The 243,793-nt window shown below is 45.1% G+C and overlaps 1 protein-coding gene across 4 annotated transcripts; it reads right to left on the bottom strand.

Moving 5' to 3' along the window:
• Positions 1-827: 827 nt before the first annotated feature.
• Positions 828-186,511, bottom strand: EP300 (EP300 lysine acetyltransferase). 4 transcript variants are annotated; one of them, XM_077276079.1, is made up of 31 exons: positions 186,028-186,511; positions 148,666-149,285; positions 146,964-147,134; positions 143,161-143,446; positions 142,270-142,383; positions 141,938-142,186; positions 138,939-139,026; positions 138,458-138,592; positions 128,217-128,334; positions 119,976-120,150; positions 119,244-119,321; positions 116,652-116,755; positions 115,740-115,922; positions 114,231-114,674; positions 101,446-101,628; positions 80,603-80,753; positions 70,368-70,486; positions 66,059-66,319; positions 65,753-65,841; positions 54,471-54,581; positions 52,804-52,860; positions 43,971-44,048; positions 36,589-36,656; positions 36,345-36,495; positions 29,698-29,844; positions 25,410-25,523; positions 25,168-25,333; positions 17,630-17,794; positions 6,819-6,980; positions 4,566-4,847; positions 828-3,187 (listed from the first exon to the last, which is right to left on the bottom strand). In XM_077276079.1, exons 1-31 carry the CDS (start codon positions 186,113-186,115, stop codon positions 962-964), a joined length of 7,383 nt encoding a protein of 2,460 aa, XP_077132194.1. In that variant the 5' UTR covers positions 186,116-186,511; the 3' UTR covers positions 828-961. The 4 variants fall into 4 exon arrangements, with proteins under 4 accessions (XP_077132194.1, XP_077132196.1, XP_077132195.1 ...); XM_077276081.1 differs by having other exon boundaries at positions 54,471-54,551; XM_077276080.1 differs by having other exon boundaries at positions 66,059-66,298.
• Between the last annotated feature and the right edge of the window lie 57,282 nt (positions 186,512-243,793).

Raw genomic sequence — 243,793 nt, 5'->3', positions numbered from 1 at the left:
ATGTACATTATTCTTATGCCTTGTACCCAATCAGCTCCCAGCACAGAAAAGGGTGGGGCTACTTTAGTTATTTATATATAGATTTATTTATATATATGTATATATATATATATATCTCTTCTGTTTTAAAGCAACATTAAACCATCCTCTGAAAACCTCTGTTTGGAGCACAGCAGTCCCTTCTCACTAATTTTAAACCATTCGTGCCCTGTAATAGGGCAAATGACCATAAAAAACCTTTCAACTGTGATTCATGATTCCTATAAATTGGAGTCAAATATAATATAATATTTTTTTACATAAAATATTATAATATATGTAATAAAATCACAGCACCTAGAAAGATTATGAGCCCTGTGTTGAGTGCAATTTGTGGCCAGTGAAAGAATTGTATCAATGTGGATTAAAGACAACTGAGACAAGGATGGCAACACAGGAAAAAGAATGGCTTTACAAAAACCGTCCAACACCAAATAAAAACAGTCAACATTTTTCATTTTCATTAATTTAAGAAAATATAAGACAAACCAAAATTCACAACATAAAAACAGATAGTCATGTTAGGTGTGTAGAAGATCAGGAGCTAGGGAATACTCTGCATCATCATCAACAGGAAGATATCGAGAGGCTGGCACAGCCACTGAAAATATATTCTTTGTAATAATAACAATAATATTAATATATGCCCCTCCCCACTCTCTGCAGGTCTTTTGTTTTACCCTTAGCACAGCGTCTCTGGAGAATTAAAAAAAAAATTATGAAAAACAAATCAAAATCTGAAAATACCCACAAGCCCTTTTTCCCTCCCTCCCAAAATCCAGAAAAAAGAAACACAGCTGTTCTTCAGTATAAAAAGTCAGTCTGAGAAGAAAATAAGTTTGTTTTTCTTTTCTGGAATTCTTACACAGTCTTAGCTGACAAAAAGAAGGATGGAAGTGTGACTTCCTTTAGTCCCCAATTCTTAGTGGATGTCTAGTGTACTCTGTGAAAGGCTGGGATTAAGGTCCGAGTTGTCAGCACTCAAACCCAGGTCAGAGATTCCCCCTCCATGAAGGCCAGCCATCTGAGATAACATAGCTGAGGGATCTGGGCTCCCATAGTGTCCTTGATCCATAGGGTTCCCTTGTCCAACACCTACCATGGCCGGATGTGGAGAACTGTTCTGTGGAGAAACATGATGAGGGGAAGGCTGGGGCTGCATGCGTGGAGATGGGCTAGAATGAGGGGGCTGGGACTGGGGACGTGGAGATGGTACAGGCTGTGGAGAACGCACCTGGTTACTTAATGAAGGTGGAAGTTGCTGGCCTTGGAGGTGGGGTGACTGGGCAGGGCCTGGCAACATATGTTGCTGTGGACTCATAGGATTCTGCTGTGCTGGAGAGCCAATCTGCTGGTGCAAAAGGCGCTGCTGAAAGGTCTGCAAACTATTGCCAGCATCTCCAGGGATTCCCTGGCTCATCTGTCCAATACTACCCTGTTGCATCTGCATATGGTGCTGAAGTCGTTGTTGCTGCTGCTGTGTATAACTGGCCATAACTTGGTGCTGCTGAAACTGATTGTGGTTCATCATTCCAGGACCAGCTCCTTGCTGCTGCTGCTGCAGCTGTTGTTGCTGCTGCTGCTGCAGCTGTTGTTGCTGCTGCTGTTGCTGCTGTTGTTGCTGCTGCTGCATCATTTGCTGACGTCTAAGAATCATCTCTCGGAACTGTGGGGAAATTCCAGCGTGGTTCATGTTCACCTGTTGGCTCTGTGGATTCATCCCTGCTAGACCAGTTTGTGAAGGTGGGGGTTGCTGGGGTGGCTGCTGCTGAGGCGCTTGAGGTGGTTGGGACATGGTAGGCCGTGGTCCTACAGCCTGCATTGGATTTATGCCCTGTAGGCCAGCATTGGCATGAACTTGAGATGGCATTCCTGTCATGTTACCGACACCTTGTGGGGGTTGGCTGCAGGCATATTTGGCTGCCCTCTGTTTGATAAAAGCTGCTAACAGCTGTGGATTAGAATGTAGGATATTCAGTACTTGCTGCTGTTGCATTGGTGAACTTGGGGACCGGAGAGTACGCAGAAGGTTTTGAAGAGCGGCAGCTTGTGGCAAGGAACCTTGTTTAACTTGGCTTGGTCCAGGAACCTGTCCCATACCTGCCTGGGGAGGCATATTCATTGATTGCCCCTGCTGTACAGGCATAACAGGTGTTCTTTGAATGTTTGGCTGCATCGTTTGGGGTTGACCAAGGCCAGTTTGTACCCATGGAGGCTGTGGCTGCTGTGGAGGCTGTTGCATGCTAGCTGGACTCATTCCAGAATCAATAAGACTTGGTCCTCGTGGACCTTGCTGTGAGTTTATTCCCATTGGCTGCATGGGTTGCATCTGGTGAGGGTTTATCATGGGCCGAGGGAAAATTTGAGTCTTTGCCATCTGCCTTTGTGTCTCGGCTGCACGCTGTATTTGCATGGCCATTTCCACAGCAGCTGGTGGAGGACCAGGCTGCTGTGCGGACCCTCCTTGGGGTGGTGTGGGGGGAGTCATTTGTCCAGCTGCCTTCCCTTGTGATATACTACTGGACGACTGGGTACGTGTTATACCATATGGAGGGATACTGTTAGGTGGCGGTGGCTGTGATGACTGTTGGGACTGGGGTTGAGGGGTCTGTGGTGTTGGAGGTTGCTGTCCAGTGGGTGTTGTTGGGCCAGCAGAATTTGGTGACGGGAGTCCTTGTTGGGGGCCAACCACACCTGTTCTTTGCATGCTTGCCATACGCCTCCTTAGCATTTGGGCTTGCTGAAGTCTGTGCTGTAATTGCTGCTGCCGTAATTTCTGCTTGATATTGAGGCAGAAAGGCACAGGGCACTTGTTCTCTTGGCAGTGTTTAGCATGATAGCAACAGAGAGCAATGAGTTGCTTGCAAATCGGACACCCACCATTTGTCTTCCGTTTACAGCCCTTTGTGTGCTGAACGACTCTCTTCATCTTCTGGCATGATGGCAGAGAACAGTTTGCATTACGGCACTGACAAGCGTGAACCAAAGACTGGATGCAACGCTGTATGCTTAGTCGACGAGAATCTCCAGGACTTTGTGTTGCAGCTGCTTGCTGGTTGTTACTTTCATCATCCAAACCAAGCCCAAGTTTCTCCATTTTGTGCTCATGGGTTTTTGTATTGAAGCAAGTAATGCACAAATCATAATCCTAAAGAAAAAAAAAACTAGGTCAGTAAAAGTAAACTGGAAACATTGCAAAGAAATATGAAACTAAATGAGAGAAATGCAATAAAGCACATTAATTTAAGAACCCTAATTTTCAACTTACCACATTTTTTTTTTAATGTCACATTAAATCATTTTGACAAACTTTGTATAGCAATATGAATACAATTTATAAAGTTCTCTCTCAGCTGTATATTAAAGGGGTTTTTTCAACTTACTATATTGATAGACTTCAATCCATCAGCTGATTTCAGCTGAGCGTGATGTTAACAGTGAAGGACGCCAAACACCCCTCAATGTGTAGCGGCCATTCACAGATATTGAAGCCCAGTTCCTACTGAAGAGCAGGGTTATAGTACCAGGGGGCGGCAGCTACACAGAAAATGGAGCTATGGCATTCTGCTCTGTTCCTGGTTTTCATCAAAACCGCTGATCCATGGGGTGGTCTGTGTTGGACCAGGTCATCAGCTGATTGGAGGTCCAAGACCCCCAATGTGACAAGCATTAAGTAGAAAAAAAAAAAAAAAAAATATATATATATATATATATATATATATATATATATATATATATATATATATATATATATATATATTTATTTATTTATTTGAGTCACCCCCTTCTCTTCTATTAAAAATGAAGACAAAAATAGTTACACAAAACGTGGGGCATCGGTGCACCTGTACATGTTAGATCTCAAGTCATAACTTAAAAGATCGGCGAGTGGCAAAGAGTAAAAAAAAAAAAAAAAAAAACACCAGAAGTGCAGTTTTTTACTGGATGCAACACCGCATGAAATACAAGATGCAGCAATAAAAATGTTGCAACTATCCGAAAATGTCAGCAACTATCCGATATTGTCAGTACCAATGAAAAGCATCAGCTCGCTAGAAGAAAAAACAAAACCAAAAAAAAGACCTCTCACAGCTTGAATGACAAAAATGAAAATGTAAGAGGTATCTCAAAATCTCAACAAAAAGTTCCTGTAAAATGCTCAATTTTTTCCCCCATCACTTAGGAAACAAAAGAAAAAACTACCGTATACAAATTTGGTATTGCCATGAAATCAAACTCCAAAAGACAGCTGGGGATTTACACCCACTCGCAAGATCAAAGCACTTGGCTTTTTTTTTTTTTTCTTTCTACCTCATACAGTCGTGCTAGTTGAAAAATAAAGTTATCACTCTTAAAAGGAGGAAAAGAAAAAGAACAAAAACAGATAAATGTTGAGATTAGGAGGTTAAAACAAAACATTATGGCTTAAAAGCAAAAACTTTCTAAATTATGCCACTTTCAGTGCACTTTGGCACATGCTGTTAAATTGACCTGACTACATTGACTACATTATGGCAGACACTTGCCTCACAAACTGTGCAGTGCCATCTTGTTTCCACATGATGCTTGCATTCATTGCAGGTATACACAAACCGGTCCTGGCTTTGGGTGTGAAGTTCCACTAACATGCACATGGTTGACCATTTGGATCTCCGCAAAGATGAGAACTCTAAGTGTTTGTCTCTGGCCAGAGTTAGAAAGGCATCCCGTCCATCCATTAAGTCACAAGGGATCAAGGGATCTGGTTCCACAATTGGAGGAAGAGAGTTGGCAGCAGGACCAGCAATCAGACGGATAACAAAAAAGACCTGTATGACAAAAACAACAGTTAACGTAAAAAAAAAAAACCCAATGAGAAAGTGTTAACTTAATGGTTCAGATTTTTATATTTGGTAATGCATCTATACAACTTAATTACTCCAAATCGCACCTCACCACCTGTGCGCTCGACCCCATCCCATCTCCTCCCCAACCTCACCACCACACTTATCCCATCCCTAACCCACCTGTTCAACCTATCACTAACTTCTGGCACCTTCCCTTCTGCGTTCAAACATGCCACAATTACGCCTATCCTTAAAAAGCCAACCCTCGATCCAACTGCTATGTCTAGCTATCGCCCAATATCGCTGCTCCCATTCGCTTCCAAACTCCTGGAGCAGCACGTCCACGCTGAACTTTCCTCCCACCTCTCATCTAACTTGTTGTTCGACAATCTACAATCTGGTTTCCACCCCCATCACTCAACTGAGACTGCCCTGACCAAAATCACTAACGACCTACTTACCGCCAAAGCTACTGGACAATACTCTACTCCTCCTTCTAGACCTGTCCTCTGCTTTCGACACCGTTGACCACTGCCTCCTACTACAGATCCTCTCCTCCTTTGGCATCAAAGACCTCGCCCTATCCTGGATCGCCTCGTACCTTTCCAACCGCACATTCAGCGTCTCCCACTCCCACACTACCTCCTCATCCCACCCTCTCTCTGTTGGAGTCCCCCAAGGCTCTGTTCTAGGACCCCTACTCTTCTCAATCTATACACTTGACTTGGGACAACTCAAAGTCCCATGGATTCCAGTACCACCTCTATGCTGATGACACTCAGATCTACCTCTCTGGCCCAGACGTCACCGCTCTGCTGTCCAGAATCCCAGAGTGCCTATCAGCCATATCCTCCTCCTTCTCCTCTCGCTTCCTCAAACTCAATGTGGACAAATCTGAATTCATCATATTTCCTCCATCCCACAGATCTTCCTTACCTGACCTATCTATCGCAATCAATGACATAATGCTTTCCCCCGTACCAGAAGTCCGCTCCCTCGGAGAAACCTTCCACTCTGCCCTGTCCTTCAAACCGGACATCCAAGCTCTTTCCACCTCCTGTCGCCTCCAGCTCAAAAATATCTCCAGAATCTGTCCTTTCCTCAACCTTCAATCTACTAAAATGCTTGTGCATGCCCTCATCATCTCCCGCCTTGACTACTGCAACATCCTTTTCTGTGGCCTCCCTGCTAACACCCTTGCACCTCTCCAGTCCATCCTTAACTCTGCTGCCCGACTAATCCATCTCTCTCTTTGCTACTCCTCCGCTTCCCCCCTCTGCAAATCTCTTCACTGGCTCCCATTCCCTCAGCGTATCCAGTTCAAATTACTAATACTGACCTACAAAGCCATCCATAACCTGTCTCCTCCATATATCTCTGAACTAATCTCCCGATATCTTCCCTCACTTAATCTCCGGTCCTCCCAAGACCTCCTTCTCTCCTCCACACTTATTCGCTCCTCATCCAATCGCCTCCAAGACTTCTCCCGAATATCCCCCATCCTCTGGAACTCTCTGCCCCAACACGTCCGACTATCAACCACATTCGGATCCTTCAGACGGAACCTGAAAACTCATCTCTTCAGGAAAGCCTACAGCCTGCACTGACCCCGCTGCCTCCTCATCACTACCGCCGAAGCTACCGCCTCATCAACACCGGAGCTCCTGCAACCCCCACCTACTGTCTCCTTCCCCATAATCCTGCAGAATGTAAGCCCACAAGGGCAGGGTCCTCGCCCCTCTGTATCAGTCTGTCATTGTTAGTTTGTTTACTGTGATATCTGTAACTCTAACTTGTATGTAACCCCTTCTCATGTACAGCACCATGGAATCAATGGTGCTATATAAATAAATAATAATAATAATAATAATAATAATAATAATAATAAAAATTATAGTGTCAAGTAATATACTACATTGTATTGTAGAAGTGTGAAATTTGAGAACCACCAACCTCCTTATGTTTCTCCATAGTAGCATACAGTTTTTGAGACAAATCGTTAGAAACATTAGGCATTCCAGGCTTCTTTTTGCTTCCTCGACTTAAACTGCTCTTGTTTTTGCTTGTCTTTTTATTGTTCTTTTTCTTGGCATTTTTGCTATCGCCTTTTCCAACCTTTTGAGAAAAAAAAATACATGCAAAATTAAACATCTCTAATAGCTAGCCTTTCAACCTTTATATGTACACAGTGTAGTACACTTTATATAGTATAATGTACTACACTAAAATTATATACACACACACCCGTTCAAAAGTTTAGGGTCACCCAGACAATTTTGTGTTTTCCATGTAAACTCATACTTTTATTAATGCAATGAGTTTCCAAATGAATTGAAAATCTAGTCCAGACATTGACAAGGTTCGAAAAAAATATTTTTATTCAAAATAATAATTTTCTCCTTCAAACTTTGCTTTTGTCAAAGAATGCTCCCTTTGCAGCAATTACAGCATTGCAGACCTTTGGCATTCTAGCAGTTAATTTTCTGAGGTAATCTGGAGAAATTTCACCCCATGCTTCCAGAAGCCCCAGCCCAAGTTGGTTTGGCTTGATGGGCACTTTTTGAGTACCGTACGGTCAAGCTGCTCCACAACAGCTCAATAGGGCTGAGATCTGGTGACTGCGCTGGCCACTCCATTACAGATAGAATACCAGCTGCCTGCTTCTTCCCTAAATAGTTCTTGCATAATTTGGAGGTGTGCTTTGGGTCATTGTCCTGTCGTAGGATGAAATTGGCTCCAATCAAGTGCTGTCCACAGGGTATGGCATAGCGTTGCAAAATGGAGTGATAGCCTTCCTTATTCAAAATCCCTTTTACCTTGTACAAATCTCCCACTTTACCAATACCAAAGCAACCCCACATTACCTCCACCATGCTGGACAGATGGCGTCAGGCACTCTTCCAGCATCTTTTCAGTTGTTCTGCATCTCACAACTGTGAGTGATCCAAACACCTCAAACTTGGATTCGTCTGTCCAATGTCTGTGTTCCTTTGCCCATACTAATCTTTTCCTTTTGTTAGCCTGTCTCAGATATGGCTTTTTCTTTGCCGCTCTGCCCTGAAGGCCAGCATCCCGGAGTTGCCTTTCACCCTAGATGTTGACACTGGCGTTTTGCGTGTACTATTTAATGAAGCTGCCAGTTTAGGACCTGAGGCGTTGATTTCTCAAATTACAGACTGTAATGTACTTGTCTTGTTGCTCAGTTGTGCAGCGGGGCCTCTCACTTCTCTTTCTACTCTGGTTAGAGCCTGTTTGTGCTCTCCTCTGAAGGGAGTAGTACACACCGTTGTAGGAAATCTTCAGTTTCTCGGCAATTTCTCGCATGGAATAGCCTTCATTTCTAAGAACAAGAATACACTGTCGAGTTTCACATGAAAGTTCTTTTTTTGTGGCCATTTTGAGAGTTTAATGGAACCAACAAATGAAATGCACCAGATTCTCAACTAGCTCGAAGGAAGGTCAGGTTTATAGGTTGTCTAATCAGTCAAACTGTTTTCAGCTGTGCTAACAAACTTGCACAAGAGCTTTCAAGGATATTCTAACCATCTATTACCCTTCTTTCACAGTTAGCAAACACAAAGTACCATAAGAAGACTGGAGTGATGGTTGTTGGAAATGGACCTCTATACACCTATAAAGATATTACATTACAAATCAGATGTTTGCAGCTAGAATAGTCATTTACCACATTAACAATGTATAGAATGTATTTCTGAATCATTGGAAAAAAACTATGCTTTTTCAAAAATAGGGAAATTTCTAAGTGACTAAACTTTTGAACAGTAGTGTGTATATATACACTTTTGAGAGCGAGAGAAAGTTTTAACCCCTTCAAGTCCTTGCCCTTTTCCATCTTTGCGTTTTCGTTTTTCGCTCCCCTCCTTCCCAGAGCCATAACTTTTTTATTTTTCTGTCAATATGGCCATGTGAGGGCTTGTTTTTTTGCGGGACAAGTAGTACTTTTGAACGACATCATTGGTTTTATCATGTCGTGTACTAGAAAACGGAAAAAAAAATTCCAAGTGAGGTGAAATTGCAAAAAAGTGCAATCCCACACTGGATTTATGCTTGGCTTTCTTGCTAGGTTCACTAAATGCTAAAACGAACCTGCCATTTTGATTCTCCACATCATTACGAGTTCATAGACACCAAACATGTCTAGGTTATGTTTTATCTAAGTGGTAATAAAAAAAAATCCACACTTTGCTTAAAAAAAAAAATTAATAAATAAATTACGCAGTTTTCTGATACCCATAGAATCTCCATTTTTCGTGATCTGGGGACGGGTGAGGGCTCATTTTTTGCGAGCTGAACTGACGTTTTTAATTATACCATTTTGGTGCAGATACGTTCTTTTGATCGCCCGTTATTGCATTTTAATGCAATGTCGTGGCCACCAAAAAAACGTAATTCTGACATTTCAAATTATTTCTCGCTACGCCGTTTATCGATCAGGTTAATCCTTTTTTTATTGATAGATCGAGCGATTCTGAATGCGGCGATACCAAATATGTGTAGGTTTGGATTTTTTTATTGTTTTATTTTGAATGGGGTGAAAGGGGGGTGATTTAAACATTTTTTAAAACTTTTTTTAATTTTTTTTTTTTTTTACTTTTGCCATGCTTCAATAGCCTCCTATGTAATAGATTTACTGCATTGCTATGAGCGTCGACCACAGGGTGGCGCTCATAGCAATCCGGCAACAACCATCGAGGTCTCAAGGAGACCTCTGGTTGTTATGCCGACACATCGCTGACCCCCGATAACGTGACGGGGGTCAGCGATGCGCTCATTTCCGGCCCGATGGCCGGAAGCGCTAGTTAATAGCAGCAGGTGGATAGCGATTCCACCCGCCGCTATTGCAGACGCATGTCAGCTGTTCAAAACAGCTTACATGTCCGGGCTTTGATGCGACCTTAACAATGTTAAGGCTTTTTTATTACTTATAGCAAAGTCAAAAGTTTACATACATTTCATTAGTATTTGGTACCATTGCCGTTAAACTGAATAACTTGGGTCAAACGTTTTGGATAGCCTTCCACAAGCGTCTTACAATAGTTGGTCGGTATTTGGGCCCATTACTCATTATTGCACTGTTGTGAAAGCCACTGTCTTACATATGGTGGAAAATGCAAGCAATGTGAACTAAGGCATACCTCAAAAAAAGATGCATGTCTGATCAAGCCTGCCATGCTACAGCTCACGCCAGCCGACGAGAAATAATAAAGCAGTTGGTCCTCTCCCAAACACAGCAGCAGAAGTTACAGGCGTTTCGGCAGCAGTAGCTACAGTAGAAGACTAACAGCCTGATTCTACAACAGATTGTGACCCTGCGCAAGATGCCCCCAACACTGACCCCAGTCTGTCCTGAGGCCCAGGACAAAGTCAGGTCAGCACTGAGAACGACTAGTCCGGAGGACGACATAGAAGCTTTCCTCACTATGTTTGAACCTACAAGGGAGCGGGATAACTTGCAGATTTCCCTGTGGGCTGAAGTGGTGGCCCCGTTCCTGATGGGAGACGTCCAGAAGGCTTACTTTGACCTCAGTCGGGAGGACACACAGGAATATGGAAAACTCAAAAGGTGAGGATGTTGCCCAGCTGGGGGTTAATACATGTGTATGAGCACAGTGAGTGTACCAGTAAACACATTGAGCCCAGCACAGATGGTAAAGTAGTCCACCAGTTGGTGCAAATTCTGTCAGTAGCCATACAGTGCTGGGTAAGGCAAGGGGACCTGGGCAACCTAGATCAGGTGATTAACCTGATAAAGCCTTATATGGCCACCAAGAACTTCGTACAGGACTCTACCCCACGGCAGGAATCACGCCGGCCCTGCAAGCTCATGAGTCTGGAAAAGGAACATGACCCTCTGCTGGGGTTAGCCAGAACTGAGCCCATACTGAGGGGGTACCCTGGAGTGAGGGTGGAAGGAAACCAGTTTCCCTTTAACCTTTCTCGTGGACTAACGGTGCCGCTGCTATCCGGTTATCCATGGACTGTCGGCTTACTTGACGGGTATCGATGTATGCTCAGACCGTCTACACCGTGGACACCATCGCCCTAACTGGTGAACCCCACCTGAGCCAGGTGCATGGCACTGGACACAGGGCGGAGGCTCTCTTGGACTCAAGAAGCCTAGACACACTCATACATGGGTCAATGATCTCCACGTTAAAATCCACTGTGGGTAGGTCGGGGTCATTTGTATACAGCTAACTCTGCCAGTATCTGACGGCGGAGGTTACCTTTTCCACTCCATGAGGGGGTGGGTTAAACATGTGGCGGGAGTGGCAAAACACCCTTCCTTACGGGATTGTTTTGGGAAGAGACTCGCCCCTGTTCTGGTTCCTGTGGGAGAGTAAAATTAACCCTCCAGGGTAAAAGTCTGTCCGGGGCGTGGAACCTGAAGATCCTGAGTCAGGGAAACCTGCCATAGGGGGTTACCCTTATAGGGAAAGAGTGTAAACCAGACAGGTTTTCCCTAGAGGTGTTGATAGGAAAGGTCTAGGAGACAACGTCAATCTCTGAGCTTTAAGTATCCTGGCGGACTTTTGGGACCATTCAGCTCCAGAATCCCACACTGACCTGGGCACGGGAAAGGGCAATAGAGGTAAATGGGGGTGGCTCAACAACCAGTGGCAGAAGCGTTTTTTCTGCGTATGGTGGTCTACCAGGAGTTGCTATTTTGGGTTGACAAATTCCAGGACGAAGTAGTGGAACATCTGGTAGTGCCTCAATAGTACTGTCGGTTGGTGCTCAAGATGGCCTAAAAACACATGCTGGGTAGCCACCTAGGGTTGAGTAAGACGCAAGAGCATATTCAACTGTTCTTTTCGCCAGGGATTTATTCAGAGGTTTTGTGAGTCTTGCCCAGCATCAGTTGACCACATCCACTGTAAATTTCCATAGTCCATTGGTTGTCATCCTATTATAAGGGTACCTTTTGAGTGGATTGCTATTGATCTGGTTGTGCCCATAGTAAAGTCAGACCGTGGCCACCAACACAATAGCGGTAATAGACCATGCTACTCGTTGCCAGGAGGCAACTCAGCTTCATCACATCTCTGCTAAACTTATTGCCCAGGAGCTGTTTTCTATGTTCCGTCACCTTGGGCTACCTAAAAATACTTACAGATCAGGGGAATCCTTTTATGTCCGAAGTTATAAAAGAATGTTGTAAAGAGCTCCAGATAAAGCAAGTGTGCACGCCGATGTACCACCCAAAGATTGGCTAGTGGAAAGATTTAACAAAACCCTTAAAACTATGCAAAAAAAAAAATACACAAAAGGAGGAAAAAACCTCCACTATTTTGAGGAAAAAAAAGAGGAAAAAACAGGCAACGGTGCTAACCTGTCTAGGCCTTGAGTCAAATGCACCATCATGGTGCAGCAGGCCAAAGTAAAGATGGCAACTACATAGGTGCGGTAATACCAATAAGACAGCCAGCCTACAATCAGGGATTGGCCGTTTGGCACACCAGTGCAAACAAATAATCAGCAGCAGTGTTCACACAGGGAATGCAAAGCATCTGGATCATAGCCTATTAGTAACGCCCTGTGCTAACTGTAATGCGTCCTGTGTGAACAGAGGCCACAGTCAACAAAGCAATCTGGGCCCAAGTGCACCCCGAAAAATACAAATAACTAAAGTGCACAAAAACATATCAAAATATGTAAGGCATTAGTTAATATTATGGTCAATACTAAGCTGGCAACCCACGTCAAGAATCCTCACACTTGCCAGTCCTACTCCAACAGCAAAAACCACAAAAGGAGGGAAGAGGAAAAAACCTCCACTATTTTGGAAATAACACCAGAAAAAAAAATAGTTGTTTCTAAAGATGGGAAACATTGGGATATGTTATTGCCCTATTTAATGCTTGCTGTCCGGGAGGTAATGCAGTCCTCAATGGGGTTCTTTCCATTCGAACTATTATACGCTAGACATCCCAGGGGTCTGCTGGACATAGCCAAAGAGATGTGGGAACAGAAGCCTACTGCCCATAAAAACTTAATAAAGCACGTTGCGAGTTTGCAGGACCGGATCGCAGCTGTGATGCAGATTGTAAAGGAACATTTAGTGGATGACCAGGCAACGCAGAGCTGAGCATACAATAGAAAGGGCACAGTCAGGTCCTTTAAAAAAAAGAGGATTGGGTATTAGTTTTGGTGCCCAACGCAGAAAGAAAGCTCATGGCCAAGTGTCAAGGGCAACATGAAGTCCAGGAACACGTTGGGAAGGTGAATTTCAGGGTATATCAGACAAGGAAGAAGAAACCTGAGCTGCCATATGTTAATATGGTAGTAAAAGCCATGGAAAGACAAATGTTTGGTTACAGACGCGACTGCGGTCGTATCAATTGTGAACCCTCCAACAACAGCCTGGGAGGAGGCTGAGAACGAGGTAAAGATAAGCGACGCGTTCTCTAAACACCAGCAACAGGAGGCTCGGAAATTAGTGCAACAGAATACAGACGTATTTTTAGAACTGCCTGGCTGTAAATCTGTAATCCAACAAGACATTGTCACTGAGCCTCAGGTAAGGGTGCGATTGAAATCGCACTGTATGCCAGTGGAAAGCCATCGCGGCTGAGGTGGAGCAACTGTTCCAGATAGGAGTCAGAGTCCGGAGTGAGTGGACTATCCCAATTGTATTGATTTCAAAGCTGGACATATTTTTGCGATTTTGTAACGATTTCCAAAAATTGAATGTAGTGTCAAAATTTGACCTTTACCCAATGCCCTGGGTAGAGCAGCCGATGGAGAGACTGGGGCAGGCCCAGTATTTTATGATGCTCGATCTGACCAAGGGTTACTGGCATGTGCCTCTGACAGTCTGTGAAGAAAAGACCACCTTCATTACAGGGTCTCTATCACTAGGTTGTCTTGCCTTTTGGGTTACATGGGGCCCTGGCCACATCCCAGAGGGTGATGGACAGTTTTAGAACCCCATCATAAGTATGCATCGGCGTATTTGGATGATATCTTTAGTACAGACTGGCATATTCACAAGTGTGCAATAGGTCTTGAGGAAGCCCAGTACTTGGGGTATGTGAATATATAATTAGGGTTTGATAACCTCACGGTCAAAATTGAGGCCATTCAAAACTGGCCCTGACCTCTTACAGTGAAACAGGTAAGAGAATTCCTCGACATCATTGAGTATTAAACACAACTTATACCCAATATTGCCAGGAGATTGGCACCTTTGACTGATCTCTTTTAATGGAAGGAAATCAGTCATGGTTCGGTGGAAGACTGAGGGACAGGAAGCATTCCAGTCCATGAAGTTTGCGCTGTGCAGACAGCCCGTTCTGACCAGACCCAACTTTAAGCAAAGCTTTATCGTGCAAACAGATGCCTATGAGCTAGGCCTAGGAGCTGTTATGTCTAAGGAAGTGAACAGAGAAGAACATCAGGTCACCTACTTGAGTAGGAAACTTGCCCTGGCAGAGAAAAATTATAGCGTAGTGAAGGAGTGCTTGGCCATTAAGTGGGTCTTGAAGTCCCTATGTTGTTATTTACTCGGGTGACAGTTTTGCTTGCTAACAGACCATTCACCCTTGCCAGGATGAGAAATGACAAGGAGAGGAATGTAGGAGTCACCAGATGGTTTTTTGTCATTGCAAAACTTTAGTTTTTTGGTGGAACATCGAGCTGGGAAGTTGCCTCGATATGCGGATGCCCCGTCATGGGCACCCTGTATGGTGACAGGTGTTTAACCCACCAAGTATGAACAGAGGGCTTATTTTTGGGGAACACTGTATACACTTACACACATTCAGAGTGTGTGACCTTAAACCTACATATTTTCTGAAAATAGATACTCGACACATGATGAAATTGCCACCCAGCACTGTACAATCACAGTACAAGTCTGCATCAAAGTGCAGTCAATGACTAGAAATTTTATTTATGGATACATGCTCAGTTTTAGGCTAAAAGTCTGACAAAAGCAAAGTTAGATGCATAATACAAATTCAGGATGTACACACAAGTCACTTATGTGATCATATACACATACAGTACAGAAATGAGTATATCCAACAGATGACCTAATTAGGTGTGCAACTGTTCATCTTCAATAGAAACAAAAAAAAATAAAAAAAACACCCTTTGAAGATGATTTGTCACCAGGTTGAAATTGGCCAGATTTTGACGATTTTTATATTCATTGCTCCAGAGTATTCCATTTTTATTTTTTAATCAAATCCGCCATGTAGTGTTTTTTTTTTTGTTGTTTTTTAGAGCCAACTGTTATGGTCTTTAACAAGGAGGGGGATGGAGTGGTTTGCCAGATAATGCAGAGCAGCCAAAGACAGACCCCAGAGAATCCTGTTAGCTGTGTCCCCTTGTAAAGACCATAACATCTAGAACTGAATTAGACAGGCCCATATTCGTGGAATCGGATTGTAGATTTATACAAAATAAATAAAATGGCATACTCCCGAGTGAGCCAAGGGAATAAAATAAAAGCAAAAATAGACCACTTCTAACCTGGTGATGAATCATTTTTAAATCTGACAGCACATATCATTGACTAGTTAAAGGGCAATAGCATGAATTTTCTTCATGCTACCATGTGTCCTTATTGTTCCCCCTCAGTGACTGAAGACTGTACAGGGCAGAGCTCACAGTATGAAAGCTGCGATTTTTCCACGTCACTTAGAGATCAGAATTTGCCTAGTTTTGTAAAGCTGGATTTGTATACTAGATGTGCCTGGCCATTTGTTCTGCAGGATGTCTGAGCGGGACATACAGTACAGACCAAAAGTTTGGACACACCTTCTCATTTAAAGATTTTTCTGTATTTTCATGACTATGAAAATTGTACTTTCACACTGAAGGCAACAAAACTATGAATTAACACATGTGGAATTATATACTTAAAAAAGTGTGAAACAACTGAAATTATGTCTTATATTCTAGGTTCTTCAAAGTAGCCACCTTTTGCTTTGATGACTGCTTTGCACACTCTTGGCATTCTCTTGATGAGCTTCAAGAGGTAGTCACTGGGAAGGGTCTTCCAACAATCTTGAAGGAGTTCCCAGAGATGCTTAGCACTTGATGGCCCTTTTGCCTTCACTCTGTGGTCCAGCTCACCCCAAACCATCTCGATTGGGTTCAGGTCTGGTGACTGTGGAGGCCAGGTCATCTGGCGTAGCACCCCATCACTCTCCTTCTTGGTCAAATAGCCCTTACACAGCCTGGAGGTGTGTTTGGGGTCATTGTCCTGTTGAAAAATAAATGATGGTCCAACCAAACACCTACCGGATGGAATAGTATGCCGCTGCAAGATGCTGTGGTAGCCATGCTGGTTCAGTATGCCTTCAATTTTGAATAAATCCCTAACAGTGTCACCAGCAAAGTTCCCCCACACCATCTCCTCCATGCTTCACAGTGGGAACCAGGCATGTAGAGTCCATCCGTTCACCTTTTCTGCGTCGCACAAAGACACGGTGGTTGGAACCAAAGATCTCAAATTTGGACTCATCAGATCAAAGCACAGATTTCCACTGGTCTAATGTCCATTCTTTGTGTTCTTTAGCCCAAATAAGTCTCTTCTGCTTGTTCCCTTTTCTTAGCAGTGATTTCCTAGCAGCTATTTTACCATGAAGGCCTGCTGCACAAAGTCTCCTATTAACAGTTGTTGTAGAGATGTGTCTGCTGCTAGAACTCTGTGTGGCATTGACCTGGTCTCTAATCTGAGCTGCTGTTAACCTGCGATTTCGGAGGCTGGTGACTCGGATAAACTTATCTTCAGAAGCAGAGGTGACTCTTGGTCTTCCTTTCCTGTGGCGGTCCTCATGTGAGCCAGTTTCTTTGTAGCGCTTGACGGTTTTTGCTACTGCACTTGGGGACACTTTCAAAGTTTTCCCAATTTTTCGGACTGACTGACCTTCATTTCTTAAAGTAATGATGGCCACTCGTTTTCTTTACTTAGAATTTGTATTATGGCAAAAAAAAGCAGCTAACAGTCTATTCAGTAGGACTATCAGCAGTGTATCCACCAGACTTCCGCACAACACAACTGATGGTCCCAACACCATTTATAAGGCAAGAAATCCCACTTATTAAACCTGACAGGGCACACCTGTGAAGTGAAAACCATTCCCGGTGACTACCTCTTGAAGCTCATCAAGAGAATGCCAAGAGTGTGCAAAGCAGTCATCAAAGCAAAAGGTGGCTACTTTCAGGAATCTAGAATATAAGACATATTTTCACTTGTTTCACACTTTTTTGTTAAGTATATAATTCCACATGTGTTAATTCATAGTTTTGATGCCATCAGTGTGAATGTAGAATTTTCATAGACATGAAAATACAGAAAAATCTGTAAATGAAAAGGTGTGTCCAAACTTTTGGTCTGAACTGTAGCTGGTGACAAAGTTGTACATTGCTGTGGTGTTAATAGCGGAACAGAAAATTTCCTGCATAAAACATTTTGTGAACTGGTGCAAAGATGCCCCATCGAAAAAATAATGCACTGGCTGTCAAAAACTGCAACAACGGGAAAGTATAGGATCAATGCCACCAACAAGTTTCTTCTGATACTTCTATACCATGACTGATAACAAAGAAACAAGACATAAAAGCGGAGTTAACTATATTTTGTCATTTTCATCCATAATTAAAAAATATAAATAATTTCCAGTGGGGCAAAGTGAAAATGATAGAAAATATTTTCTATAATATATCACGTTTCAAGAAGTTGCAGAACCCTGAAAAAAAAAAAAAAAACAGGGAAAACCTATATTCACCTCGATGCTCTCATTGCCAGTATTCTCTTCCCGCTTTCTTTCTTCTTCCTCCTGTTCTAACTCTTTGATACTTTCTTCTAGCACATTTGGCCAGAAGTCACCCTCAAAATATGGCAACTCTTTTGCACTTGTCAGTCGGTCTTCAGTTGCCTGCTTAAAAATATCCTGTTTGAGGGAAGAAGAAAAAAATTATACATAAGAAAATGTGAAGTTAGTAAACGCTTTCCTTTGAGGGCTGGATAGTTCTAAAATCTATCATAATGGAATAGAAACTTGGTTGGGAAAATGCAGGTAACTATAAAAAGCATATTGGGTATTTAAAAAGGAAACGGACATTTTACAACATTTCACGGTTTAAAGAGATTTCTTAAACAAACTTTTAATATTTGACCGAACTTTCAATTGAAAGTAGATCAACGGGGGGTCTGGGTACTGAGGGTCCCACAAACCCCCTCTTCACCCACTTAAGAGATGTGAAGCTGAGATGACATGATCAAATAGCTCCTGTCTGAGGGCGCACACAGAGTGGGGTACAGATTCAAAAGTATGACTGGGCTTCAAAGCCCCCCACCAATCTGCTTGCAACTAAAAAAAATTATTAAATAAGCTTATGTACTCTAATCTACTTTTTTCTGTTGCTCCTGAGAAGACCACTGGGATGTAGGGATATGTATCGTCTTGCTTTGCATACGATGCGAGATATCAGAGCTCACATGAACCTTTCCTTTGGGCACAGGAACTGAACAGTAACAGATTCTGCTGTCTGTTAAGAGTACAGGTGGTGTATGCCTATAGGCTACATGTCTTGTCTCAGCTTCTTAAAGAGAACCTGTCAGCAGGCTTGTGCACAATAACCTACAGTGTCAGGTCGGCACAGTTATACTGATTATGTAAAATAGTATGTAAATTAGGGGGCAGGTCAGTGAGGGATCAGTGACCTGTCAGAAGCCGTACAGATGAATAGCTAAGCAGAGCACTGCATGAAGACCCCCCCACAGACCACCCCGAAGCACAAGAATCTAATTAACTCAAAACTGAAAATAAAGATTAAACAACCACAAGACCGATTTCATCACTCAGATATCATTGTAATCTGTATAATGGCGCCGACCTGACACTGTCTGTAGGTTAATGTGCACAATCCTGCTGACAGGTTCCGTTTAAAGCACATATGTCAAGCTCTGGGCAGCAGGGCGAGTATATTTGGCCCAAGATGCCAGGCAGGTCCATTAGCCTGTGTGTGGAGCCCATTAGCCTGTGTGTGGAGCCCATTAGCCTGTGTGTGGAGCCCATTAGCCTGTGTGTGGAGCCCATTAGCCTGTGTGTGGAGCCCATTAGCCTGTGTGTGGAGCCCATTAGCCTGTGTGTGGAGCCCATTAGCCTGTGTGTGGAGCCCATTACCCTATGTGGAGCCCTGTGTGGGGCCCATTACCCTGTGTGTGGAGCCCATTAGCCTGTGTGTGGAGCCCATTACCCTATGTGGAGCCCTGTGTGGGGCCCATTACCCTGTGTGGAGCCCATTAGCCTGTGTGTGGAGCCCATTAGCCTGTGTGTGGAGCCCATTAGCCTGTGTGTGGAGCCCATTAGCCTGTGTGTGGAGCCCATTAGCCTGTGTGTGGAGCCCATTAGCCTGTGTGTGGAGCCCATTAGCCTGTGTGTGGAGCCCATTAGCCTGTGTGTGGAGCCCATTAGCCTGTGTGTGGAGCCCATTAGCCTGTGTGTGGAGCCCATTAGCCTGTGTGTGGAGCCCATTAGCCTGTGTGTGGAGCCCATTAGCCTGTGTGTGGAGCCCATTAGCCTGTGTGTGGAGCCCATTAGCCTGTGTGTGGAGCCCATTAGCCTGTGTGTGGAGCCCATTAGCCTGTGTGTGGAGCCCATTAGCCTGTGTGTGGAGCCCATTACCCTGTGTGTGGAGCCCATTACCCTGTGTGTGGAGCCCATTACCCTATGTGGAGCCCTGTGTGTGGAGCCCATTACCCTGTGTGTGGAGCCCATTACCCTGTGTGTGGAGCCCATTACCCTGTGTGTGGAGCCCATTACCCTGTGTGTGGAGCCCATTACCCTGTGTGTGGAGCCCATTACCCTGTGTGTGGAGCCCATTACCCTGTGTGTGGAGCCCATTACCCTGTGTGTGGAGCCCATTACCCTGTGTGTGGAGCCCATTACCCTGTGTGTGGAGCCCATTACCCTGTGTGTGGAGCCCATTACCCTGTGTGTGGAGCCCATTACCCTGTGTGTGGGGCCCATTACCCTGTGTGTGGGGCCCATTACCCTGTGTGTGGGGCCCATTACCCTGTGTGTGGAGCCCATTACCCTGTGTGTGGGGCCCATTACCCTGTGTGTGGGGCCCATTACCCTGTTTGTGGAGCCCATTACCCTGTGTGTGGAGCCCATTACCCTGTGTGTGGAGCCCATTACCCTGTGTGTGGAGCCCATTACCCTGTGTGTGGGGCCCATTACCCTGTGTGTGGGGCCCATTACCCTGTGTGTGGGGCCCATTACCCTGTGTGTGGGGCCCATTACCCTGTGTGGGGCCCATTACCCTGTGTGTGGAGCCCATTACCCTGTGTCTGGGGCCCATTACCCTGTGTCTGGGGCCCATTACCCTGTCTGGGGCCCATTATCCTGTCTGGGGCCCATTACCCTGTCTGGGGCCCATTACCCTGTCTGGGGCCCATTACCCTGTCTGGGGCCCATTACCCTGTGTGTGGAGCCCATTACCATGTGTGTGGAGCCCATTACCCTGTGTGGGGCACTCCCAAGTGCAGTAACCACAGCAGTGTAGAGGGATAGGTGATTACAGAATACTCACCTGGATCAGTTGTACAATGTACAACACTATTTTGCATGCATGGATTAAACTCCCCAAGGCTGCAGCTACTTCCTCGGACTCCCGAGGTTGTCGACAGGAAACAATATACCAAGGAGAAAATAAAAAAAAACCAAAAGCTTGGTGAAAGGAGTGCTGCCAAGGAAGGGAATATCCAGAGGTATAAGTAACAATCTTATTTATGCAACGCGTTTCAGGGTCGATAGTACTCCATCAGGCAAGTTATGCCTGATGAAGGAGTCCCATCAACTCAAACACATGGCATGAATAAAAGACTTACTTTTACCTCTGGATGTTCCCATCCTTGGCAGCGCTCCTGTCACCAAGCTTTTGTTTTTTTTTTCTCCTTGATTATACTGTATGGAGCACTATGTGAGGCCTATTATACTGTATGGAAGACAATGCAGAACTTAGTTCTGCTGTATTGATGACTATGATCAGAAAATAAAAGCAACAAAAAATGAAATACTTAATAAAATTAATAATTAAAAATTATTAAAATATTGGACAGAAAGAATGGTTCTACACCATTATAGCATAATTCATATAGAAATAGATGTAAAAATGAACCCACATGAAAAAGAAATATGTAATATATATAAATCTTTATTGATATATAGATAGAAGATAGATAACAAAAAATCATTTAAAACATTAATCCAAAGTTAGCCAGGAGGGGGCGCTAAAGCAAAATAGCCAGCAAAATTGCATTGACCTGAGGCAAAACCATAGAACTAAGAAGCAAAATATAAAGAAAAAATAAAGTGCATATGTGCAAAGCTGTAATCACATAGTGTAAGTGAACACATACAAAAGTTGAAAGTGTAAATAAAGCAAATTGTAAGTCGAGAAAGACTGTGCAAATAAAGCAGTGTGATCTGGCTTATACCTTTCAGTGTGCTGGCGCCTGGTGTCCCTACGTACGTTTCGGCGATAAATGCCTTCTTCCGGGGGATTACATATTTCTTTTTCATGTATTGATGACTATGTGGGACCCAGTATACTGTATGGAGCACTTATTGTGGCCATTATACTGTATGGAGAGCTGTGTGGGTATCACAGTTGGGGAATCATACTGTGATGGGGTCGCAATGCGTGTGTAGGAATCCCACTGTGGAGGTATCATACGGCATTTGGGGGCGCTTTTGTTTGCAACATACCTTATCTGTATTATTCAAGTTTTTTTTAATCCTTATTATTACATATCGTATTTTTCGGATTATAAGACGCACTCCCCCCAATCAAATTTGGGGGGAAAATGGGGATGCATCTTAGAATGCGGATACACCTTACTGGTACCGTTGCTGCAGGCCACAGGCTGGGATGAGGTGGTGTCTGGTGCTGCTACGAGGGTGTAAGGTGCCGCTGCACGTGTCTCCGATGCTGCAGGGGGCTCTCTGCTGACATTTTGTGAAAGGCCAGTGCCCTCCGCAGTTCCATGGTTTCCTGTGCAGTGGACTCTAGGAAAAAGGCCACCGGGGGCCGGCGCATACGCAGATGGAGTTCTTGACACCAAGATCTCAGGAGATGACACCCCCAGCAGCAACGCCGGGCCACACATCAGAACACCCCCTCATCCCAGCCTGCAGGATCACCCCACTCCTGCTTCCTCCAGCAGCGACCCTGGGACCCAGCTTCATCGCACCCCCCTGGTAAGCAATAAGACACATGGATTATAAGAAGCAACACTATTTTATATAAAAACAAAAATCCCTATTTTTCTCAAAATTTGGGGTGTGGCTTATAATCCGGAGCGTCTTAGGGTATGTGTCCACGTTCAGGATTGCATCAGGATTTGGTCAGGATTTTAAGTCAGTATTTGTAAGCCAAAACCAGGAGTGGAACAATTACAGGAAAAGTATAATAGAAACACATGCACGACTTCTGCATTTATCACCCACTCCTGGTTTTGGCTTACAAATACTGACGTAAAATCCTGACCAAATCCTGATGCAATCCTGAACGTGGACACATACCCTTATAATCCAAAAAATACGGTACCCGTATATACTCGAGTATAAGCCGAGATTTTCAGCCCAAATTTTTGGGCTGAAAGTGCCCCTCTCGGCTTATACTCGAGTCACGGTCGGCAGCAGGGTCGGCGGGTGAGGGGGAGAGGGCGCTGAGGCATACTTACCTGCTTCCGGGGCTCCTGGCGCTGTCCCTGCAGTCCCACGGTCTCTGGGTGCCGCAGCTCTTCCCCTGTTCAGCGGTCACGTGGGACCGCTCATTAGAGAAATGAATATGGACTCCACTCCCATAGGGGTGGAGCCGCATATTAATTTCTCTAATGAGCGGTAGCGGTGACCGCTGATAGAGGAAGAGGCTGCAGCACCCGGAGACCAGCTGTCCGGGAGAAGGAGCGGGACGCCGGGAGCAGGTGAGTATTAGATAGTCACCTGTCCGCGTTCCACACGCCGGGTGCCGCTCCATCTTCCCGGCGTCTCTCCGCACTGACTGTGCAGGTCAGAGGGCGCGATGACGCATATAGTGTGCGCGCCGCCCTCTGCCTGATCAGTCAGTGCAGAGAGACGACGGGACGCTGAGCAGCTGCAAGCAAGAGAGGTGAGTATGTCTTTTTTTTTATTGCAGCAGCAGCAATGGCACAGCTTTATATGGAGCATCTATGGGGCAATAATGAACGGTGCAGAGCACTATATGGCACAGCTATGGGGCAATAATGAATGGTGCGGGGCAATAATGAATGGTGCAGAGCACTATATGGCACAGCTATGGGGCAATAATGAACGGTGCAGAGCACTATATGGCACAGCTATGGGGCAATAATGAACGGTGCAGAGCACTATATGGCACAGCTATGGGGCAATAATGAATGGTGCAGAGCACTATATGGCACAGCTTTCTATGGCACAGCTATGGGGCAATAATGAATGGTGCAGAGCATTATATGGCACAGCTTTCTATGGTACAGCTATGGGGCAATAATGAACGGTGCAGAGCATTATATGGCACAGCTTTCTATGGTACAGCTATGGGGCAATAATGAACGGTGCATAGCATTATATGGCACAGCTTTCTATGGTACAGCTATGGGGCAATAATGAACGGTGCAGAGCACTATATGGCACAGCTTTCTATGGCACAGCTATGGGGCAATAATGAACGGTGCAGAGCACTATATGGCACAGCTTTCTATGGTACAGCTATGGGGCAATAATGAACGGTGCAGAGCACTATATGGCACAGCTATGGGGCAATAATGAACGGTGCAGAGCACTATATGGCACAGCTTTCTATGGTACAGCTATGGGGCAATAATGAACGGTGCAGAGCCCTATATGGCACAGCTTTCTATGGTACAGCTATGGGGCAATAATGAACGGTGCAGAGCACTATATGGCACAGCTATGGGGCCATAATGAACGGTATGGAGCATCTATTTTTATTTTTGAAATTCACCGGTAGCTGCTCCATTTTCCACTTTAGGCTTATACTCGAGTCAATAAGTTTTCCCAGTTTTTTGTGGCAAAATTAGGGGGGGGTCGGCTTATACTCGGGTCGGCTTATACTCGAGTATATACGGTATTTAAATTAGGCCATTGGGTCATATGCTTTAAAGGGACTGTCAACACGGAGTGACTTTTCAAACCAAGCAGATAAGCTGAAAACCGGATTCTACAGATCAGTATGATTACGGCAATACAGGACTTGTCAGAGGCCATCGGAGCTCCTACCTCACAGACTTGATTGATGATTAACTCAAGGGACTGGAGACGTGGCAGAAACACTCGTTAATGTGATGAAACAGGCATGGAAATGTGGTACCTCATAGGCACAGCAGCCGCAAGTTACTGCCACGTCATCTATATACTACACTAATTTCCACCCCTGCCCAGGAGATGTGGTATATCCCGACCACATTCCCGCAGAGTCAGACACAGCCATTACACAGTACATAGCAGGGGCACAGCTATAAGATCTCAGCGCAAGAATATATTTTTCTTTAACACATCCAATTGTGGAACTTATTTTATCCACATGGTATGTTGTTCTTGCAATACGTATATGCAGTGTATCTATGTTGTTGTAGTTACACATTTATTGATTGATACCAGCTATCTTACATCTCACGTACAATTTTATGTACCAATAGAACTTACACCTTTTAATATTATTTTCTCTCTGACTTTGGTTACTCGCCCTATTATGTAGTCATTTTTCTGTGAATATCCATTCATATCAAATAAGATTAATTTTCTTGTATTTGGGTGTTTTTCTTTGTGATGGGATATGGTTAAAGAAGATCACTAAGGTTATGTGCACACGTAAGAATTTCTTGCAGAAAATTCCTGAAGAAAACCGGACATTTTCTGCAAGAAAACCGCATGTGTTTTTTCCGGAGCTTTCCCAATGCATTATATAGCGGGAAAAACACGAAAAAAACCCCGCAAAATTAATGAACATGCTGCGTTTTTTACCGCAATGCGTTTTTTACACGGAAAAAAACGCATTATGTGCACAAAAATTGCAGAATGCATTCTAAATGATAGGATGCATATGTATGCGTTTTTTATAGAGAAAAACACGAAAAAACCGCAACGTGTGCACACAGCCTTATACTGACATCTAGTTACACGAGGATTGTGGTCTAGGGGACAAGTAGTTATTGGCAAAGGGATTCTGGTTACATAGGAGTTTAGCATTATATAAGTCTACAACACACTTTTTCCCAACCAGCTATACAGACCTTATAGTCATGAATAATGCGCTCTGACACAGACTTGTCCAACATTTTCTTGTACCACTCTTGCAGGCGTTTGGGTTTTGGTATCTTTTGGTCCATGGGGTGACAATGAAAGATGTAGTCATCTCCTTCACTGGGAGGACAGGCCCATATATGCCCTGTTGTATAACTGGCAAAAAAACATTAAATCAGTCATGGAGAAAAACCTTACTACCTGGTATAATTATAAGTGCTGTCAAACTTACCCAAGTTTCTTAACATACTCCAAGTATCCAATTAAAATTTCATGGTAGACAGCGGTTCTCAGAGACTTTGGCCGAAAAAAGTGAACACTATCAAGATAGGAAATGTATACTCTCCTAAAAGACAAAATTAGAAATGAAGACGCTTTACGAAACGATACCAATTTGATATACTGTAGATAATAATGCATTCATATATATTTGGCATCTGATGGTGATGTCCCAGTTGATAAGGATAAAAAGTGGCTTTAGGGCTAGGTTCACATCACTTGTAAAGTACTCAACAAAGAGCACTACGTTAGGGATTCTGTCAGAATCCCTGAAAATCTTTAATTTGACAAGAACCCCGATGGAGGCATTCACCTAAAAGGTCTGCCAGTTCATGTCTGACAAAGATGAATATTGCCATTAAGTGTCCACTCTGATTGATGGCTTTGTTCCAGTGAATGGCTTCTTCAGATTTCCATTGGAATACAGGATTCCGACAAAAAGCCCAATGTAGTGCGGCGCAGCACACAGAGAATCTAGCCCAACCTTACAATAGATTTAATCTATCCTCTACAGACGCAGCGAAACACCTAAGGGTCTGTGCACATGTTGCGTTTTTGTCATGTTCTCACAAAACCTTAAGGATGGATTTCCTAGTACCAGTAATGTGAACGAGATTCGATGAGTCTCATGCACATTTTGCTTATTTTTTTGCTTGCAGAATAAATCTATAGTATGTCAATTCTTTCAGCATTTTGCTGCAGATTTCACTCATACCAATGAGTGGGAAAAATATGCAACAAAAAGCATCTGCTGCAAATACTTAAAGGAGGCCTGACTTAGCTGTAAAGCAGACATTGCCAAATAGTTGTTTTTATACCCTGGATAGATGTTTGATGGTTAAGGGTGCACCTCACGGGTCCCTGCTGATACCTCCAGGGCGGGTCATAGTTTTAATGGCACCATTGTAGTGTGCGTTCAAATTTTGCTTTACGTTAAATTATTCTGGTTGATATAATGTGGCAAAAAAGGGCAATTCTGGTATTTATTCATATTTTTTTTAGCTTTCATCATGTACAGTGTCAGACTGAAGCACCCAGGGCCCACCAGTGACACTGATTATGAGGGCCTTCTGTTCAGCTATATTGCAATATTACCCGATCCTTCTTCACTAATTTCTCTATGCTTCTACAGGTCCTTCTCAAAAAATTAGCATATAGTGTTAAATTTCATTATTTACCATAATGTAATGATTACAATTAAACTTTCATATATTATAGATTCATTATCCACCAACTGAAATTTGTCAGGTCTTTTATTGTTTTAATACTGATGATTTTGGCCTACAACTCCTGATAACCCAAAAAACCTGTCTCAATAAATTAGCATATCAAGAAAAGGTTCTCTAAACGACCTATTACCCTAATCTTCTGAATCAACTAATTAACTCTAAACACATGCAAAAGATACCTGAGGCTTTTAAAAACTCCCTGCCTGGTTCATTACTCAAAACCCCCATCATGGGTAAGACTAGCGACCTGACAGATGTCAAGAAGGCCATCATTGACACCCTCAAGCAAGAGGGTAAGACCCAGAAAGAAATTTCTCAACAAATAGGCTGTTCCCAGAGTGCTGTATCAAGGCACCTCAATGGTAAGTCTGTTGGAAGGAAACAATGTGGCAGAAAACGCTGTACAACGAGAAGAGGTGACCGGACCCTGAGGAAGATTGTGGAGAAGGACCGATTCCAGACCTTGGGGAACCTGAGGAAGCAGTGGACTGAGTCTGGTGTGGAAACATCCAGAGCCACCGTGCACAGGCGTGTGCAGGAAATGGGCTACAGGTGCCGCATTCCCCAGGTAAAGCCACTTTTGAACCATAAACAGCGGCAGAAGCGCCTGACCTGGGCTACAGAGAAGCAGCACTGGACTGTTGCTAAGTGGTCCCAAGTACTTTTTTCTGATGAAAGCAAATTTTGCATGTCATTCGGAAATCAAGGTGCCAGAGTCTGGAGGAAGACTGGGGAGAAGGAAATGCCAAAATGCCTGAAGTCCAGTGTCAAGTACCCACAGTCAGTGGTGTGGGGTGCCATGTCAGCTGCTGGTGTTGGTCCACTGTGTTTCATCAAGGGCAGGGTCAATGCAGCTAGCTATCAGGAGATTTTGGAGCACTTCATGCTTCCTGGCACCTGCTCACAGTGCCAAAACCACTGGTAAATGGTTTACTGACCATGGTATTACTGTGCTCAATTGGCCTGCCAACTCTCCTGACCTGAACCCCATAGAGAATCTGTGGGATATTGTGAAGAGAAAGTTGAGAGACCCAAGACCCAACACTCTGGATGAGCTTAAGGCCGCTATTGAAGCATCCTGGGCCTCCATAACATCTCAGCAGTGTCACAGGCTGATTGCCTCCATGCCACACCGCATTGAAGCAGTCATTTCTGCCAAAGGATTCCCGACCAAGTATTGAGTGCATAACTGAACATTATTATTTGATGGTTTTTTTGTTTGTTATTAAAAAACACTTTTATTTGATTGGACGGGTGAAATATGCTAATTTATTGAGACAGGTTTTTTGGGTTATCAGGAGTTGTATGCCAAAATCATCAGTATTAAAACAATAAAAGACCTGACAAATTTCAGTTGGTGGATAATGAATCTATAATATATGAAAGTTTAATTGTAATCATTACATTATGGTAAATAATGAAATTTAACACTATATGCTAATTTTTTGAGAAGGACCTGTATATACTCAGACTGAGTAGGTTGTTAAATAGCAAGATGCTGCTCGTGTGTGTACATGTTGCACCAAGTGTACTGTGCCAAACACTACTCATAGGTTGTGGGGCCCACTTTGAACCTCACCTATTACCCCGTAGGCAGGTCAAAGCCTGACTATGCAGGGTATATTCGTAGGTCCGACAGGGGGAAAAAAACAAATATAGGTCATGACACAATGAGCAGGAGGTGAAAGATAAAAACACCTTTATTAGAACAAATGGTGGCACAACTAAGAGGTGCCCGCACATAAAAAAAAAAAAAATGAATGGAAGATGAGCACAATAGAAGTACAGCAAAAAATACAGCACTAGTTGATATGTATTGCTTTGGTTCAGTTTGTTCTGATCTTTATATATTAGTAGGAGTATAACAGTTTTAGAAGCCTCCATACACCCACGTATATAAACATAAGGAAAATCAACCAAGTCTATAAATGCAGAGAGCTGGCAATTAACTTCAGAAGCCAACTCTAAATACAAAAGTGATGCCAGACATTTTTTTCTCCATCCTACTTTCCAAAGTCTTCTTTGTGCTGGTCATAACCAGGAGTAGAATGAGTACTTGCTCAATAGGATGCAAAAAGAATTAAAAGGTGTATTCACACCTCAGAAATGTATGGCATATCCAAACGCTATAAACCCATCCTGCAAGCAGAGACGGCAACCTCCAAGTGAAGACTGAATTGGGAGATGAAGATTGATCAGCTTCAGGAACATCAACCATCAGTGGCCACCTCAGCTTGCAGAATGGAAGACTCGTATCTACTAGGCATTCAAGATATTACCACATTAGCTGAGGAAAATTACATTTCTTGCTAAAATCATAAAGCAGATTATGATGTCCAGAAACATTACTAAAGTCAATTAAAATGTTACACCTGTCATGTGAAAAACACACTATTAACCTGCAGATATGGAGATTATAGCACTCAGATGCCACCCAGGAGGCCTGGCTGATGAGAGGAAATTAACCTTCATCCTCCTGTAGCCTCCAGCTCTGTCAGTCACCACTCATTACATAGTGAGCAGCGGCTGTGGTTGCACCCCGCCAATGACTGACAGTTGGCTCTATACTGATGCACTGCAGAGCCGGCTGTCAGTCAGTGCTGCGGACGTGGTCACAGCCGTTGCTCACTATGTACTGAGTGGTGGCAGAGCTGGAGGCTACCAGGAGGATTAAAGTTAATTCCCTCTCACCAGCCTTGCCTTCATTGCAGGGGTGGCAGAATGCCATTAACTTGCAGATTAACCCCATATATGTATGTTAATAGCGGGGTTTTTTTTGTTTGTTTTTTTTTCACATGACAGGTTCCCTTTAAGTTTTGTTTTACGTACACAGTTCTTAATCTGGAAAGGTTTCGGGATAATATACAGATGTATAATGGATTCTAGCCTTTATTTTCTTTAATTCTACTTGCATTACTCTTCAAACCTTCATGCATCCTTTAACAGGCGCAAATTCATGTTGATTGCCATTTTAAAACACCTTTTTGCTAAAAATCAGCTGTGTGTACCTACCTCTGGTTGGGTTGTGGACAGTCAGAGCCGTACTCTTGTACATGCATACCAAAGAAACACATCTCAACACCGTCTACTTCTTCAAAGGCAAATAAGGCTTTCGTTCTATAAGGAAAGGACTCCGCCATTTCTCCGTTATCTACAAACCTGAAACCAGTATGATATGTTGCATGTAAACCTTTTGTGTTACATTATTTTTAAGACACATTTAAATAGCAGATTAGTAATGTAAACACCGGTAAGACAGGGCACTAAAGAAGTAGTCCACTACTGGGACAACTCCTCATACCCTTCGCTTGGCCCCCATAAAATAATAAAGCTTATACTCACCTCCCCTGCTGACACGGTTCCCACAGTGTCAGTACTCGCTCTCGTGCAGTGCGGTGACACCGTCGTCCAATCACTGTCCCCGCCTCCTGTTTAACCCCTTCATGACCTTGGGATTTTCCGTTTTTCCGTAATCGTTTTTCGCTCCCCTAATTTCCAGAGCCATAACTTTTTTATTTTTCCGTCAATTTGGCCATGTGAGGGCTTATTTTTTTGCGGGACGAGTTGTACTTTTGAACGACATCATTGGTTTTACCATGTCGTGTACTATAAAACGGGAAAAAAATTCCAAGTGCGGTGAAATTGCAAAAAAAGCGCAGTCCCACACTTGTTTTTTGTTTGGCTTTTTTGCTAGGTTCACTAAATGCTAAAACTGACCTGCCATTATGATTCTCCAGGTCATTACGAGTTCATAGACACCTAACATGACTAGGTTATTTTTTATCTAAGTGGTGAAAAAAAATTCCAAACTTTGCTTAAAAAAAAAAAAAAAAAAAAAAAATTGGGCCATTTTCCAATACTCGTAGCGTCTCCATTTTTCATGATCTGGGGTCGGTTGAGGGCTTATTTTTTGCGTGCTGAGCTGGCGTTTTTAATGATAGCATTTCAGTGCAGATACGTTCTTTTGATCGCCCGTTATTGCATTTTAATGCAATGTCGCGGCGACAAAAAAAAAAACGTAATTCTGGCGTTTCAAATTTTTTTCCCGCTACGCCGTTTAGCGATCAGGTTAATGTTTAATTTTTTTATTGATAGATCGGGCGATTCTGAATGTGGCGATACCAAATATGTGTCGGTTTGAGGTTTTTTTTATTGATTTATTTTGATTGGGGCGAAAGGGGGGGGATTTAAACTTTTATATATTTTTTTCACATTTTTTTTACTTTTTTTTTTTTTTTTTTTTTTTTTTTTTTACTTTTGCCATGCTTCAATAGCCTCCATAGGAGGCTAGAAGCAGGCACCACTCGATCGGCCTGCTACATAGCAGCGATCTGATGTTCGCTGCTATGTAGCAGAATTGCAGGTGTGCTGTGAGCGCCGACCACAGGGTGGCGCTCACAGCTGCCGGGGATCAGTAACCATAGAGGTCTCAAGGACCTCTATGGTTACAATGCTGAAGCATCGCCGACCTACGATCATGTGACGGGGGTCGGCGATGCGATCATTTCCGTCCGCCCGGCCGGAAGCGGTAGTTAAATGCCGCTGTCTGCGTTTGACAGCGGCATTAAACTAGTTAATAGGTGCGGTCAGATCGCCATTCTGCCCGCGCCTATTACGGGCACATGTCAGCTGTTCAAAACAGCTGACATGTCCCGGCTTTGATGCGGGCTCACCGCCGGAGCCCGCATCAAAGCGGGGCTTCTGACCTCGGACGTACTATCCCGTCCGAGGTCAGAAAGGTGTTAATTGCGCATGAAGAGGAAGCCAGATCAGCTGCAGCCCGGACTTCCTCTTCATGTTCGATTTGTCTGAAGGCGGAGACAGTGACGCCAGCGCCGATTGGGTGCCAGTGTCATAACACCGCAAGGGAGCCCCGGAACTGCGAGTGCCAACACCACATGAACGGCGCTGGCATTGGAGGAGAGTCTAAGCTTTATTATTTTATGGGGGCCAAACATTCTGATCACGAAGGGATTGTCCTAGTTGTGGAATACCCATTTAAAACAACCCTCATTGTGTATGTCTCCATCGTGCTGCCAAAACAACTTAGACCTTTAGAGTAATAGATGTTACAGCATCTCTGAAGGCATCCAATGTTAACTTGCATCAAGACAATACGAGGAGATCGTTAAGACCTGCAAGTTGACAAGTAGACCCTGAATTTCCTTTTAATTCAGCACATCCCTCAGATGACCCACTGGATTTCAATCTGGGAAATTGAGAGGACAAGTCAACACAACTTGAGCGCTGTCTTATCTGCTCCAGAACAAATTTGTAGTGTGGCCGTGCACATGTAGCCACTGAAAGAGGAATACCATACTATTAAGGTGTACTTGTTTGCAATATTATTTATGTAGGTGGGATATGTCAAAGTAACATCCAAATGAATGCCAAGACACAAGGTTTCCTTGCCTCCATCAGGTTCTCTCCATATCCCATCCTAGTGCTATTTTTCCCAATGGCATGTGACCAGCACCCTGCCGTCCAGGCAATGTAAAAAGCATGTCCTAATGGTCACTTGCCCACTGTAGGCATCACTGAGTCTTGAACTCCTATTAACACTTCACGGTTTGTTCTTAAGATTACTTGGCAAGTAATGATCAGTAATTCCAGGAACACCCTACAAGACCTGAGTGTTTTCGAGATGCTTTGGTACTTACAATGACATGTTTTTACTATTTCTACTAAATGGACTCAATTGAAGTGACAAAAGGATGTTCGTAGTGGAATTTATTTTTAACTAAGTAACCAAGTTTCAGTCTGCAATCTTTATATATTTTTTTTTTTTGCAAGAAAAACCCTGCTTTTACCATGCCAAAGTAACAAAACATAAAAATCCTATGAATACATCAGATATCGCAGTAATCGTACTGATAAGAACAATTCAGTGTTACCACTTTTACTGACAAAACCCAAGATAGAAACATAGTGAGCAAATACCCTGCAGTAAATAAGTAAACAGCAACAGTGCATGACAATAATATAGGGTACTTGGTGAACAATTGTGATTAAAAAACATGAAAGCCATCCCGCCACGTCACAGTGACCCTATTCGGGACAGTCCAAACCTCTAGTATTACAACCTTGCCATTTGTCTAAGGACGTCCCCGAATTGCAGGGTACTGGCTCATTTTGTTTTTATCTTAGGTTTTGTCTGTTTAGTGGCCAGTGTGACGATGCATCTAAACACTGCATACATACCAACTTATATTCTGGTTTATTTCTTTTGCTTTTTATCACTTACTGTAAAAATTTACATCAAAACTTGTGAATATGAAATATATATATAGATATATATATATATATATATATATATATATATATATATATATATTTTTTTTTTTCATTCATCTTAGGGGCACTTCCGTCTGTCTGTCTGTCTGTCACGGAAATCCTGCGTCGCTGACTGGTCGCGGCCGGTAGGCTGCAACCAATCAGCGACGGGCACAGTCCGGCCGCGAATTCGCCCCTTCCTACTCTCTGTCAGTGCCCCCTTCCAGTGAGCGCTCACACAGGGTTAATGGCTGCGATACACAGTGGTGTAACGCAGTCCGTTAACACTGCTATTAACCCTGTGTGACCAACTTTTTACTATTGATGCTGCCTATGCAGCAGCAATAGTAATAAGATCTAATGTTAAAAATAATAAACAATAAAAAATCATTATATTCTCACCATCCATCACCTTTCCTGCTGCTCCTCGCGACGCTCCGGTCCATGCATTGCGGTCTCACAAGATGATGACGTAGCGGTCTCGCGAGACCGCTACGTCATCATCTCGCAAGACCGCAATGCATTCTTGGGACCGGAGCGTCACGAGGAGCATCGGTAAATGCCTGGGCTGGATCTGGGGGCCGACGGAAGGTGAGTATATAACTATTTTTTATTTTAATTCTTTTTTTTTTTTTTTTTTAACAGGGATATGGTGCCCACATTGCTATATACTACGTGGGCTGTGTTATATACTGCATGGGCTGTGTTCCATACACTGCGTGGCTGTGTGCCATACACTGCGTGGCTGTGTGCCATACACTGCGTGGCTGTGTGCCATACACTGCGTGGCTGTGTGCCATACACTGCGTGGCTGTGTGCCATACACTGCGTGGCTGTGTGCCATACACTGCGTGGCTGTGTGCCATACACTGCGTGGCTGTGTGCCATACACTGCGTGGCTGTGTGCCATACACTGCGTGGCTGTGTGCCATACACTACGTGGCTGTGTGCCATACACTACGTGGCTGTGTGCCATACACTACGTGGCTGTGTGCCATACACTACGTGGCTGTGTGCCATACACTACGTGGCTGTGCCATACACTACGTGGCTGTGCTATACACTACGTGGCTGTGCTATACACTACGTGGCTGTGCTATATACTACGTGGCTGTGCTATATACTACGGGGGCTGTGCTATATACTACGTGGGCTGTGCTATATACTACGTGGGCTGTGCTATATACTATGTGGGCTGTGTTATATACTACGTGGCTGTGTTATATACTACGTGGGCTGTATGATACTTGGCTGTGCTATATTTCTCTGCTGTATCTGTGCATCATGAATCGCGGTATGTGTTAAAGAGGGGGGCCCACTGAGACTCTTTCTCCCGGGGCCCTCAAAAACCTGAAGCAGGCCCTGCCTTCACTGATTGTTTGCAGCCGGGCGTGACCAATCAGTGACAGGCGCAGTCCGGCCGTGAATTGGCGCGGAATTTGAAAGACGCTTCGCTACTTGGTTGCGTCCAGCCGGCCGAATCCTGTATATAAATTGCATTATTCTGAAAACTTCATAAATAAACTACATACATATTCTAGAATACTCGATGCGTTAGAATCGGGCCACCATCTAGTTGCTGTATATTTGCTCAGAATAGAAAGATCCCAAAAGGTTATGAATAAAAACATCCTGCAAAAAAACAAGCCCTCATATAGCTGTGTTGATTGAGCACCAGAGACTGGCCATAACGAACAGTAGTTACATTCCAGGGGGAAGAGTTAACTCCTGCAATATCAGTTGGCTCGCTGCAGACTAAAGGCCCCGTCACACATAGCGATTTACCAACGATCACGACCAGCGATACGACCTGGCCGTGATCGTTGGTAAGTCGTTGTGTGGTCGCTGGGGAGCTGTCACACAGACAACTCTCTCCAGCGACCAACGATCAGGGGAACGACTTCGGCATCGTTGAAACTGTCTTCAACGATGCCGAAGTCCCCCTGCAGCACCCGGGTAACCAGGGTAAACATCGGGTTACTAAGAACAGGGCCGCGCTTAGTAACCCGATGTTTACCCTGGTTACCAAAAAAAACAAACAGTACATACTCACCATCTGATGTCCGTCAGGTCCCTTGCGGTCTGCTTCCTGCTCTGACTGAGATCCGGCCGTACAGTGAGAGCAGAGCGCAGCGGTGACGTCACCGCTGTGCTGTACTTTCACTTTCACTTTGCGGCGCTCAGTCAGTGTGGGAAGCAGACGGCAAGGGACCTGACGGACATCAGATGGTGAGTATGTACTGTTTGTTTTTTTTTACATTTACGCTGGTAACCAGGTTAAACATCGGGTTACTAAGCGCGGCCCTGCGCTTAGTAACCCGATATTTACCCTGGTTACCAGTGAAGACATCGCTGGATCGGTGTCACACACACCGATTCAGCGATGTCAGCGGGACCTCAACGATCAAAAAACGGCCCAGGCCATTCCGACACGACCAGCGATCTCGCAGCAGGGGCCTGATCGCTGGTACGTGTCACACATAGCGAGATCGCTACTGAGGTCGCTGTTGCGTCACAAAACTTGTGACTCAGCAGCGATCTCGCTAGCGATCTCGCTATGTGTGACGGGGCCTTAACCCACTTCCCCACCCCCTCCCAGCTCTTGATACAGAGATGCTGTTATCAAGCCTTCAAATCTAGATCCTCTGGCCTACACAATTTTAATTGTCCAGAGCAGCTCTAGCAGTTCTCTCACTTGAGCCATGGGATTCTCTCCATATTCAAGTATAGTGACAGATTTTAGAACAAGAACAACTGGACTAACATTGTGTCACAGTAGCCACTACAGAAGCTCAGCACCAGAACAATGCGACTAAAACAGACACCCAATGAAGGCCCACCCACCAGCAACAAGGACACAAAAGAAAATATGAGCAGCCGCTTCTCATGGCACAAATTGAGAATAATCCCTTAAAGGAAAAAGGATGAGAGTCATGCTGTCAGACACACAGCCTGAATCAGACACTGGTTTGTCATTTCAGAGAATATAATTTGAAAGGCTGAACCAGGGACAGTGCGTCTCAGATGACTAGCCCAACCCATTGTACACACAAATACGGAGACCCTTGTCAATCATGGGAAGTAGTGCAAGAAGACATCAGGAGCCTATGTCCAATTCATGTCCACCATGGCTCGGGCAGCATGAATCTCATGATCTCTGATTCTCTTTAACGAGAAAAGAAAAATCTAATTCAGTACTGGATATAACTTATAGTATCCTTAAAATGAGTACCAACAATTACATAGCTTCAAATATTAGAACCAAATAGATCCAATATTAGTAAGCAAAATTTAAAGCAGACTAGATCTGTGAATTCTTAATCCACAGCTTCCAGTCATGCCTTGAAAGCTTTAGTTCTATGCACATGCTATAATTTGGTACTTACTTTGCCTTCATCCCAGGCTTTACTTCAACTGTTTTATCTGATGCATGCACAACACGCACAGTCACCTCTCCAGCCTCAGGATTTGCTTGTCTACGCAGAAATTCATTAACTCGATTCTCCAAGAAGGTGCCCAACCTTGTAGTTGGCAGCCCTGTGGAAAAAAAGTTAGCAAGTCTTAAAATCTTAAACGCTTACAATGCCAGGTGTCAGAGAGCTCCATCAGAGCTTTTTCTCAAACACTTACTTTTAGCAGAAAACTTGTTCTCTTTCCTGGTGCGACCAGTTTTCTTTAGACAGCCATCACATACAAATCTATAGTTGGGAATAGAAATCACAGTTTTCGAAAACAAAAATTGTTAATCTCACAAGAGATTAAAGGGAATCTGTCACCTTATTTTGGCCCTATAAGCTGTGGCCACAGATGTAACCTGAAAGATAACAAGTTAGATTATACTCACCCAGGGGCGGTCCCGGTTCGAGTCCGATGGGTGTCGAAGGTCGAGGTCCTCTTCCTTGCTTCTGCCGAGGCTCCGGTGTACTGATTTGCCCTGTTGAGGGCAGAGTAAGGTACAGCAGTGTGCAGGCACCGGTCCTCTCTGACCTTTTCCGGCGCCTGCACACTGCAGTACTTTACTCTGCCCTCAACAGGGCGAATCAGTCAGCCGCAGCAGAAGGAAGAGGCAGTCATCGCATGAAGATGGGAGGCGCCGAACCCGGACCTGCAACGCCAATCGGACCTGGGCGAGTATAATTTAACTTGTTTTTTTTATATTTCAGGTTACATCGGGGTCTTATCTACAGCATTACAGAATGCTGTAGATAAGCCCCTAATGGCGGTGGCCACAGTTTATAGCGGCAAAATGAGGTGACAGATTCCCTTTAATAACACTGCCATGAGAAAGGGGGCATGCTATGAACTAATAGCAGTAGGGAATACTTAGGGGCTAGAGATTTTATATTTACAAAAGTACTAAGCTTATATAAGAAATGCAACATTAATGGACATTTGTGATTGTTCTTCCGTTTTTCACAAAGTTAATGATCAATTTGCAAGTTATGGGTTAATGATAAAAGGCTTGGTAGATTAAAAGCTATAATGAGTGGTTCGGATGTGGTACTCAAATATTGTATATATTTATTGTTTTTGCCGACAAAAACTGGTGCAATTTGATTCAATTCCAAACAGATATCTTTGTCAGTGTGTGCCATGGTGGAGAATGGAAAAGATCGTGAGAAGGTGCAGCAGTCAACTCGAGATGACCCTACCTCCATATGTGTTTACATGCAGACTGGCCTTACAGCTAGGACAAAGCCTACTGTATTACACTAGGGAGTGCTTTTCCTTTTAGTTAGGCTTGGAGGTGGCCTGAGAACTATGCCAAGGCAGTTATCAGTTACAGGGGTTGTCCACACTCCAAGGATTGCATCAAATCTTCTCAGAAACACCATGACAGAACATCTCCTTGCCATAAACCTGTAAAATCTAACTCATCTCAAATCTCTAACTCACATACCCAAAGAGTTAAATCTGGGGAAACAAAAGGGTCCTAGATAATTATATGTAAAGGCTGTAATTCTCTGTATTTTAATGCAATACACGAGCAGTCAGATGGTATTCACTTATATTTGTCTTCATGTCTGTAAATTGAAGTGAATAATATCTACGATGAATGCTATGTGAACCGGTTTTCATTTGGTTTGCAATGACTTCTGTTTGTGTGTTAGTTTTATTCGCTGTGATTGTTACTAAAAGCAAAACTAAAAATGTGAATGCATCTTTATATGTTTCATAATAAATTGATCAGATGGAAAACAAAAAAGGGGGTTGACAGGTCTTGTCTGCGGTCAATCTATGTCACTACATACGATACTTCTGAACCCTTACAGCGTTCACACTGCAGTAACGGTTCTCCAATTTTGCTATTGTGCGAATTGCATACTTCCAGCCGCATTCCAACTGGATGTGTGTGACCTTGCTCAATTATTCACTTCAGACCTAATCATTTAGCGATCAGAATTTTGCCCTCTGCAAAATAACAAACCCTTATGCTTAGCAGTTCTGCCATAATATAAAAACCGTTGTCAGATACTTTATAATTCAAAACTATAAGTCAAAACCTCTTCCAGACATCCATTTATCACATACATTTTCTATCCGTAGCTTTCATTGATAGAACATGTACCCATTATAGTCTACGACTATTCTCATGTCAGCGTTTTGGTAATTTTTTTTGCAGACTTTTTGTACGGTGCATATTTCATTACAATTTGTATTTTGACATTAATTAGCACTTCCATTTTACTAAGCCAGTTTTGCTATTATACAGTTTTGTTTATCTCCCCCCATTGTGAGCACTTTTAAGCAGGGCTGTGGAGTCGGTAAGCCACAGTTGCGACTCCGACTCCTGGATTTTATCGGACTCGGACTCCTTCATAAATGGCCAATTCGTAACAAATTTACTGTTGTAAAATATTAACATCGTGCTTATTCAGTTTCTCACCATCATATAAGTAATCAGACCACTTAGAGCAAAAACTATATTTATTAGAATACAATTAGAATATAGCAAATAACTTTTATAAACTTTTCTAAACTCTTGTAAGTAAATATGCAATAAACACTTATGCAGTTAATAAGCAGAAATCTATAAATTTGTCCTCAGAAAAAGTATTGCCTCTGTCAGATCCTCCTTCATGGATGCCCTCAAATCTGATCTAATTATTTTGAGAGCAGAGAACAACCTCTCTACACTAACTTGGGTTGGTGGCAAAGCAGTAACCACTCGGGCAAAATCTGACAATGTCAGGATACAGAGGAATCACTTGTTGCACTGTTATTTTTGATGAACGGTCAAATTTCTCAATTTCTTTTAGTGCACATGAAAAATTCTGCTGAAATGTACTGGCTGTGTTCTTTGATGGGGATGACTCTTCTATGCGGGAGCGCTTTGCATGGTCCTTATGATCCAAATATTTTTCAAAATTAAATTCTTCATCAGTTGATGAGGGTGAAGCTGTGGCAGGACGACCAAATTCTTCTTGTTCCTCCTGACTGTTCTGCAACCCTTTCATCCTTACTGCTATTTCAAACAGAGCTTCTTTTCCTTTAGTTAGCTGTTGATCATCTAGAAGAATCCGATGCATTGGGTCTACATAAACAGCTGCCAAAAGAATGTTATTTTGTAATAGTAGCTCCTCTCTTCGTTTCATTGATGTAGCAATGCCACTTGCAATTAACCCTCCTCTTTGGGACAGGCGAAACATCAGGTTCTTCCACGCCTTTAAGAAAATACCTGGAGTTAAGTCCTCTGCTTGTAATTTTTTAGTCACTGTAAATGGGTGCTCTAGCAATTTTTCCAGCTCAGTCACCTGATTCCACTGACTTTCATTTAGCGTCAGTTGAGGGTTAGCCATGTCTACAAGAAAGGTTTTCAGTTCAACCAAGCGCTGAATCATTAAGTAAGTACTGCCCCATCGTGTGGCTTGATCAATAATTGCCCCTTTTCCAGCACGTCTCTTCAAAATTGAGTCAACTTTAGGGGTTCTGGCAACAGTAGCCAATTTTCTCACCTTGCCAATCAGTGCAGCAGCATGTCCTTCTTGCAGACTGTCTCTTATAGCCAGCTGTAGCGTATGCACAACACAGCGCATGTGATGAATGAAAGAACGTATTGACACAGTTTCAACAAGATCATCTAAACTATCATGTTGCTGTTCATCTGAAGCAACTTCAGTTTGCTCCTCAGTTACAATACTGTGTTCCTCTATTTCAAACATTTCTGTGTCTGTGGACCCAGAATTTTCTTCTAGCTGCTGGTCACCATCATTACTCTCATTCATTAGCTTAATAGTACTGATCATATTTGAAGCATTGTCAGTTACGACAGAAAGAACTTGCTCTTTTTTAAGTTCATAGTCTTGCAGAACCTTTTCCACCAAGACCTGGAGAAACTCACTGGTGTGATGAGCTTTGGTGTCTTTTACTGCCAATGTCTTGGTAACTATTTCATTTTTGTCACAAACAAATCGGACATTGATGGCAAAATAGTTCACTCTGTGACGTGTGTTTAAAAGCTTCTTCGATTACTAATTTTCTAATACTCTCTCGCTCCAGAGAAACACCAAGCTTGCGGGCCATTTCCCCATTGAGACACATAAAAGCTGGTCGTGAAAATGAAATAGGCCCACTATCCTTTACAACAAGCTCTATGATCTGTTTTTTAAATGTATCTACTGTCATTGTCACAGTAACTTTGTCACTGACAAAATATCTTGCAACTGATGGCTGCAAAGTTCTCTGCTCCTTTGTTTGGCTGGAAGAGCTGGGCACTGGTTCATTGGTTTGGATGCAGTCTTTCAAATCCACTGCTTTCAGTACTTCTGGATGAAAGACCTGTAAATGTCTCTTTAGATTAGAATCTCTGGTAGGAGCATTTTTATCTTTGCCTGAATATGCACCTGATCTTGGCTTCACAGCATTTGTTTTCGTCTGGATCATTTGTCATACACTGACAGACAATGTTTTCTATCTTGAGTGATGGTGAAATGTTCAAATACAGCTGATTTAGGCTATGTGCACACTTTGCGGCGTCCTCTGCGGGTTCTCCCGCAGCGGATTTGATAAATCTGCAGGGCAAAACCGCTGCGGTTATCCCTGCAGATTTATCGCGGTTTGTTTTGCGGTTTCCGCTGCGGGTTTACTCCTATACTATTGATGCTGCATATGCAGCATCAATAGTAATGTTAAAAATAATAAAACATGGTTATATACTCACCCTCTGACGTCCCGATCTCCTCGGCGCTGCACGCGGCGGTCCGGTTCCAAAGATGCTGTGCGAGAAGGACCTTCGTGACGTCACGGTCATGTGACCGCGACGTCACCACAGGCCCTGCTCGCACACCAACCCTGATACCGGACGGCCGCGTGCAGCGCTGAGAGGTGAGTATATCATTATTTTTTATTTTAATTCTTTTTTTTTTTTTTTACACAAATATGGTTCCCAGGGCCTGGAGGAGAGTCTTCTCTCCTCCACCCCGGGTACCATCTGCACATTATCCGCTTACTTCCCGCATCGTGGGCACAGCCCCATGCGGGAAGTTAGCGGATCAATGCATTCCTATGGGTGCAGAATCGCAGCGATTCTGCACAAAGAAGTGACATGCTGCGGAAAGTAAACCGCTGCGTTTCTGCGCGTTTTTTCCCGCAGCATGTGCACAGCGGATTGCTGTTTCCATAGGGTTTACATGTAAACGCTATGGAAACTGCTGCGGACCCGCAGCATCAAAATCGCCGCGGATCCGCGGCAAAACACGCAAAGTGTGAACATGGCCTTAATATGACGCTTCTTTGACATTCTCAGGTTTTTAATTCTGCATTCAAAATCCAAATGACAATTGTTTTTCCTAAAAACAATTGTACAAAATTATTGCCAGGTCGTACAACTGATATAGTGGTCAGTAATACTGTTATTCCTCATGTACTCACAGTTAACTGATGCAAAGTTTGTTGAAAGGATAATACTTCTTACAGTCTTCCTCTTCTGAGGAGCAGCTGTGAGATGCTTGGAAGACACACACCTACCGTGTTTCCCCGAAAATAAGCCACCCCCGATAATAAGCCGTAGTGGGGGGTAGAGAAGGGGCGGCTAATATAAGCCATACCCCGAAAATAAGCCGTAGTGGGAAACACGTGGAAAATATAAGCCATGGTACCTTTTGACTGCCTCGGTCCCCTCTGTCCTCTCTCTAGTGGCCCCGAGTGCAGGGTTAACTTTCTGTGTGCCCCGGTCGGCGGGTGAGGGGGAGAGGGCGCCGAGGCATACTTACCTAGTCCCGGCGATCCTGACGCTCCCCCTCCCCGTCCCACTGTCTTCGGTGCAGCAGCCTCTTCCCCTGTTCAGCGGTCACGTGGGACCGCTCATTAGAGAAATGAATAGGCTGCTCCACCTCCCATAGGGGCGGAGCCGCATAATTCATTTCTCTAATCAGCGGTGCCGGTGACCGCTGACAGAGGAAGAGGCTGCGGCACCGAAGACCAGCTGTCCGGGGGAAGGAGCGGGACGCCGGGAGCAGGTAAGTATGACATATTCACCTGTCAGCGTTCCACACGCCGGGCGTCGCGCCATCTTCCCGGCGTCTCTCCTCACTGACTGTGCAGGTCAGAGGGCGCGATGACGCATATAGTGTGCGCGCCGCCCTCTGCCTGATCAGTCAGTGCGGAGAGACGCCGGGAAGTTGGCGCCGAGGAGCTGCAAGCAAGAGAGGTGAGTATGTGTTTTATTATTTTTATTGCAGCAGCAGCAGCACAGCTATGGGGCAATAATGGACGGTGCAGAGCACTATATGGCACAGCTATGTGGCAATAATGGTGCAGAGCACTATATGGCACAGCTATGGGGCAATAATGGTGCAGAGCACTATATGGCACAGCTATGGGGCAATAATGGTGCAGAGCACTATATGGCACAGCTATGGGGCAATAATGGTGCAGAGCACTATATGGCACAGCTATGGGGCAATAATGGTGCAGAGCACTATATGGCACAGCTATGGGGCAATAATGGACGGTGCAGAGCACTGTATGGCACAGCTATGGGGCAATAATGGACGGTGCAGAGCACTGTATGGCACAGCTATGGGGCAATAATGGACGGTGCAGAGCACTATATGGCACAGCTATGGGGCAATAATGGTTCAGAGCACTGTATGGCACAACTATGGGGCAATAATGGTGCAGAGCACTGTATGGCACAGCTATGGGGCAATAATGGTGCAGAGCACTGTATGGCACAGCTATGGGGCAATAATGGTGCAGAGCACTAACTTTTTGGTTAAAAAAAAAAAGTCGCTTTTTTTTGGCTAATATAAGCCATACCCCGAAAATAAGCCATAGTGGGACTTTTGGGGGTAAAAAGAATATAAGACACTGGCTTATATTCGGGGAAACACGGTAGTAAACATCTAGTCTAGAGGAGGAGCTTTACTACTAAGAATTTGCAACACATTTTCACTTTCATACATTGTAAGATTAAATAAGGGCAGTGGAGAACAGTGACACACAAGAAGTAAGAAATGTCTCTATCTCCAGCAGAACTGCTTACCACTGTTGTTCATAGTTTGATAGAACATATGTATTTGAGTAACATTTATAAAATTCATATGAAAGTTCAATTATGAAATATTAATACATTTTTTTTAAAGCTGGAGTCGGAACCGGTACATTTCTACCGACTCCGACCAAAACTAACTCCGACTCCACGACTCCGACTCCACAGCCCTGCTTTTAAGAATTGAAATCATGATGCGGACATTCCAAGATTTTTTTCTAGCACTGTATATATATCAGCGTCATGGATTAAAATCACCCATACAAGTCTATGGATCCATGAAAAACATGGACAGCACAAGAATTGCATCAGTGTACAATCCATGTGCTGTCCATGATTAACAATGCAATAGATAGGGGAAAAGTATTTTTTTTTTTTTTGCAATTCCAAAAATCACTGATGTAAACACCAATGGTAAAAACTGACATTGACCAAACACTGATAAAATTAGGATCCAAAACAATGGTTCAGATTTTTTTTTTTTAATTAAGAACGTGAAAAATCACTGATGCAAACTTACCCAGTTGGCCAAATGGTCTCATTATGCAGGACACATATCTGGTGCATTTTTCGACCACACTCCAAGCATTCCACAAATCTAGAAACAAAAAAAAATATATATTTTTTTTTATTCTGGCTTTTACTTTCTTTATGGGCTTTATTCAGATGATACATTTACCGTATTTTGCAGATTATAAGACGCACCACAAATTTTGAGGAGGAAAATAGGAAAAAAATGTTTTTAATAAAATGGTGGCGATTCTTATAATCCATGCATCTTATGGCTTACCGGGGTTGGTGGCTGCAGCGATGCGGGGTCCCAGGGTCGCTGCTGGAGGAGGCAAGAGTGGAGTGTTGCTGCAGGCTGGGATGAGGGGGTGTTCAAATGTGTGGCGCACGGCTGCGGATGTAAGTTGCTACAGGGGCTCTGCTGACATTTTGTGAAAGCCCACAGCCCCCGCAGTTATATGGTTTCCTGTGTGGCGGACTCTGGGAAAATGGCTGCCAGGGGTGGCGCCTGCACAGATTGACATCTCGGGAGATGAGATCTCATCTCCTGAGATCTTGGTGCAGAGATCTCCATCTGTGCATGCGCTGCCCGCAGCAGCCATTATCTCGGAGTCCACCATATAGGAAACCATGTAACTGGGGGGCTCTGGGCTTTCTCAAAATGTCAGCAGAGCCCCCGCAGCACCGAACACCCCCATATCCCAGGCTGCGGCCTGCAAAAACGCTCCACTCTTGCCTCCTCCAGCAGTGGCCCTGCTCCACTGCAGCCGGTAAGATATATACGCCATTATAAGACGCATCCTAATTTTCACCCCAATTTGGGGGGGGGGGGCGTCTCATAATCCGAAAAATACGGTAATTACTTTCTCACCTCTATCTTTGCAGGTACATGTAAAAGTTGAGAATCAGTTATAGCGGTTTATATACATATTTTGTTATTTAGTTCAGAATCTAGCAGAAAATACTTCGCATAAATTTACAGTATTTGAATGCAGATGGTAGTATGGTAAATATTTTATATTTAGTTTTGATTATTATTTTAGACAATTAAATCTACCTATATACGATATCTAATTTGTATTTTAATAATAGTTTTATAAGTGTTATTCATAAAAGCAATAACAGGACGTTCTCTATGTGTCTAAGTGTTAAGCTTTCATTTTCCATTTTTGAAAGTCTAGTTAATTGGACAAAGCGAACTTCAAGGACTTCTGCGGAATTCATAATAAATGTCTCCAGGAGTCATAATTTATGACTCGTTATTTTTCCATTTAAAATAGCTTCTCTCTTAGGTAATGTAATGTAAGAAGCCATTCCTATTGTTTTTTTTCTCTCTGTGGTTGTAATAAAAACTTGTCACTTGGCTTCTGAGATCAGACAAGCCAGTACACCAAGAAACCCTGCTTGTGTGCTCTAGTCTCGGATTGCCTTCCTGATTTGATCAAAACTGGTAAATGTGTGAAACATTTGGAGTTTCTCCTAAACCTTTCCATACAGGTTTCCACATCAGTATACAGCCATGTACATGAGCCTTTTTCCACCCAGTGATGCAGATTTTTGTTATCATTGGTATATGAACTGCAAATGAGGTCTGAAGGTCCCCAAACGCATTAACTGGTTATTGGCCAATGAAGAAATTGTATGTCGTAGCCAAGTAACAGTTCTAGCCCTGCGACAAACCTTTCCATCGGGCTGATCACACGGGTTCTGTAACTGCCACCATGATCTCTGTGGCAGGAGAGGAGCTGTGTTACTTCGCGATGAACGCTCCTGCTTGAGTTGCTGGGATCAGTGCTTGTGCGGATTCGGCCAGTTTAATCCTCTACATGCTGCAGTCAAAACCAACTGTGCCATCTAAATAATTAGACAGTGAGGCAGCCCCATGTGACAACTGCGGGTACCGATGGGTTGCTTTGGTAGCTGGGATCCTACTTTTATTAGTCTGTTCCTAAGGTAGGGTCTAAAAAGATGGTGATCAGCTTTTTAGGGAGACATACACTGCCACATTACAGCAGTGTATTGGGTGTGTGATCAAGCTCATTGAAGGTGGTGGGGTCGTGGGACTATAGACGTAAAAAAAAAAAGTTTAAAAAAAAAAAAAAAAATCCCATAAAAAAATTATAATGTAAAAAAAAAAAAAAAAAAAAAATCTGATCACCATTTGTATCCTTGTGCCCGTAATAACCAGACTTAACATATTTAACCACACAGGTAAAAAAAAAAACCCTTTTAAAAAAATTACAAAATTGGTATTTTTGCTAGTCCCACTTCAAAAACGCGCAAACGAAAAACCAGGCTGCAGGTTTCTCTTCCCGCTGACCGGGGGGTAGTCGGGCAGGTTTCTCTTCCCTCAGACAGGTGGGTAGTCGGGCAGGTTTCTCTTCCGTCAGACAGGTGGGTAGTCGGGCAGGTTTCTCTTCCGTCAGACAGGTGGGTAGTCGGGCAGGTTTCTCTTCCGTCAGACAGGGGGGTAGTCGGGCAGGTTTCTCTTCCCGCAGACAGGGGGGATTCGGGCAGCAGGTTTCTCTTCCCGCAGACAGGGGGGAGTCAGGCAGCAGGTTTCTCTTCCTGACCGGGGGGTAGTCGGGCAGCAGGTTTCTCTTCCTGCTGACCGGGAGGAGTCGGGCAGCAGGTTTCTCTTCCCGCATACAGGGGGAGTCGGGCAGCAGGTTTCTCTTCCTGCTGACCGGGAGGACTTGGGCAGCAGGTTTCTCTTCCTGCTGACCGGGAGGAGTTGGGCAGCAGGTTTCTCTTCCTGCTGACCGGGAGGAGTTGGGCAGCAGGTTTCTCTTCCCTCTGACCGGGAGGAGTTGGGCAGCAGGTTTCTCTTCCCTCTGACAGGGGGAGTCGGGCAGCAGGTTTCTTTTCCCGCTGACCGGGGGGTAGTCGGGCAGCAGGTTTCTCTTCCTGCTGACCGTGGGGTTGTCGGGCAGCAGGTTTCTCTTCCTGCTGACCGGGGGGTAGTCGGGCAGGTTTCTCTTCCCGCAGACAGGGGGGATTCGGGCAGCAGGTTTCTCAGCCCGCAGACAGGGGGGAGTCAGGCAGCAGGTTTCTCTTCCTGCTGACCGGGAGGAGTCGGGCAGCAGGTTTCTCTTCCCGCATACAGGGGGAGTCGGGCAGCAGGTTTCTCTTCCTGCTGACCGGGAGGACTTGGGCAGCAGGTTTCTCTTCCCTCTGACCGGGAGGAGTTGGGCAGCAGGTTTCTCTTCCCTCTGACAGGGGGAGTCGGGCAGCAGGTTTCTTTTCCCGCTGACCGGGGGGTAGTCGGGCAGCAGGTTTCTCTTCCTGCTGACCGTGGGGTTGTCGGGCAGCAGGTTTCTCTTCCTGCTGACCGGGGGGTAGTCGGGCAGGTTTCTCTTCCTGCTGACCGGGAGGAGTCGGGCAGCAGGTTTCTCTTCCTGCTGACTGGGAGGAGTTGGGCAGCAGGTTTCTTTTCCCGCTGACCGGGGGGTAGTCGGGCAGGTTTCTCTTCCCGCTGACAGAGGGGGAGTTGGGCAGCAAGTTTCTCTTCCCGCTGACAGGGGGGAGTCAGGCAGCAGGTTTCTCTTCCTGCTGACCGGGCGGCAGTCGGGCAGCAGGTTTCTCTTCCTGCTGACCGGGGGGTAGTCGGGCAGGTTTCTCTTGCCGCAGAAGGGGGAGTCGGGCAGCAGGTTTCTCTTCCCGCTGACAGGGGGGTAGTCGGGCAGCAGGTTTCTCTTCCCGCTGTGAGGATTCCCTAGCAACCAGGCAACCCCCACATGTACTCAGGCTGGCTAGCAGCCGTAAATCATGCAGATGCCTCAACAAAAACGAAATCTCCGAGCAGTTACAAATACTCGGGAGACCACTGGAGTGTGCTCAGGAAAACCCAAGCAACGAGTACACTCGCTCATCACTAGTCATCTCCTGATGATGGTTTCCCTTTAAGGCCAGCGTCACACTAAACGTATGGAAAACCGGTCTGAGTCTTTTTTGCCGAGAGTCGCGCAAGTGTTCTCCGTATGGTCATACGTGTGTAATGCGTTTGCAATGCGATTTTCTCGCGCGCATGACAGGCGTATGGTTTTACTTTTCTCTGATTTTTCCCACTGAATTATATTGCTCAATGGGCTGAAATGAGGAAATGTGTGTATTTGTCTTAAGCTAGACGGATGGTCCGTGTGGTGTCCGAGTTTCTCACACCCATAGACTTGCATGGGTGAGTCTCTGACGATATACGAGTAAAATCGCAGCATTCTACAATTTTACACGCACGTCAAATACGCCTGAGGAACAAAAGGATGATGGGAGCTGCCCCATAGATTAACACTGGGCGGAGCGCTATGCGATGTTTTCTCTCATACAACACGCCCATATTCTACGGTAGTGTAACTCCGGGTAAAGAGCTATACAAATAGCCTATACACACCTAATGAAAGGAGTTGTCTGGTCTTAAACTAAGACGCCATTTTAATCATTTTGTATGCTTGAAAAAGACCTTTGATGGTTGAAACGTTGCACTTGGCACAATAAAAGAAGCTTTTTCACCTGGATTGGATGCTGTCCTTCATCATTTTTTTGGGTCTTAAACTAAGTCTGCAGTCTATGCGACTGCAGACCTGGGAACACTCACAAGCACATTGTGAAGCAGGAGAATTTTTCCGATGCTGGCATCAGGAACGGTGGTTATGTGGCAGCAGGCATGAGAAATGCATACTCCCGGCCACATTCCAACTAGATGGGCACAGCCTCGCTCAATGTAAGTGTATTGAGAGAGGCCGGAAACAGTAGTCAGAATGTGGCCGGGTGCATGCATGTCAAATACCTGCAGCTGTATGACCGCCCCCCAAGAGAATCCTCAAAGCACAATATTAGGATTCACAAGTCTGCAGTCACATAGAGTGATTGCAAGCTTGTAGTTTAAGACCAGACAAACCATCTAAAAAGGCACACTAAAGCTGTGTTTAGTGTCAAAAAGACGACAAAATGCTATCATGAGAAGACAGAAAGCCTTTCTTATTGTCCTGTCCCTAACCTACATTGTCCTACATTGTCCTTATTGTCCTGTCCCCTAACCTGACGGGCACAAGGGGGCATTCTTTGCGTCTGGAGGAGAGAAGGTTTTTCCACCAACATAGAAGAGGATTCTTTACTGTTAGGGCAGTGAGAATCTGGAATTGCTTGCCTGAGGAGGTGGTGATGGCGAACTCAGTCGAGGGGTTCAAGAGAGGCCTGGATGTCTTCCTGGAGCAGAACAATATTGTATCATACAATTATTAGGTTCTGTAGAAGGATGTAGATCTGGGGATTTATTATGATGGAATATAGGAATATAGGCTGAACTGGATGGACAAATGTCTTTTTTCGGCCTTACTAACTATGTTACTATGTTACTATGTTACATACACATTAGATTTACACTAAACAAATGTACGGTTTTCAGTGGGACTCCTCGACCTCCTAATGTGAAACACTTAGAAAAAACGGTGTGGCAACAATCCACACTTAATAAATAAGCAATATTGATAGTCAAAATCACAGTAACAGATTAGACAACATGAACAAAGTACATATAGGTGGAGGAGACACGAAGGTAGGCAGGGGATGGGTGTAAGGGTCAAGGAATAATGGGACCTGAGAAAGCTGGGCGGGTAGAAATCATGAGTGCACATGGATAGCACAGAATGGAAATCAATATAAATACAAGTATAAGGTATCCATGTGTCAATGTTACAGCAACCCATACCACCCATACAATAGCTTACCCATAGTGAGTCCAGACCGCTGCAGCCCCCTTGACACGAGTTTCGTGTGCTTACTTTCTCAAAGGGGAATAGATGACCACCTAATGTGCATGGCAGCTTCTGACTCTCCCGTGTACGCATAATTTTAGGAGAGTTCAGGATTAACCAAATTCAAAACCTTGAATCTATTTTACCAGGAGACAAGTTGTTGCCCCATTGAAAACACATATACACTTGTTCGCGAGTTCATACAGTACAGACCAAAATTCTGGACACACCTTCTCATTTAAAGATTTTTCTGTATTTTCATGACTATGCAAATTGTAAATTCACACTGAAGGCATCAAAACTATGAATTAACACATGTGGAATTATATACTTAAAAAAGTGTGAAACAACTGAAAATATGTCTTATATTCTATGTTCTTCAAAGAAGCCACCTTTTGCGTTGATGACTGCTTTGCACACTAAGCATTCTCTTGATGAGCTTCAAGAGGTTGTCATCGGAAATGGTTTTCACTTCACAGGTGTGCCCTGTCAGGTTTAATAAGTGGGATTTCTTGCCTTATAAATGGGGTTGGGACCATCAGTTGTGTTGTGCAGAAGTCTGGTGGATACACAGCTGATAGTCCTACTGAATAGACTGTTAGAATTTGTATTATGGCAAGAAAAAAGCAAAGCTAAGGCTAAGTTAAGTAAAGAAAAATGAGTGGCCATCATTACTTTAAGAAATGAAGGTCAGTCAGTCCAAAAAATTGGGAAAGCTTTGAAAATGTCACCAAGTGCAGTAGCAAAAACCATCAAGCGCTACAAAGAAACTGGCTCACATGAGGAAAGGAAGACCAAGAGTCACCTCTGCTTCTGAGGATAAGTTTATCTGAGTCACTAGTCTCAGAAATCGCAGGTTAACAGCAGCTCAGATTAGAGACCAGGTCAATGCCACACAGAGTTCTAGCAGCAGACACATCTCTTCAACAACTGTTAAGAGGAGACTTTGTGCAGCTGGCCTTCATGTAAAATAGCTGCTAGGAAACTACTGCTAAGGACAGGCAACAAGCAGAAGAGACTGGTTTGGGCTAAAGAACACAAGGAATGGACATTAGACCAGTGGAAATCTGTGCTTTGGTCTGATGAGTCCAAATTTGGGATCTTTGGTTCCAACCACCGAGCCTTTGTGCGACGCAGAAAAGGTGAATGGATGGACTCTACATGCCTGGTTCCCACCGTGAACCATGGAGGAGGTGGTGTGGGGGTGCTTTGCTGGTGACACTGTTGGGGATTTATTCAAAATTGAAGGCATACTGAACCAGCATGGCTACCACAGCATCTTGCAGCGGCATGCTATTCCATCCGGTAGGTGTTTGGTTGGACCATCATTTATTTTTCAACAGGACAATGACCCCAAACACACCTCCAGGCTGTGTAAGGGCCATTTGACCAAGAAGGAGAGTGATGGGGTGCTACGCCAGATGACCTGGCCTCCACAGTCACCAGACCTGAACCCAATCGACATGGTTTGGGGTGAGCTGGACCGCAGAGTGAAGGCAAAAGGGCCAACAAGTGCTAAGCATCTCTGGGAACTCCTTCAAGATTGTTGGAAGACCATTTCCGGTGACTACTTCTTGAAGCTCATCAAGACAATGCCAAGAGTGTGCAAAGCAGTCATCAAAGCAAAATGTTGCTACTTTGAAGAACCTAGAATATAAGACATATTTTCAGTTGTTTCACACTTTTTTGTTAAGTATATAATTCCACATGTGTTAATTCATAGTTTTGATGCCTTCAGTGTGAATTTACAATTTTCATAGTCACGAAAATACCGAAAAATCTTTAAATGAGAAGGTGTGTCAAAACTTTTGGCCTGTACTGCATGTATAGAGAAGTTGGTAGTTGATTAAACAACAGCAATCCAACGAGGCAGTTGACCGAGTAACAGCCATCCAAGGTGTATGAGTGCCCTTAAGAGTTTAATAATTTTTTTTCTTTTGGGGGGGGGGGAGGGTTTGCAGAAAGTTTCCGAATTTGTTTTACAGACCTACTTTAACGCCTATGCCCTCAAAACATTTGTATGGTCAAATTCACTGTAAATTATTTTAATAATTTAGTGTAGCAAGGTGAGAAAAAAAAACCCTTAAAATTAAGCCTTTAAACTACATCCTAGCCCATTAGTTAAGGCAGACCTGTGTGTCCTTATGGCTACAGGTTAAATTCCTATTGCCTACCATCTGTCCTCTACACCTTGTTTTGCTTGTGGTCTGTAATCATGGGACATTGGGAATGATTACTGCCTGCAATGATACTTCATTTTATTGTCCCAAGATAACTACATTTTAATATAGACCATGAAATAGTAGACTTGTACAAACTCTTTTAAAGGGTTATTTTCATCTATAACTTTCATGGCAAAGACAGTAATAACCAAGCCCTGGACACCACAAGCAGGTTTACAAAAACCGCCGAGTACAGGTGGGCTACAGGTGTAACTCCCATAGAAATGAATGGGAGTCACAGAAACAGCACAGCACAGTGAGCAGCTCACTTTACTACACTGTCTCAGTAGTTCTCATTTCTGTCTATGGGAGTTACACAAACCGCGAAGCATAGATGTATTTGTAACCTCGCCTCTGGCGGCTGGGATCTAGAAGCAGAAAACTATATAAATCAGCCAAAACATGGAAATGTGCTATATTGAAGAAAAAAAGATGCGGCACTCACCAGTTCGAATGTGTGTGAAAAAGTCCTTTATTTCATACCTTGGGACTAGGACTAAAACATGACGTGCAGGTTACAGAGGCAGCAAGAATTGACAGTCTCTCCCCGCTGCCTCTGTAACCTGCACATCATGTTTTAGTCTTAGTCCCAAGGTATGAAATAAAGGACTCTCTCACACTCAATCGAACTGGTGAGTGCCGCATCTTTTTTCTTCAATATTGCACATTTAAGCACTTTATGCAGAGCACCAAACACCGTTCCATCAGCCGCTGCTGTTGTCTGGTGCCGGTACTTTTCTCTTTGAACTTTGCAAAACATGGAAACAAAGCTGTCAGTATCTGACCAATGCATAATCGAACAACATTATCTTTCCCAACAGCATTGAAAACCGTTAATTTACTGAAAAAGTAAATTGCAGCGAATACATACAGTTCTGGATCCAGAGTGTCATTTTTCCGTTTGGAGAACTGGTCTTTGCTGATTGTTCTAAAATGAACAAAACCAAATCAGTGAAGGAAACAAGCTAAGAATATATAGACTTTCACACAGCTTACTACCATACAGTTTTTATGTACATGTATAGCACATATAGAGCCACCAGCTCCCATTGTGAGTCTTCTGATGTTGCCTTATTGAAGCCCTGGTGTGTTTGCTCTCCACATATGGTACTCAGTTCTTGGTCTGGGCTGGAGGGTTGGGATATGTGTGATTGAGCTTGTAAGTGTGTGTAAGAGTGGGTGTATGTATGGGAGTTTTGTGTTATCTGCCCCATTCTCTGGCTCTTGTGGTTTTGGCCACAACTCCGTTGGATGGTCGTTCATGTTATCGTGCCTCATGTGCTTATATCAGAATACTTGGCACTAATGCTTACCACGTGCCCCATCATGCTATGCCTTTTTTGGTAATCTAGATTCACTGTTGTATATTCATGTGTGTAATATTTACCAATTGTTACTTGGACATTGTTTGTGATTCAATAGTGTTTGATATATGGCCTGGTGATACTCCCTTAGTGCCCATCTAGCTACAGACAAGCTTCAGCAGCACAGTCTCCTACCACTGACAGTATGTGGTAATTCAGAGTAAACCTACAGCAGAAAGGATTTTAGGCCTGAACATAACTTAACATGACTGCCTGGACAACGGAACTCCTGCTAACGTTTTTTGAAGAGATTTCTTTCTGACATTGTCATTTAAATGTAAAAGATTTGTGTTTATGTACTTTATTTCAATAGATCAACTCAACAATCACAGTAGAAAAAAATAAATGACTGCTCTATTGGACAGTGGATTGTGTGAACTACAGTAATGTAAAGGTTTTTCTGTATAAATTTTATACAAGTAGGAGGAAGATTTATTACAAAAATCTGACAAGTTTAACAGACTTTTGGCCACCAAAAGGTATCTATATGTGGGATGTCATAACACACGTGGATACTTATTTGCTATCACACAAAACCCTAATTAGCTTGTATCAGAGGGAATCTGCATGGACATTAGAGCATGCCACGGATTTTAACATCTGCCCCAAGCTCATTTTTGTTTGGATTTTGAACAAACCTTCAGATAAATGGGCTGTAAAGCCAGCACCACCCAGGAAAACCGCAGGCCACCGCATTTACAAAACTTACTAGTGTAAAGAAAAAGGTGAAAATCATGGTGCACACCACAATCTGCAACTTGTAAAATGTTTCTAAATAGTGGGTGGGTTTTGCAAAAGAGCGGAGGGCCTCAGTGAGCATAAGAATCTGAGTAAATGTGACGGGTAAATTAATTATTTTGGCAACTGCATGGCAAGAAATGAGTCGGATTTATTAAGAGGTACAAGCCTACACCAAGAAAAAAACAAAAAAAAACCTTGATGAAAAATACGCCAGGTTTATTAAGACCAGCACAAAATGTGCAGTCCTAATAAATGCCCCCCCACTATCTGAACCTAACATGTGACAAGTCAGTAACCTGTGCAAGTACAAAGCCTTAACAGCAATGCTCCCTCACATAATACAATATATGCACTTAATATCATTTTACATCTCAAAACTACAAAGTCATATACACATACAAATGCTACATTTAAGAGAAATATCTTCACTTACGTTTGTGGTTGTGTGGGGTCGTCACCTAGAGACACACTCTCCCCTTGGATCTCGTTGAAGCATTTCTCACAGAAGTGGTACCTATCAGCAAGAAGGCCATATTTGGGTGAACTGTGCGTTCACGCAACGACCGCCGAACCACGCGAGACGGGAAGCCATCAGTCAGAGGATGTTGCAGGAGAGAGACAGGGTGTACGCAGGAGGTCACATCAGGCCAAGCCACGAGCCCAGGTAATTTTTTAATATAAAGGATTTTTGGGATTTCATTGCAATCAAAGCCACCACAGGTACAAGCAAGGGAAGGGCAAGAAATGAACATAAAACAGAGAAAAAAAAAAGCAGGGTTGGGGTGGGCATGACAAAAGCCAGACAAAAACAGACAAGACAAAGCAGAAAGCCAATGCAAAGCACAGATTAGCAAAGGATTCTCTTGAAATGGGATTACAAGCAGCAAAATCATCACAGCAAATCAAAAGGGAGGATTAAACAAAAACTAATAAAACAAGGTTCAGAGACAAGGGTAGAGTTTGTCATCTTGCTCCGCTTAGAGATATGGTTTAACTTAAGTCACCAATATCAGAGATATGGATGCTAAACACACACACAAAATATTTCACAATTTTTTTTTTAAGTAAATATATTTGTAAAGGAGTTATTGAAATTCTCACCAGATGTTGGTAACATATACAATCCACACAGACAAAGAAATCAAACCATAGATGTCCATAAATTAAGTTACCATATGTGTAATAATGAGAAATTACACAGGAAAAAAGTATTAAACACGCTTAATGAAATTTAATACTTTGTATAAAAGCCTTTGGTGGCGATGACAGCTTCAAGACGCCTCCTGTATGGAGAAACTAGTTGCATGCATTGCTCAGCTGCGACTTTGGCCTTTTCTACCACACACTCTTCAAATCCTGAAGGTCCCATGGGCTCCTATGAACTCTGAGCTTTAGTTCCTTCCATAAATGTTCTATTGGATTCAGGCCAGGTGATCGGCTAGGCCATTCTAACAGCTTTATTTTCTCTCTGAAACCAACTGAGAGCTTTCCTGGCTGTGTGTTTGTGATCATTGCCTTGCAGAAATGTCCACCCTTGTGTCAACATCATCCTGGTATATGTCAGCAGATTTTATCAAGACTGTCTTGGTAGGTCTGTCCATTGATCCTTTCTTCAACTTAGTTTGCCAGTGCCATATGCTGAAAAAAATCCCCACACCATGATGTTCCCACCTGCAAACTTCACTGTTGGTATGGTGCTTTGGGGTGATATGCAGTACCCATCTGCCTCCAAACATGATGTGTATTATGAGATCCAAACAGTTCAATTTTGGGCTCATCTAACTAGACTATAATCCCCCTGTATTTCACTGGCTTGTATAAATTTTTTTGAGCAAACCTTAAAAAGCACTTTAACATGATTTTTGTTCAGCAATGGAGTCTTGGCGTGGTGAGCGTGCCTACAGGCCATGGAATTTGAGTGCAGTACTTTCTTTGAAACAATTGTACCTGTTGATTACACATTTTTTTTAGCTCTCCACATGTGGTTCTTGGCTGTTGGAAAAGTTCTGATATTTGTCTTCACTCCTTTGTCTGGAATCTTGCGGGGAGCACCTGGTCGTGGCTGGTTTATGGTGAAATTATGTTCTTTCCAATCCCGCATTATATCCCCCTGTAACCAATGCCATCTGTATATTTTAAAACAATAAGGTTGCAAAGGTCTTGAGACAGCTGATTTTACCCATCATGAGATGTTTTTTGTGTGGCACCTTGGTAATGAGACACCTTTTTATAGGCCATCAGTTGAACCAGCTGATATTCGGGATTGCTTTCTAATTATTGAAAGACTTCAGCTGGTGTCATGACTTTCTATAGCTTTTTGCACCTCTTCATGTGTTCAACACTTTTTCCTTGTGTCATTCCTCATTACTACACAACTTAATTTAATTACATCTATGGTTTGACTTCTTTGCCTTTACAGATTGGATGGGTTGTTACTGGAATCGGGTGAGAATTTCATGTGAAGAACACCTTTACAAATATATTTACTTAGAAAATTGGTGACGTGTTCAATACTTATTTCACCCGCTGTATATATACCGTACTCACACATTAAAATATATATATCTGGACTTCTGCAACCAAATATGTACCATATATATGTTTGTTTTCTATCGGGCCAATGCATCTAAATTAAAACACATTTATAAACAGTTTTCAGTAAGAATTGAGAAATAGAATGATGTATTATTACTCCAAGGATCAGATACTCAGGGTATGTTGCTGGTAATGATGGAGAAACAAATCTCCATTGAAAACATAGGCACAGAGTGAACAGATTTTTAAAATAACTTTAGATCTTCAAGAATCACATACAGTTTAGTAGATTTTAATGTTCGCTCATCAACTACAATTTTAAAAACAATCTGAAAAAATATTTATCTTTCCCAGCAATCATAGATTAGAATCTTTATATACACCACTCTATTTGTACTCATCATTGTGCATCATCAAATGGATGACACTTCGCATTTAGGGCTTGGTAACACTGACTTTCTCCTGTGTACAAAAAAGTAACAGATTTCTGAAAAAAAGTCATGCTGCCATTTTCCTCCTTGCCGATTTTAACCAAAGAGTTTTTTCAAATTCCCAAGGTGTGAATTCCTGCAGTGTCTTTCACCCAAATGAAACCATTATTCCTGCCAATAGTCCTATATTTGCAGGACAATAATCTGCTGCAAATAATGAACTTGTGTACATTTCCATAGAGTAATAGAGCTGGCACTAACACTGTGATAGCAATTGGGGGTATTGTGTGGGCTTTATTCTACATTGCTTTGTTAGTTTTTCAATTACCGTATATACTCGAGTATAAACCGAGATTTTCAGCCCAAATTTTTGGGCTGAAAGTGCCCCTCGGCTTATACTCGAGTCACGGTCGGCGGGTGAGGGGGAGAGGGCGCTGAGGCATACTCACCTAGTCCCGGCGCTCCTGGCGCTCCCCCTGCCCGTCCCACGGTCTTCGGTGCCGCAGCTCTTCCCCTGTTCAGCGGTCACGTGGGACCGCTCATTAGAGAAATGAATAGGCTGCTCCACCTCCCACAGGGGCGGAGCCGCATAATTCATTTCTCTAATCAGCGGTGCCGGTGACCGCTGACAGAGGAAGAGGCTGCGGCACCGAAGACCAGCTGTCCGGGGGAAGGAGCGGGACGCCGGGAGCAGGTAAGTATTACATATTTACCTTCCCTCGTTCCACCCGCCGGGCGCCGCTCAGTCTTCGCGTCCTCTTGTTCTGACTGTTCAGGTCAGAGGGCGCGATGACGCATATAGTGTGCGCGCCGCCCTCTGCCTGATCAGTCAGTGCGGAGAGATGCCGGGACGGGACGCTGAGGAGCTGCAAGCAAGAGAGGTGAGTATGTGTTTTGTTTTTTTTATTGCAGCAGCAGCAATGGCACAGATTTATGTGGAGTATCTATGGGGCAACGGTGCAGAGCATTATATATAAGGCAAAGCTTTATGTGGAGCATCTATGGGGCAACGGTGCAGAGCACTATATATAAGGCACAGCTTTATGTGGAGCATCTATGGGGCAACGGTGCAGAGCACTATATATAAGGCACAGCTTTATGTGGAGCATCTATGGGGCAACGGTGCAGAGCACTATATATAAGGCACAGCTTTATGTGGAGCATCTATGGGGCAACGGTGCAGAGCACTATATATAAGGCACAGCTTTATGTGGAGCATCTATGGGGCCATAATCAAAGGTCAAAGGTGCAGAGCATTATATATGGCACAGCTATCTATGGGGCCATAATCAAAGGTGCAGAGCATTGTATATGGCACAGCTTTCTATGGGGCCATAATCAAAGGTGCAGAGCATTTTATATGGCACAGCTATCTATGGGGCCATAATCAAAGGTGCAGGGCATTATATATGGCACAGCTATCTATGGGGCCATAATCAAAGGTGCAGAGCATTGTATATGGCACAGCTATCCATGGGGCCATAATCAAAGGTGCAGAGCATTGTATATGGCACAGCTATCTATGGGGCCATAATCAAAGGTACAGGGCATTATATATGGCACAGCTATCTATGGGGCCATAATCAAAGGTGCAGAGCATTGTATATGGCACAGCTTTCTATGGGGCCATAATCAAAGGTGCAGAGCATTGTATATGGCACAGCTTTCTATGGAGCACCTATGGGGCCATAATGAACGGTGCAGAGCATTATATATGGCACAGCTTTATGTGGAGCATCTATGGGGCCATAATGAACGGTGCAGCACATTATATGTGGCACAGCTTTATGTCGAGCATCTATGGGGCCATAATGAACGGTGCAGAGCATTATATGTGGCACAGCTTTATGTCAAGCATCTATGGGGCCATAATGAACGGTATGGAGCATCTATTTTTAATTTTGAAATTCACCGGTAGCTGCTGCATTTCCCACCCTAGGCTTATACTCGAGTCAATAAGTTTTCCCAGTTTTTTGTGGCAAAATTAGGGGGGGACGGCTTATACTCGAGTATATACGGTATATTTATTAAATCAATGCAATTATTTTAACTGTTCCTTTCAAGGTCATGAAGGACCTTTGGCTAAATTCATTTTTTTACAATACCTTTAGATGTATCGGAGACTAAAAAGCAACCCTACTTCTAGAGTAATTAACTGTATAATAGTGACAAATATAATAGTGACAATAGTGGCACTCTGATTAGCAGCATCCTGGCAATCCTGTGACCACCAAGACCCACAGACCAAGAGCCTTGTTGGTGCCTCTTTTCCACATGCAGAAATAATGGTCTGCTGGATATGTGAAAACAGCATTTCATTCCAGTGCCTGGCACTCTCCTAGGTGTGCAGGCAGTCTACTTGTACCGGGCCCACAAATAGCCCAAAGCACAAATATGTCCCTCATCATAGAGACAGAGAGAGAGACTGTTTCGGGGAGGCCTGTGGACAGCTCTTTCCTTGTTTCTCTGGCTTAGAGCAGGAAGATAAGACCCTGCTTACAGTCCCGCCCGGGAGCATGGGCATCTCATTAACTGAAAACTTCTAACACTGATTACACAAGAACCACAAGACTGATTTCTTCACCCCAGGTATCATTTTAATCAGTTTAGCAACCTGACAATGTCTGTAGTGTACTTCGCAAAATCCAGCTGACCGGTTCGCTTTAAGAACCAGGACCTTTCACCCCAAACTTACAATCGGAGGTCTGTATTTGCATATTTTTTATTTTATTTTAGATGCATTGTAACAACAAAAAACAAATAGGGAAAGTGTCTTTAGCTTAGATTTAGCTAAGAAATGGCTGCAGACAAAGACTCATTTGGCCAAGTCATTTACCTAAGCAGAACATGCATTTGAAAAGAGGGAGAAATAAGCAATTACTTTAGAGAGGACTCAGTGTTTAGTAGGAGGTCGAAACACTCTGGTAAAACAAAAAAAAACCCTGCCTTTAGGATGACAATGGATAGTGTAGTAATGATTTTACAATGAAAAATCTGGCTTGCATTATTAAAATGAACCTATCAGGTGATTCATGCTGCCCAAACTGAAGGCAACATGAATCACAGCCTGGTTGCACGATTACAGCCCAGTATATTCACCAAAATGCTCCAGTGTTTCAGAGAAAATATTACGGTGATTGATCGGCCTCTACATGGGTACATATGAACAGACTGGTCAATCACCTATTGTGGCACCGAGATCAGACTAGTAGAGCTCCTCCCCGGCTAGATCTTCAAAAGCATATTTTTTCTGAAAAGTTGGAGTATTTCATAAAGTCATAAGTGGCTGTAATTGAACAGCTAGGCAGGAGTTCACGCTACCTGTGGTTTGGGCAGAAGAAATTGCCTGACATGTTATCTTTATTTTCAGCAGCACACATCTATCCTGCCTCCTCACTTCCTTGTTGCGGGCAGGGGTGGGGCACTCCTACTTGAGAGACCATTCAGGTTTAGCAGCATTGTCTTACTTCTAGATAACAGTGCTTATGAACAAGCACAGGGTAAGTCAGCAGTGACTAGGGGAGCGGTTCTAGAAAACAGTCAATGGCGGGTGGGGCATCTGAGGATTTTGATGGTGCTGGACTGATAATTCTTAGGGTACCGTCACACAGTGCAATTTTGATCGCTACAACGGCACGATTCGTGACGTTCCAGCGATGCATTTACGATATCGTTGTGTCTGACACGCTACTGCGATCCGGATCCCCGCTGAGAATCGTACGTTGTAGCAGATCGTTTGAAACTTTCTTTCGTCGTCTAGTGTCCCGCTGTGGCGGCATGATTGCATTGTGTGACACAGGTTGTATACGATGTGCGCACAGTAACCAACGGCTTCTACATCGCAAATACGTCATGAAATTATCGCTCCAGCGCCGTGTATTGCAACGTGTGACCGCAGTATACGACGCTGGAGCGATACTTATACGACGCTGCAACGTCACGAATCGTGCCGTCGTAGCGATGAAAATGGCACTGTGTGACGGTACCCTAAATCAGGAGCTGACAGGGTGGGTGTGTCGAGGAGGTGGGGTGGTTGAGGATGGATGTGAGCAGCTGTTTAAACACCCAAATGGTCATTTCATGATAAGCAGCATGTCTAGACTGCAAGATTATAATGAGAAGGAGAGAGCTTGCTGAGATCCAATGAGTTAACACCTCAGACTGGGATATAGCTACTGGCCAGGCTCTGGTGGTCACTCTCCTTGGCAACACGCAGTAAAAGTTTGACAAACTTTTGTAGCAGAGCAGCAGCAGAGAGAAAAGGCAAGTCAATTACAAACTTGCTTGTTTTCTACAATGATTGGGGCAGATAAAGATTTCATGGGGCTGACAAACTAACCATGCTGTGAGCAATCTGAAACAATAAGGGACTGAGGACAAGCAACGAAAAATGTACATAAACGCTCAACAGTTCCTTGAATGACAGCGGAGCAAAATGACAAATTCAGAACAAATCCATAACATGACAAATGGAACAAGTCAGTATATGATGCTAGCAATGTTGTGCTGCCAAAGCAATACTTTCAATGTATATCATTAATGTGAAGAGCCACAAATTCAATCTAACTTTACTCTTATCTAGCAACATCATGAGATAGAAACACATTTAACACAAGCATCTCCCATTGCCACTGAGCATCTTCAACAACGCAGCCCACCATACTGAAGTTATGGGGTCATATTAGCTGCTTCCACGTTCTCTACAGGTTGGGGGCTCTTCCTAATCAGCGGTGCTGAGTAATTCGGGGCATCCCGATTTTTTTTAAATGTCAATTGGGCTCTTAATTATTGTTTCCTAAAAGCCATGAAGATTTTCTGCTCAATGACTAGAAATACGCAGTTTGCTTATGGCTAATAGCCATGTGACTTTAGCAAAAGTGTGCAAGCAAACCAAGTTTTGCAAGCTTTAGCTCCAAACAATTTGACAGGAATAAGGTTTAAAATGTCCAGACAAAATGTTTCTCCTTAAAATTGCTAATGAATCTGCTATTTAAAGGGGTTCTCTGGGCATATGATTAGTGGGTGTCCAATACATAGCACCCCAACTGATCAGATGTTATTTGCTCCAGCAGCAGCTGGATGTTATCACTTTCAATGGATCTGCGCTGAGCAACAAGGTTTTAAGTGTTTACCAGAGCAAATAACATCTGATTAGTGGGGGTGCGGGATAGCAGACTCCTATCGATCTGCCACTGATCTATCCTTAGGATCACTGGTAGGTCATCAACATCAAATGCCCAAACAAACCCCACCAATATGCCATTGATGACTTCAGATGCCTATACAACCGTTTTAAGGACACTGAGTCTTTCATGGCTCAAAACGTAATAATGCAGGAACTAAAAGATCCTGTTTTTGCATTCTTCTAGTGACATTCTTCGACAGGTGCACAATTATGGCAATTCCAAATTATTATATATATTTTTTAATGGTCTGTTGCTTCCGCATGATAAAGCGCTTTGCCAGATCACTTTTCCCATCAACAAGGCTGCATGCGCTTGCTTTCTGCAGGACCAACTACACTTTTCATTGGTACACTGGGTTACATACTGTAATTCTTTGAAAACTTTTTATTATATTTCTAGGGATACAAGATAAACATTAAACTGTAATTTTAACATTGATTCTCCATATTTATGTTAAAGAGGTGGTCCACTAAAATGTGTAGTGGGTAGATCGGACCTTGGAAATAAGGCTTTCTTCCAATACCTTGTTTCCAAGTGTGACTGAGTAGCGCTATTGCTGGCCGCTCATTCCCATCACGTGACCCCTGGCTGCAGGAGAAACTCCGCCCACAGCCCAGTCACACAGGAGGATTGGGTCCCGCCTCGGGGATGCAGAGTTTGCTTCCAGAAGTTAACGTGACATCACCGGATATCAGAGGCTGCAAACGGGGGTCACGTGATACGGATGAGCTGAAACACAAGGTATTTGAAGAAAGCCTTATTGCCAAGGTTTAAATCGATCAGCCCACTCACACTGTAGTGGACCACCTCTTGATTTTTTTATTTGTATTTTTTCCTTAATCTACTGCGTGAAATAAAATTATGCTTTTTTTTTTTTGGTGGTGGTGGGGGGGGGGGGGGGGGGGGGCGGTGGGGTGTTGCATTACTTACAAGAAGGCTTAACTATGCAATCCCTCAATCTCTAGATGTAGACGTGGACAAAACAACCTTAACAGGATTGTAATTGTAGCTGATGTGAAAGTTTAAATAAAAACTGTATAAATGGGAAAAGAAAATAAGATTTTTTTGCATTTACAGGCTGTGAGTTACAAAATTTATGTGAGCTTTTAATGCATTTATTTCAGCTATTTGTTTAATGGATGTCAGATTTGAAGCACTGACGAGGCACTAGGAATAGCAGGGATCACCGCTGGCATTGAAGATGTGGCTCTTCACTAAACTCATCTGCATTTTAGCTGAGAAAAAAAGATCTAAATAAAATGCCTGCCCACACATAACAGTAAATGTTTTGTGAATTAAAAGATAGACAAAACTTATGTTAAGTACCTTTCATTAGTGTATGACTAGATAGAGCATAGAAGCCAAGACATCTATTGATTACAGGCAGGATACAAACAGAAGCAGAAATAGGGTGACGAGAAACGGCACTTCTCAAAAGATATACCCTATATATTCTAATATACAATGGTGAATGGCAAAGGCCAGAACAAATCACTTAAAGAGCAATTCCACTCAGATGAACACTGGGACCATCACTCGTCCAATAAATAAAATTGTGAGTACATGTTCAGTATACTTCTTACTGCCCAATTCCCAGATTCAGGCCAATCTTGAAGACAAAAACATTCAAAAGAAAAATAATTAAACTGCAGGATTTCGAAGCAAAATCTTTTCAAAATCACCATTAGGAGGATTTTGCCATTAACCTGCAGCAAGGACCACCTACAATCTGTGTTGGGTGCTGCAGTAAACTAGGCAGCATCCTGCAAGATGCAGTCTCCAGTGTGGGAGCGAGCGCTATAAGATGCTCGTTTCTGCTCTGAAGATGGCAGCTTGGCATCAGGAACAGAAGACTGCCTAGTTTAGTAAATCTGCAGCATAGACTTTGGCAGTCCTTGCTGAGAGTGAACAGCAAAAGCCTCTAACAGTCTATTAGAAAAGCAATGATACGGCATTATAGCTTTTCTTTTGCAAGTATTCCTGTACAGTTGCATGCCAGATTTGTAATTTAACCCCCTTCCGCAAAAGGAAGATGTAATAATGTGCTGGGAAGGGTCCTCCGGAACTGCACTCCCTCCACACGTGCCAGATGCCAGCTATCCTATATAGCCGTCATCTGTCTCCAACAGCTGAGACTGGGGCAGAGCTTGGGCCGTGGCTGCTAACCAATTAAATGCCACTGTCAATTCCTGGCTGTAGCGTTTAATTAAAAAGCATCGGCTCCTAAAGTCCCCCCACCACCCAGTGACTATGGGGGATCACAGAGTTACTATGACAGCCATGGGTCTGCTGACGGCCTCGTTGCTGTCATCTCAGTTCTCCAAGTAAAGTTCTCCCATAGGCTGACCGAAATTTTCACAATATGCTGCAATGCTGTGGTATTGTAGTATATAGTATAAGCAGTCAAAGGATCGCAGGTGCAAGTTATTTAAAAATAAAAAAAAAATAAAAAAGGGGGGGGGGGGGGGCAGAAAAGTAGTTTTGTTTGTTTTTTTAAACCCACAGTATACCGTATTTTAAGACACTTTTTCCAAAAAAAATTTGAAAGGGAAAAAGGGTGTGTGTCTCATAATCCGAAGGTATCTTACCTGAGGGGTGAGGGCAGAGTGTTGTCATAGGAGCCAGGGTCGCTGATTAAGGAGGTCAGCAGCAGGAGGAGTGGGGGGATGCTTCGGTTCTCAACCTCTCAGAAGATGTCGGCGCCAGTGATTGGAGGTTTCGTCTCCAGTACATATCCCTGCGGATGTCTTCGGAAAACTAGCCACCTACAGCGGCACATGCACAGATTAAGATCTTGGGAAGCCCACTGCAGGGATATGTACGGGAAAGAAAAGGTCCATTCACCGGCATCTTCTGAGAGGACGAGGACCGCAGCCCACTCCTCCTGCTGCTTATGTCCTGAAGCAGTGACCCTGGCTCCTCCCCACAGGTAAGCTACTGTTAAGCTGGATTATAAGGCACACCATTATTTAAAAATGTTTTTTTTTTTCCTATTTTCCACCCAAAAGTTGGTGTGAATTTTATAATTCGGTGTTTTATAATCTGCAAAATATGGTATATCTCGGAACAAAAGAAAAATATACATAAAAAAAGCCTATTTGGTATTGCCAAGTTAATGAAAGACTATTATAATATGGAACTCACTCAATCAGTAAATGCTGTAGAGATTAAAAAATTAAAAAATAAAAATAAAAATGCCACAATTGTGTTTCTTGTTTTGGCACATCACCTCTAAGAAACCGTAACGCTAAGCAATAGAAATATTGTATGTACGCGAAAAATCAGTAATAATAAAAAACGTCCTCATCGTGCAAAATACAAGCTCTCACTCAGCCCCATCAAACTTAAGAAAAAAAATAAGGGTTTCGGAAAATGAAGACTTAAAGCATATTTTATCCACATTTGAAAAAGTAATGACTGCAGCTCTCAGCACTAATCAGAATACTGCACCAGGGGAAAAATAAGGATCGGATGGGCCCAGAGAATGCTCTGATTTCAGTGGAATTGCTCTTTAAGCATTGGAATTTAATATTGTAAACGGATGCTTTTCTGGGAGCACTTACCTATTTTGATAACTGTAGTATGTGGCATCACGTGGAATTGTGCATAGCTGTTTGCCATAACAGCACAGGGTTTGTGGAGAGAATTCAAGCTGTAAGACAGTGTGAAGTGGAAATAGGTCTTTAAAAAGCACCAAGCCATAAATCTCATACTCGCACAGTGTACAAATATTCAAGACCAATACTTTTTGTGCCAGGTATCTTTTACAATGGTTTGATAGTAAATATAAAGATTGGAAGTAAGGCCCTTACCCTACACACATAGCCATTATAAAACAGTAATAAAAAAAAAGTATAAGTTGTACAAACCTTTCTGCCACAACAGTATCCCAGACTCTGCATGACTGGATCGATCTCCTGTTCAAACACTTCAGCTAACTTTGAGCAGTACTTGTAAACGCGAGAAGTTTTTCGGTTATATAGCCAAGCATTGTTAAACATCAGCCAGATGTCTTCCACATACTGCCATGGTTCCTGGTACTGCCCGGTGTCTAACTTGCGTTTAATGGTTGACAGGTCCATAGGAGTCTTCACAATCTCAAAGTAATCCTGCAGGACAGAGGTATTTTTCTGAATCATAAGAAGTTATAACGCATTACTGGTCTGAGAGGATGCAAAGCAAAAATAAAGCAAAGCACAATTCTAGCATTAAAATATGGGATTTACTTACCAATGTATATTTGTAAGTCAAAACTCAATGGAAAGAGCAGAGCGGCGAAAAAAATGTAAACACCCCCCCAATCACAAAACCCGCAAGCCATCACCATTTAAAAGGGTCCTGCCGTGTCCGGAAATACAATTTAGCCTTCAGGAACCAGGTTAATCAGCAAGTAAAGCAATAAATCCTGCTTGGTTGCTTTACTGGAGCAGGAGCTTCAGGGAGAAAATGAACGTCTATGCTTTCCCTGTAGCCGCTCTCTTTCTGCCATAGGGAGTGAAGGGGGCGCACGTGCTGTAAGGACGCCCCGGCACAATGAGTGACGACCTGCTCGGCACACACTGCTGAGCAGACTGTCTATCAATGTGCCGGCGAACGAGCACGGAGTGCGCACTGTGCATTATGGCAGGTATAGAGTGGAGAGAATGGAAGTTCATTTTCTTCTTGCAGCTGCTGCTCCAGTAAGCCAAAGGATTTAGACACCATTTACCTTCAGATCAGTTCCTTTTCTGCAGGTAAACTGAATTTCTGGACTTGACAGGATCCCTTCAAATATTTGAAAAATTTTGCAGAAAAAGAGAGCAGTACATGTATTTTATACTTTAGGGGAGTTGTATGTAGGGGGGGACTGGGGTTGGGACTATGTTCTTTAAATGTTTGTAATGTTACTTGAAAAACTGCAAAAAAAAAAAAAAAAATTTGATTAAAAAAAATAAATTGAAAATTAGAAGGCATCAGCCCCCTTTGCAACCATTTTTTTTAACCCTCCGTCAGGGGGCAACTGATCTGACAGGCGCAGCTCACTTAGTTTCATTTCTCTATTTTCAGTGGTTTGTCTGGGAAATGCCCTCCTCCCAGTACCTTCCTAAGGGTACCGTCTCACAAAACGATTTACCAACGATCACAACCAGCGATACGACCTGGCCGTGATCGTTGGTAAGTCGTTGTGTGGTCGCTGGGGAGCTGTCACAGACAGCTCTCCAGCGACCAACGATGCCGAGGTCCCTGGGTAACCAGGGTAAACATCGGGTTACTAAGAGCAGGGCCGCGCTTAGTAACCCGATGTTTACCCTGGTTACTGTCGTAAATGTAAAAAAAAAAAAAAAACAGTACATACTCACATTCCGGTGTCCGTCAGGTCCCTTGCCGTCTGCTTCCCGCACTGACTGACTGCCGGCCGCTGTGCTCTGCTTTCACTTTACGGCTGGCAGTCAGTCAGTGCGGGAAGCAGACGGCAAGGGACCTGACGGACACCGGAATGTGAGTATGTACTGTTTTTTTTTTTTTTACATTTACAATGGTAACCAGGGTAAACATCGGGTTACTAAGCGCGGCCCTGCGCTTAGTAACCCGATGTTTACACTGGTTACAAGCGAACGCATCGTTGGATCGGTGTCACACACACCGATCCAACGATGACAGCGGGAGATCCAGCGACGAAAGAAAGTTCCAAACGATCTGCTACGACGTACGATTCTCAGCAGGGTCCCTGATCGCTGCTGCGTGTCAGACACAGCGATATCGTATGGATATCGCTGGAACGTCACGGATCGTACCGTCGTAGCGACAAAAGTGCCACTGTGAGACAGTACCCTAACTTTAAAGGCTGTGTGAAACCTGAGAAGCCTCTTGTTATGCAGAGCTGCAGGAGATCAGATATCAGTGTTTTGGCTTCTCTGGCTCATTGCCCCTGAAGGCGTCACACCTTTGACTTTTAGTATTTGCTGTTTTTATTCATCCCAATTGTTTTTTTAGCTTGTTTTATGAATAGCTAGTGCTAAATTTGTGGATTTGTCATAGAAGGTTTTGTTATAAATAAGAGTGTGCTTCTCAGGCACATTGCGCCTTAACACATTATCTCTCTTGCTTCAGCTTTTCTTCTGAAATGGCGAGAAGAATATTTGACTTGTCAAATGCCCTTCATGTTGAGCAAGTGCAAAATATACTGCTTGATGATGAGACAGACCCCTTACAGCTAGAAGATTTAGGGGGAGAAAGTGACATTGATTCAGAAGATGATGTGGAAGAATGTCCAGATGTGTCTGATACAGATCAAGATGGAGAGAGTGAGGAGGATGCTCAAGACATAGAAACATATTACTTTTCTGGTTAATAAACTTTTTTTTTTCAACCTGATTATGTGTATTCTCATTTATTACATTCCTATTTATGTAACTGATCACTTTTAGAGCATTGAGATTTTTTAAAAACGAAAATATAGCCAATTTTCTAGCCTGTGCCGGACAGGCGCAATGCCCTAAACTCGTTAAGAAACATATTGCCCCTGACGGAGGGTTAAGTGAAACTAAAATGAAATACAATGTAATTTTACCAAAAGATTTCATTCATGTACATCATACATGTCAAACTCTGGCCTGCAGGGTGATTATACTTGGTTCACGATGCCAGCACCGCATCCTCAGATCGCACTTTCAACTGCATCAGCACTCCAGTTGATGCCGATACAGTTGAATGAGATGATGGAAGCCGTTTGCTCCCTCCTCCATCATTCTCCTTCTGTGCCTGAGGTCTCAGCACTGCAGATACAATTTCACTATTTCACACCCACTATGCCGAGTAGTGAATAGCTTCAGATCGCTTACTGCCGAGATCAGAGCAGCGGGGAAAAGAGGAGAGATGAGCACATTTTTCTTAATGTGGGGCCCATTATACTGTATGGATGAATATGTGGGCCAGTATTCTGTCTGGAGCATTATGTGGTGCCCATAATACTAAATGGAGGACTGTGTGTGGCCTAAAATACTAAATGGAGAACTACGTGGGGCCATTATTCCGTATGGTGAATTACACTGTATAGAGGACTATGTGAGGTCATAATTCTGTATGTAGGACTATGTGGGACACATTATACTGTGCGGGGATCACATTTAGAGCATCATACTGTACTTGGGACAGCATACCTTGCTGGAGGCGGATGGGACACAGTAGGGTCATGTGTATGGAGGAATTCCCTTTGGAGGTATCATACTGTGTATGGAGGACACCTGTTGACATTATACAAAGGGCAGCAAAGTTGTGAGATATGCTCATCTGTTTTTTGTTGTAGGGTGGGGAGAGACTTTCTACTGGGCTCCATAGTTTTTATGTCCGCTCCTGCCCACAAGGAAAAACCCAATGCTCCTGTCGTGACTTACAATCTATTAAAGACAACCCTTTTAAGTTTGTTTCTATATGAAAAGGTTTACCAGATGTGAAAAGGAAAAACTTCAATTGTAGACTTCTTTTTTTTAAAATAAATATCAGGGTTATCCCAGAACTTTGTCCAAGTTTATAAATTTGACCCTCTGTTGAGTTTGACACGCCTGATGTACATAGAGTGTAGCTTAGAAAGTCAGGATCAGAGATTGTGGTGTGCCTGGCTTGTGATTCCAGTACTGCGGTTTCCTTTCATTATGGCTCCTACACTGTAGCAGTTAATGGCTAATTGGTTAATTATCCCCATGGCATTTCCACACACATGATGATGTATCAGGCACCCATTCTCTTTATATAGATGGTAAAAAAAAAGAAAAATCGGCATCGGATTATTTGGCCCCAATTCATCATATGCAAATTTTTTTAATCACCATTTTTTTTTTTTTTTTAATATTGTGATATTCGCTGCCGTTTTCGGTTCCAAATTTATCAAAATGGCACACGTGATTAATGAATATGGCGCAAAGTCAAACATGGACCTTATTCTGGTTTTGAAATGACTGTGCGACTTTTGGCGCCAAAAATCACAATACAGCATTAAAATCCACAGGCAATCATAAATAAATAGGCTTTAAAAAAAGGGGGGTGCAAATAGAACAATGAATTGGGAGCAACTAAATAAAAAGGCATAAAACTAGACAAACAACTAGTACAAAAGCAATGATGAATCAGGGACCATCTAAGTATCCGAAAATAAAAACACCGTTTTCCAAATGAGCACAAAAAGAATTTGATGAAGCTTACCGGGATTCCTAATAACTGCGGATCTACAGGTTGCCGGAATGGAAGGGATTCTGGATCTTGGCGGTATAATGCCTCTAGTGTAGGCATGAGAGCTTGTCGTAGTTCCTCAGGTTTAAAAACTTTAAAGGGGGTGAAGAAATTGAAGAAATTATTTTAATAACAAAGATATTGTTACATAGCAATAAATAATAGTATAGAACAGAACAAGCAGAAAAGCACATGGCTATGACCTATGAAGAAAGGTTTTAAAAGGAAACTGTCAGTATGTGCACACGATCAGTAAACGTTGAGGGTTAGCTACTGCGTACTTGCGCAGCGGCCAGATGTTACACCATAGTGGGGGGATTTCAAGAAATCTTTTTGGTTGGCTTGTTTCTATGATAAAGAGTTTTCCTTTTACTGCTACATATGATTAATGCATAAAATGTAAAGATGCAGTATATTTTGTTATGCCAATTTTCTGCTAGAGGAAACTTCGCAACAATTCAAACAACTAAAACCTTTCTAAACACTATTGCCAATTATAAAGTTACAGAAATTGCACTGAAAAATTTATTCTCGTTCAGTGACGATTCTTTTTTGCTCGTCTCTTGTACTCCTGTGTCGGATCATCTCTTATTATTCAACAGTAATCTGCAATCATGGATTCCATGTTCATTGATATCTTTTCTCTCCACAGCCGCACTTGGTGAAATCTCTCACCGTGCTAGTCGTTCACTGCTCTGCAGATTGGTGGAAAGTCTGGATGCGAAGGTATGAATCTTTAACCCCTTCACGACATGCGCCATACTAGTACTGTGCATGTCGTGTCTCCCCCTTTGATGTGGGCTCTGGCGCTGAGCCCACATCAAAGTCGCGACATGTCAGCTGTTTTGTACAGCTGACATGTGCGCACAATAGCGACAGGTGGAATCGCGATCCTCCCGCCGCTATTAACTAGTTAAATGCCGCTGTCAAAAACTGACAGCAGCATTTAACTACCGCTTCCAGCCATCTGGCCGGGAATGCGCGCATCGCCGACCCATCATGTGATCGAGGGTCAGTGATGCATCGGCATGACAACCTGAGGTCTCCTTAAGACCTCTATGGTTGTTGATGCAGGCTTGCTGTGATTGCTACCCTGTGGTCGGCGCTCATAGCAAGCCTGTAATTCAGCAGCATAGGAGCAGCTCTTATGTAGCTGAGCCGATCCAGTTGTGCCAGCTTCTAGCCTCCCATGAAGGCTATTGAAGCATGGCAAAAGTAAAAATAAGATGTTTAAAAAAAATATGAAAAAAAAATATAAAAAGTTTAAATCACCCCCCTTTCGCCCCATTCAAAATAAAATAAAAAAAATGAAACACATATCTGGTATCACCGCGTTCAGAATCGCTAGGTCTATCAATTAAAAAAAGAGGATTAACCTTATCGCTAAACGGCGTAGCGAGAAAAAAAAAATTCATAACGCCAGAATTACGTTTTATTGGTAGCCGCGACATTGCATTAAAATGCAATAACGTGCGATCAAAAGAACGTATGTGCACAAAAGTGGTATTACTAAAAACGTCAGCTCAGCACGCAAAAAATAAGCCCTCACCTGACCAGAGATCCCGAAAAATGGAAACGCTACGGGTCTCGGAAAATGATGCATTTTTTTTTTTTAACAAAGTTTGGATTTTTTTTTTTTCACCACTTAGACACCAAACATGTCTAGGTTATTTTTTTTATCTATGAACTCGTAATGACATGGAGAATCACAATGGCAGGTCAGTTTTAGCATTTAGTGAACCTAGCAAAAAAGCCAAACAAAAAACCAGTGTGGGATTGCACTTTTTTTGCAACTTCACAGCACTTGGAATTTTTTTCCTGTTTTCTAGTACAAGACATGGTAAAACCAATGGTGTCATTCAAAAGTACAACTCATCCAGCAAAAAAATAAGCCCTCACATGGACATATTGACGGAAAAATAAAAAAAGTTATGGCTCTGGGAAGGAGGAGAGTGAAAAACGAAAAAGCAAAAAATGGCTGCGTCTTGAAGGGGTTAAAGACATGTTACAGCCAAGATCCTCATATGATTTGAGATTTCCCACCAACTCTTCATAGTTATCTGCTCGAGTTTAGCAAAAAATGAGTTACCACTAATGTGAATGCTACCCATGCAACAAACAGAAACTTCTCATCTTGTAGAAGCTTACGAATCTGAGGTCCAATAAAGACTCCTTTCTTTATATTTGCTTCACTCAAACTTGGAAATTTATCCTTGAGATACTTGAATGCTTTTACATTTTTATCCATTGACTTTATAAAGATCTTCATTAGGCCCAACTGGATATGCAATGGTGGTAACAAAATATTACGTGGGTCAACAAGTGCTGGATGCAGAACATTTTTACTCCCTGGCTTAAGTGAATGTCAGAGAGGTCAGTCTCTATTATTGTAGTGATATTCCCTTGCATGACTATCCCACTCACACAGAAACCAGCAGGACTTTGTGTATCCACCCAGGAGACCAAGCACCTTTAAGTCACCACAGAGAGGCCACAAATGTTGGTCATAGTTCAGGCACTTCAACAGCGGTTTCATGTTGTCATAGGTTTCTTTCATGTGGACTACATAACCAACTGGAATTGAACGTACAGCATTGCCATTATGCAGAAACACCAAGGTTACTTACCGGTAGCCGGTTTTTCCGGAGCCCATGACAGCACACCTGAGAGAGGGATCCGCCCAGTCAGGACAGGAAACCTACTGAAATAAAAGGGCGGTACCTCTCCCTCGCTTCAGTTGGTTTTCCAGAGCATGAGAGGCCCTTTTGGTTAGTACATGGTAATCCATCACCACATTATAAATATAACAAAATACACCCAGCTAAAAAGTGCGCACCAAAGGGTGAAAAAGAAGGGAGGGAATATACAGGTGCTGTCATGGGCTCCGGAAAAACCGGCTACCGGTAAGTAACCTTGGTGTTTTCCCGTCTCCCATGACAGCACACCTGAGAGATTTTTGGAGAAAGAACACCTTAGGGAGGGACCACCGCTTGCAGCACCCTTCTACCAAAGGTAAGGTCAGACGAGGAGGATAGATCTAGCCGGTAGTGTCTAAAGAAGGTAGACGGAGAGGACCAGGTAGCGGCTTTACAAATTTGATCTATCGATACCTCTGCTTTTTCAGCCCAGGAAGTAGACACGGCCCTGGTGGAGTGAGCCTTGATGCCATCAGGGATCGGGGCGCCACAGGAAGCATAGGATAAGGAAATAGCCTCCCTAATCCACCTGGCAATAGTACACTTGGATACCCCATATCCTTTCCTACTACCCTGGAAGGCTATGAAAAGGGATTGATCTTTTCTCCACTGATTTGTCAAGGATATGTACTGCACAATAGCCCTCCTCACATCCAGTGTATGAAATTTTGCCTCCCCTGGGTTCCTAGGATTATTACAAAAGGAGGGCAACACAATCTCTTGACTTCTATGAAATTTAAGTACGACCTTTGGAAGGTATGCCGGATCTGGTCTGAGTACTACCCTGTCATCAAAAATTTGCGTGTAAGGAGGGGAGACGGACAGGGCCTGTAAATCACTCACCCTACGGGCTGATGTTAACGCAACCAGGAGTACCGTTTTAAGAGTGAGTATCTTTAATGATGATTCCTGCAGGGGTTCAAATGGACTATTGGTTAGAGCATTTAATACCAGATTTAAATCCCACGGGGGAAGTCTCTGAATTTTTATCGGTCTAGACCTACTACAGGATTTAATAAAGCGGGACACCCATCTATTGGAGGCAAGATTGCAATTGTATAAGGCACCTAATGCCGACACCTGGACCTTGAGTGTATTGGTTGCCAACCCCAGTTGTAAACCCGCTTGTAAAAATTCTAAGATGGTACCCACAGGAGCCTTGTCCCCCAAAGGTTGCCCCGAAAAATCCAGAAACTTTTTCCACGTTCTACCGTAAATTCTAGATGTTACTGGTTTTCTACTTTTTAATAAGGTGGAAACTAACCCTGGCGAAAACCCCCGCCTACTCAGTAATGCCCTCTCAAATTCCAGGCTGCAAGATGGAAGCCCTTCACCTGAGAGTGGCATATTGGGCCCTGGGTTAGAAGGTCCGGAATCTCTGGTAGGATCCACGGATCGGTTATAGACATTTGTCTCAGGAGGGAGAACCAAGGTCTTTTCGGCCAAAATGGAGCAATCAATATTACTCTCGCTTGCTCCATCCTGATTTTCCTCACTACTGCTGGTATCATTGCTATTGGTGGAAACACATACGCGAGACTGAAATCCCATTGAATCTGCAGGGCATCTACTGCGAAGGGATTCTCCCTCGGGTCTAGTGAACAGAACCTGTCTACCTTCCTGTTGATTAGGGTGGCAAACAAATCTATCACAGGTAAGCCCCAGGCCTGCACTATCTCTTGAAAGACCCGGGGATTTAAAGACCACTCCCCCTGCCTCAGTGTCTTGCGACTTAGGTAGTCTGCTCTCGAATTCTCGATTCCCCTTATGTGAAGAGCAGAGAGGGATAGCAGGTGGTGCTCTGCTATTTGTAGGAGGACAGACGCTGACTTCATTAGGGAAGGGGATCTCGTCCCCCCTTGGTGGTTGATATATGCCACCACTGCGCGATTGTCCGACATGACCCTGGTATGGTGGCCCTGAATGATGGGAAGGAAGTGTTTCACAGCTCTTTCTACGGCCCCTAATTCCCTTAAATTTGACGCCTGTTGAGACTCTAGATGGGACCAAGATCCCTGAACTGAAAGAGTCCCTAAATGAGCTCCCCATCCTGTACCGCTTGCGTCTGTGGTGATGACCTGTTCTATCGGAGTTACCCACTGGACCCCAGATGTTAAATGATTTCTTATGGTCCACCATTTTAGGGAATCCGTTACCCCCAATGAAAGACACAGTTTGCCCTCTAAACGCCCTTTTAACAGTTTTTGCGCCGACAGGACCTCCCACTGTAATAATCTTAGATGGAATTGAGCCCATCTTACTGCGGGTATACAGGACGTCAGAGAGCCCAGCAAGGACATTGCTTTTCTCAAAGTCATTACAGGGTGTTGAATTGCTGATTCCACCAGATTTTGGATTTTGACCAACTTGTTTTCTGGTAGAAGACAAAGCTGACGCTCGGAGTCCAGAACCAGGCCTAAAAAGGACTGAACCGGCTCCGGCGTCAACCTTGATTTGGCAAGATTTATTTTCCACCCCAGCAATTCTAGTGTCGTCGTAACCTCTTCTATTTGTGACCGGCAGTGCGCCGCTGAGTTCCCTATTATCAGGAAGTCGTCCAGATATGGAACAATTACCACGTCCCGTGAGCGGAGGAAGGACATGACCTCTGACATCAGCTTGGTAAAAATTCTTGGCGCTATTGACAGGCCGAACGGGAGGGCAGCGTACTGATAGTGCCTGAGACAACCTTGGACATAAACCGCTACCCTTAGGAATTTTTGAAAATCTTGATGAATTGGGACGTGATAATAGGCGTCTTTTAAATCGATAGCTGCCATGAAGCACTGTGGGAACAGGAGTTTTATCGCTGTATTTATAGACTCCATTTTGAAGGAACAGTTTTTTACCGATTGATTGAGGTTTTTTAGATTGACGATAGTTCTTAAAGACCCGTCTGGTTTTTTTATCAAAAAAAGAGGGGAATAAAAACCTTTTCCCTGTTCCTCCCGCGGGACTTCTACCAGAACACGTTTTGAAACCAGCTCTAGTACCTCTGTTTCCAAGGCTAGCTGCTCTTCCGGGGTTTTTCTTTGGGGTGTTGAAATAAAAGTCCGTCGCGGTGGATAAACAAAATCTATTTTTAGGCCGTCTTTGACCACCATCAGAGCCCAATGAGAGGGGGAGATGTTTACCCATGCTGGGAAAAAAGATGAAAGCCTCCCCCCTACTGGCCTGGCGTCATTGGGAGGGCTTTTTAGTTGAAGTTGAGGGACCTTTAAACATATATCCAGATCCCCTTTTGTCTCTGGAGTCCCAGCCCCTTCTGTCTCCCGGGGGGCGGCCCCTACTAAATTTGCCCCTCCGAAAATAAGGCCTTCTAAAGTCCACTGGAAAGCGAGGAAAACCTTTTTTCCTGTCACCGGCTTTTTCCAGAATGTCCTCCAACTTTTTACCGAAGAGGAAATGGCCATCACATGGTATAGAACAGAGTCTATTTTTTGAGGGCAGGTCTCCCGGGCACCCCTTTAACCAGAGAGCACGCCTAGCTGCATTGGATAAACCTGCAGCTCTGGCCGCCAGCCTTACGGAATCTGCTGATGAATCTGCTATAAAGGCGGCTGCCCCTTTAGCCATAGTCACATTAGATAAAATTTCGTCTCTTGGGGCTTTAGATGTCAACTGCTCCTCTATTTGCTGTAACCAGACAATAAGGGAACGAGACACACAGGTTCCTGCAATTGCCGGTTTCAGTGCGCCTGCGGTTGCTTCCCAGGTGTGTCTTAAGAAACCGTCCGCCTTTTTATCTAAGGGGTCCCTCAATACCCCAGAGTCCTCTAAAGGAAGGGATAGTTTTTTAGAGGATTTTGCTACTGCGCCATCTATCTTAGGTACTTTATCCCAAGTCTCTGAATCTTTTTCCTCAAAGGGGTAACGTCTTTTAGAAGCCGAGGGCAGATTACCCGATTTTTCCGGCTTTTTCCATTCCTTTTCAATAAGGGCTTTTATTTTGGAGTTAACGGGAAACGTACGTTTTCTTTTTTCCTCCAACCCTCCGAACATAATGTCCTCCAGGGATTTGGTTGTTTTCTCGTCTTTTAGGCCCATAGAAGTTCTAACGGCTTTAACCAGTTTGTCCATGTTCTCGGTAAGAAAGCATGGACGCCCCCCAATATCACTGTCTGAGGAAGAGCCAGGGGACTTAGAGGCGGAGGAGCAGGGAGACAACGGATCCTCCTGATATTCCTCTTCAGAATGAGAAACCTCCGACGCGGAAACCGGTTCTGGGTCTCTACTACCCTTTTTCTTAAGGGCCGCTTTAACAGAGCCTTCTACTTCAGCTCTAATAATTGCCCTAAGACTAGAGGCAAAGTCAGGGGTTTCTTCCTGGATGGTTTTTTGAATACAATCTATGCAAAGACTTTTTTGCCACTGGACTGCCAACGGAGCTCTACAGAGGGCACATTCCTTATTCCTGGTCTTGGAGCTAGCCTTCCTCGGCGCCTGCCAAGTAAACAGAAAATGTAGCCTATTACCACCAGGGTGACATTCACGTAGATCACTCACCACCCGCTGACCACAAACGGTACCGGAATCTGAGGCGGACTAGGAGCACGTTGGACGATTCTCCTGGGGGTAGAATCCTGAGACGACCGACCAGGGCGTTTGCCACTCCTTGCACTCGAGCGGCTATCTTTTTTGGTACGCTGGTGAGCAGGCGTATCACTTGAAAGGGGCTCACGCTGCTGCTGCTGTAAAGGCTGCTGCTGCTGCTGGAGTTCCATACGATCCTCCATGTCTGGATAGCTGCATGGAAATGAGCGTTGTTCCAGCGTTATTTCTCCCTTAATAAAGGGTACTCGTGCTCCCACCTCTTCCGGTGACCGTTGCGCTCTTTTTCCTCCCCCTGGATACCGCCGGGTAGCCTGTGGCGTTACCGGCGTTCTTTGCATGGGCGCCGCCATCTTGGATCCGGCGCGCCGGTCTGACGTCACGCGGGCACGCCCACTCCCAGCGTACCTTGCGCGAAACGTCAGCCGCGCACCCGGAAGTGGCCCAGCTGAGGGGGAGAGAGCGGCGTGGCGGACAGAGACCGGCCCCAGGAGTCCGGACTGTGCCGGACCGACGCCCGCACGTGCGCAAGAGCCCTATGGGATCTGCGAACGGCGCTACCGCTTCCTGAAGGCCGACATACAGGCGCCCTGCCTGTGCTTCCAGTGCCGGGACAGGAGCGGGTAAGAAGATCTTCTATTAATAAAATCGAACCGCCGTTCTTCAGCACAAGGGGTTCCCATCAGGACAGGAAACCCAACTGAAGCGAGGGAGAGGTACCGCCCTTTTATTTCAGTAGGTTTCCTGTCCTGACTGGGCGGATCCCTCTCTCAGGTGTGCTGTCATGGGAGACGGGAAAAGACTACTTTTGTGCTTCATTGGGACGAATCGATGAAGAGCCTCCATTTCTCTGGATTATGACATATCTTCAGAGGGTCCATTAAACTGTTTTTCCAAGCCACAAAATCACCCTCCATGAAGAAGTATTGGACAAGATCTTAATCATGGTTGCAGAACAAAAAAATCCAAACATCGCTAGTAGATTCCACTGATGTAGCCTGGAACCTAAGAGCTCAGCTAATTTTTTGGCAGATCCAAATCTAATGAGATCATTCAGTTCACTTTGTGTTATAAGTAGAGATGATTGAATTTAATCGAGTCCCAGCTTATTCGGCAAGCTATAGCGCTTACCGAATAAGCTGCAGAAGGAACTCTGATACATGGAGCGCGTCGGTTGATCAGCGGTGTGTTGGTCTCTCCATGCATGTGTTGTGACTGACACAGCCGCGACATATGCAGCTGCGGAGCCGAACAGCTGGCGCGCTCTATGTATCTGGGGTCCCTCAGCAGCTTATTAGGTACACGCTATAGCTTGCCGAATAAGCATGGACTTGATCAAACGCTCTCATCTTTTGGAACCAGCATCTCTTCTGTATGTGGTACTGAGTGTATTGCAGATGGAATGTTTGGTTACTTTAAAGTCCACTTCTTCTTGAAACTTGTTTACTAATGGGGGGCACCATACAGAAGAAGCAATTGGTAGTGCGACCGGCTGGCTCTCTCCAGATCATTGAGACGGTAAAAGGCATAGATTGCCTCTTTCCATTTAAACCATTGGGTAAGATGTGATGCACATCTATTACAGCATGTAGCGCCCAACTCTTGTCCTATTCTGTATTCAAAGTACAGGTCGTAGATTTTCCTTATGATAGTCAAGTTTCGCTTTTGTGACGTAAAAGCGACTTCTCCGCATATGTGGCAAAAAACTATCCACTTTGTTAGTGCAAGAACGAGGCATATTTGAAAAAACATATAGAAAATGTCTGCTCAGAAACTAAGCTAAGAAACCCTAAAACTGTATACCTTACACAGAGCATTTATAGAAGTACGTGGTGGAACTGTATGTAGGATTAAATCATCAAGCAGAGTTGGCGTTTTTTTGATTGGTCACCCTATGATACAACACTGGAGGCTCAAATTAAATAGATGTAATAGACTAGCTACTAACAACGCAATAACGATGACAAAATAATAAAGACGCAATTTTTCTCTGCATGAAATGGTCTGAGTCATAAGTAATTACAACTTCCTCTGGATCTTGAAAATTAGAGCTAATCAGCAAATTTAAGCATCATATTTGTTTTTCAGCACCACAAAATGAGTTAAGTTCAACTGTTTTCATCTCTGAATCAATTTGGCGGTAGAACAGTGTTTCCCCAAGTTTGAGTTTCATGATTTGAGTACACACCATGACTTTCAGACCAGGGGTAAGGAGTGTTGCAGTTTATCCAGAAATTGTGGTCCGTACACAAGTTGTGAAACTCAGATAAGTGAAATGAGAGACAAAGAAAAAAAAATTATCAAAACCAGCTCACCTGCTAGGCATGTGTTGTGGGGAAGCCCGGATAACGTGCAGTCATCACATGGAGCAATAGGGCAAAACAGGAGAAAAATCCAACTTCCAAAGATAATCATATTTATTGAAGATAAAATGCAAAGTCCAAAAACATGGTTCACAGGAGAATGTGTAGCAGCAGGCTACGCGTTTCGAACAGTATGTTCTTTTTCAAAGCAAAAAAAGAACATACTGTTCGAAACGCGTAGCCTGCTGCTACACATTCTCCTGTGAACCATGTTTTTGGACTTTGCATTTTATCTTCAATAAATTTGATTATCTTTGGAAGCTGGATTTTTCTCCTGTTTTGCCCGAAATGAGAGACAGACTACCTGGATTGTGAACTGTCCATTTCTTGGAGGTCAAAGAATCTCACGGGTTCCCTTTAAGTTAAGACTTTTGTAACGCATGTAGCTGCTTTGCATATTTGTAACCAGTACGCACAAGTGCTTCTCTTGCCAGTGCCCTAGGTACTATCCCATCTAATGTACATGCAGCCATACTAAGAAACTGGCAAGAGTGCTTGGAGTTATCAATTGTAAATGTTCAATGTCATGAACAGAAGACCCTGTGCTACAGCAATGTCAGCTTTCTCTCATTATTAATGTCTTTTTCTGAAAACCCACTTTTCTTTTTGGACTGTCCTGTAGGAGAAGATTGTGCAGCAGGGGTGCCGGGCATTTCATCCTCCTCTTTTATTTCAGGCTTAACGTCTTTCTTTTCTTCTGTCTCCATTGGCTCCGGTTTGCAGTCTTCGGCAGAAATATCAGGTTTCTCCTTTTAATGATATAAATTCAGATCGCATTAAATCATGATTTCTATAACTGGTTCAACAAATAACATTCTGGCATATAAAAAAACCAAAAGCTTTGTACACTACTCGAACAGGCCCATGTCAACTACCATATTCTCCCATGTAAAAACAGTCAGTACTCACATCCAGTGTCGGAGCAGCTCCAGCAACGTCAGATCTCCAGATCAACGACTTAATGAGAAGCTTCCCTCTCGCTTGCTTTGGATGCCAGTTTCATCCAAAGGAAGAGGGAATCAATTGGCACCTTAACAACTGCCGATTGGCTGCAGGACTCATGTGACACAATGCCACATAAGTCCCAGCATCACTGGAGTGGCGCTGGCACCGGATGAGAGTACATGCAGTTACTATTTTACATGGATATGGTCATTGAGAAGGAGTAGTCTCAAGTAGACAACCCCTTTAAGAAAGAAGTTTTGTTTTAAGGTACCCTTTTCAAACTTTTAAAATTCCTGCCATTTTTTTTAATTCTTTTTAACTTCTGTTTCCATATTAGCCTTTTAAACGGGAACCTGTCAGCAGTTTTGGCCGATTCTTGCGATGCCGCCCTCCTGTTGCTTCATCGCTCCTGCACAGGCGTACTTATCTGCCGTGTTGAGGGCAGAGGAAAGTGATGCAGTGCGCAGGCGCTAGGAAAGGTCAGAGGCCAGCCGCCTGCGCACTGCAGTACTTTGCTCTGCCCTCAACAAGGCAGAGAAGTACGCCTGTGCAGGAGCGCAATGCCGGAGAGCATAGAAGCAACAGAAGGGCTGCATCACAAGAATATGGGTGGCGCCGGACCCGCGACACCCATCGGACTGGACCGCCCCCCGCAGGTGAGTATAATAAAACTTAATTTTCTTATCTTTCAGGTCGGATCGGGGCTTATCTACAGTATTATAGAATGCTGTAGATTAGCCCTGAAAGGCGGTGGCCGCATCTCATATTGGCCAAAACAGATATTAAGATAATGACTTTCGGGTTTTCATTGGCTGTAAGCCATACTCATCAACATTACAGAAATAAACACTTGAAATAGATCCATCAGTTTGTAATGACTCTATATATGAGTTTCACCTTTTGTATTGAAGAACTGAAATTAACTTTTTGATGCTATTCTAATTTAGTGAAAAGTGTGCGTATGTATGTGAATATGTATGTATGTATGTATGTATGTATGTATGTATGTATGTATGTATACACACACACACACTAGATGGTGGCCCGATTCTAACGCATCGGGTATTCTAGAATATGCATGTCCACGTAGTATATTGCCCAGCCACGTAGTATATTGCCCAGCCACGTAGTATACAGCACAGAGCCAAGTAGTATATTGGCCAGCCACGTAGTATATTGCCCAGCCACGTAGTATATTGCCCAGCCACGTAGTATATTGCCCAGCCACGTAGTACAGTCATGGACAAAAATTTTGAGAATGAGACAAATATTAATTTTTCCAAAGTCTACTGCTTCATTTTCTCTAATGGCAATTTGCATATACTCCTGAATGTCAGAGAGATCAGCTTAACAGCAATTACTGTACTTGCAAAGTCAATATTTGCCCAGAAAATGAACTTTAACCCCCAAAACACATTTCAACATCATTGCAGTCCTGCCTTAAAAGGAGCAGCTAACATCGTTTTAGTGATTGATCCATTAACACAGGTGTGGGTGTTGATGAGGACAGGGCTGGAAATCAATCAGTCATGATTAACCCCTTCACCCCCAAGGGTGGTTTGCACGTTAATGACCGGGCCAATTTTTACAATTCTGACCACTGTCCCTTTATGAGGCTATAACTCTGGAACGCTTTGACGGATCTTGGCGATTCTGACATTGTTTTCTCGTGACATATTGTACTTCATGTTAAAGGTAAAATTTATTCGATATAACTTGCGTTTATTTGTGAAAAAAATGGAAATTTGGCGAAAATTTTGAAAATTTTGCAATTTTCCAACTTTGAATTTTTGTGCCCTTAAATCACAGACATATGTCACGCAAAATACTTAATAAGTAACATTTCCCACATGTCTACTTTACATCAGTACAATTTTGGAACCAAAATTGTTTTTTGTGACGGAGTTATAAGGGTTAAAAGTTAACCAGCAATTTCTCATTTTTACAACACCATTTTTTTTTAGGGACCACATCTCATTTGAAGTCATTTTGAGGGGTCTATATGATAGAAAATAACCAAGTGTGACACCATTCTAAAAACTGCACCCCTCAAGGTGCTCAAAACCACATTCAAGAAGTTTATTAACCCTTCAGGTGTTTCACAGGAATTTTTGGAATGTTTAAATAAAAATGAACATTTAACTTTTTTTCACACAAAATTTATTTCAGCTCCAATTTGTTTTATTTTACCAAGGGTAACAGGAGAAAATGGACCCCCAAAGTTGTTGTACAATTTGTCCTGAGTACGATGATACCCCATATGTGGGTGTAAACCATTGTTTAGGCGCATGGCAGAGCTTGGAAGGGAAGGAGCGCCATTTGACTTTTCAATGCAAAATTGACTGGAATTGAGATGGGACGCCATGTTGCGTTTGGAGAGCCCCTGATGTGCCTAAACATTGAAACTCCCTACAAGTGACACCATTTTGGAAAGTAGACCCCCTAAGGAACTTATCTAGATGTGTGGTGAGCACTTTGACCCACCAAGTGCTTCACAGAAGTTTATAATGCAGAGCCGTAAAAATAAAAAATCATATTTTTTCACAAAAATGATCTTTTCGCCCCCAGTTTTTTATTTTCCCAAGGGTAAGAGAAGAAATTGGACCCCAAAAAATGTTGTGCAATTTGTCCTGAGTACGCTGATACCCCATATGTGGGTGTAAACCATTGTTTGGGCGCATGGCAGAGCTTGGAAGGGAAGGAGCGCCATTTGACTTTTCAATGCAAAATTGACTGGAATTGAGATGGGACGCCATGTTGCGTTTGGAGAGCCCCTGATGTGCCTAAACATTGAAACTCCCTACAAGTGACACCATTTTGGAAAGTAGACCCCCTAAGGAACTTATCTAGATGTGTTTTGAGAGCTTTGAACCCCCAAGTGTTTCACTACAGATTATAACGCAGAGCCGTGAAAATAAATTTTTTTTTTTCTCAAAAATGATTTTTTAGCCCCCAGCTTTGTATTTTTACAAGGGTAACAGAATAAATTGGACCCCAAAATTTGTTTTCCAATTTGTCCTGAGTACGCTGATACCCCATATGTGGGGGGGAACCACTGTTTGGGCGCATGACAGAGCTCGGAAGGGAAGGAGCGCCATTTGGAATGCAGACTTAAATGGATTGGTCAGCAGCCGTCACGTTGCATTTGCAGAGCCCCTGATGTACCCAAACAGTACAAACCCCCCACAAGTGACCCCATATTGGAAACTAGACCTCCCAAGGAACTTATCTAGATGTGTTTTGAGAACTTTGAACCCCCAAGTGTTTCACTAAAGTTTATAGCGCAAAGCCGTGAAAATAAAAATTCTTTTTTTTCACAAAAATGATTTTTTAGCCCCCAGTTTTGTATTTTCACAAGGGTAACAGGATAAATTAGACCCCAAAAGTTGTTGTCCAATTTGTCCTGAGTACGCTGATACCCCATATGTCGGGGGGAACCACTGTTTGGGCGCATGACAGAGCTCGGAAGGGAAGGAGCGCCATTTGGAATGCAGCCTTAAATGGATTGGTCTGCAGGCGTCACGTTGCATTTGCAGAGCCCCTGATGTACCCAAACAGTACAAACCCCCCACAAGTGACCCCATATTGGAAACTAGACCTCCCAAGGAACTTATCTAGATGTGTTGTGAGAACTTTGAACCCCCAAGTGTTTCACTACAGTTTATAATGCAGAGCCGTGAAAATAAAACATCTTTTTTTTCCCACAAAAATGATTTTTAGCCCCCCAAATTTTTATTTTCCTAAGGATAACAAGAGAACTTGGACCCCAGAAGTTGTTGTTCAATTTGTCCCGAGTACGCTGATAACACATATGTTGGGGTAAACCCTTTTTTGGGCGCACGGGAGAGCTCGGAAGGGAAGGAGCACTGTTTTACTTTTTCAACGCAGAATTGGCTGGAATTGAGATTGGACGCCATGTCGCGCTTGGAGAGCCCCTGATGTGCCTGGACAGTGGAAACCCCCCAATTCTACCTGAAACCCTAACCCAAACACACCCCTAACCCTAATCCCAACGGTAACCCTAACCACACCCCTAGCCCTGACACACCCATAATTCTAATCCCAACCCTAATCCAAACGTAAATGTAATCCAAACCCTAACCCTAACTTTAGCCCCAACCCTAACTTTAGCCCCAACCCTAACTTTAGCCCCAACCCTAACTTTACCTCCAACCCTAGCCCTAACCCTAACCCTAACCGTGACTGAAATACGTGGCACTGAAATACGTGGCACTGAAATACGTGGCACTGAAATACGTGGCACTGAAATACGTGGCACTGAAATACGTGGCACTGAAATACGTGGCACTGAAATACGTGGCACTGAAATACGTGATACGTGGCACTGAAATACGTGGCACTGAAATACGTGGCACTGAAATACGTGGCACTGAAATACGTGGCACTGAAATACGTGGCACTGAAATACGTGGCACTGAAATACGTGGCACTGAAATACGTGGCACTGAAATACGTGGCACTGAAATACGTGGCACGTGGCACTGAAATACGTGGCACTGAAATACGTGGCACTGAAATACGTGGCACTGAAATACGTGGCACTGAAATACGTGGCACTGAAATACGTGGCACTGAAATACGTGGCACTGAAATACGTGGCACTGAAATATGTGATATGTGGCACTTAAATACGTGGCACTGAAATACGTGGCACTGAAATACGTGGCACTGAAATACGTGGCACTGAAATACGTGGCACTGAAATACGTGGCACTGAAATACGTGGCACTGAAATACGTGGCACTGAAATACGTGGCACTGAAATACGTGGCACTGAAATACGTGGCACTGAAATACGTGGCACTGAAATACGTGGCACTGAAATACGTGGCACTGAAATACGTGGCACTGAAATACGTGATACGTGGCACTTAAATACGTGGCACTTAAATACGTGGCACTGAAATACGTGGCACTGAAATACGTGGCACTGAAATACGTGATACGTGGCACTTAAATACGTGGCACTTAAATACGTGGCACTGAAATACGTGGCACTGAAATACGTGGCACTGAAATACGTGGCACTGAAATACGTGGCACTGAAATACGTGGCACTGAAATACGTGGCACTGAAATACGTGGCACTGAAATACGTGGCACTGAAATACGTGATACGTGGCACTTAAATACGTGGCACTTAAATACGTGGCACTGAAATACGTGGCACTGAAATACGTGGCACTGAAATACGTGATACGTGGCACTGAAATACGTGGCACTTAAATACGTGGCACTGAAATACGTGGCACTGAAATACGTGGCACTGAAATACGTGGCACTGAAATACGTGGCACTGAAATACGTGGCACTGAAATACGTGGCACTGAAATACGTGGCACTGAAATATGTGATATGTGGCACTTAAATACGTGGCACTGAAATACGTGGCACTGAAATACGTGGCACTGAAATACGTGGCACTGAAATACGTGGCACTGAAATACGTGGCACTGAAATACGTGGCACTGAAATACGTGGCACTGAAATACGTGGCACTGAAATACGTGGCACTGAAATACGTGGCACTGAAATATGTGATACGTGGCACTTGCGTGGCACTGAAACACGTGGCACTGAAATACGTGATACGTGGCACTGAAATACGTGGCACTGAAATACGTGCAACTGAAATACGTGGTACTAAAATATGTGGCACTGAAATACGTGATACGTGGCACTGAAATACGTGGCACTGAAACACGTGGCACTGAAATACGTGATACGTGGCACTGAAATACATGGCACTGAAATACGTGGCACTGAAATACGTGGCACTGAAATACGTGGCACTGAAATACGTGGCACTGAAATACGTGGCACTATGACTGTCAGAAAATGTTCATTAAACGGTTAGGGGTGAGGTTAGGGGTAGAGTTAGGGTTAGGGTTTGGATCCCTTTATCACCTTGATGGTGGTGGGTGGCTTTTCAGTGTGTTTTCTGTTTTTTTTCGATAAAAATGCATGCGTTTTTAACGCAAACAAACGCATGTGCTTAAAAACGCAAGAAAATACTGCAGGTTGTATTTCTGAAAATGAACGCATGCAGAAAAAAACCGCATGCGTTTGAAAACGCGACCAAACGCGTACAAAAAAACCGCATGCGTTTTCAATGTTAAATATAGGGAAAAAACGCATGCGTTTTTTTGTGCAAAAAACGCTGCAGACAAAAACGCAAGTGTGAAACCAGCGACGCTTTTTATAGCAAAAAAGTTTTTGCGTCTCCACATTTTGAGACCTATAATTTTTCCACATTTGCTCCACAGAGTCATGTGAGGTCTTGTTTTTTGCGGGACGAGTTGACGTTTTTATTGGTAACATTTTCGGACACGTGACCGTTTTTGATCGCTTTTTATTCCGATTTTTGTGAGGCAGAATGACCAAAAACCTGCTATTCATGAATTTCTTTTGGGAGAGGCGTTTATACCGTTCCGCGTTTGGTAAAATTGATAAAGCATTTTTATTCTTCGGGTCAGTACGATTACAGCGATATCTCATTTATATCATTTTTTTTATGTTTTGGCGCTTTTATACGATAAAAACTATTTTATAGAAAAAATAATTATTTTGGTATCGCTTTATTCTCAGGACTATAACTTTTTTATTTTTTTGCTGATGATGCTGTATGGCGGCTTGTTTTTTGCGGGACAAGATGACGTTTTCAGCAGTACCATGGATATTTATATCAGTCTTTTTGATCGCGTGTTATTCCACTTTTTGTTCGGCGGTATGGTAATAAAGCGTTGTTTTTTGCCTCGTGTTTTTTTTTTTTTTTTCTTACGGTGTTTACTGAAGGGGTTAACTAGTGTGGCAGTTTTATAGGTTGGGTCGTTACGGACGTGGCGATACTAAATATGTGTACTTTTATTGTTTTTTTTTTTTTAATTTAGATAAAGAGATGTATTTATGGGAATAATATATATATTTTTTTTCATTATTTTGGAATATTTTTTTTTATTTTTTTTTTACACATTTGGAAATTTTTTTTTTTACTTTTTTACTTTGCCCCAGGGGGGGACAATACAGATCGGTGATCTGCCAGTTTGCATAGCACTCTGACAGATCACCGATCTGCGAGAAGTACAGGCTGCTTCACAGTGCCTGCTCTGAGCAGGCGTCTGTGAAGCCACCTCCCTCCCTGCAGGACCCGGATCCGCGGCCATCTTGGATCCGGGTCTGGAGCAGGCAGGGAGGGAGGTAAGACCCTCGCAGCAACGCGATCACATCGCGTTGCTGCGGGGAGCTCAGGGAAGCCCGCAGGGAGCCCCCTCCCTGCGCGATGCTTCCCTGCACCGCCGGCACATCGCGATCATGTTTGATCGCGGTGTGCCGGGGGTTAATGTGCCGGGGGCGGTCCGTGACCGCTCCTGGCACATAGTGCCGGATGTCAGCTGCGATATGCAGCCGACACCCGGCCGCGATCGGCCGCGCTCCCCCCGTGAGCGCGGCCGATCGGCTATGACGTACTATCCCGTCGGCGGTCATACGGACCCACCCCACCTCGACGGGATAGTACGTCAAATGTCGGGAAGGGGTTAAGTAAGAATGACATCACTGGACACTTTAAAAGGAGGCTGGTGCTTGGTATCATTGTTTCTCTTCAGTTAACCATGGTGATCTCTAAAGAAACACATGCAGCCATCATTGCACTGCACAAAAATGGCCTAACAGGGAAGAGTAAAGGTACCGTCACATTAAGCGACGCTGCAGTGATAGCGACAGCGATGTCGATCGCTGCAGCGTCGCTGTTTGGTCGCTGGAGAGCTATCACACAGACAGCTCTCTCCAGCGACCAGCGATCAGGGGAGCGACTTCGGCATCGCTGAAACTGTCTTCAGCGATGCCGAAGTCCCCCTGTAAAAAGAAAAAAAAACCACTACATACGCACCTTCTATCGTCCTTCATGTCCCTCGGCGCTTCCCGCACTGACTGTGTCTCAGCGCCGGCCGGCTGTAACAGCGGTGCCCAGCGGTGAACCGCTGTTACTGCAGGTTCACCGCAGTCTCTGCTTTACGGCCGGCTGGCGCTGAGACAGTCAGTGCGGGAAGCTCCAGGGGACGTGACGGACAACTGAAGGTGAGTATGTAGTGTTTTTTTTCACTTTTACCATGGTATCCATGGTAAATATCGGGTTACTAAGCGCGGCCCTGCGCTTAGTAACCCGATGTTTACCATGGATACCAGTGAAGACATCGCTGGATCGGCGTCACACACGGCGATCCAGCGATGTCAGCGGGAGAGTTGCGACGAAAGAAAGTTCGTGCACTCTCCCTGCAACCAGCGATATCCCAGCAGGATCCAGATCGCTGCTGCGTGCCAAACATAGCGATATCGCTATGCAGGACGCTGCAACGTCATGGATCGCTGGCGATATCGCTGCAACCTCGCCTAGTGTGACGATACCTTAACGCAGCTACAAAGATTGCACCTCAGTCAACAATCTATCGCATCATCAAGAAATTCAAGGAGAGAGCTTCCATTGTTAAAAAGGCTCCAGGGCGCCCAAGAAAGACCAGCAAGCGCCAGGACCGTATCTTAAAACTGTTTCAGCTGCGGGATCGGACTACCAGCAGTGCCGAGCGTGCTCAGGAATGGCAGCAGGCTGGTGTGAGTGCTTCTGCACGCACTGTGAGGCGGAGACACTTTGAGCAAGGCCTGGTTTCAAGGAGGGCAGCAAAGAAGCCACTTCTCTCCAGAAAAAACATCAGGGACCGACTGATATTCTGCAAAAGGTACAGGGAGTGGACTGCTGAGGGACTGGGGCAAAGTCATTTTCTCTGATGAATCCCCTTTTCGATTGTTTGGGACATCTGGAAAACAGCTTATTCGGAGAAGAAGAGGTGAGCGCTACCACCAGTCTTGTCTCATGCCAACTGTAAAGCATCCTGAAACCATTCATGTGTGGGGTTGCTTCTCAGCCAAGGGAATCGGCTCACTCACAGTCTTGCCTAAAAACACAGCCATGAATAAAGAATGGTACCAGAATGTCCTCCAAGAGCAACTTCTCCCAACCGTCCAAGAGCAGTTTGGCGCCCAACAATGCCTTTTCCAGCATGATGGAGCACCTTGCCATAAAGCAAAGGTGATAACTAAATGGCTCATGGAACAAAACAGAGATTTTGGGTCCATGGCCTGGAAACTCCCCAGATCTTAATCCCATTGAGAACTTGTGGTCAATCATCAAGAGACGGGTGGACAAACAAAAACCAACAAATTCTGGCAAAATGCAAGCATTGATTATGCAAGAATGGATTGCTATCAGTCAGGATTTGGTCCAGAAGTTGATTGAGAGCATGCCAGGGAGAATTGCAGAGGTCTTGAAGAAGAAGGGTCAACACTGCAAATATTGACTTGCTGCATTAACTCATTCTAACTGTCAATATAACCTATTGGTACTCACAATATGATTGCAATTATATTTCTGTATGTGATATAAACATCAGACAAACACTAATAAAAACCAGAGGGCAGCAGATCATGTGAAAATATAATTTTGGTCTCATTCTCAAAACTTTTGGCCATGACTGTATATTGCCCAGCGACGGAGTATACAGCACAGAGCCACGTAGTATACAGAGTTAAAATAAAAAATAAACATATACTCACCCTCCGAAGGCCCGTTGAAGTTCTGGTCCTGTGCAGGTGTCACCTTCCAGTCCCAGGGAGTGATGACATCGCGGTCACATGACCGTGACGTCATGGCAGGTCCTTCTCGCGCAGGCGCGCAGGACCCGTGATGACGTCGCGGTCACATGACCGTGACGACCGCAGGCGGCAGCTTCCGGTCCCAGGGTGTGATGACGTCACGGTCACATGACCGTGACATCATGGAAGGTCCTTCTCACAGGGCCTGTGATCACGTCGCGGTCACATGACCGTGACGTCATGGAATGTCCTTCTGGCGTACCATCATTGGGACCGGAACCTGCCGCTTGCATGGAGCGGTCACAGTAGCGTCGCGAGGAGCGCGAAAGGCGGTGGATGGTGAGTATAGAAGTTTCTCTTTTTTAAAATAATTTTTAACATGACATTTTTACTATTGATTCTGCATAGGCAGCGTCAATAGTAAATAGTTGGGGGGACACAGGGTTATTAACAGCGATAATGGAGTGCGTTACACCGCGGCCCGTTACCGCTGCCATTAACCCTGTGTAAGCGGTGACTGGAGGGGAAGGGGAGCATGGAGCGGGCGCCGGGCAGTGACTGCAGGGGAGTAGGGGAGGGACTAATCGGACTGTGCCCGTCGCTGATTGGTCGCGGCAGCCATGACAGGCAGCTGCCGAGACCAATCAGCGACTTGGATTCCATGACAGACAGAGGCCGCGACCAATGAATATCCGTGACAGACAGAAGGACAGACAGAAAGACGGAAGTGACCCTTAGACAATTATATAGTAGATGTGTGTAAGCATCTTGATAAGAATGATGTGATTAACCAGAGTCAGCATGGGTTTGTAACTAAGTCATGTCAGACTAACTTAATTTCCTTCTAACGCATCGGGTACTCTAGAATATGTATGTACACTCACCGGCCACTTTATTAGGTACACCTGTCCAACTTCTTGTTAACACTTAATTTCTAATCAGCCAATCACATGGCGGCAACTCAGTGCATTTAGGCATGTAGACATGGTCAAGACAATCTCCTGCAGTTCAAACCGAGCATCAGTATGGGGAAGAAAGGTGATTTGAGTGCCTTTGAACGTGGCATGGTTGTTGGTGCCAGAAGGGCTGGTCTGAGTATTTCAGAAACTGCTGATCTACTGGGATTTTCACGCACAACCATCTCTAGGGTTTACAGAGAATGGTCCGAAAAAGAAAAAAAATCCAGTGAGCGGCAGTTCTGTGGGCGGAAATGCCTTGTTGATGCCAGAGGTCAGAGGAGAATGGGCAGACTGGTTCGAGCTGATAGAAAGGCAACAGTGACTCAAATCGCCACCCGTTACAACCAAGGTAGGCCTAAGAGCATCTCTGAACGCACAGTGCGTCGAACTTTGAGGCAGATGGGCTACAGCAGCAGAAGACCACACCGGGTACCACTCCTTTCAGCTAAGAACAGGAAACTGAGGCTACAATTTGTACAAGCTCATCGAAATTGGACAGTAGAAGATTGGAAAAACGTTGCTTGGTTGATGAGTCTCGATTTCTGCTGCGACATTCGGATGGTAGGGTCAGAATTTGGCGTAAACAACATGAAAGCATGGATCCATCCTGCCTTGTATGGAGCATCTTTGGGATGTGCAGCCGACAAATCTGCGGCAACTGTGTGATGCCATCATGTCAATATGGACCAAAATCTCTGAGGAATGCTTCCAGCACCTTGTTGAATCTATGCCACGAAGAATTGAGGCAGTTCTGAAGGCAAAAGGGGGTCCAACCCTTTACTAGCATGGTGTACCTAATAAAGTGGCCGGTGAGTGTATGTATGTATGTATGTATGTATGTATGTTGCGCTGTGAGTGCGCCTGTCAGGGGATGGGGGCGCAGGATGTCGGGGATTCTGGTCGCAGGATGTTGGAGGTTTGCACAAGCTTGGCGTAGCCGCAGCTCTGCTCCCTCTTCCCGGCGCCTCTGCTCCCTCTCCCGGGGGACCCTGCTCCTTCTCCCCGGCGCCACTGCTCCCTCTCCCGGGGGACCCTGCTCCTTCTCCCTGGCGCCGACCCTGCTCCTTCTCCCCGGCTCTCCGCACATGCAGGACTCCGGGTGCCCGCACACAATAGGTAGTCACAGGCCGGCGTCCTCGCAGTGCCCTCTGCCCTCCACTCTTTGCCCTCTCCCGGTCCCCAGCTTCCTCACCGCCTGCCTCGCTCACCAGGCCGGTACACGCACTGTCCGGGGGGACCCTGCTCCTTCTCCCCGGCTCTCCGCACATGCAGGACTCCGGGTGCCCGCACACAATAGGTAGTCACAGGCCGGCATCCTCGCAGTGCCCTCTGGCCTCTCCCGGTCCCCAGCTTCCTCACCGACTCCCTCGCTCACCAGGGACGGTACACGCACTGTCCAGACGCCTCCACGTTCCCTCCTGGTCGGTACACTGTCCCGCTCCTCTCTCCTGTACTCCTCGGTGAGGAGAAGCAATCATCCTCACGCCGAGGGTGCGCCACCGGTGGCCGCTTTCCAAGCCGTCCGACACAGGGCCCGCCAAGGAGAACCAGCGTCACGAAAGTTGCGCAGCGGCGCTGGCCGGATACATAGCTGCAAACCTAAGTGCTGCATTCACGACGACGATCAGCGCAAATGGCGTAGCTACGACGGCTACGTGACGGATCAAAGGACTGGGCCGTCGCTGATTGGTCGCCGCAAAGCAGCCACGACCAATGAATATCCGAGAGACAGACGGAAGTACCCCCTAGACAATTATATAGTAGGATACGTATATATATATATATATATATATATATATATATATATATATATATATATATATATATATATATATATATATATACACACACATATATATATACACACACACATATATATATATATGTATATATGTATGTATATATATGTATATATGTATATATGTATATATATATATATATATATATATATATATATATATATATATATATATATATATATATATATATATATATATATATATATATGTGTGTGTATATGTATATATATGTGTATGTATACATACAGTACAGGCCAAAAGTTTAGACACCTCATTTAAAGATTTTCCTGTATTTTCGTGACTATGAAAATTGTACATTCACACTGAAGGCATCAAAACTATGAATTAACACATGTGGAATTACATACTTAACAAAAAAGCGTGAAACTACTGAAATTATGTCTTATATTCTAGGTTCTTCAAAGTAGCCACCTTTTGCTTTGATGACTGCTTTGCACACTCTTGGCATTCTCTTGATGAGCTTCAAGAGGTAGTCACCGGGAATGGTTTTCACTTCACAGGTGTTCCCTGTCAGGTTTAATAAGTGGGATTTCTTGCCTTATAAATGGTGTTGGGACCATCAGTTGTGTTGTGCAGAAGTCTGGTGGATACACAGCTGATAGTCCTACTGAATAGACTTAGAATTTGTATTATGGCAAGAAAAAAGCAGCTAAGTAAAGAAAAATGAGTAGCCATTATTACTTTAAGAAAAGAAGGTCAATCAGTCCGAAAAACTGGGAAAACTTTGAAAGTGTCCCCAAGTGCAGTGGCAGAAACCATCAAGCGCTACAAAGAAACTGGCTAACATGAGGACCACCCCAGGAAAGGAAGACCAAGAGTCACCTCTGCTTCTGAGGATAAATTTATCCGAGTCACCAGCCTCAGAAATCGCAGGTTAACAGCAGCTCAGATTAGAGACCAGGTCAACGCCACACAGAGTTCTAGCAGCAGACACATCTCTACAACAACTGTTAAGAGGAGACTTTGTGCAGCAGGCCTTCATGGTAAAATAGCTGCTAGGAAACCACTGCTAAGGACAGGCAACAAGCAGAAGAGACTGGTTTGGGCTAAAGAACACAAGGAATGGACATTAGACCAGTGGAAATCTGTGCTTTGGTCTGATGAGTCCAAATTTGAGATCTTTGCCTCCAACCACCGTGTCTTTGTGCGATGCAGAAAAGGTGAACAGATGGACTCTAGATGCCTGGTTCCCAACGTGAAGCATGGTGGAGGAGGTGTGATGGTGTGGGGGTGCTTTGCTGGTGACACTTTTGGGGATTTATTCAAAATTAAAGGCATACTGAACCAGCATGGCTACCACAGCATCTTGCAGCGGCATGCTATTCCATACGGTTTGTGTTTAGTTGGATCATCATTTATTTTTCAACAGGACAATGACCCCAAACACACCTCCAGGCTGTATAAGGGCTATTTGACGAAGAAGAAGAGTGATGGGGTGCTACGCCAGATGACCTGGCCTCCACAGTCACCAGACCTGAACCCAATCGAGATGGTTTGGGGTGAGCTGGACCGCAGAGTGAAGGCAAAAGTGCCATCAAGTGCTAAGCATCTCTGGGAACTCCTTCAAGATTGTTGGAAGACTATTCCCGGTGACTACCTCCCTCTTGAAGCTCATCAAGAGAATGCTAAGAGTGTACAAAACAGTCATCAAAGCAAAAGGTGGCTACTTTGAAGAACCTAGAATATTAGACATAATTTCAGTTGTTTCACACTTTTTTGTTAAGTATATAATTCCACATGTGTTAATTCATAGTTTTGTTGCCTTCAGTGTGAAAGTACAATTTTCATTGTCATGAAAATACAGAAAATTATTTAAATGAGGCGTGTCCAAACTTTTGGTCTGTACTGTATAATATACACTCACCGGCCACTTTATTAGGTATTTCAGAAACTGCTGATCTACTGGGATTTTCACGCACAACCATCTCTAGGGTTTACAGAGAATGGTCCGAAAAAGAAAAAAAAAATCCAGTGAGCGGCAGTTCTGTGGGCGGAAATGCCTTGTTGATGCCAGAGGTCAGAGCAGAATGGGCAGACTGGTTCGAGCTGATAGAAAGGCAACAGTGACTCAAATCGCCACCCGCTACAACCAAGGTAGGCCTAAGAGCATCTCTGAACGCACAGTGCGTCGAACTTTGAGGCAGATGGGCTACAGCAGCAGAAGACCACACCGGGTACCACTCCTTTCAGCTAAGAACAGGAAACTGAGGCTACAATTTGTACAAGCTCATCGAAATTGGACAGTAGAAGATTGGAAAAACGTTGCTTGGTCTGATGAGTCTCGATTTCTGCTGCGACATTCGGATGGTAGGGTCAGAATTTGGCGTAAACAACATGAAAGCATGGATCCATCCTGCCTTGTATGGAGCATCTTTGGGATGTGCAGCCGACAAATCTGCGGCAACTGTGTGATGCCATCATGTCAATATGGACCAAAATCTCTGAGGAATGCTTCCAGCACCTTGTTGAATCTATGCCACGAAGAATTGAGGCAGTTCTGAAGGCAAAAGGGGGTCCAACCCGTTACTAGCATGGTGTACCTAATAAAGTGGCCGGTGAGTGTATGTATGTGTATATATATATATATATATATATATATACACCGTATTTTTCGCTTTATGAGACGCACCTGATTATAAGACGCACCCCAAATTTGGTGAAGAGGAAGAGAAAGAAATAATTTATGTTAAATGGGGGTCTGTCTTATATGTGACTTGTAAGACGGACACTGGCATTATATGTCCCTCATCCTGGTATCTATATAACCCTCATCCTGGCACATGGGACCCCCCCTCTCTATATGCCCCCCCAGCTGGCACGCACATGGCCCTCAATCTCGCTATATGGCACTCACATGGCCCCCACAGTCACTACATGCTCCCCTGCAGGCACACACATGGCCCGCCCAGTCACTACATGCCCCCCTGCAGGCACACACATGGCCCCCCCAGTCACTACATGCCCCACTGCAGGCACACACATGGCCCCCCGAGTCACACACATAAGCCCCCCCCCCCCATTCACTACATGTCCCCCTGCAGGCACACACAGCCACCCCCCGTCACTACATGTCCCCCTGCAGGCATACACATGGCCCCCCCAGTCACTACATGCCCCCCTGCAGGCACACACATGCCCCCCCCCCCCCAGTCACTACATGTCCCCCTGCAGGCACACACATGCCCCCCCCCCCAGTCACTACATGCCCCCCTGCAGGCACACACATAGCCACCCCCCGTCACATGTCCCCCTGCAGGCACACACATGGCCCCCCCAGTCACTACATGCCCCACTGCAGGCACACACATGGCCCCCAGTCACACACAAGCCCCCTCCATTCACTACATGCCTCCCTGCAGGCACACACATGGCCCAGCTCAGTCACTACATGCCCCCCTGCAGGCACACACATGGCCCCCCTGCTGGCAGGCACATGATAAAATAAAACACTTAACTCGCCTTCTGATGGTGGCTCCCTGCCCCACGGTTGCACTTCCTGTTTCCCAGGCATCAGATCATGTGACCTGGGCACACAGTGATGACATCACTGTGCTGTGCCGATCACATGATCGGATGTTGGCACAGACACAGGAAGAGCCACGGGAGAACTGGGAGCAGGGAGCCATCATCAGAAGGTGAGTAAAGAGTTTGTTATTTTATTATGTGCCTGCAAGCAGGGGGGCATGTAGTGACTGGGATGGGGGGGCTATGTGTGCCTGCAGGGGGGCATATTCATGATGGGAGGAGGGGGAGTGCAGGCACATGTAATATGCACTGCTCCCCTGTCAACCAACTTGGTGCGGCTTCAGCACCGAGGTGATGGACAGCGGGTGCAGTGAATATTACATGAGGCTAATGAGTGGGAGCACAGGACCTCCTGCTGTCTCTGCAGCCAGCCCACTTCAGCCCCCTGACACCACTTCAGAGCCGCCCCCCCCTCCTCTACAGCACAGCACACAGATGGCTGGTCCAAATAACTAAAGCAATTGTTACCATCCACCTCTCGTGTCTCCCCTTTTCCTCATAGGATGTAAGCTTGCGAGCAGGGCCCTCATTCCTCCTGGTATCTGTTTTGAACTGTGATTTCTGTTATGCTGCAATGTCTATTGTCTGTACAAGTCCCCTCTATAAGTTGTAAAGCGCTGCGGAATATGTTGGCGCTATATAAATTATTATTATTATTATTATTTTAAGACGCACCCCCCACTTTTCCCCCAAAATTTGAAGGAACAAAAGTGCGTCTTATAATCCGAAAAATACGGTATTATACATAAAGCAAAATTAAAATTTTTAAAAAACTCAGTCCATCCATGCTTGCTTACTCTATGCCACCATATTTTTCTACAAAAAAAAACTGAAAAAAAATATATACCCACATCATGTTTACTGCATTTTTCACCATTAAAATGCACACAAACTAGACTTCAGGCTGTGGTCAGATGAGTGCGCGAGGGGTATTCTAAAGTAAAATCTGGCCACATTGTGTGTACATTGTTCCTAAAAACTAATTTTCAGCCTCTTTAGTTTTAGTAGAATGTATGTTTGTTGGCATTACAGCAAGTATGCATGTATGGATTGACTTTATTAAAAATTAAGATGTCTTACTTCTAAAATGTAGTGTGGATTTAAAGAGGACCAGTCACTTAATGCAATTTTTTTGGTAAGTACCTTGTTTAAAATAAAAAAAAAAAAAAAAAAAAAAAAAAATCACTGAGTGCCCCTGATTCTGCCCTTTTCCATTTTGAGCTGTGCCATTCCATTGGAGAGATATTTACATGTCTGGGCGTTTGTTCATAGTCTTCTCTGTGGGTGTTTGCCTTCACTCCTCCTTCCCAGATGCTGCCTCAGTTCAGCAGCGTCTCAAGACTTCTAGACTAGCTGCTGACATGGGATTAGCAGTTTACAGTAGGAGGGATGAGAAGACTCTAAAGAAGCCCCCAGATAGAGGGCAGGCAGACAGTATTTCCCGTGTGAGTAACGCATTGGAATACTTGGACTGACAGTCGGCTCTCCTGATTGCAGCGTGACAACTGTAATGTCCAGGCCAGGAGAGGTGCCGGGTCTGTCCATGTGCTGCAATGCCATCCAGCCATGAAAAATACGGCCATCTGTCAGTGGTGTATTTAGATGGAGAAGAAGACTTTTCACATGCTGAAAAAGCAACAAATGTAAATATCTCTGCAATGGAGTGATGCAGAGCAAAAAACAAACAAAAACAGGGGAGCACAGGGATTTTTACAATGTATTTAGTGCAATTTATGTTTTCAGCAAGTGAAAAGTCTATCTTGGTCCTTTCAGCTGGTGAGCCACAAGCAAACATGAGCAAAAAGATCTGTACTACCTTGGCGATAAATATTTATTAAAAAGGTGTACTGTCATGGTCTTGCTGCTACGAAATACCAAAGTGGATGTTTAACCAAGGTAGTGCAAACCTTCTTGCTATTTTCTAGGCACAAACATGAATTATTGATTTTTTTATGCAACAAAAGCAAAATATTACACTTGGATTCAAAATTGCACAAAAGCACATGTGAAGGCAAAGTGCTGGTTGACCACATATAATGCAACGTGCACAGAATATATAAGAATTGGAAATATAGTTTACAGTTGAGGTTATTGCTTTCATTACGACAGTGTAAAAATAGACCCCATACAAGAGGAGCAAAATGCCCAGAAAACAAGTGTTTCATCCAACTTCATCAGGTGGCAGGTCATGTTTCCACTCGCCACCTGATGAAAGTGGATGAAGCATGCATTGGGGCGTCGAGATACGCACCCAACAGGGCGCCATATTATTATTATGAACGTTTGCCTCCTACATTGTATCTGATGCATATGTTAACCATTAGAGAATGTACTGCAATAGATGTGCGCATATAAATGCTCAATTGAGCTACTGTTTTTTAACAAAATCCGTTTTTAGTTAAGTTGATATATTTGTGAGACATTTTGCAGCACCATTATTCTTTTATCTGGCGATACTTAGGTGCGTCTCTCTGATTCAGCCAGATACTTTTTAGTTATAGGAATATTGGTTGGTCCCAATATGAATACTGACTAGTGAACTGTTTATTGAATGCATTTGAGCACGCTGTCATACTGTAATGACAGTTGGCACTTATCCACTTATTTCTGAACATGTTGTCTTTTTATAATATATACTGGAACACTAAAATAGCACATCCTAGATATCACTGAATTAAGCATTCCAGTTGCAAATCTTTATTCATTACATAGTGAAATGCGTTAAGAACAATAAAACAAAAATGATTAATGTAAATCAAAATTAATATCCCATGAAGGTCTGGATTCGGAATGATATGCAAAAGCAAAGTGGATAATCAAATTACAGCAGAAATGCCTCAAGACAAGAAAATTATGCTCAGTAGTGTGAATGCTCTCACCCCTAGAGGTACAGTAGCACGAGGCAGTGTCCACAGCTCACTGAATGCTCAGGCAGTGCTCATCCAGGATGGCACATCAATGCGATCTGTGGCAAGAAGGGTAGCTGTGTCGGTCCGAACAGCATCCAGACCATGGAGCAGATACCAGGAGGCAGGCCAATACACCAGGAGACAACCGTAGGACGGCAACACCCCAGCAGCAGGACCGCTACCTCCTCCTTTGTGCAATGAGGAACAGGAGGAGCAGTGCCAGAGCCCTGCAAAGTGACCTCCAGCAGGCCACTAACATCCATGTGTCTGCTCAACGGGTCAGAAACAGACTTCATGAGGGTGGTATGAAGGTCCAACATGGAAAAGTGGGTGTTGTGCTTACAGCTAATAATAATAATTTTATTTCTATAGCACCGACATTTTCCGCAGCACTGTACATCTTAGAGGGAGCTTGTACATACAATAGACATTACAGCATAACAATAAACACATAGATCAAAACAGCTCAACATCACGCAGGAAGATAGGCATATGCCAGAGAAAACCAAAATTGGCAGATTCAACATTAGTACCCCGCGCTCTTCGCGGACTAAAGAAGGTTCGCTCTGAGCACGTGAGAGTCTGGAGCCGCAGTTGAGAACGTTCTGCTGTCTGCAACATCCTAAAGCATGACCGGTTTGGCAGTGGGTCAGTAATGGTGTGAGGACGCATTTCTTTGGAGGGCCCTCCATGTGCTAGCCAGAGGCACCCTATTTGCCATTAGGTACTGGGAGGAGATTCTCAGAACCACTGTGAGACCATATGCAGGTGCACTGGCCCTGGGTTCCTTCCGATGCATGACAATGCTAGGCATCATGTGGCTCAAGTGTGTGAAGTCTCCTGCATAATGAAGGCATTAATGCTATGGATAGGCCTGCCTGTGCCCCAGACCTGAATCCAATCCAGCACATCTGGGACATCATGTCTCGTTCCATCCACCAATGCCACGTTGCACTACAGTCTGCCCAGAAGTTGACTGATGCTTAAATCCAGGTCTGGGAGAAGATCCTTTAAGACAACATCCGCCACCTCATCAGGACCATGTTCAGGCATTGTAAGAAGGTCATACAGGCACGTGGAGGCCACACACTGCTAAGAATTTCCTTGTCTTTAGGCATTTCCATTCAAGTTGGATCAGTCTTTACTTTGAATTCCCACTTTGATTTTGAGTATCATTCCAAATTCAGACCTCCATGGGATAAATTTGATTTACATTGATCATTTTTATATTTCATTGTTCTCAACGCATTCCACTATGTAATGAATAAAGATCTGCAACTGGAATATTTAATTTAGTTAATGTGATATTTGAATGTTCCCTTTTATTTTGAGCAGAGGTCGCCAATAATGTTGACCAAGTTCAAACTTTCACTTTGCTGAAGTCTACATGAAATGCTATGGGAAGCACCAACAGATTTCACATTGAAGGCTAAATTGCACCCCCTGTCAGTCAGGTAATATATGGGCAACAGAGACTTGTTACCTACAGTATACAAGGGCATTTATGCATTCTGCCTGCTAGCATAGCTGCATAGAAAAGATATGAAAGGGCAAATTAGCAGCTCACTCCCTCAGTTCTCAATACTATACCCTAGAGAGAAAAAAAACGACTCTTACCTCCACTATTTCCTCTTTGTGCTCAGGAATAGGCTCAGCTTCTGCCATCGTTTCTTCCTGTTTTACTTCCATCTTAACTTCTTGGAGCAGCTGCTCACTGGCAGGCTGTTGGGAGCTCACGTCAGGGCTGTTTGTGGATGGTGGATTGGATGTTGGTCCTTCTACAGCAGTCTGCTGTGAAAGCTGCGAAAAAGAAAATTCTTACAGTAAGCGCCAAGTCTTTCGTAAGACTGGCTACTCTTATGACACGCACACAGCGAGTTTCCGGTCTTGCATTGCGCTACATCCTGGCACTCCTAGAACGCCACCCCAATGCCAAATACTTTTCTGCATGGCACATGATAGCAGTAGGTCAGGACACATTTCTGACATTCTAGCTATTCACACCTCATTAATCACATGCCAGATCCAAGACTTTATAAAGAAAACAAGATTCACTCGCTGTACTCCGCTGAACTGCAGCCCAAAAGGTAAAACCAATAACTGGCACTACTTAAAAGACCCCATGTAGCCCAGGCCTTAAACTTGAATGGGTAGTCCCATCCCCCAAATCATATCCCAATATGCAGGTGTAATAATATTAGCAAATACCTCCAATTAGAAAGGCAGTATAGTTTTTCTGATTCTCCATGTCTCTTTCTCCATGTGCAGGCATTGTAGGACCTTAGGTATCCATGGTTACGACCACTAACAACTGTCACTATATCAGTAGTCGTACCTATGGATACCTAAGGTCATGGAATGCCTGCACATGACGAAAGACATAGCGATTCAGAAAATCTATACTACATTTATAATTGGAGGTATTTGCTAATATTATTACTACTACATATTGGAATAGGATATTGGGTATGGGAATACCGCTTTAAGTGTGCAATAATGGAAAAATGGGGTTGTAGACACTGTTATTGAATTAAAGAAAAATGAATGTGTTTTGGGTCTGGGTCAGCCCCTTTGTCCAGATAGACAGGCAAATTGAGGCCAACTCTATTCTATGTTATATGGTCTCAGATCACAAATCCCAGTGAGAACATCGCTCTCCTAACTCAAACTAACAGCCTGGTATATATGGTAACTATGAAGACATTAGTGCTGGTCAGGAGGAAGAAGAGCAGTAGAACCAAAAAAAAAGCGACCTGAGAAAAGACAATACAACTTTGGTTGTTCACCCAACAGGAGGAAAATACAACCGCGGCTTTCATTCTATAGGAAAAACACGATGCAATCAAGGGATTACAACTTACTGGGAACATAATGCTGCTCCCCTTTAGTATTAGGAAGTATTTTAAAGTAATGGATGTGTACCTTGGCTATTTTACTGGCAATTATGTATGTGATAGGTGAAGGAAGTTCTTATTGTGACATGACTAAAGAGAACCTGTCAGTAGGATTTAACCCTATAAACAAAAGGCATGGCTATAACGGCGCTGTGATGCTAATTAATATGATACCTGATGAGGAGGGATCCGCTCAGTGGCTGCTGAATACTCACCTTATGAAGTTTTCAGAAAAACAGGATCTTTTGAATACTCGCCGAAAAATCTGTTTCTCGGACCCTTCATTGGGGGACACAGGAAAGCATGGGTGTATGCTGCTGCCACTAGGAGGCTGACACTATGCATAAAAAAAGTTAGCTCGGGGGCGTGGCCTAGCTGCAGATGGAGTAGGTCACACAGAGCGGGAGCTCCATGTCCAGGAACCTTAAAGCGGCTCATACCTTCTTCCCGGCGGACTCTCTGTCTCCTATAATACCGGTATCACTCCCTGGTGCGGCGGTGAGTGTATGGGGAAGTCCAGAGCCGGCGCACGCGACCCTTCCAGGCGGATTATAGATTGCTTTGCGGCCTCCCCTCGGCTGCTACGGGATCCCAAGATGGCGCCGTCCTCACCCAGAGCTTCCCGCTCCTCGCAACGCAACGCTCAGGCGTCGCTTTCGGGCGCTTCCTCACTCTCCAGCGGTGCGCTTTCCGACGCTGCAGCGTCGCATTCTCCTGACACCCCGGTAACTGCTGCTTTACTTAAGGATTTGCTTGGAGATCTCAGGGCCTCCATTCAGGAAGACATCCGCACCATGCTGACAGAACTGAAAGGAGAGGTAGTGGAGCTGGGGAACCGTACGGATCGTTTGGAGCGCAAGATGGTGGAGCGGATCTCCTCTCAATGAATTATGGGACGCTCAAGAGTCTCTGCAAGACCTACTCTCTAAAACCCACGCCAAGACTATGGATTTGGAAAATAGATCCAGAAGGAACAATGTTAAACTTAGAGGCATTGGAGAATCTATCCTTCCGGGAGACTTGAAAGCTTTCTTGCAGGATTTTGTTGCGGCTGCTCTCCCTCATTTTGCCCCCAAAGGACATTATAATTGATCGCATACACCAGATCCCTAAGCCGGCTGGTCTGGGGCCTTCGGTCCCGAGAGATGTGCTCGCCCGCATACACTTCTACGAAATGAAAGAGAAATTTCTCCAAGCTTTGAGGAAGAATCCGGCTCTACCTGAAAGATTTGCATCCATCACAGTTTTCCCGGACCTATCTCCGGGTACCTTGGCTCTCCGCAAAGCTTTTGGTCCCTACACGGCTGTTCTCAGGGAAAAAGGCATTCCATATCGCTGGTGATTTCCCACTAGGCTTCTCATCCGCAAAGATGGATCCATCACCACCTGCCTGACCCAGTCTCACGCGGCGTCTGCATTGGCGGGATGGGGCCTGACGGTTCCTGGTTCACCAGTCTCGAGGGGTCCCTCTGGGTCTGGGAGTGGCCGTAATCCCAAGGCCCGTGTTGCATCAGACTGGGAGGTCGCTTGAAGAATTTTACAACCTTTGGTTCCTGGCTATTTCCCGCACTATTTGGGGATTTTTTTTTTCCTTTTTTATCCCTCTCTTGAGGTTTGCATCTTTTCCTTTTTTTTTTTTCTGATTTCATATGCTGTATTGGTCTCCTTTGGGAGTGTTTGCAGCATTTCAGTTTTTTGCCCCATAGGTGAACTGTTTTTTTCTGATTTTCACCTTCTGGACTCAGGATTTGCCTGAATGGACCTTGTTGTCCTAATCTTCGTGTTGTATGTTCTGTTTGTCTTTCCCTCCCCCCTCCCACCCTCCTGGTTCCCCCCTACGCATGTTCTGATCCGCAGCTCTCTTGTTGTTTATTCTTGTGCATATTTCATTGGTGCTCAATATGGGCTAAGTCTATTTATACTGTTTTACCATGAGAGTTTCGTTGTATTCCATTAATGTAAATGGTCTCAACTCCCCGGGCAAGAGGTCGATTGTCTGGAGGCATTTAGGTAAATCTCGTCGGGACATTATATGTCTTCAAGAAACACATTTATTGGAATGTGACAATGTTAGAATGTATTCAGGTTTACATCCACATCAATTCTTTGCAAATGGTCCGTCAAAGAAGGCGGGAGTAGCGATTTTCTTTAGCAAAGCCAATGCCTTCCAACTGATCTGTTCCATTGTGGATCCGATGGGCAGGTTCATTGTAGTCATTTGTCTGATTAATAACGCCCCCTATACCATTGCGTCAGTTTATGCTCCCAATGCCGGTCAACTTAAATTTTTAGAGGGTTTTTTTCAAACTTTGCAGGACATCCAACATGGTCACAAACTGATTGCTGGGGATTTTAATGTGCCAATGTCTAAGGTGTTGGATTGCTCTTCCGCTTCCCTGTCAAGGAAGGAGGCGGGGCCATTAATCAACTCATATAAACTGCATGACATATGGAGGTATCTGCATTGTGGCGAGAGAGATTACACATTCATGTCTCCCAGACACGGTTCCTATAGTAGGATTGACTATGTGCTGGTGAATGATGTGGCTCTTCCTCACTGCATCTCGGCAGATATTGGTAGTATCACGTGCTCAGATCACGCCCCGGTGTCTCTTACTTTGAGGGACCCTCTTGCTGTCAGGCCTCCCGCACATTGGCGTCTCAATACTCATCTTCTCACTAATCAACTAAATTCCCAGTTTATGGAGAGAGCCTTACAAGAATTCTCCTCCAATGATACCCCAGATGTGCGGGATGATACCCTTTGGTTTGCTCACAAGGCGGTTGCTAGGGGTTGCTTTATTAAAATAGCTGCAACAGCTAAGAGGAAATATAATTTGACCCTTCAGTCGGCACTGGACGAACTAGCTCGTCTTGAGTCTGCACATAAGATGTCCCCTAACCCGGCGCTCTTTTCTGACCTTTCTAAAACTCGCATGAAGGTCCGCCAATTACTTCTACATAGAGCTGAGAATGCCATGAGGAAAACCAAGGCCAGATTCTATGCAATGGGGGATCGGGCGGGTGCTGTTCTTGCTAGGCGGGTCAGGAGGAGAGAGGCTCAATCCAAGATTCCATTCCTGCTTGGATCTGATGGTTCCAGTGTTTACAATCCCATTCATATTGCTGAGGAGTTTGCTTCGTACTATTCCTCTCTCTATGATCTTAGTTCTGACCCGGGAGTCCCTCAGCCCTCGCCGGAGCTAATTATGGCGTTCTTGGAGAGAGCTAATCTCCCTTCGGTCACTGCGGAACAGCTTTCCTTTCTGAATTCTCCTATTGTTGAGTCTGAGCTTTCCCAAATTGTCAGGGACTCTAATAAATGTTCCTCTCAGGCCCGGACGGTTTTCCTTTTCTTTACTATGCACAATTCTTCTCTGTCCTCTCCCCTTTTCTCCTTCGCTTATTTAACAACAGGGCGTCTGTTGGTAGCATTAGGGCGGAGGGGTTGGAGGCCTCCATCGCGACCCTCCCTAAACCGGGGAAGCCCACAACGTCTCCGGGAAATTTTCGCCCTATAGCCCCCTCCTGAATTGCGACGTTAAAATCTATGCTAAAATTTGGGCCAATAGATTGATAGCGGTGCTCCCCAGCCTTATACACCCCAAGTTGGGTTTGTCCCTGGTAGGCAGACCAGAGATGGCACAAGACGACTGATTGATCTCTTAGATGTGGTGGAGGGGGAGGGTCTCCCCAGTGTATTCCTGTCTCTTGATGCCAAAAAGGCGTTTGACAGGGTACACTGGGGATACATCGAGCTCACGCCCGGGAAGTTTGGGCTCACAGGACTGATTTCCAGGGCCATTATGGCATTATACTCGAATCCCTGCGCGTCGGTTTGCTCGGGCGGCTTTAAATCTCGGACAGTCCCGATTTTGAACGGGAGCCGTCAGGGCTGTCCCCTCTCCCCCCTTATTTTTACTCTGATCATGGAGCCTATGGCTGCCTTAATTAGACAGTGCCCTGATATTAAGGGGGTGCGGGTTGGAGAGACTGAACACAAAATTGGACTTTACGCTGACGACGTAGTGTTGACTTGTACCTCGGCCTTAACTTCACTGAACGCGATCACCTCAATTTTATCCCAATTTTCGGCGGTATCATATTACAAACTCAATTTGACTAAATCCATTATTTTCCCCCTTTTCCTTCCGGTTGATCTCCAAATTCAAATTCAATCTAAATTTGCGTTTATTTGGGCCCCTATGGGGTTTTCGTACCTGGACGTCCGGATAACTAGGTTGGATAACATCGTTCGTTCTAATTGCGAAGAAACTATTACCGAAATTAGGAGGGGCATCGATCAGCTATCGAGCTCCTCACTTTCGTGGATGGCCCGTATACAATCCGTTAAAATGCTATTTCTCCCCAAAATTATCTATTTATTTAGGTGCCTTCCCCTCTTCATACCTTCCAAATTTATCTCGGCTTTCCAGTCGATCATAGATCGGTTTATTTGGAATAACAAGCCACACAGGATTAAGCGCCAAATAATGTCCCTTCCGTACTCTATGGGTGGGTTGGGTGTTCCCTCGATCCAGTTTTATTATAGGGCGGCGATCTTGGAGCCTCTTAAGCTTTGGTGGGAGGGGAACTCGCGGTTACCCTGGGTGCTCATTGAATCTCATTTTGCTCCCAGAAATTCTCTCCAATTACTTTTGGAGCTTTGGTTGCTCCAGGTCTTTCCTCGTGGCCCTACTCTCCGCTCTATCAAGACTGCCTCTAAAATGTGGACATCAGTTTGTTCTTCCCAATTCCTATTTATGTATCACTGTTTCCCTACGGGCCCTGGAATGTGCTATTGGGCACACCTCTCTCTCCTCCTGGGGGGCGCGGGGGGTGCACCGGGTGGCTGACCTATTTGGCTCGGTTGCTTAATGTCGTTTGAGGTCCTTGCAGGTAGATTTTCTCTCTCTGGTAGAGATTTCTTTCAATATCTACAACTCCGCAGTTTTCTCAGGTCACGTCGGCTGTTCGGTGCCCCCCCGCCTCTCTCGGAGGACTCAGCACACCGGTTCTTTAGACCGGCCACTTTAGTGCCCCATGGCATCTCTATTATCTATAAGGCCCTTTTATCCCATGATATTCCTGCTAAGCTTCCTTTTATGACTTCCTGGGAGTCCTCTCTTGGTTTTGATGCATCTCTAGAGGACTGGCACTTTGCGTTGGTGCACCCCTCTAAATATTCCTCGTGTATAGGCCACTTGGAGCATTCAAAAAAGATCCATCTGCAATGGTATCTAACCCCTGCTCGCTTAGCCAGGTTTGGTCCCTCGTTTTCCCCTCTCTGCTGGAGGGGATGCGGGGCTATTGGTTCCGGATCTCATATCTGGTGGTCCTGTCCGTGGATTCAGGTCTTCTGGCGTCAAGTTGAAACTCTGATTGCGGAGGTCATTCAGGTTCCTTTTGTTTTAACCGGTTGTCTAGCTGTTTTGGGTGTCTCCCTTGCGGGATTCCCCTCCCCTCTCCGTCCAATAATCTCTAATATTCTGATTGCTGCTAGACAATGTATAGCGGGTCATTGGAAATCCTCAGATATTCCAACTATGGCTATTTTGATTTCCAAAATCAACCTTCATTTTACATATGAAGCAATTATGGCACAGAGCCTCTCCAAGAAAAATAAAGTGCTCTCCTGGTGGGATCCTTGGGTTTCCTCAGTCCACATACCTCCGTCCGCCCTTGCTCTCATTTAGTAACTTTTGTAAGCTGCGATTTGTGCTATGGTTAACTCTGTATTTCTTTGTTGGAATTGCTGTGATTCTGAACATTGTGTATTCTCCCCCCTTCCCCTTGTACCTTTTTCCCCTTTGTTTCTCCTGCGGGGGATGTTATATGTACTTATGTACTTATTTCTATATTGCTAATAAAAAGTTAATTGGTTAAAAAAAAAAAAAAAGTTAGCTCCTCCGCAGTGTACACCCCACCGACCGGCACTAGGATACTCAGTTAGCAAGAAAGCAGTAGGAGAAGCAACATGTAAAAGAGAAAGAAAAAAACACACAAACTGTAACAATATAATACAGTAAACAGAGCTGATAAGCTTGGGAGGGAGCTGTGTCCCCCAATGAAGGCTCCAAGAAACCGATTTTACGGTGTTGAGTAGCCAAGAAATCCTGTTTTCTCTATCGTTTCATTGGGGGATACAGGAAACCATGGGACGTTCCAAAGCAGTACCCAAGGGAAGGGAACAGCAGAAAACTCCATTCAGGCCGGAGAACTCACCGCTGCCGCCTGCAAAGTCTTTCTACCTAAGCTGGCATTCCCCGAAGTGTAGGCATAGACCCTGAAAAATTTTGCAAACATGTGGATGGAGGACTGATTTTATCGCTCTGCAGAGCTGCAGGGTGGAGGTCCTATGAGCCAGGAGGTGCACACTGCCCGGGTAGAGTGTGCCTTAAACCCAGAAGGCGCTCTGCTCAGACCCGCTACCCAGGAGAAGGCGCTGTGCTCTGACCCGGTAAGCCTTCAGTTGCCGACGGGATCCAGAGAGCAATCGTTGACCTGGAAGACCTCTCTACGCACGAGTCCATGTTCCGAAAAGGAGGGGGGGGCAGCCTTAGCCGGATAGACGCACATCGCCCTGACCAAGTAACCTGATGAGAGAACGCTACGGAGGATGAATCTGTACCGGACGAAAGGAAGGGAATCAAGAATGACCGGCAGAGCCATAATGAGAACGTTTGCGAGGTACGGGAACAGCACTGAACCTGTGATCCACAGAATGTGCAAAACCACTCTCACAGGCTCTGCGAGGACTCTGGGAGTGGTCGAGAGCAGGGAAAAAAAAAAACACAATACAAAACACACACCTGCGGTTCCCAAGAAGCAATTACTGAACAAAGAGACTCCATCCTGAGAAGACAAAGACAGACTCCTCCGTTAAGCAACCTTAGATCCATGACGAGTCACGAGGAGGAAAATCTACCAGGACTGTTCCTGGGGTATCTATCCCTTTCGTCACAGAAAAACCTGGAGGAGAATTTAAAGGAAACCTTTTTCCTATCCTGGCTTCTCTTGGTGGGACAACTCCTCCGTCGAAGGGAAAGGTTAGAAGTATAGAAATTCCCGTGACAAAGGAGAATGGCGAGCTTTGGCCTGAGGAAGGAGGGAGCTTGTCCCTCCGGTGGCCTCCTTAATAATTTGGTCCAACTTGGAGCCAAACAGACGGGAGGCCCTGGAAAGGCATGTTGGTAAGGGACTTTGAGGATCAGTCCATCTGCCACGTTTTAAGCCAAATGGTCCTTCGGACGGCCACTATATTGCTGGATGCTCGAGCAGCACATGCAGCAGAGTCCAGGGAGGCGGATACCATGTACTTTCTTGCATGAGCAATTTGGTCTGCGAGGTTGGCAAATTCCTCCCGTCGGGCTCCAGAAAGAATGCCCCGACGGAGCAGATTAGCCTAGCCCAGCCCATGCACTTATCGACTTTTGCCACCCAGGTGGAGGTAAAAGCAGGGCACAATGAAGAGGAGGCCACTTCAAAGGCTGACCCTGCAAAGGACTCTATGAGCCTGTCAGTGGTGTCCTTGAGAGATGTTCCATCCGGAAGAGGAAGGACTGTATTGGTGGACAGTCAGGAAACTGGAGGGTCCACAGTAGGAGAAGTGGTCCAGTTAGCAGTGAGCTCAGGGAGAAAAGGATATAGGATGCTGAGGCGCTTCCCTCTTTGAAAGTGGCTAGTCACTTTCTCCCTTTCCCTGGCAAATACCTCCTCAAATTCTCTATGAGGGGCAAAGACCTTAGGAGCTGGTCTTGACTCTCTTAACAAAACCGCCTGTTCCGTAGCGGTATCCTTAAGGTTAAATGTCTGGTTGACAGCCGCAATGAGACTCTGAACCATGTCTCTCCTATTAGAGGCCGGGTGAGAATCCGGGTCTGAGTAATCCTTGGACAGTACATCCGAAACTGCCATGGCAAACTCCAGGGAAGAGGACTGGGAAAAAGATGTCCCTCGGCAGAGGTCAGGGGAAGAGAGAGGGGGAACGGGAGGAAGGACTAGAACGATGCTCCCGCCTAGATCTATTATGGCCCCTGAAGGTAGGCCCAGCCGTAGACTCCTACAATCCGCTAGTAACAGCGGAGGTAGGAAGGGAAAATCTGTCAAGGATGGGCAACAGGGACTGCGAAACCTTGGTGAGGTCCGTGACTGACTGCGACAGAGGTAGCCAACACTGGGATTGGGGCACTACGCTCTCCTAGAGACAAAAAGGGACTCCTGGGTAGCAGGCGCAGGGGCGCTACTACAATCCTGACAGAGAGGAGAGGACTGGCCTGAAGGGAGTTTGCAATTACATGTGATGCAAACTAAGTGTCTGACAAGAGGAGAGGAGGAAGAAGAGGCAGGAGGGCGAGAGCGCTCTCCTTTAGGATTAGGCATGATGAGAAGCAGACCCACTAACTGATGCCAGAATGTTAGGGGACAAAAGGACAAAAGGAGATTGCAGAGGAGTGTGTCAGTCTGCAGAGCTACTCACAGGAAGATGCAGGTCCTGAGGTCTGCTTCCGGACTGTAGAGGGCTCCAGGAGACAACCAGGGCTGCAGGATAGTCGTGGAGAAGAGAGAGTTCCCTACAGAGATGCCACCTTGCGGGACCAGATGCCGGCAAATGGCAACTGCATGGTTGGAGCTAACAGCAGGGAGGTGGCTATATGCCGCAAGCAAGAGGAGGGACAGAGAAACGCCCAGGAGCCTGCACGTCCAAGATGAAGGGGTGGAGCTAACTGCCAGAAACAGTAGGAGAGGGCGTGCTATCGACAGGCCTGCCCGAAGATACCGAGAAGGGGTGGAGCTAACTGCTCTGAGTTAGGCCGCACTGAAGCTGGGACCTAAATTTATAACTGATGCCCCGGAGACAGGAGAGGCCCGAATTGCCTGTGAGGTAACCCAGAATGAAGGGTAACCCAGAATGAAGGGGGAAATGGGCCCACTATAGTTAAAAAAAACAACCTATATTTAAAAGGAAGGCCCCTGTACTACAGACTCTGAATAAAAGTTAGGGGAAAAGGAAGGCCCCTCTAACTACGAACCCTCTAACAATAAACAACTAGGGGGATAGGGGGGCAGTGAAAACTCATCCATATGCTTACGTCATCTTCCTCCATCTTTACATTATCCTCATCCTACTGTTTTTCTTTTTTATCTTCTTCCCTGATACCTCTGGGCACCTGTCAGAGAGAGAAGAAAGGGAGATGTACCTCTCCATCCAGATTTTGGACGTCCGAGCCTCTTGGGAATGTGGGATATCCATGCCTCCTGAAACAGACAGGCTCTGGTGGGCGAGTGGGTAGGAGACAGGGGCCAGTACCATGTTTGGATCACCTAAACACTTTTGTGTTCGGGTCCTGCCGGCCAGACATATGAGGATACTGGGTGGCAGTACATGCCGTACTCAGTCTCTACTTGGGAGTACAGTTGTGACTGTTCACACTGTATACCTCCAGAGGTAAGAGAGAACACTAAGATAGATATGGGTCTAGTAAAAGACCCATGTCCACCTCCTACTAACACCAAGCTAAACTGAATATCCTAGTGCCGGTCGGGGGGGTGTACACTGCTGAGGAGGAGCTAACTTTTTTTGTGCATAGTGTCAGTCTCCTAGTGGCAGCAGCATACACCCATGGTTTTTTGTGTCCCCCAATGAAGCAGTAGAGAAATGATGTTTTGTGTGCTTCAGGGTGGGAAGTGGGTGCAGGGTGGTCTTCTCGTTCTCCGCAACCCCCTCACCAGCTGCCCGTTTCTCATGCAAGTCACCGATTATATAAAATTCCATTTCATCATTGTGTGTGCAATGGTTGCACAGTGAGTCGGTGTCCTGTGAGCAGGACTTCCAATAAAAATGACGCCAGATGGGCAGATTGAGATCTCAGCTCTGTGAAAAATGTATTGAGCCGAAATCTCAATCTGCGCATGCGTCATCAACAGCGCCTTTTTATTGAAGACCTTCACAGAGGTCGCTGACGCACTGCGACCGCGCCGTCCACACTATAATGGCGGCGGTGCAGAATTTTAAAATGGAGGCAGGTCACTGAATAATCTGACCAGTGTACCACCCAAAAAAAAAAAAATGGAAAAAGATTGGGTAAATTTGAGAAAAAAAACCTATAAAAGTTAACCTTTAATTACTTGTATTAAAAATTCACAATATTGAAATACAAAAAGAGAAAAACTCCTTCCAAAAATTTCTATTAGAGAAGACAGATCCAGGTCAGGCGCATTTATGCCTAAGCTGGCCCTAATAGGACCCTATATAGCTGGCATCGCACCTGACAGCGGAGGTTGGCACCCTATAATGCTATGTGGAGCCCCCGCTCCACGTCGGCTGTCCCTTGGAATCCCTATAGGCCCTTATTCTAGATTAATAAAGAAAAAACCCATATACCAGGCACAAAGTACATATATTCGTCTAACACTAATGATTTCTATATTAACTGAGTAAAACAGAACTCAGTAAAAAAAAAAAATATATATATATATATATATATATATATATATATATATATATATATATATACACACATACACACACAAAGAATTTTCAAACAAATAATTAAGGAAAAAGAAAAAAAAAATCTGAAGATGACCACTCTGCCTGTCATGGGGGCACTGTCTCAATTGGCAATTATCTGATGGGTGAGTAGCTAGTATCTGTAGCTGTGAATCACCAACAGTTAGTAGAGTATTTAAGGTGCCTATATACAAGCCCCATTTTGACAAACCTTAATAGATTTCAATATTTAAGGTATCTTTACATAAATTATCAGTTGTGTATACCATACTTTTGCAAGCTAAAAAATAGGAGCTAATCACTTAGTCATAGCGCCTTCAATACAACTATCAACTGTATCTACCAACTTCTGCAGACTGAATAGGTAATAACTACGGTGGTAGTTTAACCATGGTGTCAGTTTAACCATGGTATCTTAATAGCATAACTTCCCTTTATAGAGAATCCATCACCAGGCTTTTACTACCTCATCTAAAAGCAGCATAATCTAAAGAATGACCCGATTTGCATTGATTTGTCACTTAGTTTTCTGGGTGCAACATTTGTGATGCATCATTTTTAAGATGTAGCAGAGCTAAGAACATTACCCCACCCACACCAGTGATTACCAGATTCCTGTGTACACTGTGTATTGACAGTAAGCTGCTAATCAGTGCTCGGGACATGACTGGAAATGACAAGGCAGGTCATGATAATCTACTGCTGATAAAACACTGTATTGAACCGATAGCACACAGTCTAGTAAGTGACACCACTGGAATCAGGGTATCAGCCTCTATACCTCATGCTGCCCACAGATTACATTGCAAAACCCTGCTGACAGATTCCTTTAAAGATTCCCTTTAATGGAGCGAGGTGCCAGTGGTGGTTTTCAAATTGCTGAACTAACCTATGAAGGTGAAAATTGGAAATACTGATCTAGCAATCATTTACTCTCACTTTGGATATTAGGATTCACTGCAACAAACGTTGGCAGTCAGACAGTACGTAAGACTTACCGGAGTGCTTGGATGAAGCTGTAATGGTGGTGGAGCAGATGGGGTGGAAACTGGTGTTGACAAGTTTGGTTGAGAAGGAGGCCTTGCTAACGATTGCTGTGGTGTAGGAACAGACTGCTCACCAACTGGAATGACAGAAGCAGAAACTGGCAAGGAAGGGGGTGCTGGCGGAGGAGGCGGCGTCGGGCTCTCACTGTTCTGTAATGGCATTTGAGGCAAAGATGTTGTTGATGACATCGTAGGCTCAGAAGGTATGGATGTCTGCGGTGTCCCCAGACCTGGAGGTGTGTGATGGGGTGTTGGTGTGCGACTTGGGGCAGGGGATGGTGAATTACGATGAATTGGGGGCTGGATATTACTTGGGCAATGAAGCTGATTCACAGAAGACCCTGGAGGAGGTATGGCAGGAGAACTCACAGGGTGAGCTATATTTGACATCTGGGCCTAAAAAAGAAATACGAAAAAAAAAAAAAGATTGCAAAAAATTCCAAATATTAAGCATGTATACAAGTATAGAGAGAGGCACACAAAGTCCCTGCGCTGCTGCAATCTCTAGAAATCGGCAATATCTGTGCTAAAGACTTTTTTGTTTTTATACTTTACCAAAACAGAAATCTAAAAATCCTTAAAGGGCACCTGTCACCCCGTTTTTTCCGTATGAGATAAAAATACTGTTAAATAGGGCCTGAGCTGTGCATTACAACAGTGTATTTTGTGGACCCTGATTCCCCACCTATGCTGCCAAAATACGTTACCAAAGTAGCCGTTTTCGCCTGTCAATCAGGCTGGTCTGGTCAAAAGGGCGTGGTGTCTTCCCCCAGATCTTGCTTAGTTTTCCCTTGGTGGCGTAGTGGTTTGCGCATGCCCAAGGTCCCGAATCCACTGCACAGGGGAGTGAAAACAGCGCGATGCGAATTCTGCTTCAGGAAAATGGCCGCCGCGATCTCCATCTGCGCACGGGCGGCATCCCGCAGCCATTTTCCTGAAGCCGCGGGCAGCAGAGCGCTCAATCTGCGCACGCGCGGCCAAAGGAAGATGGCCGCCCCCACCGATCAACAGGGAAATAACGCACATCGCGCTGTTTTCACTCCCCTGTGCAGTGGATTCGGGACCTTGGGCATGCGCAAACCACTACGCCACCAACGGAAAACTAAGAAAGATCTGGGGGAAGACACCACGCCCTTTTGACCAGACCAGCCTGATTGACAGGCGAAAACGGCTACTTTGGTAACGTATTTCTGCAGCATAGGTGGGGAATTGGGGTCCACAAAATACACTGTTGTAATGCACAGCTCAGGCCCTATTTAACAGTATTTTTATCTCATACGGAAAAAACGGGGTGACAGGTGCCCTTTAAGCTGATTGTAGGCACTGTAGTATGGAGTGCTGCTACATTTCATCGATTGCTATGCAAAACGTGACATATGAAACAAAATCTGTATGCAACACAACTTTCACTGCATATTTTTCAGAATAAAAAATGCAAAAATGAAAAGTCCTAAGGTCTACCTGTGAAGGTGAGCTCTGTCCTGTCGAATGTGGTACAGATAAAGAAGAATTTAAATTACTCGTATTCATCCCACCACTGTTCATCACGGGAGATGACGGCTGGAACGGACTTGCCGACACAAACTGATTCTGCACAGGAGGAGCCAAGGCTGCAGGCTGTGGTATACGGGAAGGAAAAGCCAGCTACGGAGGAACAGAAGATGGGACTTCTCACTTACACATTACAGAAATATTAAACAGATCAAGATCTTGAAAACAAGTTTGTGGGGGTGGAAGAAACATTTGAAACCAAGAAAATTAACTTATTAATAAGGGAAGTCGGATATTTAACTGCTTGGCCACCCTCGGGACAGTCCACATATTAGTACAGTCTTTTCTCATTGCTGTATACACATCCTGAATGAGCACTGTACATACACAACATCAGGAATCAAATTGCTGGGAAAGTGCCAGAGAGGCTGGGTCATCAGCCATACAGGGTGAGCAGATGGCAAAATCTGCCCTGAAACAAAATAGGGCCATTTACAGGGAAAATATGCAAAAGAAGGATTTTTTTGTTCTCAATTTAAAATCTCTTTCTTGAAGCCTTCATTGGGGGACACAGGTAAACAGTTCACAGGTCTCCTCTTCGGACTAGCCTCAGCACCCAGTGATTACAGCTGTGGTTACTAGGCCAGCCTAAGCAGGGCAGGTAAATGTGTTGAGGGTGATCTGAAGACTTGCAGAACAGTCTCAGAAGAACGGGGCTTTGATCAGAAGGTCGTCAAGATAGGGGATGACTATTACTATGCCCTTGGAGTGAAGAATGGCCACAAAGGCCCCCATGACCTTCGTAAACATTGGATGCTGAGAACTTTCCCCAAGAAAATTCCCATTTTTGAACTGGCACACAGTATGTCTGTATAAACTAACCTGATTTATGGGCGCAGGTGGTCCTTGATGTTGGGTTAATGGTGCCTGATGTCTTTGTACCAACGACTGCAATGGCATGCCCACTGGACCAAACTGGTTCATGACTACAATCAAAATAGATGGGTTCAGGAACCGCTCCAGGAAAATCTACTCATGATTAGTGTTGAGCGATACCGTCCGATACTTGAAAGTATCGGTATCGGAAAGTATCGGCCGATACCGGCAAAGTATCGGATCCAATCCGATACCGATACCCGATACCAATACAAGTCAATGGGACTCAAGTATCGGACGGTATTCCTGATGGTTCCCAGGGTCTGAAGGAGAGGAAACCCTGGGAACCATATTAATGTGTAAAATAAAGAATTAAAATAAAAAATATCGCTATACTCACCTGTCCGACGCAGCCGGGACCTCAGCGAGGGAACCGGCAGCGTTGCTTGTTTAAAATTCGCGCTTTTACTTGGTTACGTGAAGTCCCGGCTTGTGATTGGTCAGGGCGGCCATGTTGCCGGGACGCGGACCAATCACAGCAAGCCGTGACGAAATTACGTCACGGCTTGCTGTGATTGGTCCGCATCCCGGCAACATGGCCGCCATTAACCAATCACAAGCCGTGACGTCACGGGAGGCTGGACATGCGCGTATTTTGAAAAGCGCGCGTGTCCAGCCTCCAGTGACGTCCCGGCTTGTGATTGGTTAATGGCGGCCATGTTGCCGGGACGTCACTGGAGGCTGGACACGCGCGCTTTTCAAAATACGCGCATGTCCAGCCTCCCGTGACGTCCCGGCTTGTGATTGGTTAATGGCGGCCATGTTGCCGGGACGTCACTGGAGGCTGGACACGCGCGCTTTTCAAAATACGCGCATGTCCAGCCTCCCGTGACGTCCCGGCTTGTGATTGGTTAATGGCGGCCATGTTGCCGGGACGTCACTGGAGGCTGGACACGCGCGCTTTTCAAAATACGCGCATGTCCAGCCTCCCGTGACGTCCCGGCTTGTGATTGGTTAATGGCGGCCATGTTGCCGAGACGTCACTGGAGGCTGGACACGCGCGCTTTTCAAAATACGCGCATGTCCAGCCTCCCGTGACGTCACGGCTTGTGATTGGTCCGCGTCCCGGCAACATGGCCGCCATTAACCAATCACAAGCCGTGACGTCACGGGAGGCTGGACATGCGCGTATTTTGAAAAGCGCGCGTGTCCAGCCTCCAGTGACGTCTCGGCAACATGGCCGCCATTAACCAATCACAAGCCGGGACGTCACGGGAGGCTGGACATGCGCGTATTTTGAAAAGCGCGCGTGTCCAGCCTCCAGTGACGTCCCGGCAACATGGCCGCCATTAACCAATCACAAGCCGGGACGTCACGGGAGGCTGGACATGCGCGTATTTTGAAAAGCGCGCGTGTCCAGCCTCCAGTGACGTCCCGGCAACATGGCCGCCATTAACCAATCACAAGCCGGGACATCACTGGAGGCTGGACACGCGCGCTTTTCAAAATACGCGCATGTCCAGCCTCCCGTGACGTCACGGCTTGTGATTGGTTAATGGCGGCCATGTTGCCGGGACGCGGACCAATCACAGCAAGCCGTGACGTAATTTCGTCACGGCTTGCTGTGATTGGTCCGCGTCCCGGCAACATGGCCGCCCTGACCAATCACAAGCCGGGACTTCACGTAACCAAGTAAAAGCGCGAAATTTAAACAAACAACGCTGCCGGTTCCCTCGCTGAGGTCCCGGCTGCGTCGGACAGGTGAGTATAGCGATATTTTTTATTTTAATTCTCTTTTTTACACATTATTACATTAATGTTGTTGCGATACCCGATACCCGATACCACAAAAGTATCGGATCTCGGTATCGGAAATTCCGATACAGCAAGTATCGGCCGATACCCGATACTTGCAGTATCGGAATGCTCAACACTACTCATGATATGAACAATGGCCTCAGATTATGATATTTTCATCTTACGATGATTTTTTTCCAAGGCTACTGTAACTTGAAACACATTAAACATACAGGCCCCAATGTGTCAAATCGATTGTGTCAGAAATCTCGTGTAAAACACTTTGAAAAGTAGCAACATTTAGAGTTTTCAGTTTTGGCCAGCTCGGCCAAAGTTGGTGGAACCCACTGTTCTAATTAATGACAAGTTGTAGCTACTATATGTTAGAAATCTTATGCCAGTCCATGACTGGAGTATGACTTGTGGCAAAGAGCACACCACTTTTAAGACTTGCCAGATTCAGTAACAAATGTACATCTACTGATGAATCAGGAGCGTCTAACTCCAACACGCCCTCTAATCAAGACCGATGTGACCCAGCACTGGTCATGGTTAATTGGGGCCACATTGTCACATTCACAGCTGATCTGCAGCATGCGTGAGACTGGAATATCCTGTCAATAAACAAGAGACTGACTATTAAAACCCCTGTGTTACTAACGTGCATGCGCGGACTGCTTGTCCATCACTGCCTCTATGGTACAGTTCTGTTAGATGAGCTGCTACTTTGGACACCAAAGATCTGCATAATGAATTTCCATGTGGATTGCACTGACAAATACATGTTAGTAAGCATTTTACCTGATTGGCTTGGTATGGGATTCACAATTTGACTTGGAACATTTGCACGCATCATGTTTGGGTCTTGCACAGGGCCGTCTAGACAAAAGAATGAGCGCAGAAAGCAAATGAATGAAAAGAAAAAGCAAAAATTGAAATTTACACATGCTTGACTGTCACTTATTATAACTGTGTGAAACCTAACGCTTTATCAATGAGTGGGGATGGAAGAACTTTAATCCCTGAACTGGTTCTAATCCAGTCTTAAGGGCCAATCCAAGAGAAACCTTTTTTATGTCAATGTAGCTGTAATAAGGGCTTTTATTCTGAAGGTACAAACTATTAAAACACAGAACAAGGCAAAGAATAAGAGGACTCGTGGTTCACATGCCAGTGTTAAATCAATCTGCATTGAAGTAAAACTTCCAAATGTGTTAAGAGGCGCTCGATAGACATTCTGCCATAGCAATGGAATTAAGTGATGCCATAATTAGACAATTATCTGAACATGGCTTGCAGACAACTGATACGTCCGCTATCTGACTGTAGTCACCGGGACTAGAGATTGATGTTATAAAGGGTAAAAGCCTTGCTCCCCCACCTGATCTATTGGATAAATTAGCAGTAGAACCAGATCATTATGAGGGATATATCCATCACAATGCACTGAGTGATACATATCTCATGGGTCAGACATGGGATTATTTAATTCTTTTATAAGGAGGGAGAAAAATATCAAAAGCAAAGTCATACTTGTTGCCATGACTGGTTGTGCCGATGGCATACCCGAGCCCTGATTGATTGCAGCAGGTGGCATGCCTGGAGTATTAGGCATTAGATGTTGCTTCTGTATCCTAATTCGGCGCTTTTCTTCAAGTTCTTTCTGGATCTTATAGATTTTCTCAGCCAACAAATGGTAGTACTCAGCCTTTAAGGAGATAAAAAAGCAAGGTGGTGTTAAAGTCCATGATTGTTCTGGCAGTCAAATAATTACAAGAACAATTTTTAATGTTTACCTTATAAAATGTATTCATTTTTATACATACACACTTCATGGACAGTCACTAATTGCCTTTTGGAAGACCAAAAAAAAAAATTTTAGATGCCAAAGCCTTCAAAATTCTGACCCTGTGCTATTGATTGCTATCAGATCACTACTGGAGACGTCTGGCAGAAAGAATGATGTATCATTATAACCAACATTTAAGACCAAACAAATTTTGGGTTTTCACAAAGTGTGCAGCTTCAGTTTTTATAGTGGTAATTTGCATCAATTCTATACTATTATTGCACATGATCAGATGAATTGCAAAAAAATTATGAAGTCATTCCTTACCATGAAAATTAACTAAAATGGCCCACTCATAGTTTGTGATCTTTTTGCTCTCCTAGGAGAAAGTGTTAACAAGGACAAGGCAGCGGATATCACTCTGTCATGTTGATTGAATTATAAGAGCAGATTGGTATAAAAGGGGGCTGGTGTTTGAAATTAGTGTCTTATTCTGTTAACCATTTTTACTTCCAAAGAAACATGTGCAGTCATTATTGCTTTTGATCAAAAGAGCTTTACAGGCAAGGAAATAGTTTATTCTAAGACGCCTCCTAAATCAACTATTTATCAGATCATTAAAGCGAAACTGTCACCAGTTTTGGCAGTTATAAGATACGGCCACCGCCTTTCAGGGCTTATATACAGCATTCTATAAAGCTGCAGATAAGCCCCCGATCCGACCTGAAGGATAAGAAAAATGGGTATTATACCTACCGATAATTCGGTTTCCAGGAGTCCATCCTGACAGCACAATGGAGGACGTCCTCCTCCTCCTTGCAGGGACAGGAAACACAACACGAGAGGTTAAAAGGTCCCACTCCTCCCCCTTTCCCTCAGTGTTTTGACAAGTACCACACTATGGATAGATATACTTTGAAAACTTTATTAACCAAACATATTACAGCATATGAACTGGCATGCATAGGGGGGGAAATAACGGTGCTGTCAGGATGGACTCCTGGAAACCGAATTATCGGTAGGTATAATACCCATTTTCCAGGACGTCCCCCTGACAGCACAATGGAGAATACCAAAGAAAACTCCCTTAGGGTGGGACAACTGCTTGGAGAACCTTTCTCCCATATGATGTCTGTTGGGCTGCCATAACATCTAATTTATAATGCTTACAAAATGTGTTTACTCTGGCCCAAGTTGCGGCCTTGCAAATCTGATCTAGAGACGCTCCTGCTCGCTCAGCCCATGATGCTGAGACTGCTCTAGTAGAGTGCGCTTTTATCCCTGTTGGGCAAGCTATCCCCTCTGATGAGTAGGCTTTTGAAATTATAGTTGTGATCCATCTGGCTATTGAAGGCTTGGACGCTTTTTTACCTCTATTCTTACCCCCAAACAGAATAAAAAGATTAGGGTCCTTTCTCCATGAGCTAGTGGCCTCTAGATAGCTTAATACCGCCTGCCTAACATCAAGGGAGTGTAAAGCTTGTTCTTTTTCATTAGCCGGGTTCTCACAAAAAGACGGTAAAATTATCTCCTGGTCTCGGTTTTTAACTGAGGCTATTTTAGGGATAAATGCCGGATCTAGTTTTAGAATAATATGGTCTTCTCGAACCTGAAGATATGGATCCTTAATAGATAGGGCTTGAATTTCACCTATGCGTTTAGCAGTTGTAATTGCAACTAAAAAGGCAGTCTTCCAGGTACGTATTGAAATGGGCATGTCTTCCTCAAGAGTATAAGGATTTTTACACAGTGCCCTGAGGACCAGATTTAAGTCCCATGTAGGAGCTAGTTGTCTTAACGTAGGCCGTAATCTTTGGATAGCCCTCACAAATCTAATTATCCAGGGGTGGGAGGCCAATGGATAATCTAAAAAGGTACTAAGGGCCGAGATCTGGACTTTAATTGTACTCGGCCTGAGCCCCAAGTTAAACCCAGTCTGTAAAAAATTTAAGACTCTAGGAACATCCAAAGCCCCCGGTATCACGGCCGACCTGCCACTTTCCGAACAAAACTTCCTCCAGATTTTGTGGTAGATGGCTGTGGTCACAGGCTTCCTACTAGCTTGTATGGTTGTGATTACTTTGTCCGAAAGACCTCTGGATTTCAAGATGTCCCTTTCAGGATCCACGCTGACAGATGTAGCCTCTCCGGATCCTGGTGCAATACTGGTCCTTGGTGAATGATATCCCTCCATAACGGGAGTTTGATAGGGTCTTCCACTGACATGGCCCCCAATAACGGGAACCAACTTCTCTTTGGCCAGAAAGGTACAATCGTGAGCACCGTTGCCTGGTCCTCTTGAATCTTCCTCAGCACTATTGGAATAAGTGCTATTGGGGGAAATGCGTAAGAAAGAGGTTCGTTCCATGTTTGGCTTAAGGCATCGACTGCTTCTGGTATGTCTGAAGGGTTGAGAGAGTAAAACCTGGACACCTTTGAATTTTTCCTTGTGGCGAATAAATCTATCCTGGGCGTTCCCCAACGGTGGCATCGTATCTGGAACATCTCTTGATTTAGTTCCCATTCGGTCGGACAAACCTTCTTTCTGCTTAAATAGTCGGCTAGAATGTTTTGAGAACCTTCTAGATGAACCGCTGTTATCGACAGGACCACGTTTTCTGCCCATGTGAATATTGTTTGCGCTAGAATTTGAAGCGCCCTGTGTCTGGAACCTCCTTGATGTCTTAAAAAGGATACTGCTGTCACGTTGTCTGACAGGATTTTTACGTGCTTGCCTTTTAGGCATGAATAGTTTCTTCTGAGAGCTTCCCAAGCTGCGTATAGTTCTCTGTAATTTGACGACATCTGACTGATTTCTTTGGGCCACTTGCCCTGAAAGAATTTTCCTCCTAAGTGTGCTCCCCATCCCCACTGACTTGCGTCTGTGGTGATTACCACACAAGGGGAAGATATCCAAGGAACTCCACTTCTTAGATTGTCGTCCCGGGTCCACCATCGCAGTGAACTTCTTACCTTCATTGAAAGAAGCATCTTCTTGTCTAATGATGAACGGGAACGATCCCATACCGAGAGTACTTGTTCTTGTAAGGGTCTTGAGTGCGCTTGAGCCCATCTGACACAAGGGATGCACGCTGTCATCTTCCCCAAGATCTCCATGGCCATTCTTATCGTAACTGGCTTTCTTTGAAACTGTAGCACCATCTTTATTAATGAGCTTCGTTTGTCCCTTGGCAAGAAGGATTGTCTGGTTGTAGAATCCAAAAGTACTCCCAAAAAATTTTTTCGGGTCTTTGGTCTTAGATGGGACTTTCTTCGGTTTACCACCCATCCTAGTTGTTCCAATACTGCTATGACCCGATCTGTGTGTTGCCGCAGAATGATCTCGGACTGTGCTACGATGAGAAAATCGTCCAAGTACGGAATTATTGTTATTCCTTGGTTTCTTAGAAACGCCACTACTTCTGCTACTAATTTTGTGAAAATTCTTGGAGCAGATGCTAGACCGAATGGGAGGCATTGAAATTGGAAGTGGCAGGTTTGGTCCGGAAAACTCACCGAGAATCTCAGAAGCTCCTGAGAAGAGGGGTGAATCGGAACCTGATAATACGCACTCTTCAGGTCGAGAGTGCACATCATCGAATCCTTGTTTATAAGATGAATGGTTGACCTGATCGATTCCATTCTGAATTTTTTGTACCTGACGTATACATTCAGAGGTTTCAAATTTATTATTGTACGGGATTCTCCCGACGCCTTTGGAATCGAGAATAGGGAGGAATAATGACCTGTGTCTAATTCTGGAAAGGGAACTCGAACTATGACCTGGGACTTGTACAGATCTTGTAGGTCTAAGAACATAGGGGAATTTGTAGCTACCACTGTTGGTGCTATAACCCTCTGCGGTACATGGGAGACCAGTTCTATTCTGTAACCGTCTGAGATTATTTTTAGGACATAACTGTTGACTGAGATCTGACTCCAGTGACTTAAAAAGAATCTTAGTCTCCCGCCTATTCCCATGGCGTCATTGCTTTCTTGGTCTATAATTTGAACCAAAAAGGGAAGATCTTCCCCTTTTGTTCTGGGTGTAAGAATTCCTAAATGTTCCTCTGCCTGATCTCCACTGCTCTCTATACTCCGGTTGTCTGCGGGGGGGAGGGGGGGGAAGTGGCCTCCTCCGAAAGGGCTGAAATCTCCTAGGTTTATCCTCGGGAAACCCTTTTTTACTATCAGCTGCCGATTCTAGTATGTCGTCTAGAGCCTGACCAAATATCCTAGAACCTGTGAATGGAATGGCACACAATTTATTTTTGGATGCATTATCCCCCGACCAAGATCTAAGCCAAATGGCCCTACGGGTTGCGTTTGACAAAGAGCTATTTCTGGCCGCAAATCTAACAGATTCGGCTGAGGTGTCTGCCATGAAAGCCGTGGCTGACTTTATGATAGGCAGGGAAGAAATTATATCAGCCCTTGGAGTCTTATTAATTAAATGTTCTTCCAATTGTTCCACCCACAGGAACATGGATCTTGCTACCGACGTGGCTGCGATATTAGTCTTTATCAGAGCTGCAGAAGTCTCCCAGGTTCGGCGTAACAGAATATCCGCCTTACGGTCCATGGCATCCTTGAGGCTAGATGAATCTTCGAAAGGTATGGAAGTCTTCTTTGCCACTTTGGCTATGGGAACATCTACCTTAGGAATTTCTTCCCATGTCTTGATCTCGTCTGGATTAAATGGAAGACGGTTCTTAAATTCTCTAGACATCACCAACCTACGTTCCGCATCTCTCCATTCCTGAGATATCATACGGCGAATATGGTCGCTCACCGGGAACACTGTTTGTTCTTGATGTGTGAGACCTCCGAACATCTGATCCTGTCTAGATCTTGGACGTGGATCTTCCTTTATCTGCATGGTACTTCTGACCGCTTGAACCAACTCTTCTGTATCTTCTACCGGAAAGTAATACCTTCTGCCTTGTTCCTGTTCCAATGGCAATTCTCCTTCTTCCTGGTCAAACTCTCCGTATTCCGACTCTGCTTCTGAAGAAACCTCCTGGTCTTCCTGTTCTGGATCCCTTCTTGGTCTCTTACGAGCCGGACTTGGACTGCTCCTATTCCGTTGGGACATAGAGGCCAGCGAATTTTGGATTTCTTCTCGGATTAGACTCCTCATCTCCGACAACATTGCTGGTTGTTCATCCCTGACAACCTTAGTGATACAAGAACTGCAGAGAGCTTTCTTGTATGCTTCTGAAAGCTTCATGTTGCACATGGAGCATCTCCTAGATTTTGCTCCCGCTTTGCCCGACTTTTTTGCCTGAGAAAGGGGAGTTTGAGTGGCCTCTTTATCCTACAATAAGAATGGCTCAGACTGCGTGCGGTCCTATGTAAGTAATATGCGCACTGCGCACTTACCCCAGTCTCCTCATTTCTGTCCTCCGCATTCTCTGTTGAGAAATGCCCCGTATATAAAATAAGCTTTTTAAATATCAGCAACCAAATGCGGGATATAGCAGCATCTGCCGCACTCACCCTTAGTCTCCGGCATTCTTTCCGACCGTCTGGCTAGCACAGACCACAACTCGTGTCCTGTAGCTCAAACGTTTCTCCACACTTCAAATCTGGCGCTCCTTACTCCAGAAGGAACGCTGAATGAAACGCTGCGGCGCTCTGTGCTCAGCGCCCTTAAGGACGCTTACTTCCGCGTTCCACCAAGTGGAACGCACGCTGAGATGCCAGGAGGAGAGGGCGTCAGGCGCGACCCGGATGTGACGTCACCTTACCTGTGCTGATACCGGAAGCACTGTCCGGTATATGATTCCTATTGCCGCGTTCCACACTGTGGAACGCCCGTCGCGCCTGCTGCTGGCGCCGGTTCTCCATGCGGCGCCTCTTCTCCTGGCGCCTGAACCGAGAGCCTCCCCCCGGGAGGAAGCGGTTCAACCCAGGAGCTCGTCCGCTCGACTGGTCTCTGGGCAGAGGGACTCCCCACCGGGGAGTTTCTTGCCTGGGGCTTAATACGGCGGGGGAAGGATATTGGCCTAGCCGCACGATCCCCCGAGCCCTCCGGTCTGGTGAGTCTTCACGCTGTATAGCGCTGTTCCTCTCGTGTGTCCCTCACGGGAGGAGTGGGACCTTTTAACCTCTCGTGTTGTGTTTCCTGTCCCTGCAAGGAGGAGGAGGACGTCCTCCATTGTGCTGTCAGGGGGACGTCCTGGAAAATACGTTTTATTATACTTACCCGGGGAGCAGTCCAGTCCGATGGGTGTCGCAGGACCGGGTCTGGCGCTTCCCATCTTCTTTTGATCGCCACCTGCCTGCTTGCTTCATGGCTCCCCGGCATCGCACTCCTGTGCAGGCGTAGTTATCTGCCCTGTGGAAAAGTACTGCAGTGCGCAGGCTCCGGGAAAGGTCAGAGAGGCCCATAGCCTGCGCACTGCAGTACTTTACTTTGCCCTCAACAGGGCATATAACTACGCCAGCGCAGACGTGCGATGCAGGGGAGCCATGATGCAAGCAGGAGGGTGGGGTCGCATATACATAATAAAACGTATATTTCTTATCTTTCAGGTCTGATCTGGGGCTTATTTACAGCATTACAGAATGCTGTAACATAAGCCCTGAAAGGTGGTGGCTGTATCTTATATCGGCCAAACATGGTTCCCTTTAAAAAAGACAGAGATACATACTGTGACAGCAGCTTAAGGGCACCCAAGAAAGTCCAGTAAGTGCCAGGACTGTCTTCAAAAAAGGATTCAGCTATGAGATCAGTTCTACAACAGTCCAGAGCTTGACCAGGAATGAGTACAGGCAGGTGTCAATGGATCGGCCAACACAGTGAGGCAAAGATCTTAGGAGGCTGACCTGGTGTCAAGAAGCTAACTGAATGTCCAGTGAAGAAAATGGAAGTACTACCAGGAGTCTTATGTCATGCCAACAATATAACCGGAGACCATTCACGTGTGGGGTTGCTTTTTGCCCAGTGTAATGGATCACTCACAATTTTACCTAGGAACCCTGCCATGAATAAAGAATAGTATCTCAATATTTTTCAGGAGCAACTGGTCCCAACAATCTAGGAGCAATTTGGCAATAAACAATGCTTTTTCCACCATGATGGAGAACATGTCATAGGCCGTGTGCCCACAATCCGGAACTGGCAGCACATTGAACACAGCGCACGGTCACTGTGTCCAGAGTGCTGATGTCTACTGAACGCAGGTAAATCCACATATGTTCACTGAACTGTGCGGACTCACCACGTTCAATACATTCTATTGATGTGAAACTGACGTGATGTGGTCTGGAAAGACACGCCACATGTCAGTCTCCGCAGGCGTCTTCTTGAAATCCCATCCACTATGCTTTAACAGCTGGCGGCTGCGGGTTTGACGCGGCATAGGTACGCAGAACGAAACCCGCAGCATATCCGGATCATGGGAACATATCCATAAGGCAAATGTGATAACCAAGGATAAACTAAGTGGATTGGGGAACAAAACATTGAAACTCCCCAAATCTCAATCTCATTGAGAACATGTGGTAAATTTTCAAAAAAGTGGGTGGGCAAACAAAAACAAATAATAAACTCCAAGCACCAGTCCGGATTTGGCACAGAAGGGGATAGATATCCAGCTGCGAGGGCAAATTGCAGAAGACTTGAAAGATAAGTCAGCACTGTATGAAATGTTGAGAACTCCTTCAGTAACCATAGACAAGTTGGAGTAAAGAATCTAAAAACATGTTGTATTAGCTATAGTTATGATGGAATAGTTAACATTTAGATATGTACACGTGGTTAATATTGTATATAATAATAATAATAATAATAAAGCAATAATATCTGGAAATTAAAATCTAAATAAAATATGAATGTGTTTACAAGGTGTAATGTGATGCGTAATGTAGCCATTAACACCATGGAAGAGACCACAGTGTATTTTTATTTTACGAATTAACTGTTAAGAGCAGACACACAAAGCAGTTTTTCTGAAAGGAGATATTTGACAATGACATACCCTACTGTTCGCGGATTCATACATATCACCCTCCACTTTACGAGCATAGGCTACCAAATTCTCCATCCGTCTGTCCTTTAATGCTGCAGGGTCAGGGGTTGGAAATATGGCTTGAACTCTTAACATTGGGGGGGGGGAGAAAAAAAGCACAAATAAAATTTTTCCATTCGCATTTAGAAAAAAAAAAAAAGACTGCAGGAAAGAAAGGAACGCAAAGAAGTGTACAATAGACAAATAACCATAATTAAATCTTAATGACAGATTTAAATAAATTAGCACCAATAAACAGAAATAGTGAAATTCTAAATACAGTATAATACATACATATATACCGTATATACAATTGTGCTCAAAAGTTTATACCCCGGCAGAATTTTTGCTTTCTTGGCCTTTTTTCAAAGAATATGAATGATAATACCAAAACTTTTTCTCCACTCATGGTTAGTTGTTGGGTGAAGCTATTTAATGTCACACTACTGTGTTTTCTCTTTTTAAATCATAATGACAACCTGAAACATCCAAATGACCCTGATCAAAAGTTCACATACCCCACTTTTTAATACCGTGTATTGCCCCCTCTAACATCAATGACAGTTTGAAGTCTTTTGTGGTAGTTGTGGATAAGGTTCTTTATTTTCTTAGATGTAAAGCTGCCCTCTTTTCTTGGCAAAAAGCCTCCAGTTCCTGTAAATTCCTGGGCTGTCTAGCATGAACTGCGTGCTTGAGATCTCCCCAGAGTGGCTCAACGATATTGAGGTCAGAAGACTGAGATGGCCACTCCAGAGCCTTCACTTTGTTCTGCTGTAGCCAATGACAGGTCGACTTGATCTTGTGTTTTGGATCGTTGTCATGTAGGAACATCCAAGTACGTCCCATGCACCGCTTCGGGGCTGATGATTGCAAATTTGCCTCCAGTGTTTTTTGGTAACGCGCTGCATTCATCTTTCCTTCAACTTTGACCACGTTTCCTGTGCCTTTGTAGCTCACTCATCCCCGAAACATCAGCAATCCACCTCCATGCTTTACAGCAGGAATGGCGTTCCTTTCATCATAGGCCTTGTTGACCTCTCTCCAAATGTAACGTTTATGGTTGTGGCAAAAAAGTTCAGTTTTGGTCTCATCACTCCAAATTACCTTGTTCCAGAAGTTTTGAGGCTTGTCTCTGTGCCGTCTTGCGTATTGTAGGTGAGAAACTTAGTGGCATTTGTGCAGTTATGGCTTTCTTTTGGCAAATCAACCATGCAGCCCATTTTTCTTCAAGTGCCTCCTTATTGTGCATCTTGAAACAGCAACACCGCTCGTTTTTCATAGAGTCCAGTATTTCAGCTGATGTTATTTGTGAGCTTTTCTTTGCAACCCAAACAATTTTCCTAGCAGTTGTGTACAAATTTTTTGTCGGTCTATCTGACCGTGGTTTTGTTTTTTTTACAGAGACCCAATTTTCCATTTGTAAATCACAGTTTGATCGCTGACTGGCATTATAAAATCTTGGATATCTTTTTGTATCCCTTTTCCAGTTCAACTACCTTTTCCCGTAGATCCGTTGACAGTTCTTTTGCTTTCCCCATGACTCTCAATCCAGAAACCTCAGTGGTTGGATGAAAGATGCGAGTCTCTCTGGATCCCAGAAACTTACTCAGCTTTTATGCACACACACTGATTTACAAGCAAACAGGTCATATGTGAGGATGTTACCTTTAGTAGCCATTCAAACCCATTTGTGTGAACTTCTGTGCATGCTATCAGGCCAAAATCAACAGGGTATATAAACGTTTTATCGGGTCATTTGGATGTTTTGGGCTGTCACTATGATTTAAAAAGAGAAAACACAGTAGTTTGACAATAAATGGCTTCCCCCAACCACTAACCATGAGTGGAGAAAAAGTTTTAATGCTATCATTCATATTCTCTAAAAAAAAAAAAAATGCCAAGAAAGCAACACGTACAGTATATATACACATATATACATATATCTTTTTTTTTTTCTTTCAGTTACTGATCCATGTGCTATTCTCATTTGTACCTCGCATCTCCTTAGGCTACTTTCACACTTGCTCCGTCCGTTGCTATGCGTCGGGCCGACGCACGTTGTGAAATTTGTGCAAGCCGTGGGCAGCAGATGCAGTTTTTCAACGCATCCGCTGCCCATTCTGAAGTTTGGGGAAGAGGGGGTGGAGTTTCGGCCACGCATGCGCAGTAGAAAATGGCAGACGCGACGGACAAAAAAACGTTACATTGAACTTTTTTTTTGTGAGGACGGTCCGCCAAAACACGACGTATCCGTCGCACGGCGGACGCGACGTGTGGCCATCCGTCGCGATCTGTCGCTAATACAAGTCTATGGGCAAAAAATGCATCCTGTGAGCACAATTGCAGGATCCGTTTTTTGCCCAAAACGGCGGATTGCTAAAAACGCAAGTGTAAAAGTAGCCTTACCTGTAGTCCTTATTGGGAGACAAAGGCGATTAAGACTCAGACTACACTATTTTTTCCCCTGTGTGATGCCATTTGAATCCACTGAATGTAATTGAAAAAATGTTTGTGTGCGTAGTTCTATGTATCCATGTGCCTGCTCCCTTAAACTCAGTGTACGGACCAATTGGTATCTTTTTTGCACATTGTGTCCACAAAAACAAAACACTCTCGCCTGAATATGCCCCAAGAAAAAGTAAGCTTTTTCCATGCAGTCTACACTGTGCACAATTCTTATGAGGTGAGTATTTTGACCAGATCATCGTTATGCAGAATTTCCGACTCCAAGCTGTATAAACTTGAATGCTTATTGCAGTGTTCCCCAACTCCGGTCCTCAAGAGCCACCAACAGGTCATGTTTTCAAGATTTCCTTAGTATGGCCCAGATGATAATTGCATTACCTTCACAGGCAGGAATTTCGTCACCTGTGAAATACTAAGGAAATCCTGAAAACATGACCTGTTGGTGGCTCTTGAGGACTGGAGTTGAGGGAACACTGGCTTATTGGATGATGCAGATCAGGTGATGTGTATTTGCGTAATGAGGGAGGTGTGGATTAAGGATACAACACCCTTTATAAAAGAGCGTAGAATTACTGGGCAGCTTGTTTTCTTTGGACAAAATGGGCTAAAAGATTTAACTGACTCTGAAAAGCCCCCAAAAATTTCTAGTGTTACAGAGGGCTGCAGCACTCCTGAAATTGTAGTGTGTTTAGTTTTCATACAAATAGTTAACAGGGTCACAAAAACGTAGTGGTGGGGAAAAAAAAAAAAAAAAACACATTGGGTTGCCACCCCCCACAAGTGACCCTATTTTGGAAAATAGACCTCTCAATGAATGTATCTAGATGTTTAACGTACAGCCGTAAAAAAAAAAAAAAAAAAAAAAAAAAAACATTTTTACCACAAAAGTGTTTGTACATTTTTTTTATTTTCACAATGACAAAATGGACCCCAAAAATTGCTGTGCATTTTCTCCTGTGTACCCAGATACCTCAAGGGGAAAGCTACACGCAAAACACACATTGGGGCTGTGTTAGCGGGCCATCTTGATCCTTTCCTACCATGGATAAGCAATATCACCTATAACCTCTCCTCTGTTTCACCCTTTGGTTACAGCCATCTGTTCTTTGTTACTACCTATGGTGTTAAGTGTATCTGTATAGGTGTTTTGTACATTGAGTGCTGTGTGATATATTTGGGATCTATTTGTGACTTTCCATTCTTTACTCCTTATTTTGGAGACTTGTGAGTAATGGCAAGTGTTATGAATTTTTTTCAATACATTTTTTATTTATGTCATTGGTGGTTTATGGTTACTCCAATCTGACAGTGTTTTGCTGATGGAGCTGTATCGTAGCTTGTTTTATAGGTCTGGTGGTTCCGGAAGCAGCGATACCAAACGTGAACTTTTATTATTTTTTTTTTTTCAATAAAAATATTTATGTATGGGTATAATATATGGGTGATTTATTATTTTTCTTAATTTTTATTTAATTTGTATTTATTTTATTTTTTTTTAACCTGGTGTCACTACAGGACTTTCACTTTCTGCAGTTTGATTGCTTTTATAAAGCATCGCAATGCACCAGCAAATTGTTTTTTATAACCCGTCAGGCCTGCAGATGCAAGTTTGTTGATCATGCACTGCGAATAATCTATCTGGCTAGTGCCTGGTGACCAGGATGTCATCATGACGACATCGGGCCCGGCGATGACGCTAATCGGCGGGCTCCCTCCATCTGCCTTCTAAATACTGCTATCGGTAACAGAAATTTAGGGAGATTCAAGTGCCGGGAGCGGTGAGGACACCGCTCCTGAGACTGAGTGCCAAGTGTCTGCTGTCAGAATCAGCTGACGCACAGAGGCGATCACGCGGGCATGGCCACTGTATGCACAAAATCGCCTGGATGTATCAATATGTCCATGGTCATGAAGGGGGTTAACTGCCAAAGATTTGAGCTTATACATGAAGCAACAAGGCAGCAATTATCAAGTATCGTCATAACTGAGAACTGCAACCTCCATGGAGGCACAGAAGAACAAGGGTGTTCAGTGCTCAGTGACATGGCAGAGGCAAGGGAAGACAAGCTCAATCACCACTGAGCAAGACAGAAGAGCAAACGTCAAGATTGGGGTCAGGAAATAACTGAACACAGAATTTTCAAAGCTTTTATGGACTGTTGAGGCGAGAGTGACTTAACGGAGCAGATGGATGAGCCCATGGCTGGTCAGTACGGGAAAACCTGCATTTTGCCATAATTCACCAAAAGGGGCATTGGTTCCAGAATCAGGGTCGTTTGTTTCCTTTGTATGCCACAGACCACCAGTGAAACTCAGATGTCAGCAAGGTGGAGGTGGGTAGTGTTATTGCAGGTATTATTAAAGCTAGCTGGATATTTTCAGGTTGAAAATAAACAGCTCAAGAATCAACTCCCAAATGTACGGTCAGTTTTTATAAGACAGTTTCTCTAAGCAGAGGTACAATAGAAAGTCTGAATCTTTCCAGAAAATCATGCAGTACAATGTGCCATCATTGATCATCAACATATTAAGAAGCTGACAAGACTCCATAGATGCAAGATTGAGTTTTTGCAGTTTCTTTATGCCAATTCGGGTCATTACAGATGCAGCGATACCAAAAATGTGTACTTTTTTTTTATATTTACATAAACGTATTTAATGGAAAAATATCTGTTTTTTTTCTTTATTTGGGTATTTAAAGAAATTATAATTTTACAGTTAATTTAAAAAAAAAAAAATTTTACATGACATTTTTACAGCGTTTTTGCACTATCCATCGCTTTGAATGAGTGACAAATGCTGCAAAAATGATCAAAGTAGTGACATTTTGCAAAAAACAAGCTCTGACAAAACAGTCAGGAAAAAAAACTGTGCATGAGATTTCTGAAATCTCAAACTTTACTGGTACTGTGGTAGCTGAAAATTTGTATTAAAAACACTGAAAAAAGGCAACGTGTGAACATGGCCTTATTGAGAAAGGTGGTAAGATTGGTCACTGATTTTTTTTTTTTTTTTTTTTTTCAATGTCAAATGTATGTTTGTACATTGAGTTCTTTGCTATTATTCTCACAATACATATGAAACAATTGAGATGGAAAAATTGACGTTTCTCGTTTAGTTGCATAATTCTGCACACTGATCGTTACCGACAGCACTGTAGTAATTCAATAGAAACATTAATCAAAAACACAAATTGCCTAATTGTGTACACAGTACATGTAGAACCACCCTGACCAGATTGTACCAGAAAAAAAAAAAATCCTAAAACATCAGATTGTGAAAACCTCAGAATGGTGGGAGAGCGCAAAAGACTACAAGAAAGATTTTAGGGATTGTGTAAAAATAGTCTTCCAAGGGGGCAGGATTGGGGACAAATCATGGGTGTATGCTGCTCCTTACAGGTTAACGCAAAGGAAAAACAGGTAGGCTGCTCCTTTACAGACTACTTCCAGCCCACTCACACAGAACATATCACTTTATACTTTCAGACAAGAAACTACTAATCACCAGGGCTGTGGAGTCAGAGCCCATTTTGGTGGTGTCTGTATAAAATGGACCAAATCCAAAAATATATAATAAATTGGGTACAGTAGTTCAATGCAGTTTGTGGGGAATATTTTTTTATAAGAATTTGGGAACGTTATGAAATGTCCTATAAATGTCTGTCCTATTCCTAATCTAAGGTCTGAGACTTTTAGCTGAAATGAATCTGTGCTGCAGTTCATGTTCATGATAACTAACCTAGCTCCTCCTCTACACATAAGGGGTGAAAATAAACACACAGGGAAGGAATGCTTGCATTCATCTCAGAACTTCTGGAGTGAACAGGAATGCAGGATTAAGGTAAGTAGTTCTTAAAGCATATCTAAACTTTCAATAAACTGTGTATAAATCAATAGTTTAATATATATTGTCTCTGTATGCTTGATGTTTTAGTTTGTTGAGACACTGCTATTAGAAAATAAAAATTTTCTGGCAGCTGTTTATGTGGACCCGAGTCATCGTATATTGCTGGATGATCAACAGCTTACTAAAGGAAACAAAGCTCTGATTGAGGTAGCAGTTAGGATGAGTGGGCTACAGGATGGACAAGAACAAGAGGACTCGTGTCTTGCCAGTGCTGCTGCTGCCGTTCCTTCATCCTTATCAGACGAGTTCGATTTCGAAAAGTATTTGGACGACATGGAGCAGGTAAAGCGTTGCTGCAGGGAAAAAAATTCCACTCCCATAGATAACAGATTGACCATATTTCAACCAAATTTTTCACTTGCTCTGAAAGAAGTAGAAGCGTTCAACCGTTTATCAAAAAGGAGGCAATTCCTTTATACCCTGAAATTGTTAAATATGTTCCCATGTGGTTACTGCTTTGCCACCAACCCAAGTAAATGTAGAGAGGTTGTTCTCTGTCCTTAAAATAATCAGGTCAGATGTGAGGTCATCTATGAAGGAGGATCTGATGGAGGCGATACTATTTCTCAGAACAAATTCTTAGACTGCAAAAATGTTATTCAGTATGTTTTAGTTGAAAACGTTTTTTTTTGTTCTAAAGTTGTATTCCAATATATATTTTATGTTCTATCTAAATGGCTTGATTATTGTATCATAATGATGATTAAAAGACTGCTGCATTTTACTACAGTAAATTTATCACAAACTTAAAACATGAGCCATGTATGAGGGTGTCGGAGTCGGTGTCATGGAAATTGAGGAGTCTGAGGTTTTGCTTCCCGATCCATAGCCCTGCTAATAACTAGGGCTGTGGAGTCTGTGTCGGTATAAAATGGAATGACTCAGACTCCTAAAATACACTGCTCAAAAAAATAAAGGGAACACTTAAACAACAGAATATAACTCCAAGTAAATCAAACTTCTGTGAAATCAAACTGTCCACTCAGGAAGCAACACTGTTTGACAATCAATTTCACATGCTGTTGTGCAAATGGAATAGACAACAGATGGAAATTATTGGCAATTATCAAGACACCCAAAGGAGTGGTTCTGCAGATGGGGACCACAGACCACATCTCAGTACCAATGCTTTCTGGCTGATGTTTTGGTCACTTTTGAATGTTGGTTGTGCTTTCACACTCGTGGTAGCATGAGACGGACTCTACAACCCACACAAGTGGCTCAGGTAGTGCAGCTCATCCAGGATGGCACATCAATGCAAGCTGTGGCAAGGTTTGCTGTGTCTGTCAGAGTAGTGTCCAGAGGCTGGAGGCGCTACCAGGAGACAGGACAGTACACCAGAAGCGTGGAGGGGGCCGTAGGAGGGCAACAACCCAGCAGCAGGACCGCTACCTCAGCCTTTGGGCAAGGAGGAACAGGTGGAGCACTGCCAGAGCCCTGCAAAATGACCTCCAGCAGGCCACAAATGTGCATCTGTCTGCACAAACGGTTAGAAACCGACTCCATGATGATGGTCTGAGTGCCCAATGTCCACAGATGGGGTGTGCTCACACCGTGCAGGACGCTTGGTATTTGCCACAGAACACCAGGATTGGCAAATTCGCCACTGGTGCCTTGTGCTCTTCACAGATGAAAGCAGGTTCACACTGAGCACATGTGACAGAGTCTGGAGAAGCCGTGGAGAGCAATGTGCTGCCTGTAACATCCTTCAGCATGACCGGTTTGGCAGTGGATCAGTAATGGTGTGGGGTGGCATTTCTTTGGAGGGCCACACAGCCCTCCATGTGCTCGCCAGAGGTAGCCTGACTGCCATTAGGTACCGAGATGAGATCCTCAGACCCCTTATGAGACCATGTGCTGGTGCGGTTGGCCCTGGGTTCCTCCTAATGCAGGACAATGCCAGACCTCATGTGGGTGGAGTGCGTTAGCAGCTCCTGCAAGATGAAGGCACTGAAGCTATGGACTGGCCCACCCGTTCCCCAGACCTGAATCCGATTGAACACATCCACAACCTGTCCCCTCCCTATATCTCTGAACTAATCTCCCACTATCTTCCCTCATGTAATCTTCGATCCTCCCAAGACCTCCTACTCTCCTCCACACTTATTCGTTCCTCACATAACCACCTCCAAGATTTCTCCCGAATATCCCCCATCCTCTGGAATAGCACGCCTCAACACATCCGATTATCCACCACCCTCAGATCCTTCAGATGGAACATGAAAACCCATTTCTTCAGGAAAGCCTACAGCCTGCAATAACCATTCTGCCGCCTCACCAACCACCCGAGCCGCCGCCTCACCAACCACCTGAGCTGCCGCCCCACCAACTACCTGAGCTGCTACCACGTCACCAACCACCCGAGCTGCCGCGTAGCCACCGCCAGAGCTGCCGCCTCACCAACCACCCGAGCTGCCGCCTCACCACCACCAGTGCTGCAGCACACTGACCTCCTGTCTCTTCCCCATTATCCCGAAGAATGTAAGTCCGCAAGGGTCCTCTCCCCTCTGTACCAGTCTGTCATTGTAAATTTGTTTACTGTTAATGATATCTATAACCCTGAATGTAAGCCCTTTTCAAATGTACAGCACCATGGAATTAATGGTGCTGTATAAATAAATAATAATAATAATCTGGGACATCATGTCTCGCACCATCCACCAACGTCACGTTGCACCACAGACTGTTCAGGAGTTGGCGGATGCTTTAGTCCAGGTCTCGGAGGAAATCCCTCAGGAGACCAACCATTGCCTCATCAGGAGCATGCCCAGGCATTGTAGGGAGATCATACAGGCACATAGAGGCCACACACACTACTGAGCATCATTTCCTTGTCTTGAGGCATTTCCACTGAAGTTGGATCAGCCTGTAACTTCATTTTCCACTTTGATTTTGAGCATCATTCCAACTCAAGACCTCCGTGGGATATTAGTTGTGATTTACGCTGATCATTTTTAGGTTTTATTGTTGTCAACACATTCCACTATGTAATGAATAAAGATTTACAACTGGAATATTTCATTCAGTGATATCTAGGATGTGGGAATTTAGTGTTCCCTTTATTTTTTTGAGCGGTGTATATAATAAATTGGGTACAGTAGTACATTGCAGAAGGTGTTAATTTTTTTTGTAAGAATTTGGTGAAGTTATGACATGTCCTATAAAAGTCTGTTCAATTTTTGTTCTAAGGATCTCGGCTTTTAATTGAGATGAATCTGTTCCCCACTTTATGTACATGCTTAGTAGTGACCAGTGTGGTGGAATCAAAGTCGTAGTCAAGGAATTGAAGAGTCGGAGGTTTGGCTTATCAACTCCACAACGCTGCTAATAACGAAAGACAACTCAATCCATGAAAAAAAAAAAAAACTAAACATGTGGAAGCATGAATAAAGTAAATGAAAAAAGGATTATATAACAAGTACAAAAATCCTCCTTTCGCATGCACTTAATTGGGGACACAAAAACCATGGGACATCCTAAAGCAGTCACTGGATGATTGCTAGGTGGATCATTGCCACAATCTGCAACACTTTTAATGCAAAAGTCTGCACCTTGCACAACGTAGAACCAGGTCTAATTGTCTGCATAGAAGGAACTTGTTTCCTTCCTATCAGCCTTGTAGAAGCAGGACCAATACAAGACACCCCAAATGTAATAAAAAAAAAAAAGGTTATGCTTTCTATTTTCATATTGTAATCATGCAAGACGCCATAAGATACTAATCAAATTTCAGTGGTTTTGTTTGTGGAACTAGAGTGTTGCATTATAAATAATTCTTATACTACATCTATTCTTTGGCTATGTTATGCAAGATGCTCCATGTTACTAGTACTTACAGTTTGTGGACTAGATGATTCCTTAGGTCTTGTGTGATATCTTCATGCCAGGGCTTTCGTATTGCAGTGCTAGATGGTGGAGCTGCTGTAGGCATAGATCCCATATTGGAAACATGGCCATCGCCCATCATTACACTACAAGAAGTGGGTAAATGGTCATTGACTTACTACAATTTTTCACATTAACTAAAAAAAAAAAAAAAAAAAAAAAGGTAAAAGCTTAAAATGTTGTAATTACAGAATTAAACAAAAATCCAGATTAAAAAGCCATTCTAAGAATTTTTACATATGGATCTCTAAACTATAATAACAAAGTAAAAAGTTAACAGGTGGGCTGAATACACTTAACCCACAAAATATGAAATTGTTTGCATGGAATAAAAGGCATGTATTATTTTTGCTTTTAGATCATCATATTTCATAGCATTCTAAGAAATATAATAAAAACCAAACGCTGCAATAAAGCAACGTGTTACTATACCTCTGAGTGTTCATCCCTGGATGATGCATGGAGTCTGGGAGCAGACCAGAAGTCTGGACACCACCATTCAATCCTACAGAGCTTGCATCTGCACAAGAAATGCATAGAGCAGCTTATAGCTACACCAACACATGCATTGTCATTAGGCTAATACAGTACCTCGCTACAAGATCCTTATGTTACCTATATGTTGTCTAGAGCTGCATGCACCGTGCTGCTGAAAAGTCCCAGTATGTGTCAATGAACAAACCCCTAACAGCAAATCTAAGTCTACATTTTCCTACATCAGATATTGTGCTTTCTGGCAATTGTAGTCTTTATACCAATCACACGAGCACATACATATTCATACACACAGCTGTGACCACAGCATATAGTTGTAATTATGTATATGGACAAAATTCAACACAAAGATTTTACTGAAAATCTCTCTAACACAATGCTATTTTATTACTTCTCAGTATACTCTTAGGGTAGGTGCAGACGATCAGTAAACGCTGCGGGTTGGACACTGCGTACGTTTGCAGCATCCAACCCACAGCATTCAGATCTTACAGCATAGTGGATGGGATTTCAAGAAATTGCCTGCCCACTATACATCCAGAGACGCCTGCGGCTCACCCATGGAGACGGACATGTGGTGTACATCTCTCCAGACTGCAGCATGTCTATTTATCTTGCGGAGATGCAAATCTCTACAAGATAAATTTCCCCATACAGTGTATTGGACGGTTCAGTGATCACATGCGGATTCACCTGCGTTCAATAGACGGCAGCGCTTTGTACGCAGCTTTGCCAGTTCCTGATCATCTGCACATACCCTTATTTTCTTGAAGAATTGCTTTATTTGTGGGTGGGGTTTACCTTTTCTACCTTAAGACATGGCCTAAGTAAGACTGCAACACTTCTAGAGGCTCCTATGTATATCATACCAATGCCCACCCTGCCATAGTCAAGTATCACAAAAAAGTTCAGTCTTGCTTTTCCAGGCCCGGCATAAACTTCTGCAGTCACTTTGGCTACAGATTTGTGAATCCTGCACAGTCAGACCCTCCTCTAATTTCACCTGCTGACTAGCAACTTTTCCTTCGTCTCTCAATGGCCTTTTTGAGAGTAGTGGATTAGGAGGTAGTCAGCACGTGATTGCCGGTATGTAAATCGTATATGTACTATAACTGTCTACTGAAGCGGACATAGAGGATATACACGGCTACTGCCATGATTTAGCAATCTCAAAGCAGAAATCTCATTTAAATTTAGATATTCACATTTTATCAAAGTCTGCTCTACTTTCCAGTGCGACCCCGGTCCTTTTCTGGCCCATGTGACTTTAAATCAGACTAACCTGCTAACACCGCGGTTTACGCAACCAACGTCGATCTCAATGTAAATCTATGGAGACTCTCTTTGGTTGTCATACACTTACATTGGAAAAGAATCACAGACCCACAAAGCGTGCTCTGGAAAAGCTGGTGAAGTGTAGTGGGCTGAACTTACAAGGTATTAGTGTAACCTAATCTGGAACTTCTAGTTCAGGACTGAGGGACAAGTTTATACAAAGGAAGCACTGGAGATAGAAACGGTGAAGAAAGCAGCTCAAACCTCATAAGAAATGGAGGAACTTTGTTATGAGGAAATATTAAAAGAATTACATTTATTTATTCTTAAAAGGGGGGTGGGGGTCACATGATTAACTTGTACAAGCACATGAAATTGTTCATATAAAAAGCATGGTCAAAAGGGGCTGTAAAATCCCCTCAAAAGACAGAGGGCACTCCTTCCATCCATCTGCAGAGCAGACAGGCTTACTTTACCATAACCACTATTCTCATCTGTGCAATAGACTACCTCAAAAACTGGTAACAGAAGAAAGGACTGAGAATCCAAGCCATTTTTGAACCTTTTTTTTCACTAGAAAATAACATACTGATTTACAAATTCTTGTTCTGACTGTTGATCCAAGAGGAAAAGCCCTACTATTCAGGGCAGACTGGTTCACGTATTATGGATGCACCTATAAGCCATTTTCTTTAAGCTTTCTGAGCCTATAATATTGTAAAGTTACAGAAAATTGCCTTTCAATATCATGACAAATGTGTACCTCATGGTGATCTAGCGACACGAGTAGTGATAGCTAAGGCACAGCTTTGCCTGCTGCATTGGCCAGAACCAGAGCGTTAGCTTCACACTGCACCCATCTCTCTTCTGTTCTCACCCCTTTTTTTCACTTGAGCTGGCAGCCTTGGTGGGGAGTGTCTGCAGATTATTACACTTCCCAGCACTCCTCAACCTAGTGCAGTAGAGCTCCGCCCTCCCGCAGGTCCGCCAGCATTCTCAGGTCCGCCATAAGCTGGTGGAAAAGATGTTCATGCACTCTCCTGTCCTCATTTTTTTGTATCCCAAAGATCTCCCTCCATAGAGCCCACAATGAACCACCCTATTGTCTGCAACAGGGTGTACAGAGAGTGTGTACACATACATATACACAGAACTATACATTCAGACAAGTATGTATGGGTGGGCATAGAGCTACCAGAAGCTCATACACTGTAGCATCTACCACCAGGTATGCATTCTGTCTGCCGGCAGAAGACAGTGCACCTTCCCCTGGAGTTTGATGAGCAGAAGTAGAGCAGTAGTATGTAGAGATTACTGGCATGTAATCAGTATTTTATAGTCCGTTCATCAAGCCCTAGGGAAGTTAAAGTGTGTGTTTCCTGTCGGCACTCAGTTCCTCCACCTTAATGGGAAGAGACTGTGCTCTGTCAATCACATTTAGGGGAGGCACCTCCAAGCAAAAATTAAGGGCCATACTTTAAAAGCAATGCACCACATGACCTGTCGATGTGACATCATAGGATAATAGAAGTGGTGCCAGAGAAGTCACGTGACTTGATGTTGGTATGGACAGAAGAGCAGAAATTAAACATGTCAACTAAAGAACTGCCTTCCATGATTAATTAAAAGAAGAAAAAAAAACAAAAAAAAAAACAACTTACTCATTGAGTTCATAGAGCGAATTCCCTGAGGTGACTGCCCCGACTGCTGCCCCTTTACTTGAGTCTGGGATGGCGTTTGCATTTGGCTGCTTTGATATGGTAACCCCAGGGCAGCGTATGCCCGCTCTATGGAGCTTTGATCAATCTGGTTAGCAGAATTAAGCGACGGAGCAGGAGGCTGGCCGACATTACCACCTGTTCCCCCTGTGCCGGTAGTATTTATTGGCACCGGTGGACTACTAAGCAAAGCTGTGGAGGGAAAGAGATTTTTTTTAATATAGGCTTTATTAAACTTGACACAAAGTCCAGTCCTTAAATTTCATTGTACATACATTGCTGGTTACGTTTGTCTCCTGCATTCTTCAGAGGCAGACAGACTGGACAATCGTGTCTCGTACAGTTCTTCCAGTGAGAAATTATTTGTCGTGAAGACGCGCAATGTGCAACTAAAAACACACAAAATAATAATAATTTAAAGGCTTTAAAATCAGGCAACATGCACTCAGAAGTACAGAAGACTGAAAACTGGAGATCCTACAAGGCAGAGCATTCAGGGTGCCCAAAGTAGCTTTTCAGGTTTCACTGCACTTAAAAATAATAATGATATTTTGGATGCTTTTAAACAGGTTCCCCCGTAGTCATTTTAAATGGGGCATGATTTAAACTTATATATATTTTTTTTTTTTAAATTTCTTACTTTACACTTGCTTCAATAAGTCTCTATGGGAAACTAGAAGCTGCGATCATCCGACTGCTTGTGTTAGACAGAGCAGGGCTACAGCCCTGCTCTATGTAGCTGAAATGCTCAGTTGCTATGAGCTTGGACTGCTGGGCAACGCTCATAGCTATCCAGCAATGAGAACCATAGGGGTCTGCTGCAGACCCCAGGTTGTCATGCCAACCCATCGGTGACCCGTGGTCATGAGACACGGGTGCCGATGGGTGGGATTAGTGACACGCTTCCGGCGTGACCATGTTAAATGCCGCTATCAATGCTGACAAATGGCAAATAAATGCTGACAATGGCATTTAACAGGTTAAGGGACATGGGTGGATCGCGATTCCACCCGCGGCTCTTAGGGACACATGTCAGCTGTTCAAATCAGCTGACATGTGCCAGATAAGATGTGGGTTCAGCGATGGAGCTCACATCAAGTGGGGAGACCCGACATGCGCCATACATGTATAGTGCATGTCATGAAGGGGTTAAACAAAGCAGTTACCTTGGCAGGATTTTCCAGCTTGGCAATGGGTCATGTGATTCAGGACATTCTTCATGGTGCGACAATGGGGCAGATTGCATTGTCGCACCTCGCCATTGGCTTGTTCTCTTCTCTGGCACTTGTGGGCATGTAGTAAAAGAACAAGCTGCTGCTGTATCAGCTTTCGCTTCTCAGGATCTGCAGTCGGGGCTCCCGAGCCAATACCCTGCGGTGCACCAGTACCCATACCTTGGGGGGACGTCTGAACAAGGTTGGCTTGTGGTACTTGATTAGATGGCTGTTGACCCTAAATAAGAAAAAACAAGGGCATGAAATTAAAGCAATATACACATCAAGAGCTCTTTTAACAACTGGATTTCTTGTACAGCGATTTTTATTTTTTTTTACTATTTAGCCCACTATATAACCACCCTGCTTAAAGCAAAAGTTGTGAATATTAAATTGATTTTCTGAAAAGTTCCATGAAATGAAGACAAATCTCAGCAATAACAGATACATGTAAACAGGAGATACTCTTGCCGCTGTGTTTCACTTTAGGATCTCAAAATTCTACAGTATTGTAGAAATTTAGAAAATAACTGATTGATGGTTTATTTTATATGGGAATCTCCTACTAGGTCAAATGTCCTCTAGCCCAGAGCTTCTCAAATGTGATGCTGTCCGCACCGGTAGGCTCCACTAGTTGTTGGGGAGACAGTTTTCATAGACTTTTTCTATGGCTCCAGAAATCTCAGGTTTAGCACAATTATTCATGAAACTCCACTAAAGGGTGAAGCCTGGGCATCATATTGGTTTGTCTGGTGGTGGCCAGCAGAAAAACTTTGAGATGTGCTTATGTAGATAGATGAAAGATTATCAGAAGAGGAGGTGGTATATATCACAAGGACAACTTTATGTTTATTGGTGTTTTAAAGTGAACCTGTCAGCAGGATTGTGCACAGTAACCTACAGTGTCAGGTTGGCGTCGTTATAGTGATTAAAATGATATCTGAGTGATGAAATCAGTCTTGTGGATGTTTAATCCTTATTTTCAGCTAATTATATGCCCGTGCTCCTGGGCGGGGATCTTCATGTGGTGCCCTGCTGACAAATGCAACCTTAGCTTTTGTCAGGTCACTTATCTGCACCCTATTTTACATACAGAATCTATTATGAAAAAAAAAAATTCACATTCCTCAGGCAGCTGGTGGCACTTGAGCTGTAGTATGATTGGGGGGGGGGGGGAAGGTGTTTGTAATATGCATATTTTTGTTTTATTTCCAGCTTTGCTTAAAAATTATGCACCATAGTATTTATTGCCTTCTGATAGATGCGGTTTCGCCGACGCCATTTTGGCAGAGAAAAAAAATTAGGATTCGTCAAGATGGTGCTTGCGCGGTTTCATCTATCAGAACTATGCTACTGTGCAGACCCTATCTTGATGGAGCCTTTTTTTTCTTCTGCCAAAATGGAACCGGCGCTCTCTCTCGATTAAGCCTAATTGTTTTTCTCTGCCAAAATGGCACCTGTGCAGTATTTATCGGGTCGCGAAAGAGGCTACTGCACAAGCGCGGCTGCCAGCAACATTTTGTTTGAAAATAAAAAAAGGCTTTAAACAAAACTATATGTGAAAATAAGACGAAAATATGTATATTATACCCCGTATCATGCTACATGCCACCTGCCTGAGGAATGTGATTATTTTTTCAAACCATATTATATTCAGTATGTAAAATAGGGGGCAGGTCACTGAGGGATCAATAACCTGACATAAGCCCGTAAGGATGCATATGTAAGTAGATCACCACGTAAAGACCCCACCCCCCACACCAAAGCACGAGAATCTCATTAAAAGGGAAACCACATTTGCCCTATCTAAACTATGACTATGGCATACAGGATATTGACTGCTGAGGAGAGTGATCCCTGTGTGTCTCATATCAGCTGTATTGTTGTGGATAAATCATCTCATCACTTTATATAATGACCTCTTCCAAGCTCCGGGGCGGATAGTGTCTGGAGATAACTGCCTCCAGAACATGACACAGGCTTAAGAGCCAAGCCCGCACCATTACTGGCCAATGCTTGCCGTGCTACATAGCAGGTATCTGCCAAGACTGGAGGCAGGCGGAGAGGAAGTCACAGACAAGGAGGAGACAACCCAGTGTACAGTCCACCCCCTGTGCACTGAAACTTAGTTGTAAGAAAACTTTAAATGGTGAATAAAAGGGAACCTGTCATCCCCAAAATCGAAGATGAGCTAAGCCCACCAGCATCAGGGGCTTATCTACAGCATTCTGTAATGCTGTAGATAAGCCCCTGACGTATCCTGAAAGATGAGAAAAAGAGGTTAGATTATACTCACCTGGGGGGGCGGTAAGATCCGATGGGCGTCACGGTCCGGTCCAGGGCCTCCCATCTTCATAGGATGACGTCCTCTTCTTGTCTTCACGCTGTGGCTCCGGCGCAGGCGAACTTTGCCCTGTTGAGGGCAGAGGAAAGTACTGCAGTGCGCAGGCGCCGGGAAAGTTCAGAAAGGCCCAGCACCTCGGCACTGCAGTACTTTGCTCTGCCCTCAACAGGGCAAAGTTCGCCTGCGCCGGAGCCACAGCGTGAAGACCAGAAGAGGACGTCATCCTATGAAGATAGGAGGCCCCGGACCGGATCGCGACGCCCATCGGACCGGACCGCAGCGGGACCGCCCCTGGGTGAGTATAATCTAACCTCTTTTTCTCATCTTTCAGGATACATCGGGGGCTTATCTGCAGCATTCCAGAATGCTGTAGATAAGCCCCTTATGCTGGTGGGCTTATCTCATCTTCAATTTTGGGGTTGACAGGTTCCCTTTAAAGAAGAACAAGGTGGATTTCCTCAACAAAGGTATCAACGTAATCTTTATTACAGCCGTGTCTTTAAGTCACAAAATCGTGCCGGCAGGTTCTCTAGTACACTACTAGGACAACACCTTGATTTAAATGTTTGGCCCCCAAAGAAGAAAAAAAAGCCTATATTCCCCCCCCCCCTTCCATGCCAGCACAGTTCCCGCGTTGTCAGCACTTGAAGTTATTGTGACATGTAACGCTGGTGCCCAATCAGCGCTGGCATCACAGTCCCCACTTTCAAACTAATTGAACAAGAAGAGGAATTCAGATCAGCCACAGCCTGGACGTCCTCTTCATGTTAAATTCATAGGAGACAGTGACGCCAGAGCCGACTGGGCACCAGGCTCAAGTGTCACAACAACCGCACGAGAGTCCCAGGGAAAGCGAGTGCTGACACTGCTGGAATGGCGACGGCACCAGAGGAGAGTATAGGCATTTTTATTTTAATCGGGGCCAAACATTTACATCAAGGCGGCATTGTTCCAGTAGCGGAATACCCCTTTAAGGGCTTTATTGGACAGTCTTTTGGAGTGAACCTGAGAGCTGATACATGCTGCCCAATCTATGGGAAGGCAGTTTCAGAGAAAAGCATACCTTAAGAGCTGTCAGGGACCAAGACACAAGGGAGACTACTAAGACAAGCGGGTTCTCAGGTCTTGGCTTATGTGTGCAGTAAAAAAAAAAAAAATATCACCCCCAAAAAATACAAATGAGCGAATTACAGCGGGTGTGAAAGGGGCATTGGTAGTTAGTTGGTTTTGATTCACGATTTGGCTTTTTTCTCGTACAGTTTTATAGTAAAATGAAATTGTGTTATTCAAAAACTAGAACTCATCCAGCAAAACACAAGCCCACATACAAGAAAGTAAGTGATCAAACTGTGGCCGCCCTCAGAAGGGGAGAAAAAAAAATGTCTGCAGAGGGAAGGGGTTAAACACTTACCATATTTGGCATGCCAGGCCCAGACTTTTTGTCCATTGAAAATTGGGTCAGACTGTTCTGGAGAGCTGCTTTGTTCTGCATTTGGGGAGCAAGCCCAGCAGCTCCCAACTGGGGACCAGTATTCTGACCATATGATGTCCCATAGGGGTTAGGGTTGTTCATTATCCCAAGCTAAAAAAATAACATTTGCAAAAGTAGAATTTACAAAACAACCAAAAATCTCAAAAGAAAACAGTTAAGCAGTAAAGCAAGGTTCACCCTGGCGATGGCGGGAGTTTTAGGAATAAAGAAGATGACCTGCAGGAAACTGCTTTATCTTGTGATGGAGATTAAATAAACCAGGAGGGAGCCTATTGTACATAATAGGGTCAGTTTGCAGTTTGGTTGCCATCATTTTAAAGAGAAAAAAAAACTGCAGGCTACACGTTTTATTCTGGTAAAACTGATGGAACTTGGCAACAAAGGCTTTTATGCAAGTGTGAACCTAGCCTAAGCTGTGCCATATATATGGTATGTACATAATAGTCGGTAACTGCTTGCACAAGAGTGTGGCTTTATTTGGGTAGGATCAATTAATCCTACCCTCATTTTAAAATCATTACTTAAAAAAAAAAAAAATCTAATTTCACATACTACTTTTAGCAATACATTTTCAATATGACACTCCCTTCAGATTACTGGGACCCACATTTGTATCATCTTTATAACTGAAGCATCAAAATTAAAACAAAGCTGGTATTCAAAGACATTCCACCATCAGCAAAAAGCAGCGCTCCCGAAAAACAGGAAAATCGTGGTTCTACATCCTTAAGTATAGGGGGGCCCTCACTGATTGAGTTCAATAATTTCCGATTCATTAACAAATTGCCAAAAAGAAAGAAATCAGGGATCCAGGGTAATTGTCAGTTTTAACCAACTCTGTATACTTTTTTTTATATACTGGAAACCCCCCCAAAAGTGATGCCATTTTAAAAACAGCGCTCCTCAACATATTGGAAACTGCTGTCATGTAGTTTATTAACCCTTCAGGTGACATCAAAGGAATGAAAAAGTGTATTTTTACCACCTAAATGTTGCTAACTTCTGAACAGGCCGCTGTAGCCAGGAGACTCTAAGGCCACTATTTGGCAGTGAATTTCCATTGCAAACATCAGGACCACACAATCATGATCTCAGGGTGTTGATGGGCTTTAAGAGGAAGCCCCCACACTCAACCATATATATGATGTAGTCACAACTGACAGCAGCATCTAAGAGGTTAAGTAGAACTGGACGGTGCCAACACTGATCATGGCTGATACAGCAAGTTGTCAGCTATAGTGTACAGCAGACAGCTGCTGGACTGTCACCTGTATGGGGACGATATTCTCTTATAGCGCAGGTCAGTAAAAAGGCGTATTGGCGGTCATTAAGGGGAGCCCAGTCTTCTGAGTAAATTTCTGCACTCTGCAGAATTGCCAGTGAGAGCGATATGCATACGTTACCGGTCACATGCCACCTAGATGTGATCTGATTCTCTCAATTCACTTGAATTGACTGAAGAGCAGTACATCCAGAATTGGCCAGAAGTATGTAGATTGCATACATGTGGTCCCATGCTATCTCCCTACATACACCCCACCCCTACTGGCAACATAGAGGTTGTAGTGGTAGTTGTGGAAAACTTACAAAATAATGGCATCATCTTAATACAATGGCCTACCTTGTTCATAGTGGTTGGCTGTGGGCTTCTCATTCCTGACTGTCCAGACATTGGTGGACCCCCTTGCTGAAGAGTCTCCGCTAACAGGTTGGTAGAACTGCCCATTCCTTGGTTTGGGTAAGGCATCCCAGGTCGACCCCTTCCTGTACCAAGTGACCCATTCATCATTTGCCCCTGCATTATGTTTTGTCCATTTCCAGCTTGAATCATACCTGTGTTCATGCCCATTCTAGGCTGATTTATTGGGTTGTTTAGGGAAGCCATCATACCAGCTGTTGAGGACGGGTTTAAGCCGGGTTGTCCTGGATGGTTTCCATTACCACCCATACTCAAGCTTGAGGGAGTCAATCCACTTTGAATCATTGGGCCCTTCACCATGTTGTTTAGAAGTCCAATACCAGGGTTGGCTTGAGATGTTTGCTGACCAAGACCCATATTCATGTTTGTACTACCACCTCGCAATAGTTCTGACAGCTGCTTATGTTTGGCTGCTGCATCAGGTACCATGTTCATGCTGGTGTGCAGCTGACCAAGCTCGCCACCATTGCTTGCACCAAATTCATGGGAGCTAATTAACTCATCAGGCAGATCTTGTTCGAGGTCAAATAAGGACCCCAAATCTAAAAGAGGGAAAACATTAATGGTTTATTTTCAATATATCACAACATTTAAAAAAATAAACAGCAAAATCATGGATATTATTCAGAAAAGAGCAATCTAGTAAAATACTTAACCAGCAGAGAGCAGAGTCAAATTTCATAATACCCAGCTGCTCCATTGCCATAGGAAAGGCTGCCAGCAGGTTACTAGTGGAGGGTTAAAGAGGACCCAACGGAAGGATATCCAGGGAATAGATGATAAATCGCTGATCGCTACAAGGACTAACAGGCTACAGTCTAAATAAAGCAGTGCGATATGTCGCTCCACGACTCCAATAGGCTACAGTCTAAATAAAGCAGTGCGATATGTCGCTCCACGACTCCAATAGGCTACAGTCTAAATAAAGCAGTGCGATATGTCGCTCCAGGACTCCAGTAGGCTACAGTCTAAATAAAGCAGTGTGATATGTCGCTCCAGGACTCCAGTAGGCTACAGTCTAAATAAAGCAGTGCGACAGCGCGTTCCCCTTTCTCATACAGAGAGGGAGTAGGAGATTGTACGTTGTCTGTTATAACGTTTTGGGGGAGGAAGTTATTGAGGGAAGGGAAGGGTAGGGTTAGGGGTTATTTTGTAATAATGAGGGCTTGGGGGGGGAGGTTTGGGTAAGAGGGCCCAGTTTAGGGGAGTAAAGAAGACCAATGGAAAGAGGAAGAGATGGTTAACTATTATGCAAAATGATGGGAGATAGAGTTAAAATTTTGAGCTGGAATATTAGAGGTCTATCCAATGATACAAAACGTAAGGCTATTTTGCAATATATTGTAAAACCGAGACCCTCGCTGGTGTGCCTTCAAGAAACTCACTTACTAAAAGGAAAAACGGGTATATTGCATAAAAGATGGGTGAGGAAGGCCTTCCATGCGACATTCTCGGCCTACGCCAGGGGAGTGTCAATCCTTGTGCATACAAGTGTTCCGTTCGAGGAGGTGGTAATAGATAGTGATGGACAGTATGTATTTCTTGTGTGTAAGGTGTTCGCTAGACTGATATGTGTCGTGTCAGTGTATATTCCTCCACCGTTCTCGGGGGAAAAAACTACAGGAAATCCTAAATTTATCTGGCAGGTGGGGAGGAGTCCCGTTGCTCATAGTGGGGGATGTTGGCAATGTCATTGACGATCATTGGGATAGGGGGCAGCATGCTATGTTGAGGAAGGAGGGGAATTTGACAGCGTTCGGTAGTTATTTGAAAGAAGTGGCATGGAAAGACTTGTGGAGATTGCGTAATACTGATACATACTGTTTCTTATGCTGTTCAGCGACATGTGGCTCTATCTCGTATTGACAGAGATTGTGATAAAAAGCTGCAAATATTATCGTATGTATGTATTGTCTTTTTTTTGTTTGTTTGTTTTCTCTTCTCTCCAGGAGTAATGTTTGGTCGGAGATGGGTCTTTAGAGGGGAGGGGGGAGGGGAGGGGGAAGGGTTGTTTCTTTTAAAACAAAAAGACAAATGTACCTTGTTTATTTGTATGGATACTGTTGTATTTGGTATGTACAATAAAAAAATATCCGATTTAAAAATAAAGCAGTGCGATATGTCGCTCCAGGACTCCAATAGGCTACAGTCTAAATAAAGCAGTGCGATATGTCGCTCCAGGACTCCAATAGGCTACAGTCTAAATAAAGCAGTGCGATATGTCGCTCCAGGACTCCAATAGGCTACAGTCTAAATAAAGCAGTGCAATATGTCGCTCCAGGACTCCAATAGGCTACAGTCTAAATAAAGCAGTGCGATATGTCGCTCCAGGACTCCAATAGGCTACAGTCTAAATAAAGCAGTGCAATATGTCGCTCCAGGACTCCAATAGGCTACAGTCTAAATAAAGCAGTGCGATATGTCGCTCTAGTTAGTCTTAATGAGGCTGACAAAAGTAGAAAAATAAAGCTGATTTAGCTATAGTAATAGGGCCAAAGAATATTAATAGGACTTAAGGACTACAAGGCTATGGTTGAACATTTCTGGTTTGGTAGTGGTAAGGCAAAATTCAGAATATATATCCCATAAAATAAATATATTTCCAAGAAATCACTGATACCGTGGAAAACGTTTGTTAGTGAAAGTCACTTTCCACTTCAGCAGATTCTGACAGATTTCACTAAATAACCATCTTTCGTTTTTATTTAATGGAATCATGAAATCCACTTTGACCAGAAAAAAATGAAACCGGACAGTTATGAGAGAATGTGGATTTGAGAAGACTTACAATAAAACTTAGCATAAGCAGCCATGGACCAAAGTAACAAGTCAATAACTTTCAGATCTGTGCTCCCCAATAGTATAGTTTGTATATAACATTAACAAGTAGACAGGTTCACAAAATGGGACTGTAGAAATCAATGGGTATTCTGGTCTGCAGAACTTAATTATCTATCCACTAGATACATAGTAATTATTACATAATTATAGGTCCTCCTGAGGGACTCCCATGGATCCCAAAACAGAGGGTGCCGCCGTTCCAATTGAATAGGGTGGATGGTAGCGCATGAACCCTGCAGCTCTATTCAGAGTCTGCTTTGTCCTCAGACGACTTATCAGTCTTCTTGATGCGCATGTACCCTACTAATGTCAGAATCTGTCAATTCACAAGTAGTCCAAAAAACCCTTCATAAAAATGTTGTGCCATAAGATGAAATTGCGCAGTTTCCCCAACTCCAAAGTAGGGTTATTGTGGCTGAAATGACTGCAGGTGTGAAATTATTCAGATCAGCATGGGTGCAGGTCCAACGTCACAACACGCGAGCGACACTCTGCTCCCTGAGGATGTACAATGTGGCCAGGAAGGCACGCGCAACATCTTCATAGAACAGACAGTAACATTGCGTTTGCTAAATTGAGTCAATCACCCTGGCAGTCATGCTTACAAGTAGGGAGAAAGGATTGGACTCGTTCGCACAGCTTTCCATTCTGTGAGTGCAGATTAAAACTTGATTTTACAATTATAAGAGCAATTGCTAAGGCACTATAGAACGGGGGTGCAATTAAGACCTGGTGGTGGATAATCGGTGACTGTAAACCAATTAGCAGTGCCTTGTCATGTCTGAACTGCACGCTCACTGACAAGCTGAATAATGCACTGCACTACATAGGTAGTGTTTGCTACACAAAGGATCACATTTTAAAGTCCCTTTGTGGGACTAAAATATTTATTCCACAGTGTAAAATATGAAAAATACAAAGGACTAAGCAAGAATTTATATTTTATTCATTCCACCTCCCAAAATTAAATAAAAATAAATAAATCGCATTTACCACAAAATTGTACAAATAAAAAAACTACATCTTACCCAAAGCAAATCCTCAGTGTATGGAGCGTAGAGCACAAAGTTATGTTTATGTGCAAAAGTAGCAAAAAAGTTGGATATGGCTCTAACCTATAAAACTATTATGCTTGATCAAGTCTAAAAAGTGGTACCAGTGAAAACTATCTTGTCATGCAAAAAATAAGTCATCAAACATCTCATTTGACAGAAAAATATTTAGAGAGGTTACCCACTACTAGCACAACCCCTTCTTGATCCAAATGTTTGGCCCCCATAAAATAAGCCTATACTCACCTCGCATGACGGCACTGGTGGTTTCGGGGCTACGGTGCTGCTGTTGTGACACCGGCGCCCGATCAATGTCTCCACCTTTGGACAAATTGAAAGTGATAAGGAAGTCCGGGCTGAAGCTGATCCCCAACTTTCTCTTCATGCTCAATTCAACAGGAGGCGAGGACAGTGACGCCGGCCCCGACTGTCACACGTCACAACAGCAGCATGGGAGCTCCAGGAGAAAAAGTAGACACTGCGGGAAGAGTGCCGGCACAGGAGGAGAGTATAAGCTTTATTATTTTATGAAGGACAAGATAAGGGTATGAGAAGTTGTCCAAATAGTGGACAGCTTCTTTAACAGCACACAATCAGGGACACAAAAACTATTTTTTTTCTAAGTCTTCTTTTATAAATACCAGGTTTTTCCTGGCCGATTTTGCGGCCCCAATAGATTTCTATGGTGCGCCGTATTTGTGGCCGTGAAAAAAGATCGAGCCTGCTCGATCTTTTTCACAGTGTACGGACACAGCCCCCATTTAAAATCAATGGGTGCACCGTCACTTCTGGTTTTGAGGAACGACATTTTTTTTCCAATACTTCTTCCATAGTATTGGAAAACTGAAAAACAGCGAACCACAAGTTTTTTGCGGTACGTTATTGCGGCAGACCGCCTTTTTGGCGGCGATATGGCCGCAAAAAACATGGCAAGTGTAAAAGTAGCCTAAGGGTATGTGCACACGTTGCGGATTTGCCTGTGGAATTTTCTGAGCAGATTCTGCATCTCTTGGCAGAAAACGCAGTTAAAAGTCCATGCGTTTTTTAATGCCGATTTTCATGTAGATTTGTATGGGTTTTTGTAAGCTAAATAAAGATCTATTTAACAAAAAAAAATTGTGATGTCATTTCAATTATGTTTAAACACACTAAACAAATATAAGTAAATATCTATAGACAGATGTACCTATAGATAGATATAGCTATATCTATAGATATACCAAGGCCGATGGTTAGTAATAAACATAATAAAATGGTGCATAAAGAGTTAAAGACACAAAATTTGCATTAAACGCAATTTAAAAATAAAAAATAAAAAGGCGTGGGCTCTCGCGCAATTTTCAAAACCAGAGCGGGAAACACCTTTTCCGCCCTTCTATTGGCAGTGTCTTCACTGTTTTCCTGTACAGACGAGTCACCGCGGAGGATTACCTTCAGTCAGTACATGCCGGAGGGCCTTGTAGAACAGTGACATTTTTTCCCCATACACTATATGGCAAAATCAATGGTGTCGTTCAAAAGTATAACTCATCAAGCACAAAATAACTCATAATGGCCATATTGACAAAAATAAAGTTATGGCTCTGGTATATCTTTTAGTCTACAAGTTACAGGGAATCGGTCACCCCTTGGGACGTATATACTACTATGGCCATACAGGTGATAGAACTGTTAAAATAGTCCTACCTGAATGCCTCACAGCTACCGTTTTGTTACTGATAAATAGCCTTTTACTCTGTTATGCTAACTAGTTCTTCCAGGCTCCGGGGGCATGCGGTGCCTGGAAGAAAACGCTGCCTCTGGCGTTAATGTGTGTTCCACCCCCTCCCATGCACATCACATGCCATGTGACAAGCAGTAGTGGCGCCGGAAACTTAAACGATTCTGCACACCTTTTCCGCCCTTCTATTGGCAGTGTCTTCACCGTTCTCCTGTGCAGACGAGTCACTGCTACCTTAGTAGCAGAACAACAATGAAGCCAATGCCCAAAGAAGGGAGGAAAAGGTACGCATAATCGTGTGACTGGAGGACGCAGGATTCTGATGCCACAACTTCACGTCACATGGCATGTCAGGGGATGGTTCACACATTAACACCGGAGGCAGAGTTTTCTTCCAGGCACCGCACGCCCCAGAGCCTGGAAGAAAGCATTAACAAAGGATTAAAAGGCTATTTCTCAGTAACAAGACAGCAGCTATGAAGCTTACAGGTAGGACTATTTTAACAATTCTATCACAAATATGGCCATAGTAGTATGTTATCAGGGGGTGACAGATTCCATGTAAATTTATAATTTGTTTGGAGTTTAATTTTAAGATATATTCTTTAATTCTTTATTTTCTAGCCTCACACTGGCTATCTGAACCTGCCACCGTCTGATTCGTATTGCAATATACAAAACAAGCCAAGTATTCCAAGATTTAACTAAAATCACAGTCTCATACAAGTCCCGACATGGCAGGCACAGTCGCAGGATTTGAAGGGAATTTGTCACCAGGTTTTAACCACCTTATCTGAGAGCATAATGATGTAGAACCAGAGACCCTGCTTGCAGCAATGTGTCACTTACTGGGCTACTTGTAGTTTTGAAAATATCATATACTATTAGTAGCTCATCATTAGAAAACTAGTAAACCTGCTCTCGTGTAGTCCTCAATAATAATGAGCTCTGTATAAACACACACACACACACACACACACACACACACACACACACACCACTTAGTGGCAGCTTTCCGCCTATGCACAGTGTACAGAGAGCTGCCAATCAGGACTCAGCATTCAGACAACTGATAGATCTGCAGCAGATAAAACAGTAATGTGCAGACGTATGGGTTTTTTTTGCCTATATACTTAAAAAAATTAAAAAAAAAAAAAGTAAAACATGGTAACAAGAATCAGACACTGACAATTTAACCAGGTATGTGTTTTACTGTGAAACACTGCGACATTTCAGAGAAACCATGCACATAAGACATATTATAATACATAACCTTATTTTTATATAGCGCCAGCATATTCCGCAGCACTTTACACACATTATCATCACAGTCCCCGATGGGGCTCACAATCTAAATCCAATTGTCTTTGGAATGTGGCAGGAAACCAGAGAACCCAGTGGAAACCCGTGCAAACACAGGGAGAACATACAAACTCCTTGCAGATGCTGAACCCAGAACTCCAGCGCTGCAAGGCTGCAGTGCTAACCACTGAGCCACCGTGCTGCCTCACAAAGCCCGGCCAAAGACCATAGCATTTGACTAGTCTAAAAGGGCTGAAAAGTGATTTCACCCCTTGAATGACAGGTCTTTCCCTATACACACACAAGGAGAGCCTGGTCACTGCATCAGCACCATTCACGGAGACTGTGATCCAGAGTGGATCTGGAGAATGCGATTAGGCAGACCGTTTCACTGTTCTGCGTATGGACTCATTTTTAATGTAATATTAGCCTTATTTTTATTCAATCTTTTTTCTTATTTTGGATTGTCCTTTCAAAGGCTGTAAGCTATTCTAAAGCTATTACAATATTACTGTAATTGGTTTCTCATTAATGAAAATGCTGAGCCACCATTGCATACTGTGAAAACGTCCATGGATGTAGCCCCAGTGCAGACTGTGTCCAGCACTTGCAGAGATGTTACATAGAGCAGCACTGAATTCTACACCTTACTGCTGCATGCAAAAGGGGGATTCTCTCCTCTCCCATAGGTAAAATGTACTCCTTATTAAGCCCCGTCCATCTGCCAATTTTCACTTTTATATTTGCATGGTTTCATCCGATTCTTTTAAGCAGCATAACTTTTATTCTTTCATTGACACGGCCATGTGAGGACTTGTTCTTTTGCAGAATGAGCTGTAGTTTTGAATGACACCATTAATTTTACTATATGAAGCACTACAACACTGAAAAGTAATCCCAAATGGGATGAAATGGTGAAAAAAAAAATGAAATTCCACCATTGTTTTAACAATGTTCATTGCCAATATGATCCTCAGGGCAGTGAGTGTGTAGAAATAGCCAAATTGCAAAGTTTATTAAGTGGATAAAAAAATCATAACAGTTTGTTGAAAAACGTTTGGTTTGTCGACATTTTCAGAGATCCATAACATTTTTCTATCAATTTAGCTGTGAGGGCCTGCTTTGTGAATGGTGAGCCGGCTGTTTGATGCCAAGTTCTCGATAAAGAATGGGGTGCACGTTTTGTTTTTTGTTTTTTAAGGAGTTGTGGTGACCAAAAACATTAATTCTGTAGTTTGGATTGTTTCTCTTTTTATGGCATCTAGCATATGGATTGATTAAATGAATATTTTGATGATCTGGACTTCTATGGACACAGCAATACATAATACGCCTATATTTTTAAGGGGGGAAAAGAGGGGCTAGCCTATTTTATGAAAACTTTAATTTTCTACCTTTTTAGTCCCCTTATGGGACTTGAACCTGTGATCATTTCATCACTTATAGGCCGGCGTCACACTGGCGAGTTTTACGGACGTAAGAGCGCAGAAACTACGTCCGTAAAACTCGCATTACATACGGCACAATTATTCTCAATGGGGCTGCTCCTATTAGCCGTATATTACGGTTCAGTATTATACGGCTTTCTACGGCCGTACAAAATCGCAGCATGCTGCGTTTGTCAGCGTATTGCGCAAAAAAATCGCTAATGAAAGTCTATGGGGGCGAGAAAAATACGGATTCCACACGGACCTGCAGTGTGACTTGCGAGAAATACGCAGCGGTGTTAGTGAAAAGTCGGTAATTCAATTGCCGGCTTTTCATTTCTCCTGCACAAACCCGACAGGATATGAGACATGGTTTACATACAGTAAACCATCTCATATCCCCTTTTTTTTTGCATATTCCACACTACTAATGTTAGTAGTGTGTATGTGCAAAATTTCAGCGCTGTAGCTGCTGAAATAAAGGGTTAAATGGCGGAAAAAATTGGCGTGGGCTCCCGCGCAATTTTCTCCGCCAGAATGGTAAAGCCAGTGACTGAGGGCAGATATTAATAGCCAGGAGAGGGTCCATGGTTATTGGCCCCCCCGTGGCTAAAAACATCTGCCCCCAGCCACCCCAGAAAAGGCACATCTGGAAGATGCGCCTATTCTGGCACTTGGCCACTCTCTTCCCACTCCCTGTAGCGGTGGGATATGGGGTAATGAAGGGTTAATGCCACCTTGCTATTGGAAGGTGACATTAAGCCAGATTAATAATGGAGAGGCGTCAATTATGACACCTATCCATTATTAATCCAATTGTTGGAAAGGGTTAAAAAACACACACACACACACATGATTTAAAAGTATTTTAATGAAATAAACACAGCGGTTGTTGTAATAATTTATTGTTCTCTCAATCCATCAGGAACACCCTCGCTTGGAAAAATAATAAACGCACAAGATACATACCTTCTGGTGAACCGTCTCGTCCCACGAAGTAATCCATCTGAAGGGGTTAACTAATATTACAGGCAGGAGCCCTGCTAAATGCAGCTGTGCTCCGTGCCTGTAATCCCCGGGTGCTGAAAGGAAAGCAGTGACTTGTACTTACATTGAGTCGCGGTGATGCGCCCCTGCTGGATGTTCTCATGAACTGCAGCCTGGGAACTTTTTCCCACGCTCCAGGTCATATGAGGACATCCACCAGGGGGCGCATCACCGCGACTGAAGGAAATGTAGGTCAATGACCTACATTTCATTCATTCGCCGGGGATTACAGGCACGGAGCACCGCTGCATTTAGCAGGGCTCCTGCCTGTAATATTAGTTAACCCCTTCAGATGGATTACTTCGTGGGACGAGACGGTTCACCAGAAGGTATGTATCTTGTGCGTTTATTATTTTTCCAAGCGAGGGTGTTCCTGATGGATTGAGAGAACAATAAATTATTACAACAACCGCTGTGTTTATTTCATTAAAATACTTTTAAATCATGTGTGTGTGTGTTTTTTAACCCTTTCCAACAATTGGATTAATAATGGATAGGTGTCATAATTGACGCCTCTCCATTATTAATCTGGCTTAATGTCACCTTCCAATAGCAAGGTGGCATTAACCCTTCATTACCCCATATCCCACCGCTACAGGGAGTGGGAAGAGAGTGGCCAAGTGCCAGAATAGGCGCATCTTCCAGATGTGCCTTTTCTGGGGTGGCTGGGGGCAGATGTTTTTAGCCACGGGGGGGCCAATAACCGTGGACCCTCTCCTGGCTATTAATATCTGCCCTCAGTCACTGGCTTTACCATTCTGGCGGAGAAAATTGCGCGGGAGCCCACGCCAATTTTTTCCGCCATTTAACCCTTTATTTCAGCAGCTACAGCGCTGAAATTTTGCACATACACACTACTAACATTAGTAGTGTGGAATATGCAAAAAAAAAGGGGATATGAGATGGTTTACTGTATGTAAACCAGGTCTCATATCCTGTCGGGTTTGTGCAGGAGAAATGAAAAGCCGGCAATTGAATTACCGGCTGTTCACAGATATCGCGCTGAATGAAATCTAAATACAGAATATATATATATGTGTCTCAATGACATATATATATATATATATATACTGTATATATGTTTTAATGAACATTTGAGCACATAAATCCATTAGATGTCGGTTTTGCAAGCCTGCGCAAAAATCTCGCAGTACGGATGCCATACGGATTACATACGGAGGATGCCATGCGCAAAATACGCTGACACACCCTGACTACAGATCACTATTTTGGGAACATTTCTCCGTATTACGGCCGTAGTAAGGACGTAAAAAACGGACCGTATTGTCTTATGCCGAGTGTGACGCCGGCCATACTATCATAGTATATAATCATACAGTGATTGACGGCTTTCATGACTGCACTTGAAGATACCTTCAAGGTTATAGCAATTTTCTGGAGTTTTAATCTTCAGGTCTTAAAATAATGATGGGCTGGTGTTACTCTGTAGTTATGCAAGAGGTTCTCGCCATATACTGGCTTTGTGTTACAGAGCTCAGCACTTTATGGAACCGTGTACCAACACTACCTCTGATGGTCGCAGACACACTCTGAAGGTAGATCTCAAGCAAGGCATACCTATCTGTTCATTGCAAGCCATTCCACCTAATGAAGCTGCTTGAGACAATGCGGAGGCGTTATAAAGCGGTCATCAGAAAAAAAGGGGTACTTTGAGCAGTCTAAAGTTTTAATTTGATCATACAATGGAGTGGAATAATGAGGAAAAAAATCCAAGTGCAATTAAACAATTCAGTCATTGCTTTTTGGGTACGGATTTTTAAGGTGTTCATTGTGCGGTACAAATAACCTGGAAACATGATTTTTCAGGCAATTAAGATTACGGCAATACAAACTAATTTTCTGTTAAAAAAAAACAAACAGTGGAAATTTGTAATACAAAATAATTTGGTTTGTGTCTACGTTAACATTTTTCAGTTGACTGACCTATGCGAGGGCTCTTTACGACTATGTGTACGCATTGCAGATTTTGCTGCGGATCCGCAGCAGTTTTCAATGCGTTTACAGTACCATGTAAACCTATGGAAAACAGAATCCGCTGTGCCCATGCTGCGGAAAAGCTGCGGTTTACATTCCGCAGCAGGTCCAATTCTTTGTGCGGATTCTGCAGCGGTTTACACCTGCTCCATGATAGGAATCCGCAGGTGTAAAACCGCAGGTGGAATCCACACAAAAACCACAAAATCCGCAGGTAAAACGCAGTGCCTTTTACCCGCGGATTTCTCAAATCCGCTGCGGAAAAATCCGCAGACCTCAAGAATACGTGTGCACATAGCCTTAGGGAGATAACCTGACGTTTTAACCCCTTCATGACCCAGCCTATTTTGGCCTTAATGACCTTGCCATTTTTTGCAATTCTGACCAGTGTCCCTTTATGAGGTAATAACTCAGGAACGCTTCAACGGATCCTAGCGATTCTGAGATTGTTTTTTCGTGACATATTGGGCTTCATGTTAGTGGTAAATTTAGGTCGATAATTTCTGAGTTTATTTGTGAAAAAAACGGAAATTTGGCGAAAATTTTGAAAATTTCGCAATTTTCACATTTTGAATTTTTATTCTGTTAAACCAGAGAGTTATGTGACACAAAATAGTTAATAAATAACGTTTCCCCACATGTCTACTTTACATCAGCACAATTTTGGAAACAAATTTTTTTTTTGCTAGGAAGTTATAAGGGTTAAAATTTGACCAGTGATTTCTCATTTTTACAACAAAATTTACAAAACCATTTTTTTTAGGGACCACCTCATATTTGAAGTCATTTTGAGGGTTCTATATGGCTGAAAATACCCAAAAGTGACACCATTCTAAAAACTGCACCCCTCAAGGTGCTCAAAACCACATTCAAGAAGTTTATTAACCCTTCAGGTGTTTCACAGCAGCAGAAGCAACATGGAAGTAAAAAATGAACATTTAACTTTTTAGTCACAAAAATGATCTTTTAGCAACAATTTTTTTTATTTTCCCAACGGTAAAAGGAGAAACTGGACCACGGACGTTGTTGTCTAATTTGTCCTGAGTACGCTGATACCTCATATGTGGGGGTAAACCACTGTTTGGGCGCACGGCAGGGCTCGGAAGGGAAGGAGCGCCATTTGACTTTTTGAATGAAAAATTGGCTCCAATCTTTAGCGGACACCATGTCGCGTTTGGAGAGCCCCCGTGTGCCCAAACATTGGAGCTCCCCCACAAGTGACCCCATTTTGGAAACTAGACCCCCCAAGGAACTTATCTAGAAGCATAGTGAGCACTTTAAACCCCCAGGTGCTTCACAAATTGATCCGTAAAAATGAAAAAGTACTTTTTTTTCACAAAAAAATTATTTTAGCCTCAATTTTTTCATTTTCACATGGGCAACAGGATAAAATGGATCCTAAAATTTGTTGGGCAATTTCTCCTGAGTACACCAATACCTCACATGTGGGGGTAAACCACTGTTTGGGCACATGGTAAGGCTCGGAAGGGAAGGAGCGCCATTTGACTTTTTGAATGAAAAATTATCTCCATTGTTAGCGGACACCATGTCGCGTTTGGAAAGCCCCTGTGTGCCTAAACATTGGAGCTCCTCCACAAGTGACCCCATTTTGGAAACTAGACCCCCCAAGGAACTTATCTAGAGGCATAATGAGCACTTTAAACCCTCAGGTGCTTCACAAATTGATCCGCAAAAATGAAAAAGTACTTTTTTTTCACACAAAATTTCTTTTAGCCTCAATTCTTTCATTTTCACATGGGCAACAGGATAAAAATGGATGATAAAATTTGTTGGGCAATTTCTCCTGAGTACACCGATGCCTCATATGTGGGGGTAAACCACTGTTTGGGTGCACGGCAAGGCTCGGAAGGGAAGGAGCGCCATTTGACTTTTTGAATGGAAAATTAGCTCCAATCGTTAGCGGACACCATGTCGCGTTTGGAGAGCCCCTGTGTGCCTAAACATTGGAGCTCCCCCACAAATGACCCCATTTTGGAAACTAGACCTCCCAAGGAACTAATCTAGATGTGTGGTGAGCACTTTGAACCCCCAAGTGCTTCACAGAAGTTTATAACGCAAAGCCATGAAAATAAAAAATAATTTTTCTTTTCTCAAAAATGATTTTTTAGCCCACAATTTTTTATTTTCCCAAGGGTAGCAGGAAAAATTGGACCCCAAAAGTTGTTGTCCAGTTTCTCCTGAGTACGCTGATACCCCATATGTGGGGGTAAACCACTGTTTGGGCACAAGTCAGGGCTCGGAAGGGAGGTAGTGACGTTTTGAAATGCAGGCTTTGATGGAGTGTTCTGCGTGCGTCACATTCCATTTGCAGAGCCCCTGATGTGCCTAAACAGTAGAAACCCCCCACAAGTGACCCCATTTTGGAAACTAGACCCCCCAAGAAACTTATCTAGATATGTGGTGAGCACTTTGAACCCCCAAGTGCTTCACAGAAGTTTACAACGCAGAGCCGTGAAAATAAAAAATCATTTTTCTTTCCTTAAAAATGATGTTTTAGCAAGCAATTTTTTATTTTCGCAAGGGTAACAGGAGAAATTGGACCCCGATAATTGTTGCCCAGTTTGTCCTGAGTATGCTGGTACCCCATATGTGGGGGTAAACCACTGTTTGGGCACACGTCGGGGCTCGGAAGGGAGGGAGCACCATTTGACTTTTTGAATGCAAGATTGGCTGAAATCAATGGTGGCGCCACGTTGCGTTTGGAGACCCCTGATGTGCCTAAACAGTGGAAACCCCTCAATTCTAACTCCAACCCTAACCCCAACACACCCCTAACCCTAATCCCAACTCTAGCCATAACCCTAATCACAACCCAACCCCAACACACCCCTAAACACAACCCTAACCCTAATCCCAACCCCAACCACAACTTTAACCCCAACACACCCCTAACCCTAACCACAAGCCTATTCTTAATCCTATTTCCAACCCTAGCCCTAATTCCAACCCTAACTCTAATTCCAACCCTAACCCTAAGGCTATGTGCCCACGTTGCGGATTCGTGTGAGATTTTTCCGCACCATTTTTGAAAAATCCGCAGGTAAAAGGCACTGCGTTTTACCTGCGGATTTACCGCGGATTTCCTGTGTTTTTTATGCGGATTTCACCTGCGGATTCCTATTGAGGAACAGCTGTAAAACGCTGCGAAATCCGCACAAAGAATTGACATACTGCGGAAAATACAGCGCAGCATTTCCACGCGGTATTTTCCGCACCATGGGCACAGCAGTTTTGGTTTTCCATAGGTTTACATGGTACTGTAAACCTGATGGAACACTGCTATGAATCCGCAGCGGCCAATCCGCTGCGGATCCGCAGCCAAATCCGCACAGTGTGCACATAGCCTAATTCTAACGCTAACCCTAGTTCTAACCCTAACCCTACCCCTACCCCTAACCCTACCCCTAGTTCTAACTCTAACCCTAGTTCTAACCCTAGTGGAAAAAAAAAATATTTTATTTTATTATGGTCCCTACCTATGGGGGTGATAAAGGGGGGGGGGGGGGGTCATTTACTATTTTTTTATTTTGATCACTGTGATAAGTTTACCACAGTGATCAAAATGTACATGGAACGCATCTGCCGGCCGGCAGATTCGGCGGGCGCACTGAGCATGCGCCCGCCATTTTGGAAGATGGCGGCGCCCAGGGAGAAGACGGACCGACTTCGGGAGGCTCGGTAAGTATGAGGGGGTGGTGGATCGGAGCACAGGGGGGTGGATCGGAGCACAGGGGGGGGGGGGATCGGAGGACGGGGGGAGCGGACAGGAGCACGGGGGAGCAGACAGGGGGACGGAGGGGGGTACCCGACAGAACGGAGGACTGGGGAGGAGATCGGGGGCGGTGGGGGGGGGGGGGGCAGAACATGATTTCCAGCCATGGCAGATGCTATTGCAGCATCGGCCATGGCTGGATTGCAATATTTCACCATTTTCATAGGTGAAATATTGCAAATTGCTCTGATTGGCTGTTGCACTTTCAACAGCCAATCAGAGCGATCGTAGCCACGTGGGGGCAAAGCCACCCCCCCTGGGCTGAAGTACAACTCCCCCTCTCCCTGCAGATCGGGTGAAATAGGAGTTAACCCTTTCACCCGATCTGCAGGGACGCGATCATTCTGTGACACAGCATATGCGTCACAGGTCGGATTGGCACCGACTTTCATGACGCATACACTGTGTCACAGGTCGGGAAGGGGTTAATTACAGTTTTGGTAGAAGACTATTGCATGTTTTGGTGGTATGCAGCAACTGGGAAAAAAAACTACTTTTCAATTATATTCTTTTTAAGGGACAGGTTATAGCTACTTTGATATTTTGAGAGTTTAGATATTTTTACACAAGCATCAGCAATCATACACTTATCACATGGCTTATTGTGGGATAAGCAGAGACTTTAATAACTGGACAAATGACAAAAAAAAAATGAATATTTTTACATAAAACTAGAGTATTTTTTAAAGGAATTTTCCAGGAATAAGTTGTATTTTTAGGCTATAGGCTTGCTCTGGGGAAAACTAGCAAAATCAGCATTGCTCCAACACTACACTACCCATAGTCTTTTTCAATAAGTGTCCTTTTAAAGGGAATCTATCAGCATGTGTTGATATTAAATTTGAGAGCAGCATGATGTAGGAGCAGATACCCTGATTACACTAATGTATAAATTAGACTGTGTGCTGTCGTTTCAATACACTCAGTGTTTTATCAGCAGCAGATCATCACTAGGGGACTAGGCGTTACCTAGCAGGCCAGTCAGGCCCCCTCCACCGATTGGCAGCTTGCTGAAAACATACAGCGTACACAGGAATCTGCCAATCAGCGGTGTGGGCAAGGTTATACAGAGCTCAGCACTTCTACATCTACAGCAGCGAAAAGACGATCCCATCAAAACTGCACAAAGCAGCTCAGTAGCTGACAATGGATCAGGCCCTATGGCCCTACATCATGCTACTCTCAGACTTCATGCCAAAACCTGCTGACAGATTCCCAATAGGGGCATTATTTGAATAGGTGTATTTACTTAAAGTTATTTTTGTTGGCTTCTGCAGCCTGTATGTTGCACTGTACATTGATGGTCACATAATGAGAACTATGAATCTGTCAGTGGAATTTGTAACATTTCTCTGCTGAGCTTTCCAGTATTGATTTGACACCATCAACTTTGATGTGGTCACAAATCCACTTAAAAAGATGTTGTTAACCTCTTCACGATCTGAGGTATTTTCGGTTTTGCGTTTTCGCTTTTTGCTCCCCTTCTTTTATATTCGTTTATAACTTTTATTTTTCCGTCAATATGGCCATGTGAAGCCTTGTTTTTTGCGGGACGATTTGTATTTTTGAACGACACCATTGGTTTTAACATATCATATACTGGAAAACGAAAAAAAATATTCCCACTGCGGTGAAATTACAACAAACATGCAATCCCACACGTTTTGTTTTGCTTTTTTACTATTTTCACTAAATGCTAAAACTGACCTACCATTATGCTTCTCTAGGTCATTACGAGTTCATAGACACCAAACATGTCTTGGTTCTATTTTTAGCTAAGTGGTGAAAAGAATTCCAAACTTTGTTAACCCCTTAAGCCCCGAGGGTGGTTTGCACGTTAATGACCGGGCCAATTATTACAATTCTGACCACTGTCCCTTTATGAGGTTATAACTCTGGAACGCTTCAACGGATCCTGGTGATTCTGACATTGTTTTCTCGAGACATATTGTACTTCATGATAGTGGTAAAATTTCTTTGATACTACCTGCTCTTATTTGTGAAAAAAAAAAAAAAGGAAATTTGGCGAAAATGTAGAAAATTTCGCAATTTTCCAACTTTGAATTTTTATGCCCTTAAATCACAGAGATATGTCCCACAGAATACTTAACGAGTAACATTTCCCACATATCTACTTTACATCAGCACAATTTTGGAAACAAATTTTTTTTCTCAGGGAGTTATAAGGGTTAAAATTTGACCAGCAATTTCTCATTTTTACAACACCATTTTTTTTATGGACCACATCACATTTGAAATCATTTTGAGGGGTCTATATGATAGAAAACACTCAAGTGTGACACCATTCTAAAAACTGCACCCCTCAAGGTGCTCAAAACCACATTCAAGAAGTTTATTAACCCTTCTGGGGCTTCACAGGAATTTTTGGAATGTTTAAAAAAAAAAAATGAACATTTTTTTTTTTTTTCACAAAAAAAATTACTTCAGCTCCAATTTGTTTTATTTTACAAAAGGGTAACAGGAGAAAATGGACCCCAAAAGTTGTTGTACAATTTGTCCTGAGTACCCCGATACCCCATATGTGGGGGTAAACCACTGTTTGGGCGCATGGCAGAACTCGGAAGGGAAGGAGCGCCATTTGACTTTTCAATGCAAAATTGGCTGGAATTGAGATGGGTAGCCATGTTGCTTTTAGAGAGCCAGTAATGTGCCTAAACATTGAAACCCCAAAGTGACACCATTTTGGAAAGTAGACCCCCTAAGGAACTTATCTAGATGTGTGGTGAGCACTTTGTCCCACCAAGTGCTTCACAGAAGTTTATAATGTAGAGCCGTAAAAATAAAAAAAAACATTTCACAAAAATGAACTTTTCGCCCCAATTTTTTATTTTCCCAAGGTTACCAGAAGAAATTGTACCCCAAACATTGTTGTGCAATTTGTCCTGAGTACGCCGATACCCCATATGTGGGGGTAAACCACTGTTTGGGTGCACGGCAAAGCTCGGAAGGGAAGGAGCGCTATTTGACTTTTCAATGCAAAATTGGCTGGAATTGAGATGGGACGCCATGTTGCGTTGGGGAGCCCCTGATGTGCCTAAACATTGAAACCCCCCACAAGTGACACCATTTTGGAAAGTAGACCCCCTAAGGAACTAATCTAGATGTGTGGTGAGAGCTTTGAACCCTCAAGTGTTTCACTACAGTTTATGACGCAGAGCCGTGAAAATAAAAAATCATTTTTTTTTTTCCACAAAAATTATCTTTAACACCCAGTTTTGTATTTTGCCAAGGGTAACAGGAGAAATTGGTCCCCAAAAGTTGTTGTCCAATTTGTCCTGAGTACGCTGATACCCCATATGTGGGGGGGAAATCACCGTTTGGGCGCATGGCAGAGCTCGGAAGGGAAGGAGAACTGTTTTACTTTTTCAACGCAGAATTGGCTGGAATTGAGATCGGACGCCATGTCGTGTTTGGAGAGCCCCTGATGTGCCTAAACAATGGAAACCACCAATTCTAACTGAAACCCTAACCCAAACATACCCCTAATCCCAACCACACCCATAACCCCAACCCTAACCACACCTTTAACTCCAACACACCCCTAACCCTAATCCCCTAACCCTAATCCCAACCATAACCCTAACCACACCCCTAACCCTAATCCCAACCGTAAATGTAATCCAAACTCTAAAGGGAAAATGGAAATAAATAAAAAAAAAATTGTTTTTTTTTTCCCCCCTAACTAAGGGGGTGATGAAGGGGGGTTTGATTTACTTTTATAGCGGGTTTTTTTAGCGGATTTTTATGATTGGCAGCTGTCACACACAGACTTTTTATTGCAAAAAATATTTTTTGCGTTACCACATTTTGAGAGCTATAATTTTTCCATATTTTGGTCCACAGAGTCATGTGAAGTCTTGTTTTTTGCAGGACGAGTTGATGTTTTTATTGGTAACATTTTCGGGCATGTGACATTTTTTGATCGCTTTTTATTCCGATTTTTATGAGGCAGTATGACCAAAAACCAGCTATACATGAATTTCTTTTGGAGGGGTGGGGGAGCATTTATACCGTTCCGCGTTTGGTAAAATGGATAAAGCAGTTTTATTCTTCAGGTCAGTACGATTACAGCAATACCTCAGATTTTTTTTTTATGTTTTGGCGCTTTTATACGATAATTCTTTTTTCTATAAAATAGTTTTTATTTTTGCATTGCTTTATTCTGAGGACTGTAACTTTTTTGTTTTTTCACTGATGACGCTGTATGGCGGCTCGTTTTTTGCGGGTCAAGATGACGTTTTGAACGGTACCATGGTTATTTATATCTGTCTTTTTGATCGTGGGATATTCCACTTTTTGTTCGGCAGTAAGATAAAAAGTTGTTTTTTGCCTCTTTTTTACGGTGTTCACTGAAGGGGTTAACTAGTGGGACAGTTTTAGGGTTTGTGCACATGTTCAGGTTTTTTGACGTTTTTTTCGCGTTTTTCGCATACATACATTATGCATCCTATTTAGAATGCATTCTGCATGTTTTGTGCACGATGCGTTTTTTCCGCGAAAAAAACGCATCGCGGTAAAAAAAAAGCAGCATGTTCATTAATTTTGCGGATTTTCTGCGTTTTTCCCGCTATTCTATGCATTTGGAACAAAAAAAGAACAAAAAACGCACCAAAAACGCATGAAAAAACGCGAAAAAAAAAATGCATGCGGATTTCTGGCAGAAATGTCCAGTTTTTGTCAGAAAATTTCTTCAAGAAATCCTGACGTGTGCACATACCCTTATAGGTCGGGTCGTTATGGACGCGGTGATACTAAATATTTGTACTTTTTTTTATTATTATTATTCACATAATGGAATGTATATATTGGAACAATTTTTTTTTTTTTTTTTTACACATGTAGATATATATTTTTTTACTTTTTTACTTTGCCCCAGGGGGGCATCACATTATATTGATAGATCACTGATCTGACACTTTGCTGTGCACTGTGTCAGATCAGCGATTACACAGGCACAGCAGGGAGGCTTGCCGGCGCCTGCTCTGAGGTAAGCCACCTCCCTGCAGGACCCGGATGCAGCCCCGCGGCCATTTTGGTTCCGGGCCTGCAGGGAGGAGGAGGTAAGAGACCCTCGGAGCAACGCGATCACATCGCGTTGCTCCGAGGGTCTCAGGGAAGCACGCAGGGAGCCCCCCCTTCCCTCCCTGCGCGATGCTTCCCCTTATACCGCCGGAACACTGCGATCATGTTTGATCGCAGTGTGCCGGGGGTTAATGTGCCGGGGGCGGTCCGTGACCGCTCCTGGCACAGTGCCGGATGTCAGCTGCGATAGTCAGCTGACACCCGGCCGCGCTCCCCCCGTGAGCGCGGCTGATCGCACTGGACGTACTATCCCATCACTGGGAATTAAGTCCCAGGCCACCTTGATGGGACAGTATGTCCAATGGGATTAAGGGGTTAAAAAAAACAAATCTCTATTTTCCGATACCCGTAGCGTCTCAATTTTTTCGTGATCTTGGGTTGGGTGAGGGCTAATTTGTTGCCTGCAGAGATGACATTTTTATACTTACTTACATTTTTCCAGCTACAGTGATCCCAAGACATCCCCTGCTGGAGAAGGAGCAAGGAAGAGACTAGTGCATTAAGGCAGCAGTGCAAAAGGTCCAATAGGTGTGATTTTTCTGTTTTTTAAATTTTTACTCCACGACCAGATTTTGATATGAACATTAGTAATTTAAGGCCGGCATCACACTTGCAACTGCAATGCAAGAAACTTGAGCGAGTCTCCCACCTCAATACCCAGCACTGCCACCGGCACTCGGGACCGGAGCGTGAGGTTGCATGTATTTTTATGCAGCTGAACGCTCTGGTTTGAATCGCCGGCAGCAGTGCTGGGTATTGAGGCGAGTTTCTCACATTGCAGTTGCAAGTGTGACCCCGGCCTAATACTGTTATTTTGCAGCTACAGCAACACATAGGGCCCCAATTAGAATAGCTTTAAACGCCACCATTCTTACTTAAAAGTCACTGTTCAATGTCAATGTTAGGTGCATCACAGAGTTGCGGCTAATTTTTGCGACTTTTGGCAGGTTTCCTCCAGCTGATAAAATGGGGGAAGCTGAGGTGGAACGCCTCAGCTCGCCAATTCATGACTAGTTGTGGCGTTCCCTACGCCAGAACACTCACTCGAGCGATTTCTGGCTAGGTGCATGGAGGCGTACGCCACTCATCAGATGCTTCGGATTCATGAAAAGACGTGCACCTCTTCATGAACCAGGTGCGTCTGACTCCAGCACGCAGCATCAACAGGACCAGTCTTCATGAATCGGGCACAACTATAGTAAGTAAAGCCAGCTCACCGAGTAACCACCGCAGGTGCAAGGAACTCCACGCTGATCAACGTAGTCACAGGAGAAAGGGAAAAAAAAAAAAAGAACTTGTTCCAGCTCCATATCTGTAAAATTCAGGCTTGAAACTTTATTTTGCCAATTTAAAAGCAGTGGAAATATGCTCTCCAGAAGCACAGCGGGACAAGAGCGACGCGTTTCGATCAATAAAGATCTTTGATAAAGATAAGATCTTTAGTGATCGAAACGCGTCACTCTTGTCTCGCTGTGCTTCTGGAGAGCATATTTCCACTGCTTTTAAATTGGCAAAATAAAGTTTCAAGCCTGAATTTTACAGATATGGAGCTGGAACAAGTTCTTTTTTTTTCCTTTTTCATGAATCGGGCCCATAGGCTGGAGAAACCAAGTGGTAAACATTTTTTTATGAAATCCAAATGCAAAAAAAAAAAAAAAAGAAAATCATAAGAAAAAGCAGTCTTGTTTCCTTTCCTCCAGGTCTACACTTCACCCTAAGAGTTGCTGTTTTAAACGTACCAGTGGTGAGTGCCCCAATCTACAATATTTTACCTCTTTTCCACAGACAAAAAAGTGAATATGGTAAAAGGAAGGGGAGCGGGAAAGAACATGGGAGTTAAACAATGGAAGACCAAGGGGACTCATCTGTTCAGTAAACAGCCTGCGATAAGCTATAAAACCTACCGCAGAAGACCTAGTAGTTCTCTCTGAATGCTGAAATCTCTATAACCCTGCCCACACCACTGGCAGCTTTCTGCCTACGCACAGTGCTCACAGAAATCTGCCATTCAGTGGTGGGGAAGGGGTTATACAGAACTCATGAATATGCTTGACTACCTGACAGCAGGTTTACCAGTCTTCTGGTAAGACACAGTTCTAGATATTTTCAAGAGTTGTCAGGTTCAGTTATGAAATGACAAATTTCTTCATGATTTTGACCTTAATTCAAATCTTACAGTGAACATTTTTAGTTGGCTTGTTTCTATGATAAAAAGTTTTCCTTTTACTGCTACATATGATTAATGCTTAAGTGTGTCAGTAATTTGAAACATTATTTTTGCAAATATAAAGATGCAGAATTTTCTTATGCCAATTGGTATTTATTTAGAGGAAAAATATCAACAATTCAGATAACTAAAACCTGCCTAAGCACTATTGCCAATTACAAACAGTTACGTAAATTGCACTGAAAAATTTGGTTCTCATTCAGTGACATTTCTTTTTGCTCGTCTCTCGTACATCGGATCACCTCTTTGGGTACGTTCCCACGATCAGGAATTCCTGCGGGTTCGACGCTGCGCTTTTATGCAGCGTCAAACCCGCAGCAGCCAGATGTTACAGCATAATGGATGGGATTTCTAGAAATCACATGTCCCCTATGCGTGAATAGTCACCTGCAGATCACCCGCAAACACTGACATGCGGCGCGTCTTTCCAGACTGCAGCAAATATATTTCTCTTGCGGAGAAGCTAGTCTCAGCAACAGAAATTTCACCAATAGAACGTCTTGAATGCAGTAAATCCGCACAGTTCAGTGATCACATGCGGATATACCTATGTTCAATAGAAGGCAGCGCTTTGGAAGCAGCATATGTTTGCAGCGTCCAAAGCGCTGCCTTGCATTGGACACAGGTAAAACCACATGTGATCAGTGAGCCATGCAGATTTACTGCATTAAAGACATTCTATTGGTGAAATTTCTGGGGTAGCTGAGACCCCGGAGAACATAATCAGGGTTTTTACAGTTTTCTGTCACGTAACAGCCGTTGTTCACCAAATAAAAATAAAAAAAGTCTGATGTACAATTTAGTTCTCTCTCCTCTGATATGATCTAACAGAGAAGAGAGACATGAAGTACCCCGAGACCCCCAGATACCTCCGCCATCCCCGGGCCCTCAACATCATCTTCCTGGAAAAAATGGTGACCACATGCACAGTGCACTGGCCAAGATCTGACGGCCGATACTTGGCAATAAGGAATTTTTCCTATTGGTTTCTTTTGATAGGGTTTATCACAGTGATCAAAATAAAAAAAAATAGTAAATCAAATCCCCCTTTGCCACCCCCTTAGATAAAAATTATAAACTAATGTTTTCATTTTTTCCATTCTTTGAAGTTGGTGTTGGAGTCAGGATTGGGGGGGGGGGGGGGGGGGGGGGTGTTCAAAAGTAAAAAAAAAATAATATAGGTGATATGACGACCAGTGTTGAACGCAAGTATCACAGATCCCCACATTTTTTTATTTTTTTTTTGGGATGGGGGAGAACTCGAGCAAGTCACTCGAGCACTCGCGATATCTGGTGCATAACCCAAGCACCCGATGCAAACTGGAGTAGTGAGTACATGCGCTCAACACTATTGACAACATATTCAATATGACGACCTGATGTTATCAAATTCTGTGTCGTACCTGTGGGTTCAAAATGCTCAATATACCCCTGTGTAAAAACCTGGAGGGGTGTGGTTTCCAAAATGGGGTCACTTGTGTGGGGTTTACACTGTTTAGGCACACCAGGGGCTCTCCAAACACGACATGGCGTTCACTTTGAGGCTGTGTGCACACGTAGCAGATTTTTTGCGTTTTTTTCGCGGTTTTTCGCTATAAAAACGCTATAAAACCGCGAAAAAAAACGCTAACATTAAGCATCCTATGTAACAGAATGCAATCCGCATTTTTTGTGCACATGCTGCATTTTTTTCCTGAGCGGAATCGCAATCCAGAAAAAAACGCAGCATGTTCATTAAAATTGCGGAATCGCGGCGATTCTGCACACATAGGAGTGCATTGATCTGCTTACTTCCCGCACGGGGCTGTGCACACCATGCGGGAAGTAAGCAGATCATGTGCGGTTGGTACCCAGGGTGGAGGAGAGGAGACTCTCCTCCACGGACTGGGCACCATATAAGTGGTAAAAAAAAAAAGAATTAAAATAAAAAAATAGCGATATACTCACCCTCTGGCGGCCCGACCTTCTCAGCGGCTTCCGAGGTGTGTGTGAAGGACCTGCGATGACGTCACGGTCACATGACCCGCGGTCACGTGACCGCTACGTCAATGGCAGGTCCTGAACACACAGTATTAAGAACGGACGCCGCTGAGGTGAGTATAACCTTTTTTTTTCTTTTTTTTATTATTTTTAACATTCTATCTTTTACTATAGATGCTGCATAGGCTGCATCTATAGTAAAAAGTTGGTCACACTTGTCAAACACTATGTTTGACAAGTGTGACCAACCTGTCAAACAGTTTTCCAAGCGATGCTACAGATCGCTTGGAAAACGCTAGCATTCTGCAAGCTAATTATGCTTGCAAAACGCTAGTTTTCTGCGGGTATATGCATGCAAATTCTGCATGTGATATACCCGCGGAAATTTCCGCGGCAATTCTGCTACGTGTGAACTCAGCCTCAATTGCAGCCAATTTTGTGTTTAACCCCTTCATGACCCAGCCTATTTTGGCCTTAATGACCTGGCCGTTTTTTTGCAATTCTGACCAGTGTCCCTTTATGAGGTAATAACTCAGAAACGCTTCAATGGATCCTAGCGATTCTGAGGTTGTTTTTTCGTGACATATTGGGCATCATGTTAGTGTTAAATTTAGGTCGATAACTTCTGAGTTTATTTGTGAAAAAAACGGAAATTTGGCGAAAATTTTAAAAATTTTGCAATTTTCACATTTTGAATTTTTATTCTGTTAAACCAGAGAGTTATTTGACACAAAATAGTTAATACCGTATTTTCCGGCGTATAAGACGACTTTTTAACCCCCGAAAATCTTCTTAAAAGTCGGGGGTCGTCTTATACGCCGGGAATCGTCGTGTACGCCGGTGTATATGGTGGGTGGGGAGGGGGAGTGATCCTGATGACGAGGGGGCGTCTCACAGGAAAGTGAGTAATCCCCATTACCTTATCCTAGCGGTGCAGCGTGGGGGTGTCAGTGCTGGGAGCGGCGGCGGCTGCTGTGTTCTGGTGCGGCGGCTCCTCTTCTGTGTGGGGCCTCTGTGCTGTGAGGTGGCGGCGGCAGCGGCGTATCTTTATCCAGTTGGGGCTCCTCCGGCATCTCCTTAGCCCTGGAGGCCCCGCCGCAACTCCATCGGTGCAATGTGGTGGCCTCCGGGAAAATGGCCGCTGCTCAGATTCAGATCTCGTGTCCCGAGATTTCGGGACGAGATCTGAATCTGAGCAGCGGCCATTTTCCCGGAGGCCACCGCATCGCACCTATTGAGCTGCCTCCGGGAAAATGGCCGCTGCATTGCACCGATGGAGTTGCGGCGGGGCCTCCAGGGCTAAGGAGATGCCGGAGGAGCCCCAACTGGATAAAGATATGCCGCCGCCACCGCCACCGCCACCTCACAGCACAGAGGCCCCACACAGAAGAGGAGCCGCCGCACCAGAGCACAGCAGCCGCCGCACCAGAGCACAGCAGCCGCCGCCGCCACTCCCAGCACTGAGACCCCCACGCTGCACCGCTACGATAAGGTAATGGGGGATACTCACTTTCCTGTGAGACGCCCCCTCGGCATCAGGATCACTCCCCCCCCCCCCAAAAGGCACATATTCACCGGCCCTATAAGACGACATAGGGTGTATAAGAAGACCCCCGACTTTTAAGAAGATTTTATATTTTAACTGGTAAAGTTGGGGGGTCGTCTTATACGCCCAGTCGTCTTATACGCCGGAAAATACGGTAAATAACATTTCCCGCATGTCTACTTTACATCAGCACAATTTTGGAAACAAAATTTTTTTTTGCTAGGAAGTTATATGGGTTAAAATTTGTGATTTCTCATTTTTACAACAAAATTTACAAAACCATTTTTTTTAGGGACCACCTCACATTTGAAGTCTTTTTGAGGGTTCTATATGGCTGAAAATACCCAAAAGTGACACCATTCTAAAAACTGCACCCCTCAAGGTGCTCAAAACCTCATTCAAGAAGTTTATTAACCCTTCAGATTTTTCACAGCAGCAGAAGCAACATGGAAGTAAAAAATGAACATTTAACTTTTTAGTCACAAAAATGATCTTTTAGCAACAATTTTTTTTATTTTCCCAAGGGTAAAAGGAGAAACTGGACCACGAACGATGTTGTCTAATTTGTCCTGAGTACGCTGATACCTTATATGTGGGGGTAAACCACTGTTTGGGCGCACGGCAGGGCTCGGAAGGAAAGGAGCGCCATTTGACTTTTTGAATGAAAAATTGGCTCCAATCTTTAGCGGACACCATGTCACGTTTGGAGAGCCCCCGAGTGCCTAAACATTGGAGCTCCCCCACAAGTGACCCCATTTTGGAAACTAGACCCCCCAAGGAACTTATCTAGAAGCATAGTGAGCACTTTAAACCCTCAGGTGCTTCACAAATTGATCCGTAAAAATGAAAAAGTACTTTTTTTTCACACAATTTCTTTTACCCTCAATTTTTTCATTTTCACATGGGCAACAGGATAAAATGGATCCTAAAATTTGCTGGACAATTTCTCCTGAGTACACTAATACCTCACATGTGGGGGTAAACCACTGTTTGGGCACATGGTAAGGCTCGGAAGGGAAGGAGCGCCATTTGAATTTTTGAATGGAAAATTAGCGCCAATCGTTAGCGGACACCATGTCGCGTTTGGAGAGCTCGTGTGCCTAAACATTGGAGCTCCCCTACAAGTGACCCCATTTTGGAAACTAGACCCCCAAGGAACTTATCTAGATGCATAGTGAGCACTTAAAACCCCCAGGTGCTTCACAGAAGTTTATAACGCAGAGCCGTGAAAATAAAAAATAATTTTTCTTTCCTCAAAAATGATTTTTAGCCCGGAATTTTTTATTTTCCCAAGGGTAATAGGAGAAATTGGACCCCAAATATTGTTGTCCAGTTTGTCCTGAGTACGATGATACCTCATATGTGGGGGTAAACCACTGTTTGGGCACACGGCAGGGCTCGGAAGGGAAGGCACGCCATTTGACTTTTTGAATGAAAAATTGGCTCCAATCTTTCGCGGACACCATGTCGCGTTTGGAGAGCCCCCGTGTGCCTAAACATTGGAGCTCCCCCACAAGTGACCCCATTTTGGAATCTAGACCCCCCAAGGAACTTATCTAGAAGCATAGTGAGCACTTTAAACCCTCAGGTGCTTCACAGAAGTTTATAACACAGAGCCATGAAAATAAAAAATAATTTTTCTTTTCTCAAAAATTATTTTTTAGCCCACAATTTTTTATTTTCCCAAGGATAGCAGGAGAAATTGGACGCCAAAAGTTGTTGTCCAGTTTCTCCTGAGTACGCTGATACCCCATATGTGGGGGTAAACCAATGTTTTGGCACATGTCGGGGTTCGGAAGGGAAGTAGTGACGTTTTGAAATGCAGACTTTGATGGAATGCTCTGCGGGCGTCAGGTTGCGTTTGCAGAGCCCCTGATGTGCCTAAACAGTAGGAACTCCCCACAAGTGACCCCATTTTGGAAACTAGACCCCCAAGGAAACGTATCTAGATGTGTGGTGAGCACGTTCAACCCCCAAGAGCTTCACGGAAGATTACAACGCAGAGCCGTGAAAATAAAAAAATCATTTTTCTTTCCTCAAAAAAGATGTTTTAGCAAGCAATTTTTTATTTTCCCAAGGGTAACAGGAGAAATTTGACCCCAAAAGTTGTTGCCCAGTTTGTCCTGAGTACGCTGGCACCCCATATGTGGGGGTAAACCACTGTTTGGGCGCACGTCGGGGCTTGGAAGGGAGGGAGCACCATTTGACTTTTTGAACGCAAGATTGGCTGGAATCAATGGTGGCGCCATGTTACGTTTGTAGACCCCTTATGTGCCTAAACAGTGGAAACCCCTCAATTCTAACTTCAACGCTAACCCCAACACACCCCTAACCCTAATCCCAACCCTAACCCCAACACACCCCTAACCACAACCCTAACCCCAACACAGCCGTAACCCTAATTCCAACCCTAACCCTAATCCCAACCCTAACCACAACTGTAACCCCAACACACCCCTAACCCTATCCGTAGCCCTAACCACAAGCCTAATCTTAACCCTATTTCCAACCCTAGCCCTAATTCCAACCCTAACCCTAAGGCTATGTGCCCACGTTGCGGATTCGTGTGAGATTTTTCCACACGATTTTTGAAAAATCTGCAGGTAAAAGGCACTGCGTTTTACCTGCGGGTTTACAGCGGATTTCCAGTGTTTTTTGTGCGGATTTCACCTGCGGATTCCTATTGAGGAACAGGTGTAAAACGCTGCGGAATTCGCAAAGAATTGACATGCTGCGGAAAATACAACGCAGCGTTTCCACACGGAATTTTCTTAACCATGGGCACAGCGGATTTGGTTTTCCATAGGTTTACATGGTACTGTAAACCTCATGGAAAACTGCTACGGATTCGCAGCGGCCAATCCGCTGCGCATCCGCAGCCAAACCCGCACTGTGTGCACATGCCCTAACCCTAGCCCTACCCCTAACCCTACCCCTACCCCTACCCCTAGTTCTAACCCTAACCCTAATGGAAAAAGAAAAAAATATATTTTCTTTTTTTTATTATTGTCCCTACCTATGGGGGTGATAAGGGGGGGGGGGGGTTATTTATTATTTTTTTATTTTGATCACTGTGATAGAACCTATCACAGCGATCAAAATGCACTTGTAACGAATCTGCCGGCCGATTCGGCGGGCGCACTGCGCATGCGCCCGCCATTTTGGAAGATGGCGGCGCCCATGGAGAAGACGGACAGGCACCGGGAGCCTCGGTAAGTATAAGGGGGGGAGATCGGGGCACGGGGGGGGCGTCGGAGCACAGGGGGGTGGCATAGGAGCACAGGGGGAGCGGACAGGAGGACGGGGGAGCGGAGCACAGGACGGAGGGGACTACGGGACAGATCGGTGGCTTGGGGGGGCGATCGGTGGCGGTGGGGGGGTACATAAGTGTTTCCAGCCATGGCCGATGATATTGCAGCATCGGCCATGGCTGGATGGTAATATTTCACCAGTTTTTCAGGTGAAATATTACAAATCGCTCTGATTGGCAGTTTCACTTTCAACAGCCAATCAGAGCGATCGTAGCCACGGGGGGTGAAGCCACCCCCCCTGGGCTGAAGTACCACTCCCCCTGTCCCTGCAGATCGGGTGAAATTGGAGTTAACCCTTTCACCCGATCTGCAGGGACGCGATCATTCCTTGACGCCACATAGGCGTCATGGGTCGGATTGGCACGGGTTTTCATGACGCCTACGTGGCGTCATGGGTCGGGAAGGGGTTAAAAGTAAAGCAGTGCTAGTTCCCTTCCAAGCGCCCAAATAGTAGATTTCCCTCACATATGAGGTATAAGCGTACTCAAGAGAAATTACACCACAAATTTTGGAGTCCATTTTCTCATTACCCTTGTGAAAAATAAAAAAAGTTTGGGTCTAAAGTAAAAGTTTTTGTCAAAAAAAGCTAAAATGTTCATTTTTTCCTTCCACATTGCTTCAGTTCTTGTGAAACAATAGAAGGGTTACTAAACTTCTTGAATGTGGTGGTTTTGAACACCTTGAGGGATACAGGTTTTAGAATGGGGTCACTTTTGGGTATTGTCATAAGGGCTCCTCAAAGTCACTTCAAGTGTGATGTGGCCCCTTTAAAAAAATTAATGGTTTTGTAAATGTTGGATAAATTAGAAATTGCTGATTAACTGTTAACCCTTCTAAGTTCTTCTCAAAAATTATGTTTCCAAAATTGTGCTGATGTAGACATGTGGGAAATTTTATTTATTAACTATTTTATGTGACCTAACTTTAATTTAAGGGCACAAAATTAAAAAGTTTGAAAATCGCAAAATTTGCCAAATTTCCTTTTTTTTCATAAACGCAAGTCATATTCAAGAAATTTTACCACTATCATGAAGTACAAATGTCACGGAAAAACAGTCACAGTGGGATCCGTTAAAGCGTTCCAGAGTTATTACCTCAAAGGGACACTAGTCAGAATTGATAAATTTGACTTGGTCATTAAGGTCAAGATTGGCTCTGTCACTAAGGGGTTAAAGGGAAGCCGTCACTATGAAAATGCAGTCCAATCTGCAGACACCATGTAAGTCATACTTTTGTATACACTGTAATACAAAGAGAAAGCTGTCAGTCATCCCCAAACCAACCATCTTCGTAGTACTAATTGCCAGAGCCTAAGCTTTGAGGTTGTCTAAGAAACAGCATTTTACAGCATTTTCAGCAAAGTGAATAAGCTTTTTCCAGAGAAGTGTAAACTTGACATAGGCGTGTTTTTTAAATTTGGAACATGGCAATTTCTCTTACAGTAAATATGCATTTTATTTGCAGATTTTCCCTATAGACTTGAATGAAATTAGGAAATTCTGTTTTAAAATAGTTTTAGCAAAGCTATGTAACAAAATAAGCAATTTTATTTGAAATATGCAAACTGTCACTTCAGAGAGGAAGGGAACTTTAAAATGACATTCCAAAACAGAAAAACAAGAGTAGAGAAAAGCATGCAACCCCCCCCCCCCCCACAAAAAAAAGCACATTAATCATCGATGCCTAATGAAAAAGCCCCGACATAGCCTATTAAGTGTAGAGAAGCTTCAGAAAATCAGCAACATCAAAAACTCACCAAATACTCATTGCAGGAATGTAGCCCTATACACTGCACAGAAGCTGTGTAGTAGATGAGATAAGTGATTAAATATTCCCTTCTCCAAAATACCGCAGGTACAATTAAAGAAAATAAAATCGTCAATTTGGTGGAAAAGGTATGGAAAAAAAACAGACATCTTGTATGCATAATTCTTAAGTCTGAACTATAAAATTAAACAAAAAAAGTAATCAACGGAAAGTGGGAGCTGTGGCTGGCCAATCACTTTGATGATTACTTCAATGTCAGAAGGAGGGGACAGTGACGCTGGCAGTGATTGGGCACAAGGCTCACATGACTAACAACTGCACGTGAGCCCTGGGAATGCGAGCACCGACAACATCGAGTACAAGTGTTTTTATTTGAATAGGAGCAAACATTCAGATTAAGAAGGGGTTGTCCTAATGGATGGACAAACCCAATAAAAGAGCATAGAAATGCGGTATCACCATATCAACCCAGATAGTAATTCATTTGCATAGTTACTGGCACTAAAGAAAAAAACCTGGCTAAACACAAAAATTGGTGAGGGTTTATTCAGCTCCACTAGTATAAAAAACATTTTAATCATTTTACAACCTGCACCAAAATGGCAAACAATTTGCAAACAGTTCGGCTTCAAGTGTGTGGATTTGGGGAAAACGTTGGTGCTCGGGTACTGTGGACTTTCAGCAGATCAGGGGTACGTTCACATGGGGCAATGTTGTAATGTGTCGCTGACAATACTGGGGAGAGAATTCCGCCAATGAAATGGGACTGAATAAAAGTTACTATTGTAGAAGTAGTCTTATGTTCTAGTCTAAGGTAATAGACTTTCATTAAATTAATCTTTAACGGTGTACAACAAGCTCACTCCTAATTATACTTTATTCTTCACCAATAGGTGACACTAGCCTTTACTTACAAGCGCATGCCACTATAGAAAGATTAGTGGACATTACAAATATTTATTCCTTTGGTTTTAGTGTAAGAAATATAAAGGTGTGATACCTGCTGCCTTGTGCAGACAGATGCCATGAGAGCTTGTTGCAGGTAACATGGACCAATGTCTTGTACACATGGGCATCTTGGGCATCATAATACTGACCAGATAACTGAGACAGTACATGAAGAGATGGGGTCACTTGTCAGCAGGAGAGTGCTGCCCATCAATGGTGGAATCACTGAAAGGGTCTGTATCATCTACAACACCTTGCATTCCCATCACAAAACAGTGCGGACAGCTCCAGGTAACCCCCTCAGGCCACTGGCACAGCCATAGATAACAGAGGGCTCCCATAGCAGACTCCTGCTCCATTGAGCTACTGTAACAACTCTGGGATGAGACACTGCTGGAGCGGGTATCCTGTGAAAGCCAATCGTGATTGGTTCCTGGCAGGAGCTCTATCAGGCAGCTTCTTTATTCACCAAACAGGTGAAAAGTGATGTGTGATAATTATTGATGAGACTAAAGAAGAAGAAGAAGGCTAGCACTCGACTTCTGTGGAGGTGACGGTGCTAGTGAACGGAGCCAGTAGTCCCATCGATAATAAAATATATAACCACTGCACTCGTACAGGATAAGGTTTGCTTCAAGTGAACAATCAATAAATTATTCACTGGAAGCAAACGTTATCCTGTACGAGTGCAGTGATTTTATATTTCATTGGTAATGAGATTATGGCAGACTCAGGCTGGGTGCACACGTTGCGGTTTTTTTGCTTTTTTAGCGTTTTTCGCGATAAGAACATGATAAAAACGCATACATATGCATCCTATCATTTAGAATGCATTCTGCAATTTTTGTGCACATGATGCGTTTTATTCCGTGAAAAAAACACATTGCGGTAAAAAACGCAGCATGTTCATTAATTTTGCGTTTTTTTGGCGTTTTTCCCGCTATATAATGCATTGGGAAAGCTCCGGAAAAAAAACCCTGAAAAAACAAGCAAAAAAATCGCATTGCGGTAAAAAACGCAGCATGTTCATTAATTTTGCTTTTTTTCGCGTTATTTACGCTATATAATGCATTGGGAAAGCTCTGGAAAAAAACATGCAAAAAACGCGGTAATAACGCATGCGGCTTTCTTGCAGAAAATGTCCAGTTTTCTTCAGGAAATTTCTGCAAGAAATCCTGACGTGTGCAGATAGCCTCATTCTTCCAGCACACGGACCCAACTGAAACCCTTCAGGACATCTCCACGGACGCTAATGTCAGTGGCAAACTTCTCTTTATTATAACTTACCAGTTCAATAAGGCTGCTTTCACACTAGCGTCGGTACGGGGCCGTCGCGCTGCGTCGGCCCGACGCATACTGTGAAAAAAATGCCCGAAGTGGGCAGCGGAAGCAGTCTTACGACGCTTCCGCTGCCCCATTGTAAGGTCCGGGGAGGAGGGGGCGGAGTTTCGTCTGCGCATGCGCGGTCGAAAATGGCAGACACGATGTGCAAAAAAAGTTACATGTAACTTTTTTTGTGCCGACGGTCTGCCATAACACGACGGTTGCGACGTGTGGCACTGCGTCGGTAATAAAAGTCTATGGAGAAAAAACGCATCCTGCGGGCAACTTTGCAGGATGCGTTTTTTCTCCACAACGACGCATTATGATGTACAGTGCCCGACGCTAGTGTGAAAGTAGCCTAAAATAGATCTGCAGCAACTACGACACAATGGTAACAAACCACATGGGGGGGGGGGCATCACCCCTGCGCCCTACAGACAGGACTGTACCATTCTAAATTCACTAATACCACCCCAGCGCCCTACAGACAGGACTGTACCATTCTACATACACTAATATCACCCCAGCGCCCTACAGACAGGACTGTACCATTCTAGATACACTAATATCACCCCAGCGCCCTACAGACAGGACTGTACCATTCTACATACACTAATATCACCCTAATATTTTCCCTAGATACACTAATATCACCCTGGCGCCCTACAGATAGGACTGTACCATTCTAAATACACTAATATGACCCCGGCGCCCCACAGATAGGACTGTACCATTCTACATACACTAATATCACCCCGGCGCCCCACAGATAGGACTGTACCATTCTAGATACACTAATATCACCCTGGCACCCTACAGACAAGCTTGTACCATTCTAGATACACCAATATCACCCCAGCGCCCCACAGATAGGACTGTACCATTCTACATACACTAATATCACCCTAATATTTTCCCTAGATACACTAATATCACCCTGGCGCCCTACAGATAGGACTGTACCATTCTAAATACACTAATATGACCCCGGCGCCCCACAGATAGGACTGTACCATTCTACATACACTAATATCACCCCGGCGCCCCACAGATAGGACTGTACCATTCTAGATACACTAATATCACCCTGGCACCCTACAGACAAGCTTGTACCATTCTAGATACACCAATATCACCCCAGCGCCCCACAGATAGGACTGTACCATTCTACATACACTAATATCACCCTAATATTTTCCCTAGATACACTAATATCACCCTGGCGCCCTACAGATAGGACTGTACCATTCTAGATAAACTAATATCACCCCGGCACCCTACAGACAGGACTGTACCATTCTACATACACTAATATCACCCCGGCGCCCCACAGATAGGACTGTACCATTCTAGATACACTAATATCACCCTGGCGCCCTACAGACAAGATTGTACCATTGTAGATACACCAATATCACCCCAGCGCCCCACAGATAGGACTGTACCATTCTACATACACGAATCAGCCCGGCGCCCTACAGACAGGACTGTACCATTTACCATAGCTACGTGCCCTACACAGCAGGCCGACGTCGCCCCCTCCCCGTGCACCCTACACAACAGGACAACGTTGCGCCCCCCTGGGCGCCTTACACAGTAGGCCGACGTCACACCCTCCTTCCCCAGGCGCCCTACACAGCAGGCCGACGTCCTACCCCCCCCCGCCCCCCCCCCACAGCCCTACACAGCAGGCCGACGTCACCCCCCCCCCCCCCCCGGATCCCTACACAGCAGGCCGACGTCACCCCCCCCCCCCCCCCCCCGGGCGCCCTACACAGCAGGCCGACGTCACCCCCCCCCCCCCGGGGGCCCTACACAGCAGGCCGACGTCACCCCCCCCCGGGCGCCCTACACAGCAGGCCGACGTCACCCCCTCCTCCCCCGGGCGCCCTACACAGCAGGCCAACGTCGCCCCCGGGCACCCCACACAGCAGGCCGACGTCACACCAAAACCCCCCCACCCCCGGGCGCCCTACACACAGCAGGCCGACGTCACCCTTCCGGGCGCCCTACACACAGCAGGCCGACGTCACCCTTCCGGGAGCCCTACATACAGCAGGCCGACGTCACCCTTCCGGGCGCCCTACACACAGCAGGCCGACGTCACCCTTCCGGGAGCCCTACACACAGCAGGCCGACGTCACCCTTCCGGGAGCCCTACACACAGCAGGCCGACGTCACCCTTCCGGGAGCCCTACACACAGCAGGCCGACGTCACCCTTCCGGGAGCCCTACACACAGCAGGCCGACGTCACCCTTCCGGGAGCCCTACACACAGCAGGCCGACGTCACCCTTCCGGGAGCCCTACACACAGCAGGCCGACGTCACCCTTCCGGGAGCCCTACACACAGCAGGCCGACGTCACCCTTCCGGGAGCCCTACACACAGCAGGCCGACGTCACCCTTCCGGGAGCCCTACACACAGCAGGCCGACGTCACCCTTCCGGGAGCCCTACACACAGCAGGCCGACGTCACCCTTCCGGGAGCCCTACACACAGCAGGCCGACGTCACCCTTCCGGGAGCCCTACACACAGCAGGCCGACGTCACCCTTCCGGGAGCCCTACACACAGCAGGCCGACGTCACCCTTCCGGGAGCCCTACACACAGCAGGCCGACGTCACCCTTCCGGGAGCCCTACACACAGCAGGCCGACGTCACCCTTCCGGGAGCCCTACACACAGCAGGCCGACGTCACCCTTCCGGGAGCCCTACACACAGCAGGCCGACGTCACCCTTCCGGGAGCCCTACACACAGCAGGCCGACGTCACCCTTCCGGGAGCCCTACACACAGCAGGCCGACGTCACCCTTCCGGGAGCCCTACACACAGCAGGCCGACGTCACCCTTCCGGGAGCCCTACACACAGCAGGCCGACGTCACCCTTCCGGGAGCCCTACACACAGCAGGCCGACGTCACCCTTCCGGGAGCCCTACACACAGCAGGCCGACGTCACCCTTCCGGGAGCCCTACACACAGCAGGCCGACGTCACCCTTCCGGGAGCCCTACACACAGCAGGCCGACGTCACCCCCCCCCGGGAGCCCTACACACAGCAGGCCGACGTCACCCCCCCTGGCGCCCTACACATAGCAGCCGACGTCACCCCCCCCCCTGGCGCCCTACACATAGCAGGCCGACGTCACACCCCCCCCCGGCGCCCCACACACAGCAGGCCGACGTCACACCCCCCCCCGGCGCCCCACACACAGCAGGCCAACACCCCCCCCCCCCCCCTACACACAGCAGGCCGGCGTCAGACCACCCGGGAGCCCTACACACAGCAGGCTGACGTCACCCTCCCGGCACCCTACACAGCAGGCCGTCGCCCCCCACAGCAGGCTGTAGCCCCCACCCCCGGAGCCCAACACAGCAGGCTGTAGCCCCCCCACCCCCGGAGCCCAACACAGCAGGCTGTAGCCCCCCACCCCCACAGCAGGCCGTCACCCCCCTGGGCACCCTACACACAGCAGGCCGACGTCCCCCCCCCCAGTGCCCTACACAGCAGACCGTCGCCCCTCACCCCTGAGAGCCCTACACAGCAGGCCGACGTCGCCCCCCCCCCCATCGCTCTACACAGCAGACCGTCGCCCCCCCCATCGCTCTACACAGCAGACCGTCGCCCCCCACCCCCTGAGAGCCCTACACAACAGGCCGTCGCCCCCCCCATCGCTCTACACAGCAGACCGTCGCCCCCCACCCGAGAGCCCTACACAGCAGGCCGTCGCCCACCCCCACCAGCCCTACACAGCAGGCCGTCGCCCCCCACCCCCCTACACAGCAGGCCAACGTCGGCCGTGTGTTACGTGCACTCTGCAGGTGAAGCTCTGCCATGATCTGACAGCAGTCACCATTGCCCTCAGGGGAGGAGCACAAGTGCTGGGAATGTCAGGGCGCTTACCTGGACCGTCACTGGAAGACAGGGCAGGGGAGGAGATCTTGGGCTTCTTGGCCGACGGTGGCCCTGGATCCACCAGGTTCTCGGCCATGGCTGCGGTGTCCGGTCGTGCCCCGGCTGTGCTACTCGCCTGCTCACCCCAGTGACAATGAATGTGGACAGCACTCGCTATGGCCACTACTGCTGGGGACGGCACCGCGGCCTACAGGCTGCTGACACCGCGGAGGACGGCCGGCGCAGCCCCGCACGGAGCTCCTGATGCTGAGAGCAGCCGCTCCTGGGGCCCCTGCACAGACGTCATCCTACACAAAGACGCTCCCAGGCTCCGGGGCCGATCACAGGCACAAAGGGGACGGGACTAGGCAGGACAAGCTTACGGCCACAGGCAGGCGCACACCCGGCTCTCAGGCCCGTGGCAGGGCGGCATCGCTGCACCACTGGTCACCGCGGGACGGCCGCTTACATCGCGGGGCTCCGACTGGGGAACAAGTGCAATTAAGGCGTGCGCCCCGCGGTCAGGCCCCGCTCCCGTCACTCCTCGGCCCCCTCCCGGTCTCTGCCGCCCCTCAGGCTCCAGCCGAGGCGGAGACCTGCGGCGCAGCTGCTATCTGGGGGAACTAGGCGGACCAAACGGCTGGATGCCGCCGCGGCTCTCTAGGGATCTAATGGGTAGCGGAGCCCCGGCTCGCCATGTACTGGAGGCAGGGCGGAGCTCGTAACCACACACGGCGGCTCTGGAGCAGATGAACAGGACACGCCCGTTATCACTCCGTCTTCCCGGGGCCCCTGGAATCTAAAGCTCTCAGCCAATTCTCCGTCCCTCACACACAAACAAAATGGCGGCTGTTGTTTCTTCACTCCGCTCGGGGAAGCTTCGGCAGCAGCGGCCGGAAACGACGCAACACGATAGTAAGGAAAAGACACGCCTCTGCTGGGAGGAGCCACGCCTGGTGGGAGGGGCTTCACACAGCGACAGCTCATTGGCTCTCTGACACAATGAAGCCCCAGAACGCAAAGCGCTCGGAGGAGCACGTGACTACTACAGGATGATTTCATTGGTTGGTATACTGCGGAGCCTTGCTAGTGTCACAGCCAGCTCCGTGTTTCTTAAAGGAGAGGTGGAAGCTACTGCCCATTTTTCTTTCCTTCTCTCTTTTTTTCATTCCGCCATATGATTCGGCTGAAAATAATGTTTTGGTGAAATAATGTGTAAATATGGAAGGTGTAGTGTTCTTTCCTCACAGGCAGAGCGACATGGACTCTGCTACATCTGCGGGAGCAGGGACTGCAAATAGCGGCAACGGAGAGTCATGGAGGGAGGGGAATCAATCATGTCAGGTCACGGCCCATGGGACTGTGCAGCCGGGCCCAGTGATTATGGCGGCTCTCCTGTCCTACATATCACCAGGGCTTCTGTCCACAACGGGATGGTGGGCTACAGGAGAGTAATGGGGTCCGGGGCCTCAGAGACGGGAAAAGGAGCAGAATGTGGGGGCGAGCACAGATCCCATATACCCGGGTGTATTCTGTATGTCCTGTGCTTCTAAGAAGGACTATATATATATATATATATATATATATATATATATATATATATATATATATATATATATATATATATATATACAGATTATAGGGAAACTGCACAGATCCCATATACCCAGGTGTATTCTGTATGTCCTGTGCTTGTAAGGGGGAATATATATAGATTATAGGGCCCATGGGACTGTGCAGCCGGGCCCAGTGATTATGGCGGCTCTCCTGTCCTACATATCACCAGGGCTTCTATCCACAAGAGGATGGTGGGATACAGGAGAGTAATGGGGTCCGGGGCCTCAGAGACGGGAAAAGGAGCAGAATGTGGGGGCGAGCACAGATTCCATATACCCAGGTGTATTCTGTATGTCCTGTGCTTGTAAGGAGGACTATATATATACAGATTATAGGGAAACTGCACAGATCCCATATACCCAGGTGTATTCTGTATGTCCTGTGCTTGTAAGGAGGACTATATATATACAGATTATAGGGAAACTGCACAGATCCCATATACCCAGGTGTATTCTGTATGTCCTGTGCTTGTAAGGAGGACTATATATATACAGAATATAGGGAAAGTGCACAGATCCCATATACCCAGGTGTATTCTGTATGTCCTGTGCTTGTAAGGAGGACTATATATATACAGATTATAGGGAAACTGCACAGATCCCATATACCCAGGTGTATAGTGTATGTCCTGTGCTTGTAAGGGGGAATATATATAGATTATAGGGCCCATGGGACTGTGCAGCCGGGCCCAGTGATTATGGCGGCTCTCCTGTCCTACATATCACCAGGGCTTCTATCCACAAGAGGATGGTGGGATACAGGAGAGTAATGGGGTCCGGGGCCTCAGAGACGGGAAAAGGAGCAGAATGTGGGGGCGAGCACAGATTCCATATACCCAGGTGTATTCTGTATGTCCTGTGCTTGTAAGGAGGACTATATATATACAGATTATAGGGAAACTGCACAGATCCCATATACCCAGGTGTATTCTGTATGTCCTGTGCTTGTAAGGAGGACTATATATATACAGAATATAGGGAAAGTGCACAGATCCCATATACCCAGGTGTATTCTGTATGTCCTGTGCTTGTAAGGAGGACTATATATATACAGATTATAGGGAAACTGCACAGATCCCATATACCCAGGTGTATACACTGTGTTCCAAATTATTATGCACATAGAGTTTAGGAGTGATAAGGTTAGAATTTTTTTGTTTGTCACTTAAACTCATTGATGGTGATGTGTATCAGGGCTCTTTATATCACTGAAAGCAATTGCAGATACCTGTGCAAATTTGTTTGGCAGGTGTGTCCAAATAAAGGCAAGACTACTTAAGAAGGCTGTTCCACATTATTAAGCAGCCTACATTTTTTGCCAAAATGGGAAAGAAAAAGGATGTGTCGGCTGCTGAGAAGCAACAAATTGGGGGAGTATTTAGGTCAAGGCATGACTACAATCAACATTGCCAAGAAACTTCATCGTGATCATCGCACAATCAAGAAGTATGTAGCTGATTCCCAGCATACACGTGTGCGTGCTGATAAGGAAAAATTGAGGACTCTTTCCGACAGGCAATTGCGTAAGGTTAAAAGAGCAGCTGCAAAAATGCCTTGTCATAGCAGCAGACAAGTTTTTGAAGCTTCTGGTGCCTCCAATGTCCCCAGAACAAGATGCAGGGTCCTTCAGAGGTTTGCAGCTGTGCGTCAGCCATCCTGTCGACCACCTCTATCCACTGCAACAAGCAGAAACGGCTCCAGTGGGCCAAACGATACATGAAGACTGACTTCCAAACTGTTTTGTTCACCGATGAGTGCCGTGCAACGCTCGATGGTCCGGATGGATGGAGTGGCTGATGGACACCCCATGAAAACACAGCTAAGGCGCCAACAAGGAGGAGGTGGAGTAATGTTTTGGGCTGGAATCATGGGGAGAGAGATTGTAGGCCCCTTTCTGATCCCTGAAGGGGTAAAGATGAACTCCATAATCTATGTGGAGTTTCTAAAACAACACTTCCTGCCATGGTTCAAGAGGAAGAACCGTGCTTTCCGCAGCAAGAACATTTTCATGCATGATAATGCACCGTCTCATGCTGCAAAAACACATCTGCATCTCTGGCTGCTATGGGCATAAAAGAGGACAAACTTATGGCGTGGCCACCATCTTCCCCTGACCTCAACCCCATTGAGAACCTCTGGAGCATCATCAAAAGGAGTGTCTATGATGGCAGGAGGCAGTTCACATCTAAGCAACAGCTCTGGGAGGGTATTCTGTCCACATGCAAAACAATTGAAGCAGAAACCATCCAAAAACTGACAAATTCAATGGACGAGAGAGTTCAGAAGCTTCTTTTGAACAAGGGGTCCTATGTGCAAATGTAACATCACCTAGAATAAAGTTTTCACTTGAAAACTGTTTGATTTCATTTTGTAATAAGCTGATAATGCTTATAACTTCACAATTGACCATTTTTTTGTTAAAAATAAAAAAAAAGGTTGAAAACTCTGCTGTGCATAATAATTTGGAACATGCATTTTGAGTGTTTATTTTTTTTTAAAAGATACTGTTTTCATAGGCATTTTTTTCCAAAACATTGCAATTATACTAGAATAGTAGATGACTGGAAAATAACTATGACTGCAATTCAGATAGGTAATTTAGAGAAAATATGAGGAAATATTATTTGCATAATAATTTGGAACACAGTGTAGTGTATGTCCTGTACTTCTAAGGAGGAATATATACAGATTATAGGGAAAGTGCACAGATCCCATATAACCAGGTGTATAGTGTATGTCCTGTGCTTGTAAGGAGGAATATATATATATACGGATTATAGGGAAACTGCACAGATCCCTTATACCCAGGTGTATAGTGTATGTCCTGTGCTTGTAAGGGGGTAATATATATATATATATATACAGAATATAGGGAGAGAGCACAGATCCCATATACCCAGGTGTATAGTGTATGTCCTGTGCTTGTAAGGAGGACTATATATATACAGATTATAGGGAAACTGCACAGATCCCATATACCCAGGTGTATAGTGTATGTCCTGTACTTCTAAGGAGGAATATATAAAGATTATAGGGAAAGTGCACAGATCCCATATACCCAGGTGTATAGTGTATGTCCTGTGCTTGTAAGGAGGAATATATATACAGATTATAGGGAAACTGCACAGATCCCATATACCCAGGTGTATTCTGTATGTCCTGTGCTTGTAAGGAGGAATATATACAGATTATAGGGAAACTGCACAGATCCCATATACCCAGGTGTATAGTGTATGTCCTGTGCTTGTAAGGGGATAATATATATACAGAATATAGGGAAAGTGCACAGATCCCATATACCCAGGTGTATTCTGTATGTCCTGTGCTTGTAAGGGGGAATATATACAGATTATAGGGCCCATGGGACTGTGCAGCCGGGCCCAGTGATTATGGCTGCTCTCCTGTCCTACATATCACCAGGGCTTCTATCCACAACGGGATGGTGGGATACAGGAGAGTAATGGGGTCCGGGGCCTCAGAGACGGGAAAAGGAGCAGAATGTGGGGGCGAGCACAGATCCCATATACCCAGGTGTATTCTGTATGTCCTGTGCTTCTAAGGAGGACTATATATATATACAGATTATAGGGAAACTGCACAGATCCCATATAACCATGTGTAGAGTGCATGTCCTGTGCTTGTAAGGGGGTAATATACAGAATATAGGGAAAGAGCACAGATCCCATATACCCAGATGTATTCTGTATGTCCTGTGCTTGTAAGGGGGTAATATATATATAGAATATATGGAAAGAGCACAGATCCCATATACCCAGGTGCATAGTGTATGTCCTGTGCTTGTAAGGAGGAATATATACAGATTATAGGGAAAGAGCACAGATCCCATATACCCAGGTGTATAGTGTATGTCCTGTGCTTGTAAGGAGGTAATATATATACAGAATATAGGAAGAGTGCACAGATCCCATATACCCAGGTGTATAATGTATGTCCTGTGCTTGTAAGGAGGGAATATATATACAGAATATAGGGAAAGTGCACAGATCCCGTATACCCAGGTGTATAGTGTATGTCCTATGCTTGTAAGGAGGTAATATATATACAGATTATAGGGAAAGAGCACAGATCCCATATACCCAGGTGTATAGTGTATGTCCTGTGCTTATAAGGGGGAATATATACAGATTATAGGGAAAGAGTACAGATCCCATATAACCAGGTGTATAGTGTATGTCCTGTGCTTGTAAGGGGGAATATATACAGATTATAGGGGAAGTGCACAGATCCCATATACCCAAGTGTATAGTGTATGTCCTGTGCTTGTAAGGAGGTAATATATATATACAGAATATAGGGAAAGTGCACAGATCCCATATAACCAGGTGTATAGTGTATGTCCTGTGCTTGTAAGGGGGAATATATACAGATTATAGGGGAAGTGCACAGATCCCATATACCCAGGTGTATAGTGTATGTCCTGTGCTTGTAAGGAGGCAATATATATATACAGAATATAGGGAAAGTGCACAGATCCCATATGACCAGGTGTATAGTGTATGTCCTGTGCTTGTAAGGAGGCAATATACAGGTCCTTCTCAAAAAATTAGCATATAGTGTTAAATTTCATTATTTACCATAATGTAATGATTACAATTAAACTTTCATATATTATAGATTCATTATCCACCAACTGAAATTTGTCAGGTCTTTTATTGTTTTAATACTGATGATTTTGGCATACAACTCCTGATAACCCAAAAAACCTGTCTCAATAAATTAGCATATTTCAACCGTCCAATCAAATAAAAGTGTTTTTTAATAACAAAAAAAAACCATCAAATAATAATGTTCAGTTATGCACTCAATACTTGGTCGGGAATCCTTTGGCAGAAATGACTGCTTCAATGCGGCGTGGCATGGAGGCAATCAGCCTGTGACACTGCTGAGATGTTATGGAGGCCCAGGATGCTTCAATAGCGGCCTTAAGCTCATCCAGAGTGTTGGGTCTTGCGTCTCTCAACTTTCTCTTCACAATATCCCACAGATTCTCTATGGGGTTCAGGTCAGGAGAGTTGGCAGGCCAATTGAGCACAGTAATACCATGGTCAGTAAACCATTTACCAGTGGTTTTGGCACTGTGAGCAGGTGCCAGGAAGCATGAAGTGCTCCAAAATCTCCTGATAGCTAGCTTCATTGACCCTGCCCTTGATGAAACACAGTGGACCAACACCAGCAGCTGACATGGCACCCCACACCATCACTGACTGGGTACTTGACACTGGACTTCAGGCATTTTGGCATTTCCTTCTCCCCAGTCTTCCTCCAGACTCTGGCACCTTGATTTCCGAATGACATGCAAAATTTGCTTTCATCAGAAAAAAGTACTTGGGACCACTTAGCAACAGTCCAGTGCTGCTTCTCTGTAGCCCAGGTCAGGCGCTTCTGCCGCTGTTTATGGTTCAAAAGTGGCTTTACCTGGGGAATGCGGCACCTGTAGCCCATTTCCTGCACACGCCTGTGCACGGTGGCTCTGGATGTTTCCACACCAGACTCAGTCCACTGCTTCCTCAGGTTCCCCAAGGTCTGGAATCGGTCCTTCTCCACAATCTTCCTCAGGGTCCGGTCACCTCTTCTCGTTGTACAGCGTTTTCTGCCACATTGTTTCCTTCCAACAGACTTACCATTGAGGTGCCTTGATACAGCACTCTGGGAACAGCCTATTTGTTGAGAAATTTCTTTCTGGGTCTTACCCTCTTGCTTGAGGGTGTCAATGATGGCCTTCTTGACATCTGTCAGGTCGCTAGTCTTACCCATGATGGGGGTTTTGAGTAATGAACCAGGCAGGGAGTTTTTAAAAGCCTCAGGTATCTTTTGCATGTGTTTAGAGTTAATTAGTTGATTCAGAAGATTAGGGTAATAGGTCATTTAGAGAACCTTTTCTTGATATGCTAATTTATTGAGACAGGTTTTTTGGGTTATCAGGAGTTGTATGCCAAAATCATCAGTATTAAAACAATAAAAGACCTGACAAATTTCAGTTGGTGGATAATGAATCTATAATATATGAAAGTTTAATTGTAATCATTACATTATGGTAAATAATGAAATTTAACACTATATGCTAATTTTTTGAGAAGGACCTGTATATACAGAATATAGGGAAAGTGCACATATCCAATATAACCAGGTGTATAGTGTATGCCCTGTGCTTGTAAGGAGGAATATATACAGATTATAGGGAAAGAGCACAGATCCCATATAACCAGGTGTATAGTGATTATATACATTGCTCTAAAAAATAAAGGGAACGCTTAAACAACTGAATTGTTGAGCACACGTTGCGGATTTTCCCGCGGATCCGCAGCGTTTTTGACGCGGATCTGCAACAGTTTTCCATGCATTTAACACTAGCATGTTAACCTATGGAAAACCAAATCCGCTGTGCACATGCTGCGGAAAAAAAACGTGCCGGAATGCAACATTGTTTTTTCCGCAGCATGTGAATTCTTTTGGCGGATCTGCAGCATTTCTGCACCCATAGACTTGCATTGAGTCAGGCACATCCGCAGCAAAACCGCAGATGTAAAAAAGATCTGCGGTTTAGCTGCGGGGGAAACGTTACAGATCGGGAGGAGGGAGTGTGTGGGCGGTGACTGTGTGCGTGTATGTGTGTGCGGACGGGGTCTGCGGGCTGTCTGTCGGTCTGCTGGGGCGTCTGCGGGCTGTCCATGGGGGTCTGTGGGCTGTCCCGGGGTGTGCGGCGCTGTCCAGGTCTGTCCGGGTGTGTGCAGCACTGTCCGGGGCTGTGTGTGTGTGTGTGTTTGCAGGCATCGTCCAATGGGACTGCAAGTAGAATGGAAGATAGAAGGAATGGGATAGATAGATAGATAGATAGATAGATAGATAGATAGATAGATAGATAGAAGGGATAGATAGAAGGAATTTGTGTTCCAAATTATTATGCAAACTGGATTTAAGTGTAATAAAGATTTAATTGTTTTGTTTTTCAAATAAACTCGTGGATGGTATTGTGTCTCAGGGCTCAATGGTTGGATTAAGAGAGCAGCTGCCAAAATACCATCACAAAGCACAAACAGTTCTTTGAAGCTGCTGGTGCCTCTGGAGTCCCTCGAACCTCAAGGTGTTGGATCTTTCAAAGGCTTGCTGTGGTGCATAAACCTACTATTCGGCCACCCCTAAACAGTGTTCTCAAGCAGAAACTGTTGAAGTAGGCCCAGACATACATGAAGACTAATTTTCAAACAGTCTTGTTTACTGATGAGTGTCGAGCAACCCTGAATGGTCCAGATGGATGGAGTAGTGGATGGTTGGTGGATGGCCACCATGTCCCAACAAGGCTGCGACGTCAGCAAGGAGGTGGAGGAGTCATGTTTTGAGCCGGAATCATGGGGAACAGCTGGTAGGGCCCTTTAAGATTCCCGAAGGTGTAAAAATGACCTCTGCAAAGTATATAGAGTTTCTGACTGACAACTTTCTTCCATGGTATAAAAAGCAGAAATGTGCCTTCAGGAGCAAAATCATCTTCATGCATGACAATGCACCATCTCATGCTGCAAAGAATACCTCTGAGTTATTGGCTGCTATGGGCATAAAATGAGAAACTCATGGTGTGACCACCATCTTCCCCTGACCTCAACCCTATAGAGAACCTTTGGAGTATCATCAAGCAAAAGATCTATGAGGGTGGGAGGCAGTTCACATCAAAACAGCAGCTCTGGAAGTCTATTCTGACTTCATGCAAAGAAATACAAGCAGAAAGTCTCCAAAAGCTCACAAGTTCAATGGATGCAAGAATTGTGAAGGTGATATCAAAGAAGGGTTCCTATGTTAACATGTAACTTGGCCTTTTAGGATGTTTTGGAGTTAAATAGTTTTTGGTTCAGTGAATGTGACCTCCTAATGCTGCAAATTCCACAAATGAGTATTTTCAGTTCTTTAAAACATATCAAATGTTTAGAAATTCTACTGTGCCTAATCATTTGGAACAGTGCATTTTGAGTTTTTATTCATTTTGGAGATTATACTGTTATCATTGGGAGGCTTCTTCAATAAAATTACTATTATTATTATTATTATTTATTTATATAGCACCATTAATTCCATGGTGCTGTACATGAGAAGGGGTTACATCAAAATACAAATATCACTTACAGTAAACAAAACTAACAATGACAGATTGGTACAGAGGGAAGAGGACCCTGCCCTTGCGGGCTTACATTCTACAGGATTATGGGAAAGGAGACAGTAGGTCGAGGGTTGCAGTAGCTCCAATGGTGTTGAGGTGGCCGTGTGGTCTTTACAGGCTGTAAGCTTCCTTGACGAGGTGGGTTTTCAGGTTTCTTTTGAAGGATCCAAAATAAGTGGATAACTGAATGTGTTGGGTGTTGTGATTCGGTTCGTGGGCTCCCCCGGTGGTCTCTTGTGGTACTGGTGTCCTGCAAGCTTTGCCTTCAGTTCACCTGTTCCTATCAGGATGTGGGAGTATCCTATTTAACCTTGCTCCTCAGTCATTCTAATGCTGGCCATCAATGTATCCAGAGTGATTCTGTTGCATGTTCCTGCTCCCAGTTTTCTGCTCAGCTAAGTTGGACACTTTAGTCCTTAAGTCTATTTTTGTATGTTTTGTCCAGTTTGCACTTATGTGAATCTCTGCAGCTGGAAGCTCTTGTTGGGCTGAAATTACCACTCCAGTGGCATGAGTTGTCACATGAGTTAAGGTAATTTCAGGATGGTGTTTTGAAGGGTTTTGCAGCTGACCGCGAAGTCCTCTGTTGTATCTTTCTGCTATTTAGTTAGCGGGCCTCTCTGTGCTAAATCTGCTTTCATACTACGTGTGTCTTTTCATCTGCTCTCACCGTTATTATATGTGGGGGGCTGCTATCTCCTGTGGGGACATTCTCTGGAGGCAAGCCAGGACTGTGTTTTCTTCTACCAGGGGTAGTTAGTTCTCCGGCTGGCGCGCAGCATCTAGAGACAACGCAGGAATGCCCCCTGGCTACTTCTAGTGTGGTGTGTAGGTTTAGCATCGCGATCAGCTCTAGTTTCCATCACCCGAGAGCTTGTCCGTTTATTCTATGCTTCTGATGTTTCCTTGCCATTGGAAACCATAACAGTATGGCCAGCCAGAATGTTTAATCTATAGGCTGAAGCAGGAGAGAAAAGGAACTGTGTGAAACCTTTTTTTTTTTTTTTTTTTTTTTTTTCCTTCCTCTGAAGTTGCACTCCAGCTCTAATTGCAGTCTCCTGTTTTCCTCTCCTCTTAACCCCTGAATGGCTCAGACTTTATCTGTTGAAATATGGATCCCCAGAGTCTGGCTACCAATTTGAATAATCTTGCCTCTAAAGTTCAGAATATACAAGATTTTTTGTTACATGCTCCTCGGTCTGAACCTAAAATTCCTATACCGGAGTTTTTTTCTGGAGATCGATCTTGTTTTCTAAATTTTAAATACAATTGTAAATTGTTTCTTTCGCTGAGATCTTATTCTGCTGGAGATCCTGCCCAGCAAGTAAAAATTGTTATTTCTTTACTGCGGGGTGACCCCCAAAATTGGGCATTTTCATTGGCACCAGGGGATCCTGCGTTGCTCAATGTGGATGCGTTTTTTCTGGCTTTGGGGTTGCTTTATGAGGAACCAAATTTGGAGATTCAGGCTGAGAAAGCCCTAATAGCCCTCTCTCAGGGGCAAGATGAAGCAGAAATATATTGCCAAAAATTTCGAAAATGGTCTGTGCTTACTCAGTGGAATGAGTGCGCTCTGGCGGCAATTTTCAGAGAAGGTCTCTTCTGATGCTGTAAAAGACGTCATGGTGGGGTTTCCTGCGCCTACTGGTCTGAATGAGTCCATGACAATGGCAATTCAGATTGATCGGCGTTTACGGGAACGCAAACCTGTGCACCAGTTGGCGGTGTCTTCTGAAGAGGCACCACAGAGTATGCAATGTGATAGCTTTCTGTCCAGAAGTGAACGACAGATTTACAGGCGCAAAAATCATTTGTGCTTCTATTGTGGAAATTCTACTCATGTTATATCAGCATGCTCTAAACGAACAAAGAAAGTTGATAAATCCTCTGCTATTGGCACTTTGCAGTCCAAATTTATTTTGTCTGTAACTCTAATTTGTTCGTTATCTTCTATTGTTGCGGATGCGTATGTGGATTCTGGCGCCGCTTTGAGTCTTATGGATTGGTCCTTTGCCAGGCGCTGTGGGTTTGATCTAGAGCCTCTGGAAGTTCCTATACCTTTAAAGGGTATTGATTCTACACCATTGGCTAGTAATAAACCACAATACTGGACACAAGTGACTATGCGTATGACTCCAGACCATCAAGAGGTGATTCGCTTCCTTGTACTGTATAATCTGCATGATGTGTTGGTGCTGGGATTGCCATGGTTGCAAACTCATAACCCAGTCCTTGACTGGAAAACAATGTCTGTACTAAGCTGGGGATGTCAGGGAAATCATGGGGACACACCTTTGGTCTCCATTGCTTCATCTATTCCCTCTGAAATTCCTGAGTTTTTGTCTGATTATCGTGAGGTTTTTGAGGAATCTACTCTTAATTCTCTTCCTCCTCACAGAGATTGCGATTGCGCCATAGATTTGATCCCTGGCAGTAAATTTCCTAAGGGTCGTCTATTCAATCTGTCTGTACCTGAACATGCTGCCATGCGAGAGTATATTAGGGAGTCCTTGGAAAAGGGACATATTCGTCCTTCTTCGTCTCCTCTTGGAGCGGGGTTCTTTTTCGTAGCTAAAAGTGATGGTTCTTTGAGACCTTGTATTGATTATAGACTCTTGAATAAGATCACAGTCAAGTATCAATATCCTTTGCCATTGCTGACAGATTTATTTGCTCGCATTGAGGGGGCGAAGTGGTTCTCTAAGATTGATCTTCGCGGTGCGTATAATTTGGTGCGAATTAAGCAGGGGGATGAGTGGAAAACCGCATTTAATACGCCCGAGGGCCATTTTGAGTATTTGGTGATGCCTTTTGGTCTGTCAAATGCCCCTTCGGTTTTTCAGTCTTTTATGCACAATATTTTCCGTGAATATCTGGATAAATTTATGATTGTGTATTTGGACGATATCTTGATTTTTTCGGATGACTGGGAATCTCATGTTCAACAAGTTAGGAGGGTTTTTCAGGTTTTGCGGACCAATTCTCTGTTTGTTAAAGGTTCAAAGTGTGTTTTTGGGGTTCAGAAGATTTCTTTTTTGGGGTACATTTTTTCCCCCTCTTCTATTGAGATGGATCCTGTGAAGGTTCGGGCTATTTGTGACTGGACGCAACCGACTTCTCTTAAGGGCCTTCAGAAATTTTTGGGCTTTGCTAACTTTTATCGTCGATTCATAACTGGTTTTTCTAGCGTTGTCAGGCCTTTGACTGATTTGACTAAAAAGGGTGCTGATGTTGCAGATTGGTCTCCTGCTGCTGTGGAGGCCTTTCGGGAGCTTAAGCGCCGTTTTTCTTCTGCTCCGGTGTTGTGCCAGCCTGATGTTTCTCTTCCTTTTCAGGTGGAAGTTGATGCTTCCGAGATCGGAGCGGGGGCGGTTTTGTCGCAGAAAAGTTCAGATTGTTCAGTGATGAGACCTTGTGCGTTCTTTTCTCGAAAATTTTCGCCCGCCGAGCGAAATTATGACGTCGGTAATCGGGAGCTTTTGGCGATGAAGTGGGCATTCGAGGAGTGGCGTCATTGGCTTGAGGGTGCTAAACATCAGGTGGTGGTCTTGACTGATCACAAAAATTTGATTTATCTTGAGTCGGCCAGACGTCTGAATCCTAGACAGGCGCGCTGGTCGTTGTTTTTCTCCCGGTTTAATTTTGTGGTTTCGTATCTGCCAGGTACTAAGAATGTGAAGGCGGATGCCCTTTCTAGGAGTTTTGAACCTGATTCCCCTGGTGATTCTAAACCTACGGGTATACTTAAGGATGGGGTGATATTGTCTGCTGTCTTCCCAGACCTGCGACGTGCTTTACAAGAGTTTCAGGCGGATCGGCCTGATCGTTGTCCGCCTGGTAGATTGTTTGTGCCGGATGAGTGGACCAATAGAGTCATCTCAGAGGTTCATTCTTCTGCGTTGGCAGGTCATCCGGGAATTTTTGGTACCAGAGATTTGGTGGCTAGGTCCTTCTGGTGGCCTTCCCTGTCTCGGGACGTGCGTACTTTTGTGCAGTCTTGCGATGTTTGTGCTCGGGCCAAGCCTTGTTGTTCTCGGGCTAGTGGGTTGTTGTTGCCCTTGCCTGTTCCTAAGAGGCCTTGGACACACATCTCTATGGATTTTATTTCTGATCTCCCTGTTTCTCAGAAGATGTCCGTCATTTGGGTGGTGTGTGACCGCTTTTCTAAGATGGTTCATTTGGTGCCCTTGCCCAAGCTGCCTTCCTCATCTGAGTTGGTGCCCCTGTTTTTTCAGAATGTGGTTCGGCTGCATGGTATTCCGGAGAATATCGTTTCCGACAGGGGATCCCAGTTTGTGTCCAGATTTTGGCGGGCGTTTTGTGCCAGGATGGGCATTGATTTGTCTTTTTCGTCTGCATTTCATCCCCAGACAAATGGCCAGACGGAACGTACTAATCAGACCTTGGAGACTTATTTGAGGTGTTTCGTGTCTGCTGATCAGGATGACTGGGTCTCCTTTTTGCCATTGGCTGAGTTTGCCCTTAATAATCGGGCCAGTTCTGCCACTTTGGTCTCCCCTTTCTTTTGCAATTCAGGGTTCCATCCTCGTTTTTCATCTGGTCAGGTGGAGTCTTCGGATTGTCCTGGAGTGGATACCATGGTGGATAGGTTGCATCGTATTTGGGGGCAGGTGGTGGACAATTTGGAGTTGTCCCAGGAGAAGACTCAACGTTTTGCTAATCGCCATCGTCGTGTTGGTCCTCGTCTTCGTGTTGGGGACTTGGTGTGGTTGTCCTCCCGTTTTGTCCCTATGAGGGTCTCTTCTCCTAAGTTTAAGCCTCGGTTCATCGGTCCTTATAAGATTTTGGAAATTCTTAACCCTGTGTCTTTTCGTTTGGACCTCCCAGCATCCTTTGCTATCCATAATGTCTTCCATCGGTCATTATTGCGGAGGTATGAGGTACCACTTGTGCCTTCTGTTGAGCCTCCTGCTCCTGTGCTGGTTGAGGGTGAATTGGAGTACGTGGTGGAGAAAATCTTGGACTCCCGTGTTTCCAGACGGAGACTTCAATATCTGGTGAAATGGAAGGGCTACGGTCAAGAGGATAATTCTTGGGTTACAGCTTCTGATGTTCATGCTTCTGATTTGGTCCGTGCCTTTCATAGGGCTCATCCAGATCGCCCTGGTGGTTCTTGTGAGGGTTCGGTGCCCCCTCCTTAAGGGGGGGGTACTGTTGTGATTCGGTTCGTGGGCTCCCCCGGTGGTCTCTTGTGGTACTGGTGTCCTGCAAGCTTTGCCTTCAGTTCACCTGTTCCTATCAGGATGTGGGAGTATCCTATTTAACCTTGCTCCTCAGTCATTCTAATGCTGGCCATCAATGTATCCAGAGTGATTCTGTTGCATGTTCCTGCTCCCAGTTTTCTGCTCAGCTAAGTTGGACACTTTAGTCCTTAAGTCTATTTTTGTATGTTTTGTCCAGTTTGCACTTATGTGAATCTCTGCAGCTGGAAGCTCTTGTTGGGCTGAAATTACCACTCCAGTGGCATGAGTTGTCACATGAGTTAAGGTAATTTCAGGATGGTGTTTTGAAGGGTTTTGCAGCTGACCGCGAAGTCCTCTGTTGTATCTTTCTGCTATTTAGTTAGCGGGCCTCTCTGTGCTAAATCTGCTTTCATACTACGTGTGTCTTTTCATCTGCTCTCACCGTTATTATATGTGGGGGGCTGCTATCTCCTGTGGGGACATTCTCTGGAGGCAAGCCAGGACTGTGTTTTCTTCTACCAGGGGTAGTTAGTTCTCCGGCTGGCGCGCGGCATCTAGAGACAACGCAGGAATGCCCCCTGGCTACTTCTAGTGTGGTGTGTAGGTTTAGCATCGCGATCAGCTCTAGTTTCCATCACCCGAGAGCTTGTCCGTTTATTCTATGCTTCTGATGTTTCCTTGCCATTGGAAACCATAACAGTTGGGGCACTGAATTCCAGAGGATGGGTGATATTCGGGAGAAGTCTTGGAGGCGATTGAGTGAGGAGGGAATAAGCGTGGAGGAGAGAATGAGGTCTTGGGAGGACCGGAGATTACGTGAGGGAAGATATTGAGAGATTAGTGTGGAAATATATGGAGGAGAAAGGTTATGGATGGCTTTGTAGGTCAGTGTTAGTAATTTAAACTGGATACGCTGAGAAATTGGGAGCCAGTGAAGGGATTTGCAAAGAGGTGAAGCAGGAGTGTAGCGAGGAGAGAGATTAATTAGTCGGGCAGCAGAGTTAAGGATGGACTGGAGGGGTGCGAGAGTGCTGGAAGGTAGGCCACAGAGGAGTATGTTGTAGTAGTCGAGGCAGGAGATGATTAGGGCATGCAACGAGCATTTTGGTAGAGTGTGGGTTGAGGAAAGGACGGATTCTGGAAATATTTTTGAGCTGGAGGCGACAAGAGGTGGCGAGAGCTTGGATGTGCGGTTTGAAGGACAGGGCAGAGTCAACGGTTACTCCCGAGGCAGCGGATTTTGGGGACAGGGGAAAGTGTGATTTCATTTATTTTGATAGATAGATCAGGTAGGGAAGATATGCGTGATGGAGGAAAGATAATGAGTTCAGATTTGTCCACATTGAGCTTGAGGAAGCGAGAGGAGAAGAAGGAGGATATGGCTGATAGACACTCTGGGATTTTGGAGAGCAGAGAGGTGACATCTGTGCCAGAGAGGTAGATCTGAGTGTCATCGGCATATAGATGGTACTGGAAGCCATAGGACCTTATGAGTTGTCCCAGGCCGAATGTATTATTGAGAAGAGTAAGGGTCCTAGGACAGAGCCTTGGGGGACTCCAACAGAGAGGGGGCGAGATGAAGAGGTAGTATGGGAGTAGGAAACGCTAAATGTGCGGTTGGCAAGGTAAGAAGAGATACAGGATAGGGCAAGGTCTTTGACCCCAAAGGAAGAGAGGATCTGTAGTAGGAGGCAGTGGTCAACTGTGTCGAAGGCAGAGGACAGGTCTAGGAGGAGGAGTATAGAGAATTGTCTGTTAGCTTTGGCTGTAAGTAAGTCGTTGGTAATTTTGGTTAGGGCAGTCTCAGTGGAATGGTGGGGACGGAAGCCAGATTGTAGGTTGTCGAAGAGAGAGTTAGATGCAAAGTGAGAGGAAAGTTCAGCATGGACATGCTGCTCAAGGAGTTTGGAAGCAAATGGGAGCAAAGATGTGGGGCGATAGCTGGACATAGCGCTTGGGTCAAGGGATGGCTTTTTGAGGATAGGTGTGATTGTGGCATGTTTGAAGGCACAATAAAATTCGATGTATCCTCTAACGGGTGATGACTTATTAGACTGACCGTCATTTGCAGATAGTAGACTCAGCTATGGAGGATACCCAATATTAAAACATAACTTTTAATAATATCAGATTAAAATATTTTAGACACCCAACAAAAGACACAAACAAAAACAAAGTGCTCAAGTGAACCAGTGCTCAAAGATAAAAATTGGATTGGTCTCACCAATGAGGACGGACATGTCAATGTAGTAGTATACTTCCCAGTCTCTCTGACTGATAAGTCATGGTCCAGGTATGTAGAAAAGGGGTAGGGTTCAATAGTACTGTCTACCCTGTATGCCCCTCTGTAACTCCTGTCCTGACAAGGACAGGCCCCAAGTGGACCCTACTATGGACAACCACCAAAACAGGAATGTAGATGACCAAGGTTCCTTTTCTCCCTACGCATTTCAACTCCGATACTGGAGAATCATCAGGGGAGTCTGAATAGAAAATAGAAATACGTGCCAATAGGCACAAATAGTCCAAACAAAAGTCCGTATGTATCATGGGTCCCGCAGTGGCTGGGTGCCCAAGAGCTGAGATGTTTTGTATACTACTACATTGACATGTCCGTCCTCATTGGTGAGACCAATCCAATTTTTATCTTTGAGCACTGGTTCACTTGAGCACTTTGTTTTTGTTTGTGTCTTTTGTTGGGTGTCCAAAATATTTTAATCTGATATTATTGAAAGTTATGTTTTAATATTGGGTATCCTCCATAGCTGATTCCACTTGTTGACCCTGAGGGTTTGTATATGGTGTGGTCATTCTACACTATTGCTCTCTGTAGTGACCATCATTTGCACCAACCATTTAGGAAAATCTGAGAAAAATATCATTTGCATAATAATTTGGAATATGGTGTATTCATATATCTATCTATAGAAATATTTATGGATAGATGTAGATAGATATATGGATAGATACATAGATATATCTTTCCATATACCGTATATACTCAAGTATAAGCCGACCCCCCCTAATTTTGCCACAAAAAAACTGGGAAAACTTAATGACTCGAGTATAAGCCTAGGGTGGGAAATGCAGCAGCTACCGGTAAATGTCAAAAGTAAAAATAGATACCAATAAAAGTAAAATTAATTGAGACATCAGTAGTTTAAGTGTTTTTGAATATCCATATTGAATCAGGAGCCCCATATAATCCTGCATAAAGGTTAATAATAGCCCCATAAGATGCTCCATAGACACATTTGCCCAATATAATGCTGCACAAATGTTGATTATGGCCCCATAAAATGCTCCATAAAGATATTGGCCCCATATAGTGCTGCACAAACCTTGATTATGGCCCCATAAGATGCTCCATACAGACACTTGCCCCATATAATGCTGCACAAACGTTATGGCCCCATACAGACACTTGCCCCATATAGTGCTGCACAAACGTTATGGCCCCATACAGACACTTGCCCCATATAGTGCTGCACAAACGTTATGGCCCCATATAGACACTTGCCCCATATAATGCTGCAGAAACGTTATGGCCCCATACAGACACTTGTCCCATATAGTGCTGCACAAATGATATGGCCCCATACAGACACTTGCCCCATATAGTACTGCACAAACGTTATGGCCCCATACAGACACTTGCCCCATATAGTGCTGCACAAACGTTATGGCCCAATAAGATGCTCCATACAGACACTTGCCCCATTTGCTGTTGCTGCGATAAAAAAAAATATCACATACTCACCTCTCCGTCGCTCAGGCCCCCGGTACTTTCAATATTCACCTGCTCCCTGTTCCGGCGCCGCTCCATCTTCAGCATCTTCTGCACTGACGTTCAGGCAGAGGGCGTGCACTAACCACGTCACCGTGCCCTCTGACCTGAGCGTCACTGCAGAAGATGCTGAAGATGGAGCGGGCCCGGAACGAGGAGCAGGTGAATATTGCGCAGTGCTCCCCTCCCCGTTATACTCACCTGCTCCTGGTGCAGTCCCTGCTTCCCTGATGCCGCAGCTTCTTACTGTACTGAGCGGTCACCGTTACCGCTTGTCACGGGGTCCTCTGTTATCACACAATCAACAGAGCCAGCGAAGAGTGAACAATCCCAAGACCTCTATTTAGGCAAAAGTACGAAAGGTCTATATACGATCCACCACACAAAGGATAAAATATTCCAGAACACGATTGTGGAGCGCCCCCAGACGCAGGGCCGTGGGGTACTCGGTACCGGGCCTCTCGGTCTCAGTTCTGGGGTTGTCACGGTGGCTAGACCCGGTCCGTGACCCTGCTAAGGGGCGTCCAATAAAAGATATGATGGTGGTGCGTGGTGCAGGTCGCGATGAATAATGAGGACACAGGGTTGCAGTCTCTTTACCTCTTTACTGAAGGCTTCAAGGTCCTCAATCCAGAGTACGGTTAACAGGGCTGTCTGACACCGGCCGGTCCGATGGCACCTCCAGAGTTCCCTTTGCAGGTGGAAATCTGTGCCTACCTACTAGCGCCTGTGTGTTGTAGTCCTTCCCTGCTGAGCACCATGGGATAGTCCTCACAACTGTTGTGTCTGTTTCTGATGTTCTTTCCCACAACTTATGTCTATTCTGATGTTCTTCTCCGTCCCCCAGATGATATTGATAGAACGCGCCCGTATGACGGGTAGGCCTAGAGTTCTTCCGGGACCCTTGTGACGCCCCTCTCCCACAGTTGCCCCCTATGTCTGCTTAGGTGATTTAGGTGAGACAGCCAACCTATAATTAACTGTCCTGCCGTTGGTTTGAAGTAATGCTTGGAGCTTAATACTTCCTCGGCGTTCCGGCCACCGGCTACGCGCCTCAGTAGGATGTTGCCTCGATCTTACAGCACGACTCCTACTGGTGTTATCTCCTTTTTGCTTTGATCTCGTTTCTCACTCTCCACAATAAACCTCGCTTCTTGTCCTTTCTTGAGATACCGCCGCGATGTAGTGCAGGTGCGGTTCCTTAACGTTCTTTCCTGTTCGCTAGGCCTCTGTCAGGATCCCACCCCTGACAGGGACCCCCCTGAATCTTCCCCTGCAACACCCTCTGCCACAGGATGTTGCCTGGTTCCCACCCAGTCAGCTTCTCTCTAACTTTCTATCCAACCCCCAGTTTTACCAAATTGTGAGGAGTGGCCTAATACATAGCGCCCTTAGCTCCCCCTGGAGGCCAGACTATGAAGTGTATTGGTGTCTGTGATAACTGGTCAGGTGAACCCCTTCAGTGCCATCAGACGTACCATCACTCCCCTTAGTGGCAGAGCATCAGTACTGCGACGACCAGGACTCTGGGGCGCTGCAAATGCAGTTCAGTAACAGGATAAAAGTCCAACAATAACAGTCCATATTCCCTTCTTTCTCTCTCTGACGTGCTGTCTTCACATCATGGTTCCACACAGGATCTGATCTCTGTCTCACCTCCCTGATATTTACAAGTCTCCCTCCTCATTCACAGGTCAGGAGGGGGAAGGTCTCAGGGGCTCATTGTTTCAACAAGCTAGGTCAACATGTCATTAGCATATTAGCAAACAACATTATTCACTGACCCTGTGGAGAGATAACAATACAGAACTGTGGGGAGAATATCAGATGGCAAATAACAACTCATCCTACAAGAGAACCCCATGAAAATAAGTAAAATAGAAATATACACAAAAATGATACTTACATAGCATATCACACCATCACAACCTCTCCCCCCTCATAATAAGTGAGCACGCCATTAGGTCTACACAGACCTCTGGCCTGCTCACTTTAGTCCACTTTGCTCCACTGTTTCTAGTTCCTTGTACAGTGGCAGGGGTTGCAATAATTATGAGCACTTGTCCATAAATTTCCAGGTCCTGGCTTTATGGTCATACCAGGCTTTTTGACTGGACTGGGCCATTCGGTGATGTTCATTAGCCAAGGTAGCTAGCTGGGCGATACAGTTTCTGAACTCTAGAACGTAGGGAATGATGGGCGTTCCGGTGTCTGCGATATCTTCCTCCAATTGTTCTTTCAGAAGAGTGAGAGGCCCACGGACTTTCTGCTCTCACAAAATGACTTTGTAACTCCCCAATGTCATTTCCAAGGAGGATATCTACAGGAAGTCCTCCCATAACGCCAATCCAACACAGTTTTTCTCCAAAACCATAATCCAAATGTACCAAAGCTTGCTGTATATATTTGCGGACACCCCGCGCCAGGAAAATGGGAATTCCCGGGCCCTGGTGAATTGCCTCGGGTCGAACCACACGGGGGTCAGCGATAGTCAGAAATGCCCCCGTGTCTCTAAATCCCAACACTTTGTATCCATCAATTAAGACATCCTGCAGGTGGCAATGCCGTTGCTCTGTATTTCTGATGGACAAAGGCCAGAGTCCGTACACTCCAGGAGAGGTATCTATGGTGCCGTGGTCGGTCGTCCACTCTGGTGGGGGTGGTGGTAGCTCTTCCTCAGGGGGGATGGAGTGCACAAGATGCACTGGACGAGGTTGGGCTGTGTGGGGCTCCCTCCGAATCCTTGAGGGACAGCCAAACTGCAAATGTCCAGGTTGCCCACACCCGTAACATCTCCTCTCTGTGATACCCCCAGGTCGTGGTCGGAACTGTTGGGGCCCAGGATTGTGAGCTGTGATTGTCATCGGCCTGCGGCTGGGTGGAGGGGCAGATGTAATCGGAGGGAGACGGGGCATGGGAGAAGGCCGTGGTTCATTGTCCAGAAGCCTCCTCCATTGAGGTCGGATAGTAAGGGCTTCATCCCCCGGGGCTGCAGCTCTATCCACGGTGCACGGCGTGCACTCCGGGACCCATTCCCGTACCTCTGCAGGGGACTTGGCAAGAAATTGTTCTATTAGGAACGCCTGTATAACATCTTCCACAGTTAAAGCATTTTCTACTTCCAGCCATCTCCGACATGCCTGGGACATCTTATGTGCATACATCCTAAACGATCCCCCCGTAGTGCATGGGAGGTCTCGGAACTTGGCCCTATATGAGTCTGGGGTGATAGCATGGTAATCCAGGATAGTCTGCTTTACAATGTTATAATCCCGATTCCGCTGTGAGTCAATGGTTCGGTAAGCCTCCGCCAGACTACCGTTCAGGAGTCCCATCACAGCACACTGCTGCTCAAATTCCTTGAAGAACCCCTCCACATCTCCGGAAGCCTCATCAAATGGCTTAAACTCTGTCCGGGTGATCCGTACAGGCTCCCGGATCGTTGGGTTTACATTCCACATTGCGTTACTCCCTCTTTCAAGCTCCATTGCTTCTGGTCTCCGCTGTGCCCTGCGGGCAGCCTCCTCCTTGTACTCCTGAGAGACGCCTGGGCCCAGAACCGCCATCTCTTCTTCGTACCACACCACCCACTGGCTTTTTTGGGGTGGGGGTCCTTGTCTCCAGTGCTCGTCCTTCAAACATATGGGAGTAGGTGGCCAGGCTGGCACCCACCAGTAGGTCAATTAAGGCCTCTTTATTCAGTCCCTGGTAGTTCAGGCCCAAGTCTCTGGCTCTCTCCTGTAAACTGGATACAGTCCAATTTCTGTACTCACTCTGTGGGTGGTTATCCATTGGGTTTCACTCTGTTGATCCCTCTGCTTGCCACCAGTTGTCACGGGGTCCTTCTCCGGTATCACACAATTAACAGAGCGAGTGAAGAGTGAACAATCCCAAGACCTTTATTTAGGCAAAAGTATGAAAGGTCCATATACGATCCACCACACAAAGGATAAAATATTACAGAACACGAATGCAGTTCAGTAACAGGATAAAAGTCCAACAATCCAGCACAGAGGATAACAGTCCATATTCCCTTCTTTCTCTCTCTGACGTGCTGTCTTCACATCACGGTTCCACACAGGATCTCATCTCTGTCTCACCTCCCTGATATTTACAAGTCTCCCTCCTCATTCACAGGTCAGGAGGGGGAAGGTCTCAGGGGCTCATTGTTTCAACAAGCTAGGTCAACATGTCATTAGCATATTAGCAAACAACATTATTCACTGACCCTGTGGAGAGATAACAATACAGAACTGTGGGGAGAATATCAGATGGCAAATAACAACTCATCCTACAAGAGAACCCCATGAAAATAAGTAAAATAGAAATATACACAAAAATGATACCCACATAGCATATCACACCATCACAACCGCTCATTACAGTAATGAATATGCGGCTCCACCCCTATGGGAGGTGGAGCCACATATTCATTACTGTAATGAGCGGTACCATGTGACTGCTCACTACAGGAACAAGCTGGGGCACCAGGGAACCAGGGACTTGCAACCAGTTGTCACGAGGTCCTTCTCCGGTATCACACAATCAACAGAGCCAGTGAAGAGTGAACAATCCCAAGACCTTTATTTAGGCAAAAATATGAAAGGTCCATATACGATGCACCACACAAAGGATAAAATATTCCAGAACACGAATGCAGGATCTATCTACTGGTGGCCCAGTCCATAGCTTGAATGCCTTCATCTTGCAGGAACTGCTGACACACTCCAGCCACATGAGGTCTGGCATTGTCCTGCATTAGGAGGAACCCAGGGCCAACCGCACCAGCATATGGTCTCACAAGGGGTCTGAGGATCTCATCTCGGTACCTAATGGCAGCCAGGCTACCTCTGGCGAGAACATGGAGGGCTGTGCGGCCCTCCAAAGAAATTCCACCCTACACCATTACTAACCCACTACCAAACCGGTCATGCGAAAAGATGTTGCAGGCAGCAGATTGCTCTCCATCTGCGTCTACAGACTCTGTCACGTCTGTCACATGTGCTCAGTGTGAACCTGCTTTCATCTGTGAAGAGCACAGGGCGCCAGTGGCGAATTTGCCAATCCTGGTCTTCAGTGGCAAATGCCAAAAGTCCTGCATGGTGTTGGGCTGTAAGCACTACCCCATCTGTGGACGTCGGGCACTCAGACCATCCTCATGGAATCAGTTTCTAACCATTTGTGCAGACACATGCACATTTGTGGCCTGCTGGAGGTCATTTTTCAGGGCTCTGGCAGTGCTCCACCTGTTCCTCCTTGCACAATGGCTGAGGTAGCGGTCCTGCTGCTGGGTTTTTGCCCTCCTATGGCCCCCTTCACATCTCCTGGTGTACTGGCCTGTCTCCTGGTATCATCTCCAACCTCTGAACACTACACTGACAGACACAGCAAACCTTTTTGCCACAGCTCGTATTGATGTCCCATCCTGGATGAGCTGCACTACCTGAGCCACTTGAGTGGGTTGTAGAGTCCGTCTGATGCTACCACGAGTGTGAAAGCACAACCAACATTCAAAAGTAACCAAAACATCAGCCAGAAAGCATTGGTACTGAGATGGGGTCTGTGGTCCCCACCTGCAGAACCACTCCTTTATTCAGTGTGTCTTGATAATTGCCAATAATATCCATCTGTTGTCTATTCCATTTGCACAACAGCATGTGAAATTGATTGTCAAACAGTGTTGCTTCCTAAGTGGACAGCTTGATTTCACAGAAGTTTGATTTAGGGTATGTGCACACGTTGCAGATTTGCCTTTGGATTTTTCTGCACTGAATCGGCATCTCTTGGCAGAAAACGCAGGTGCGTTTTTAATGCGTTTTTGCGCATTTTTTATGCGTTTTTTAGGCGTTTTTGTAAGCTAAATAAAGATGTATTATTGAACAAAAAAAAAGATTTGTGATGTAATTTTTTGTCCAACCTCCTCTTTTACATTTGTCCAACCCACACTCCATTACAGATAGATAGATAGATAGATAGATAGATAGATAGATAGATAGATAGATAGATATTCAAAAAAGAGGCAGCACTCCATTCCTTCAGAACGTGGAAGATTTAATCAACCCACATGTCTGGGTGACGTTTCGGCTCCATATGAGCCTTTCTCAAGCAGTGGGTATCTCTACTTAGTGCATATTTATATGTGTCTCAACAATCGTCAATTACCGTATATACTCGAGTATAAGCCGAGATTTTCAGCCCAAATTTTTGGGCTGAAAGTGCCCCCTCGGCTTATACTCGAGTCACGGTCTGTGGCAGGGTCGGCGGGTGAGGGGGAGAGGGCGCTGAGGCATACTTACCTAGTCCCGGCGATCCTGTCACTCCCCCTGCCCGTCCCACGGTCTCCGGGTGCAGCAGCCTCTTCCCCTGAGCGGTCACGTGGGACCGCTCATTAGAGAAATGAATAGGCTGCTCCACCTCCCATAGGGGCGGAGCCGCCTATTCATTTCTCTAATGAAGCGGTGCCGGTGACCGCTGACAGAGGAAGAGGCTGCGGCACCGAACACAGGCAGGGGGAAGGAGCGGGACGCCGGGAGCAGGTAAGTATGTCATATTCACCTGTCCTCGTTCCACACGCCGGGCGCTGTCTCCATCTTCCCGGCGTCTCTCTCTCCTCACTGACTGCAGGCAGAGGGCGCGATGACGCATATAGTGTGCGCGCCGCCCTCTGCCTGATCAGTCAGTGCAGGGAGACGCCGGGAAGATGGCGCCGAGAAGCTGCAAGCAAGACAAGTGAGTATGTGTTTTATTATTTTTATTGCAGCAGCAGCAGCACAGCTATGGGGCAATAATGGACGGTGCAGAGCACTATATGGCAGAGCTATGGGGCAGAGCACTATATGGCACAGCTATGGGGCAGTAATGGTGCAGAGCACTGTATGGCACAGCTATGGGGCAGTAATGGTGCAGAGCACTATATGGCACAGCTATGGGGCAGTAATGGTGCAGAGCACTGTATGGCACAGCTATGGGGCAGTAATGGTGCAGAGCACTATATGGCACAGCTATGGGGCAGTAATGGTGCAGAGCACTATATGGCACAGCTATGGGGCAGTAATGGTGCAGAGCACTGTATGGCACAGCTATGGGGCAGTAATGGTGCAGAGCACTGTATGGCACAGCTATGGGGCAGTAATGGTGCAGAGCACTATATGGCACAGCTATGGGGCAGTAATGGTGCAGAGCACTGTATGGCACAGCTATGGGGCAATAATGGTGCAGAGCACTATATGGCACAGCTATGGGGCAGTAATGGTGCAGAGCACTGTATGGCACAGCTATGGGGCAATAATGGTGCAGAGCACTATATGGCACAGCTATGGGGCAGTAATGGTGCAGAGCACTATATGGCACAGCTATGGGGCAGTAATGGTGCAGAGCACTGTATGGCACAGCTATGGGGCAATAATGGTGCAGAGCACTGTATGGCACAGCTATGGGGCAATAATGGTGCAGAGCACTATATGGCACAGCTATGGGGCAGTAATGGTGCAGAGCACTGTATGGCACAGCTATGGGGCAATAATGGTGCAGAGCACTATATGGCACAGCTATGGGGCAATAATGGTGCAGAGCACTATATGGCACAGCTATGGGGCCATAATGAACAGTATGGAGCATCTATTTTTATTTTTGAAATTCACCGGTAGCTGTTGCATTTTCCACCCTAGGCTTATACTCGAGTCAATAAGTTTTCCCAGTTTTTTGTGGCAAAATTAGGGGGGTCGGCTTATACTCGGGTCGGCTTATACTCGAGTATATACGGTAATACTGTTTCAAATTTACATTACATAAAGTGCATTTGAAAACAGTGCGTTATACATTATTTTCTTATATTAATACAAAGTGCACATGTGCAAAGTGCTTAGTGCTTTTGCATTCACTCATATTGATAATAAACACCTTATTGCCCTTCAGATCATATTTCGTACTATCCAGCTAATCACTGTATCAATTATTATATTGGTTATTTCTTTATATTTTCACTTACCCTAGAGAGACATGTGTACCCATGGAGGACGCCATGCGAGGTATACGGCGTTCCATTCAGTCTATTGCACATGTCCTTAGCGTGTCATTGCTATGGAATGGATTGCCAACCAATGATCAATCCTGTGTGGCATTTTCTTGTCTTGTAATTTCTTACCTGCGTGCACGCAGAAGTACATTATTGCACCATGATTATTAAAGCATTATACTTAAAGCGCATATAATTGCTGTGTTCCAGAACGTCTTTAGTATGGAATGGATTGTCAACCAATAATATATCCTGTGTGACACTTTCTTATAAGCGCACACGCAGAAGCACGTTGTTACACCATACTTGTTATAAAATTATATTATGGCAATTTCTTAACTGCGCATGCGCAAAAGCACATTATTACGCCATAGTCATTATGGCATTATACTTAAAGCAAACTTTTCTTTATTACTTAAATTAAAAAGGCTATACCCGTTTGTTTGTTTGCTTATTCATTCTGGTGTTGTAACACCATATGGACTATTAAAGGTGTATAATCCCACCCTGACGCACCGGACGGCACCTTATCCAGGTTGTCTCCGGGAGTCACATAGGGTCCAAATGCCCCAAATGATCCCTCCGGACCAAAGTGTGGCAATTGTGACAACTATAAGGTAGTTTCACCATTGTCCTGGTCAAACACCTGCACCTTACCTATATCTCAAAGAAAACTTCCTCATTCCATATAAAGTTTTTTTTAATAATTTTTTTATAATTTGATTAACAATCCATCCACATATTGAAAGACATCCAATTTTACCTAAGAAAATTATTATTTTTATCAAAAATATTATATGCAAAAAATATATGCAAAAAACAAAAACCACAGAAAAAAGCCCATATTATATTATCTTCGTCCTCCATGGTACCACGTTCCCCCAGGGTTAGTGTCATCTAGAACCATGTATCTGAAAAGCAAAAAGATAAAAAACTTAAAATTAGGGATATATCATACCCCCAACTCCAAGTAACAATAATTGTTACTAAGGCCGGTTTCACACTTGCGTTTGTAGCAGCTGCGGAGGGCTGCGGATTTCCTCCTTGAAGCCCTGCCCTCCGCCGCTAGCTCCGCCTATATCTGCATGCGGCCGGCATGCGGCCTGTGTACCTATATTTAACATTAGGTACGCAGGTCGTGCTGCAGTATGCGGATGCTTCCGCATGCGTCGTTTTGACGATGCGGAGACCAGCGTAGGACGCAGCTTGTAGCAGTTTTTTTTTCCGCATTGTCAAAACGACGCATGCGGAAGCATCCGCATACTACGGCATGACCTGCGTACCTAATGTTAAATATAGGTACACAGGCCGCAAGCCGGCCGCATGCAGAAATAGGTGGAGCTAGCGGCGGAGGGCGGGGCTTCACGGAGGAAGTCTGCAGCCCTCCGCAGCTGCTACAAACGCAAGTGTGAAAGTAGCCTAACCCATCCTCAATTTTACTCAGTGGGCAAGGTTCGTATACTCCCCTCTAGATTACCGTATGTATTTTAAAATCCACATTTAATCCCCTAGGTTTAAGGGTATTGAGTTCGTATATCCACTAAAGCTCCTTCTTTTTTAGTATCTGTTCTCTATCACCTCCTCTTCTCAAAATTGGGACTGCGTCTATTATTTTGCACTTGAGTTCTTTTTCAGAGTGATTACATTCTACTAAGTGTTTGGGGACTGGAAGATCCATCCTCTTCTTTCTTATGGTATATCGGTGAGGATTCATCCTAACCTTGAATTCACAGGTCGTCTCACCGATATACCAAAGATTACATGGACACATAAGAAGATACATTACGTGGTCCGAATTACATGTCACATATTCTTTAATCTCATATATTTTTCCGGTTTCCGGGTGCTGGAACGTAGAACCCTTTATCATGTGTGTGCGCAATTCACACAATTTAAACAAGGAAAACATCCCTTTTTCTTTTTGCCCGTTAGTGTCAGCTGGATATTCTTCCTCAAAGGCCCGACATCTGATTTGACTAAATAATCTCCAATATTCTTGCTCTTTTTATAAGAATGTAGTGGTGGCATTGCAAATTCTTTTATCCCAGGGAGACATTTCTCCAGCATTCCCCAATGTTTTTTTTAATATTAGCCACCTCCCTGCTTTCTTCCACATACGTTGTTACAAAGGGAACCCGATTTATTTGATTTTCTTTCTTACCCCTTATTTCCTTGTTAATCAATGTCCTCCTATTTTTACTTAATACTTTCTCTTTAGTAAGTTCAAGAAGGTTCTTAGGGTACCCCCTATTTAGAAATATATTCACAAGGGAATTGAGCACCACATCCGCATCCTCCCTCCTTTTTACTATCCGCCGTACTCTAAGCAACTGACTCAGTGGTATGGATCTCACCATCTTACGTGGGTGTTGGCTATCATAGGCTAATAAGTTGTTTCTATCAGTCTTTTTAACAAAAAGTGTTGTAATAAGCTCACCCTCTTTTTGTTGAACCAGCACGTCCAAGAACTGTATATCTACTGTTGAGGATACAAGTGTGAACTTGATTGTTTGATCAATAGTGTTGAGAAATTGGTGAAAATCCTCCAATGCTTCTTGGTATCCCGTCCAAAGGAGGAAGACATCGTCTATATATCTCCACCACACCAATGCATGTCGGAAGTGGTGGGACATATAGACGAAGTCTTCCTCCAGGACCTCCATTAGTACATTTGCATAAGAGGGGGCCATATTGGCCCCCATTGCTGTTCCCTGTTTTTGTGTGTAAAATGTTTCACCAAATAAAAAATAGTTCCTCTTTAAAATAATCTCCAATAGTCTCAATAAGAATGTATTGCCCTCCACTGTGTATCCTGCTGAGTCCAATTTTTTCTTTATCGCATTTAAACCACGTTCGTGGTCAATCTAGAGGGGAGTATACGAACCTTGCTCACTGAGTAAAATTGAGGATGGGTTAGTAACAATTAATTTTACTTGGAGTTGGGGGTATGATACATCCCTCATTTTATTTTTTACATTTTTTTGCTTTTCAGATACATGGTTCTAGATGACACTAACCCTGGGGGAACGTGGTACTGTGGAGGACAAAGATAATATAATATGGGCTTTTTTATGTGGTTTTTGTTTTTTGCATATATGCATATATTTTTTGCATATAATATTTTTGATAAAAATAATAATTTTCTTAGGTAAAATTGGATGTCTTTGGGCGACTTCAACATCCGCATTGACACTTCCCTCTCAGCTGCCACTAAACTTCCATCTCTCACTTCCTCCTTTGGCCTCACTCAATGGTCTTCTGCAGCCACTCACAAAGATGGTCACACATTGGACCTCATCTTCACCCACCTCTGCTCCCTATCTAACCTCTGTAACTCACCTTTTCCTCTTTCTGACCACAATCTACTCACATACTCTTCCCTCTCTACTCCTTGTCTACAATCCCCACCCCACAAACTTGCACACCCTCGCAGAAATCTTAAACACCTTGATCTACATTCAGTCTCTGAATCCCTCCTCCCTCTCATAGACATAAGTTCCCTACACAATGCGGATAACACCACAATAGCTGCAGCTTTGGAATCTCTTGCCCCTCTCACACATACCATAGCTCGCAAAATCAACAGACAGCCCTGGCACACCAGCCTGACCAAAGAACTGGGGCGAGCTTCCAGGGCTGCAGAGCGGAGATGGAAAAGATCCCACTCCAACGAGCACTTTATCGCATTCAAACAGTCCCTCACTACTTTCATGACCACACTCGCCACAGCTAAACAAACCTACTTCTCATCTCTCATATCCTCCCTGTCTCACAACCCTAAACAGTTATTCAACACCTTCAACTCTCTCCTCTGTCCCCCAGCACCTCCTCCCTCCCCCTCATTTCAGCTGAAGACTTTGCCTCATTTTTCAAGCAGAAGATTGAGAACATCAGACACAGTTTTAGTCAACAACCCCCAGAGCCCTTCCTCCCAACTACCCAGCCCTCCACCTCCAAAACCAACTTCTCCACTATTACAGAAGATCGACTCTCCACTCTACTCTCAAGATCGCATCTCACCACCTGTGCACTTAACCCGATCCCTTCCCACTTCATCCCAAACCTCGCCACAGTCTTCATCCCAACTCTAACCCATCTCTTCAACCTATCACTAACAACTGGTGTTTTCCCCTCAAGCTTTAAACATGCCTCAATCACACCTATCCTCAAAAAGCCCTCTCTTAACCCATCCTCTGTATCTAGCTATCGCCCTATATCACTTCTCCCCTATGCCTCAAAACTACTGGAACAACACATCCATCTTGAACTGTCCTCCCATCTATCTTCCTGCTCCCTTTTCGACCGCTTACAATCAGGCTTCCGGTCACACCACTCCACTGAAACTGCCCTAACTAAGGTCACCAATGACCTATTAACCGCCAAGAGCAAGCGACACTACTCTATCCTCCTCCTCCTGGACCTGTCCTCTGCCTTGGACACAGTGGACCATTCCCTATTACTACAGACCCTCTCATCCCTTGGCATCACAGACTTGGCCCTATCCTGGATCTCCTCATACTTAACTGACCGAGCATTCAGCATCTCCCAGTCACACACTACCTCCTCACCTCGCCCCCTATTATTATTATTTATGACCCACATTTTTATAGCGCCATTTATTCCATGGCGCTTTACATGTGAATACGGGGCAAATATAGACAAATACGTTAAACATGAGCAAAAAACAAGGCACACGGGTACATAAGGAGGGAGGACCCTGCCCGCGAGGGCTCACAGTCTGCAGGGGATGGGTGATGAAACACTAGGAGAGGGTAGGGCAGGTTGTGCGGCAGTTCAGTAAGTTCAGGATCACCGCAGGCTGTAGGCTTGTCGGAAGAGGTGAGTCTTCAGGTTCTTTTTGAAGGTTTCTATGGTAGGCGAGAGTCTGATGTGTTGGGGTAGAGAGTTCCAGAGTATGGTGGAAGCACGGGAGAAGTCTTGGATGCGGTTGTGGGAAGAAGAGATGAGAGGGGAGTAGAGAAGGAGGTCTTGAGAGGATCGGAGGTTGCGTGTAGGTAGGTACCGGGAGACCATGTCACAGATGTATAAAGGAGACAGGTTGTGGATGGCTTTGTATGTCATTGTGAGGGTTTTGAACTGGAGTCTCTGGGCGATAGGAAGCCAGTGAAGGGCTTGACATAGGGGAGAAGCTGGGGAATAGCGGGGAGACAGGTAGATTAGTCGGGCAGCAGAGTGTAGGATGGATTGGAGTGGTGCCAGAGTGCTAGAGGGGAGTCCAGAGAGTAGGAGGTTGCAGTAGTCGAGGCGGGAGATGATAAGGGCATGCACTAGTGTTTTTGCGGTGTCGCGGTCAAGGAATGCGCGGATCCGGGAAATATTTTTGAGTTTGAGACGGCAGGAGGAGGCAAGGGCTTGGATATGTGGCTTGAAAGAGAGGGCAGAGACGAGGATCACGCCGAGGCACCGGGCGTGTGGGACTGGAGAAAGTGAGCAGCCATTGACATTGATGGATAGGTCTGGTGGAGGGGTAGAGTGAGATGGGGGAAAGATGATGAATTCTGTTTTGTCCATGTTCAATTGTAGAAAGCGAGCAGAAAACAAGGCTGAAATAGCAGACAGACAGTTCGGGATTTTGGTAAGTAAGGAGGTGAGGTCAGGTCCGGATAGGTAGATCTGCATGTCATCAGCGTAGAGATGGTACTGCATACCGTGGGATTCTATGAGCTGTCCCAGGCCGAAAGTGTAGATGGAGAAGAGTAGGGGTCCTAGAACAGAGCCTTGAGGAACACCAACTGACAAGGGGCGAAGTGAGGAGGTGGTGTGGGGGAGGGAGACACTGAATGTTCGGTCTGTCAGATATGACGAGATCCAGGAAAGGGCCAAGTCTGTGATGCCAAGAGATGAGAGGATTTGTAGCAGAAGGGAGTGGTCCACAGTGTCGAAGGCAGAAGACAGGTCCAGGAGAAGGAGGACAGAGTAGTTTCGCTTGCTCCTGGCAGTTAGCAGGTCATTGGTGACTTTAGTTAGGGCAGTTTCAGTTGAGTGATGGGAACGGAAGCCAGATTGTAACCGATCAAAGAGGGAGCAGGAGGAGAGGTGGGAGGACAGTTCAAGATGGACGTGTTGCTCCAGCAATTTGGAGGCATAAGGGAGAAGAGATATCGGGCGATAGCTAGACACAGAGGATGGGTCGAGGGAGGGCTTTTTGAAGGTGGGTGTGATCTTGTCATGCTTGAAGGATGAGGGGAAGACACCTGTTGTGAGTGAGAGGTTGAAGAGGTGCGTTAGGGTTGGGATGAAGACCGTGGAAAGGTTAGGGATGAGGTGGGACGGGAGCGGGTCGAGCTGATCTTCTGTCATGGTGTAGAAGCTGGTTTTGGAGGAGCAGGGTTGAGTAGCTAAGAGGGGCAGTGGGCGCTGTGGGCCAAAGCTTTCTCTGATTGTATCGCTCTTCTGTTTAAAGAAAGAGGCAAAGTCTTCAGCAGAAATGAGAGGGGAGGGAGGGGGTGCAGGGGGACGGAGTAGAGAATTGAAAGTGTTGAAAAGCTGTTTAGGTTTGTGAGACAGGGAGGATATGAGAGATGAGAAGTAAGTTTGTTTTGCGGTAGTGAGCGCGGACTTGAAGCTGGCAAGGGACTGCTTGTATGCAGTGAAGTGGTCAGCAGAGCGGGATTGCTTCCATCTTTGCTCAGCGATCCTGGAAGCCCGTCTCAATTCTTTGGTCAGGCTGGTCAGCCAGGGCTGCCTGTTGAGTGTACGAGTTTTGCTATGCATGAGCGGGGCAGCCGAATTGAGTGTTGCTGTTATTGTGATGTTATAAAAAGCGGCAGCAGCATCTGTGTCATGAAGGGAGGCTATGCCTGTAAGAGGGAGAATGGACTCAGAGAGTGATTGTAAGTTGAGATGTTTTGAGATTTCTGAGAGGGAGTTTGTGGAGTGGGGGGTTGCACACTAGGAGAGGAGAGGGAAGAGAATGTCAGTAGGTTGTGGTCAGACAGGGGGAGGGGTGTGTTAGTGAGATTAATAAGGGAACAGAGGCGGGTGAAGATGAGGTGCAGCATGTGGCCATCTTTGTGAGTGGCCTCAGAGGACCACTGAGTAAGGCCCAAAGGAGGCAGTCAGTGATAAATGTTTAGAGGCAGCTGAGGTGGAAGTGTCAATGGGGATATTGAAATCACCCATGATGATAGTGGGGATGTCAACAGAGAGGAAATTAAAGGGAACCTATCACCCCGTTTTTTAAAGATTAGATAAAAATAGTGTGAAATAGGGGCAGAGCTGGGCTTTACATTACTGCCTTTTTGGTGCCTTTACACCCCCGTTAGGCTGCCGAAATACCTTTGTGAAGTGGCCGTTTTCTGCTGTCACTCAAGTTGGTCAGGTCGGATGGGCGTGGTCACAGCGCTGTTTCTCCCCCAGATCAGGCTCATCATTACGTTGGTGGCGTAGTGGTGTGCGCATGTCCAAAGAGAAGATCCACTGCCCAGGAGATTCAAAACAGCGCGGTCTTCGCTATTCGCCGTTTACCGGTGGGCGCGGCCATCTTTCCTGTGGCCGCGCGTGCGCAGATGGAGCGCTCTGCTGCCCGGGGCTTCAGGAAAATGGCCGCGAGATTCCGCACGTGCGCAGATGGAGATCGCGGCGGCCATTTTCCTGAAGCCCCGGGCAGCAGAGCGCTCCATCTGCGCACGCGCGGTCACAGGAAAGATGGCCGCGCCCACCGGTAAACGGCGAATAGCGAAGACCGCGCTGTTTTGAATCTCCTGGGCAGTGGATCTTCTCTTTGGACATGCGCACACCACTACGCCACCAACTTAATGATGAGCCTGATCTGGGGGAGAAACAGCGCTGTGACCACGCCCATCCGACCTGACCAACTTGAGTGACAGCAGAAAACGGCCACTTCACAAAGGTATTTCGGCAGCCTAACGGGGGTGTAAAGGCACCAAAAAGGCAGTAATGTAAAGCCCAGCTCTGCCCCTATTTCACACTATTTTTATCTAATTTTTAAAAAACGGGGTGATAGGTTCCCTTTAATTAGCCAGGTGGTGAAGTGGTCAAGAAAGGTGGAGATGGCTAGTTCTGGGGGGCGGTAGATGACAGCCAGCTGGAGGTTGGAGGGGGAATAGATGCGGACAGAGTGCACCTCAAACGAGGGAAGAGTAGCGGAGGGTGGTAGTGGGATTGGAGTGAAGGAGCAGATGTCTGACAGGAGCAAGCCAACTCCTCCACCACGTTTGTTGCTGGGGCGAGGGGTGTGAGAGAGGTGGAATCCGCCATAGGAAAGCGCAGCTGGAGAGGCTGTCAGAGGGGGTGAGCCAGGTTTCAGTGGGGCCGAGGAAGGAGAGTTTGTTGGTGATGAAGAGGTCATGGATAAATGGCAGTTTGTTGCAGACGGAGCATGTGTTCCATAGTGCTCCAGGTAAGTGGACCGGGGGAGTGGGGGCTGGATGAATGGGTATGAGGTTATCATGGTTGGGAAAACGTGCGGAGGATCGTGGCAGGGGGTTAGAAATTAGTGTGGAGATGTGTTGGGGAGGGCCGGGATTTGGGGATATGTCACCAGTAGGGTTGAGCGAAACGGATCGTTCATTTTCATAAGTCGCCGACTTTTGGCAAAGTCGGCGTCTCATGAAACCGAGCCGATCCCTGTGTGGGGTCTGCCATGCGGTACGCGACTTTCGCGCCAAAGTCGCGTTTCAATGACGCTAAAAGCGCCATTTCTCAGCCAATGAAGGTGGACGCAGAGTGTGGGCAGCGTGATGACATAGATCTCAGTCCCCACCATCTTAGAGAAGGGCATTGCAGTGATTGGCTTGCTTTCTGCGGCGTCACAGGGGCTATAAAGGGGCATTCCCGCCGACCGCCATCTTACTGCTGCTGATCTGAGCATAGGGAGAGGTTGCTGCAGCTTCTTCGGAAGCAGGGATAGTGATAGGCAGGGTACATAAAGCTACAAACCGCTTGTGCTGTAGCGATTTCCACTGTCCAACACCACCTTTTGATTGCAGGGACAGTGGAAGCTACATTTTTTTTCCTCAGCGCTGTAGCTCATTGGGCTGCACTAGAAGGCTCCCTGACCCTGATAGCTGCGTTGCTGTGCCTATGTGTACGCCGCTGTGCAAACCAACTGCTTTTTTCAAAGCACAAATCCTGTTTTTCCTTCCTTTCTGCACAGCTATCTTGTGTGTTTGTCCACACTTTTGTGTGCAGCAGTCCTTTTTATAGCTGCCTGCCATACTTTTCTGAGATAACTGCAGGGAGATAAATATTGGCAAGTCTGCCTCCTTGCCATTGCTGTGTGTGGTATCTGTCTCTCATTGTGTGCCACCGAAAACACTGTGTAATACTTGGCCATTTTATTTTTTTTTTTGCTAAATTCTCCCTTTTCCCCCAAAAAAATTAGTGGGAGATAAATATTGGCAAGTCTGCCTCCGTGCCATTGCTGTGTGTGGCATCTGTCTGTCATTGTGTGGTTCCGAAAACACTGTGTAATACTTGGCCATTTTTTTTTTGGGGGGGGTACATTCTCCCTTTTCCCCAAAAAAAATTAGTGGGAGATAAATATTGGCAAGTCTGCCTCCGTGCCATTGCTGTGTGTGGCATCTGTCTGTCATTGTGTGGCACCGAAAACACTGTGTAATACTTTGCCTTTTTTTTTTGGGGGGGGGGGTACATTCTCCCTTTTCCCCCAAAAAAATTAGTGGGAGATAAATATTGGCAAGTCTGCCTCCGTGCCATTGCTGTGTGTGGCATCTGTCTCTCATTGTGTGGCACCGAAAACACTGTGTAATACTTGGCCATTTTTTTTTGGGGGGGGGTACATTCTCCCTTTTCCAAAAAAAAAAATTAGTGGGAGATAAATATTGGCAAGTCTGCCTCTGTGCCATTGCTGTGTGTGGTATCTGTCTCTCATTGTGTGCCACCGAAAACACTGTGTAATACTTGGCCATTTTTATTTTTTTTTTGCTAAATTCTCCCTTTTCCCAAAAAAAAATTAGTGGGAGATAAATATTGGCAAGTCTGCCTCCGTGCCATTGCTGTGTGTGGCATCTGTCTCTCATTGTGTGCCACCGAAAACACTGTGTAATACTTGGCCCTTTTTTTTTTTTTGCTAAATTCTCCCTTTTCCCAAAAAAAAATTAGTGGGAGATAAATATTGGCAAGTCTGCCTCCGTGCCATTGCTGTGTGTGGCATCTGTCTGTCATTGTGTGGCACCGAAAACACTGTGTAATACTTGGCCATTTTTTTTTTTGGGGGGGGGTACATTCTCCTTTTTCCAAAAAAAAAAATTAGTGGGAGATAAATATTGGCAAGTCTGCCTCCGTGCCATTGCTGTGTGTGGCATCTGTCTCTCATTGTGTGGCACCGAAAACACTGTGTAATACTTTGCCTTTTTTTTTTTTTTTTGCTACATTCTCCCTTTTCCCAAAAAAAAATTAGTGGGAGATAAATATTGGCAAGTCTGCCTCCGTGCCATTGCTGTGTGTGGCATCTGTCTGTGATTGTGTGGCACCGAAAACACTGTGTAATACTTGGCCATTTTTTTTTTGGGGGGGGGGTACATTCTCCCTTTTCCCAAATAAAAATTAGTGGGAGATAAATATTGGCAAGTCTGCCTCCGTGCCATTGCTGTGTGTGGCATCTGTCTGTCATTGTGTGGCACCGAAAACACTGTGTAATACTTGGCCATTTTTTTTTATTTTTTTTTTGGGTACATTCTCCCTTTTCCAAAAAAAAAATTAGTGGGAGATAAATATTGGCAAGTCTGCCTCCGTGCCATTGCTGTGTGTGGTATCTGTCTCTCATTGTGTGCCACCGAAAACACTGTAATACTTGGCCATTTTTTTTTTTTTTTTGTGCTAAATTCTCCCTTTTCCAAAAAAAAAATTAGTGGGAGATAAATATTGGCAAGTCTGCCTCCGTGCCATTGCTGTGTGTGGCATCTGTCTGTCATTGTGTGGCACCGAAAACACTGTGTAATACTTGGCCATTTTTTTTTGGGGGGGGGTACATTCTCCCTTTTCCAAAAAAAAAATTAGTGGGAGATAAATATTGGCAAGTCTGCCTTCCTGCTATTGCTGTGTGTGGCATCTGTCTGTCATTGTGTGGCACCGAAAACACTGTGTAATACTTGGCCATTTTTTTTTGGGGGGGGGGTACATTCTCCCTTTTCCAAAAAAAAAATTAGTGGGAGATAAATATTGGCAAGTCTGCCTCCGTGCCATTGCTGTGTGTGGCATCTGTCTGTCATTGTGTGGCACCGAAAACTGTTATGACCCCAATGGCGAGGGTCTCAGAGAAACAAGTAAGTCTGCGACGTACAAAAATCCAGCTCATAGGGCAGTGGTAACTGGGTTGACCATATATCTACTCCTAACGCCAACACTAGAAGTAGCCGGGGAACATGCCTACGTTGGTCGCTAGATGTCTCGCGCCAGCCGGAGGACTAACTACCCCTAGAAGAGGAAAACAAAGACCTCTCTTGCCTCCAGAGAATAGACCCCAAAAGTAGGATACAAGCCCCCCACAAATAATAACGGTGAGGTAAGAGGAAATGACAAACACAGAGATGAACTAGGTTTAGCACAGAGAGGCCCACTTACTAATAGCAGAATGTAGTAAGATAACTTATATGGTCAACAAAAACCCTAACAAAAATCCACACTGGAGATTCAAGAACCCCCGAACCGTCTAACGGCCCGGGGGGAGAACTCCAGCCTCCCTAGAGCTTCCAGCAAGGTTAGGATACAGATTATGTGCAAGCTGGACAAAAATGCAAACAAAAACAAATAGCAAAAAGCAAGAAAGCAGACTTAGCTTAATTTAGCAGGAACCAGGATCAGTAGACAAGAGCACAACAGATTAGCTCTGATTACAACGTTGCCAGGCATTGAACTGAAGGTCCAGGGAGCTTATATAGCAACACCCCTGACCTAACGACCCAGGTGAGCATACAAGGGATGGCAGACATTCCCAGAGTCAAATCACTAGTAACCACTAGAGGGAGCCAAAAAGATAAATTCACAACAGTACCCCCCCCTTAGTGAGGGGTCACCGAACCCTCACCAAGACTACCAGGGCGATCAGGATGAGCGGTGTGAAAGGCACGAACCAAATCGGCCGCATGCACATCAGAGGCGACCACCCAGGAATTATCCTCCTGACCATAGCCCTTCCACTTGACCAGGTACTGAAGCCTCCGCCTGGAGAGACGAGAATCTAAGATCTTCTCCACCACGTACTCCAACTCGCCCTCAACCAACACCGGAGCAGGAGGCTCAGCAGAAGGAACCACAGGCACAACGTACCGCCGCAACAAGGACCTATGAAATACGTTGTGGATGGCAAACGACACCGGAAGATCCAGGCGAAAGGATACAGGATTGATGATTTCCAATATCTTGTAAGGACCAATGAAGCGAGGCTTAAATTTGGGAGAGGAGACCTTCATAGGAACAAATCGAGAAGACAGCCATACCAAATCCCCAACGCGAAGTCGGGGACCCACACCGCGGCGGCGGTTGGCAAAACGCTGAGCCTTCTCCTGTGACAACTTCAAGTTGTCCACCACATGACTCCAGATCCGCTGCAACCTATCCACCACGGAATCCACCCCAGGACAGTCAGAAGGCTCCACATGTCCCGAGGAAAAACGAGGATGGAAACCAGAGTTGCAGAAAAATGGCGAAACCAAGGTGGCGGAACTAGCCCGATTATTAAGGGCGAATTCAGCCAACGGCAAGAAGGTCACCCAATCATCCTGATCAGAAGAGACAAAACACCTCAAATAAGCCTCCAGAGTCTGATTAGTTCGCTCCGTTTGTCCGTTAGTCTGGGGATGGAAAGCGGATGAAAACGACAACTCAATGCCCATCCTACCACAAAAGGATCGCCAGAACCTGGAAACAAACTGGGATCCTCTGTCCGACACAATATTCTCAGGAATGCCGTGCAAACGAACCACGTTCTGGAAGAACACAGGAACCAGATCAGAAGAGGAGGGCAGCTTAGGCAAAGGAACCAAATGGACCATCTTGGAGAAACGATCACATATCACCCAGATGACAGACATGCCCTGAGACACCGGAAGATCAGAAATGAAATCCATAGAGATGTGTGTCCAAGGTCTCTTCGGGACAGGCAAGGGCAAGAGCAACCCGCTGGCACGAGAGCAGCAAGGCTTAGCTCGAGCACAAGTACCACAGGACTGCACAAATGACCGCACATCCCTTGACAAGGAAGGCCACCAAAAGGACCTGGCCACCAGATCTCTGGTGCCAAAAATTCCCGGGTGCCCTGCCAACACCGAGGAATGAACCTCGGATATGACTCTGCTGGTCCATCTAGCAGGCACAAACAATTTGTCAGGTGGACAAGAGTCAGGCCTACCAGCCTGAAATCTCTGCAACACACGTCGCAGATCTGGAGAAATAGCAGACACGATAACTCCTTCCTTAAGAATACCCACAGGTTCAACGACTCCAGGAGCATCAGGCACAAAGCTCCTAGACAGAGCATCGGCCTTCACATTCTTAGAACCTGGTAAATACGAGACCACAAAGTCAAAACGGGAGAAAAACAATGACCAGCGGGCCTGTCTAGGATTCAGGCGTTTAGCAGACTCGAGATACATCAGATTTTTGTGATCAGTCAAGACCACCACACGATGCTTAGCACCCTCGAGCCAATGACGCCACTCCTCAAATGCCCACTTCATGGCCAACAACTCCCGATTGCCCACATCATAATTTCGCTCTGCCGGCGAAAACTTCCTAGAGAAAAAGGCACAAGGTCTCATAGTAGAGCAACCAGGGCCTCTCTGCGACAAAACGGCCCCTGCCCCAATCTCCGAAGCATCCACCTCAACCTGAAAGGGAAGTGAGACGTCAGGCTGGCACAAAACAGGCGCCGAAGTAAACCGGCGTTTCAACTCCTGGAAAGCCTCCACGGCAGCAGGAGCCCAGTTAGCTACATCAGAGCCTTTCTTGGTCATATCCGTCAGCGGTTTAACAACGCTAGAGAAATTTGCGATAAAACGACGGTAGAAGTTAGCAAAACCCAAGAACTTCTGAAGACTCTTAACTGACGAGGGTTGAGTCCAATCATGAATAGCTCGGACCTTGACTGGATCCATCTCCACAGCAGAAGGGGAAAAAATGAACCCCAAAAAGGGAACCTTCTGTACACCAAAGAGACACTTTGAGCCTTTTACAAACAAAGAATTTTCACGCAGAATCTCAAAAACCATCCTGACCTGCTCCACATGCGAGTCCCAATCATCAGAAAAAAACAGAATATCATCCAGATAAACAATCAAAAATTTATCCAGATACTTCCGGAAAATGTCATGCATGAAGGACTGAAAAACTGAAGGTGCATTAGAGAGCCCAAATGGCATCACCAAGTACTCAAAATGACCTTCGGGCGTATTGAATGCGGTTTTCCATTCATCGCCCTGCCTAATGCGCACAAGGTTGTACGCACCACGAAGGTCTATCTTGGTGAACCACTTGGCACCTTTAATCCGGGCAAACAAATCTGACAACAGCGGCAAAGGATACTGAAATTTGACAGTGATCTTATTTAAAAGCCGATAGTCAATACAAGGCCTCAAAGATCCGTCCTTTTTGGCCACAAAAAAAAATCCCGCACCAAGAGGGGAAGAAGAAGGACGGATATGCCCCTTCTCAAGAGACTCCTTGATATATGAACGCATCGCGGTATGTTCAGGTACCGACAGATTAAACAGTCTCCCCTTAGGAAACTTACTGCCAGGAATCAAATCTATTGCACAGTCAGATTCCCTATGAGGAGGCAGTGCACTGGACTTAGACTCGCTGAAGACATCCTGATAATCAGACAAATACGCCGGAACTTCCGAAGGCGTAGAAGAAGCAATAGACAAGGGCCGGGAATCTCCATGAATTCCATGGCAGCCCCAACTTGACACTGACATAGCCTTCCAGTCCAAGACTGGATTATGGGTCTGTAACCATGGCAAACCCAAAACAACCAAATCATGCATTTTATGCAGAACAAGAAAACGTATTACCTCCCGATGTTCGGGAGTCATGCACATGGTAACCTGTGTCCAAAACTGCGGTTTATTTTTTGCCAATGGCGTAGAATCAATACCCCTAAGAGGGATAGGATTTTCCAATGGCTCAAGAACAAATCCGCAGCGCTTGGCAAATGACAGATCCATAAGGCTCAGGGCAGCACCCGAGTCCACAAACGCCATGACAGGATACGATGACAGTGAGCAAATCAAAGTTACAGATAGAATAAATTTAGGTTGCAAATTACCAATGGCGACCGGACTAACAACCTTAGTAAGACGTTTAGAGCATGCTGAGATAACATGTGTAGAATCACCACAGTAGTAACACAAGCCATTCTGGCGTCTATGAATTTTCCGCTCATTTCTAGTCAGGATTCTATCACATTGCATTAAATCAGGTGCCTGTTCAGACAACACCATGAGGGAATTTGCGGTTTTGCGCTCCCGCAACCGCCGGTCGATTTGAATAGCCAGGGCCATAGAATCATTCAGACCTGTGGGAATGGGAAAACCCACCATCACATTCTTAATGGCTTCAGAAAGGCCATTTCTAAAATTAGCAGCCAATGCACACTCGTTCCACTGGGTCAGCACGGACCATTTCCGAAATTTTTGGCAATATACTTCAGCCTCGTCCTGGCCCTGAGACATCGCCAGCAAGGCTTTTTCTGCCTGAATCTCAAGATTGGGTTCCTCATAAAGCAAACCGAGCGCCAGAAAAAACGCATCAATGTCAGCCAATGCCGGATCTCCTGGCGCCAGCGAGAAGGCCCAATCCTGAGGGTCGCCCCGTAAAAAAAGAAATAACAATTTTTACTTGCTGAGCGGAGTCTCCAGATGAACAGGGTTTCAGGGACAAAAACAATTTACAATTATTCCTGAAATTTCTAAATTTAAATCGGTCTCCGGAAAACGGTTCAGGAATCGGTATCTTAGGTTCTGACATAGGACTTCTGATAACATAATCTTGTATGCCCTGCACACGAGCAGCAAGCTGGTCCACACTTGTAATCAAGGTCTGGACATTCATGTCTGCAGCAAACACAAGCCACTCAGAGGTAAAGGGGAAAAGAAAAAAAAATGAGAGAGAGAAAAAAAAACCTCAGAACTTTCTTTCTTATAATCCCGCTTCTGCAATGCATTTAACATTTAATACTGGCCTGGCAAACTGTTATGACCCCAATGGCGAGGGTCTCAGAGAAACAAGTAAGTCTGCGACGTACAAAAATCCAGCTCATAGGGCAGTGGTAACTGGGTTGACCATATATCTACTCCTAACGCCAACACTAGAAGTAGCCGGGGAACATGCCTACGTTGGTCGCTAGATGTCTCGCGCCAGCCGGAGGACTAACTACCCCTAGAAGAGGAAAACAAAGACCTCTCTTGCCTCCAGAGAATAGACCCCAAAAGTAGGATACAAGCCCCCCACAAATAATAACGGTGAGGTAAGAGGAAATGACAAACACAGAGATGAACTAGGTTTAGCACAGAGAGGCCCACTTACTAATAGCAGAATGTAGTAAGATAACTTATATGGTCAACGAAAACCCTAACAAAAATCCACACTGGAGATTCAAGAACCCCCGAACCGTCTAACGGCCCGGGGGGAGAACTCCAGCCTCCCTAGAGCTTCCAGCAAGGTTAGGATACAGATTATGTGCAAGCTGGACAAAAATGCAAACAAAAACAAATAGCAAAAAGCAAGAAAGCAGACTTAGCTTAATTTAGCAGGAACCAGGATCAGTAGACAAGAGCACAACAGATTAGCTCTGATTACAACGTTGCCAGGCATTGAACTGAAGGTCCAGGGAGCTTATATAGCAACACCCCTGACCTAACGACCCAGGTGAGCATACAAGGGATGGCAGACATTCCCAGAGTCAAATCACTAGTAACCACTAGAGGGAGCCAAAAAGATAAATTCACAACAGAAAACACTGTGTAATACTTGGCCATTTTTTTTTATTTTTTTTTGGGTACATTCTCCCTTTTCCCCAAAAAAAATTAGTGGGAGATAAATATTGGCAAGTCTGCCTCCGTGCCCTTGCTGTGTGTGGTATCTGTCTCTCATTGTGTGCCACCGAAAACACTGTGTAATACTTGGTCATTTTTTTTTTTTTTTTTTTTTGCTAAATTCTCCCTTTTCCAAAAAAACAATTAGTGGGAGATAAATATTGGCAAGTCTGCCTCCGTGCCATTGCTGTGTGTGGCATCTGTCTGTCATTGTGTGGCACCGAAAACACTGTGTAATACTTGGCCATTTTTTTTTTTTAGGGGTAAATTCTCCCAGAAAAAAATAAATAAATAGTGGGAGATTAAGATTGGCATTTCTGCTTGAGTGCTGGTCCTGTGTGTGCCATCTGTCTCAAATTATTGGGGCACAGAAAACCTAGTGTGTAACATTGGGCCTGATTTTCCTTTCAGTGTCAGGCACCTATAATGGTATATATAAATCCTACAGAAGTTTGAGTTCACCTGATAAGTTGTTTTACAGTAACAAATAGCGTTACTTTGGTTACGTTTTGCAAACAAGGAGGAAGTCTAGTGGAAGAGGTCGTGGCCGTGGGCGGTCATTGTCAGCTGGTAATGATGGTAGTGGTGGTGGAGCATCAGGTGGTTGTGGTAAAAGCAGTACAGCACCTAAGTCTCGAGTTGTTGAGCCAGGTTCGTTGTCTGGCTACACAAGGCCTCGAACGCTCTCTTTTCTGGGAGTAGGAAAACCACTTTTGAAGCCGGAGCAGGAGGAACAAGTATTGGCTTTCATTGCTGACTCTGCCTCTAACTCTTTTGCCTCCTCCTCGGAAAGTGCCAAATGTCAGAGCAGTGCATCGTCAGTGGATGCTCCCGGTCAGGAACAAGTCGCTTCCTTGTGTCCTTCACTAAAAACAACAGTGAAGGATGCGTCAGTCGACACAACAGGTTACTCCATGGAGCTCTTTACACATACTGTTCCTGGGTTACACAGTGAAACAGTTAACAGGCTATGCCCATTAGAAGTTGAATCGGACATGGAGTGCACAGATGCACAGCCACAGCCAGATTACTATGCTGTTCCTTTGACTCAGACCAGAACATTGCCCTCGCAGTGTACTGAGGCAGAATCAAAACCAGCGGAGACTATGGTGCTCCGTCACGAACGCAATACCACCGGCTTACACGGTGACACAGACGAAGTTGCACACAACATAGAAGAGGAGGTCATAGATGACCCAGTTGTGGACCCCGATTGGCAGCCATTGGGGGAACAGGGTGCAGGCGGCAGTAGTTCTGAAGCGGAGGAGGAGGAGCCGCAGCAGGCATCAACATCACAACAGGTTCCATCTACCGGGCCCGTATCTGGCCAAAAACGCGTGGCAAAACCAAAACCAGTTGGAGGACAGCGTGGCCATCCGGTTAAAGAAGCTCAGTCTGCAATGCCTGAAAAGGTATCCGATAGTAGAAAGAGTGCAGTCTGGCATTTTTTTAAATAACATCCAAATGATCAGCGCAAAGTCATCTGTCAAAAATGTTCAACTACCTTAAGCAGAGGTCAGAATCTTAAAAGTCTAAATACAAGTTGCATGCATAGACATTTATCCACCATGCATTTGCAAGCCTGGACTAACTACCAAACGTCCCTAAAGGTTGCAGCACCCTCGGCCAATGAAGCTAGTCAGCAATGCTACATCCCTTTCCTCCCTGTAAGCCAACCATTTCCCACACCACCTGCAGTATCTGTGCAGCTTTCGTCGCCAGGCCAAAGCAGTCAGGGAATCACCAGGTTAGTAGTAGGAAACACTGCATGTAGGGCACCGGCAAGAATACCATCTCCAACCCTCTCTCACCCATGTCCACCGGCACCACCGCTAGTTCCACGATCTCCAGCTCTCCAGTTCAGCTCACCCTACATGAGACTCTTGTTAGGAAAAGGAAGTACTCATCCTCGCATCCGCGTACACAGGGTTTGAACGCCCACATTGCTAGACTAATCTCATTAGAGATGATGCCCTACCGGTTAGTTGAAAGCGAAGCTTTCAAAGCGCTGATGGACTACGCTGTACCACGCTACGAGCTACCCAGTCGGCACTTCTTTTCTAGAAAAGCCATCCCAGCCCTCCAACAGCATGTTAAAGACCGCATCGTCCATGCACTCAGGCAGTCTGTGACTATAAAGGTGCACCTGACAACAGATGCATGGACCAGTAGGCATGGCCAGGGACGTTACGTGTCCATCACGGCACACTGGGTGAATGTGGTGGATGCAGGCTCCACAGGGGACAGCAATATTGGGACAGTTCTGCCTAGCCCACGGTCAAGGAGTTGGCTGTAGGCGTTCGCCCCCCCTCCTCCTCTTCCTCCTCCTCCTGCAGAAGCGAGAGCTCGTCCACAGACCGCAGTCGCACATCCACTCCATCCGCAGCTGCCACTGTTGCACACCAGGTGTGCCATTATGGGACAGCTAGTGGCAAGCGTCAGCAGGCTGTATTGGCAATGAAGTGTTTGGGCGACAACAGACACACCGCGGAAGTTCTGACCGAGTTCTTGCAGAAAGAAACTCAGTCATGGCTGGGCACTGTACATCTTGAGGCAGGCAAGGTAGTGAGTGATAACGGAAGGAATTTCATGGCTGCCATAGCCCTTTCCCAACTGAAACACATTCCTTGCCTGGCTCACACCTTAAACCTGGTGGTGCAGTGCTTCCTGAAAAGTTATCCGGGGTTACCCGACCTGCTCCTCAAAGTGCGCAGACTTTGCTCGCATATCCGCCGTTCGCCTGTACACTCCAGCCGTATGCAGAACTATCAGCGTTCTTTGAACCTTCCTCAGCATCGCCTAATCATCGACGTTGAAACAAGGTGGAACTCTACACTGCACATGCTTCAGAGAGTGTGCGAACAGAGGCGTGCTGTTATGTATTTGTGGGAGGATACACGGGCAGGCAGTTGGATGGCAGACATGGAGTTGTCAGGTGTGCAGTGGTCGAAGCTACAAGACCTGTGTCAAGTCCTTCAGTGTTTTGAGGAATGCACACGGCTGGTTAGTGCAGACAACGCAATAATAAGCATGAGCATCCCCCTAATGCGTCTGCTGATGCAAAGTTTGACGCACATAAAGGAGCAGGCGTCTGCAGCCGAGGAAGAGGAAAGCCTTGATGACAGTCAGTCATTGTCTGGTCAGGGCCATGTAGAGGACGCGGTAGCGGGCGAAGAGGAGGAGGAGGAGGACGAGGAGGATGATGGGGATGAGTACTTTTTTAATGAGGAAGCTTCTCCTGGGCCAACAGAAATTAGTGGCGTTGCAAGGCCGGGTTCTGTTTTTGTAAGGGAGACACGTGACGTAGATTTGCCTGTAACTGCCCCTCAAACCAGCACAACCGCAGATTTGCCAACTGGAACTTTGGCCCACATGGCGGATTATGCCTTACGTATCCTCAAAAAGGACCCACGCATTATTAAAATGATGAGCGATAACGATTACTGGTTGGCCTGCATCCTTGACCCTCGCTATAAAGGCAAATTGCAAAATATTATGCCACATGAGAACCTCGAACAAATATTAGCAACCAAACAAGCTACTCTTGTAGACCGTTTGATTCAGGACAGGTACTGCAGCATCTATTCAAAGTGACAGGAGACAACATTTGTCCAGTATGGTTACTAACTATTTTTCAGCCCTTCTTGATGTTCTCCCTCAACCGTCATTCCCATTTGATTACTGGGCATCCAAATTAGACACCTGGCCTGAATTGGCAGAATATGTGGAGCGCCCCCCCACCGCCGCTGGGCCGAGGGGTACCCGGAGCCGGGCCTCTAGTTCTCAGTCTCGGGGTTGTCACGGTGGCTAGACCCGGTCCGTGGCCCTGTCCGTCAGTGGGGGACGTCCGGTGTAATAGGTGGTAGTAATGGTAGCGATGGAGCGGTGCGGTTGTGGGGTGTAAGTCGCGGTAAATAACGAGGACACCAGGTTGCAGTCTCTTTACCTCTTTACTGGAGATCTCTGAGTCCTCAGTCCGGAACACGGTTCACCAGGCTACGCAAGTCCGGCCGGTCCAATGGCACCTCCAGAGTTCTCCTCTCAGGTGGAAATCTGTGCCTTCCTTCTAGCGCTATGTGTTGTAGTCCTTCCCTGCTGTGCTCACGGAAAGTAACCCCACAACGGTTGTGTCTGTTTCTTAAGTTCCCTCACAACTCGATTTGATGTTCCTCTGTAATCCACCCCTTCCCTGTATTCAGGTTGGAATGGCACCCGTTTGTCAGGTAGGCCTGGAGTTCTTCCGGGACCCTAGAGTCGCCCCTCTCCCGCAATTGCCCCCCAAGACTTCATAGGTGATATGTGGTAGACAGCCCGCCTGAGACCGACTGTCCTGCCGCTGTTTGGAGTATGGCTTGAAGCTGTATTCTAATCCACTCCCTCGGCGTTCCGGCCACCGGTATTGCGCCTCAGCAGGGTGCTGCCTCTTTCAGCACAACCCCTGCTGGTATTCTCCTTCTGCTTGATCTCGTTTCTCACTCAGCACAATCTATCTCGCTTCTAGTCCTTTCTTGAGTCCCGCCGCTTCCAGGAGCCTGCGCGGACCCGTTACGTTCTTTCAATGCCAAGCCTCTGCCAGGATCCCACCCCTGGCAGAGACCCTACAGTCTCTCCCTTCACAACACCCCCTGCCACAGGGTGTTGCTCCGTTCAATCCCATCAGCGTTCTCTCTAACTTCCTGCCTGACCCCCAGTTTACCCACTATGGTGGGGAGTGGCCTAATGAATAGCACCCTTAGCTCCCCCCGGAGGCCCAGCTGTGAAACATATTGGTGTCTGTGATACCTGATTAGAGGAACTCCTTCGGTGCCATCGAACGTACCATGGCTCCCCTTAGCGGCGAAGCCACAGCACTGCAACGACCAGAACTCTGGGGCGCTGCACTCCCCCCTGGTTAAACACAGTACTCCGGGACTGGGAAGAAAAACAACAATACAGATTAGCAAAAAGACATACAATTTTGTTGAGTGCAAAACAATAAGTATACTTGAACAGGCTTCCCTTTATGGGAGGTGAGGACACTTTTAACGTTACAAACATGGTCAACATTATAAATTACAGGCTATGCATAACTCCTGTTACCCAACCGGGTATTCTACTTAGTGCAAATTCTGGAACAATAAATTAACATTGCCTTTAAGAAACATACACTCTTAGTTTACCAAAGGCCTTCCTATAATCACATTACAGGGTAAGGTAACTTCACATTCTCCTACTTTGAACCTGCAGGACCGCCTGTCCCTATGGCACCAGACCTACTGCCTCTCCTTTCTTTTACAAGACCGCCCCGTTCAGCCAGGGCCTACTGCCTTTCGCTACTATACATAGTATAGACATAACATTCCTTTCGTTTAAAGAACTCTGAGCCCGCTCTACTCGGCTCCTTTAAGGACTCACTCTCTAACCCCTACGGGTTCGCCTTCTGTCCTTAGTAACAAAGTAACTTTCTATGGGGACGCAGGGTTGACCTTCTATCCTCACCTTCATCATTACTTCCTTACTTTCAGCTATGCAGATCTCTATCTCTACCCCTACGGGCTCTCTGCATCTTTTCTTTCTGCAAAACATTATTTAGATTTCACATTTCAACAAATTCAACACATATAACTTAGCATGTAAAACAGTTACATTTCTTTTTCAAGCTTCATTATCACATTACTGTTCTGCAACAGTATCTTTCTCAAGTTCAGTTTCTCACATCCCCTTTAAGAGGGGACCAAGTCTTTCCGAGGTAGCTCGTCTTCTCAGCCTACCAGCCCACGCAAAGGTTCCGGTATGGTATCTTCGCAAAGTGTCTTTAACTAGAACCGGTAGGAAAGGTATCTTCACAAAGTGTCTTTGGCTCAAACCAATAGGGCAAATATCTTCGCAAAGTGTCTTTGGCTAAAACCAGTAGGGAGCACCTTTAAGAAGGTGCAAACTATTTACAAAAGAAGTTCGAATCATGCACAGTCCATGATCTCTGCAGTTTGTGTAACTTGGTGCAAAAACTTCAAGAAAAAGAAAAACAAACAAAGGGGATCCCGGGTCAACAAAGGGATCCATTAACCCTGGACAGGTTTAGCAGCAACTCAAAAGAACAAACAGTAACTATTTACATTTTCAGGTTTCCGAGGTTTACTCTTTCTCAGGTGGCTCGGGCTCCTGCCCCCCAGCCGCTGTGGTGCCGGTGTCCGCGGTTCGAACGTGCAGATGAACTCGACTGGCCAACTCGGTGGCCGCAACCAGGCGCACCGTTGCGATGGTGACAAGATCGGGTGCTCCTGGGACCAGGTCCGAGGCGGTAAGGGTCGCGGCTCCAGACATACACCGCCGAACATTCCGTGCATACCACCCAAGCGGGTTCTGGTGGCGGCTGTAGGTCACCGAATCCCCCTTTTGCAATGGTTCTCCACTTCGGCCACAGCAGGGAGCCCTCACGTTACAGTGCGCAACAAAAACGTCAGTATCCAATCCTGGCTCGTGTATGAGGCCCCACCCTCTTCTTGCATGGTAGGCCAACACAGTGCCCCGCCTTGTCACGTCTCTGTCATCCCATGCCGGAGGGGATTGTTGTATTCTCGATGGACCCATCGGCTCGGCCTCTTTCCGTCCTTTCCACTGCAGAATCAAGCACTGTCTATATTGTTCCCATGTAAGCACCGCAAGAGTGGACCCGTTCTCCCGGGATCCATCTGCTCTAAACCAGGGGGTGTCCCACCGAAGAACTACTCCATCTAAGCTCACATCCACAGGCTCCCCCACTCCAGTCGACAGCGGTGGCACCATCCTCCCCAGGTCATCGGGGGATAGCACCATTAGCCCTGCCGAGATAAGTCGCTCCCTACTGCGATAGAGGTGGGTCATGGAAGCGGGCTCGCGGAGGGGAGCAGGGACGTCGGCCATACCTGCGCCTAATATGGTTCCATCGGTGTCGCTCCGGTCCGTTAACGAGGACGCTGGAGTCTGCTGCAGCCCGGACCGGGGCTCCTCCAATGGGATGCTCGGATTCGGCTCCGCTGGCTGTGGTTCCTCCTCCTCTAACTCCGAGGTCGGGATTGGTGGACGTAACTCCGCTGTCGGGTCCGCAGGCTTCCGGTCCATCTCCGGTGAAGAAAGGCAGGCCTGAACCGCTTCTTCCTCGCTCAGGCACTCGCCGTTCATCATCGCCACCTGATAGTCGGTGGCAGTGCATGCACCTAACTCCACCATTTCTCTGAGGTCGGGCTTCTTCGTCACCAGCCCCTCGCCGTTGCATATCAAGGGGTGTTTCTCTTCTGCTTTGGGGCAGGTCATTCCTCTGCAGCCAGAAGTGCAGGGGGCGGTAGCCATTTCTCGCGCCACACTGGGAGTCTCCGCCCATAACACGCCCTCCTTCCCCTTGGGTGTAGCAATGGCGGCGCCTTTTGGCGGGAACTTTTGGCGGCTAATGGCGCAGCACAGTCTTACAATAAAGTACAGTCCAAGCACAACAAATCACAGTCTCTAGGCACACATGACCTGATTCTTCAGGCTTAAGTAGATCCTGTTCGTGACGCCAAGTTGGAGCGCCCCCCCACCGCCGCTGGGCCGAGGGGTACCCGGAGCCGGGCCTCTAGTTCTCAGTCTCGGGGTTGTCACGGTGGCTAGACCCGGTCCGTGGCCCTGTCCGTCAGTGGGGGACGTCCGGTGTAATAGGTGGTAGTAATGGTAGCGATGGAGCGGTGCGGTTGTGGGGTGTAAGTCGCGGTAAATAACGAGGACACCAGGTTGCAGTCTCTTTACCTCTTTACTGGAGATCTCTGAGTCCTCAGTCCGGAACACGGTTCACCAGGCTACGCAAGTCCGGCCGGTCCAATGGCACCTCCAGAGTTCTCCTCTCAGGTGGAAATCTGTGCCTTCCTTCTAGCGCTATGTGTTGTAGTCCTTCCCTGCTGTGCTCACGGAAAGTAACCCCACAACAGTTGTGTCTGTTTCTTAAGTTCCCTCACAACTCGATTTGATGTTCCTCTGTAATCCACCCCTTCCCTGTATTCAGGTTGGAATGGCACCCGTTTGTCAGGTAGGCCTGGAGTTCTTCCGGGACCCTAGAGTCGCCCCTCTCCCGCAATTGCCCCCCAAGACTTCATAGGTGATATGTGGTAGACAGCCCGCCTGAGACCGACTGTCCTGCCGCTGTTTGGAGTATGGCTTGAAGCTGTATTCTAATCCACTCCCTCGGCGTTCCGGCCACCGGTATTGCGCCTCAGCAGGGTGCTGCCTCTTTCAGCACAACCCCTGCTGGTATTCTCCTTCTGCTTGATCTCGTTTCTCACTCAGCACAATCTATCTCGCTTCTAGTCCTTTCTTGAGTCCCGCCGCTTCCAGGAGCCTGCGCGGACCCGTTACGTTCTTTCAATGCCAAGCCTCTGCCAGGATCCCACCCCTGGCAGAGACCCTACAGTCTCTCCCTTCACAACACCCCCTGCCACAGGGTGTTGCTCCGTTCAATCCCGTCAGCGTTCTCTCTAACTTCCTGCCTGACCCCCAGTTTACCCACTATGGTGGGGAGTGGCCTAATGAATAGCACCCTTAGCTCCCCCCGGAGGCCCAGCTGTGAAACATATTGGTGTCTGTGATACCTGATTAGAGGAACTCCTTCGGTGCCATCGAACGTACCATGGCTCCCCTTAGCGGCGAAGCCACAGCACTGCAACGACCAGAACTCTGGGGCGCTGCATATGCGTTGCAGGAGCTTGCTTGCCCAGCAGCTAGTGTGCTATCAGAAAGAGTATTCAGTGCTGCTGGTTCAATATTAACTGAAAAAAGGACTCGTCTGGCTACCCAAAATGTGGATGATCTCACCTTCATTAAAATGAACCACTCCTGGATTTCAAATTATTTTGCCCCACCTTTCCCGGCTGACACCTAGCTTTCCTATAAAAAGGTCTTGCTTGTGGACTGGTCTTACTGAGTGTTAAAATCTCTTAATTTGCAGCAGCTGTTTGACCAGCATACGACATGTTTACACATCCCCCAATGGGAAAACTCCCCCCACGGGGCCGTTGTCTCACTCTCGACACTTGGCGCAAGCACCCGTTAGTTACAGTGCTGTTTGTCAGAAGAGGTGGGTGTGCTCGCTTTTGGTCGACGGCACTGCCACTGGGTCCCTCATAGTACAATGTAGTGTCTCTGGCGGTGGTGGTGCGCACCCAACGTCAGACACACCGTTGTAACATGAGGGGCCCTGGGGCGGTACCACCGGCCACAAGAGAATCCCCCCCCCAGCTCAAACTGTGCTCTACCACGTGCCAAATTATCTCGCACAGCTCCACCAATGTTTAGTCTATGCGCTGACATCATTCAATGCCTGGCACTGACAATCAATACCAATTTGTTGACATCTATGATGATAGTTACAGTAGTCTGGGTCAGTGTCCTATATTGACACCAGTAAATACTAATTTACTGCCAAATTACTTTGTCATAAACTCTGCAGATGAGCCCACCCCTGTACCTAAGCATGCCACCCTTTTTTTATTTATAGTTGTTTTGCGAGACATTAACATCTATTTATTTTTTGGGAGTACTAACTGTGTCAGACACTTCTTGCAATACTCCTCCACTGACCACAATGCTGCCTGCCTGTGTATCCATGTAACCGATTTAAAACTGCCATGCCTGCCTATTGTTTGTTATTTTAAGCCTTTGATAGCCTGTCTGCGGCCCCTACTTGCAATACTCCTCCACTGACCACAATGCTGCCTGCCTGTGTATCCATGTAACCGATTTAAAACTGCCATGCCTGCCTATTGTTTGTTATTTTAGGCCTTTGATAGCCTGTCTGCGGCCCCTACTTGCAATACTCCTCCACTGACCACAATGCTGCCTGCCTGTGTATCCATGTAACCGATGTAAAACTGCCATGCCTGCCTATTGTTTGTTATTTTAGGCCTTTGATAGCCTGTCTGCGGCCCCTACCTGCAATACTCCTCCACTGACCACAATGCTGCCTGCCTGTGTATCCATGTAACCGATTTAAAACTGCCATGCCTGCCTATTGTTTTGTTATTTTAGGCCTTTGTGAGCCTGTCTGCGGCCCCTACTTGCAATACTCCTCCACTGACCACAATGCTGCCTGCCTGTGTATCCATGTAACTGATTTAAAACTGCCATGCCTGCCTATTGTTTGTTATTTTAAGCCTTTGATAGCCTGTCTGCGGCCCCTACTTGCAATACTCCTCCACTGACCACAATGCTGCCTGCCTGTGTATCCATGTAACCGATTTAAAACTGCCATGCCTGCCTATTGTTTGTTATTTTAGGCCTTTGATAGCCTGTCTGCGGCCCCTACTTGCAATACTCCTCCACTGACCACAATGCTGCCTGCCTGTGTATCCATGTAACCGATGTAAAACTGCCATGCCTGCCTATTGTTTGTTATTTTAGGCCTTTGATAGCCTGTCTGCGGCCCCTACCTGCAATACTCCTCCACTGACCACAATGCTGCCTGCCTGTGTATCCATGTAACCGATTTAAAACTGCCATGCCTGCCTATTGTTTTGTTATTTTAGGCCTTTGTGAGCCTGTCTGCGGCCCCTACTTGCAATACTCCTCCACTGACCACAATGCTGCCTGGAGTGCCTGCCTGTGTATCCATGTAACCGATTTAAAACTGCCATGCCTGCCTATTGTTTGTTATTTTAGGCCTTTGATAGCCTGTCTGCGGCCCCTACCTGCAATACTCCTCCACTGACCACAATGCTGCCTGCCTGTGTATCCATGTGTTATGACCCCAATGGCGAGGGTCTCAGAGGAACGTGGAAGTCTGCAGAATACAAAAATCCAGCTCATAGGGCAGTGGTAACTGGGTTGACCATATATCTACTCCTAACGCCAACACTAGAAGTAGCCGGGGATCATTCCTACGTTGATTCTAGATGACACGCGCCAGCCGGAGAATCTAGCTACCCCTAGTAGAGGAAAACAAAGACCTTTCTTGCCTCCAGAGAAGGGGACCCCAAAGCTGGATAGAAGCCCCCCACAAATAATGACGGTGAGGTAAGAGGAAATGACAAACACAGAAATGAACCAGGTTTAGCACAGAGAGGCCCGCTTACTGATAGCAGAATAAAGAAAGGTAACTTATATGGTCAACAAAAACCCTATCAAAATCCACACTGGAAATTCAAGAACCCCCGAACCGTCTAACGGTCCGGGGGGAGAACACCAGCCCCCTAGAGCTTTCAGCAAAGGTCAGGATATAGATTTGGAACAAGCTGGACAAAAATACAAAACCAAAACAAATAGCAAAAAGCAAAAGGCAGACTTAGCTGATATAACTGGAACCAGGATCAGTAGACAAGAGCACAGCAGACTAGCTCTGATAACTACGTTGCCAGGCATAGAACTGAAGGTCCAGGGAGCTTATATAGCAACACCCCTAACTAACGACCCAGGTGCGGATAAAAGGAATGACAGAAAAACCAGAGTCAAAAAACTAGTAACCACTAGAGGGAGCAAAAAGCAAATTCACAACACCATGTAACCGATTTAAAACTGCCATGCCTGCCTATTGTTTGTTATTTTAGGCCTTTGATAGCCTGTCTGCGGCCCCTACTTGCAATACTCCTCCACTGACCACAATGCTGCCTGGAGTGCCTGCCTGTGTATCCATGTAACCGATTTTAAACTGCCATGCCTGCCTATTGTTTGTTATTTTAGGCCTTTGATAGGCTGTCTGTGGCCCCTACTTGCAATACTCCTCCACTGACCACAATGCTGCCTGGAGTGCCTGCCTGTGTATCCATGTAACCGATTTAAAACTGCCATGCCTGCCTATTGTTTGTTATTTTAGGCCTTTGATAGCCTGTCTGCGGCCCCTACCTGCAATACTCCTCCACTGACCACAATGCTGCCTGCCTGTGTATCCATGTAACCGATTTAAAACTTCCATGCCTGCCTATTGTTTGTTATTTTAGGCCTTTGATAGCCTGTCTGTGGCCCCTACTTGCAATACTCCTCCACTGACCACAATGCTGCCTGGAGTGCCTGCCTGTGTATCCATGTAACCGATTTAAAACTGCCATGCCTGCCTATTGTTTGTTATTTTAGGCCTTTAATAGCCTGTCTGCGGCCCCTACTTGCAATACTCCTCCACTGACCACAATGCTGCCTGCCTGTGTATCCATGTAACCGATTTAAAACTGCCATGCCTGCCTATTGTTTGTTATTTTAGGCCTTTGATAGCCTGTCTGCGGCCCCTACTTGCAATACTCCTCCACTGACCACAATGCTGCCTGCCTGTGTATCCATGTAACCGATTTAAAACTGCCATGCCTGCCTATTGTTTGTTATTTTAGGCCTTTTATAGCCTGTCTGCGGCCCCTACTTGCAATACTCCTCCACTGGCCACACCAATGCTGCCCGTGTACCCCTGGAACCTATTTAAAAGTTCATAGAGCCTAGTTATATATTTTATTTACTATTAATAAGGCCATGATGGACTACGCTGTACCACGCTACAAGCTAACCAGTCGACACTTCTTTTGCGAGAAAAGCCATCCCAACCCTCCACCAGCATGTAAAAGACCGCATTGTCCATGCACTCTGGCAATCTGTGAGTACAAAGGTGCACCTGACAACAGACGCATGGACCTGTAGGCATGGCCACGGAAGATTACGTGTCCATTAAGGCGCAATGGGTTAATGTGGTGGATGCATGGTCCACAGGGGACAGCCTACTAAGTCTGTCTGCAGTCCCTAATTCAAATTGTCCTCCACTGTCTAAATCGGAGCTTCCACCTTCTGGCTTTCGGCCTATAGTATCAGAAATTAAACTGCATTTGGCCTTCAACTTTGGTTACGGCCTACTAACGGTGTCTGCCCCTGCCTGGTGTTTGTCCTCAACTGAATAAAGCTGAGTTTCAACCTTCTGGCTCTCATTAAGTGCTGTGCTTTTAAAAATTGGTGGTTAGGGCCTACTAACGGTGTCTGCCCCTCCCTGGTGTTTGCCCTCAACTGAATAAAGCTGAGCTTCCACCTTCTGGCTTTCGGCCTATAGTATCAGATATTAAACTGCATTTGGCCTTCAACTTTGGTTACGGCCTACTAACGGTGTCTGCCCCTGCCTGGTGTTTGTCCTCAACTGAATAAAGCTGAGCTTCAACCTTCTGGCTCTCATTAAGTGCTGTGTTTTTAAAAATTGGTGGTTAGGGCCTACTAACGGTGTCTGCCCCTCCCTGGTGTTTGCCCTCAACTGAATAAAGCTGAGCTTCCACCTTCTGGCTTTCGGCCTATAGTATCAGATATTAAACTGCATTTGGCCTTCAACTTTGGTTACGGCCTACTAACGGTGTCTGCCCCTGCCTGGTGTTTGTCCTCAACTGAATAAAGCTGAGCTTCAACCTTCTGGCTCTCATTAAGTGCTGTGTTTTTAAAAATTGGTGGTTAGGGCCTACTAACGGTGTCTGCCCCTCCCTGGTGTTTGCCCTCAACTGAATAAAGCTGAGCTTCCACCTTCTGGCTTTCGGCCTATAGTATCAGATATTAAACTGCATTTGGCCTTTAACTTTGGTTACGGCCTACTAACGGTGTCTGCCCCTGCCTGGTGTTTGTCCTCAACTGAATAAAGCTGAGCTTCAACCTTCTGGCTCTCATTAAGTGTTGTGTTTTTAAGAATTGGTGGTTAGGGCCTACTAACGGTGTCTGCCCCTCCCTGGTGTTTGCCCTCAACTGAATAAAGCTGAGCTTCCACCTTCTGGCTTTCGGCCTATAGTATCAGATATTAAACTGCATTTGGCCTTCAACTTTGGTTACGGCCTACTAACGGTGTCTGCCCCTCCCTGGTGTTTGTCCTCAACTGAATAAAGCTGAGCTTCAACCTTCTGGCTCTCATTAAGTGCTGTGTTTTTAAAAATTGGTGGTTAGGGCCTACTAACGGTGTCTGCCCCTCCCTGGTGTTTGCCCTCAACTGAATAAAGCTGAGCTTCCACCTTCTGGCTTTCGGCCTATA

This window comes from Ranitomeya variabilis, chromosome 8, assembly GCF_051348905.1.
Source record: "Ranitomeya variabilis isolate aRanVar5 chromosome 8, aRanVar5.hap1, whole genome shotgun sequence".
Lineage (NCBI taxonomy): Eukaryota > Metazoa > Chordata > Amphibia > Anura > Dendrobatidae > Ranitomeya > Ranitomeya variabilis.
This window is presented reverse-complemented; position numbering and strand designations above follow the sequence as displayed.

Excerpts from the sequence above, each read along its gene's own strand:
- EP300 (XM_077276079.1), bottom strand. The coding sequence starts at position 186,115 with ATGGCCGAGAACCTGGTGGATCCAGGGCCACCGTCGGCCAAGAAGCCC. Across the intron at positions 66,320-70,367 it reads CGCAGTTATTAGGAATCCCG|AAAAATACCTCTGTCCTGCA; the intron begins GTAAGCTTCATC and ends CTTATGATTCAG. Across the intron at positions 65,842-66,058 it reads GATACTGTTGTGGCAGAAAG|CTTGAATTCTCTCCACAAAC; the intron begins GTTTGTACAACT and ends ACTGTCTTACAG.